We start from the raw sequence: 210,655 nt of genomic DNA, 5'->3' as shown, positions 1-210,655 counted from the left end.
TATCACTTATCTATATCTAATTTTGTGTTTTAAATACATGTCTCTGTGCTTCAGAAATTAAACCCATAGTGTCCAGCTGAGTGGACATTTTTGTAACTCCATCAAAAATAAGTTCATTTAAAAAAAATTCAATCGCATTGTTTTTTTCATGCCTAAAATGGAAAAAAAAAAAAACACTCAGGAAAAAATCTTCACTAAGGTTCTCATAATTTATGCATGAAAGGGTTAATTAGTATTACTGTTATGACAATTATGTAAATTATTGCCTAATGTCACTAATTTCCACCATATCTACTGAACGTGCTGTATTCAAATTAACAATCCTCAACAACACAATAATAACAATACTACTACTACTACTACTACTACTACTACTACTATTATTATTATTATTATTATTATCATTATTATTATTATTATTAATAATAATAATAATAACAACAACAACAACAACAACAACAACAGCAATAATAATAATAATAATAGTAATTTTTTTTTATATAATTGTAAATGTAGGTATTAAGGGGTTAATGGTGATATAGAACGCATGAAGAAGGTAATGTTGTTTTTTATGATATGATGAAATATTTGGGCAGTTCAATAACTAATCCATAAAGTAATCCCAGTAAAGCCCAGCGGAAGTCAGTGTTTCCTGGGCAGGAAACTGTCAGCAGTGTTTTGTTGCCAGTGGGGACTGTTGTGTTGTGAAAATGGCGGCTCCTCGTCGCTCCTCTCAGCAGCTGCAGCCCAACTCCCTGCTGTCCTCCCCGCCCCGCAGCGCCTCTCGGCCCGTCACCCCTCCTGGTTCTCCGCCGACACCCACCGAAGATGCCAGCCCGGTTTCCCTCGGACCGACCTCGGAGGACCCGCCTGACGGTGAGGTAACCCCGGCCTCTCCCACCGCCTCCTCCCCAGCCCCGGCCCTCAGCAGCAGCAGCAGCAGCAGCTCCAGCAGCACCGCTAGCTCCCCGACCAGCACCGAGGACAGCGGGACCAGCGCCGACTCCACGCCCGAGTCAGGGAGCGGCAACGCGGTCAGCGGAGGCGGCGGCGGCGGTGCAAACGGGGCTTTCAGGGAGCTGTTCGAAGCCTGTCGGAACGGAGATGTGTCCAGGGTGAAGAAGCTGGTGGATGCGGTGAACGTGAATGCTAAAGACATGGCAGGACGCAAGTCAACCCCCCTGCACTTCGCTGCAGGTAAACACAACCAAAAAACAGCCTTTAAGACTAACAGAAGGGTTCACTGTCAGAGTGGGTGGGGGTGGGGGGTCACACAGGTAAACACAGCCATCAGATCCTACATAGCAGTGGTGGAGAACACACACATGTCCATAAATGCAGGTTGGAGGTACTTTACTTGTGCATCACTACATCTCTGAGGCAGATATTAGATCTTTAACCCTTTCATGCACAGTGGTCACTCCAGTGGACAGTTCTTCTCCAGCTGTTCTCTTGTATATTCAGGGTTTTTTTTTGTTTTAGTTCCATATCAGCCAACACAGTGGACCATCCCATAATAATACACTGACATTCAGACCATTACTGTAACTGCACTGTTCTAGATAAACCTGATCTGCACTAACATATTTGAGTGGAAATCAATTATCTGTTAGAAAAAAAATTTTTTTTTTTTTGCATTTTATCTCCATGAAAAGAGTAATAACTAGCATTAGAATATGTTAAAATGTGAGACAACATCAGATTTTATTTTATTTCATTGTTTTCATATCACTGTCTGATATTGGGTTTTAAACACATTTCTTTACTTCAAAAATTAAATGCATGGACATTTTTGTAACTCCATGGAAAAAAAAAACAAAAACCTTGATCAGATTGTTTTTTTCATGCCTATGGAGGAATAAAAACACTCAAGAAAAAATCTTAACTAAGGTTCTCATAATTAATGCATGAAAGGGTTAATTCCACTGCATTTATTTGACAGCTTTAGCTACTCATGAGTTGAGGATTTTACACAATAAATAAGAATACATAGTTAAATCAACCCCAACCCTGACATTTTTCTAAAACTGCTGAAAAACATCAGACCAACCTGTCATACGATATGTCAGAGAAACAGATATTAGAGAAAAAATCTATAATCTGTAAACAGATCACATCAGAATTGTATTTTGCTTCTTCTCATAAATCACGTGATGAACCCACAGATATATCTAGTATCCCATTCAATATTAGCTCAAACTGGCTCCACCTGATTATCTAATTATGTCAAATACAATAATATAACAGTCAGATGAACCAAACCACTACTTTTACTTCATCTGTGTTTGTACTTCTATTAAAGTAAAGTACATGAAAAATTCTTACACTAGTTTCACTAAATGTTTACTTTTACAGCAACAAAAACTGTTAAATCTTTTTCAGTTTAAGTATTATTTTAAGCAAGATATTAGTGTAATAACTTCCATAAATGAAAACAAGTTCCTTAAAACTCTGTTTCTGGTAATGAAAATAAAGTATATTGGTCATGTTAACAACCGAGTTTCTGTCACACTGAAAAGAGTAAACAAATACAGCATAAAATGTGACAAGACAGAGTTTTAGTTATGTATGTAAACAATACAAATCTCAGCTGGAATGTAAAAGGCAGTGTTGTATCTTTGTTGTTCACTTTTCAGATTTTTTTTCTTACATACATAAATAATTACTATTTCTATCCTGTGTCTGTTACGTTCTGTGTAAAGTGTTCAACACAGGCAGTAAAATAAAAAAAAAAAAAATCACAAGTAAAGTTTATAAAACAACGTCCACTCAGCCCGTAACAGAGGCCTGTGTATTTGTGCATCATCTTTGCCTCAACTGTTTAGATGCAACTGTACTGGTTTATTTATCACTGCGGGAAAAAAAGTGAAACAGGCACATCTGTTTGTCATCCCAGGCCTCTCTAATCCTCAGAGTGCAGCTTGAACAAGAACAGATTCATCTTTCAATTCAACATTTTCTCAAACATCTGCTACAGAAGCTTCACAAAGGGACAAATAATATTCTAATGCGAAACTCTGATGCTTCCTAATAATGAGTTGCCTTTTTCATCTTCAGATATGCTGTTTACAGACTGTCTAAAGGCTTTTGGTTTGTCGTCTCGAAGATCTGTTTGAAGTTTGGTTCAGTCTTCTCTTTTTTGTCTTCCTCTCTTTCTTTGAACTCTTCCTGATTGTATCTCAGGTTTCGGGAGGAAAGATGTGGTGGACCATCTGCTTCAAACAGGTGCTAATGTTCACGCTCGGGACGACGGGGGCCTGATCCCACTTCACAACGCCTGCTCCTTCGGTCACTCAGAGGTCAGAGTTCACATTAGTGCATCTGATCAGATGTTTAGTCTTCAGACGGTGATTGACCCATAAATAATCCATAATCTTCCACTGTGAAAACATGAATACCGTCCATTCTTATGAAACTGTTTAGTCTTTTCTCTCACATTTGGGACTTGAATACAAAGGCTACGGAATTGAAATTATCTAATGCTGGTTCTTTGTTATTCATTGTTCTCATTGACGCAGTTGAAAGTGTATCTGAGGTCATGTGAGTGTCAAAAGCTTATTCTAAATCACTGTGAAAAAAGGGTGTGATCAGATGTGCAAAGAGTTTTAAAGTATTTCACTCCAGTAAAAGTACTGTTGGGTCTGAGGAGAAATCAAATTGTACAGTAACTTGTGCACTTGTGTGTAAATTTATTCAAAAAAGTAAAGATTAACTTATCTAAATGTTACTATAATATTACTTTTCATATTTTTCAGCTGATACTAGTCATTTGTGTCTTTACACTGCATAAGAACCTCTATCACATGGGCGATATGGCCCGAAAATTAAATCTCCATTGTATTTTCCCCAATGTAGAATTGGACAATTTCCAATTTTAATCAACTGTTTTTGGGGTGGCCATGGCTCAGGAGGTAGAGCGGGTCATCCAGTAACTGAAGGGTTGGCGGTTCAACTCCCTCTCTTCCCTAGTCGTGTGCCGTTGTGTCTTTGGGCAAGACACCTCACCCACCTTGCCTCCAGTGTCACTCAAACTGGTGTATGAATGTTCAGTGGTGGTCGTAGGGGCCGTAGGGCAGCTGTGGCTACAAACATAGTTTACCACCACCAGAGAGTGAATGTGAGAGCGAATGAATAATGGATCAATAATGTGCCTTTGGATGGCTTAAAAAATGCTATAGAAATCTAATCCATGATTATTATTATTATTATTTTATTTATTTTTATTTTATTTTATTTTTTTCTGGCTTCATGGACTGAAGACATAACATGATTCAAAAAAACACTTACTTCACTAAAACTACATGCCATAAACCACTAGAGAAATCACATTTTACATGTACATATTAAAAAGCAGATTGCATTTAGAATTTTAATAAGAAAGCTCTATAGGTGAATAATCTTGATTTTTGGCCTTTTTCACGATCTTCATAATTAATCTAATTAATTTGATGTATTTCCCAGCTGTGACTCAGCTAGAATGCTAACGTCACTGGTTTTAATATAGGTTGGCTCACAGGATGCACTACTCCTTTCAGCTACAACAACAAGCTCAGAGGTAACAATAAGGCACTGAAAACAGCAAGTTTTGACAAACACACATGCAAACATACAAATGTTTCACCAAAACAACTTCTCCATTGATGCAGTTTTGCAAAGGCATTGTTGTTGCATCCTGTTCTTAGCGCCAGACAAGGTGAGTGTGGGTTCATTGAAAGAAGTGGCCACACAACCCAGAGAAGTTTTACCTGTTTTCAATAAAGATAGTATAAGGTGTCAGATCAAAAAATGTGGACATTCCTCATTATAACCAGGGTTTGGTTGGTCTGTTTTGGCTTCAAAAATGGCAGTTTGCTAGACCACGAGATTTACACAAGCATAAAACATTTTATGTATCAAACACCTGTGAACCTTCATCATCAGAGGTATCGGCCAACATTGACCACTGCTAAATAATTTTCACTGGTGCGATTTGGAGGCTGACTTTCTTGGCGTGTTCATGGAGAGCTGTTTTGTTTAACTGTGTGAGAGAGAGAAATTAAAACTGTAGTGATGTCAAACACATCAAATTTAACATTACTAATTATGTATATGCATATAAATCAGTAACAACAATTTTAATATTATTTCCACCCCGCATATAAAGTCTCAGACAGATGTGCTAATGTGTTTCCTCCTCCACTCCATTAACCTCTGTGATCAATCTAATGTTTACCGTTTTGGATGTTTTAAAGGCTTTTAGTGCTTTGTTGGAGAGCACTTTGCTGCACTTTACCAATGCAGCTACAGCGTATGATGACAGTAATGATTACCACCGTGATGGGAGTAAACAAAGCCATCACTCAGGCAGTTCACAGGTGAACCTCAGTAAGTGGTCGCTTGACTTGGTTTTTTTGTGGTTAAAGAGAGAGTCACACACTTGAGCCTGGAGTGTTGTGGAGGTTGGGCTGCAGTTGGATGTGGTGCACGGCCAAATGAGCAGCAGCTGAAGAGGTGGGCCTTGGGTTGGTGACCCCGGCTAAGACAGCTGTGAGTGGGAGATGTTTTGGTGGATAGTCCGCTTCACTTTGAGTTGTTGCCACTCAAGGAAAACAAAGCAAAAGATGCTATCGTCATGAAGGTCAGTACGGATTAGGGCTGCGCTATTGAAACAGTCGCAGCCACAGTAACTACCCCTGTGTAATATATAGATTATGTTATCTAATCTGAAAAGGCTGCAGTTTATATAGGATGATATAGGGTGGTCTAAGTGCAGGAAATGCCAGTATCTCTGCTGTATGCAAACATCTGGAACTGAGCGACTCTGAGGAGAGAGTTACCGTGTAAAACATGCAAAATTAATTTTTGTCCTTGTTTTTATGCAAGCATGAATCTGTTTGATTTGACATTTCTACATCAGTTATGTGTGTATTTTCCTTGTTACTCAACCATGTAGACTCGCATTCAGATCAGAATTTTACCCACTATGATCACAACATGACTTTTTCACTAAGCTGTGCAGCTCTAATTAAGACTCAGGCAGACTGTGATTTCACCAGGCTGATAAGTTTATCCGCAGACACAATTTGTGACATGGATCTATTAAACCTGGGTATTAAACATGCAGATTGTGACATCAGTTGAATCTCAGGCTACAGTTCAACTCAGATGTCATCAGTATGCATTGCTTTCTGCACTGCTTTAGTTGTTAACAAGCTTAGCTAATGGTGTCTACAGTGGCATTTATGTGTATGGAGAAAAATCTAAAGTCAAGAGGAAGGAGGAGACTGTAGACTTGGTTGTGACTCTGGAAAAGAGGGAAACCTGGGATTCCAGTTTTACAAAGAGAGCTTGAAATAAATAGGTATAGCAAATGTAAACACACCTGTCACATTGATCAGTATGTTCCTATTGGTTGTTTAACAGATGTAGGTCATAGCAGCTTCATACTGTGAGAAGGACAAACTAAATTTCTCACACTGTCAGAGCATTACTTTTTATTGTTTCAAACTGTCTTTGGTTGCAAGACCAGGACAACAGCCAAGTGTGACTGTCTCTATCCAATGATGCAGGACAGATGTTTTAAACTGGTGTCTTTATGTGTTCTCATCATTCATTGTGGAAAAATGAATGGACAAAATCGTGCATCATTTGAGTACAGTGGGCTTAAGAAATCAGATTACCTCCAAATGCAGTATGTGCCACTCAAGCCAAACATTTTAGCCTCAGTACAGAAAAGTAAATCAATATTTTTTCGGCAGACCTTCTGTTACAACCCAACTTAGGAGAAAGATTCATAAACTTCACATAAAAAAGTTATTGTTTAAGTTTATTTCAGACACAAACACTAGAAAAGCACTCAGAGAGTGCAGACCCCCGCCAAGGCAGATCAGCCCCCTCCCGATCACCACCAAAATTTAATCACTTGTTCCTTGTGTTAGTATCAACATTTCCTGAAAATTTCATCAAAATTCATCTATAACGTTTTGAGTTTTCTTTCTAACAGACAGACAGACAAACAACCCCCAATGAAAACATAACCTCTGCTGTCCTGGCGGAGGTAATAATAATACAAAACATAGGGAAAAAGGAAAAAAAACAAAACAAAAACAAGACTTATATATATATATATATATATATATATATATATAAATAGAAAATGGAACAACTGTTGTGCCTGAAAGGGAGTAGCAAGAAGCCCCTGCTTATCTAGTCCTACCCCCCAGTCCCAGTCCTCAGACTGTTAGTGCCTAATCACGTTATATAACATAAGATTGTGATTATCCATAAACATATATACACATCCCTACAAACCTGTAGACCCATACACATACAGTCACATACACATATACGTACACACCAAATTATATCTCCATCTGTACACCAACCCACATCTGCACACCCACTGTTATTATTGTCTGAGAGTTTGAAAACCACCTCTTTAAAAGTTCCATAACCGGTAATGGTCAAAAGTATAAAAAAATCTACTTCATCTACTTTATATCTGCAACATACGATATAGATATTTTATAGCTGTAGACATACAAATAAACTATAAATGACCAACTCAGAAAGACAAACACACTGAGATCTGTTCCTTTTGCTTCCATTCCTGAGTCAGTGTGGTTGTTGTGTGTTGTTGTTTCCAGGTGGTGTCCTTGTTGCTGTGTCAGGGCGCTGACCCCAACGCTCGAGACAACTGGAACTACACACCGCTTCATGAGGCGGCCATCAAGGGCAAAATAGACGTTTGTATAGGTAAGCACACATTCAAAAAACACTGGATACTTTTTGGAGCAAGTAAATACTGTGTACAAGTTGTGTGTATGAATGAACATTCTTAAATATATACACAGTTAATGTAATGATGCAAAAAGTTCAGTGACTTACTGAGAATTACCATTGTACTATATGTTTACTAAGAAGTGATCTAATGGTATTTTTGTGCATCTCAAAAAATTAGAATAATGTGAAAGAGTTGAAAACTTCAACATACATTAGTCTCAGAGAAAGTTAATGATAATGTGTTTTAATTTACACCATAAATATATTCATTCATTTCTAAAATCTGAAAACAGCAAATATGTTAAATTATGATATAACGTATGAATTATCTTGTCTCAAATTATTAGAATAACACAAATAAGGCTTGCTTTAAGGATTGCTCCTTGAGGCAATAGACAATAGTAGCGTTTCAAAGTAAACTAGAAGCACTCGGAGAGCGCAGACCTCCGCCAAGGCTGATCAGTGGGCCCCCCCGTGGGCCCCCCCACCCCCGATCACCCCCAAAAGTTAATCATTTCTTCCTTATCCCATTTCCAACAAACCCTGAAAATTTCATCAAAATCTGTCCATAACTTTTTGAGTTATGTTGCACACTAACGGACAGACAAACAGACAGACAAACAAACCCTGGCGAAAACATAACCTCCTTGGCGGAGGTAACTATAGTTACAGCTGTGGGAAGCCTTCTGATTTGGAAAAAAATATGATAATTTACATACTTCACCGAGAGGGGAACACACAGATGTCCATGTTATTCTAATATTTGAAGACAAGGCAGGGCCTTAGGTACGCCACCAAAGGATTTCAGACATCACCTAACCAGATTAATCTAATATGGAGAGCATCAGATTTAACTAAATGACTTTTCCCAGATCTAACAGATGCAGTTACTCCCCTGTGGACTTTTTAGCAAGTTTCTTTTCAAGCCTTTTGATTTGATTTATTATCTGCTCTAGTTTATCCAACGCTGCATGCAGATACAGCTGTAAATGATGTGAACTTATATGTATTTTTGTTTATATATAGGAGCCAACTAGCACCCAGATACCCTCCTGAAAGCCTAGGGACAACCTGGCAAGGTGTTAAAAAAATTGGTCATGACACATTTGCTGTTCCAGTTCTCTAAAAATCAGAGTAAAGTAAAGCATGTTATGCATAAACTCTGTATGAGATAAGTAAAGCCTTTATGTGTTTAGTGGGTTCAGTGGTAATGTTGCCAGTGGGTCAGAAATTCGTTTATTATGACACTCCAGCTGCATTTGTGAAACTTGACGTGCCTGTGATAAATTACCTTATTTTATCTGCCTACCTGCCAGCTGCAGGAAACTGTAATACATAGTTTTTCCCCACATCCTCTTACTCAACATGACTGAACTCCTTTTTCCAGGATAACTGCAACGCTTGCATGTCAACTCTTAAATATCTTTACCCACTGCCCTTTTCACTACAGATGAGGAAGAAGTGAGATAGCTTATTTCTTAGTCACTGCCATCATCAAACCCCAAAAACCTGTGTGGAGGTTTTTTGCCACTTGCTCAGTCAGGCTAGTCAGTTGCTATCCTGACACGGCTCTTACTTCCTCTGGGCAAGCAGGCACCCCTTACTGTTGCGGTCTGGTTTAGCTTTTTCACATTATTCTGTTATTTTGAGGTGCTCTGACTAATGCTACATCCATTCATTTGCGGCACCAGTTTGGCTCTGAACCGTATAATGCAATTGGAATAAAAATGAAAACACGGCCTTTCAATTAGTTTATTAGGTGGAGTCTGGGACTGTAAATGGTTGTAGAAATGGGTCCTGCCGTTTGCATGGTTCCTTTGGGTTCAGTAAAACTCATTTATGACACAGCTGAATGTTGTCGGTTTTACTGCTGTGCACACTTTTAGGTACTAAATTAAAACATGTTTTGTGTTTGTGTGCATAACTTTTGTTTTAAAAGCCTCCCCGGCCAATCCTCCAAAGTCATAACCAACAGTTCGGTCTAATTATGCAGGCATTTTATTTTAGAAACCATAATAAACCACCCACAGACTGCGCACTATTATTTTCCATTAAGCATACTAAAGCAGCAAATAACCTGCAAATTGCAAACCCTGTATAATACCTCACTTCTTAGCCTGCACAACGGGCAAAAACACTGATTGCTTTCTCTTACAATGTGTGACCTGCCACCAGTCGAGTTTTAATTTTAACAGCAATGCGGTTTAAGCCCAGAAAGGGCAGGAACAGCAATCTTTTGAAATACAGATTGTACAGATTGGCTGTGGAAATTCCGGAGTAGACATGGTGCGACACAGCACAAAACCGCCTGGGCAGTGAGTTGTAGGATAATCTTTATGATCTTACTGGAAAAGCATAATAATAATAATAATAAATGACTGCGCTGATGTTCAGCATCACCTTGCTGCCAGCGTCAGACCAGAGCTGTAACAGTAACAAGGAAGGAAGTTGTGCTGATGATTTCTATTTCTACTGTAGCTGCTGCAGAATGTCTGCATAACTGGCTGCATGTTCACACAGGGGATTATTTGTCATAGATATCGTGGTTATTACACAGGGCATATCAAAACCTCTAGAAACACACAGTCATCCACTGTGTTTTTAGAGACACATGGATGTTTCTGTTGTTTATATGCAACAAACTAGGGTAATTTAATGGTATGACAATTGATGTTGACTAAACCAATACATAAATGTAGATACTGCGAAAAGCTTAATTTTCATCAAAGTGTTATTGTCAGCAATTACAGTAACATTTTGATGAAATGCATGTAGTTATGTCATGTTGCACAGGTTTATAGACCGTTCTAACTCACAGATACCTGTAGGTTAAATACCCTGTGGAGCAAGACTGAGTTCAGTGATGCAGGAAAAGCCATGATTAGTAGTTTGATGATTCAGTGTTGACACAGGTCAGTCTATACTTCAACACCAACTTCACCTGCAACATTTAAGCTCTGTAGGGGTTATATATAGAGACAAGTTGGCTTGAATGTTACCTATCATGGAATGACCGGTTGAGTCACCTGACCTCATTCCTACTGAACTACTCTGGAATGAATGGGATCAAAATGGTCAGAAAGAAACATCCAACGAGCTAAGAACATCTCTAGGAAGTTTTACAAGAGGTATGGTGAAGTATTTCAGCTGAATGTTTGGAAAAAGTACCTGTCCATTTGCCAAAGGTGTGTAAAACTGTTACAGCTGTAAAGAAAATAGTGTTCAGGTGTTTTAGAACTAGTAGCTGTGTGTTTATGTATTTGTTTGGTCAAAATGAATCTTCATACCTTTTAAATGATCTAGTTTGTTGAATATAAACAAGAACATTCATGGCCTCAAAAACGGTAAGACTGTGTTTCCCAACTTTTTGTTATTGACACTGACATATTGATATCTTTGTTTGTTTATGGAGCATTGCATACAGCTCACTCTGGTCATCCCAGTTCATTTTGTGGATTTTCTTGGAAGAATCATGGGAAAACTCTCATAAAAGCTCATAAAATGCTACTTATAAAAGCTTTTTTTTTTTTTTTAAAGTTCTGAACTCTTTTGGCTGAGCTAAATTTCATCATCAGTGTATTGTAAGCCTCACCAAACTGTAAAGGTCATATGCAACATTTGGCTGAAAATAAATAAATGAACATAAATCATCAGTTTGTAAACTGAAGAATCTTTATTTTTTGTATTGTTTTCTTCAGAAGCTGTTACTTGCTTGCAACCAAATTTAAATCCTTTGTAGCATTAATATAATTTTACTAAACTGTTCCAAAAAAGTTAAGGCCCACAGTAATTTGATGCTGGTAATTTTTCCCCAAATTTACGAATTAGTTTTTTGTTTTGGTGTTACTTTAACAAATTAACAGATGTAGTAATGCTTACTGTTACATGGATATGGATGTTTTGAAACAGAATTTATTACTGAGTTTAGCATTTTCATTATATCATTCGGCAAAGAAAACAATGTTATTTTATAATTAATTGTAGGTTAAACCTTAACTTGATGTCTGATCAGTGGCTTAGAAACATCCTAACATGGAACAGAAAACTTTAACGTCCACAGCTCTGGAACTGAGTATGACTTGCAGACAGGCTTATCTCACCGTTACGAGGCTTGGAGGTTTGGATTTGGGATTTTGTCGACGTATGATTGAAAGACTGGCTGCAAGGTATCAGGATGGAGGATCAAATACCTGCAACCAGCATGTTTATGAAAATAACTGTGTAGCAAAAAGTGGAACTAAACAGTGTACATCTAGAGGTTGGTGCATTAAAAATTGACTGCCACAGCCACAGGTCTGAAAAAGAGGGAGTATGTGAATTTCCTTAAAACATTTTATCTGAATGTTGGTGTTAATTCATTACAGATATGCAAATATTTTAAAAGTGTTGGATTACTCCTTCATGATTTAATAATTTAAATTCCTACCCTTGTAACATAGTGGAGAACGTCTGAAATATTAATGAAATATTAAAGAAGATCCATGACATGAAGTGGGAGGAGTTCAGATTCTGGGTGAATTAACATGGAATGTCAAACTCACTTGCTTTATTTAATTCATTCATACTTTTGCTACTTAATCTGAATATATGTTGGAATTAACGCTGGAATAACTTGCCAATTGCATTTAAAACAAAGGGGAGAAAATTGTAATGCAGCATAATGTTAAATATGCAAAGAGAACATCAAATTTGGTGTTTTGTGTGGTTTCACCAAACATCCACTGTGTCATTTGAAGCACATGTAGTTTAGTTGTGCTCTGCACCAGAATGATAGTTTCATTAGTTTCATTGAAGGACATGTCAGTCTGCTGTTGTCCACTGGTCTGAGCACCTCAGGCCTGACTCACTGTGGTCACTGAAGTAGACAGTGACAGTAAATACATTTAACCAGTTTATGATGAGGCTTGAACCATTTTTTTGGACAATTTGGTGATAATTTGAAGAAGTGTCTGTACTACAGCTGTTCTGTTCTTTCTTAATACAAATAAAATTAATAATTAATTATTATATGTAGATGCATTTTAATATCCTGCACAGATGTGTTTTTTTGAGTAAGTACTAGTGTCCTTGAAGGTGACAACAGAGTGTAAACATATAGCTCCAAATCCAACAGTAAAACATCCGAGAATAGAGAAAGCTGATTAAATGTCCCCCTTGAATGATTGTGTATCTCGAGCAGTTTCACGAGTCAGCAGTTTTATTTTCATAAAGTTTTGAAATGAACCAAAACCAATGGCTGCCTGGATGGTAGTAAAAGTCTGAAAACTTGGTATTATTGTAGTAAAGCAGCACTTAGAAATATAAACAAATATTAAAAAGCTAACACATGAATAAACACTAGTATGGATGGCTTTAAGTGCAAAAATGTGTGTTTATGAAGAGTCTGTTATTTTTCTTTTTTAGATGTGTGTTATGAGCCAGAGTTCAACCCAAGTGCAGTTAATTTCAGTTTTCCTTCTCCAGAAAGGGTGACAGAATGATTTGCTCTGAGTGCTTAAAATTGGCTCTCAACTAGTCGACAGGGGTAGGTGTGTATCTGGCTCATAAATCTTTTAAACAATTGGTTGACAAGTCCAGCACCTTAACATTTTGGTAAGGTTGAACCTCTCTGATGAAGCTTCAAAATCACAAATGTGCTTTTTTTTTTCCCTCCCCAGACAAGCATTAAGAGATTTGACCACAGCAAATGTTTGTTTGTCTGGTCTGAACCAGACAGAGTGACATAATGTTTGGTTTGCAGCCGTCACTGCACAGCTACAAGCAAAACACAGGAAGTGAAAAGAGTCACATGATTTCCAATGGCTTAGTTTTTGAACAGAGTTTTGGCAGCCTGTCATCCTGCCAGGTCAGGGATTTCAGAGCCAAATCCAAGAGAAAAAGGAGTCAAATCAAGTCTAAATCCACTAACTGTAACTTTAGCCAAACATGATGTCCTCTTCCTTGCTGTACAGACAAGTTGAGTAAGAAATTAATCTTTCATTAGCAGCCCAACTGTTGAAGCTCAAGGTCAGTGGAAAATCTCATAAATAAACTGAAAATAAGATCATCCTCGAAATCCTCCAGCAGCCTCACAAGACTAAATGGCCTGCTTTAAAACTTTTGTAGACAGCTAAACAGCACACAATTTAAAACACATGAGCTCAACATGAGTGTGAACTTTACTTTTAACTGTTTTCTGAACATGAAGACCTGTTAGCTGATATATATCAAAGAGGCTACATGAAGTGTTTCTACTTAGATGACCATGTATTTGGTTGTAGAGATATGAACTCAATAGATTTACACCAACCAGAGGATTTATGTGACCACTAGAGGGAGTAGTGAGTCACTTTGTTAGTCTCCCATGGTGAGGAAAACTTTGACCAGTGTCAGAACGTGACAAGATGAGATGAGAACCACAAAGAAAGTAACAAAGTGATAAAGGTCAGAAGCACAAACACAGCTCTAAATGAAAAGAATGGAGTTTGAAGCTGAAATCACAGCTTTTCTTCCACATGTGAGAGTTTGATTATGAGGTTTATGATATAAAGTTATTATGTGATGTTTTTATCTTTGCTAAGTTAGTTGTTTATCGTTGATCCATGATTCAGACGAAACTGTGACAGTTCTGACCTTGTTTGGATGATTTCAAACTGATCTTTAGTGTTACTGCTGACAACAAAAACCGTACAGAAAACTGAGGTGATTTATAGTTTTACTGTGTCTGTTTTCTGTCTAAAAACAGAGCTAAGCTAACAGAGCTATAATGTAAACTATCAGCTGATGTGTGAAGATTATAAGACACAATGTTATTTTTACTGTCGGTCAATAACAAGGCAATGACTTTTTGTTGGAAGAAGAAAACTCAATGATACTATAATCCAGATGTGTGTAAACAATGAGCTTCATACTTTATTCAGTGAGTGATTCAATTTTGTGGATGCAATGTGTTGATTCATTGGTGGAAGACATATGTGTGTTTTGGTACATGACTTCCCCATGCTGTTGTGACCCTTAGCCCTTTAGATATTTATCTTGTAGTACTTAAAAGTTATTTTAGTATATTTGTGATGTTAGACTCTACCCTGCACTCCAAATATTTGTAGCAAATCAAAGAATAAGGTTATTATTACCACAGTTTTCCCTTATTTTATAGAGGACTTTGGTATTGTGGAGATTTGTACCATTTTTATTTGACTAAAAAACTGCTTTTTGCGTAATTTTGGACATACAGTGGTTCATTACAATATTTAGAAAATAGCCCAAAGAAACACGAAACCATTTCACTCATTGGGCACTCTCAACACACACTTGTAGTTTTGTGAGTAACAGATGAGCTGTACTTCCTAAAAGCTTATTCCCTGAAAATAAACACTGATGCTGTGCAAAAGCAATCACAGGTCAAGTAATTTTAGGGAAAACCTGCAATTCTTTTGAAATGCATAGTCCAGGCAAATTAAGTTGACCGAACAGTTAAAACGAATGTTATGCATGTTAAAAATGTGGAACTATTACACTACTTTTACTTTGAAAAACAAACTAGAAATTAAAATAAATTCAGTCCTAGGGGGAAGCTGGGAGCGATCTGAGCTTTAAATTCATTTAGATGTGCTTTCTGTATTAATTACTTATTGAATTTATGATTTTAACATTATCATTCCAAACTCTGGCTAATGCAATGCACTACATTTTTTAGTTTTTACTGAAGGGAACAACACACACATGCATTCCTAATCTGCATATGTAAATAAGAAGATTGAGTTTTGCTCAAATAATGAATACCTAGAACTAAAACCCATAATCCCCAAGACTTTTACAGTGGCGCAGCTTCAGGACGTGTTAATATTGTATAACACTGAACCAATTTGGCTGCTTCTGTCCTTTTGTCCCCTTGATGTAAGTTTAATTTTTGTGCTTTTCCTTCCAGTTCAGCTTGAATTCATTGTACTTTTGGACAAGTTACTCATTAACCGGTCATAAAACGTAGCTGTCATTAGACGTGGTCTGTCTGATTTCATGCTCGTCTCATTAAAAAGGGATTGAGTGAGTCCCCAGATGCCATTTGCAGGTATTATTGGCATGACTTATTGAAAGAGAAAGTTGCTAGTTGTGGAAAAATCGGAGTGGTACAGATGGTACTGGAAGATTTCAGAACAATTCTTGTCTGTATTGGTTTGAAGTGTGTTAAGAATGTGTTGTTGTGAACAGGCTTTCTGTCCTGAAAAAGTCTCACATAGCATTAAGTCCAATAATCTGAGTCTTAGGTCTTAACATTTGTGAAATCTCTTCATGTACTATTTTGACAAGTCCTGAAAACGAATGAGATTATAAAGTTAACCGTGCGTTTAATAACTTCAGGCTTGCTATTAAATCTAGTTTTAGAGAAAGCTGATAACTGTGCAAACAAAACCCAGAATTTAACCCTATCTGCAAACTCAGCTACTGTGTCGTGACATTGTAGATTTGTGACACATAACTTAAAACAGTTTCCCCTAATGTCACGAAACAGACCAACACATTTAGTACTTGGGTGGAATCTATTGGAAGTATTAGGTGTAAAGGCTTTACAGTTGCAGGTCAAATCAGAAAACAGCCTCAAAAAGCTCTGAGGTGCCAACACCTTCAACTGCCTATTTTTCTGTATTCACTGTAGGAATGTCACTGAAGTCCAGCCATTTTCTTTTTTGTCACTGTTGATGCAAAAGAGTCCTTAAATTACCTCCACAATGAAAATCTACTCGTTGAAACCGACAGAAACTCTGTATGAGAGAGACTAAATATTAGTTAGTGGTTGTGGATAACTCAGACACAGTGGTACAGCCTGGTGAATAATACTTACCTGTATTTGTCTGACTGTGTGGTTGTTCATCAAACTCACCCTCCCTCACCCACCCACTCACTACGGGTGCTTCTTTATTCTCTCACTGTTTGCTATCGGTATCTGTGTGTGCTCAATCATGTGTGAGGGATTGGTGCAGAGTTAAATCATATTTTTGTTGAGAGGTGAGTGGGTGAGTGTGTGTCAGTGCCGGGGCAAAGACACACTCACACTCAAACACATACACGTGCACATATACACACTTTGCATATGATCATGCACGCATGGCTTCGTCCTCTTCCTCTCTTCTGCAAAACAGAGTAGTTTGAAGTGTACACAAGTGAAAGGGCATGTGCACTGGGAGCTGCTCAGGAATCACAGCGGTGGGAAGTGAGATAGAGAGAAGACAGTCGGAGTGTTGACATAGGCGCCCTCAAAAGAGCTAATTTACAAAAAGTGAGCGAAGGCTGAGTTTGTTATTCAGCTCATACCTGGGCGGCAGTCGCATGACTCTCCTCTCCTCTCCTCTCCTCTCCTCTCCTCTCCTCTCCTCTCCTCTCCTCTCCTCTCCTCTCCTCTCCTCTCCTCTCCTCTCCTCCTCTCCTCTCCTCTCCTCTCCTCTCCTCTCCTCTCCTCTCCTCTCCTCTCCTCTCCTCTCCTCATTTCTCCTTGTTTCTCCTCTCCTCTCATCGTTTCTCCTCTCCTCGTTTCTCCTCTCCTCATTTCTCCTCATTTCTCCTCGTTTCTCCTCTCCTCGTTTCTCCTCTCCTCTCCTCGTTTCTTCTCTCCTCGTTTCTCCTCTCCTCTCCTCGTTTCTCCTCTCCTCTCCTCTCCTCGTTTCTCCTCTCCTCTCCTCTCCTCGTTTCTCCTCTCCTCTCCTCTCCTCTCCTCGTTTCTCCTCATTTCTCCTCGTTTCTCCTCTCCTCGTTTCTTCTCTCCTCTCCTCGTTTCTCCTCGTTTCTCCTCGTTTCTCCTCTCCTTGTTTCTCCTCTCCTCTCCTCTCCTCTCCTCTTGTTTACTACTCTGCTCTTATTTTGACTCTTCCCACTTTCTCTCTCCCTTCTCATTTCGTCCTGTGCTTCTCTCTCTCAACCCCCCCCTTCCTCCTCCTCCTCCTCCTCCTCCCATCCTGTCCTAACCCCCCTCTCCTCCCCTCTCCTCTCCTCTCCTTTCCTCTCCTCTCATCTTGCTCTCCGCTGCATCGCTCAGTCAGTCGGAGAGGCGAGAGTCTCTCCACTCACACTGCCTGCCTGCCTTGTCGCTGCTGCGATTAGCTGTAGCCACTCGTTTCTCTCTCTCCCTCAGTCATCTGTATTTATTTTTTAGATTAATGTTAGCTTCCCTTAATCCATGGCAGTGTAATGTGCTTCGGAGCTGATCAAGCAGCTGCTTTGCCGGGTCCACAGTTTCTCTGGTTCTGTGTTGTAGCGTAGCGTTTGCTGCTCTCGTTGTGGCATGTCTGTTTACATCAGCAGCATGGCTCGCAGGGCAGGGGCAGCCAGGGGCAGCCGAGGGAGCAGCGCTAGCAACAGAGGAGGAGCAGCCGGAGCAGGAGGAGGAGGAGGAGGAGAGACATGTGAAGCAGGACTTACAGAAGAGCCAGGAGACACAATCAGAGAAAGAGGAGGGCTAGCAGAGGAGCAAGTGGGAGAAAAAGAAAGTAGAGAAGGAGGTCAAGGAAGAGCAGCTTTGGGAGCAGGATGTGGTTCATCAGCAGCAGCAGCAGCACCAGCACCAAGAGGAGGAGGTGGAGGACTAGGACTAGGAAGAGGAGTGTGTCGGGGAGTTTGCATGTCAGTCCAGGAGCTCAGCTACTGTCTTTGTCTGCCCTGTTGTTGTACAGTGTTACTGCAGCATGGAGCTGACCCCAACATCCGCAACACCGACGGAAAGTCTGCCCTGGACCTGGCTGAACCGTCAGCCAAGGCCGTGCTCACAGGTCAGTGCTCCTCTCTTCTGTTTATTAAACATGAACCTCCAACACTGTCTCTGTTTTCACCTGTCTCATATGGGCTTTGTTTATATCTCATTTCATCCATGCCTTGTTGGTTCATTCCTTTCAAAGCTTTCATCTGTCACCATGTGAACATTTTTTTTCCCCACAACTTTACAGCACACTTTGTTCCATTTCCACAAATCATCTTTCTCTTCAATTTGCTCAAGGCTTCAGGCAGCATCACCTTTTCCTACCCATCTGTAACCTCCTCATTTTGCGGAGCTGTGCAGCTCTCCATGCTTGTTATTCTGTTTCTTTGTTCAAGGCTGCACATGCATCGGCGAGGATGTAACATTTTTTTCATTTTGCGCTCTGCCTCTCTTCAAGGCTATAATCAGTGGTCAGGAGTGTTTGTCTCCTTGCTTTCTTCTCATTTTTTCTTGACTCTTTCTGGCTGCAGCTGCATTCATTGATCAACTACTTAATGTACTCACTTGTAGTATTTGAATTGCCAGCCTCTTTTTTTCCTTCCTATCTATTCATTGAATTTTCTTCATTTCTTTGTCATACACCTGTTCCTCCAGAAGATGTATTGGTTATTCTTCCTATGTCTCATAACCTTAAGGAGCATTCTATACAAAACCATTCATGTAATGGATTTTCTTCATGTGAAAACTTCTTCTGAATTGAGGGAGAGAAAGAAAGTAAATGATGGAGTAATATAACATCTTTAAATTTTTTATGTATCTGCAATGAATATTAACACTTGACCATAAAAAACAGTTCAAGGAAACTCAGATACCAGAAATATACAGTTAAAATGTGTTTGTTTCAGCCCTGAAGCTCTATTGAACAAGCTCTGTGGCAGGCAATTATTTTATACGGACTAAATAACTTCTTTATAATTGAGAATTATATTAACACCACACAGAATCAAGATTTGGCTGCAAGAAAGCACAAACTAGTGGTGATATTAATTTTAGTAAATTATTCATCTTCATTAATTTGGTTGCAGGTGCAGAATTCACATACTAATGATGAAACCTGGCTCAGAGGACTAAACTTACTAACTGAGAGGTACTGGAGTAGAGCTTTAGGGTGGTGTAAGATTTAATGAATCTAAAAGTTTTCATGTGAACATTTTCAAGAAAATCCATGACAGGAACCTGTAGGTCTGTAGAGAGCTGGTTTGGGTTGTCTCTTTGACTGTGTTTTCTGAAACACTGAAGATTTATCATTGCGCAATATGCAACTGAAAGAAACCTACACTAAACTGTATCATCCTTGCTTTTAAGTACAAGTATCTGACATGAGTCTGAATGGCCTTGAGTAAGAGGCATGCATTCCTGAAAGAGATTAAATGTTTGATATGCAATATTTAGTGGCATCTAGTGGTGAATTTGAAGCCCCCCCCACCACCACCACCACCAAATCAATCTTCGTTGAATGTCAAAAAAATGCGAAAGTCCCCCATCAGAACCAGAATTTGCTAAAAATCTAACTTGTTTCATGCCAGTAATAAAAAGCGACACTAGAATGTTGCGTCAGTCTCACAAAGCCACCCCTATTTTCACAGCACTGAAGGTGATCATGCTTGGCCCTAGCTTCTCCATCATATTATCTAGTGTTTATTGGTAAACCAGTTTAGAGGTGCATCACTACCACCAACTGGACTAGAGCAGCTGCACTCTCCGTTATGGGCTTTGGTAGTCTCATTTCTTCTCTTCTACTATTTGGAAAGCTAGGGATAGACTAATTGGGAAATGGCTGTTACCAGTATTCAATATAAGATTTTGGCCAATAGATGATGCCGATACCAGTGTTAGTTTATGTTTGTTTTATTTTTATTCATGCCCCCCTTAATGAAGAAATTTTCATTATTAATATAAAACAAGCTACTATTTTAAAGTCTTTCAGCACCTCATCACATTACTGTTGAATGTACACACAGATTCACGCAAAGATATTTCTGAAAAGATGTATTATATGTCGATACCATTATTGGCCACTATCAGCAAAAATCAGCTGATTCTGATGTTCAGCTGATATATCGGTGCATCACTAATCAAATTTGAACTCTGAACTACTTTAGAAACATATTGTATGGTTGACTCTGGGAAAGGTGACCCAGTCCCTCTGTAGATACGAGTTGTAAAGTAATAAAAACACAAAGCTTGTTATATTCCTGTATTTATACTCTGATGAAAACACAATTATCGCAAATAGATTTCATTTCTGTAGTTTGATCCTTCTAAATCTAAGATGTTGTACTTTTAGAATCTGTTAAAATTAGTAGTTTGTGTCTGAAATTGATAGATTAATGCCATTTGTACACCATATTTAATTTTTTCAGCTTTTCCTTAGAGTAAAGTCTGTAGGAAGAGGCTCAGGACAAAGCTTCCTAGAAAGTTTTAGTGAGTATTATGAGAAAGTATGACTTAGCAGAGAAAATCTAATTACTGGTCCTGTCTTTGTTACGAGCTCTTTAAAGCAGGCATCGCATTTATTCAAGCCTGTAGGAGCTTTCATGAAAGACTAGTCAAACAATGCCTTCTAATAAATTGTTATTATCATGATTCATTTATTATTATTATTCATTGTAATTAGGGAGTGACTTGTCCTTTATATCCTTTACATTTTGTTTCAACATCTCACTTTGTATTTGTGGATCATTCGAGAGATTCTTGGCTTTAAATTCATTTTGTGTTCACCATCTTGTACTTCGTGTCTCTCGGGGTCTCAGCTCAGCCTCTAAATCAGTTTTCACAGTACCACTTCTGTATTTACACTGTGTTTCATCATCACCTCCCCTTGTTTGGCCTCTCTGGTAAATTAGATGAACCTCCAGATATCACACAGGAGAAATATGCGGCGTCCAAACAGCCAGACATTATGAAAAATTATTGTCCTTGCCAGCATGAATTGGGTAAATGTTGTTCAGTGTCAGAAGTATTGAACATTGATATGTTGCTCTTAGCCGTTTCACCCGTTCTCACCAAGGATTTTACAATGGCGCTGTCATAGAAATGCAATTTATGAGCGGTACAACGAGAAGGTTTGGTACTGGACTAATTTAATTGGCCTTGTTTTTTTCTGTGCTTGTAATAGAAAATATGCAGGCATAATGAAATGTATGAGTGCGAATGCATGTAAAGCGTGTAAACAACCGACCTGACTGAATGAGGATACAGTTGTGCATAGTTATTTGTTTATACCCAGTGTGGTTTTGTGCATGTGTGATTGTGGCAACGAAGCAACAATGACAGTTCAGAATTCAGGATAAATGTTCTATATACTATGTGGTTGCATTTTATAACTTAATAGCCTGTCAGTGTTTTGGTTAATTATTTAGGATATGAAATATCCAGAAAAAGTAAATAATTGTCATTGTAAAAATAAAATTGTCAAAATTGTATAAAACACAAAAAAGCGGCGGATCTCCCATTCACAAAGCTGTAACCACTGAACATGTGGCATTTTGCCTGATTAAATAATGAAATAGTAACTTCAGTTTTATTGAATCTAGTTGTGTTTTGGCTAAACTGTTTACAAAGGACAGCTGGTGTCTGTGGGAGAAGTATGGTTTAATAAAGTAAGCAGGTACATAATGTTCACTTGTACGAGCTGTCGTACTTTGTATGAACAGCAGCTATCTCGACAGTTAATAGTTTTTAGAGACCACCTTAACACTTAATCGAGAATCGCTCAAAGCAGATCAATGTGAAACAAACACAGTGTAGTGTACTTTCGAAATAAGAACACAGAGTATTATAGTCAAGTTAAATCTGTGTGTACATATATATATATATATATATGTATGTATATATATATATATATATATATATATTAGTATTGTGCTAAGACACACAATTTTACACTGTTTTGGTTATTCATTTATATTGACACATACAGGATGTTGTTTTATTCCATTCCTTCATTTTTACATTGATTTGACAGCATCACATTATGTTATCTCTTCCCTTTCTACTTTGATACATTCAAATTTGTTTGGAGTGTAATGTTTTCATGTTTTGCTGTACATATCTCTTTTATTGTGTTGTTTTCTATGTTTTAGTGTCTTTGCTTGTATCTTGTTTTTTTGTATTCTGCTGTTGTGCCCTTCTGCTTTGTCTGTCAAAGCACTTTGTAAACTCAGTTTTTAAAGGTGCTATATAAATAAAAGCTATTATTATTATTATTATTATTATTATTATTATTATTATTATTATTATTATTATTATTATTAATAATAATAATACTTCACTGCTTTCATCTCATTGAATAGTAACTCATTATTTTGACCTAATGATATGAGAATAGGCATTGAACCACCAGGTCAGACTACAGTTTTTGTCTTGTTACACCTTGGTATGCATTCCTTTTACCTTTCATCTCGTCATATCTTATTAATTTTAATATATTGTTGAAAAATAAAAACAATTTGCGTCCCCACTAGTTTTTGACAAATTTTCAGACATAATCTCAGACCATTCTGACAGCATGAAACACATATTATATGACCATGGGTCTGATAACGCTGCAGGACATTCCTTGGAATGTTTCCAAATCACTTAAATAATAGCTCACTTGCTTTGAATGTAATGAGTGGTGTTATGATAAAAAGAAGAATTTAAATGCACAGTATCAGTTAAGAGACGATGCAGACAGAATCACCTGTAATTTAGTATCCATGTTGAATTATCAGCTGGAATCATAAGACATGTTTGGTGGTCAAATCTAGTGTCTTGTTCATTTTTTTAATCACATAACAGGGCTACAATAAAATCACAGGGTGAGTACGCATCAACTTACAAGACCCAGTAAGGCAGCAAGAATGTGGGTGTTTTTAAAGACTCAGTTTTTTGGAGTTTAAAATGCAGGCACTTCAGTCAAATAGTGTTAAACCTGATTCTTCATGTTTGACTTCTGTTTTCACACTATTGATTTACAAGTTGTCGAATAGGTGTGGATTCTAGTTGTGAACATAGCAAAAAAGTATGGATTTTAAAGAGTTTTCACCTTCACATAAAAAACTCATATTTGACATTTGATCAAAATAACAGTCTTATCATCTTCCTTTACTGCATTAACTAATAGTTTACATTATAGCTGTGTTAGCTTAGCTCTTTTTTAGACAGGAAACAGTCACAGTGAAACCACAAATCATCTCCGTTTTCTGTATGGTTTGTGTTGTCATTAGGTACAGTAAAGATCTGTTCATCTGAATCGTCCAAACAAGGTCAGAACTGTCATGATTTAGTCATGTGGATCAACAAATGGTGAACTTAGCAAAGATAATAACATCAAAATGATAACTTTATACTTTCATAAGGCTCATAATCAAACTTACCTGTGTAGAGGAAATGCTCCGATTTCAGCATCTAACTCCTTGTTTTCATCTAGATCTGTGTTCAGTAGTGAACACAACAGCAGTGCTTCTGGCCTTTGTCACTTTGTCACTTTTTTCCATTGTAAAAGTTGTTTCTTAGCGGTTCTCATCCCATCTGGTCACTTTCTGATGGTGTTAGTTTTCCTCACCAGCAAAGTAACTCACTACTCCCTCTAGTGGTCACATAAACCAATCAGACAGTTGATATCAATATATTCTGTGCATATCTCTGCAGTCTAATACATTTACGTCTATCGGCATAACTTCTGAGCTCTTTATTCTAAATTCCCTAATGTTTTTTAATATTTGGAAGTTGAAATTGTACACAGCCCCTGTAAAAAAACAAACAAAACAAAAACGTGTTAGTCTGTATTCAGATTTTGTGCATACGGTATTGTCTTCTTTATGACAATTTTCTAACTCTAGATAAAGAAAAAAATAGCAATACATTTCCTTGCTGACATTATATATTCAGTATCACCAGATTCTTTCAGTACACATCCTCATTTCTCATTTCTTCTCCTCTGTCTGTGTGATTATTCTGTATCCTTACTTGTCAGATGGTTCAATTGACAAACTTATTGTGTCTCGTTAGTAATTTGCAATATGCTTTTAATGATGAGCACTAATGAGTGTCTTTGTCTTTTCACCTTTCACCACCCTGAAGTGACTCTGTTGTTTTAATTAATGCCGCCAGTCATGCATTAAAGTTATTTCCTTTAAGACTGTTTTTGTCCTGCAGGATTTGATAGAGTTGATGCAGAATTTGTATATAGGCCTGTAAATTCCCACTGCATGAAAAACCCCCCAACAGTGTAAATATGTTATCATTTAGCCTGTGTATATGTGAATCCTCTTGTATATGGTTGTGCTCTGACACCTTGCATGAGCATTTCCCTCCTTGTCCCATATGCTCTACGATTTAGAGGTTCTGCTCTATTCTTCATCTCTGCTGCAGGCCGGCAGCTTTCGGCTCCAGTCTGTGGTGATGGAAGTTTATATTGACCCATAAATTAGCTCTACTGCACCGCCACATCCAACCGACTGCTCTCAGAAATGATAGACTCTGTTCCCTGTTCGCTGCAGATGAGAAAAGGAAAAACAGAGGAAATTAGTTTCTCATGCTGCATTTTCGCGTCTATCGGTGGCCCGCCTGGACACGATGATACAGAAATTTGATTTGTTAAAGAGATTTGTTCAGTTGGTCACACAACGCGTTTACGGTTATCAGAGGAACAGGCTTCATGTTGTTGCTGTTATATACAAATAAAGGGACAGTTTTGGGCAGAAATTTCTTTTTTTTTTTTATTGGACCAGGACAATACATATTATAGATGCAACGGTACAGGTTTTCCATGGTTCAGTATGTATTGTGGTTCTTGAGTCACGGTTCCCGGTACAATACAGTTCAGATTTAGAGGCCAGCTGGAGCCTGGCTGTGTGCCAAAATGTAACTGGAAGCTAATGGAGAGCCTTAAGGTTCATTTATGCTCACTTTACGTACGTAAATAGGTTTGTCTGTTTCTAATGTTGTCATGCGTCACTGCCCTCATACTTTCTCATGTGTCCTGTACGTTGGAATGAGCGTTTCTCAATCAATGCACCAGAGGGCACTGTTCTTATTTACCATACTGGCTGAATACCACAAAGAAGAGTAAAGTTTTTTGAGAAGAAGAAGAAGAAAGTCAATAATAACGAACATGGCGACTACAGAGGGGGTTTTACTAATGTGGATACTAATGTTAATAGTCAGAAGGGTAGTTGGAAGTAGAAGGGCTTTGCTCCACGTCCGGCTTGGGCTGGGGTCCGCTACGTCCAGGTCACAGGCTCCACATCCGGCTTGGGCTGGGGTCCGCTACGTCCAGGTCACAGGCTCCACTGCAGCTCTAGCTGGGCTCCACGTCTGGCTCCAACCAATGACAGCAGAATTCCATATGTCAGTCGTCTTGCAAAACTAATGTAAACACAAGTTGTCCAGAAATGTCATTTGACAATGACAAATGAGCAGTGCGGTACATGCTTGTACCGAACTGTGAGGGGCGTACCGTTCGATACGATGGTACAATGTGTACCATTGCACCCCTAATACATTTCGACATTGTACCTTTAAATACAATACAATTGATGCAATGCAATTTATAAAAAAGGGCTTTTTTATTTTCCGACCTCATCTTTTGTTAGAGTTTGATGAAATAACCCTCCAGTGTATTACAGCTTCTTTCTTGCTCAACTAAAGCTCAAAATTCAACCTTTTTGTTTGCTGTAATGTTCATTTTGAATCAGTTTCTACAGTCATTGTCTAACCATGGAGCTTTATTTATATTACATTTATTAGTTTTTAACAAATAATACATGCTGTCTCTTGCGCAAAAGCAATTTAATTTGTTGATATTGCACATACTGTATATGGTGTGTGTATAGTTTTGATAAGGGAAAAACTACTTATGAATCACATCTTGTCTTGCAAGCATGTAGACAGAAAAAGAATCAATTAAAATCTTGAAAGAAAAGAAAAAAATGTACAAATTGTGATAGACTAACAATTAGAATGCACTTTCATATACACTCTAATAGATTAGAAGCCAATGAACAATGACACAGACAGACAAAACCAGAACAGATGGCAACAATAACTAAAAGTGACTGTTAAGAACAATGATTCCATGGTGCATCTCATTGTTCACATTGGCTTTTTTTGCTCTTCCACTGAAAACTTTGACAGGAGTTAGCTTTTTTTTTTTTTTCATTTCCAGTGGTGGGATGCTTCATATCTGTGGGTTTTTAACTGGGAAACAAGACTGACTGAATGTTATTTGACTGGTCGCTTGCAGCCTTCACTGACATCTCCTCATTGTGGCTCCTGATCTGTTTTATTTTAACATCTATCACAGGGACTCAAGTACTCTTATGCATAACTGTGTTTCCTACATATGTAACTGAGACAAAGGCCGTGGGTGTGTGCATCTCAAAGTTTATTTGCAAAGCTTACCAGGATTGATTCTATATTTAGCATTTAGCACAGGTTGGGCATGTTTTCAGACAGATTATGCATTAGGATTTGATTAGATGACAGAGTTCATCTCTTGCTGCTCAAGCAAATTGGTATGAATTACCTGTCAGAATCTGCTTTTGCACTAAAAAAAAAAAGCAATGAATTACAATTTTTCAAAGCTACCAAAACATGAATACATAAATAACGTCTGGGGGCTGGCTTGGAGACTAGCACATTAATTATATTGTTCCTTATCAAGTTATTAAAAAAATATATGCACAGATCTGCTGTAAGATATCACTGAGTGGTCATTGGCTACCGTACACAGTGTTAATCAGATGTTAATGCAAATCTGCTGTGTTTAAATCTGATTTATAGTCCTGTATCAATGCGGTGCAGGTGGAAGATACATCTAAAAAGGAGTCTTCTTTCCAGTTACACAAGACAAATTTGCATTTTATGATCAAGCAAAATCGCTTTCAGCTCAAACCACCTTCGGCTATAGCTGCTTGTCTCCAAGTAAATGAGTGCATATAAAGTTTTTGTAGCCTCTGTATTGTAATGAATAGCATTGGGAAGTTGTTGCTTTAGCTCTGAATAAACCTGAGAAAGTTTGCTATGAATATTATAAAGATGATATGAACCATGTAAGGGTTATTCCAACTCACCTGGGCCCTCCCACTTCATGTCTTTAAATAATTAATGTGAAAACTTCTGTTAAGTTCACAAGACCTCGCAAATTCCTAAAACTCAACTCTAAATACTTTTAGTTCTGAAATGTGTTAAGTTTGGCCCATGGAGTAAAATTTCATCATTAGTATGTGCATTCTCAGACTCATCAGTTACTTATTATTCAGTGGATTGTGTTGAAAGGTTTTCAACATAACAAATGTTAAGAATAATTTGCACCATTTATTCAGTGAACAGTTGTTGCTGAAATCAAATTCATGAACATAATTTGCCAAACTGAGAATGATCATTTTAAAAAACTGAGTTTTTCCACCACTGTTCGCATTGTTGCATCCAAATATTGACCCTGTGTACTATTAATGGAGCCGTACAGAAGGTATGTGATCCTGAGTAAAATTCCAATGCATCAGATCTCACAAAATAAAGCTGACAAGCTGTAAAGACCCACATTTTGGAAAAAAGATGTATTTATTCATTCTAGTTTTATATACATAAAAAAATTAAATATTCAAATATATTTGTAGTAGAGTTTTAGGATTTTAGCAGATTTCACATTATCAGTAAAATGTGTGATATGAAGTGAAAACAGGCCCAGGTGAGTTTCTATAACATGAAACCATCGTCAGTAGCTGTGTTTCTATAAAGAGTTGTCAATTTGAATTTGCTAATGTTTTCCATTAACAGGTTTAGAGTGAAAATCTAGGCTGTGTTATGTAATCAGCAGGTGGCGCTGTAGGCTTTGTTACATATTGGTCTTAAATACAGAGTAGAAGAAGAAGCATTCTATTGTTTTTAATGTAAAATGACTTTTGTTGAGAATGAGACTGACTGAATGCGGAATAATCTCCTCATCAATCCACACCTGTTTTTGTACCAGACATGCTATCACTCTTAACCCATAAAGACCCAAACATCCACCAGCGACCAAAATCAGCTGTTGAGATAAACTAATACCTGTTGATCCATTAATCCTATTAAATAATTGGTGTAAAATACAGTTTGTCGTCTTTTCATGGCCATCGGATATGACCCATTTGGACGTTCAGAGGCTACATAGTGAACATGGAAACACTGTCATCTTCTACAACATTTATTCACCAGTAAAACCCATGGAGTTGGATCAATGACAGTGGATGGACACACTTGTTTTTGTGTTCAGTGTTTGATATCTTTGCTGAAAAAGTCACTTTTTCTTCAGTTTTCTATTTCTGATATAATAACCCTCAATTTTAATCTGAGTCTACATGATCATTCAATTATATATTGGAAACTAGAAGCACTCGGAGAGCGCAGACCTCCGCCAAGGCTGATCAGTGGCCCCCCCCGTGGGCCCCCCCACGCCAAGGAGGTTATGTTTTTGCCAGGGTTTGTTTGTTTGTTTGTCTGTTTGTTTGTTTGTCTGTCCGTTAGTGTGCAACATAACTCAAAAAGTTATGGACAGATTTTGATGAAATTTTCTGGTCTGCACCCCCCCCGTGGGCCCCCCCACCCCCGATCACCACCAAAATTTAATAATTTCTTCCTTATCCCGTTTCCAACAAACCCTGAAAATTTCATCAAAATCTGTCCATAACTTTTTGAGTTATGTTGCACACTAACGGACAGACAAACAAACAAACAAACCCTGGCAAAAACATAACCTCCTTGGCGGAGGTAAATACATGATTTTCACTTAAAAAATGCAAAAGACAGAGGATGATATTATGATAAATGGAGATAAATCACTTAAGAAAGGTTAAATCTAGAGGAAAACTCATTTGGGAACTGCCACAAAAGTAGCACTTGGTCTTTATATGTTAGAAATGATAAAATCTTAGTAGATGCATCAAACAACTGAAACTCACATAAAAAATGTTAGCTTAATAAAAAAAAAAAAGTGTTTCCACTTGTTGGCAAAAAATGTCAAAACCTGACTACAACAAGCAAAAGAGTAAATGTAAAAGTAAGTTTCTCTTATCCTATTCTGTATGCACCCATTTGTTAGCTTATTACTGTGATGTATAATAAATGCTTGTATTAAAAATATTTGATTTGTTGGTCCTTATATCATAATAGAATTGAAACCATGTTACTTTAAATCAGTGTCAATAAATCCAAAACTTTCCAATATATTTCCTAAATTTTGACATCACTGTAGCTTACTATGTTATTTAAGACATCATAGGCAAATTTAAGTGAATTTCCAAAATCAGTGACATTTTGATGAAACCATGTTAATGAGGACATTTTAAAATATTTTTGGTCAAAAACTTTATTTTATGCACTCATCATCCTTACTATGTTTAAGTACTTACAAATACCTACTGAAATATGTAACACACACATATAGGTTATATATCTACAAAGTTAGAGCCCATTGAACACAAACATGTAACTGTGTCACCACTTGACCTGACCCTTAAATATCTTTATGGAACACATGTACTGTTATGGGTTAAAACATGGATGAATGTAGGTGGAGACAGTTAGTGAAAGGCAGTTAGCTTTGAACTCCAGAGAATGGACAGACGGCGCTGGTTTCCACACTAACACTTTATTCTACACAGCTTAACTTTGACTATACCATGCCAGGTCTCGACAGGTTATACCATTCATGGACACTAGAACACAAAAGACGTAACCTACACTCAGTTGTTACTAAAAAGAGATAAATGAAACCAGGAGTGTCAAAAATGCGGCCCGTGGGCCAAACCAGCCCGCCAAAGGTTCCCATCCGGTCTGCAGGATGGATTTGCAAAATGCAGAAATTACACTGAAGATATTTCAAGGTCAAGGATGTCAAACTTTTTTTTGTTCAGGGGCCACATACAGACCAATTGTGATCGCAGGTAAAATAATAGCATCTCAAGTAAAATATAACTTACAGTATAAGTAATGACTCCAAATTTTCTTCTTGGTTTAATGTAAAAAAAATAATATTACATTATGACTATAAATAATACAAAACAATAATAATTAAAGATTTTTTCTCTTTGTTTTAATGCAAAAAAACATTAGATAATGAAAATATTTACATTAACAAACTCTCTCCTTTAATGATAAAATGTGAAGAACCCTAACAATTATGAACAACATGAAATGCCTAAAGAAAATTAAGTGCAATTTTACCAATATTCTACCTCTTACTAAATGTTTTGGGTCTTTGTAGACCTGATATGTAATGCACAAGTATAAATCATAAGTCGAAGCATAATAGTGTTAAAATTACACGTATTTTTCTGAAGAAATTAAATTTTTTTCCCCCAGGTTATTCACATTTTTTGTGTGGATAGTTTGTAAATCTAAATATTTTCATAATTTATTATTTCTTTGCACTAAAACAAGGAGAAACATTTAGAGATGTCATTACTTATAGGTTATTATGCTATTATTTTACTGGTCTGGCCCGCTTGAGATCAAATTGGGCTGAATGTGGTCCCGGAACTAAAATGAGTTTGAAATCCTTTAATTAAACAAAGGGAGCCACCATCTTGTTGTACTATTTGTTTATTTATTTGTTTATTTCAAATATAACATTAAAACCAAACCACAAAAAGATTTGTACAAAAAGAATGGAAAACAGTCAAAAAGAAGCAAGATGAAGTTTAACTTACCTCTCGCCCCCTTACCCCATCCTTTTACCTACCCTAAATTCCTGTCAAATCCCATAAGTAACTCAAAAATCCTTCATATATCAGACTAAACTCTGACTATAAAATGCTATACATGTCAAGGATAGACTGTCTATTTTGCAACAGCATTTCACATCAGAATCAGTAATAGTACACAAATCAAAAACAAAATGAACTCTGTCCATTTCATAACAATAGTCCAATCCAACTTTATTTATAAAGCACTTTAAAACAACCACAGTAGACCAAAGTGCTGTACAGAAGAATAAAAGCACAATACAAATTAATAAAAGCATTAAAATCAAGTCAAATAAAACAAGTTAAAATATAAAAACAGAAACAAAATGTCAACATTGCACGAGTGTTAAAAGGCCAAGAAGAACAGGTGGGTTTTAAGAATAGATTTAAAAACGGGCAAGGAGGAGGCCTGTCTGATATACTGCACAATAATGCAGTATATGCAATAATGCAGTATAATAATGCACATATCAGAATAAACTATCCATTTCTTAGCAATAATATACTTATTGAAAATAAACTCTGTCCTTTTCGTCATATTTACTCAGTATTTTGGATTCTGTTGTCCTTACAGTAGCACACTTTAACCAGACTCTGCCTATTAGAGGGTTTTTCCAGGGGTTTTGCATTTGTGAAATGCCTGGAATAGCCCTTTAGCAGCTCTGCAGATGAGCGATTGAGAGAAATGCACAGTAATGATGTGAAAATCCCCTGAGGAGCAAACTTAGGAAACAATGGGATCACTGGGAGGATTCCTCTTTACATTTGTCTTTCTTGTCATTGAGGATTGATCTTCCTCTGTTCGGAAAAAGCGGCGATTAGGACACTTTCATCAACATGTTTTTGCCCTTGACGTCCCAACTCTCTCTCTCTTTTTTCGCTCCATCTCTTTCCTTCGTCACCCATCAATTATAGTGTTGTTTAATGAGCTTGCAAGTACAGCATGTACCACGTCCACCCCTCATCCTTACATCTGCCTTGGTGTCATTTTCCTCCCACATTTGACATGTCTTTATCCTTTTGCCCCCTGCTGTCTCTAAAACAGCTCTGCCTCTGTACCAGTCATCCACTCTGTCGCTCCCTTCTGACATTTGTCATTTTCTCGCCTTCTGCTCCTCACTTGAAATGTCTAGATCTGCCACATCGTCTTAAAACATCCGACAGTAATGTGTTCGAAACTGAATACACACACAGACACCCAAAAGCCTCTTTGGAAGGCTGTATGGAAATTGAATCCACATGAAAAAAGCAGTAAGACAGAAGCTGTATTCAACTGTTTTTATGCAGTTATACCTTGAAACATTAAGTTATTTAGTCACTGCTATGTTTTAAAAGAAAAAAAAAACTGTGTTGGGGGAAAAACCCTGTAGAGGTTTATGGATGCAGTTACATTAACCTCAGGCTATGACAGTTTATGATAATGAGTGACATGTGCGTCGACATCAACTATTTTCACAATGGGTAAATAATGAAATATTATCTTAAAGTTCTTTTGTTCAAATATTTAGAGCAAACCCCAGAAAACAGCAGCCGTCAACACAAGTATCCTCTGTTTTATGTGTTCATCTGTCTCCCTACAACGCCTGGTCATGAATTTTCATTTTGTTTGTAACTGCAGCAGCATTCTTTTACAGCTGGTCCTGTCTTCTCACAACAGTGAAATACAGTGTCTGCCAGTTTATCGGTTGGTTTTCCAATAACTAACAATCTGAACTCAGACACCTGGTACATGCAGTCAAGGCTAAATGCAATGATACTCTCAAAGATATTTTTCCAATATCTAAAAAGTGTGATGATAAGTTTCAACCAAAGCTCAAGGCGTCGTCTTCTAGTAGTTGTTTTTTTTCTGCCCAAACCCCCCCCCCCGAAAAAAAAACCCACTATTTATATTTATACCAAATAGACAAAAGTGATGAATGTTTCCAATGGAAATGCTGTAGTGAGGACTTTTAAATCAATAATTGGACAAATGAATATATTTGACAGTTTTGTTGCCACATGATTGGACAGGTAAGATGAGATGATTTTCCTGTGTGCCGCTCATATTTGGTAAAGCTGTTACCCTTGAAGTAGATATTAGAGTTTTGTTCAAAATATTAACCGCTTTTTATAAAATATGACAAAACACGGTTGTGATCGGCCTGCGTCTCCATTAGTTTTTGTGATTTCAATTGATCGGTGTAATTCAGCTTAAGAATATATTAAAAGTAAAGGTCTCATTTAAAATATAACAGCGAACATGAAATTCAGGGCTGATTCAGAACAACTGTAATTAAACCTTTGAATGGCACAAAGAATAAAAATTATTTCTCTGTAAGTTATTCCAGGTTACAGAAGGTGCACAATGAATAATACTTCAATTTCTGAGCTAGATGAAAACAGCTGGTACCTGTTATGAGATCACTTGAGCATGTTTGGTAAGAGCCTGCATTAAAAGACAGCAACAAAGTAATATAAGAGAGTGAAAAACCAATGTCTCATTAATTAATAAATCACAGTGTCTATCATGTTATGGAGACAGTCAGCCATCCAGCTCAGTCTGTTATATAATGCGTAAAATGCATAAAATGTTGTGATCTAAGACTGATTTGAAAGCATCTCTCTACATTAAAGTTTTCTCTTTCATCTTGTGATGTTCATTCCTAACATTCACAGAGGCGTGTTTCCAAGAACTGGCCGATCTTGGCGCTTTCATTGCTGTTGTATCCACTGCTTTTAATGTTGCTGTTGGTGCCTCACATGGAATTTATTTCTTTGTCTCCAATTAATGGCAAAAAAGTCTGTTTCCATAATTTCAAATCTTCATTTTGCATTTTCATATAGCACCAAAAGCTTATTAATCTAAGTGTTATTAGGTGTCCATCCCTGGAATCTGGCTTAAAGCTCATGGAGTGACATTAAAACCAAACAACAGAGAGCCGACAATAAATGAGGGTCAGTTAATACACATTTAATGACACACACAGAGTAAACCAGAAACTGGCTAATAGAGGAAATAGGAATGCATTTTCAGGCAGTGTCAAACACTGTTTACTGAAAGTCTGCAGCCATTGAAGAATTTTCTTCATTTTAAAAGAAGTTTGTTACTCTCTGTTTTTAGTCGGACTTTGGATGAAATGATTTTTCCCTTTGTGTGTTATTGCTGCATAATAAAAAGGCGAGAGTGAAACCCTGGAAGGGACAAATACAGACAGAAGCGAGATGAGAACAGAGAGAGTGAGAAACCGAGTCCATTAGCTGCTATTAATTACCTCTGATTGGTATTCACAGACTCACTGCTTCTGAGCCTCAGAGAGATCAATTCTCTGGACTGCCGTCAACACACACAAACACACACACCCAAAGTCATACACACACTCACTTGCTTATTCCTTTGGCCTTTCTTCTGCTAACTCTTACTTTTACTCACACTTCTGCACCTCTCCCTGACTTCATTAAGATCACATGCATGCTCCGAATATATTTTTTAAGAGAGTTTGTATCAGTGTATTTGTGATCTCATGTGTAATTCCACTGTGAGCAGAGAGCAGTGTTACTCAGGTAGCATTAAGAACAGATCATTTATCATTTAATGGCAACACATTATAGTCACAGTGTGTGCCATATGGTGATTAGTCGTAGTATCTCACTGTCTTTTATGTTAATGCGGCCCGTTCAAGCAGAATGTTGTGTGTATATGCCATGAGATTAGTTTAATATCACATCAACACTGGGATAAAATACAAGGGCAGCTCATGTCCCTACCCAGATCCCACAGACCCATAAATCTCATCTGCCAATGGAAGTGAAAAAATGACTCTACCACTCTTCATGGATCAGCTCCAAAATTTAATGGCTTTGTCCTTGTCCTGCGGGCTGCATTTTGTAAGTGTGATGACAGATGTAGGTCTGTGTATTTAAATAACGGAAAATACATTTGTAAGAAATCTAAACTGCCCTGTTGTAAACAATATTTACGACCATTTCAGTATGCATCACTGGATTGACGAGGTGTGTTTCAGTGGACCGTGAAGTCTGTAAAAGGGGGACTTGGTTTGCCACAAAGCAATATAGATTTCACAGAGTTCAGGAAGTGCCCCTGAATGCACCATGATTTTCCTGTACATTTCTATTTGTGTCAAACTGTGAGCATTTGTGTTTTTACTACATTCATTTTTGGTGCATTTTAATTTGATGCAAACATCTACCTGCCGCTGTAGCCTTCTGGGGTACATATCTGCCCATGATGTTGCATCAGTTATTAAAAATCTGTGTGATAGGCAGATAGATCTGTCTGTATTAGGTAAAAATATCTATAACTTATAAGCTTTTAGGTTAGATTCAAAGTATGTTGTTAGCACATACACTGCATTTAAAAATAGTCACTATTCCCTTCTTAATAATACAACATTCACCTCTGGTTCCATGTTTAATGTTCTTTATTTTTTATATTTCATATATGTTCCTGTATATAATATCATCTTATCCAGGGTTGGCCAAACCCGGTCTTCGAGGGCTGATATCCTGCATGTTCTAGATATTTCCCTCTTCCAGCACATCTGGTTTAATTCATGATCAGCTCATCATCAAGCTCTGCAGAAGCCTGATAATGATGTAACGGCTTCCAGGTGTGATGGAAGAGGGAACTATCTAAAACATGCAGGATGCTGGCCCCCGAGGACCGGGTATGGCCACCCCTGATCTTATCAGTATGTTTTGTCATGTCATGTGTCATTGTATTTCTTTTTTTTTTTTTTTTTTTACTTTTATTTCGAAGTTGACCAGTTGCAGATTTTTTAAGACCAGTATAATAATGATTTTTTTTGGAGAAGGAAAAGCACAGTAACCAATAAACTGGTTAATATCATCTCACACAACCTCCCAAAAATGTTGAAACTGGCAACACATCATCCATGTCTGAAATTAGCCATCTTTTGCTTTATTAGAGACCAGACAAATGCTCAAATTAACAACTTAAGTCAAAGGAATAAATTCCTAATTAAATAAATCTGGGTCATTGGACACTAAACTTAAAGTAATTAATCAGTATGTGTGAAACAGGACAAAGTAACTATGGAAAAATCAAGGTAGAACTAACTTTTCATCTTTTGTATCTATTACTTCACCTCAGAGTCAGTATTTCTAATAAAAGCCTGATACAAGCCACTATTGACACCAACTTCTGCTAATACTACTAGATTAATAAGGCCTTCTCAGTGTCTTGTCTCTATTTCGAAGTACATAGAGTCCATAAAATGTACTATGCTTATCAACTTGACTCGACAAACACGGTTACTTTACCTCCTGAGCAGAGATAAAATAATTTACATATTATTTTTTGCAGTAGGTGGGAGTTCTCAGGTTTTGATTTTGTAACACTGATGTATACGAGCTCTAAATTGGTATTGACAAGACGTCATCTTACTGCTGTTTGTATTGGCTAGATCTTAAGGAATAACATTAAAATCAGGACACATCCAGAGCCAGTGCAAATGTAGCCTCTGATCTTTTCTTATCTTTTTTTTCTCTCCTTGACTCAGACAGTGTTGCTCTCAGTGGGTCAGAAAGTTCCAGGCAATATCTCTGTGACCTTTTACTACACTGCCTCTGATAGACAGTCGGTTAAAGGTTCAGAGTTCCCCAATGGCTCCAACAGTGGACCATGGGGGGTATAATAAGTATGAAGCTGTCAAGATAGCGGCTTTAAGTTGAAGAGCTTTTCTTCTCTAGAACAAAAAGGAAATGAACTTCCAATGTGTGGCCTCTGCATGTTTTGGTGTGAGTTATGTAATATCCCTCCAGCGCCCCTCACATCTATTTGCATTTTACCTTTTTTTTTTTGTTAGTCATATTACTATTGCTAAAGCGGTGACCCAGTTTCTCCATGAAAATCAATTGTCTCATTGTGCCTCATGTCATGAATCGTGTAATGCATCTTCAGCTCTGCAAGTCATTTTCTTGAATTTAATAAGCAAACCATTTGTCTTACTTTAACAATTTGACTTATCAGCGTCAGACCTGGATACCAAGGACTGACTGCAGCGCTCAGTGAGCATGTGGCTGGCTTTCTCTTTGGCTAAACTTAACACTGATTATGTGTAATGCTCTATTCATCTAAAGCTGCAGGACCTGAAATTTGGGGGAAAAAAACACCTGAATTTGAAAATGTAAACTACTGCAGCGCTCTCCTTTTAGTTCATATCTAAAGACTTAATATAAAGATAGATGACCTGTTGCTGTTTCTTGCCATCTTGGAAAAGTACAGCAGCATGAAAGGTGAGTGGAAAAAACAAGTGGTGGTTTTAATTGTTTTTGTTGAAAAAAAAAAAAAAAAAGACTGAATTAAAATATCCACTTTCAAACGAGTGAAAAGTTAAGCTAAAGTGGCTTTGTAACGATTTAAGACACCACGAGTTTTCTTAAGAGCTACTATTTATTGAAAAAGCAAGTCGTTTTTCCACTTCTGATCTTCAGCTTTTCTTTCAATTTTCGCCATTTTAGTAGTGGTATTATTTTACTTTACTTACTTTATTTTTATTTTACTTTTAGCATCATCACATTTTCAGCGTGAACATTCCTGAAATACACTGAAAGTCAACAACTGATAATAATAATAATATCAGTAACGAATTTTTGGATGAACTTTATAACCCAAACTGATGTAGATATGACCAAGATGTAACTCAATTATTTGTTCATTTTCATTCTGCTACGAAGTCAAATTATGGAGAAACTCAACAGTGCTGAAGTAACAGATATAAAATTAAACAACTTTGAACAAGTTTCTTGTCAAAAAAGACCCACCCGTCATCTTGTTGCATTTAGCTTTTCATTCCCTGGAATGAGTTACAGACAGCAATAATAGGCTGTCGGTGACAAAGATGACTGCGGGTGCAAGGATATGCTGATATGACAGACTGAGAAAAATGAATCCACACAGAATAAAAGAGCTTTCAATCGTTTTTGCACGGTATCCTTGTCATCTTGTCATAACTGGAACTGGTGCTAATCTAATTTTTTCGCTGCCAGACAGGTTTTCATCCCTTGGAATCAATTAGGGCTTGTGTCCACCCTGTGCTTCTTTTCAAGCTAGTAGTGATCACCAGAAACTTGCAGAAAACATTTTTGTCCCTGTAGCTGTACGACGAGTAAAAAGAAGCAAGTCTGAAGAGTGTCACGCATCAACAGAAATTGTATCTGTGTGTTTTCTATTAAAACTATGTGTTCCTGCCATGCTGAGTGTTGAAGACATACAGCCTCTTCACGCTGTCAACGAGCACTTCGACTCTTTTGTAAATAACGAGATGAAGAAATTGTTGCTTTAAAGCAAGGTCCTTTGTGGGCAGGCAGCTTTAACATAGCAGAAAATTAGCCAGTGTGCTCTCACAAGGGCTGCAGGGAAATAATGAGATATTTAAGGAGGGGGCTGGGAGATGGAAAGAAAGTCGATGAATGAGGAGAGGGGGGTGGCGTGAAGAGAGAAAACTAACAAGAAAGAGCTGAAGGAAGCGATAGATGCAGGACGGGATAAACAAATGTGAGGTTAAAGACAAAAGAAGAAAGAATGGAGATACTTACTGTCTTGGGTGACAGATGGATAACGCAAACAGAGAACAGAGATGACACAAAATCAAACGGATGCATCGAAACTGAGGAGGCTCAGATGGGTGTGTGTGTTAACAGCCTAATCATGATGACAAAGAACGACTATAGAAGGTTTCACCCTGCTAATGCTGCCTGAGCGGAGGCACTCGCCAACCTTTGAGTCTGTGAGAGAGAAAGAAAAAAGGTGCGAGTTCTTTTGTCTGCAAGGCCAAGTGTAGCTTTCCCCCTCTTATCAGTGACATGCTCATTGATTACTGCGATGACTGCTGTTCGATTGGTCCCCAGTGATAAATGAGCCAAAGCCCCATTTCTCCTCAGACCACAACACACACACACACACACGTTTTGGGATCACTACATGATTCTGTATTGCTGTCTTCCAATTCGAGAAACAACAGAATGACCTAGCCAAAGAACAAAATGAAATGGCTATTTTCTTTTTTTTTATTTCATTTACTTTCCGTGGGCACTTCCAAGGTCCCCTCACCCTGTTTGGGCCATTTTCCTGTAGCTGAAATTGCCTAGTTTTCCACATGGCTGCACAGTTCCACAACACTTTGTGGCTTAGTGAGGGCAGTCGGACACTCTCCAACCAGTAGACTGACAGAATTTGGTTAATGAACTAAGCACACACTTATTTTCTCTGCATTAGAACTCAGTGGAACAGTAATGGTAAATCATTTTTATAGATATCAGTGTATCGTTTAACACAACACAGTACCCTAAGGCACAGAAAACCTTCAACAGGAGGTCTTAACTTCACCAAAATGTGCAGATATTGTTATAATAGTCAAACAGAAATAGTTTTAAAAGACAGTGCCTGTGTTGTTCTGAGTATCTGTTCCATTCCAAAGAACACTGTAAACAAACACTTTTTGGGATATTTGAAGCACTCCCTCTTAAACTTTTTATTAAATTTATTGATGCTTGTTCACCCACTTCAGGTAAATGTGCTTGTTAAAAATGTTTTGATTGGTAACAGACAATTTGCACCTTTATTATGCATATTTGACCAAAGAGGTTTAAAGAATGGAAGATGATGACAATAGAGAAGGCTACGTCTTATGCTGGCAAGTGAGCAAACTTTGCATAACTAACACTTTACGTGTAGGACATCTGCTTCACATCCATTCTCTGGAGGTCCAAATTGAGATGGATTTTAACGATCAGCCACTATCAGAGCCATGTACTGCTGTTACCAGTTAATTTTTCTGTAAAATGGAACCAAGATGCATGGATTCAAGATTTGCTTTATTGTCCTACCTGTGCAGTATCCACACAAACCCAATTAAAACACATTCTGCATACGTACAGAGGGACAGGGCGAGAGAAGTTACAAAAATCATACAAGGCAGAGTTAATTTACTCAGAAATAAAACACTGACGTTAAATCATACAATGAAAAAAATCATACAATGATGCATTGAGTTGCAGGGATTTAAAAATGATCTGTATCACAGAATTTTATATGAACACAAACACTAAGGACACATAAGCATATTCTTTTATCACCCTCTGCATGCCAACAGTGTCATATTAAAGCAAAGATGGTCTGAAGTCTGCTGAATACACTGGGTTCATCCATGACTGAAAATCAAAAGTTCATAGTGATATAGTTAAAAAAAAAATGCAGACCATTGGATTTACTAATCAGGGATGTATGTTTGGCTTGAATTAATATTTTGTTTATCCTACAAACTACTGACAAAATTCTACAAAATGCCCGATTGAAATATTTGCATTTAGAATATTTATTGGTGCAGTGGCTTAGTGGTAAGGCCCATCACCTCACAGATAGGTCAGAAACACATATGCTAGGTTTATTCTCCTGACAGTTCACTAGACCAAGGTACTGGCTTAGATCTGGAATTGGTCTCTAATAGGAAAGGTTAAATAAATGTAGACGTTTAATTTCCCTACAGAACAATAAAGTAAACTGCAACTCATTAAAATAACAAGTGTTTTAGACCTTAAATAATCCAGAAAAAAAGTTCACATTTATTTGTGGGAAGTACACAGCTTTTATGTGTCTTGGCATGCTCTCCACCAGCCTTCACTTTGCTGCTGAGTGTTTTATGCCACTCATGGTGTAAAAATGCAGCAGCTCAGCTTAGTTTGATGTAACCATCCATCTTCCTCTTCATCACATTCCAGAGGTTTTGAGTGGAGTTCAGGTCTAGAAAAACTGAGTACTCTTTTTTTTTTTTTTTTTTTACTCCCAAGAGCTGTATATTATGATGGCGTCAAACATTGCCTGGAATGTGCAAAGGAACAGATGCAGTGTAGGTTACTTGTATTTCTTCTTCTTTTACGAGCATCACAACATCCCACAATGATGCAATTCATCTTGGAAAATAGTAAAGATGTAAGTGTTTATTTGCATTTACAGCAGAAGTGTGAGAACTGATCACAAGTGGTGTTTCGAGACTTGTTTCTATGTAAACTGATGTACGTAGAGCTGTTCAGTTATGGTGTTTTTACCCAAGGTGTGTGTGTTAATATCAGGTGTAAACTGGACCTCAGTATCATTGGGGGTTTCCAGTCTCCTATCTTTTAAATATAACAAGATAAACTGTGATGGATGTGTGTTTTAGAGTCTATTCCAGTGCTGCTTTATGGACAAGTACAATCTGTATGCAGTTTATATTGTAGCATTTAGGGAGAAGGCATTAATCAGTATCTATGGAGTTTATATCCTTTTGGGCATTTTTAAGATATTGAATGACTATAAAAAAACAGAAAATAGATCCCATAAACAGGCTACAGAAAGCAGTTTAAACTACGTTGCAGCAATATGTTTTCATTTTGTGTCAGGAGTCATTTCAAAGAGCAAGCATCAGATTTGGATAAATGAGTTCAATGCCGTCGGTTTTCTTTCTCCTCAGTCTTTGCATGACTCTTGTCTGCATGCCACACTCACAACAGCTACATTATGACCTAATCTTATTCATATTAATTTATCCGAAGCCAGCTTTGTTGTTTTTGTTGTTGCAGTTTTGCTCTTGTGAGAAGTGGGTGCTCCAGCCTCGTTCCTGTCCTTTGTATTTGTTTACCAAGCAGTGACGAGACTAAGCAGCTTTGTTGTGGCTTTTCCAAGCGTAATAACTAGTTTTCTGATACCATCGCGAATTAGCATTTGTTTTTCTTTTAGTGTTATTTCAGAAAGCTTCGTGCCACCCTCAGGTGCAGTGTTGCTCAAAGAAACTACCACAGGGAAGAAAAGGTTCATGCTTAAAAATTACAGGAAGTCCCACTGCTCCAAAGTTCTGCGGACCACTTTTTGTTCAATGTGCCAGAAATAGGGGATATAATATGTGTTGGTTTTTAAAATGCTTCTCGGTTTAATTTGGAAGTATGTGGGCAACTGCAGATATTTTAGTACCCTCACATTGCATTTTCAACAACCCTGTCTTTAGTGATATCCCTATAGAGTTAGTATGCAAGAGTGTTTTATTAAATCTGAATCCTGCATAAAACTCCTTGTATTGCTAAGTCTGAATCCTTTTTAATCCTGTTAAGAGTTGTATTCGATACGTACCTAAAGTTATAAATAATGCCCAAGGTGTGTAAAGGCTCAGACTGTTCTCAAAAATTGTCTGACGTGTCCTCCAGTGGAGGCACTAAAGGATCACCAGTGTCTTTCAGAGACTTCGAATATGTGCAGCAGTATTCACAACTCCAACAGCCAACTGTTCAATTCATTATGGTGGTAATAAGGAAATTTAGTGAATCATACAAGTTGGGAAGCAGCATTCATCCTTCAGCCATGAATGTTTTTAGAAAATGTCAGTGGGAATCTATTCAAGAAGAGTTGAAATATTTCAGTTTGCAGCTCAGCAGGGGGTGCATCAACCAAGATCCACTGGAAGTACAACCCAGGTATTTTGCCTATAGAGAACAGAAAGTATATCTGATTTCAGTCACATCTTTAGACATTGCTATCTACATCTATAGATTAACACCATACATGGAAGGGATGCAAATTATCAATTAATCCATTAATCATTAGTTGGTTGACCTTATTGATCGATTAACGATTAATTGATTAGAGGCAATTTTCCTGAGAACCTGAATTTCTCTTTCGATAGGGTCTGTAAGAATAACAGCTAAATATTGTTTATATACTTCATAAAAATGCATGTCATATTCCTTAATGACTGATTTATTGTACCATTGGATACAGAACAGGCAAAGACATTTATGTAGTAGAATTAAATAAATTCTGCAAAGAAATTCAATAAAATAAATGGATCTGAAGAGGGGCAGTTTAGAGGAAATGTGCATTTCTGACGTCTTGGGACGACTTGGCGTCTCTGACATGATGGAGCAAGATTTCAGTGGAGATGCCCCCCTCCCTTCTGCCATTTTCTTGTAGCCACCAGGGTGACCGCGGGACATATTGCGGGACATAGGCCTACCTGTGGCCTGGATCAGGAGCCTGGAGGATGTTTTCAACTTCTGTCTCACTGACCGTGGACTAGACCAACCTCTAGGGAAAATGCTCCGATCCGATACCGACCTCGCATCTGTGCATGTAGTTAGACGAGGGTGTACCGCTCCCACAAACAGACATGCCGGTCTGTGTTTTGCTCTACCATGTCCCTAAAGCCATTCTAACTCATCAACGCCATGATCCGGTTCAGTGACCGGCTATCCCAGCCGCGGCGTTGCAGCGCAGACAAACGGGCAGCCTTCGGACAGGACATGTTAAAGGGCAGTTAACTGGCAATTAATAATTTAATCGAGCAAATTCTTATCGGCAATTAATTGATAGTCGATTAACTGTTTACATCCCTAGTACATGGACATGCAGTACCTACCAAATAGAAGGAGGTACTGTATTGCAAAGCTGCAACAGGTGTGACTACTGTTACCATCCCAGAATTTCTGCTCTTAACTGCAATATGGAGATACGTGGTTTTACTCACTAAATGTCCTCAACTTAGTGTGGATCACTGGTAAGAGATTTCCTGTCTGGGTCTATTTTGTGCTGAAAGAGGCTTGGAGACACAGTAGTAATGTTGACCAATTCTGCCCTATACAGTAATTTCCTTCTTCAGAAGCAGTAGGAGATGCTTACATCAGTGTTGCTGTATGCAGCTTGCATACAGCTGCCATGTGCATCGGCTCTACTTACTGGCATCATAACACAGTACACCCACTACACTATAACCTCTGACCCCTGCAATGTAAGGTCGCACATCACACACAACTCCTACAATACAACCACTTGGGTGTTTTTATCGATTCACTCATTGATTTCTGTTTTTTTGTGTGCGGCTAAAAAGTGTCCATACCCAGGTTTTACTTTTCACATCGTAAACATGAGAAGACTGGAGAAGTATAGTTCTGTATCTTCATCTCATCGAAGTTTCATGACCTTTGTGTAGTATATGTAGTGAGCTCTGGTCAGAAAAACATTCCATCATCAATAGAAGGATTTAATGAGGTTTTTAGTTCCCATCCCAATGCAAAAGAAGTGTAGACAGCAAGGATACTGTTGTTACTGTAGATATTATAGTCATTTTTATTTAGTCTTTCGGTTCAGTTTTAGTTTTACACAAGTGCAGAAATAATTGTAGTTCTACTTTTATTTTGAGAAATCTATAAGTTTTCATGGGGTTTTGTTGAAGTTGTAGTCCGTTACTGTCTAGTCTTCATTTTTCTCCAAAATTTGTCCTGTTTATTAAGACAAAGTGGCTTAAAAACCACGGCGCAAAGCAGTTTTTACAGTTTTATTTCATTTACCAAGATTATTTTTTCACCACTGCTTGTACTTTTATATGCCGTTTTCATTAACTCTAATTGCCCTGGAGAGGAAACATTCAATCCAAAAAATAATGAAAACTTAATTAACGCATCCTGACTCACATCTGGCATAGTAAATGAAGGTAATCACCCTTGAAAGACCTCAATAATAAAAAAAAAAAAAAAAAAAAAATGTAGTTTAAATAAAGCACTTTGACTTGTCTCACACAAGGTCACACACACACTCTGATGTTGTATCATGATAAATTACACAAAATCTGTCCTTTTGGTTTGTTTAGAGGTGTCCACTGACCAACATGTCCTGATTCTTAAGTTTTCAAAACTCAGCAAAGAGAGCTGTGGGTGGATGGGTCGCAAAAAAAAAAAGCAATTAATCCAGAGTGTTTCTCTGTGGTGCACTGTGTGAAGCAATTAATCACACAGCGTAAGTGGTGAAAGTGTGTGAAGTAAGCTGAGGGAGCCAGCAAAGCCCAAACACCTCCTTTTATAATTTCCGCTCTCCTCCCATTTATTTGTTTTTTTCTCCTCTTTTATTGGTCTCAGTGCGCACAGATCCACATACAAACTCAGCAGTTGTGACCTTGCTGAGGTTATAAGTGGATCGTTCAAATCCTGACTTAAAGCCAGTTGTTGTATAACAGCGGATAAACTGCTGCTACGATAAACGATATGATGACACACACACACATACACACAAGCGGACAGCTGGGCACTGAGGCGACTCATGGTCCAGTCAGCATCAGTCAGCATCATTGGAGCTTGTACAACCACTTACTACACACACAGTCCTTGCTACATGGTCAAGATATATATAGGATTGTTGTGGTTTGACATTGACTTGAACTAACCTCCACAGGGCCCTGGAAACACACTCATGCTGATACATTCACATGCACACACACACACACGCACACACGCATGGACAAACTCCAGCGCACATGCAGAGTTACATTACATGCATAAGAGGTGCAACAATTAAAATTCACACAGTGATCGCTGGTGTCTAATGCACTCTGCCAAGGGACTGACACAGAGACAAACACACTCTTACACACTCATTCTGTCCCTCAAACACACACACAGACCCGCACACTCTCACGCACAAAACGACACAAGCGTACATGATATCATCATTCAGGAGGCAGCGAGCCTGTCCCGAGCTTTAACCTGTCCTTGTCTCTTCTGTTTGGAGTCAGCAGGATTGTCGATGGCCCACGCACATTCAAATTCAGCATTCGAGAGAACTTTATTTCCATTTGTGCAAGAGAAATGTAAATACACAGCTACTCGGTCAATAGATACAACTACATAAATAAAGTCTTTGTCATAATCTTCTATAGTGTTTAGAATGTCTAATTACAAACAAACGCTGGTAGTTCTCCATGAATGTTACATATATGAACCTTTATTTGCTGATTCATCTCTGTCTATCGGATCCTCTATTTTCTGTGACTGAACTTGCTAATTTTTTTCATGCTAAATCGAAACTCCTTTTCATGTAGAAAGTGGTTTCAAAAGTCAGATTCCCACATTCTTTAATAGCACCAGATCTTTCTTTTCCATACCAGCATCTGTCTGACAGTAGAGATGCGAATATCCACAGGTTTCATGTTTCCATTACGACGTCTGTACTGCGATTAATTATTGCTGGGTGAGCTCATGATTTTAGATTTTAGGTTGTTTGGTCCACTTTAAAGCTCATTTATACTCTATGTGCACATGAAAACAGTTGTGTGTGTTTCAAATGGTGTAAACATTACTGCCTTCATACTTTTCTACTTCCCTTGCATTGGACTGAGCATTTGTCAGTCAATCCACCAGAGGACGCTGGTCTGAATTAACATATTGGCCAAATCCTAAGAAGAAGACTATAATTTTTGACATAAAGAGAAGAAGAACATCAATAATTATAAACATGGTGATGACAGAGGAGGTATTAGTAATGTTCATATTGAGAATGTCAGTTGGAAATATGTTGGTAGTTTCTCACCAACTCACACCGTCGCTTTTCAAAACGTTCAGCCATTTCTGGGAATTATTCTCTTCAATGCTCAGCTCTTCCTCTGTGATTTTGGGTATGCATCTGCAAGCTCTCAGAGGACGGACAGAAATACATATGGGTGCGTCTATGAAACTGGTCCCTAAAAACACGACAGTGGCTAAAAATTCAAAAAAGATGTAGACTAATGTTATGAAACAAGTTTGGAAGCACTTTGGTCGGTCTATCTATCTATCTATCTATCTATCTATCTATCTATCTATCTATCTATCTATCTATCTATCTATCTATCTATCTATCTATCTATCTATCTATCTATCTATCTATCTATCTATCTATCTATCTATCTATCTATCTATCTACTGAGATAAAAGAGAAGCTATTTTTCAGATAAAATACATTTTTATATTATTTTTTACGGTGGCCGACAAGGGCCACACACATTGCAACGGTCCAGTGCGTCTCAGTTAGAGAAAACAGCTGCAAGTACAGAAACAATGCAAATTCACAAACTCAAACACAAGTCTAAATGAGGTACAAAAAGTGGAATGTGGTGCATATGAAAAAATGTGCTGCAAGAAACAAAAACAAATGTATGATTATCAAATGTTCTGCAAATAAAGAAATGATGCAAAGCAAGAAAACATCTGCAAACAAAAAACACTGCATAACCAGTCACTACAACAGAAGTGCTCCAAACCTGCAGCCAGCCAGTGTTTATAGAACAGACTAGTGTCAAATATAATCAAATAAAAGTCACATTACCACGCTACGCCGTAACTTTAATTTGCTCCCACTGTAGTTTGAAACTCTGTCAGTCAGCTGTTCTCCGTCTCTCTCTCTCTCTATCCTGTGTCTCTACATTGAGCTGTTCTGCTGACAGTGCCCCCTACAGGTTTGGAGCACTTTCGTTTGCAGATGTTTTCTTGGTTTGAATGGTTTTGTGCATTGCATCGTTTCTCTAGTTGCAGAGCATTTAATGATTATGCATGTGTTTTTGTTTGGCATACCTGTGGCCTGGATCAGGAGCCTGGAGGATGTTTTGAACTTCTGTCTCACTGACCATTTACTAGAGCAACCTCCAGGGAAAATGCTCTGATCTGATACCGACCCCGCATTTGTGCATGTATTTATGCGGGGGTGCACCACAAACAGACAGGCCGGTCTGTGTTTGGCTCCATCATGTCCCTAAAGCCATTCTAACTCATCAACGCCATGATCAGGTTCAATGACTGGCTATCCCAGCCGTGGCGTTGCAACGTGGACAAACCGGCAGCCTTCGGACAGGTGTGGACGGGCGGAAAAGGACAATTAACTGACAATTAATAACTTAATCGAGCAAATTCTTATCGACAAATAATCAATAGTCGATTAATTGTTTACATCCCTAGTCCAGACCCCTTGGGTCAGCTGGCCATCACCCTGACAACCAATTTACAGATAAAGACACATGGATTTGATAGTCTGGAAGTACTTTGTCTAAACCAACTCTGTGTACAATTTCACTGATACAGATGCCTGTATTCTGGGTAAACCAGGGACCTTTAGGATTCTCATAGTGTGTAACTGCCAGTCGGTCCGAGAAGGTCATTCTGCCATACTCAGCTGCAGATGAATTTCTCCATATCTAAAAGTAAAATTTCTATTATGAAAGTTATATATTTTGAAAGTGCTTTTGGAGAACTACACTTTAATCAAAATTCTCACTTTGAAAAGTTAAATGCACCATTTTTGTAGCATTTTTCTTGATTCTTCTTTGAAATTGTTAGGCAGTCAGAGGCTTGGGGCAAGGTGCTGGCAATATAGGTCTACACAACATCAAGCCTCTATTCTTCTGAAGTTCAGTCAAAATTATATGGTTGGATGGCACTCTTTGAAAACTACATTTTGATCCAAATTTTTACTTTTTGTGGCTGACTACCCCTTACAACTAGCAGCATCACAGCCCTGCCTGCCTGCTGCCTCACTCCCCTGCCTGTTACACATGTGTACCCTAAAAGCTGAAAAACAGAGTATGCAAGGCAGAGTGTTTCACAAAAATGGCCGCTGTTGCAAAATCACTCATGATTTATATGTGTTTAACTGGGCAGGTTCCACATGTAACACGAGTGGACACGATGGGTTACACATGAAACCTGGAATGAGACTGCCAATTCATGGATTGTCTGGATTAGATAAACCACTAGGATCATCAAATTTAACACAGTGTCTTTATTTATAATGGTATATAAGACCATTTCAAGCTGTGTTATCAAGATAAAATGTACTGACACCTAGGTAGCTTTTCATGTCCCAGTTTTGGTCCTATTTTTGGCCCTGATATTTGATTAAAAATTCATTCATTTTGGGATGGCTCAGAGCAAGAGTATACTTTTTTTTTTCATTTATCTGAGGTCATCATTAGGTACATCCTGGGGGGAAATACTGTATGTCTAAATTTCTCTTTTATTATTGGGTCTAAAAAGCTGGCCAGGTACCAAAATGAACCCAGTTTCATAGAAGCACCCACATGTAATGAATGCAGAGGACAGACAGAATGCTCTGTCCATATATGTATGTGTATTTAACATTGAGTGAATGGGCCTTTAAGTGGACCACAGTTTGTTTCCTCAGATAGTCTACTTTGTGTGGGCAGTTGTGAGAGCTCATCCGAACTCTGGTTTGGACCAAACAAATGAACTGTAGCCCGCCTGAAAACTTGGGCTGGGCTGAAAACGGTGGAAAATGCATACAGTCTATCTCGCAAACCAAAGAGAGGAAACAAACCAAAGTTTTTTGTGATGAACAAGGTAGTTGAAGGGGATGGATTATCATTTTCAGCCCAAACCTGGTTTTCTTCTTCCTCATGCTTTTTTTCTTCCTGCTTAGTGTTTGTTTTGGGCAGTACCATCCCAAATGACCAGCTGTTGTAACTTTGTGACATTGTGACAGTGTGAAATAGAACCAAACAAATGAAGGTGTGATAGTCCAGACTATCCTCATGAGACTGTGCCCTAAGTATATGATCTACTTTTCAGAGTAATTGTAGAGCTTGTATCATTCAAAAATGACAATGTTTGGATAATTGTCACTGGGTGGGCCTAATGAACCAAAGCAAAAAATGTAGCTAAACATAAACAAACAGAGCTAGTCAAAAATACGCCTGACCCAAAACCCTGCATTGCTGATATACAAATTATGTAAACTCTGCTTATGTTGGTAAAACCCCATGTCTTACTACTAAAATATTGGAGAATATTGGAACATGCTAGTTAAAATAGGACTTAAGAAAGGGAAATGAATCATTGTTTGGTAGATAGGTAAGTATTTTCAAATATGTTTGTGTACTTATTCAGAACATTTGGTGTCTTAAAGATTATAATGTAAAATGTGTCTCTTATTAGATGTTTAAGGCCCCCCCATTTATAAGCTGAGGACTGCCTCTGGGGCGTCTTATAACGAAATGTATTTTGTTGATCAGTTGTTGATTTTAATAACTGCTTGTAATAATTTTGTAATAAATTTGTCAAATAAATAAATAAATAAATAACAGTGCTGTCCATGCATTTACCAACGTATTTTACAGAAAATGTTGCACAGTTTTTTCACTAACCTATGTTTGTACCATAATGTTACTAGCACAGGTTGTTAGGCTGGTAAATGTACGTCTGTTTATATCAATACTTAACACACACAAGAATGCTTAGGCTAAGTCCACATTAAGTTGCAGAATTTGACCAACATGAATTTTGCTGCTGTAGAAATAATGACAGAGGATTACCATAAGTCTGTAAGCATCTCAACTCCAGCACGCAGTGAGTGTGATTTACACTGATGCTTTGTGGTTATGCTAATGGTAAAACATTTCTGATTCATTATAAAACTCCATTGGGACAAATTAGTTCGCCACACTCTAGATAATTAACAGAAACACTGCAGCTGAATGTTGACGATGATGTCTCCCGGTGTTTTCTTCATCTAGATTTTGTTAATATTTTAAGAATTTTGGTATAAATGTATGCCAAAATACAGATTTTCCTTTCAGATAACAACTAAATGCCTTCACATATAGCCTAAGCCTCTAGAAACCAGAGAAAACTAGAAGAAAACGTATGGTTTGGTTATAACTCATCTACATTGTTATTCAAATAGTGGATCGTGATTCTGCCTCATAAGTTCATCATATGGTCATTTCACAGATCCTCCAGCCCTATGATTAATCTTTTATCTGTGACATTTCATCACTTATAATTACTATATCACAGGTTAAATGCATTTAGCTGAGTCTGACTAGCCATGAGTGAGCCGTCATGTTCTGTCACAGACAGATTTAAAGTGTTTCTCAATGATTACTTCAGACCAAAGAGTCACAACAAACAGATGACGGTAGAATAGTTGGAAGGAAGTCACAGCAGTGTGAATCGGCCAGCTCAACTCAAATCGGCTAATGGCATTGCCTCAGTGTTTCAGGTTGCCAGTGGCAGATTTTAGAACAAAAGGACAAAGTACTCGGCCTAATCTTTCCCCCTGTGTAAATGGATATAAATCTTACATTGACTGTACAGAACAGATGAGAGAATCTGACAAAGGGGAGATTTTCTGTCTCAAGTTCACATCATAAATTTGCTTAAGACCCCTGGCGGCACCTATGGACTTCCCTTAAGTGTTTTTTGGAATTCACATTCTTTTGTTTACATGCCACAGAACATTCCCTTCTGAATACACACATTATTTATGGGTGTGAGAAGTTACTATAACCTTCTGGTAAAATCGTTTGGTTCTTCTATCTGTCATCACCTGTAGTTACTTTAGAAAGATATCCACAGCTCAAGGAGTTGTGTCAGTACAGTGTTTTATTCTGGCAGCAGCTCCAACAATATGAATGTGGGAGTTAAAACTTTTAGAAATTGTGAATTTTTGAAGTATTTAAAATACCATTCAAGTAGCTTTTTATGTTATAACATTTAGGGCTGTCAGAATTAATGCTTTAATGCAGATTAATCAATCATCATGATTAATCTGATTAAAAATTTTAACACAATTAACCCATCTGCAGTTCAGAATGACTCTGAACGTCTCTGCCAATGCATTTGGGTCAGTTTGTCCAAGTAGAGTTAGTGTCGTGCATGTGCAAATGGGCAGTTGATCCGGTAGTGACAGGCAGCAGAACCAACCCATAAAGATGGAAGACACTAAAAAGCACATTGGTCCCAAGATGGAACAGTATTATATATGTAAAGTATTTAGCACACCCTGCAGGAAGGAGTTTTCTTTTCACTGAAGCACTTCCATCTTTAAATACCACATTAACACAAAGCATACGTTAGTCATGGATTCTGCTAGCACTTTGGCTAACGTGTCACCCAGCTTGCGACAAACATGTTAAGTGCATATATATTCCCTTCTTTCTTAAGTCCATTTTCTCATGCAAAATGAAACAATTAATATAGATTAAAAATGAATGATATTTAATTAAGATTATTCAAAATTAATCCACAGCAACCCTGTGATTAATCTGATTAAGATTTTATCATTTGACAGCATTAATATAAATGTATCTCTCTTATGGTAGTGTTTAGGTTTAGGGTGTGAGATTTGTTGACATCTAGTGCTGAAGTTGTAGACTGCAGCAAACTGAATAACCCCTCACTGTCAACTATGGCGACTGCAAAAAGAGATGGGAAGTCAGTCATTATAGGTGGTGTTTGTGGGTCCATTCTCATGCTTTTGTTGAGGAGACATGACCTTTGTGGGTGACAGTAATGTACAATGCTGGATGTCATCTGCTGTAAAACAGAAAAAAAGAAGAGGAAGTCCATTCTGAGCTACTGTAGATTCATGGCTGACTCCATACATGGCAGGTCACTCCCTCTGCAAATAGAGACGACTCATTCTAGCAGAAAAAACAAAACAAAACATATTGCTTTCCATTTTTGTGTGATTATACACTAATGAAAACATAATTATGAGTGTTAAATTCATTTTCCACAATTAGATCTTCCTAAATCCCTGTGAATATTACACACTAGACCTTAAAGCAAGATTAAACAAGATAGATTAGTGTGTATTTTGGGACTGATCTGAGAATTTGTGTCTAATTGAAACTGCCGAGTTAGTTTATATCTGTTTAGATTTCAAAGCGCTTATAGTATCGGAAGGAAGTCGCTTTTATCACCTACAAAAAGTAGTACCTTGAAGATTGGCTCTTTTCTTAAAAGAGCCAATCTTCAAATTTTGGATTTTTTGAGTGGAAAAGAGGCACCATTCAATGTTTTGCTTTAAGTAGATGTATGAAGGCTAAAATCTGTGGTAGGTTTTATTTTCTTGTTAACAAAGTCACAGAAGTGCATGGAAAGGTTAACATGATTGATGACTTCAGCTGCTCCAGCTCTAACAGAAATCAAAAAAACTTAAAGCTAAAAGCATGAAAGCATCATTTTCAACCAATGAAGTTCAAAGTGTGATGACCCCTTTTAAAGTTTGAGTAAAGTTGAAAGTGTAAAGACTTCAAATAGGCGTGGGTTTGAGAATTTCTAAAACTTTCACAGTGAGTTCTGTGGGGAAGAACAATCGCTATTTTATCAACTTCACGAACATGGTTTCTTTCATTTATCTACCGTAAGGAACGGCGCAAGACATCTGTATTAGGTCTGTTTGTAAAGCCGATGTAAGGATGAATATAGAGCAGAGAAGTGGCTGAATAATAGATGATTGATGAAATGATTTACACATCTTTAACAGCAATGGCGGAGGATTGACTGTCAGTTGTGTAATGTAGAAATGATCTCATCTCAGCTCTCACACAGGATCTTATTTAATTTCTTGATCTCCATCTCTACCTTCCTCTCCGTTCTCTTTGTATTCTTATTTTTCTTATTTCGCTGCCTCCCTCTGCCCCTCTCTGTCTCCCCCTTTCTTCTTCCCCTGACTGTTCCGCCTTAGCCTCCCTAACACCAATTATACTGTGTCAAATCCATGCATGTCAGTTTCCAGATCCCTAATCATCCTTTCTCTCTTTCATCTGCAAATCCTTTGTTCCTCCCTCCTCCCTTTTTCCCCTTCTCTGTAACCTTTCTTCTTTGCTCCTCACCCTACCCCACCCCTTCGTCTGCTTACAGCATGTACACACTTCCCATCCTCCCCATCGCCTCTCCATTTATCTGTGTCACATTTACTTTGCCGTCTTTCTTTGATATTTTTTCTTAACAGTCCATATTTCAGTTTTATTCTTCTGTCTTTCCAACACTTCTCAGACATGCTCTTTGTTTTGTATAAATGGTGGCAGTGCTGCATCTCAGACTCATGCATAAAAAAAAAAAAAATCTCCTGAGTCACTTCTTTTCCAGATACATTACAAAGTGGGTCTCTCTAGGTTAGACACAGAAAAAAAACAAACATCTGCTACCATTCCCTCTTGAACTATCTATGACTGTTTTGCTGACCAAATAGCACAGATTATCCTTCATTTGCCATTTGTAACAATGTTACATATACTTTACAGTATCAAATTGAGTTTCTTCAACAGTAAAAGCCTCAATGGTGGAAAAGGCAGAATGTGAAAACACAAAACAGACACTTCATTTAAGTATCCTCACAGCAGAGAATATTTTGTGACTAGGGAGAAGGACATCATGTGAGTGCTGTCAAAATGATGGTGTTAACTTTAGTGATTAATACGGCACATTTAAAGGGGCTACATGTAGATTTTTCTTCTTTCAAATATTAAAAAAGTGCCTTGAAATTATCATTAGAGAATTTAGAATAAAGAGTTTTGAAGTTATATCAAAGATACCAGTGTACTGAATTCTGGAAGCATCGACTTAATCTCTTCATACAGATGGTTAGGGGATTTATATGGCCACTAGAGGGAGTAATGAGTCATTCTGCCAGTGTCCCCTGGTGAGGAAAATGCATAATTATGCAGTGATATTATCTTTGCTAAATTTACCGTTTGTTGATCCATGGTTCAGACTAAACTGTGACAGTTCTGACATTGTTTGGATGATAAACATCTTTACTGCAACAGCATAAACCATATAGAAATCAGGAGATTATTGGTTTTGTTGTGGCTGTTGTCGGTCTAAACACAGAGCTAAGCTAACAACAGAGCTATAATGAAAACTATCAGGTGATGCAGCACAAGAAGATTAAAAGACGCAGTATTATTTTGACCAGCTTTGAACACATTGGGGGTGGGGGAGCGACATTTTCGCAAGGTGTTTGGAATGAGAAAGCTTATAGGGGTGTGTCAGTAACCCCTCAGACGGACCCCTGGCCTATGGATTGAGGCTCGTTGTATAATAGTATAATAGAGGCATGTCCTTCCTACCCCAACCTGCTGACCTGCTAATTCGCGCATTACTAGGGAGGGGGACTTTATTAACAGAATGCACCACATTGGGACTGGTTCACTTTCACTTTCACTTTGCAAAGGGAAACAGGAGACCGTTATTGTAGAGTGGATCATTGGTGCGTGCAGTTGTATGTATCTATATCATGCTGCTCTTTGGCATGGACTAAAGGCCGAGGGTTTTCAAGTGCGGACACGTTATGTTTTATAACAGTACACATGAAATGACTCATTGCTAAGCTGATGTTTACTCGAATGGCCCTTATTGTCACTTAAACATGCAGGTCTGTTAGTATTCCTGTCTGTGCAGATGGAAAATATGCATCTCATGCTGAAATCTGATGTCCACAGGAGCATGTCTGTGTTGAAAAACTGTGTTAATTCTACATTCATTCTGTGATTTCACATTTAAATATCCATTTATACACATCGGAGTCCCGTTGTGTGATTAGTCAACAATCAATCAACAGCCCTAACTGATATGAGATTGAATGTAGCGCATACGCCAAGTGAGCATCAATTGATTAACTTTCCCCTTAGAGTCTCTAATTCTGATTAACACCGCCTTCATCACAGTTTCTTAACCTTATTAACTGTCTAGAAGCGGGACTCTGCTGCAGTTTGCTCTCCCCTCTGTCACACGTTGAGAAGAGAAGAAAATACATTACAGAGGTTGTTAGCTTGTTTTTATTTGATGTTTTAAATCAATAAGTCCCAGCTAAGGGTATGTCTACAGCCCATAAATACAAGAAAAACACACACTTTTAACACTATGCTCTAAAAGAAACTACTGGCAATTTTACAAGCTGAGTCAAAGGAGGATACTGTCAGTTCAGTTGAGTCAAGATGAGGTGGGTTTGTTTACATTTTGCAAAGTCTTGAAATGATTTATTCTCATCACAGACCTTAAACCCGGTCTGAGCCTGCAGCAAATTTAACATAAATATAATATAAAACTACAGACATTTTTTAGGAAGGAACACTAAATCTAACTGCCATTAAATAAACTGTAGCCAAAAGAGGTGTTGACCCATATGGTGCCTGTTCAAAATGTCTAGCTCTTTCTCTTTATGTGAGATTTTATTTACAGGGTTCATACAGGTGCTTGAAATCCTTGAAAATGCTTGAATTTCAACATTGTGTTTCCAAGGTCTGAAAAGTGCTTACAAATAAAAACTCTGTGATTTATTTATTTATTTATTTTTAATATTAACTCTGCCAGGTTAGATGGTAGGCCAAAGCTACTTACAGAGAAGTGATACATTTTGAAAAATCAAAAATGACCAGGTGTTCTCAGGTCGACTCCAGGTACATTTTTATCTTAATCTTTGACTCGGTGCGAGTGTGTCTGAAGTGGCTTCCTTTTTTTTTTTAGATAAAACTTTGTGTTCTTCTTTAATTTCTAAACTTTTTTGCACTTACGAAACAAAATTTTAGATGATTATAGCATAGTACGATGTACATCGTTGTGATAAAAAGTGAAGACAATAATCTAGAGTATATGTATTCCTATAGATATGTATTTGACTCCAGTGATAAGGTGCTGTGCTGGAAAAATTTGAAAATGACCCTTAAAAGTGCTTGAAAAATGCTTTAATTTGATCTTGAAAAATGTGTATGAACCTTGTATTTAAATTGATGTCTATTTTATAAAATATGACAGAGTATATACTTATATCCACTTGGTGTGCAAATCTGATTCACTGTGGGTTTTCATTATATGTGCATAGTAAACTGTTTAGGGCAGTCATACTCATCGCATGGCTCGTCAAGCTTGAATTGGCAGCTCGCACAGTAACTTAGAACAATATGATAAGATAGACAATACATTTTTAAGACAAATATTCTGCTACATAAATATACAACAAACACTATGCATCAAACATGCAAATACCCACATTAAATGTCTCCTTTCATCTCAATTAATGTTGTTTTCAAAAAGGGGGTAACTGTCAAACATGGCAACGTAGCGTGCTCCCATCATTGTTTACGATAGCGGCTCACCTGTGTGTGCAGTGCAGATTGCAGCATGAGCTCGCATCTTATGATAGCTAATGTGACATACACAGGACACAAAATGAATCGATTTCTGATCAAAAACAGACAAACTACAAATACAACATGAAGAAAGTCAAGGACATGCATGCCAACTTCTGTTCATCTCAATATTAAGGTAAATAATATGTGAGCTTAATTGAAAATGTATTGGCTGTGTTGCTTCTCCTTTTTATGTGTAGAAATGCTCATTTTTGGGGTTGATTTTATATATTGTTGTAAAAGTGTCTCCCCCCTTGACTATGCTCTGCCAATGTGGCTCTTATGCAAAAAATAGTGAGGATGACTGGTTTAGAGGTTTAAACTAGTGTCCACGGATCCTTAAAAAGTCAAAAATGTCTTAAAGTTAATTATCCTAAATTAAGGCCTTGATTATCTTTAATGTTGATAATTAATCCTTAAATCTGACATTCAAAGGTTTTAAAAATTTCACAGATAAAATATATGATATTTAATCTTTGTAAAGAATTTGCCAGATTTGTGACTAGTGTTTAGTATTTTAACATGGCAGAGATCAGAATGAGTGGAGTCTCCAACAGTCATTCATGGAGGACTTCAGGTATGAGCTTTAGCAGTTTGAACATCAGTAGCCGACACATTATTCATGAATAAATGGAAATATAACATGAGTTGGATTGCAACATGGTTAAGGTTGGAGGCAGTAATGATGAGGCCCGCTGTGCTGTTTAACCAAAGACACTGAAAAATGTCTTAAAAGGTCATAAGTTTGGCTTCTTAAAACCTGCACGTACCCTGATATGGAAGGAACTCATTTAATCGAGGTTTTAATTTCTGAAAATCATGAATAATTGAGATTATTCCTCTAGAGACCTCTCCTCTTCAGCAAAAATAGGATCTATATAAACTGATAATAATTTCTCCTAGTTTTTGGAAGAAGTAGCACATTTTTCAGTTGTTTTTGTCTTAAATTCATAGTTCTTGAAATAGACAATTAAAATTGTACGTTGTTCGTAACAGTGAAAAAATAAATGAGATTCAGTTTTTTTTTTTTTTTTGGCCATATTGTCTTATTTTTGTACCTTGTATTACTACGATATTATTACCTGTTTTTGTGATGCATCATTACTTATTTTATTGTGACTTGATATCACTGCAAATAACTTATCCTCATTGATTTCTTGAGCATAAATAAAAGGTGATAATGATGATGATGGTCTCTATATGAACATATTTCAGCTTCTCAGTGTGTTTTGTCAGTATAAGATTGGCATTACTGAGCCACTAGTACTCTGATCAGTATCTGATTTCTGGAGTTATCAGATTATTCAAGTGATCATGTAAACAGCATAATCTGATATGTTTTATCAAATGACAACAGTAATCTGATTATCAGAAATCAGATTAATACACCTAAATTTCTCCCCAGTACTCTGATGTTTTCATGCATGTATATCTGTCTGATTTATTTCATTCTTTTACATCTGCACATGTATAAAATAAAGAAATCATATCATAGAAATAATAGAAAATGGAAGTGACATAGGCAAATGTGATTGGATGACAATAATAGGAAGTTTGAGTCAACCATCGCTATGTATGAACATACTCTGAAAGAAATCTGATAATGGACTAAAACATCCACACCAGGGTTTTTCCATTATTGTATTTGTGAAGAATGTGTAAATGCGTTTTTATCTAATTACTCCGTTATCAGATTTTCATAGTCACGTAGATGGGCTTGCTGTTTTATGAGTCATAAATGCTTCCATAAGCAACCAAACTAAACTATTTGACTTAAAATGAACAGATCCATGATCCACTGATGTCCGCAATCATCTATGAATTGACTGTTAATTGGAATAGTGGAGACTGATGGATGTAGATGGACGGAGGCAGTAAATGGAACATACTCAGTGTCTGAAAAAGGCGTCTGTTTCCCCCACCCTTCCCTTGTCTGTTTCCCTGGAAAAGACACATATGGGAAGGTGTGTGTGTTGTGACTGGAGTAGCGGGGGGGCAGGGCTAAGAGAGGCAGAGCGCTGGAGAGAGAGGCTGAGGGAGGTAGGGGGAGGGGTTTGTTTATTTCTGTTGTGTTTTTTTTTTTTATGGTAACTGCGCCTCCTGATCCCACAGGAGAGAAGGGAAGGAAAAAAAAAAAGAGCAAGGAGACGGATGGAAAGAGAGAGACAGGGACACAAATGATGGGGAGCAACAGAGGAGCGTTGGCAACATGAGCGGCGGCGTTGGTGGCGGCAGCCGGGAGACGGGAGACGAACGCGGCAAAGGAGAGAGGGGATGGACGCACAGACAGACGGATAGAGGCAGAGCGCGTGTCAGTCCGCCGCTGGTCGCCTAAACAATGAACGTGCTGTGGTCGCTGCCGGCAACGCATCGTCACGGCAACCGGAGCCAGAGGGGTGCGCACTGAGAGAGAATGGCAGAGAAAGAGAGTAGGAGGAGGAGGAGGGGGGAGGAAGGAATGAAGGAAGGAAGGAGGAGAGATAGGAAGAGAGATGGTGACTTCAGCCGATAGATAGATAGACTGATAGATAAGCGGATCCTTCCTCTGTGTGTTAGTGTGTCTTTGTGTGTGTGTGTGTGTATATGTGTGTGTGTGTCATGTGTGTGTGCGTGTGGTCAGTGTGCATTTGTAGCCAGTTGTCTGACACCATGATCTTCTGTAACCATCTAGGTGAATACAAGAAGGATGAGCTGCTGGAGGCGGCGAGGTGAGTACCACACTCAGCATGCTCTTTGTTTTCCTTTTTAGTTTCTTCATCTTTCCTCCCCGCGCCGTTTCCCACTTGGTGACATGTGACATCTTTCCTCTTCTTCTCCGTTTTTTCCGTCTTCATCTCCTGCTTTGTTTTTCCTGCCTTACTTTTTTTTCCCTTTTCTGTTTCTTTTCTCTCCATCTCCTTCCCTTCTTGCAATTTTTCTCCTCTTTCCACGTCCCTTGGTTTCACCCTCCATCCATCTACTGCTATGTGATAACAAAGACAGCTCCTTTCCCATCCACCTCTGTCGTTTCTTGTATTTATTTCTTTATTTTTCTCTTTCCACTCAGCTCCTCTCTTGTTCCTCATTTCCTGTATTTTCCTGTTTTCTCGTTCGCTGTCTTGCACGCTCCTCTCTCGCTTCCACCTCTTTTCTCTCATTTCCGGTCCTCTTCTTCCTTTTTCTCATTCCTATTTCGTCTCCTTTCCCCTTGTACTAACTTCAATCCTCTTCCCTTCCTTATCTTGTCATTCTCCCCCTCCTCTCCTTTCTGCTCATCTTTCGTTTCCTTTTCTGGTGCTCTATAATCCCTCTTATTTCCTCTCCTTCCTTGATTCTATGTTTACTTCGCTTCTCTGTGTGGTTCCCTTTCTTCTCCCTCCTCCTGGTTTGTTCCTCTCTTTGGCTTTGTTCACTGTTTGGCGAATTTTCTCTCTACTTCTGCTTGAGTTTTGTCATTTCTTCCACCTTCAGTTTTCTTTGAAGTTACACTTCATCTGTCATGTTGCTACACTCTCCCTGTGCTAAATTGTTTATGCTGGTATATAATTTTTTGGAAATAATCTGGTCTGAGATGAAATATCCTAAATTTTAAATACTTGCAGAAGATGAATTGGAAAGCAAACAACAAAAGTGCTGATTGTCTAAAGTTTTCAAGATATATATAAAGTGTTATTACATATTCATAGGTTTATGTACATTTATCTAGTCGATGTATAAGTCTTACACTAGAGGGAATGAATTAATGATACTAGTATGCCTTTTTTTGTAAATTATCTGCTTCAGAGATAAAATATGCCGAGTCTGTAAACACTTTAAGATGAATTGGCGAACAAATAAACATAAAGGTTATCTTATGTGTCACTTGGGAAGGAAACTATAAAGTGAGTTTATTATTATTTGTAGTGTGTTGAAGTAGCAAACATTCATTTTTGAGTCCATTCTCTTTTTAATTCATGCAATTTTACATTTTAACCCAATACTGTATCTTGAAAACTATAGACAACACTGATGACTTAATTTGTCTGTATTAGCAACTCAAATGTACTGTTATTCTGGTTTGTAGACCAGTATTATTACTCATTGTCCCTCTTTCTATCATCCTCTCTGTGACTATTTACACATAAATGACTCCGTTCGAATCGATAGATGTTTCAGCATCACAGACACTTGCATGTTAAAGCTACATGCTACATACACATGGGTTATGCCTGTCCATGCTTGTGTCAGTGCATGTGCTTTTGTGTTTCCCTATCTCGCATGTGGAAATGGCATAGCTCTCGTTTGTTATTTTGTGTGGGTGGCTGAGCGCTCAATGCCTCAACAGCCTCTCTCTTTCTATCCCTCTTTCTCTTCTAAGCTTGCACACACATACACACAAGGAGGCAGCTGGCCTAGTACAGCAGTACCTCAGTGTATTGTGGGGTCAGTGGGCTGTTTAAGTGTGAACTGTGAACTCACAGCTGAGCCACTGACTGCCTTATCACCAGTGTCATTTTTCAGAAGAATTGCTTTTTTACTGTTTTTTTTTTAGCAGTTTAGTTTGGTCAAAAAAAAAAAAAAAACTCCCACTCATGGCTTATGGCATATTGTTGTTTTTTGCTGTATTTTTTCATTTGTGGCCCAGATAACTTCCTTGCACAGCAGTTATAGAAAAAATAATAAGAGGAGCTGTAAAAATGTGTGTGCTACATAGCCTGAGTCAAATGCATTGAGTCTGTGCATTGACAGGAAAAACATAATCATTAATTTTCTTGACAGCAGCTGTATTACAGAGGGAAAATGCACAAGCGCTGCCAAAGGGTTTACATCCAGTAAAGCAAATCTGTCACTTGAAGGCCGACAGTCAGCTGACAACAAGCAAGCAAGTCAAGTCGAGTTTATTCAGATTGGGTTAAATGTCAATGGATTTGTAAAGACAGATATGGCCAAAAATACTGGGACACATCACGCCAAGACCTTGTAGAACTTCCTATTCCTGCTGATTGGAAATATGATCATGATACAAATGTTCATGTCAGTTGTTGTCAGTTATTATCACTGTAAGTCAAATTAGAATTTCTTTTAAAGGCAGATTTGTCTTCCTGAGAGTTGAAGAAAACAGATTTAAAACTAGAAAAGTACTCTGAGAGCGCAGACCTCCACCAAGGCAGATCAGCCCCCCCCCCCCCCCACACACACACACACACACTGATCACCACCAAAGTGTAATCATTTGTTCCTCGTGCCAGTATCAACATTTCCTGAAAATTTTATCCAAATCCGTCCATAACTTTTTGAGTTATCTTGCGAACAGACAAACAAACAAACAGACAAACCCTGATGGAAACATAACCTCCTTGGTGGTGGTAATGGTTATTTATTGCAAAAATGTGACAAATAGCTTAGAAATTTGGAGGTATGGCATTTAAAACTTATAATTACAAAAAAGTATTTTGTTTGCAAAGATGACAATGTAAACAAAATCAATTCTAAGGACAAAATCAAAAATATTTATTGCAATGATGTTTATCACCATATGAAATTACATTATATTTGCCATGATCATCTTGTAGCCCACCGTAGCATATTAGCAATGAAACACCTGAATTCAATGTGTCATGTTACCTTTGCCCATTTGATGTATAATGTATATAATGTGTAACTGGTATACAAGGGGAAAAATAAGGACCAAAATTAAATATTATTTATGTTTGTGGGGTTTAACTTACACTTGAACTAAACATGTTAGGATCATAAATAAAATGTTTACAATATCAGACGATACCCACCAGCATTATGTAGGAATAAAACTGTCTAATCCAAACTAAACTTTCAAATAGATCCTGGTATTTATCTTTTGCATGCCATCTGTGATACTGATATTAGTATTGATAAATTAGCCTATTGGCCAAATTTATCTCTTAATCTCAGTCTCTAATCTCTTACATGTACCTTGATGGCCTCTAACAATTTAGCCTATGTAGAGTTCATATATAAATACAAGTAGACCTTTATGTTAAGACTATAAAACTATGAACTGTATCCCTGAAATCAAGTTTCGGGGATGTAATGGTTTTACCCCCAATGCCGCCGCCGGCCGATTCCTTAGCCCTTGATATTAGGAGCGTAACAGTGCACTCGTTTGTACCGAACCGCAATATGGAGGTGTATAGAACTAATACATATAGCCTATGTGAAGGGTGCAAACACTCGCTTTAAAGATGCCCTGCCACACATATTTCATTCTTTTTATGGTCATGTCTGAAGTTCTACGATGGACTCTGTAACATTTTTTTGTGGAAAACATGCCTTGGCTACCAAGTTTCAAGCCATTTTAACGTGGTATAGAAAGCCTGTTGGAAGACTCAGCTCGATTTGCATCAGTTCTCATGAATATTCAACATGCTAATATGCTTGACTCTGATTGGCTAACAGCTAGCCAATGAGGGCCTGGCTTTTCAGCCCTGTGCAACAAGTAGAGGAACTGGCGGAAATGAAAGTGAAACTTAACGTGCTTTGAACGTCTGACTCCTGGTTTCTATGCCTCTCCTGTACGGCGGATCTTACATGGAATTTTCACACCTTCTAACCTGTATCCACTGGATCCCCTCCACTGCTTGAAGCAGAAGGCAGTCAACGCACACAGTATGAGCTAGGTGGCTGAAAGCAGAACCCATATGGGGGGTTTCCTCTATATACATTCTGCAACGGCAGAATTCTCAGCGCCGCTGCAAAAAACAAAACAAAACACTCAAGTCTGAAGCTGGAGTGCCGATTGGGGGGGGGGGGGGGTGTAAACATGACAACAGAGAGTATAACAGAGGCACAGAAGCCAGGTCGGATGTTCGAAGCATGTTAAGTTACAGTTTCGGTAGTTGCGGAGCACACACCCTTATAACCCCCTCACACACACACACTGGTCTCCTTCACTGTACCAAAAAGGTATCAAATGTATGAAACTGAAGACCCCTGTACCGAAACGTACCATTGAAATTTTTCTGTAGCATTACACCTCTAGTCTTTACTTAAATTGGGCCATATTTTGATGGCTTATAACATGGAAATATTTAGCGATATGTAAATAGTTACTATTGAGCACTGATAGGAAGTCATCAATGGACTTTCATTTGACCTTGAGTGACTTTGAAGGGTCAAACTCAAGGTCACCAGTGTCAAGATTTCAACAATCTTTTTCTCCAAAACTACTGGTCAGATTCATTAAATAAATTACATATATATGTAGCATCCTTAAGACAGTGTCTACTAACTTTTTTCATAGTTTTGAGAAATTTAGATTTTTGAATTTTGACATTTTTGAAATATGACAAATTTGGCTTTACTTATAATGGGCTGTATTCTGATGACTTATACCATACTAATGGTTATAGATATCAATATAGTTACTATTGAGCACTGATAGGATGTCATATATGGACTTTCATTTCATTCGTTGAGTTATCCTCCAGTGAAAGTACCATCCACTTCTGTTGCATCCAGACCACATGACTCTTAACACAGCGGCATAACCAGACAACCTCACAAATTCAACTTATTATTGATTCTTGTTTGAACATGCCAGTGAGCTACAGGGCAATTGGTGTTATTTATTTATTTTAATATATTGTGAATGTGTGGTATTAAAGGCCACTTTGGCAATGAAAAGGGTCTTAAAAAGTCTTAAATTTGGCTTCCATTTATTAGCACATACCCTGTAAATACATAGGCCTAATTCCTGCTTTTTTTTTCTAGTGTTATTTTTTGTGATGTGTCATAGGGGATTGTCTTGGAAAGGATCATCCATCAGTATATGCTGTAATAGTAATGAGATTTAATTATGTATTTAACCATTATTTACTCAGGAAAAACTCATTGAGGTTAAAAATCTCCCTTACAAGAGTGTCCTGACTAAAATAGGCTGCAGCACAGTTACGTTTCAGACATGCATATACAGGGAGATAATATGAAATACAAGGCAGGTATAATACTGGCTTATCTGTGATTCCTTATTGATTTGTGAACTGAATGCTGTCATGTAATTCCGTGTGTCTACTGGACCACAACAGACACAAATGCACAGGAACATTCTATCCAGTTTAATCCCTAAGGTGCTGTTTGCATTAGAATGAAGCTCCTTGTTTTGGCAGATGGAAGTGGCCTGTTCAGCAAAAGGATGGGAAAGCAAAAGGAAGATGCTGAGCAGTGGAAGTAAAAAGGGGAAGGAAGCCACTGTCTGAGGAGAGGGTAGGAAGTGTGGACAGCTCGGATGAGAGAAGAATCAGTGGAAATTAAAAGAAGAGAAGAGAAAAAGGTTAAAAGCCAATAATTTGGTTGAATGAAAAGAGGAAAACAGGAAGCGTGAGGGTTTGATATGCAGAGTTTAAACCAGGAGGAGAGGAGAGGAAGCAAAAGATATAAACACAAACAAAAGGAAAGAGAGGCCTGACCAAAAAACAAAAGTAGAAGGAAAAAGGCAGAATAGAGAACATAGAAGAATAGAAGAATAATCCTTTTCATTCCTGTGACAGCTTCTTCCTTTACGGCTGTCACGGCAATGATGGTTGGATTGGCTGCTGCCTTGGCAACACTTCCTGGTGGTCATCCAATGCCAGGGCAGCACCAGCATAAGCTCTCCTCCTTAAACACTTGTTTTAGCTAAAAAAAACCCACACAAACACCACAAACATTCCTTTATGTCAGTTTGTAACTCCAGATGAAGTTTCTGTCTTTTCTTCCCCCTCAGTCTTATACTTCTTATCTCATTCTTCCTCATTTTCACCCCCGACGCTCTCCTGCTGAGCCGAAGTGCTAATCCTCTGTGGTGGATGGTTTCCTTCTAACGTGTGTGTGTGTGTGTGTGTGTGTATTTGCAGGAGTGGGAATGAGGAGAAGCTGATGGCCTTGCTTACTCCACTAAACGTCAACTGTCATGCGAGTGACGGCCGCAAGGTAGGAGCACATTATACGCATACACGGTTAAAAAGATGCAGATACACCACTCATCACTGCAATTTTCTGTTTGATTAAACCCCGGGAAAGTCATTAGGGTTACAAAAGCAACTGGTGCTTAAAGACGTAAAGCAAATGGTGTTATTGGCAGCTGTGGGCCTCGGTTGTATCAAATAATCCAAGCCCTGTCCAGCAGGCATTAGCAGCCTGTCTCGGCTGTCACTCATTTAAATAAATAGACGGAGTCTCAAACCTTTTGGCGAATAAATTAGCACTCATGCTGAACAATGGCAGTGCGTGGCAGCACACAACACGCTGTCATACCCAGGGACAGTAAAAGAGCTATCTCTAAGCATGACAGACCCAGAAGAGTGTTATATGGATAGTAAGAGCAAATAACAACCGACAAGGGCTGGTTTCAGCTTCAGTAACAACAGCTCTTATTTAGATGGAGCTGTACAACTGTAAGTAGAGTACTGTGAAAATGAGAAATATAGTGAATGCAGCATGTGCTTTAGGTTACTTGAACATATTCAATTATTTCTAGAATGTTGCTGGAAGATTGCATTTGAAATTATGAATTGCCTCACATTACAGTTTACTTCCCTCCTTGTGCCTTTTTTTTAAATAATAAACTTTACTGCTACAGTCATGGACAAGGCTTCTAATCTAGCTGTTGACCATACACAGAGCCAAAGTCCTGCCCCTTCTGGATCATCCCATGCAAACAAATTTGAGAAAAAAATATCAAGAGTTGTCAGTAGCTGATTTCTAAGTTATTAAATAAATAAATGGAAAGAGACAAATAATTTTGAATCTTGTTTGAATTATGTTACCATTTATCCATGTGATTTTTGTCAATTGATGATCAAGTGAAGTTTGTTTTAAAGATAGTAAGGTAATATTTTTGCGTGGAAATGGTTTAGTGAACTCTTGTTTCAAATGACATTCGTCACCAAAATGTTCCTTGCATTAGCAAATTTCAACTCACTCTTGAAGAAAGAGGTAGAAAAATGTTAAAACAGATGAACATTGCTACAACTCTGGTCAAGTTGAAGCTGCTTGTTCCAAGTGACTCTGAACAGATTGTGGAGACAGAAAGTTATGATGGTGTCACCTCTGTGACTCTGTATTTACGTATTTTCACAATGTGATACTTAAAACAGTTTTACAACAAATTGCAATTTTCTTGACTTGTGAAATTATTGTTTAAACTGTCATAGATTATATGTATAAATGGTGGCATAATACAAACGCAAGCAAAAAATGACTTGTCTCTTGTCACTGAGTGTAATAAAGTTTTTTTGTGGAATGAGTGTCCATGCCGCTTGACCAGAGTGGGCGGGGCTTCACCTCTCTACTGACACAATCCATTAAGAGGGAAAGTCACACAGGCTGTTGATGAGAAAGCTGCCTGTTGGCTGGAAGAACTAATAAGATGCTCAGAATTGTAAATATTAGTTAGTTTGACAATGTGGGAGAGTGCCCGACTTTGGCAACAGAGACATGAGATCCAGAGTGTTGCTCAGTGGTGTTTTCCGATGAGCAGGTTTTGCATCTCATCCAGGTTTGCAGGGTTTGGAGACAGGCTGGAGAGGCTCAGATACTCAGCTGTTTGAAGTCCAGCGTGAAATTCCAGCAGACTTTGATGGTTAGGGGTGCTCTATCATCTGCAGGTGTCGGACCTTCATGTTTCTACTGAGTAGCACTCCAATCTTGTTTCGCTTTAGCTCGAGTTTCCCACTGCTTGGAGTTGTGAAGAAGCTGAATGCTCAGTATGCAAGGGATGTACAGAGATGGGGTACATTCTGTCACCTTTGATGGATCTACTCCTTTTTGACATCATTGTCAGGGTAGTGGTCCTTCTTAGTGGTGAACATCTGTTTGAATCTTGTGGACATTCATCAGCAGAGATCATACTGTTACAATCAAAATACGAAGAAAATTAATATTCCCACATATTTGCTATTTGTTTTAAGATGTTGACATGATGAGGTCATTCTCAAACAGATACTGGTATTTGAAAGATGGAGGTGTTTGTTTTATGCACTGCTTAAGTCATTGTATTTTTGGCACTGTGTAAATAAAAGCCACTTAATGTTTACCTGACGCCACATATTAACTGAAAAGCTTAGCAATGTGCGGGTGCGATACATTGAGATGTATCAAGAATCATTTGCAGGTGGATTTTAATTGAATAGAATCACAAAGCGAGTGAAGATTCAATTAGTGAATATTTTTCCAGATAAACTCAAGTATTTATGCTGCATTAACTTTGCATCAGACAACTAAACTGACATTTTAAGCTGTTCACATTACTTTAATTTTGCACTTCCATTTGCCTGTCAGCTACGGTTTCTCTGCAGGGATTCACACTTTTTTCTGATTAATGAATCGAGCAGATTAAAACAGGTCTGAAAGCATGTGTGTTTGATGTTTGTATGCTTATCGTGCACAAGCAAGACTTCTTCCAGCAGCTTTACTGTCAAACCTTTCCAATACAATAAATTGGTCATGGGTTTTACTGCTCCTAAGAAAAGCAGGTCTCAAGACAGCCTAGAAGGCCCCGAAAGACTTAAGTTATTTGGTGAAAGTGTTATTCTGAGCTTTGCAAACACACTAAACTTACTCTTCCAGGTTCATAGTTTGAGGCAACTGGGCTCCAATTAAAGCTGGATAAGTCTTTTAGAATCATAGAACTTTTTGTTCAGGTTATGTGTGCAAGAGGTCAGTTGGCAGAGGGTATTTATGGGCATCAGTGCACAGATGTAACTTTTTGATAATTAGATGTCTCTCCAGACCATTCTATTCAATTCAATTTCAATTCAATTTTATTTGTATAGCCCAATATCACAACAAGGTTATCTCAAAGGGCTTTACAGAGTCAGTTGGATGTAAACAACAGTCAAATAAACAGCAAGAAGATGAGTAGCGTCCTGGGCATCCCCTGTCCTTAGACCCTCCTTCTCGGCAAGGAAAAACTCAAAACCCAGTGGGAAAAGGGAGAAACCTCGGGGAGAACCACAGTGAAGGAGAGATCCACTCCCATGGACGGACAGGCTAGAGATGCACCAGGACTGATGGACGTCCATTTGCAGATGTAGTTCTAGTCTGCAAGGATGCAGTAGGGTGGACACATGGGGGGTCCATCCCGCTGGATGAGACAGGCAGGGGCGAGGAGGCCCATCCACAGTGGTGAGGCCAAGGACGTCCATCCAGACAGGTGGGGGAGGGGGTCAGGACACAGGACAGGGCAGGACACAGATGGGTCAGCGCAGATCCTGTCGTCATTGGCTCCCAAGCGGTTACAACTGAAAAAGTAGCCACTCCCCCGGAGGGGAGTGGGGAAAGGGGACACCAGGTGAATAGTACTGAACAGACTAAGTTGGCTAAATATTAAAAATATAAGTGCAGACAAGAATGGTACGTAGAACCAGAAACAGGAGATAGGACTCAGTGCCTGTACTTCCCCCAGCATTCTTGCTCCTAGGGCAGCTTAGACTGAACTCTGGGTTCAGTCTGGTTTGAACTAGCCTGACCATAAGCTTTTTCAAATAGGAACGTTTTCAGCCTGACCTTAAATGTAGAGACTGTGTCGGCCTCTTTAATGTTAACTGGAAGCTGATTCCATAAAACAGGAGCTTGGTAACTAAAGGCTCTAGCTCCTACTGTACTTTTACAGACCCTGGGAACTACCAGTAGACCTGCATTCTGAGAACGAAGGGTTCTGTTGGGATGGTACAGCACCAGAGCATCTCTGAGATAAGAGGGGCCCATACCATTAATGGTCTTGTATGTGAGAGGAGGATTTTGAATCTAATTCTAAACTCTAATTCTAATGCCACAGACCCACAGAAAAACCTTGAAAACATTTGACCGATTTCCCAATCATGGAGGACACATGGAAACATATTTCAGCATTTTCTGGTTTTCTTCAGAGCTCGCCAAAACTAATAATATTGCCATCAAAAAAGAGCTAAGTTTAGAGTCAAGTGGTAGTTTATGGGTGAGATTATTGTGAACATCTGCAAGTTGGGTGACATTACAATAAAAAGTCTTGTTTTACATGGGACTAGTATTACCTGTGGACTTCTGGAAATTTGGAATAATTGTGGAAGTCATCTGTGATATCTCATGCAAATCAGTCGTATCTGTCATTTGTAAAGTAAACATTTCACTACAAATGACCTGCCTTATTTCAGAAGTTTTATCCATTATATTATTTCCGTGTGAATTAACATCTCTGTGATTTGACGGGATTTGCAACGTATTTTGTTTCCTCTGCACATTTATTCAGTTTATTTCCTGAGGATTATGGAGGCTGTGCTGGTGATGATACATGAAAGTTTTAAAAGTGTTTTGGATGCAAATTCAGGAGGCTCATTCTATGATATATCACAGATATTTAGTGAAAGAGCAAACTTAAATTCCTGAGAAACAAGCGTTTAAAAAACAAAAAAAAGCATTACAGCTAAATTTTCCTGACTTACAGTTCCTGACTTACAGTTATTTCAAAATGGTGAGTCTGCCCTTGACATTAGAATCAGGAATGATGAGAGTAAATCTGAGGAAAAAACAGACTTTGCTGATTTTGTGTGAATGCGCTGAAATAAAATCCAGATATGGGGAGTGAATTTCCAAATCAGCAGAGGCTATACTTAAACTATGTGAATAGCGTTGAAGGCTGAATAATCATTCTTCAGATGTGAGTATTAGTTACTGCTGGTTGACAACTGTTTTTATTTGGTGAATGGATTAATGATTTTGTCTACTCAACTTGTTGTAATTGCATTAAATTGCATACTCCATCAACTTGTTAGTGGAGAAGGTATTTTTATTCTGTTATTTTTGTTTTTTTGATTCTTACAGCATTGTGAGGCAAATGCTTAACTTGTGACGTAGCAGAGAAAACTGAGGAAACTGTGGTGAAACAATGAACAGTAAACAACTAGAAAAGCACTCAGAGAGCGCAGACCTCCTCAAGGCAGATCAATCCACATTACCCCCCCCCCCCCCCGATCACCACCAGTATCAACATTTCCTGAAATTTTCATCCAAATCCATCCGTAACTTTTTGAGTTATCTTGCACATGGACAAACAGACAAACAAACGCCGGCAAAAACTTAACCTCCTTGGTGGAGGTAATAAAACTGAGGAACATCCTCTACTGTACACAATCAGATGAAGTAAGAGCAGCTAGAAGTTAAATGAAGTGAAATCGTCAACTTATGCTTGGGTCACAAAGTTTCTTATCTCCCAGTTCCTACGAAATCTGGAGTTCATAGATATTCATGGAGAGAGCAGGAGTTTCTTACAGACATTTTACAAAGTTGGTACTGCTGCTGTTCAAATCACAAGAGCAACTTGAGGCCTTCGTGAGAAAATGATCTGATTTTCTGTCGTAAAGTGACTGTAGAGTTGTCACATTCTTCATAAGGGTGCTTTTGGACATTCCTACATCATACCTACACCCACTTCACAAGTTTATTTGTCGGAAGGTGGTCATAGGACACCCTTATGTGCAACTCACAGCACTCTCATGTCATTGGTAGGAAGATCTTACGGTTTTTTGGAATATTTAGATTGGTACATAAACTGTGGCAGTGTTCTCTCTTAAAAATCCCTGTGTCGTGATCATGGCATTCAAGATAATAATAATGCCCACAAGACTGAAACTTCTACAACTACAGCTGCAAGAAGAAGAAGATCAAGCGGTTGTGGCTGCTGTTTTGGTCTGGCAGCAGCAGAAGAAGATGCAGAGAAGATAGAGACGTTGGTGAGTGCGGCCATGGATGCAGAGTATAGCCGCAGCAGCAACAAACATGGAAACGGCTTCATTGCTTCTTGCTGCTGCGTGGAATTCCGAAAAGGCCCGAGTAATGCTTTGGTTTCGGTTTGGTCTGTAAATAAACGGACTGCTTGTGATGGAGTCAATTTTGAAGTCCTTCACCAAGAAGGAAGTGATTGAGATGCAAAAGCATGGAAAGGCTTAGACTATCACTTGGGTTTTACAGATTTGATGAAAACTTGGTGGCGAACGTCATATGCTGCTTTAGAGTGTTTTTTTGACTGGCTCTGTCATACCTCAAGACTGCAGTGTAGGTCTTCTAAAGTTAAACTTAGATTGTATAATATATGTTCAGGCCCAGCAGTGGTTAATTTATCATCTCTTTTTGTGTCTCTGAATGATTGTTTGGAACAGCTGTAGACTTCAGCTTCTAATGTGTTTGGATGGCAGGTTGTGAATTGAATTTTTCTTAACCGTACTGCAGCAGTGATGCTTAATGAGCTTAAAATGTGAAGCCCTGAAATAGCCTGAAGAACTTTCTTTGGATTGAATGTGTGGTGCTATCTTCTGAAAATTCTCCAGTTCTGTGGATACGTCTGTGGGTGTTCAAGGGAAGGCTGGTTAATTAAGATCCACCCAAGTGTGGATTTATTTCCTGTGCTGTGATGCAAAAAGTGAAACATATTGAAGCTGGTTAAGTGAAATAGAATGAACATATATCACAGCTGCTCTGTTTCTGAGGGTGGTTGCTCATATTTTACATAAAGTTATAACCTACACATAGTTAAAACGTAGAGTGTGTTGTTGCTTGGTGAATATTAATAATTAGGCCGGACTTTAACCATCAGCTAACTGCACATTGGCAATCTCTTAATTGCCTCGTTAGACGACAACAGTGGGTTGTATGTGATTCAGGGTTTGACAAAATGTTAAGCATGCTAAATGAAATGTGAAACCACACCAGAATTACACTGGCCAGCAGAGGAAAGTGCTGTATTATATCCTGTTCACTTAATAGAAATTATGTGGCCACGATACTTTCCATGCTTCCTGTGGGAGTAAGGAGCCTCAGGTTGAGCTCTGCTGTATGTCTGGTGTCTTACAGATTAGTCCCTTGGATGAATAACTGGAGGGAACAACAGGCTGTTTCTAGTTTTTATGCCTTTTTTGAAGTAGTCCCTCTAGTGTGCCATTTCAGTTTTTTTCAACAGAAATGAAATGTGAGATTGTTGTTTTTCTCTGAGACAGAATTGAGATTGAAACTGTGGTCTGCTGTGCCAAAGGGACAATGGAACAGTACATAGGTCTCCAGGCCCTCATTGATGTGTCCCATCTTTTCCTCCAACATGTTGGTGCTTTTCCAACAGGTGTTGTTTTCATTTGTGTGCCTAATTCTAAACCATGCTATGCATTATGCCGAAAACCAAAGTCGGTTTGGACCCAGAAAGTTGTTCTAGATGGGACCTAAAATAGTGGGTGTTCCTTTAACCTAAAGCAAAATGTTGTGGAGAAGAGAGAATGATGAAAACAACAATGGAAATGTCTAAGAAACAGGTGGAAAAAAGAATGTCATTATCTAATGACCAGTCTATTGAGTTTCAAAGAAAGCTTGAAAGAATGAACTGGATGCTCAACAGATAGAAGTGGAGCTGGAGGTAACATGCTACATATGATCCGTTGTATTCTCGACTGAGGACAAACCTTGATCACTAGGGGTCCAATCAAATTTGGTAGAAATGCTGTTGAAATGTTTCCATATGGCACCAAGTATTTGGATCGTATTTGGTCAGAAAGGTGAAGCAAAGAAGGTGCAGGGACTGATGGATTAATTAATGCAAAATGCTCCCTTACTGACATGGTAATATAGTAAAGTTCATAAAACACAAACATTTGCATTTCAATATAATTTGATGGTCTTTTTAGTGCCCTTTACTGACTACAATTACAGTTTGAGGAAAAAAAAGTGTTTTATTCAATAAACAGAAGCTCAAAGGCCTGACAGCAGGTGTGTGAGCTGTCATTCAGAACCGAGGATGAGTACCTCAGCTACAAAATGAAATCAATTTTGAAGTATCTGAAAGTTGTATATACATAAATATTTTCTTGTTTTACAGAATCAGTAAGCTACTGCTTACCATTAGCTCACCTCTAACTCATTAGGCTCCTGTTGTTCTGCCTGTTTTGTCCAAATATGGTCACTTCTGGCTCCAAGAAGCCAATATGGCAATGGCCAAATCACAACCTCCTGGCTTTAAAACAACAGTTCAGAAACTAATGGCTGATGTTACAATTCCTCTGTCCACTAATAATATATAGTGTGCCAAAAACCAACAGATCACACATCAAAGTTTTGCATTAGCCCAAAAATCTCATTAATGGACCAATAATTATATGCCGATTCCTTTTTTCCCTCAACAGTCACAAAGTGAAAACCATAATGACTTCTGACGTCTACTGGAGTCATATTTTTAAAAGCTGCAGTCTGTGGTATTAGACTTTTGCACAAGACTCTTGTACACTAGCTTCTATTTCAAGCAATGATTGTTGCTGCTACCCAGACTGTTGTTTTCCATAGGTCTGAAAACCCACTGAAACAGTATTTAGATTCTCATGTGACACTAAAATTCTCCATTTAAGCTGAAACTGGTGACATTCTGTGTCTAAAAAGCTATCTTGGTGAAGTACTTTTAGATAAGTGATGTGATGGATCATTTTTCAGAAGGTATGAATTTCTGTAAAGTATCTGCATCCAAGCAAAACTCTCTGTAATTTACTGGTTACTATGACAACCATGGGGACAACCGAGGAGCTGAAGAGAGCCTTCTGAGCTGTACTCACGGTAACTGTCATATAAATGCTATAACAGCCTTGAGGAGGCTCTCTCCTATAATTATGGGTACTTGAGTGCTGTTGATGATGCTCAGCTGCAGCTTATGCCCATCATATCACTGTCATACCCATAATTGTGCAGGAACATCCTCTGGCTATTATCAGTGCAGGTGGCCTGCTGAGGCTGTGATACCCCCAGGGAAAAACCATGTAATTTGAAACTCTTTGGAGATGCAGAGGACAAACACAAGAGATCATTGAGTTTTTTAGATTTAATGATCCGTAAGTGGATAATGCAACCACATTCGGATTTTAAAACTTTTTAGACGTATTCTGAAATGACCTCTGCTGCATAATCTTCAGTTTGTAATGCCCTGTAATTGCTCAGACTGAAAGCAGTCATGCACAGTTGACGGAATATATTTTCACGCCGGCGCAGTTTTGTCCTTAATGGGATGATATGAGTTTACATTCACACCACTAGCAGATATTATTGAGTCATTTTTGCAATTAATTCTCAGAACAGATATTATAGGCCAAAAAACTTTCCGCTTATCACCCCTGTCTCCTTTCACTGAATCAACAAAACAGATGCTGCTTCATTACAGACTCCATTACAGATAATAGATAAACATCCATGCCTCCAAGGTTTACATAAACACACAGACACAGACACACACACACACACACACACAGCATTTGGCTTAAAATTTTTTACAGTACCAGATGTTTTCACACCAACAGCCTTAAACAAATGATTGTATACCTATCAAAGTTGACTGCAGATGTTGTAGTGTGCTGATGGACAGATGAGATAATGTCACTAATAATACATTAACCAGGACTTACACAGCATCAATCCAAACTGTTTGTTTAGTGCTAAAAGTTACCAGCGATGTTATAGAACATAACTGAACACAATCTAACGTGTAACTGGTGACCTTAAAACACTAAGTATCATTAAAATATGATTAAAAAAACAACAATGGAAATTAAGTAATTTAGGAGGATACACATAATTATGCAACTCAGTAAGTGTGTCCAGCTTAAATTCATGCAAATGTGCGGAACAAATACAGCAAATATTAAAATATAATGACTTGAATGGTTGGTTGCACACTTAATATTGAATTGTAGCGGGTACACAATCAGTCAGAGAACACAAACACAGGCGAGTCATTATGAGGACACTGATGATAATCATGGAGAAAACAGAGCGTGGTAGAATGATTGATAATAATGATGGTTCTCTTAAAATTAGGCAAGAGCCACTGGCTTCATTTCTGTCCCATTTCACTTCCTTTATATTAGAAAAGATGAAGGTCCTTTGGTTTTTTCCCCTGCCGACCTCCCTGCAAAAGCATGGTTCATAAATAAGTGGATTTTCAGATTCAGTATGAAAGAATTAGACTTGTCTGCAGAGAACCACAGTCTCAACCCCATTAAACTCTGTCTGAAGCAGTAATAGATGTGTTCTGAGTTTGTCAAACCATGGAAAATGTTTTATTAAACCATTTTGCCAAATATGAATGTCCAGGTTTCTAAAGCATTTCAAAATGAAGTACTGTTCTTTCTTGTGATACACTGGTGGTGTGTTGGCTGAAGGTGCTGAAACAATGCCCAAATGTGAGAAAACTGCAGCTTCTTTCAAGTGTCAGATACAAATTTGACCTGAAAAATGTCTAGCAGCTTTATCGGACTTGTACAGTAAGACATGTTTGAGCCTCCAGAGCGAGATTCCAGTTCAGAGATGCCAGAGGATCAACCTCACTCCTCTATGTCTGCAACACAATGGAAGTTGTGGAAGTTAGCAATAACTTTGACAAAGTTAAGTATATCTATACATAAAAAAAAAGAAAAAATATATATTTTGTTGTTTTTTTCAGGCAGTTTAGTATGCATTTATAAAAGGATTATGGCTGGATGAATGATCTTATTTTGAGGTGTCATAGATATCACATCATCAAAAAACTGAATAAGCTTTCTACTCAGTTAACACTTATAAATAGCCCATTAATCAGTGTAATCACAGTCTTTTATAGAGTGCTGAATTAACCTATGGGCTTATAGCATTAATGCCATTAACACAGGTTGCTAGACTAGGGAGGTTAATGCAGTCTGATTGTAGCCATATTTTAATGTCGCAGATGCATCTGTGTAGTGTGTTTTGCTGCTGATGAACATTTTCCCTATGTTTGACAGCTGCAGGTCTGCTTTCTGAACACTGACCTGCAGATACTAAAACTCCAGAAACCAGAGAAAACTTGAGGAAAAGTCAGAGTAAAGTATTTCCTAATACATTACAAAATTGTGATTCAGATTTTGGATTGTGATTCCACCTTGATTTGATTTGATTTATTTATTTATTTCGAACATGCAAAAAAACCCAAAACAAAATAAAAACAAAATAAAACATTCAAATGGACAGAATCTATTTCCAAGCACATACAAGTCTGAATTTTGCATGGTCGAAAAGGAGTAGGACGAAGTATGAACTTATTTAATCCTACCCCTCAGAGGTTTTACACCTTTATCGCTAACTTGATACAAGAGTCAAACAATAATATTTTCCTAATTTGAACATCAAACCACAACAAATACATAATGCAGTAACGGAATTACACCCAACAATGTGATCATGGCAGTCCAGTCATAGAAGCAGACTCAACAATTCAACCATTTTCTTCAAAAATTACAGCATATTTATCAGTACAACATCATCCATAAACAAACAGTCCTTATTGTCATTATTAAATACTGTACCTCTCAAGAATAATTTTTAATATCTTTTTTTAAACTCAATTATGTTTGATATTTGTTTTATCTCCACACACAATTTGTTCCACAATTTTGCTCCACAGATGGTGATATCTTAAAAGATTATCACATGATGTTTCACCCATGGTTGAATTTTTCATCACATATTGTTTATAATGTAACTTGTAGACCACTAATGTTCTCAAGGTTTTATAACGTTATAGTTTTATGGTAGAACTCTTGCCGAGTGTGGCTCAGCCAAGGTTTCTGGTCTGCCCAAAAAAACTAAAAATGCTGAAATCAGTTTAATCAGTTTAATGGTGCAGCTCCTCATTGCAGTACTTCATCTACAGTTTTTCACCTTTTTCAGCTGTTTTCTAGCCTGTGTAATGTGTTTAGCAGTAAATCTCTGGATTTCTTTTACATTTTGTGGGTGCTGAGCTGGATCTTGTAGCTTAACATCAGTGCTCGACCTTTTGCTTAATGGGAGCAGATATTATATTGCAAAGCTTTATAGGAATGGATTCTAGTAATGCGGCAGGGTGTTTTCCTATCATTTCACAGTGGTATGATTTTATTCGTCCACGTACTTTTAGCCTTGTTGTTTTATGTCCTAATTTTCTGGAAATCTGTTCATGGTTTTCCTCCACCGCAATTTTAATTCCAGTAAGAGCTGCCTGTTCTTATTCCATAGCTCTATAGCACCAGCAGTACAACAGCTTCCTGTGTGTGTGTGTGTGTGTTTTCTCAGATGATTGAGAACCCATCAGAGTGGGATATTATTAACACAGCTGAGTGGAGAGCGTTATCAAGCTGCCTCTATTGAAACCTACCGCTCACTCCCACACTCACTAACACACACACACATGCACACTGACACTGGAGGCGGGCTCAGATTCATGCTTGTTTCTGCTTCCTGGGGAAAAATAGCCTCAGCTTTGCACGCACACGCGCATACACAGACACACACACACACACACACACACACACACAGTGCACAGACACAGTAAAGTCTCCCTTCTTTATAATGTTCAATTTTTATTCTTATATGCTTCAGCCGTCTGCAGCCCCTAATTTTTTCTGGGTAAACATTTCATTTTTTAGATTCTGTCAAACTCTATCAGTTCCGAATCGGTGTGTATTTGTGTTGTGCTTGCGTGAATATTGTGAATTTTGAAATTTTTATCTCACCAGTGAGAATCATCGCACCCACTCGCGTCCTAGCTGGCAAGAACATCAAAGAGACAGACAACTGAAGAGCAAGACCAAGACTCGGATATACAGGGAGACAGAGGAAGGAGAAAAGAGGCGTTCATTGAAGCCTTGTTTAAATGTTGATTGTTAGAGCTGATCCTGCTGAGAGCGGCACACAAACAAGTTTTATTCCGTCCTATGTGGTGAAAAATCTTGTACCTCCAAACGTAAATTTTTCAGGAACTCTATAAAGGTACAGGTTTTACATAAGACCTGTTTTATTGGGGGATATGCATGAGCTGTCTCTGTGGATAGGTAAAGTTTTCTCAGCTTTCTTTTACCGTACGATCCAGTGAGGTTGCTTCTCTTCTTCTGCTGAGTGCGTTGTCTTTCTAATGCAAAATATGCTAAGGTGCCTGAAAAAGTCTCCTTCAATATTAAGCTCTCATTTGTTGAACTTCTGATGAGTCTGCAGATCAGAGTCGAGGCTGCTGTGGGTCTTGATGGAGGTTCGCTCATGTTTACAAATGCAGACGAACGCGTGCAAGGTCGTAGGAATGACTGTGAATTCTGTTTGACAGGAGATTTTTCACAGCTGAGTCGGTGTGTGTGCAAATGTGACCTGATGCCCTGTTTGATAGAGATTATACTCCTGCAATAGAGAGCGGAGAATAAAAATAACCACAGGGATTTGCTCTCTGTTTAATAACATGGTGTGTATGAAAAGGTTTAAGTGATATTTATCAGTTTAAGGAGGAGCTCTGTGGCTAAAGGGACATTTCATTTAAGTTGCTTCCAACAGATGTGTTACATTCGATTGTTTTTAGTCTAGTAATGTTCTGTATTGTCTGTCATTGTCAGCCCTGCATTGAACTGGCATCACAGTTTGTACCTGCCTTCGCCCATTGGTAGTTAGGACAGGACCCAGGCTCCTCTGTGACCCTGTTCAGAAAATGAACAAATGACTTTATATGCTCTATATCAGTGGTTCTCAGCTGATCCAACTTCAAGACCCGCTATCACCCCCCAATGACAAGCCGTGACCCAAACTGATCAAATTTAAACATCTCCAATTTATTTAAAGAAAAGATGGTGTGTTTTGAACCTGAGATAATACAGAATATCACAGTATGCCAGCGCAGAAGACAAGTTTTACCCTTTATAGGGCAAGCGACACATTACAAGACAGTGACAGCAACAGTTCCAGTGAGGACAGTGAGTCAACAATCTTAGGTCCAATGTGGTCTACAGGGTCTGTAAGGTCCACCTCTGCATGAACAGTGAGTGTACCTGCTTTGTTAGGTACCATGAAGTAATGGTACTAATGTAAGGAATGATGTTCAAAGGGATAATGTGGATGTGGACAGGGGTCTGGATCAGCATTTGTGTTGGTCTAATGTTCTAAAATACATGTTCCTTTCACCAAACAGGTTTTTCTTGTATTTTTTACATTTACTTCTTGTATTTTTTTTTTTTTTTTTTGCCACTTACGTTTAAGAAACCAAATATGGTAACTTCATTGACCTTGAAAATTTTCACAAAAGTAATGAAGTCTTGTTAGGTCCTCCAGTATCAAACTAAGGTTGCGAGTTTAAATTTCCAAGTATTTCTATGAGTGACCTATAGAGGGTTAATAATAAACCAAACTGACCATCAAGTGGTGATGCTAAATACAGAAATATCCCCTTTAAGACTAAATTAGGTACATTTTAACCAAAACTAAGATTGTGCACTCTGTTAAAAATTAAAAGTGCATTCAGTGACTTATTCAAGAATTAAACACACTGAGGTTTTTGTCCTCACTGTAGGTAAAACCATATCAGATGTAGTTACGGTCATACCTGAGTTTCACCATGATATGAATAGAAACTTTTGGGTCTTCTTTTTTGCTGTGAAATGTATGGTTTAATTAGAATTACAGTACATTACCACCACTTACTGTTGGGGAGTGTGAAATGGCAGTGCTCAGCTCCATAAAAACTAAAGCTCTGGATTTGTTTCTTACCATTATTTTTAGTCCAGACAGAGGCCTGCGACCTGCTGAAAACAGTTTTGCGACCCACCAGTTGAGAATCACTGCTCTATTTGCTCTAAACCTACTGTGTATCTCTTTCAAAGTAAATCTTTATTGTGGAATGTCACAAATCCCCCTGTTACAGCAGCATTATTTGTTCCTGAATGCTGCTCTTATGTACTCGCCCATGTGGCTGGTAGTCTGAGCACATCCACCTGCCACTGTATAAAATCGCCTGCATCTGGTGGGTGGTTCGTGCTAATTTCCCAAATCTGTGCAGGACTCTGTTTTTTGTTGTTTTGGAAAAGTGTTCCTCCCGATGTTACTTTGTGAACTGCTGAGCTTTAAACTTCCCGTGGAGCCTTCAACTCCTCTGAAAAGTCAGTGTTTATAGCCGGCAGGCAGAGCAGATAGACAGGTGATGGCTGAGATATGCTGAGGTATCTGTGTGTGTGTGTATATGTGTATGACTGTGGGTGTGTGCTTGGAAAATACAAGATGAGAAGGCTTGCTGTAGGTTATTTATCTTCAAGCTGTTGCCTAGGCAGAGCTGTCAGCGGCTCGTACAGCTCGTGTGTGTGTGTGTGTGTGTGTGTGTGTGTGTGTCAGTCAGAGGAATAGCACACAAATTGGATAATATGTATATTGATCCATCCATCTGACACTATTCATCTTGTTAGTGTGTCTACCTGCTGATCCGCTGCACTGACCTAAGTACCAAGGCAGACAGAAGAGTGGAGCACATGTTCAAGAGATGCTCGAGTGTTTATTCCTTTATTCTTATAGTGGTTTCGATCATGTGTCTGCTAATGGCATCAGACAGTTTATATTTAATTTGTTACTTTTTTTAAACAGGCTCTTCTGTAAGAAAAAGGCTTTTTAAATCACTAGAATTACCTTTAGCTGTCAGTAGTTGTTCAGCTGGTGGAATCCTTTGTTTAACTAGGTAACTAGTTTAAAGCATCTCTTCTGAGAAAATATTCTGCATTGTGTTAAAGTTGTGGATAGTAGCAGGTGCATTTTGGTTTCACTTCCATTAAGGTTCCAAGGGGAGGTGAGGTTGAAATGTAACACACTGATTGATTGCAGCAGCATCATTGTGCAAGAAAAGGAATCATAGTGTAACTTAACCTCCTATCGGAGTTTAACTACATCCACTAAATGATGTTGGGAATGGATACAAATTCAGAAAGAGGCTAAGATGGAGGTGATCAGTGTCTGAATGTGCAGGTGAGGAGTTCATCATCTGTATGACAGAGAATCACAAGACACTTAACCACAAACATATGAGGCTCTGAGAGGGTTAGTTTGAGTTTTGGACTGGGTTTACCATTTCAAATTTTCCTGCCTAGAATATTTATCTGCTTTTTCTTGCCATCATATAGTTTTTTTCCCACTGGAACTGAAAACCTGATGTCTCTTAAATCTCCCCGAGTTCCCGACAAAAAGAACAATGCACGCCTGTGTTGTTCTGTCACTGTTTTAATCCATTCCAGTACAGTGTCCTAATGAGTTTACTTATTTATTTCTCAGTGTCTCTTATGATATAACAACAAAATGAAGGGAATACAGTTTGTGGACAGTACTAAAATAGACACACACACACATACACACACACACAAAATCTGAACTAAATGTTTCTATTAAGTAATAGTATATAGCATCCCCTCATTTGGATTTAATACATTTGAACTGTCACTTGTCAGCTGGTCTAAAATATTCTTAAATAATTTCATGGTGTAGTATGTTAAGTATGCAATATTTTGACAGTATCTTGATGAAATAAACACTGTCTTGTGTACATACAGTACATTATGTGTTTCTGTTAATTACCTAAAGTGTAGTTGGTCTGTTTTGCTTTTTTATAATGAATGAAAAACATTTTCATGCTAGTGTAACTCTAAAGCATCTGTATAAATCAGACTCAACTCAGCAAGATAATGTAGACTAAACCCAAACACTCGAGTGCTGTTTTAGTGAATATAATACTACAAACCAGTTGGTTAATCCAGTGCTCTTTGTGAAGTACCACAATGATATTAATAAATGGGCCATTTCAATATGAAGGCTGACTAGAAAAGCTTTAACAGTGCAAATAACCAACTTATTATTTTAATGACACGGTCTGAACAGTCCCTGGGAAACGTAGATCATATGACAAATAATGATTTTTTTTTCTTCACATCTTTTCTCTGTCCAAATGATACCATATAGCTTCTGCAATACTCTTATTTTTTAATGTATTAATGTTGTTATGATTTAGTTTTTTTTTCATATTTCAGTTGTGAATATCTTGATACAGTGATAGAGAACTGTGTACGAGGTAAAATTCCTGTTCCTCATGTCAATCCAGCAATTTGGGGTAAATCGGCTTTAGTTCGACCCTTCGAAAAATGCACAAATTTTTGCAGGATCTTACTGAGGGACATACGGACTGAGCATCTCTGATTATTAGTGTTAACATTGACTTTAACCCATAAAGATCCCATTAATCCCATAAGATTCCACCATTAATTGTCATATTATCCTCTTTAGTTTGAGTTTTATCAGTAGAAATCTTGTATTTTCCTATTTTTAATTCACTGATCATGTAGATGTTTATTAAAGTTCAGACTAAATTCAGAGGTTATTATATCAAAAGCAAAGCAAACTGAAGAAATAATGACTTTTTCAGTAAAATGTATCATTACCTGAATATAAAAACAGGTGTGTCCATCCACTGTCATTGATCCAACTCCATGGGTTTTACTGGTGAATCAGTGTTGTAGAAGATGACGGTGTTTCCACAGTAACTACAGAGCCTCTGAACATCCAAATGGATCATATCTGATGACCATGAAGAGATGACAAACTGCATTTTTCACCAATTATTTACATGGTTTAATAGGATTAGTGGATCAACAGATATTAAACAGTTTAGATCAGTAGTTGGTTGTTTAGGTGTTTGGGTCTTTATGGGTTAAATACAAACCAGGATGTACATTAATGTGTGAAGGAACAAGATCCTTTTCACCTTTAAGACACAGATTATTACATACTTGTAGATTATTATGTATGATTATTATATATACTAACACTAGGATTGATGCAGATGATGACAATAAAAAAAAAAAATCTGTTTAGAAAGTTTATTATCATTATTTTTTAATAAAGGGCACTGATCAATGTAATGGTTAAAAAGGTTGTGGATTTAAGGCAGAGTTTTTTCTTATTTCAAAGTCTGAGTTGAAATTATTTATCAAGTGAATTTTGTCAGTGGTCACTCTGTATTGAATTGTTTCATGGAGGCTTTTCAGCGGAGGCTTAGCTTTACACTCACACAAATACCAAAACACCCAACAAAATAGTCCGATGGCCATTCACTCCCCCTGTTAAATCGTATTTTATTGCCATAGCAACTGCTGACAGCTAGCAGTCACCGTTGTCATGGGAACAGTTTGACAGGCTCGTAAAAAGAAGGAGAAGACTGAGAGGAAAAGAGGGGAGATGCTAAAGAAATAATGGAAACACAGCGAATCAGGATGTACCACAGCAGAGCATTACAAAGCCTGTGTTTAATGGAGTGTTTGGGGTGTGGGGCTTTTTTCTCATGCTGTTTTTCAAGGTATTTATCTTTGCTGTTGTATGACCAAATAAGCAAAATATAATCCATTTTGTAACGTGCACAGCCTTCTTACAGCCACTCGTATGCATACTGTTTGGTAGATGATAAATTAAAATAATGAAGGCTACTGAGAGAAGGCGGAAAGAAAGATTAGTATTTTCCATCTTGGCTTGAACTTGCCCTCTGCATCGCTCCACGCTTCCTGCTTCGTTCATTTCCCTCCTTCATCTCCTTCCCTTTTTTTCCACTCTTGACTCGCCTCCACCTCACAGAAAAGCTTTTAGATGATTAAAAAGAACAGTAGAGTTTTTTATAGCCATTGTTCACTTTTACCCTCATGGTGTAAGTGCTGATTGCATCTTGAAATACGGTCTACTAGGTTTTTCGCTTTAGGACAATATTTCTTATCAAGTCTGAGGTCAAGAGAAAAAAAAAAAAGCGAACAGGTCTTGAACATCAAAACGAAGGAGATCTACCTGATAAGTATACTTTACTAATCGACAGCCACATAACATGAATATTAAATGGCAAATGTAAACAGCAGCTAACCACCGGTGCACCATGGAGAAAAAAACTGAAAGGAAATGTTTGATAAGGGACAACAAATGTCAGGCTTTTGGTTTTATTAAGTCTAATGTTTGCATCATATTCACATTCTTTGCATCATGCTCTTTTCTTCTCTCAGTAATAATTCATTCCAGTCACGAGGCTTACACATGACAGTTAGAATAAAACTTATTTTTTTGTGATATCACGGCTCAACCAATGATCAGTTTGCAGGAATGTGTGCCAATGTAATTAATGTAAAACATGTACGTTTCAACTTCAAACCCTGAAGTACTATCGAAATTATGTATTGTAAACCTTTATTTACATTGTTAGTTGTTTTTTTTTTTTGTTTTTTTACCAAAAATTATGGCATCCATTATTGACAAGATTGGACCATGCAAAATACAGTGATGCTGAGAAACATTTTTTTGCCGTTATAAGACCAAAGCTGAATGAAGAGAAAATCATTTGCTGTCTTTTATTGTTGCATAGGGAGTATTAATTTATTTTATCAACATTTGAGATGTCAGCGGTGAGATATTATTGAGTGCATATAATGATTTTTGTGTTGAAAAGTTTATTGTTAAAGCTGTAGAAACAATGTTTAGTCATATTTAAAATACACAGATTTAACAAAGTAAACTGTTCAGATCCTTCCATTGGATAATTACCACAGTGATGAATGTTTCAGCTCATTTTTTAACCCTGACTGATGCAGTGAGTAGCTTCTCATGTCTTAAAAAATGATGAAGAAATATCATGTGGTTATGGAAAAGCTGTAACTCCGTTTCAGATGGGTCAAATGATTGGCCTGCATCAAGAAACAAAAGCAGCTAAGGAAACGGTGAAAACTACTTAATTTAATGTATAAATTAAATAAATAGAAATAAATAAAGTGTTAACGCTCAATGTTAAAGCCTGGACGGATAGTGGTGAACCGTCATCTTTGAGCAAAACGTGGTCAGAAAAAGATCACTTAAACCTTTGGTGAAATGAAATTGGAAAATTCCACATTAGATTTCACTGCTGTCTTTAGTAATGAAAGTATGTCTGTTCCCACACACACAGTTTGTATTGGTACTTAACAACTGTGTAGCTTTCAGAAAACCACTAAACTGTGAGGATAAAAAAGCCTTTGATTTGATAGAGAACATAAAGATTGGACTGTGTTTCAATGGAAGAAGGTCATGTGGTCTGATAAGTCCAGAGTGGTGGGTGTATCAGGGTGAGAATACATGCAGATGTAGTGATTACCCATCATGCCTAGTGCCTACAGGACAAGCCTGTGGGGTAGTGTTATGACCTGGGGTTGATTCAGTTGATCAGGTCTAGGTTCAGAAACATTCTGTGTCCATAACATGAGTTCAGCTGAACCTGACTATACTGAATGACCAGGTCTGAACATCAGTGGATTTTTTCATGCTTGATTTCACAGACATATTCTAGACTGAACATGATAGAATTCATTAGGATCAGAGTGTTTCAGGAGCATGAGACATCATCACCACAGAGTCCAGACCAAGGTTATAATAGTTTTGGATGTTTCATTATAGTTTAATTTTATTTAGTTTAGACTTTTTTTCTCTAATTAAGTTAGTTTTAATTAGTTTTTAGAGCAGGCTTGCTAGTTTTTATTAGTTTTCGTTTTTTTCTAAATACTTAGTTTTAGTTTAGTTTTAGTATTAGTTTGAGTTTTTTCATATTTTTTATCTTCCTCGCTGTTGTATTCAAATAAATCCCATACAGGACTCTGCTGCTTTCTCCCAACTTTAGTCTCCATGTTGCCAGGTAGAGTGGGGATGAGAAGCAGACTCTAAACGAAAAGTGACCGTGAAGTGACGGACCGTGAAATGCCATATGGTGCTGCTAGCTAAAATTGCTAGAGCGAAATAAATCGATTTCATATCAATTCGACATTGACAAAGACAGAAACGAAGGGAATTTTATCCATAATTTTTATACGTTTTAGTTAGTTTTGTAAGCACACAATACAGTGTCAGTTACTTATCCTTTTTTCTTTTAATTATAGTTTTTATTTATTTCAGTTAAGAAAAATGTTTTTTCAATTCTAGTTTTCATCATTTCGATAACAATCTTGGTCCAGACCTGAACCCCATTGAGGATATTTGTGTATATTTTGGGCATATTTGGATACAGTTTATACAGCAGTCTGTCTCTCCCATCATCAATACATGATCTTAAATGCAACTATGGATAAAAATAAAACTGACATTGTATAGTCTCATCAAAACATGAGGCTTTCCTTTTAGGTAGGCTGTGTGTAAATCAACTCAGATTTTTAGTTTTCATGTCGCACAGTTCATTCAGTCCCAAAAGTTCAAGGGATTGCTTATGGACACTTTTATTTGCTTATGTTTTGAGGCTATTATTTAAAACTATGATTTATGTCACCTTGTGTGTTTTTCTAAGAAATATTGCAGTTTATAATCATGTGAACATGCAGGTTTTAGTCAAATAGCATCCAGTTTTCTCAACAATGATGACACCTAAACCCTCAGAATCCAAGGGAAAACCCTGCAAAATAATAAAGGAGAACAACTCATTAAAAACACAATATTAAATATCACAGCAGAAGGCGTATAAGAGAATTAAATTGTTTTATGTATTTATTTTTTTCTTGTGTAATGCATGTTATTATGTTGTCAGCACATCTATGGTTTCAGTGCAGCTGTTTTGTAATAACTGAGCACTGACCTTTTAAAACTCACCAAACTGTTAAGAAATGCTGGCGAATGTCACTTTTCCACTTTCATCATTCAAATCATGAGAAATATAGAGCCCGATGGAAAGTTTAGTCACATTTGGAAATAATAAGTATTATCAAATCCATGCAAACGAACTTAATTTAAAAACACAAAAACAAAATTGCAAAGAGTCACATTTAAATTGCCATCCCACCAGTTAAATAAAACAGTTTATTGTCTCTATAAAAAGTGTCCTACAGCAAAAACTAGAAAGTGCAGTCTGAGAGTGCACCACTGATAAGGACTGTAATTCAATCAAATGCCCCATCTCGCAATGTTGGATAGAAAAGAAGTCAGACTGTGCTGCCCCTTTTTATGGATCTGTTCCAAAATTTAATGGGCTTGTCCTTAGCCAATTTCATACAAATTGGTGGAGAAGTTTTAGCGTAATCCTACTACAAAAACACAAACAAAAACCTTTAAAAATAATAATAATAATAATAATAACAATAAAAATATGTCTATGCTTGATCTCGTGACCTCTTTGGCAGATGTATTTATCTCACGTACCAGATGATGACTTCACTAATTAAGTAAAAATGTAAGTTATAAAATCAAAGCAGAGGTTTACTTCTCTGTGTACCATAACCATGGGCTTTAATTGCATGGAGAAAATATGTGGAGTTTTCAGGCAATTGTACAAACAGCCCAATCGACCTTTTGCTTCATTCACATCAAAAGTACTGGCAGAAACTTTGTGCTTCTGTAAACACAGACACAATTAAAGACTTTGACTGTCTCTCACTTTGTCTTCGTGCTGCTGCAGTTTTGACCCTCTTAAAATGTAATTTATGAAAAAAAAAAAAAAATTTCATCGGCTAATATAATAGGCTGCTGTGTAGGCAGATGCAGAAGGGGTCAAGTGAATAAAGAACGGGGGATGCTTTTGATTGTTAGCACCAGTGGCTTTTAGCTGCAGAGAGGGCAGAGAGATCATAATAAAAGTTCAGCTGGAGCGGCTTTTTATGGTTCCAAATAAGCCTTTGTGCGAAGAATCCAATATAAGACCTTCTGAGGCACAAATGCACAAACGCACACATAAATGTGCATGTGCGTCCCACAGGGTCGACAGATTGAGGAGGTGGGGCTTAATCTGCCCAGTCTGACCCTGGCAGCGACAACGCGGTGATGCAACAGTACATGCACGTGTGTCTTGCTGATGAGTCATTCGTAGCCGCCGCGTTAAGATGTTCCGAAGACCTGATTAATGCTTTACACGCTTGCATTTTGGCTGTTTGTTTATGTACATAGCTGTCAACAAGGAGCACACAGACGCAGGCAGAAACACACTCTCACCGACACTGCATTTAAGATGAGGATGATGACTAACTGTGTACTATGTCCTGCTCCTTGCAAATGCTGCTGTCACATCCTGTAAATACTGGTGTACCGTCTGTCCACCCAGCTCTGCCTCAATGCATCACCGCTGATCCTCTGCCTGAAAGCTGAACCATCGGGAGAGCAGCAGAGATCACTGAAGATTATCTGATTTTTGAAGGCGGTACAAAGGAAATTCAGAGATTTCATTCTAAAACACCTTACACATAATAGAAAAGGATCGGTGAAAAAGACTGAGCTATGTAATACTAAACTGTGAAGTCAGACCATTAAAGTGTTTTTCATCTTTGTGGCATTCAGGATGTTTTCGGGTAAGTCAGAAATCATGGCTCGATGACGCACAGGAGCCAAACTTAGCCTGATCCGTCTCCTGTAACACTAGATCACCTCATCTTGAGTTACTACAGTGATAAAATAATACGTCATAAAGATGAACTGTTTTTATGGAGAAGTGCAGTAGATGTCTTAGTCTGATCTGTGACTGTACAGAAAAAAACAGTCAGGTAAAGTCATGAAACGTGTCTTTAAATACAGCACCATGGCCACAGTGCTGGTTCCCGAAAGATGCTTTTTTTTTTCCCAGTATTAATTTTTCATTGTAATCAGAAAAACATTACATTACACATCACAGTGCAAATCTTCGTCTGTTTCAGCATCCTAACATTTTTTGTTTTATTCAATACTGTTTTAAACTTCAAAAATAAACCTATTCACTACAACTCTAGGGTCCCCGCGGGGTCTTAAAAAGTCATAAGTGTTGAATTTACAAATCTTCATTTAATACCTTAAAAAAAGTCTTTGAAAGGTATTAAATTTAATATGGTAGGTCTTAAGTTATGTTGCCATAAACATGTTCACTGTATTGTGTTTAAATGTGTCTGGGAAATATCCAAGCTGCAAAGTAACGTTAGTCTACTCAGTTCCACCCATTCCAACCTGACAATTTATACGGAAATTAGGAACCAATTCTCACTAACTTTGCAGCCCCCAGTGAGAAATGATCGCAGAACATTCAGCCCAACACACATGCAGGTTTTTGCAGACTTTGGGAACTTTAAGGGACAGCTCACATGCAAAAAGTAAGGATGGGGAAGTGCAAATTTAATAATGCCTGGTTGGAGAAAAGATCATTCTCAACCTGGTTGACACAAGTGGAGGGGGACGGCTGTGAAATGGGCATTAAATTCTGTTCTAAGTCGTCTTAAAAAGGTTTTAAAAAGTCTTAAATTTAACTTGTAGAAACCTGTAGGAACCCTGAACTCAAAATGAAAATTTAAGTAATAATATGTATAAATGCCCTGCATACATCCTGAATCGACACGGGTGAGAGTTTTTCCTGAAGTATTGAAATTTGTTCTAAAAATTACAAGCAATTTTTGGATACTTGATACTAGGCCAGGGGTGTCCAAACTTTTTGTCCAGAGGGCCAGATCTGATAATGTGGACATTGCCAGGGGCCAGTGGTCCCTTCAGACATTTTTTAAACAGTAAAAATTACATATAAATGCGCTGTTCTACAACAATTTTATTTTCATTGTCACAATATTGTTTTTTTAAATGGCAATGTAACCAAATCTAAGCCACTCAGGTGTGAACAAATAGAAAAAAAAAAAAAAAAACAATTCTGCCTTCCTTTCACATCTGGAGTCAGATAACATAGAACAAACTGTACAGCGTATCTTAAACATCCAAGTTGATAAAAATCTTAACCCCACATTCATTTTAAACATGACTTATATGAGTAATCATTACTCATATATTACTCAGTAATGCAATGTCTGTTAACGTTTAAGATTAAAACATATGACTCTTACTCTTTGAAAAAAACATTCAGAAAGTAATATTTTGTGTCACATCTATAAGTACATAACACCAGCAGTTATAGGCAACTAACCTGGCAACTTGGTAGCCTGCCTTGGTGGCGAATTCATTGAACTCCCAGGTTCACATGAAAAGTCACTGTTGTGAGTTTAAAGCAGCTTGAATTTGCTTCACTTTTTCGGAACGCTTACTCCCTGCTAGCTTGTCGTATGCGTTAGCATGTTTTGTCTGCTAGTGTCTCTTTACATTGAATTCCTTAAACAAGGCAACAGTCTCTTGACAAATTAGGCAAACATAATTGCCTCAATTTTCAGTGAAAAAAAATTGTAATTCCCATCTCTCCTGGAAGCGGCGGCCCTCACTGTCAACTTTCGTTTTTTTATTTACAGGCGCCGTGGTTAGAAATTAGCAAAAAAGGGTTCACGGTAAGGTCACAGAGCCAGATAGAGTTAGAGTGGTGCTGCCACCATGAGGTGAAAGGAGAAACTGCATTTTGAACCTTTTATGATTCATGTACTCGGTTCAACAGTCCAAGCGGGCCATAAATAATACATTATAAAACTGAAGCTGTGGGCCGTATAAAATCTGACCGCGGGCCGTGATTGGCCCCCGGGCCGGACTTTGGGCATGCCTGTACTAGGCTAATCTGCGAGAGTCATAAAAGTATCAGTTTGGTATCCGACCAATATTAATTGCAACGAGTGTTGCCAGGCACAACAAACCCCACCCTTCGCACGTATTGTAGATTATTTTGGCATCAATCCAGCTAATGTCATCATGTCTATGCATGTGGTGATGTCAGCATATCAGTTCCCTCTATATATGTGCCAAGTTGGAATAAATAAACAAAACTGATGTTTTTATAGTCAATTGAAATTTCACCCATTATAAATGGGAGAAGAAAACAGATCTTAAAAATTCATTAAAAATGTGAACTTTGGCCTACTTTCCCCAAAATGTAACCACATCTATTCTGTATTACTGGCAATCTTTAAACCAAATTTGGTATGAATTCAACCAATACTTTTGCTGCTACAGACGTGAATTTTTGCCCATTATAAGTAAATGGGAAAAGAAAAATGATGTAAAAAAAAAAAAAAATCATAAAAAATTTTAACTTTGACCTACTGTTCCCAAAACGTAATCAGGTCTGTTCTGGATCACTGGCAATCTATAAACCCAATTTGGTATGAATTCAACCAATGGTTTTGCTACTAGAGTGTTAACCAACACAGAACCACATCGATCCAAAAACAGTACCCCTTGCCTCCCCTTCAGGGGGCGGGGTAATAATCAGGTAGTCTTGCATTGCCAGATCTCTCTGCACTTCTCCATACTTTATTAACACTGTGTCAGTGCTCTAGATTGGTCTGGAACCCTCCACTATGGCTCTGGAGTAGAGGAAGAAAGGATCTGGATTGTTTAGTTCTTGGCAGTACTGAGTGTAGGATGCTGTGACAGTGAATTTGCAAAATAGTCTTAAATAGAGATTGAAGTTGTCTGGGTGGAACATGTGCACATGAGGGTGCACGTTGTGGTATTAAAAGGAATACATTCTTACAAAACAAAATGTCACATAAAAATAGCCGTATCTTTGTCAAAACTTGGCATTTTCAGTCTTTAGTTGTTCTGTCATGTAACGAGAACCTTTAAAGTGATAACGCAGAGGTAGTGGGAGGTAGGAGAATCCTGCCACTTTGTGATGGAAATCTTCAGCTTTATTCTGAGTTCCTCCACCAGACCAGACTACTGACAACTGGAATACAAGTAAGAGAAAAATTGACCATTATTTTGCAGACTGTGCAGACTGTGGTACTGAGTAGGTTTGGTGCTGTGGTGGCTCAAATGTATGTTCTTTGTTTTGATGGTGAACATTATCCAGACAGAACATTATCCCCATACACTGTTGTTTAATACTGTAGTTAGTCCTTATATTAAATCATTATTTCATGGAGCCTCCATGTTTTAGGTTGTATGTTTTTGTATTTATTGTAGTATTTTGTAACATACTCAATAATAAGGGTTTGACAAAACATCAGTACAGAATATACCATATGACTTCATCTTGCAGTGCTTTATGGATAGACTGGCACCGAAAACTGATATTTTTATTAAAACCCATAGCACATGGAAGTTGCAGTCAATGTGTATTAAAGCACCAAAACGCTAAAATTTATGTACTTTTATAGATAGTTTCTTCTCATTTGTCTATTTCTTGAGGCACTGAAGGCTTATTCATATTCACATATTCACACTTTTGACTTTTAAGGGTAATTATATCTTCCTCAGTTACATGGATGTTTTATTATTTTATAGATCATTTTCTTTCAATGTATCAAGTGTTGAAAATTCACTGCATTATAATACCATCATTATCATTGGTAACATCATCACAGTACAATCATATGAGGCACAGTCTGACTCAGAAAGTATATTTATTACTACTTTATACAAACTTTAAGGTCCACTACAGATTGTGTAATGATGAACTCCCACATGCAATATCTCAGTAGATCAGAAACAATCTTGTCACTTCATTCTTTGTGCATGTCGTCACTAGGGATAGGAATCGAGAACCAGTTCTTTTTGAGTACTGGTTCCCAGTAGCTCAATTCCTTGGAATCGTTTGCCTGCCTGCTTAATGATTCTGCTTACCGATTCCGCCTTCGTTGTTCATGTATGATGATGTCACATGCACGCTGCATTGTTTCGGTCAGAACGTAGCCAACATGGTGTTGAGGCAGAAACTGTCCACAAAGATGACACCAGGTCCACTTCTAACACTTGTAGAGCTTCCATTTCTTCAAAAGGGTTGAATCCCTCCAATATGCTCAATCATTTGTCCACAGCATGTGAATCATTTACAGGAATGTCACGTGTTTATTACCCTACTTAGCGACACTCGTGAATGTAGCGGCAGAGTGAACAACAGGCCAGTTCTGGTGCAGGCAGCAAACGCCCTACCCCCTCAAATTAAAGTTTCCGATGGTAGGGGACAGGAAATTAGGTACACAGCAATGGGAGACATAGAAGAATTAGTAAAGCGTCTTAAGTTTCACTTTCACTGCACGGTGCCCCCTGCCCCCCCGAACCGGGCCCGGTGTCATCTGTTATTATTATTTGTACATACTGTATATGTTATATTTTCTGTGCAGAGATGGAAATATAAAAGACAGTTAATGCAAACACTCCCGTTTGTACTCTTTTATTCCCTCACCCAATGAGAGTCAATAAGAGAATCAATAAGGAATCGGATCGATAAGCAAAATCGATAAGGAAATCGGAATTGTTAAATTCTTTTTGATTCGCATCCCTAGTCGTCACATTTTCCCCTCCTGTAATCTGAGGCTTTAAGTTACAATTCATACTCCGTAAAGTTTTGATGTTACACAAGTTTTGCATCATACATTATGAAATGACACTTGAGTCTGACTTTTCTAATGATATTCTTTAGCGAAAACGGTCTCTTAATGACTTTTTTATGGGCCTCATAACAGCAAAGCATAAACACCAATACCAAAAAGGAATGTTATCCTAAAATGCAGCCGGTGTCTGTGCTCAAACCTCAGGCTGTTTTCTCTTTCTGAATGCTGTCATCACTGTAAGATCTCTGTACTGTTTTTTATTCTTTTCCCTTTTTTTTTTTTTGGTTTTGTTATTTCAACATATGCTTTTGGCGAAATTGTTAGCAGTTGTCATCCCAAAAAATGCTGGTAAGTTGTTTGCTTATGGCTGGCTTGCACAGTTCAGATCAATGCACTGGTTTTGCTGCTGCTGCTGTATCGTAGCAACATTTTGTTTTGCCATTATGCAGCTTGTGATACCATCAACATCAGAGTTGCACTGGTCTCATCCTCGTTCTCCTCAAAGCACCTTCCCTTCACCTGCAGCCTCACACTTTCCCAAACCTCCGCACATGCACAGGACATGATGTCGTCAGCCTGCTGCCGTCCCACATGACTTTCCAGCATTTTTCTTTGAAAATGTAGGGATGCTACCAGCAGAGTCAGTTGCATTGCTGTGACCTTGTGCATGTTAAAGAGGAAATCTCTGCATCTTTTGAAATGTTCCCACCAGATCCCATATGATAATGGCATTGAAGGGAGGAGGGGTTTTGACAATGCACTGCCTAGTCTCATGTACATACTTATATAGGACACTACCTGGTTTTTTCCCCGTTTTACCCCTTTTCCACTAATACAAACCCGGTTCTAGTTCTGTGCTGGTTCAGTTCTTTACATTTCCACTATGAACCACAGCTGCTTCAACTTAATGTCCATCCTGGAGCTCTGGTTTTCATCCTTGTTTTTGGATTAATTCTCTCACTTTTCTTGGAAGTGGCAGCCACAAAGGTTGGTCTTCTGAGTGACAGTCCTGCGTTTGATTTCCTGACATAAGCATCCCTTGGTTGTAGATCAGAGAAGTTTATATGAAAGCTGGTTTTTCATCTCAGTAAATTTGAAGAACTGTTTTGAGATGAGGCATCACCCCTGGACCGGCCCTTCAACTGCCTTGGTGGAAAAGGGGTTTGAGCCCAGTTTGGACAACAATAAAACCATGCCCATAACAGTACCTTTTCCTAAATATAACTGAGTGCTCAATTTAGCTTCATGTTAAATCACTGTTGAAAGAAAAAAGAGTAGATTATCATTTCAAATAAAGCGTCGAGGACAATCACATAAAGGACATGTAGTGAACGGGTCTTAAGGTGAAGGTTAAAAACAAGCGCTGCTTCGTGGCATCCTGAAAATATCTAGACAATCAAAGAAACATCTAACGCTCTACAATGCTTTAACTTTATGGGATTTAGTTATTAAATTAAAGCCCATGTTGGACAAGATCTTGTTGGCTAGAATGTTTTCCTTCTTTTCTTCATCACGCTGGTGCCTGACAGATGCTTAGAGCAGCATATCAACCAGTATACCCCATATTATAAATAATAACAAACTGTGGTAAAGAATTATTGAGTTTGAAGCAAATAACAGAAAGTAATTCCAGTACTGAAAGTTTATTCATAAAATTTCCCTTTTAGCTGTTATTGTGAGCGTTTCATTGTGTCTGCATAAAAAAAATTAAAAAGTGTCAGTACAACAGTAATATAGCAGTTATCTGTGAATATTGATCATTTTATTCATCAAACTATATGCTTACTCGTTCTAAAATTCCCAATATAAAAAACCTCTGTGATTAATTTTACCCTCTGCTGTGATTATTATCAGGTGCTGTTTATTGAAAATTCTGATTACTTTCATATTTAATCAAAGTCTTGGGAGAAAGAGAATTATATAGAACTAGACAGCCAAATAATGACTTTAAGACTAATTTAGCTCTATACTGTGTTTAAATGTTACAAAACCTACAATTTCTTTGTCAACAATAGTAGAATCCAGCTATAGTAATAAAGAAAGTGTTGTCAGTCTCTGAGGTCTAACACAAAAAAGTACAACATATAAGTAAGTTTCCATCCTTTTAGGGCTTGCAGTATTCTACAGGAACATCGCTTTCCTGAAACAGTGTCCCGGTTACTTTGGATTATCTGTGAGGCTAATGAAACAGTTTTAAGTGGAGTCAAAAATAGTCCCTTTGAAAATTATTAACTGGTTGCTTCTGGCTACATGTAACAATAAAAGAAAGTCTTTTATTTATTTATTTATTTTTTTTTACTGGGAAAGTGTGTACTTTTGTTAAATGTCTGCAAGGCCTGAGGTTTTATCAGTTTAATTTGTGTCAGTTTTATGGAGGGATGTTGGGTGAGCATTTTTCACCTCAAATATAACCATGACAGAAAGACCTTATTGCATGTGTGAAAGACACTCCGTATACTCTCTGCACAGATGCTCTTGTCTAAAATGTGGTACATTCTTGACCTCCACTACGCTCTGTGAATATTTTTCTTTGTATCTGCCTGCTGCATGTTGTAGCTTTAATCTCAGCCCTATTCACTGTTTGATCTGTGGTGCATCTGGATGGTTTTACATCATGGCTTAGAGGCAGATTTTTCATTACCTTCCTCCCGTAACAAGTTCAGTTTGACTGAATAACATTATGTTCTTGCCGCCGTAACATTTTCTCCGCTAGTCATGGTGTCAATCCAGCTTTGAGGGAGAATGGCCTTTGCTAAAGTGTGTAAAGGAAAAAACTGCAGAGGGAGCTGAATCCATTTCATCTTGGTCTCATCTTAAAGCATTCAGAACTGCAGCTTCTCATCAGTTTTATGGAGGGAATATAGTCGGCTTTGTCACTGTAGACTGATTCAGCAGTGGGGAAATGACATTTTTTTTCTCAGGAGAGTCTAGATCTTTCTGCTGAGGAAGAAAAACAACTGAATCTGTTATTACTCCATGTACCATTCTTTTACATTTCAGATGATAGTGAAATTATGATGATAGGCTGCCATACTCTAGAATGAACATGTGCTCTAACATTTATTTTCTGTCTCTCTCCTCTCTCTGTTTTCTTTTGCTGGTCTTTTCTGTTCTTGCTGCTGTCTGTCTTCAGTCCACGCCGCTCCACCTGGCAGCCGGATACAACAGAGTGCGGATTGTTCAACTGTTGCTACAGCACGGAGCTGATGTTCACGCCAAGGACAAGGGGTATGCACAGATAAATAAACCATTAACACTGAACGGAGAGTTTATCGGTAGAAATAAAACAGAGACTGATTTTTTGGATCACTATACATGTTTGTGCTTTTGTTATTATTCTGTATTAGTGCTGATACAGGACCTTGACTTTAGAAAACTTGTGTTGTTATTTTAATGCAACAACGGTGCCAACATTAAAGGAGTAATATTTAGCTTTTTTTTAATGGAATTATGTATTTTAAAACATTTCCCTATGGTCTACATAAACTGTAAATGCTGTGCTTGGGTCTGAATTCTTCGTTAATTAAACTCCACAGGTTCATCTTCAACCCTATTTCTGAGTAATGACACCAGAAAGGTTGTTTTGAGCACTGGCCCTTTAAATGCACATGAGCCACTTCACACCCTACCCCCTAAAGGTTGTTGACCGTGCCTTCTGTCCCGTTCAGCCACTTGTGCTCGTTAATACAACCAACAACTGAACATTTTAGGTAATCCGCTCAAAGTTTGGACATATTTTCAGTTTGGACTACAACCGCTGCTGCTGACAAATAATTATGTCATACTCGGAAAAATGTTCATCAGAAATTTTGACCTGATCTTGATATGTGCAAATGTTGTGACATAACTAGTTATAAAAGGTAATAAATTAAGCAGGATTTGAAATGGGTTGTAGAAATCCACTTGATTTTTGCCTTAATTAATATAAAGATAGCTTTGCAGCACCTGGAGGGTTCAAATTCCAACTTTTTGAACTATTAGGGTCCAAATACACAAATAAATGAACCAAATACTAATAAAAGTGGATTTAGCAAAAATATGACCCCTTTAAAAGGGGATATGTGTAGTATTTCTGTTGTCAAATACTGAAAAAAATATTAATGGAATAAAGAGCTGTGATGTTAGTTGAGATAGCAGTGTAGAGTAATGCACAGAATGTACTCACAACAACTGGCCAGAGGATTCATGTGACCACTAGAGGGAGTAGTGAGTCACTCTGCCGGTCTCCCATGGTGAGGAAAACTGACTCCATGGGGCCTTTGACCAAAGCATCAGAGTGTGATTAGATGGGATAAGAACCACTAAGAAACAAATTTTAAAGTCAAAGAAAGTGATAAAATTTGGAAACTGTTGTTTTCACCACTGGACACAGCTCTAAATGAAAAAAAGAATGGAATTTATGAGGTTTATGAAGGTATAAAGTTATTATGTGACGTTATTATATTTACTAAGTTTGTTGATCCAAGGTTCCAACCAAACTGTGACAGTTCTGACCTTGTTTGGATGTTTGCAATTACATCTTTAGAGTAGCTATTGACAACACAAACTGAACAAAAAAACAGAGGTAATTTGTGGTTTTACTGTGGTGGTTTTCTGTCTAAAAACAGAACTAAGCTCACAGAGTTATAATGTAAACTATCAGCTAATGCAGAACAGGGAAGGGAATTTTATTTTGATTGACTGTTAAAGTAAGAGGCTATGAGTGTTTGATAGAAGATGAAAACCTGATGATCCATAATACAGATGTGTGTAAACATTGAGCTCTATACTTATTCAGTAAGTGATACAGTCTTTGGATACACAGCACTGATACGTTTGTGGTTGTTCATGTGCCATGCTTTTGAACATTTGGAATATCAATACTACATAGAACCCCTTTAAGATGTGGTTGGATTTCAGAGGCGCATATTTGAATAAAACTGGAAAAGATTTATTTCTTCCCTAAATAATCCATTTAAATTGTTTTCACTAATAAGTTGCACATGATGATATGTGATTATGATTCAGTAGTTTCAGATGTTTTCCAAATTCACATTTGATCCTTATTAAACAAAAACAATGGATAAAACATTTATTGGCTTTATTTATTGATTTTCCAAGCAAACTTGAAGTATATCGATTCTTGCCTCTGATGTTAAAAAGCACCACTTTTCTTATCTTATTGTCTTATTGTGGTCGTAAAGTAAACATCTTTGAGTTTCAGCTTTTAATGAGGGAGGAAAAGATCCAATTTATAGACTTAAACAGTTTTCAGGCTTTTTATAGGCCAAACAAATAAATAGGAACTTAACTGGCAGTAAGTCCTTAATGTTACTGCCAGAACTGCACTGCTCTAGCTATTCTTTTTTCAGATGTGAAAATAGGTTAGTAAGATTAAAAATATATCCTCTGTGCTGTGTGAGCATATAGGGTATATTTACCCCAAGTGTTGAATGTGTGCACACTTCATGACTAAACTACAGATATTAAAATACAATTTAGAAATGTAGAATGAAGGTGTAAGTTCTCACTGAATTGTTAAATAATGTTTGTTTTTGTATTTGTTCCTGTCAGTGGTCTGGTGCCTCTACATAATGCCTGCTCCTATGGACACTATGAAGTCACTGAGTTGCTGCTAAAGGTAACACACACACAACTGGAGACGTTTTAGAGATGGGGAGCACACTTTTACTCTGTTTTCAATGTCATTCTGGAGGACATGCAGCCTTAGACATGTCCTTCTACTCTGGCTGTGTTCAGACTTTGTGGCATTGTCTCTTAATTAATATGATTATATTTTTGCTGAAGTCATAGATGATTCCTGAATACTAATGAGTGAAACAGAAACTGGATCCCAGAAGAGTCAGGTTTCATGGCATTTGTTTATTAGACAAGACAGAGAGAGACGTATATTAACCCTAAACTAGATTTGAGCAGTGTCTTTAAAAGGGATGCAACAACTGAGAAATTCTATGCAGTAACTGATGTTTAAAATAATAATTTTACTGAATGTTGAAGCTGATACCGGTGTTTCTGTCTTTGTTTTGTTTTTACTTTTTCCCATTTTGTGCTAGGGGAAAAACTCTTAGAACTCTTCTAAAGTAAAGATCTTCATCAAAATATCTTTGTTTGTGAACAGATTTGTGTAACATCAGTAACATATAACCATGAGACATCAGTGAAGTTGCATCTTTTTTGCAGACAGCCAGTATCAGTAAGGCCATTGTTAGCTGATATTTCTGTGCATCCCAGGGGGTAAGGACCTCGGCTCCAAAATGAAGCCAATGCAAATGTATGTCAGGGTTGTAATGCATCTAACGGCCACTAGGGGTTTGGCTCCAAAAAGCCCTGACCCCATAGACATACACTGAACTTCTCTCTAAACACAGTCAATAGTTTTTCCAAGACTGATTCTACTCTTATTTGTTTTATTAGACTGTCTAACCCAGTGTTTTTCAACCTGGGGGTCGGGACCCCATGTGAGGTCACCTGGAATTCAAACGGGGTCACCTGAAATTTCTAGTAATTAATAAAAATAAAAATAAAACTTACTAATAAAAAATATATGGTGAGTTGACAGAGACGATCACAATCCATAAGACATGACAAACTGTGAAGCTGAAACTGAAGCACTGTGGTTCTGTTTATCTTCCAAATGTTCATTGTGGTCAGTTTCAGATGCTGCAGCTCTTTCATAATTCATAGTTTGAGTTCTTGTTTGTTCAGTATTAATTGTCAGCCTTGTAAATCCAAGCTGGACTGACTGTACATATCCTGACCAAGGAAAATAAAATTCTCCCTTTGTGCAGTAATCTACACCTGGCTTTTCTGCCTCTGTCCATAATAATATTCATTATATAGACTAAATGTCGTCTAAAATTAACATTTATTTGCAACATAGTATAGCAGACTATTACATGATCAAAAACAAATTAATTTTGAGCAAATTTTGAATGTCTGGGGTCGCCAGAAATTTGTGATGTTAAAATAGGGTCATGAGCCAAAAACAGTTTGGAACCACTGGTCTGATAAATGATCTGGTGGTCCGGCTTTAAATTTTTCCTTCATTCTTACATATCTGACGTGTCTGACTTTGATCAACAGGTTTGTATGACAGTTTGCTTGCCTACCAAGTTGGACTTTAGGAGTTTTTGGCTATTTAAGAATACATATTTTGTTTAGACAGACCACTGTATTTATGTTAAATAGGTTCCAGCAATAAGACTGTGAAATAAATTTGTTTGACAGTTGTTGATGAAGTTTTCACTTTAACAAAACCCGTCTAGCATTTAGAATTAGTTCACTTCTGACCCATCAGGCCTCCATGTTTCTGCCCCTTTTGTCCACCTATCCTCCTGAGACCCACTAATACACTTTGGTCCTTTGCAGAGGAGCCAGCTTTAAAACAAACTGCTGCCCACTGCAAAGAACATTCTATGAATGAATGAACTAATGAATCTGAAAACAACTGTTGCATCATGCAGTTTGTAACCAAGGCACTTATTTAATGTTAAAATCCAAAACTTTTACTTTTCTGGGTCTCTGCAAGATATGGTCCCTTCTGGCTCCAAAAAGCCAACATGGCAAAAGCCAATTCACAAACTACCAGCTACAAAACAACAGTTACCAAGACAAACCAAAGACATCATGGTGCCTATGTTCACTAATTATATACAGTCCATAGAACATTTTTTATCTTCAGTGTTCAATTCAGCTTATAATCATCAAAAAGGATTTCTGAAAGTGATGTCAATAATACTCTTCTTCTTCATCCATCCTTTCAGCATGGAGCCTGTGTCAATGCCATGGATCTTTGGCAGTTCACTCCCCTCCATGAAGCAGCGTCTAAAAACCGAGTGGAGGTTTGCTCTCTGCTGCTGAGCCACGGCGCTGACCCCACCCTCCTCAACTGCCACAGCAAGAGCTCTGTGGACATGGCGCCCACTCCTGAGCTGAAGGAGAGGCTTACATGTGAGTATGGCATCATTTTTAGGAAAACGACCGCTGTTCATTTGGGAGCTGGTGATGCTGTCGGGCTAACACAGCCAAATGACACTGTGTCCAGTCTCTATGCCACAAGTCCAGTAATAAATCCAGGAATTTGAATTTTAAGTCTTTAAATTGTCGAGAGTGATTTTCTTTCCTTGAGGCAGTGGATACTGTGATTATGCAGATTTTTAATCATGCATTGGTATCGTGTTCAAACAATTAGTCAAAAAATGTACTGATAATCAACTGATGGAATAATTTTTCAAGCAGAAAAGCAAGAATTTTCTGGTTTCAGCTTCTCAAACATGAGCTGATATTGTTTTGTATAACTTTAAATTGAGCATATCAGGAGTTTCTACAGGTCCTTAAAAACTATAACATCCAATAATTGTTACATAGTCTCGCCAGAAATAAGTCCTCACATGGATTTATTGAACCAAAGAGTTCAGATCCTTCCACTGGATAATTACAGCAGTGATTAAATATGTTTCAACTGAAGTTCTTTAACTTTAACTGATGCAGTGAGTAGCTTCTCATTCCTTCAACAACCATCAGTTTGATGTAGGGCATAAAGACTGGACTGTTTCAATGAATAAAGGTCATGTGGTCTGATGAGTCCAGTTAGACCCTATTCCAGAGTGATGGGTGTATCAGGGTGACAAGAGAGGCAGATAAAGTGATTACTCATCACGCTTAGAACCAACAGTGCAAGCCTGTGGGGGCAGTGTTATGATTTGGGGTTGGTTCAGTTGGTCAGGTCTAGGTTCAGCAACATTATGTATCTATAAAGTGACAGAAATTAATGTTGTGCAAGCTTATCAAACCAGTTCGACAGCAGATACATGCTGTAATCAAAACTAAAGGGGATCCAACAAAATATTAGAATGTGTGGCTTTTTTATGGTCATGCTATTTATTTAATCAATAATAATTTTGACAGGTCTTGAAACGTGATAGTATTATTAAGTTAATATTACTTTCATTAAATTGCATTAGAAATCAAAGATGTGCTTCCACTACTTTGCTACTTAACACAAAAGGAAACCAACATGGTACGAGTAAGCACTACTGCAGCCTGTGCAGTCCTGTCAACACTTGTCACAACTCCAAATTTAAATCAAAATTTCATACTAAAAAGTCCGTATTGGATTGGTATCATCAAAACTAATCCCCCCCCCAAAAAAAAAACAAACAAAAAAAACATACTTGTCTGATTCGCACCAGGGACTCAGTCTCTCTTTCATTGTCAAACAGTGCCTCTGAATTTGATGGCTTCTGTCATTAAAGCTTTTTTTTTTTTCCAAATGTTACTACTGAGCTTAAAAATTGTTGCAGCACAACATTGTTTTCTTTGGCAAAACTGATGAGGAAAAGGGAACTAAAATACAAGTAGAACACCGCAGTAGGATTTTTGCTTCCAAACAAGTTTCATGGCTTCAGTGAACATCACTAACATCCATTCTGTCAATGTAACAACAAAGCAAATAAGTAAATGCATTAAACTTTGTGAAAGCATGACTAACACCATAGTACTGTCCTGTGGGCCTTAACTTTTCTAACACTGGCATAAAAAGCCTGGCATAAAAAGCTTTTAAAAGGTCTTAACTTGTTGATACCTGCAAAAATCCCTGTTTACGCAGGGTGGTGTCAGTATTTTCATTTCACTCTTGGCAAGAAAGCAGATGACTGTATTCGTATTTACTGTTAGATATGAAAATAATCAACAAGAAAACAGACATCCAGACTAGTGTAAAAGCACATTTGTAGTCATTGTTTATATAATTTCTATCAGGATTTGCCCTCCAGATTCACTGTTTTCTCCCTCTGCTGTGAGATATGAAGCTGCACTTTCAGCTCCTGCCTTTGAATTTTCTTCACACACGGTTTTCTTCAAACAGCTTTGCTTGTAAGAATGAGAGGATTCAGTCAGTTTTTCATAAAACTCTCAACTCCAATATCCTTGGAGCAGCTTCGCTCCGTCTTCTGTCTGAATTTCAACCTGATGTGTTTTCTTCCAGATTTGTATCTCAGTAACCTTTAACACAGTAGAACCACAGTATTGATATAAACTTGTTTAGATTTGTTGCTGGTTTTCAGCTGGTTCCCAATGTTTTTAAATATATAACATCTCAGTGGCATTTGAAACATTTTTCTAAATGTCTGATTATAAATTTATGAATGCTGTTGCTCAATCCATAGCTGGACTCTTTTCATGTAGCCTAAAATGATTCTAAAGTGTAGTAGTTTGTTGTTTGTAATTTTCAGTCCCCGGGGTATAATCACTTGTTTCCGCTTCAACTCCAGCACCCGGGCTGTTGCATCATGTTATTAGCTCTCTGGAGAAAGAAACTTTTGAAGTAATCTGTCTGATGTATTGTTACTGTGCTGCAGGGTTATTGCAAGTGAAAACGTGTTGTTTCGATGGGCGAGAACCTCATAACTCCAATTCGGAATATTATTATTTTGTTTTATATCTAGTTGAAATGTCAGATGCGTCCCTGTGGTTTCAGATACTCTTGTCTATGTGTGTGTTTGTTTCCTTTTCAGATGAGTTTAAGGGCCACTCGCTGCTTCAAGCTGCCCGAGAAGCCGACATGGCCAAGGCGAAAAAGACGCTGGCGTTGGAGATCATCAACTTCAAACACCCTCACACACATGAGACTGCACTGGTGAGAAACACACTCGCATATTAACACTGTAATGCACATGAACATAGAGATTCCTGCACTGGTGTAGAGATAATGATGGTTCTGTGTTTGGTAGCATTGTGCAGTGGCTTCACCTCACCCGAAGAGGAAACAGGTGACGGAGCTGCTGCTGAGGAAAGGAGCCAACGTCAATGAGAAGAATAAAGAGTGAGTAGTTACTGAGTTGAAAGAAGTGGATTATATATGTCAGGAGAAAATAAGGCTCAAAGGTATAGATATGATTGCAAGATGATACAAGAATTTTGGCTCAAAATTTTCCAAATGTGTGTATGTGTATGTACGGGCAGATGTGTGTTTTTAGTTTTTTTTAGTTTAAGCGTGAAATTTCCCAGTTTAGAGAAGATATATGTAGTATTTCTGCTTCGAAATCTTTTTAAAATGATCATTAAAGTGTTTAGAATAGAGAGATCTGAAGTTATTCGCACCAACACTATTGACAGATTTTTGTAACCACTAGAGGGAGTAGTGAGTCACTCTGCTGGTGAGGATGGTGAGAAAAACAAACCACATGACCTTTGACCAAAGTGTCAGAAAGTAACCAGATGGGATGAGAACAGCAAAGAAATTACTTTTGAGTCAAAGTGAAAAAGTGGTAAAAATTAGAAGCCTCGTTTTTTTTTACTTCTGGACACAGCGCTGAAAGAAAAGGATGGAGTTTGATACTGAAATGGTTTTGTCGATGCTGCTTGAGTTTCATTATCAACTTTATAAAGATGTAAAATTCGCCTTGTGTTTACTCATGGTTCAGACTAAACTGTTATGGTTCTGACGCTGTTTGGATGATTCCAAACAGATCTTTAGTGCAGCTATTGACAACACAAACTGCACAGAAAACAGAGGCAATTTGTGTTTTTTTGTTTGTTTTTTTCACTTAAGTTTTTATTGAAATTTTATAACGCATAATCAGCAAAAAACAACAAAAAGCGAACAAACAAACCTTTCTTGGGTACACTACACGACCTTACATTCACATTATTCAGTCCTTCCACCATTCCGGGTTTTGTAATCAGTCCATTTATTCCATTTTTCTGTCCATTTGTGCTTCTTGTAGTCGATTTGTGGTTTTACTGTGGTTGTTCTGTCTAAAAACAGAGCTAAGCTAACAGAGCTATAATGTAAACAATCAGCTGACTCATTAGAATATAAGACACAATCTTACTGTGATTGATGGTGAAAATAACCAACGTGAGTTTTTGTTTGGAAAAACTCCATGATACCATAATACAGATGAGTGTAAATATGTGAGTTTTATTGTTTATTCAGTGAGTGATGCAGTCTATGGAACATGTCTGCTGAGCTTTAAAGTTGTTGTAGCACAATGTTGTGTTCTTTAACCCTTTTATGCATAGTGCTCACTCCAGTGGACAGTTGTTCTACAGTTGTTCTCTTGTATATTCACAGGTTTTGTTGTTTTAGTTGCATAATCAGCCGACACAGTGGACACTTATGCATCATCCAATACACTGACATTCATACCATTACTATAACTTTGCTGTTCTTGATAAATCTGATCTGCAGTGATATGTTTGACTTTAAATCAATTGTTAATTGTTAGATTGTAATTAACTTTTTTTTTTTAATGTTTTTTTTTTTTTTTGCATATCATCTCCATGAACTAGGAAGATTAATACTGTTATTAATTTTTAAAGAAAAGGAGTGAGATTTTATAAGTTATGCTTCTTCTCACTCCTTTTTGAATATGTGTTATATGTCTTATGTTTAAGTGATTAGTTTATTTATTTTCTTCTGTTTTGACATTCATATTCGAAATAAATACATCAGTCAATCAAATCAATCAATCAAGTGAGTCATAACTAGTATTAGAATATGTTAAAATGTGAGAAAACATCAGATTAGCGGCATTAAAAATGTTTTTATGTCATTGTTTTCATATCACTTTCTGATATTGGGATTTAAATACATGTTTCTGTGCTTTAAGAATAAAATGCATGGTGTAGCCAAGTGCACATTTTTGTAAATCCATGAAAAAAAAAACCTCAATTGCATTGTTTTTTCATGCCTAATGAGGAATAAAAACACTCAAGAAAAGATCTCGACAAAGGTTCTAATAATTCATGCATGAAAAGATTAATTAGGACAACAGAAATCCAAGTTGAAGTCAACAGTAGGTTTTGGCATCTGAACAGTCAAAACAAAGATTTCTGTACATCAGTGAACATCAAAAAATAAGTAATTCCATTAAACTATTAAACTAGTACATTAAATTATTACCAACACCAAAGTTAATTATTTGCAACAGGAGCCAAAGCGTCTTGTTCTGAAATGTGTAAATGAGTTTAATACGTAATTCAGTGAGTGATAAAATCTGTAGATACATAGTCTTAATTTGTTGGAGGTTTTGGTAGCTGTGAGTCCTTTCTGGTTCCCCCTGATGCTGATATGTTATCACTTGAGTACTACATAAAAACCTTTCAGTGAAAACTTGAACCTAGATGGACACACTTCTGCCACATATAAATGACGACTGTGTTACTGCAAAGAACTACAGATGAACTGATCTGCTGTTTCTCCATCTCCTTCCTGTAGTTTCATGACTCCTCTCCATGTAGCAGCGGAACGGGCTCATAATGACATTATGGAGGTGCTGCAGAAGCATGGCGCTAAGGTAAACAACCATCTATCATTGTGTCTCTTTACTTCTGTTATTTAATTGCTGACTATTAAATTTCATCCAGCGGTGCTTAATAGATCCATCCAAAACATGCCTTTTGTATTTACTTAAACATTTGTGTGTGTATTTTAATATTACAGTCCTCCTTATTTATCTATGTTTGTTTTGTTTACTCATTCCAACATGTGTCTTATTGAACCACTAGCTAGTACGCTCATAACCTTTAGCTGAATAACATGGTGAAACACAAACATGATGTCTACAAAAGGATTCTCATTCAAACCATTTCTGAATTATGTTCACTATATCTATAATGATATCCCAACAACATAAGATCACACTAAACCATGTTCATACAATAGCAGAATGTAGTTGTTAGTCTTATTTTGGAGTAAACATCATCTACCAGGACAATGTTGGATGCAGTTTGCAAAAGCTGCTTTATGAATTTAATGAGGTGTGAATTATAATGCACTGCAAAAGAAAAGCGAGTATGTGTTTAGAAAGATTTTACCACATTAAATTGCTGCGATCTTTGCCTAAACACCTAAAAAATGTCATACTTAAAAGAAACTGAAAGCTGTTCTTGGCCAACTTAGAGTACAAGTATATTTTTGGCATAGTAATAATGAATTAAGTTTAAACACAATTAAAAAAGAAGGATTTTGATGTAAGTTTTTAGGAGGGAAAAAAGGCCTGCAGAGGACTGTAGCTTATAACTTGTGTCACGGCCCAACTCAGAAGCCATGACAAACAAGATGAGACACTTTTTTAAAGGCCAATAAATTAATAGTTTATTGTAACTAAATCAACCTAAACTAACACAAGGCTAATGGAAAATACCATGGAGTGTGAAAGTCAGTGTAATCAGTGGTGAAGTGTGAGTGTGTGGATGAGCGAGCAGAGTGATGTTGTATATGTTGGATGAGACAAAATGAATATAAGCTGCACTGGGTGAAAAGAAGAAGCATCTCCTACTGCAGAACTACGGCAAAGGTTCAAGGACCAAGTAGGCCATCAGTGTGGCGCAAAAAAATAAAGGAACCACAGCATAAAGCCTTATCTAGAACCACTGTTATTGTGACAGTAAGGCCAAGGAAAGGGAATATTTTATACCTGTATTAGTGAAGGTCTTGTACATCTGGGGCGTCCAAAAAACACCATCGGAGTCATGTAGGCCTACCATAACCATCATGTGAATCCCATTCACAATGTCAATATGTAAATAATATTTAACTTTAATTCTATATTTATATAAATATTAAGATCAACACCACATAAATTGTAATTTTCACTAATTTGTGGCTTTTCTACCTGTCTTTTTCTCTGCACTTGCTTGTTGTATGTTGCTGCTGTTAACTGTGAAATTTCCCCATGGTGGGATAAATAAACTCTTATCTTATCTTATCTTATCTTATCTTATCTTATCTTATCTTATCTCATCTCATCTCATCTCATCTCATCTCATCTCATCTCATCTCATCTCATCTCATCTCATCTCATCTCATCTCATCTCATCTCATCTCATCTCATCTCATCTCATCTCATCTCATCTCATCTCATCTCACCTTACCTTACCTTACCTTACCTTACCTTATCTATTATTGCTGTTTTAAAAGAATAAAGATGCAACAATTATTAAGTTTTACTCACTCTTACACTTTATTCATTAATTTAACCTTTATTTAACCTGGAAATACTCATTGAGGTTAAAAATCTTTTGGCATAACAACAACAACAACTACAAAAAGCCATCACAGCACCAAGGGACACCTTGATGTCAGCCCTCAGCTACGCAGGATCTGAGTTTTTCAACATTTATTTCATTTTAATTACAAGATGTTAAAGTGAATTCAGTTATTTGACACAAGGTGAGAGAAAATCAATGCAGCAGAAAAACCTTCTATTGTAAACATCACAGCTTAATAATATAACAAAGTGTGCTGTGTTAAATGTGACAGATGTAGTCAGTGAAAGGCATTATGAGGCGTAATATGTTTTATGTTCTCAGGTCAATGCCCTGGACACGCTGGGTCAAACGGCCTTGCACCGTGCTGCGCTGGCGGGCCACCTTCAGACCTGCAGGCTGTTGCTAGGATACGGGGCTGACGCCTCGCTGGTGTCACTACAGGGCTTCACTGCAGCTCAGATGGGAAATGAAGCTGTTCAGCAAATACTCAATGGTAAGCCCCCCCCCCGTTGTGTGTTGTGTTGTGTTGTGTTGCTACACAGCAGCCTGGACACAGTAGGATTAACCGGAATTGTTTTGTAAAGGTCAGTATCGATATTTGTAGACAATGGTTACAAATGGGAATGGGTCTTGATCGATGAATTATCTTTCTCCTGGATTTTCAGAAAAGTGCAGGAAAATAGATTTTAATCAAATGTCAGATTACTCATAAGTGACGTAACTGACAAAATGCATAGTGTGATGACAGGAACATGCAAATACAGATTACAGTAGGTGTGGACGGACCTTCGCTCCAGCTGCAGAGTACTGAGTGGCATCAGCAGCACAGAATGCTGAAAACCATGATCAGTAGAAACAAGGCACCCATCCAGACAAAGGGGGGGGGGTTATATAATGTGAGTCTGAGCTCCTTGAGTTATATAGTGCAATTGTATAGGCAGCTCTACGGACCTGTGATTAAGTACTGTATGTCAGTTGAGGTTATTTATTTATTTATTGTTTCAAGCAGAAGAAAAAAACTGAACTTTTGTGTGTACAACAAACAAATAGCGGAGCGAATAAATTAATAAATAGAGGTGGTCAAGACAATGTAGCAATTGCCATGTACACTTGTAATAACAAAATTAAATTCAATATATATTGCTCGAAAAGGAGGAAGGATGAAATAAAGATGTATGTTTGTATATGTATATATTTTATTATTAGACAAAACATATTCTAGACATCTAACAACAAATTGTGAAAACATTTCTTGCTGTGCTCCGAGGCTCGTAATTTTACTGAATATTCTCAACGATATAAATAACGCCAGATAATAATCCAGTGGAGAGGGTGGTGATTGAGTTATTTGCAGTGCTGGATGGAGCGGCAGAAATTACATCACTTTGTTACACTGCTGAAAGTAAGAAAGACTGACCACAAATTCATGTCAAACAAGTAAAATGTCATCAAAAAGTTCAACATTTTTTATCAGTTATTTCAGGAAGTGAATATGTATTTCAAGAACTTTTTTGGTCATTACAGCTGCAGCTCAAAAAGATGCAAAAATATATCTCAGACAAAATATAAGAATATTTAATTTCAACTTTGAGTACATCCCTATTTATGCAGAAGGAATACAAGGAATCTGAGTCAGGTTCAGTGCACACTACACCCTCCACTTTTCAGAGGACATGATTTATAAATTCTTTCTTTTGATTCATGGTAAGAAATATTTTAGTATTTTAAGATGCTGGATTTTTTACTTTCATGATCGCCAAGCTGCAGCTGTCACAATTAAGATGAAAAGGATTGAAATGTTTCGCTTCATACGTAATGAATCGAAATTAACTGAAAATTTCAGTTTGAATTAAATTATAGGATTAATGTAACCTATTTTTGAGATGCATGTGTAAACAGCAAAGAACATACTTTAATAAAATTTTGTTGGGCATTTGACAAACCCTGTATAAATATAACGTCAGACGACTTCCGGAAGTCAGCAGTCTGACATGTGGAAGCTGCGTGTGTGGACGCTGCGGCTGGTTGCTCATTAAGTGCCTCTTTTAATTTCATTGTACCTGTACAAGGACAATAAAGACATTCTATTCTAAAACCAAAAATGTACAATTTTAATGTAGAACAGTTTTCCACATGCATAGTTGACAAAGAGAACATCTACGTTGCCATGGTTATTATCTTTCACTTCGGCCTTGTCTGATGGATGCGTTTATGTTCTGCCAATGTCGTCTTTTGACTGAAATTTTGACTGAAGGACAGGTGGACTGACCACCTCAGATTAGAAGTGCTAACAATGATTTTATATTTTTTTCATTATATAGAGAAATGTTTAACTCTGCTTCATCATCAAGGTGTGAAAGCTCAAGATGATTTTAACAAGACACAGTGAAATAAGCTGTTTTCATCTACAACATGCAGATTTTTGTTTATGTTTTAATATCTAAGGTGTATTACCACCAGTATTAATGGGTTTCATCACAATTTTTATGGGTTGTTTATGATGTGTAATACGTGTTTTGTGCAGCGTTTGCCTTTTTACTGCTGGTGTGTACAATATTCATGTGTAATGTGTTGATATGAATTGCACAGATAATCCAGTCTTGTTGTTTGCTGTGAAGCATTTTCAGCACTTTCCATGACAATGTTCTCATGAAGGAGGAGAAAGTATATTGTATTTAATTAACTCATACAGTATAATTCCTCGGGCGACATGGTGGTGCAGTGGTTAGCACTCATGCCTCACAGCATGCCTCATGCCTCACAGCTGGGTTCGATTCCAACACCAATTGACGGTGGGTGGGACCTTTCTGTGTAGAGTTTGCATGTTCTCCCTGTGTCTGCGTGGGTTCTCTCCGGGTACTCCGGCTTCCTCCCACCATCCAAACACATGCACTGATAGGTTAATTGGTTAATCTAAATCACCCATAGGTGTGAATGTGAGAGTGATTGTTTGTCTCTATATGTTCAGCCCTGCGACGAACTGGCGACTTGTCCAGGGTGTACCCCGCCTTCGCCCCTATGTAGCTGGGATAGGCTCCAAGCAACCCCCGTGACCCTAGTGAGGATAAAGCGGGTTCAGAAAATGAATGAATGAATGAGTATAATTCCATGAACAAACATGTTTTAGAAACCAGTATCACATGGATACTCATGTTATCTCATAAAGTTTTTTTTTTTTTTCAAACATATATTTATTGATTTTTTTTGTTTGTTTTTGCAAACCAGCTGTGACAAGGACAATGTAAAACACAGGACTAACAACAGCACATAGCATACAGACAATAAACCACAGAGAGGACAAAAGAAGAAAAAAAAAGACAAGAGTTCAGGGAGGTCAAAAAGAGACATCATAATAGATCCAAAAGTTTGATATCATATCAAATTATTGCTCTATGTGTTTTTCCCAGGCCAGATCAATAAGCCCTGACTTCTTCCTGCAAGGTGCAGAGGCACCCAGGTAGTCAAGAAAGAGATCCCAGGTCTGGTAAAATGAAAAGGGTTTATCCTTCACTGTTGTTGAGAAAACTTCAAATGGAATAATACTAGACACAGTTTGTTTCCACTGATTGAAAGTGGGGGTTTTATCAGTAATCCATAAGGCCAGGGAACATTTCCAGGCACAGTGCAGTAGAATGTGCAAAAGGTCTCTGTTACAAAAGTCATCGGCTAACTCATCATTTAGTCCCAGCACACAAATCCTTGCACTCAGATGTAGATGGCGCTTGAAAATTATATTAAACTGTTGAACAACTATAATCCAGATTTGCTGAACATAAGGGAAGCTCCACAAACAATGAATAAATGACCCGACAGCAGACTGACATTTAGTACAAAATTCTGACAGAGTTGCAAAGCATCCCAGTCCCCAGGCTCTATTGTACCCACATCAGATTCCCATCTGCCTTTTACTTTACCAGAATTATCTGCCTTGAAATTACTGAGGGTCTTTTAAAGCTTCTGAGTAAAAGATTTAAGTTGCATATTATTAATAACCAGTAGGGATTCTGTAGGAGAAATGGTCAGTCTTCCATTAAAAGCTTTCAAATTACAGGGAAAAAAGTTTCTTGTATGAATTTAACCCATAAAGACCCAAACATCCACGGTCGACCAAAAGCATCTACTGATCTAAACTGTTGATCCACTGATCCTATCAATACATGTAAATAATTGGGGTAAAAGACAGTTTGTCATCTTTTCATGGTTATCAGATATGACCCATTTGGACGTTCAGAGACTCCGTAGTGAACGTGGAAACACCGTCATCTTCTATAACATTGATTCACCAGTAAAACCCATGGAGTCGGATCAATGTCAGTGGATGGACACACTTGGTTTATGTCCAGTTAATGCTATATTTTACTGAAAAAGTCAACTTCTCTTCAGTTTTTTCTGTTTTGATACAATCACCTTTGACTTTACTTTGAGCTTTTATGACCATCTTCATGATCTGTAAATTAAATATGAGAAATAGATGATTTTCACTGGAAAAAATGCAAAATTCAGAGGATAATATTATAATAAATGGTGACAGATCACTTAGGAAAGGTTAAATAGCGAAAAAATTTGATTTGGGAACTGCCACAGAAGTCACACTGGGTCCTTATGGGTTAAAGAAATCCTTATTGGTGACCCTATATTTGCTTTTCACTCGTTGGAATGTGAGGATTGAGCCTCCCCGAACCATGTCCCCAACAACTTTGACACCCTTGGGCTTCCAGTCAGCGAGAAAGTCCGGGTTCTCATGAATAGGAGTTAGCAAAGAAACAGTTTCTGTATCCTTCCAATTTCCTGACATTATGCGAAATGATTAACACATTCTTTAAAAGCACATTGTCTTTTACTAGTGTTGTAACCTTACCAGGAGAGATATATAATAAATTCTGCAAGGGTATCCTACATAGAGAGGCTGATTCACAGCTGAGCCGCACTGAATCAGGGTCATCTATGAACCATTCTAAAAGAAACTTGAACTGTGCAGTCCACAAGTAAAAAGGAAATGAAGGTCCTGCTAAGCCACCATTTTTAACAGGTGTCTTATCCTGGGTTTTTTCTTACGCCAAATAAATGATATAATAGTCCTATTTAATTTTGCAAAAACGTTCCTTGACAAAATAACTGGCAATATCTGAAAGAAATCCAGGAGGCATGGGAGGATGTTCATTTTGATCAAATGAATACAACCCAAAAGGGACAGGATAGGCCTCAGCATCTATCTCATTAAGTTGGTTGATGTTGCAGTTGTAGCTCATGGTCTCAAAGGCTGGTGGTTCAAAACCGCTTTATAACACCAGCGATGATGCTTATGCGTGCACATGTTCACACGCTGTCAAATGTTTAAGTTAATATGTAGTCAAGTTTAATTTCCATCGGCATCCATTGTAGCATTAGAAGCACGTCCCAAATTCAGCTCAGAATTAATTTACATCATTACATGTTTAATAGCGGCAATATTTTAGTTTCCCTGTCAGACTCTGGAATTGCAAATTAGACTATGTTGACCACCACAGTTTATGGAACTAATGGGAAAAACTAAGTTAGCATCTACATATTAAATGTGACATTAAAACTGTTCTGCCTTTAAGTGATCTGTTCCATCCAGGGTTGAACTGTGACTGGGGTCTTTTGGTTAATGTCATCTCGCCACCACTCCACACCACATGTATTTTTAGATGATAACATTACTCTCATTTGTACTTTGTAGAAAACGTCCCGGTGAGAAACTCCGACGTGGACTACAGGCTGCTGGAAGCTGCTAAAGCTGGAGACCTGGACACTGTCAAGGTACATTGATTCTGTTTTTATTTTACACGTTATTCAGATGAATGTGCAAAAGACTGATTTTTAAACTGAACTCAACCCGTCAAAAAAAAAAAAAAAAGTACCACCTTAAAATGGGTCAAAATCCATCATTCTGATAAGTCTTAGAAAGTATTCTGAACAGATTGATTATATTTTCTAAACCACTTGGTTAGATTTTGCCAAAAATGGTGCTTTAGCTGTTAAAGGATAAAAGGACAGAAAGTACGCACTTCATTTGTCTCTTAACAGTCAATACACCTCTTACCTGGAAAATGATAATGGATATGAAAAATCATTTCAGAGAACTCAACCTCAGTGGCTTGTGTAATGACACTGAACCTGGGATATGACACGCTCCACAAATCTGTCCCGATGCCTCATTAATATTGGAAATAAGGTTGAAACTAGCCCAGAAAAAGTGTTTAAAGCATCCTGACAAGATATGGACCACATTTTATGTCAATTTAAAAGAACAAGTATGTTGAAACAGTATGCTTTAAATCTTTTTTAAATTCTTATGGAGAGTTCTGTTTTCATCTGTAAAGTCTTTATTGTGTAATCTAACAAAATGTCCTGACCTTTGTGACGGTTCCTGGTGCCCTTATGTGCTCCTAGCTGTAGTGATTGTTCTTAAATGTCAGGTGGATTTTGTTCACTGTTTTCATTTGTGTCTTCTATTGTTGTTCACATTGATTTTGGTAAAAAATTGTATACTCGTACTCTCACCAAAGGCCACATGCTGAGTCCCATTTTGTGTGACTGCTGGTTTGGACAGAGAGAGGAATAAAAACAGCACAGCCACTGTTAGCAGTTTGATGTGCACCAGGCCCACTCATGTTAAAAATGTAGGCGCTCATGATGCACTCTAATATGCTTCGGATAAAACCACCCACTAAAAGTCAGGACCCGGTGAGATTGGGCAAAGTGTCTGACAGAAGTTTGCAGAGGAGAATGAAAAGCAGCGTCTTTATATGGCAGAGACAGACAGTAGTGGCGTTCTCCACAGGCAGAGCCTTTCCAGATGAGCCTCTGTCAGTCTCTGATGTACGATGCTTTGGCACGTCGGCAGGGGATTGTAGTGAAACAGAAGATGAGCTCTGGTCTGACTTTCTGTCAGTCTCTTTTTACCTGACACAAAGACTCTCACAAAGACAGGGGTTAACAGTCTGACTGCGCTACTGATTGACATTTGAAAAAAAAAATAACAGTTTCGACCTGTCCTCGGCTGATTCCTGTCATCTGTTCAGATTTTGAGGAGTGTGAACTGTTCAGCTGTGACAGTGAAAGATGGTAACCCCAAGCAACGGGTCAAAGATTTCATGATTTCCTATTTCATTCATTCAAAGCAGAAAAGCCCGTCAGAAACTAAGCGTGCTGTTCTGCAAACCGGAAGATAAAGCTGACACACAAAGAAATAATTCATTTATATGAGACATCTGTTACCTAATTTAAAGTTGCAGATGTAGGCTCGGGCATCAGCATGTGGTATTAATCAACAGCGGTTTTAATGAGATTAATTTAATGAGATTTTCAACATAAGAGTTATTCTGTAATTCTTAGTTCTCTGTGTGGTGTCATTGGTTATTAAAAGCATGGTCTACTTGCAGTGTATCAATGAATTTTAATCACAAATGATCATCACATCAAAAGGGAGAAAGGATCATGCATGTGTGGTGAAAATTGCAACGTTTCATATTTGATGAAATGTTAGTTATCTTATTTCTATTTAAAAAAATCAAACATTTCCTAAATTAATTTCCAACGCATCAGCAGTAGGGGGTCCTTTTCATCTTGATGTGAACGGGAACATGCTGATCCACACACAGGGCAAATGCAGCATTTACACAGAAACTGTAAATGGTTAAATATACAATCATTTGAAGACGCAGAAAAGTTTTCAAGTATTTAATAATGACTGGTCTGAAGGCTCAAAGGGATCAGAACTTAACCTTCAGTGAGAATCAGACAGAGGAACAGGCTGACCAGGATGTTGGTACTTCAGCAGGACATGGGCCAAAACTCCCTTACATTTTGGAGCAGTTTCTTTAAAATAAAAAGGTTGCTGGAGAGTCCCTTGCAAGCCTAGAAAATAAATATACAGCATGCAAGCTCTGGGCGCGTCACATAATACAGTTCAACCATGACGAGACCTGACAATGACAGGCGGCGAACAGAGCTCAGTAGGTGGTGGTCAGTAGTATCACACAGATACTGGTGCATTCTGTAGGTTAAGTAAATGGTTTTAGACATATTAGTCTGTACATATCACAGACGTGTCAGTAGAGTTAAGAGCAACCAGGTAATTTCAGCTACTTGTCAAATGTTAACTCAGACAAATGTGAAATCCAGATGTATTTCGGTTGTGGGTGTGAAATTATGGAATGGACCTGATGATGATTTAAGTCGTTCACGTCTCTGATAAAGTTTAAAAAATGCCTTAAGTATAAGACCATTCAGGAATATTAAGTGGAGATGGTAGATGCATTTTTGTTTTCTTATTGATTCATTTGTTATAATGACAATGCTCAATAATGTACTCATTTAAATTACCGTACTTTCCGGGCTATAAGCCACACCTGACTATAAGCTGCGGCTGACTTTAAGTCACACCTGACTATAAGCCAATGGTGTCTACGTTGTGATATGAGATATTTACACAGAAAGATGATAAACAGAAAGATTATTTAAATATTTATTTCCATACCTTAATTGCTTTTTTCCAAACAGTGCCTGTAACACGGCAGTAAAATGGCAGGAACTGGTTAAAAAACCCAGAAAAGTCATTGATCACTATCTTCATCCTCCTTCTGCTCATTGAAATCACTGAAGTCGTCTTCTTCAGTGTCGGAGTTGAACAACCTCAAAGTCTCTGTCACACACTTCCGTGCAGCAGCTCCATTTCCTTAGACAGACACATCGATTGCTTTTAACTTAAAAGCTGCAAAATATGCATTTCTTCGTGTGTTTTCCATGATGAGGGTTTGTGCATGACACGCAAAATGATTGTTAAAAGTTAAGATTAAAACTTCTCCTCTTGGGATCACCTCTTCCACCTGTCTGTCTCACTTTTGCACTTCCTGCTAGAGCGCCCCCTGGTGGCCGTTAGCCTGTAAAAATCTATACTCGAGCTGCATCGTTGTATAAGCCGCAGGGTTCAAAATGAGAAAAAAGTAGTCAGGAAAGTACGGTAATATAAGCAGTGTGTCAGGTGAAAAGGATAGGCAAAAAATTCTGGCCTATTCCTTTTTTTGGTTTTTGTGTTTATTGTGGTTGTTGTACTGTGTGTGGTGATTACTGTACAAACCAAAAATAAACCATTCATTCATTCATTCAGGCTGTGTTTTACAGTATAACAATCATGTCAACTTTGCAATATAGTAATCCATAATAATGAAATAATGCTACACAAGCTAATGTAGCTAAGACCAAATATTGTAATGAAAAATCAAGAGATTTGATAATTGTGTTGATGTAACTTCTCAACTACAAGTACAATAAAGCTATCTTTTCAGATAAAATGTTATTCTATTTTAATTATTATTATTTTATTTGATACATATGAGGTTCTGATGTCTTACTAAAGCTAGCTGTGAGCACACAGACAGCACTCATATGCATAATAAGTCCTACAATAGTTTACATAGATGAGTAAAGGGAAATTAACCGCATAGACCAAAACTATCAGGTTTATTTTTGCTGTAAAGTCGAAGAACTGCAGTTTGTGACTCCTTTATCATCATGCCAGTTAACCAGCTGCACCAACTGACAAAAGGAGGAAACATAGGTCATAATGTGTGGTTTGTTTGTGGTTCAATAATACTGTGTACCAGAAGAGTGGACTGTGGGCCTCAGTGGAGCTCTGATCGTTAAAGCCCCTTCAGGTTCCTCGAGAATAGTGTTATATAAGTCATGAAGGTAAACTATACAATAGATTTCCAACTGTGTCTGTTCTGAGTTACTCAAAAGAGGTGTAATTGGGTCTGAAATAAGGTGAAAGTGAGCAGAAAACTCATATTACTGTCCATTAACAGCAGGGCAGTGGGAATCTGCTGCAGTTCAGCAGAAATGCTTTATTTCTCAACTGAGCCATTAACTTCACTGTTGTAACAGTTGCACCTTAAAACCAATTTTTTTCACATATTGTATTTCAAAGTTTTTTTCAACATGAGCAATGATGTGCGAGCAATGGAACAGAGTTACCATTTTTCTTGCAGTAGTAGTGTTTGTCTTTGGATTTCATTAGTTGTGTCATCGTGTTAGTTTCTGTTCATAAAAATCATCTTTCCTCTGAAGTAGATTCTTCTGTTTCTAATATTACATTTTCTGGTACTGCCTATTATAGTTGTCTTTCCTACTAGTAAAAGGGCCTGTAGTCTGCAGAGAAACAAAGATTAAACATGAGGAATGTACAGATTTGGCCTGTTTGTATATATTCAAATTTTCCCCAGTTGTCTCCAAAGTGTGTGACGTTGTCTGGTGATTCAGCAGCCGCTGTTTCTGATGATCCTTTTTTTAGTGTTCTGCTCTCACTTTTTGTATCTGCGGATATGAAAACCTGAGATCTTGAGATATTTGTCACGACTGCTCAGCTGCCTTGTGTGGTGAGAAATAACAGCAGTGGCTGTGGTGTTATTTGGCACAAACATTTCAAAATAACCTGCCTTCTACTTGTGAAAGAGCTCTTAAAATACATGGATCAATGCCAGTTTGATAAATAGAAGTAGAATTTGGAGAAAGGTTTGTGTCTTAATCTGCTGTCCTTGTCTCTTTGTCACCCTCTCTGCAGTCACTGTGTACAGCTCAGAATGTGAATTGTAGAGATTTGGAAGGACGACACTCCACCCCACTTCACTTCGCTGCCGGATACAACCGAGTGTCAGTGGTGGAGTATCTGCTGCACCACGGCGCTGACGTCCATGCCAAGGACAAAGGGTGGGATGCTTAATCTGTACTTTAAAGAATAAAAGAAAAACAAACATGAATTAGCAAAACAGCCTGTTTCCTTTGCAGATAATAATAATAATAAAAAAACATAAATAATAATATCAATAATAATCACCATCATAATATATTGCATTTAGTGCTGTCAAACGATTACAATTTTTAATCAGATTAATCACAGGGTTGCTGTGGATTAATTTTAATTAATCACAATTAATCTATATTAATCGTGTCTCATTTTGCATGAACAAACAGACTCAAGAAAGAAGGGAATATATATGCACTTAATGTGTTTGCCACAAGTTGTAATCTGCGTTAATGCCTTACTTTTGCCAGCCCTAATTGCATTCATAAAGCACTTTTCATTCAAAAGAATCTCATGATTATTAAGTCATAGCAAAATTACAGAGCAAAAAGGTACAACTATTACTTCTCTATTTGTGTATTCCTGTTCTTTCCCATCGCAGTGGTCTGGTTCCCCTCCATAACGCCTGTTCATACGGTCACTACGAGGTGGCAGAGCTGCTGGTCAGACATGGAGCCTCAGTAAACGTGGCCGACCTGTGGAAGTTCACACCGCTCCATGAGGCCGCGGCCAAGGGCAAATATGAGATCTGCAAACTGCTGCTGAAGGTTAGACCTGCTTCTTCTAAACAGAGGGAGGCAATGACTGTTCAGGGTTTTAGTACCACGTTCACTTTTAAGAACAACTGAATAGATCCTCTCTGTTTTGGTGGCGTCGTGATTAGTCAGTAAATATGAGTCAATTCAGAGAGGACAGTCATGTCACTATGCACCTTATTACCTCGCCTCCTGAGGGGGAGGCAAAGGGTATTGTTTTTGTTTCGGTTTGTTTGTTTGTTTGTTTGGTAACACTCTAGCAGCAAAACTATGGGTTGAATTCATACCAAATTGGGTTTATAGATTGCCAGTGACCCAGAATAGATCTGATTACATTTTGGGAACTGTGGGTCAGAGATCAATTTTTTATGAGCTTTGTAATTTTATTTTCTCATCTATATTATAAAAGCCAAGGGGCCTCTGTGTGTGTGTGTGTGTGTGTGTGTGTGTGTGTGTGTGTGTGTGTGTGTGTGTGTGCGTGTATGTGTGGCTGGAGACTCACACAAAATCCTGAAACAGCTGACAGTTGCAGTTTAGCATATGTATCTAGTTTTGGTCAAGGAACAGACTAACAAAAATGGCAAGTTGATAGGACCAATATTTTGGGAGATATTAGTAATTTTGGAATAGAATAGCCTTACAATCACGTTGCTATACCCAGAATGCTATGGTGGTGACTGCTGGACAAATGTGCTACAGCATGCACAAATACACAACAGCATAAAAACTACCACATCTAGAACCGGTGGATCCCCACAGGTCAACGTGCTAGTTTTCTTGTAATGGGTGAAACTTCACATGTCTGTAGCAGCAAAACTATTGGTTGAATTCATACCAAATTGGGTTTATAGATTGCCAGTGACCCAGAACACATGTGGTTACATTTTGGGAAAAGTAGGTCAACGTTTACATTTTTAATGAATTTTTTAAATCTTTTTTTTCTCCCATTTTCTTATAATAGGCGAAATTTCAAATGTCTATAAATACATCAATTTTGTTTCAATTTACTTCAAATTTGGCACATATAAGGAAGCAATTGATATGTTGACATCAGCACATGCATAGACATGATGACATCAGTTGGATCGATGCCAAAATAAGCTACAATACATGTGAGAGGCGGGGTTTGTTGTGCCTGGCACCACTTGTTATTTAATTATATTCTGTGATTTCAGCATCACTTCTTCGTTTTACCTCTGTGTTTACCTGCATAGCATATGTCAGTGTTTGCCTTCATCCCAAGGTAGACAATACTCTTACTCAGTTGTACATGGATTATGAAAATGTAAATTACACTGGTGTTCCTGTTTACATGCAGCTTCACTTGTAGTGTTTTGCTTCAAAAATCACTTTTCCACTGGGTGCAGACTGGTGTAATCTTGTGAAACACAGTCTGATTCTTCTGTTTCTTTAACTTCCTAAGACCTGGGAAAGTAAAAGTTTTGGCTTTTACATTAAATAATTGTCTTGATTGGAAACAACATAATGCAACAGTTTTTTCAGATACATTTTTTTTTTATTTTTTTTTTTTATGTAATGTCCTTTGCAGTCAACAGCAATTTTTTAAGTAAAGCTGTTAAACTCTTGTCCCTTACAGAGGACAAAAATCTGTTGCTGAGCCTCAGGTGGTTCTCAGGTGGATTTGGTTCTGTGTCACATGAAATATATAAAAGCACATTGATATCTTTGATCATAGCAAAAAAATAAAAGTGAGGGAGGTTCACAGATGGTCCAAGACACAGTGCTGACAGTTTGATAAATTACGGATGACCATCACACAGTGTGAAACTGCTACAACCTATGTCTACTTAACAACCAATGGGAACACACCCTGAAATGACACACTGATCAACCTGACAGGTGTGCTTGTGTTTAGTACAATGGCTAAACTCAAGCTTTATTTCCGGTTTTCCTTCTTTTCCCAAATCACAGCTAGGTTCACACTCTCCTCCCTCCTTTCAAGTTTGGTTGTTTTCCAGTCACATAAATATCACCGTGTAGACACACAATCATGAGTTTAGTTTTATTGTGTACAATTACCAGGGCGCAGGTAGACAGTGTGCCTTAATGACACTTAAATCTTTTAGTTTTACTTGCATCATATTGCCTGAGATTCACTAGATTTTATCATCCAACAGACTGTATATGTGTCATACTCAAGTTTATGAGATCCAAGTGGCACTGTGTGTCTGGCAATAAACTTATAAGACTTATGAAATAACACAGTCTGTAGGAGCTTTTATCCACCCTCAGAAATCAGTGGTGTGATATTAAGCCATTTCTAAAAACCTGTCAGTGTCCACTTCTTTCATAATGTTCCAAACCAGGTGCGTGACTCCTTCCAGGCAGAAATCTAAGCTTTAATTTTGCTCTTGCATCTCTGACCGCAGCCTTGCAAATAGTAGTAGCTGTATACAATGCACAGGAATAAGTGAAAGAAGGTGAGAGGTTTTGGGTTACAAATTGCTGTGAAAAATCCAACTGAGATGTTTTTTGTTGTAGAATGCTTTTAATACCTGAATAATAACAGCCTATATCAAATTCTGAATATGTTAATCCAGTATTTGGAGGAGAAATGGAATATTAAGGTGCATGTAAATGTCAGTGTTTCACTTCTTGACAAGGAAGATCTCATCAGGTGTTCTGTTGGTTTGTAAATGTGCATTATTCCCTTGGCCTGGGTATAAAATATATTCAATATATAGTATTTCTAATTATAATACTTTATGTGGTATTTCTATTTTCACATATTTAAAAAATTGTGCCTAGAATAAAGAGATCTGCAATTCTGCCAAAGATGTCAATGTACTGGATTATAGAGACATGAACTGAATCTGTTCACACCAAAGGGCTGATGGATTTATGTGACCACTAGAGGGAGTAGTGAGGGACTCTTTCGGTCTCCCATGGTGAGGAAAACTAACACTATGGGCCTTTGACCAAAGTGTCAGAAAGGGATGATATGGGATGAGAACCATTAAGAAACAACTTTTAATTTCAAAGGAAGTGACAAAATGATAAAAGCTAGAGGCACTGTTGTTTCGCCACTGGACACAGCTGTAAATGAACAGAATGGAGTTTGATGTTGAAATGGCAGCATTTTTTCTGAATGGATGAGTTTGATTATGAGGCTTATGAAGGTCTAAAGTTATTATGTGATATTATCTTTGCTAAGTTGCAGCTTTTAACAACACAAACTGTACAGAAAACGGAGGTGACTTGTGGTTTTACTGTGGCTGTTTTTTTAAGTCCAGCGGCCCAAATGGGTCCGATGGACTATGGGTATCAGTTGTCATCCATCTGTCGTCTGTCCGTAAACAATTTCTCACAAATCTAATTCTCTGAAACCGTCAGTCACAATGACTTGATATTTCTTTTGGAGCATCTTTGGGGTAAGGTCTACCAAGTTTATCCAAAGAATTGGGAAATATAAATTTTTGAATTTTTATGAATTTTTGAAAGTGTAAAAATCCCCATTGGTTTATAATGGGACAAATTTCGAAGTACTATAACTTGAAAACAGTTGTAGTTATTGATATGATTACCATTTATCAACAGATAGGAATTCACATATGGGCTTTCCTTTGGTGCCATGACCTTGAAAGGTCAAAGAATGTCAATTAAGGACCCTTGGTCCTATTTTTTTAAAAACAGAGATGAGCTAACAGAGCAATAATGTAAACTATCTGCTGATGCAGCGTGTGGAGATCATTATGTAGTTTTTTTGTTTTTTTTTTAACAAACTGGCCAAAATAAGCAGCTATGAGTTTTATTTGAAGATGAAAACTTGATGATCCTATAATACAGATGTGTGTAAACAAATGAGCTTTATACTTTATTTTGTGAGTGATACAGTCTGTGGAAATGTGTTGGTGGTTTTGGTAGTCGTAAGTGTGTTCTGGTACGTGACTTCGCCCTGCTAGTGAGTATAGTAATAGTAGTAATATCAGTAAAGTAGTAATATCAATACTACATAGAACTCCTTTAAAGGGTTAAGTGTGTGTGTGTATTTTGTGATATCTAGTGGTGAAGTTACAGACTGCAGCTGACTTGACTCTTTCTGTAGATATAAACAGCTCATTCTTGAGGTAACAAGACACTGATTGTTACCTTTGCATTATTATACACTAATGAAAATATATTATGAATTGTATACTCCATTTCTATAATGAAATCATCCTAAATCTTACATCTGGACTTTTAAAATGTACACGTGTAAATGAACTTGTGTTTGTTTCAATGTCTCTACTTTGCTATGCTAAGGATTGAATGCACAAAGTAAGGTATAAAAATACATTTTTGCATTATTATACACTAATGAAAATATATTATGAATTGTATACTCCATTTCTATAATGAAATCATCCTAAATCTTACATCTGGACTTTTAAAATGTACACGTGTAAATGAACGTGTGTTTGTTTCAATGTCTCTACTTTGCTATGCTAAGGATTGAATGCACAAAGTAAGGTATAAAAATACATTTTTGCCCATGATTCCTTTGTTTTTGTCCTTAATTGCAAATGAGACTGTAGGTTGGCATGAAACAGAAGCACAAACTGATGTTTTCTTCTTCATCTCTGTAAAACATGCCACATAAGGCCGATTTGGAAACATGCCCTTTTGAGTCATCTTAAAGAACCCGACTGCAATTATACAAGCAGGATCTACATTAACATGTATTTGGTGCAGCTTTGACGTTGTGTGAACATCACATCTATTACACCTTGTCTACAGTTTGATATGATTACACGTGAGGCAGAATCTTCTTTGCTGAATTATACCTGAATCCTTTCTCAGGCTAATTAGAAGCACGTGTTCAGTAAATCGGCTGTAATATCTGTTGTGCAACAACTGATCGTCACATCTTTTCTGCTCTAAATGAGTCCTGTGAAATGTTGCCGCATCACAGCTGAATGTTTTGTTTTTCACATTATAAACACCTCCAGACAAGGTTACATCACCACTGTGTAGCTGCCATATGGGGCTGCATAAATTATTGTTAGATCAACAGTGCTGAAGTCACAGAGGATGCACACACACAAAAACAGACCAAACACACTTTAACGGCAGAGAAAATGTTCAGCTTCGGGGCTCATGATTTAAAATTCCTTTGTTGGAATGTTTTAGATCAAGTTTGTAACAGAAAATGGAGTAAATAAACAAATTTATACTGAAAATTTAACAACCAGACAAGAATATTCAATAAGTTCCTCACAAGGAAGGTCACAAAAGAAAAGGGGTAAAATGGATCTATTGTTTTTGCTTAGAGCCCGTTAAATATTGCAGCTAACAGCATTTCATAAGCATGTGAGCAGCCAGCAACAAAGAAAAGTTGTTGTAAGGACAAGTACGACACTTTGTATAACTGACATGGTCAGTGTTAGAAGCAGGGATGTACGGCGTCAGATGGTTATTTGTGGTTTTGAATTATTGGTAAAGGTGGTGATGATACAAAAATGATGTAGAAGATGCAACAAGATTAAACAAGATGCAGAATGTAACGCGACAAAATACCAATAGTTTCTGATTTTGTGGGATTTTCGTGCTTATTTTATTTAAAGTTCTTATTCAGCAAAATAAAAACACACAAAACAGTTATGTGTTGGTTTAAACTATTCTCATAAGTGATATTTAAAGTATCATTAGAGTGTTTAGAATATGTGAGGATGAAGTTATGTTGAAGATGCCAATGTACTGGATTACAGAGATACAGATTTATGTGACCACTAGAGGGAGGAGTGAGTCTGTTGGTCTCTAATAGTGACGAAAACTAACGCCACAGGGCCTTTGACTAAAGCAGTGGCACTCGAAGTGTGGTCCGCGAGAGGATGTCATAAAAAAGTCAAATTTATGTCAGTGTTTCTCAAATCACCCTCATCTGATTTCCAAAGCAAAGTTTCGAGTACAGATAATTGTTTTCTAAATTAAAATTGAATCAAATGTAGCCTAAATAAGCCTAGGAGTAGACTTTTCTTGAATTTGTCTATGCAAACCCACATTTTGTGCCACTGTCCCTATACAGTTCGGTTACCTAGGTTACCTGTTGTCATATTAAAGACCTCTCGTGACTTGTGAATTGTGGTGGAAAGGAAGTTGAATAGCTAACTAATAAGAAACAAAACAAAATGAAGAGTGACTTGAGCAGTTCTAAAATACAACAATAGATCGGTGACTGAAGAGAAAAGCTGGAGAAATGACAACCAATGTTAGCAACACGGTGCAAAGACATTCTGTTAGCATCGACCATTTGTAATATACTGCAGACTTAATTTGTGATATACAAAATGTAATAATATTGTAATATAGGCTGTTTAAAAAGTTGTTTTTCTTTTCTTAAGGGTGGGAGTGGGAAACTGGCTAGCTGGTTTGGTGGTCTGTGAATTTTTTTTTTTTATGATGAAGTGGTCTTTGGTGTAAATAAGTTTGAGAACCACTGGACTAAAGCATCAGAAAGTGATGCGATGGGATGAGAACCAATAAGAAACAACTTTCAAAGTCCCAGAAAGTGACAGAATGTTAGAAGCTCTGTTGTTTTCACCACTAGACACAGCTCTAAATGAAAAGAATGGAGTTTGATGATGAAATCCCAATATTTCTTCTACAGGGGGGAGTTTGATTATGAGGTTTATGAAAGTATAAAGTTATTATGTGATGTCATAATCTTCACTGTTTGTTGTTCAGACTCAACTGTGACAGTTCTGACCCTGTTTGAATGATTAAAATCAGATCTTTTGACAGCACAAGCCATACAGAAAATGGGGTGATATATAGTTTTACTGTTTTCTATCTAATACAGAGCTAAGCTAACAGAGCTATAATGTAAACTATCAGTTAATGCAAACATGAAGATTATTAGACATAGTGTTATTTTGACCGATTGTAAAAATAACTGGCTCTTGGTTTTTGTTTGAAGGAGAAAACTTAATGACAGCATAAAACAATACAATATTTCATACCATCTGTGGAAACATAGTGTTGATTCATAAGTGTGTTTTGGTACGTGACTTCCCCTGCTGACAGTTTGCTATATTAAAGCTACATGAACATTTCATAAACCTAGAGGAAAACAAAATAAAATGCAATGATAGAACCTTTTTCCAACATCAAAATATGAGGGCAAAAAGTAAAAGTATGATAAATAAAATACACCCTGAAAAGAAAAGGAAAAACGTAGATTATGTAATAATTAAAATTTTACTTCCCAGTCTAGTAACAAAGCCGTCAGATGAGTCCAGCGTGTGTTAAACAGCAGCGGCGTGGCGGTGCTGATGAATGCCGTGACGCTTCCTGCAGAGTGTGTGGATGGTGCAGTGGTGTTCCGTGGATGACAGCTGAGTGGAGTGGGAGGCAGGAGGCCAGTGCTGAGGAAGGTGACAGCTGTGGGGAGAAATGTGTTTGTCAGTGCGAGTGTGCAGGCGTACAGGGTTCTATACCGCTCCAGAGGGGAAAAGATACAGGAAATAACATGAACTATACTGACGAGGGACGAGCCCAGACGTGGAGCTGCTCTCCTTAAGGCGGAGAGAAAACAGGAAGCTTTGATCTGGTGATTAAGCCGACAGTTTTAATCATCAGCATCGTGTTCAAACAATTAGTCGACACAATTATTGATGTTCAGCTGATGAAATAATTTATCAAGCACAAAGGCTCCAGCTTTTCAATCATGTTTATGGGTCATTCCAGACCAGCTCACTCCAAATTTTGCATATTTGTGATGAAGAAAAATCATTTTCAGCTCAAATTGCTTCCAGGCACTGTTGGATGAATGTATATCATAGGTCACACAAGGGTCACCACATCTCATCTCACAATCACAAACAATCTTGTTCTACTATGAACTAAGTTACAAAATCCTAAATATTCTAGTACAGGGGTAGGCAACCTGTGGCTCCAGGGCCACATTTGGCTCTTGGGCCCTTTTCTAGGGACTCCATGTGGCTTTGTCAAAATATGTATGAAAATGAATAACACTAAGACTCTTTATTTATTTTATTTTGTTTTATTATTTTTTTTATACATTTGCTATTATTGTCGGAACCATAAAGTCAATCTGATGTTATGCAGCTGTAAAAATATAGACTATATTCTAAATGAATCTAAAACCAGAAGCAGAAGAAGTAGTAATATTAGAGTACTTTTTATTTTATGACACTGATGGTATTCATCTGTAGTCTCCATTACAAAGAAAGCATTGACATAGCAGTAAATTTTTGCTGCACAACACAATAATGGCATTTTCTGTAGTGTAGTTCTGTAATTTCTTTGTAGTTCTGTAAATGCACCAAAACTTTGGTTTATTCTCAACATATTCCATACAAACTAATCATAAAGAGCTTCTTAAACAATCATCACTTTCAGGTAAAACATATAGGGATATGTTTTGGTTCAAGACAATTTAGTTTTTCTATTTCTGTTCTAAAATGGCTGTTTAGATTGTAAAGGTTGCCGACCCATGCGCTAGTACTTTTTTTTAGTTCTGAATTTATTACATTTGTACTGTGACTAAATTTCATCATTACTGTCTGTATTCTGAGTTTCACATTTCTTATTTTTCGCTGGAATTAGTAAATTTGAATTAGCAACATCCAAGAAACATGAGGGTCAGTTGCAGCTAACCAATACTTGTTGCTAGAATCAAACTGGTAAACATAAATCTCTACAGGAGGTTTTGGTTTCTTGCAGCTAAATTTAGATTTTTTAAATAGTATTAATTAGGGCTGCACGATATTGGGAAAACTGACATTGCGATTTTGTTTTAACCCTGCGATACATATTGCGATATGAAAAAATACTCAGGAGGATATAATAGCTGTATGGTGCCAATGTAAGTGGTCAAACAAATTAGTTGTGTTACGTCTCGTTGTGGCAACAGATGTAAGACACTATCGACACAGAACACGTGTTTCAGTTTCATCCTTCTTGTAGTTGAAATAATTCCAGATAACTGATGTTGCTTTTCTTTTTGGCACCAAGTCTTCATTTTCAGTGATTTTCTCTTGTTCGTTGCTCATTTTTCAATGTTGTTACCGGCGACTCATGCCATGTGCAGGGGCGTGGTCTGCTTCGGCAAACTGATTAAGGCAAGGCAAGTTTATTTGTATAGCACATTTCAGCAACAAGGCAATTCAAGGTGCTTCACACAGGACATTGAAATTCAACGACAAGGGAAAAAGAAACACATTTAAAACATAATAAAAGAAACATGTAAAAGGCGATTAAAAACAGCAAGTAAGAAAACAACACATAAAACCCAAAAATATAAAAACACACACATATTAAAGTAAGAGTTGCAGTGCAGAGTTTCGAAAGAGAACGATTGTGATGGGTGGATCGCTGTGCGCAGTGTGTGTCAGGTGATGAGAACACAATGAGTTTGTTTGCCTCCTACATTGCAGGACCTGCGCAGTAACTATTGCGCACATGTACATTGCGATGACAATGCTCATATGATATATTATGCGGCTCTAGTATTAATATAGTTCTGTCAGATCTAGACATTTAGTCCTGTGTAAAAAAAAAAAAAAAAAAAAGTAAAAGAAAACTCTTTGGAAGTTTTAATGTGAATGTTCTAATATTTATTGATGCATTAAAGTTTGAAAGCTATTATATTATTCCGTGATTTTAGTAATAACCTCAGGATATTCCAAGATCCCATGAACTCAAAGTTTTAACAAAGAACTTACATTGACAAGAACTGAAGGGCTACGATATTGTTCCTTTATAACAGGGTCTTCCTGCAACAGAGCTACATCCACAATGGCCTAAAAGAGGGTTTCAAAAGCACCACAGTTTTCCTCTAACAGCCTTAATATGGATAAGATGTGACTGCTAATTTTTGTGCCATGACAACATCAATATGTAGCAGCAGAGTTGGCAACGTGGTTTGACATGTTGGACTGAAAACCACCTTTTTGCTTCGCTGCTTTTTGGTGTTTTAGGGGTTGTATGTTGTATTAATATTCCAAAGTCATCAGCAGAAGGAAGTCATGTACCAGAACACACTTAGAACCAAAAGCACCAACAAATGAACGCTATATATCCACAGACTGTATCACTCACTGAATAAATTCTAAAGCTCATTGTTCATACGCCTGTGCATTACTTCCTCAATCAAAAACTCATACCCACTTATTTTGACAGTCAAAATAACACTGTCTTATAATTGTCATGTGATTTTTCAGCTGATGGTTTACATTATATCTCTGTTAGCTTAGCTCAGTTTTCTGTACAGCTGGTGTTGTCAATATCTGAACTAAAGATCTGTTTGGAATTGTCCAAACAAGGTCAGACCTCTCACAGTTTAGTCTGAACTATGGATCAACAGACGGTGAACCTAGCAAACATAATAGATAGAAGCTTTCTATCCTCATAAGCTTCGTAATCAATTCTAAAAAAAAAAAAGAAAAAAAAGAAAGAAAAAATTACTTTGGCATGACTGCTGGACTGTTTTAGGCAGTATTTTTTTTTTACCACATACTGTAGAGTGACAAAATTGTGTTAAACCCATAAAGACCCAAACAGCCACCGGTGACACAAACTGATATTAACTATTTAATACCTGTTGATCCACTAATCCTATCAATACATGTAAATAATTGGTGTAAAATACAGTTTGTCATCTTTTCATGGTCATCAGATACAGTATAACCCATTTGGACGTTCAGAGGCTCCATAGTTACCATGGAAACACCGTCATCTTCTACAGCATTGATTCACCAGTAAAACCCATGGAGTTGGCTCAAAGACAGTGGAAGGAGACAGTTGTTTTTACATTCAGTTAGCAATATTTTGCTGAAAAAGTCATTTTTTTCTCCATTTTTCTCTGTTTTGATATGATTGACTTTGAATTTACATTGACTTTTCATGAACATCTACATGATCTGTCAACTAAATAGGGGAAAATACATGATACACCAAAAAAAAATAGAACATACAGAGGATAATATTATTAAAACAATTAAATAAATCAGTTAAGAAAGGTAGAAATAGGGGGAAATGAATTTGGGACAATTGCCATCAAGTAACACTGGGTCTTTACAGTTAACTTCTTAGCAGTGGAAGTTATTTCTTTGTATAAAACAATAACAGACCTGGTGATTTTGGAGAACTGTTCTGAACAGTAGCTCTGTTAATGTGTGATTCTGTTTCAGTTGATCACGATTAGGGGTGTGTACTGGCAAGAATCTAGCAATACGATACAAATCACAAAACTAGGATCACGATATGATATATCACGATATATCATGATACTGTTATAAAGGCAATTTTTGTTTGTTTCTTTTTTTTAATGATTATTTCCTTGAAGAATTGAATTACACCAGAAATATGCATAAATACTCAACACATTTTTATTTTTATCAGAACAGGATCTAATGCTATATACTGTATATCACAAAATTTCCCTGTGTTAAAACTTAAATTATGTTTTGTAGACATTACAGTTTAAGATCCTGTTCAAATGTTCATATTCTATTAGTTCAGAACTAACATCAGAACATTATTTTTGTGCAATCCAAACAAAGGAACTAACATTATTAAATAAAAGAGTGTTAAATAGTAATAAATAAAATATAAATAAAAAAGAAAAACAAAAAAAGCAAAAATGAACCTCCACAATATCGACATTTGTTGGTATGTAATTATTATCATGTAAATTGACTGTTAACTGTTACCCGTGGTGACACAACCAGGAATGTACTTTGTTTCTATTTTTTTACACACATTTTGGTTCTATAATGTAAATACTGTCAAATGAGTTTATTCTAATTCGGTGTAGGCCTATTTTGTTCATTGTTCTGGCTTGAAGTCAAAGGACAGGAGTGAGTATTTAAAATGTTATTATGTTAAGTTATTTGATGATGAGAATGGGGGTGGAATTAAATAAGTTTTTCTTCTTCCCACTCCTTTTCGAGTATAGATGAATGATTTTTTGGGGAATTTTGAATTTGCATGTATTCTGTAAATGCTCGAAATAAACAAATGAAATGAAATGAAATGAATAAATGCCTTAAAATATCGATACAGTACTTTTTAATATCGATACAGTATTGTGAAATGAAATATCACGATATATTGCAGAACCGTTATTTTCTTACACCCCTAATCACAATATTAACTTTTGGTTCTTGTCAGTATAAGCTCCATGTTGGTAACATTCAGCATGTTCATGAGCATGAATTCAGGCTGAGATTGCATGTAAATGTGAAGCCTTATTATTTTGGACTCTTTGAGGTAGCAGTGATGCTTAGTACTTCTATACCGCCACGATGAGTTTTTGTTTTGTTTTGTGGTTTTTTTTGTCCTGATGGCCTGGATGTGGACAGAGCTGTTCTATACCGGACTGAACTGTCACAGGCTCAGGAGGTGATATTTGTCTAGACCATCGAGGGATGGACGTGGGACTGGAATCACCATCTGTCTGAGCAGCTTTGTTTGTTTGTGTTGATCCACCGTAAGCCTCGACTTATTTACTGTTTGAGGACGCAGACCTAATGTTCTGAGGGAAACATTACCTTCATCCTCTTCTCACTCGCCTCTTGCGGAAATGAAGCCGTCACAAGTGTCGACTCCTAGGGGGAAGTGGATAAAGGTATCATAAAACGCTGTTGAATAAAACAAATGAAAGCGATCCCTATCCTACTATCAGTGTGAAGTGAGCAGATAAATCCTCATTGCGTTGTTTCTATAGTTCAGAGATACAGCAGCTCCCCAAGGCCACACTTACTGTTGAGATCTCACGCAGTACGAGCTCCAGAGGCAAAGGTTAGAGACTCAGACAGCAGATCGATTGTCTGAGGTGAGGGAAGCGTTAGGCCTTGTGCGTTTATTTCCCCTTCTTGGGAAATGATGATTTTGAACGGTACACATAACAACTCCCTCATTTCCCCCCCTTTAACCCACACACAGACACAGTACCAGTGTTCCAGTACTCCTCTGTTAATCTGCCGTGGCCTCGGGTTGTTACTGTTCTCTCTCTTTTTAAATAAACTATTCCAGAGTTCAGCAGTAGGTTTCCCTTTGTCTTCTCTGCATGTCACCAACTTCCCTTTGTCCCATTTCTTTGTGTGGGATTTGTGCTCAGAATAATGTGCTGCTCCCACAGCTGTGACAGTCTTTGAGGTTCTTATTGAGGAGCACAAAACACATATTAGCGCTTCATTTGTTGGGAGAGATTTGCAAAGGCGTAATGAATTTCTCATCCATCAAAGTGTAATCTGGAGTCTTGTTAACGCTTGAAATGCGTGAACGTCGGCGAGTATAGACAGGGCGTGACGTCTTGCTGTGATGAGATTTTGGGTTTCTGTATGTGGCTGCCTGTTAATTATTAATAAATTAAATACGTAAATGTTTTTTTTCCTCCAACATGGTTGAGAATTACTTTTTCCACCTAAATTTCTAGCCTCCAACTGTATTAATTTCTTCCGTTTGTCTGGAGAAGAGGATCTAGTGGCGAGAGTATAGAAATGAAGAACGAGGGCATAAAAATGATTATTCTTTTAATTTGCACCTTGTTACATAAATGTGATGGTAATTAAAACCTGTCTGAAGTATCTGAGTCGCTGTCGCGGTTCTGAAGTAGGTCAGACATAGTTCCATTTTCCATATTATATTAAACAGTACACAAGACTGAAATCATCACATTGACCTAAAGGCTGCAGATGCACAACAGTAAATGAAGCTTAACAAATGCACATGTTTAAGTCATTAAATAGAAAATGCATCACTCACTCATCTGTTAAACACAAAGACAATGTGCACTTACAACAGCGCTTTCTGCCAATAATGGAATTGAGTCACATTAAATTACTTTAAACCTTTAAGACCTACAACTGTTTTTGCAGCAGCTTCCAAATGAGTTTTTCTGTCCAACCTTTCCTAAGTGATTTATCACCATTTATTATATTATTCACTGCATTTTTTTAGTGAAAAGCAGGTATCTTTCAGTACTTAATCTCCTGACAATGTAGATATTTATAAAAGCGTAAATTTTAAGGTTATTATATCAAAACAGAAAACTGAAGCAGAATATAATATTAAGTGAACATAAAAGCAGCCGTCTACAACCACTGTCATTTATCAAACTACACCGTTGTCCATTAAAATGGAATACTTTTGTTTTCAGACACATTCCTCTTTGTATTCCTATTCATACACGTCAGTAATCACCTTTAACCTGGTGCAATGATTACATACTGAGTCCCTGTTACACTTTATTTATCAAGAATAAATCATATTGTCACAATCATGTCATGAGAAGAGGAAAAAATATTTGTTTCTGACTGTATGGGCAACAGTGTAGATGAGTTTTACTGATGAATCAATGTCAGAAGATGACAGTGTTTCCATGTTCAATATGAAGCCTCTGAACGTCTAAATGGGTCATATTTGTGATAACATTGGTCAACAACAAATTTATTGTTTAAGTTTTTTGAGCTGATTTAGGATAATTTTGGTGTGCTGAATCCAAAAATCACATTAATTTTGCTCAATCAGGTCAACTTTCTGAACTATGCTACATATTGGCTTTTTAACATTTTTGCTTACATTTATGGGCATTTTCACATCATATGACAAAAAATTCTTTCACATTTCTTGCAATAAATGAGTTCTGAATATTTTACTTTTGCCAATTTATGATTAATGTTTTTTTTAATATTACAGGTGAATGAAATGGCTTCGACTAGAAGATCTTGCAAAAATAAGCCTGACGTATTCTGCTACATCTGCGGTGAATACACCATTGTACCTAACAGGAATCCTGTTAGAAAATGATTTTTTTTCTCTTAAAACCTATTTTGGGTGAGAACTATATAAAAAAATCAACTGATAAAGTCACAAAAATGTAATCAATTTTGTGAGAAGATCAAATTTTTCAAAATCAAATTAGCAAAAAATCCTGACCTGATTGAGAAAAACAGATGTCATTTTTGGATTTAGCGTTGCAAAATGGTCCTAATTCCTAGACAACTTGCAAAAAACATTTTTTTTTGTAACCCAGTGTAATTAAAAGCAGAGAAACTGGAGTTTAACAGAATTATTTCAATGTATTGATGAGATTGCGGGTACATTAGTTGTTAAACATTTTATTTTGGTAGATGCTATTGGTTGCTGGAAGCCGTCCTATGTCTTTGTGGGTCAAACCATGAATTTTCAGCAAAGCAGCCTCTGTTCATCTACAGCGTTCCTCTTCCTCCATCTGTTTACCCAACAGATGATTAAACATATTATGAACATTACATCCATAAAGCCACCAGTGTCTCCAGTCATTCCTCCAGTTTGTCTGGAAAGAGCATTTCTTTCATTTAGAATATAATTATAGCTGAGAGATTATAGAAACAGAGAAGCAGGGCATAAAAATCATAAATAGGATAAGTTAAAAAAAAAAAAAGTTTGAAAAAGAGAATTCAGTCATATGACATAATGGACATTTTGAGGCCGTCTGTGGACACCCAGGGGAACGGTCCCACAGCTTCAAAATCTGATGAACAGATTTCAGAATGTACAATAAAACTAACAAGTTAAAGTGTAACCTAGGAGACAGTCGAGCAATGAAAACGTCCCCCCCACACACACACATCTCCAGGGTCTGCTGTGTTTTCCACTTCAGTGAATGTCCTATCCTCACCTCTCTGCCTCCTTTTCGTCTCTTCCTCTTTTCTGCTCCCCGCTGAATTACCTTCATCCTCTTCTCACTCGTCAGTTGTCATTGTCCCATTTCCACCGGGGTTTGGAGGATGAGGGACCCTCAGGAGACAGACTGTTAGATTTAAGTCACTGGTAGTTAACATGTTCTGCTAACAGCTGTTGTATTTAACAGTACTGTGACAGATACCAATGACCTTGTAAGCCCTCTATACAGTCATTGTCCATCACTTGTGTTTTATTTAATGCAAAATTATTTTCATTTTTTAACCCACAAAGGCCCAGAACTATTTTTTTTGTGACGTCTGAATGAATTTATCTCTACATATACCCATTACCAAGTGATTTATCACCATCTATTAAAATATTATCTTCTGCATTTTGTGTTTTTTCAGTGAAAAATCTGGTATTTTTCGATATTTAATTTACTAATCATGTAGGTGTTCATAAAAATTCAAAGATTAGATTAGATTAGATTAGAATATGACTTTTTTGGAAAAAAAAATATGATCAATTCTACATAAAAACAAGCATGTACTATCACTGTCATTTGACAAACTCCATAGGTTTTACTGGGGAATTAATGTTGTAGAAGATGACTGTGTTTCCATGTTCACAACAGAGACTATAGATGTGTCCAAAAAAGACCTGAATTATTTAAGTATATTGACAGGACTCTTGGTTTTCAACAGTTATTAAATGTAAATCAGTCGATGCTTTTGAGTCTTAGAGGGTTAATCAAATAATAACATCGATACCCTCACAAGAGCTGTGTTTTGTTATTTTTGTTTACTATTATTGCACATAAACAGAGTGTAGTTTGAATTAAGTCTTGAGTTTACATAGAAAAAAAAAGAAGACAAAAATCTATGTTCTTGGCGTTATCCACAGTACTATCTGCAACAGAATATATATCCTTCTTCCTTTTTCAGCTCTGGTGAACCTGTTGTTATGACACATTCACCTCTATACCAGAGCACCTCTGTCATTAGCTGTGGTACCACTGCATTTTTAATGTACATATTGGAAATCTCACATTAGAAAATGCAGCTTTTGGAACATGTACCATATTGGCTGAGGTTGGACTGCAGTGACCTGAGCCCTTTGCTCCATGTCATTCCCCTCCTTCCTGTCAGTGTCACAAATATTAAATATTAAAAGAAAAAAGGGAAAGGTTTATGATAATACCAAAAACTTTAAGCACCCAATTTCATATCTTTAATACATTTTGACATGGCAAACATTTGAATCATCTACTGAAACGTATGTTGATTCCACATCTTTCCATACGGAAGATGCAGGTGGACTAAAACAAATCCATTTTAAACAGTTTAATTGAAAACAGTTACATAAAGTCACCATGTGCGGTACTGTCTGTACCATCGCTCTCCATCCTAGTTCATTTAATTCAAACATGCTCTAGTCACGTCTGTCTTCTTTCTTTTTTGCGATGTTTCAGAACATTGCTTTACATTTTTATAGAAACCCAACTATAGACTCGTAGACTTTTCACCTCTTTCTCTGGAGGCTGAGATGAGATGTTTGTCTCTTGGTGTGTACGGTCAGTCACAGCTGGTTGCTATGGAGATTCCCACCACGTGTCAGTGATGCACAGATACATTCTGTCTACGTACAGACTCAGATTTATCTCTGGAGAAGAACTCAAAGGATTCCTAGAGTTAGACTGTGTCTCAAATCACCACATTTTTTTCTTTGTGAGTGGACTGAATGTGCATATATATATATATATATATATATATATATATATATATATATATGGTGGAACCTGCAGGAGGGAAGGGAAAAAGTGAGGTTTTTCTGTATTTTAACACAAATGTCTGTTCAGTAAGGTAGTGGATGGTGATTCTGTCACTCTGTGATTCAAATTTAGTAAATCACTAGGTTTTGAGAGTCACAGTATATGAATGAGGATAAAGACTACTGTAGTGGTAAATATAGTTGTTTGCTGACGGGCCAATAGTCCATGATCTATTGTGAAGGCGCTGTGTCCAGCTTCCTCTTTGTATTCATCTTTGTCTTCATTAGCAATATCTTCAAACGTCTCCGACGAAAGTATTGGTCAGATTCATTTCAAATTTTATATGTGGCTTCATATGTAGCTTTGGGACACCCTCTACAAAGGTTGTTCACAGTTTTAGAAATTTAGATTTTGACCAATTTTTTTAAAATATTAAAACTTTGCCTTTATTTATAATGGTCCATATTTTAATGGCTTATAACACTGAAATGGTTGGAGATATCAATGTAGTTACTATTGAGCACTGATAGGAAGTCATATATAGAGTTTAAATTGGGTCTGTGACCTTTGACCTTGAAGGGTCGATCTCCTGCATCAACACCACAGGACATAGCAGCAGAACCTGACTCGCTTGCAAATTCATGGTGTTATTGATTCTACATAGAACATGCCGGTGAGCTACAGGGACATTGGTCCTATTTATTTATTTTTTTGGCGTTGAAATGGTTTTAGAGTAACAGCAGTCTTCAAAGAATACTTGTGAATGTAAGAGCCAATGCAGAGCTTTGCACAGAAGCCACATGAATGATGTTCAGTCATAAAAATGAGATATTATTTACATCCCTTTTAGTGTGGGATTTCACAGAATGGGACTTTGAGATGGATGAAGTGCATGCACGCATGAACACACATTAGATGAGTCACTTCATTTTTATTCTGCCTGTTTCTTTTCCTTCTGTGCTCCTCTAATATCTTCTCCTCCATCTTCTTTGTTCAGCACGGAGCAGACCCTACCAAGAAGAACCGGGACGGGAACACACCCCTGGACCTGGTCAAAGACGGGGACACTGACATCCAGGACCTGCTGAGAGGAGACGCCGCGCTGCTGGACGCGGCTAAGAAAGGCTGCCTGGCCAGGGTGCAGAAGTTATGCAGCCCCGACAACATTAACTGTCGCGACACTCAAGGACGCAACTCCACCCCGCTGCACCTCGCAGGTATGAGTACAACACACATTTAGAGACTGCTCTATCACTGAGCCTGTGTACATGTACAATAATACTCCAGTCATTATCCAATTTCTGGAGTTATCAGATTATGAAAGTGATCATGTAAACAGCACAATCTGATATGGTTAACTGTAGTAATCTGAGTATGAGAAATCAGATTAATACACCTGGATTTCTCCTCAGTATGCAGTTTAGTTCAGTTCTGGTTATTTTGAATATGCAATAAAAATAAACAAAATAATCTTACATCGGTGGCTAGAAATACAACCAGATTGATTGAAGGAGTGGGAGGAAGTATGAATTTATTTAATCCCACCCTTTTTCCACACAACAGTCAATTATTTAGCTTCCTATGAGTATAAATTAATTCCCTTGGACCTTTTTGTATTCTGATGCCTTCATGCACGTACACAGGTTAATTTGATTTATTTAGTTTTTACATCTGTGCCTGTAAAAAACAAAACAAAATAAAATGTAGAAAACAGAAGTGATAAAGTCAAACATGAGCTGAAGACAATAACAGGAAGTTTGAGTCTACCATCATTATGTAATTATGTACACATCCGATAATGGACTATAAAACATCCAAACCAGGGTCTTTTGATTATCATATTTAAGTGCATGTAAACACATCAGATCCAGTTATTACAATTATATGATCACTCCCAATTATCAAAATTTTATGGTCATGTAAACAGACTCAGTGATGAGGTTCACCCACTAGCGTAAATACTTGTGTATGGAAAATAATGATAGATCCAGTGTTTTTTAGTGATTGTACAAAGATGAAACAAAAAAGATGGTAAAGCAACTTTGTATGACCTTGGTTTACTTCGTTGGCACCAGGCACTTCAGTTTCCACATCTCAGAAGCAGTTGTCCTAATGGGATCTCTGCTCAATCCAGCCCCAAGGAGAAAACCAGTAAAAACATCCTGGCAGCTGTAGTCCTCAGGGCAAAACCAAGTTGCTCATAGAAAACAGGGCTGAGACAATTGAACAGGCTATGAGCAGTTTTGATAGTGCTGAGAAGTCTGTTCCATTGTCCTGTTTTTATGACGCTCCTGAATGTTTTGCAGACACAGTTTACAAATCTGAAAGTAAAATAAATCTCTTTCATTATTATTTAAATCACTGTAGCCCGGTAGAGTTTTGGCAGTGACAGGGTTTTTGTGTGTGTGTGTGTGTGTGTGTGTGTGTAAGCTTTAACTGCCTTGACTTTTTTCCCACGTGTTTCTGAGGTACATTGAAGAACAATTCCAAGCATTTCACAAGTTTTGAAGACTTTTATTGGCAAAAGATATTACATTTATACAGTCGTGTGTCACTGCCAAAACTTTTTGGCCATGACTGTTAATACCTCCAAAAGGAGTAATTTATTTTCTGCTTTGCTGTAACAGCCTTGGATTTTCTGTGTACTTTTAGTTCCAGATTAACATCCTGGGAGCAGAGATTTGCACTTACATTCATTTATTATGTTTCTGTTGAAGATGTTTGATCCCGATAGCATCAGTATCATAGATGATAGTAGATAAACCATCGAGCTCCTTATGGATGTAAATGTAATGAGATACAATTGTAATAGTGATATAATCTGACAAAAATAATCCTGAACACAAACCAGAGTCAAAACCAGTAGATGTTGTATTCCATTAAATAGGTGATATTAACACGATTCTGTTGTTTCTTCAGACTGTTACTGAAATATCAATTATTATTTTTTAGATTTATTGTCTTTATGCTATAATTTTATTATCCAGGATCTCACTTTGAAATCAGTAGAAACTCCGACATGAGTGAAGATATTTTTGATTAAGATTCACAAAACACGTTTTCCATCTTCAGTTTGTTGCATGAAAAGCGTGAACAGCTTGTATCAGGTTGTAGTGGGAGCTTCTCTCTCAAACACTTCCATCTCTCATCTTTATTCTGGCGTTTACTGTTGCTCTTTGTGTGCAGTTTAGTTGCTGTAATTATGGAGGATATCATGTCCAGCTCGGCCGTGTATAATGATGAAGTGCGTCTTAATTAGAAAATAATTTGTGCTGTGACTGGCACTTTCAGAGTTGGGGAACTTCAGGAAACACTTTGAAGGTTTTTTTTTTGGTAGATGTGACCACTTAGACACACTCCCACGCACCCTCTGCCTTGATGTACTCGCTTGTAAAAGGAAAAGATGATTACATGCTGTCACGCTGCAGCTGATGGAGGCTGACATGTTCCTTTTTCTTTCTTCCACTGTTGTTCTCGCTCATTACCTGACTCTACCTCTCCTCTGTTGTGTTTTTTTTTCTTTCCCTCTGGCTGACTGTGTTTATCATACGTCCGAACCCCTGCGCTGATCACCAGCCGGCTACAACAACTTGGAGGTGGCGGAGTATCTGCTGGAGCACGGCGCCGATGTGAACGCACAGGACAAAGGAGGGCTCATACCTCTGCACAATGCAGCCTCATATGGGGTAAGACTCACAAACACACGTTCACAAGTTTTGCCTCCTGTTCTTTTTGAGCAGGGTTTCTACTGACAGCCAATTTTAGCGAAACTAAAAATATAGTAGCAGAATAAAAATGGCCTTACAGCTGTTGTTCTTTCCTTCTGACAGATAGCATTAGGGCTGAGATTCCTTAATAAGTAAACAATTAATGAAAATGAAATTGTCCATAATGAAATACATATTTCCCCATATGTGCTGGTTCAAGCTCCTAAAAATTGAAGAAATACTTCTTTAAAATGTTTACATCTTTATTAATATGCTATATATTTAAGACGTTACCTTGGGCTCTGGTGGATTTCACACTTGTGTGTTTTGTTGACAAAATAATTAACAGATTATTTAAAAGATGCATATCAAAACTGGACTGTCTTTTTTCTATTTGTTATTACCTGTCTTGTTACCTGGCGTGTGCTGCTGACCTCTTGGCCAGGTCGCTCTTGTAAAAGAGATCTGGATCTCAATGGGACTTATCTGGTTAAAGAAACGTTAAATTAAAAAGAAAATAAGGCAATACAATAACAGCTTGTAAATGAAAAAAGTAGCGTAATATGTTGATTTGGAATATGTAAAGAAAAAACTTTGTCAACTAGTGGAAAAAGAGAAAAATTATCTAACATTCTTCGCTGAGGAAAAGAAACTGTCTTCTTTTAGAAAATGCAGGCAAGAAGTTCAGGATCAACTTATTCTCACCCCTTTTCCATCAGCAAATCATTTCCATTTATCCAGCTTTAAACTTATATTCCAGATAAATGCATTTTCCTTAGTTATCATGATTATTTTTAATCCCTACGGTTCAAAATAATGTAAATTACTGATATTATTTTCTGTATTAAATATGTAAACTCCTCATAAAGAAAAATTCAATTTAATCAAAGAGCAAGTGATCAAACCCAGAAAATAAGGCATAAACCATCATATCAGTACCTTTTCTTGTTGCCAACTCTTCTGTCTTTAACCGATGTGTCATGTACAGATATATTTCCACCGTCTGTACTGTACATGTGTGTATACTGTACTGTAATTACATTCACTGCGGGGGAAATCACATGGGGATTTTTCCCGTGTGGGGTTTAAAAGATCCTACTCTTGTCTCTCTTAATTTTAATGTAAACATTATCAGTAGTAGCTGTTATATTACAGATCCATTTAATGTTTTGTCATTTCCCCTCCTTGTCTTTATTGCTCATGGCTCAACAGCGTTCAGCTACTAAAACAGTCATGAAAAACATGTTTGAATGAAAAGTTGATGAGCTGCATCTGACAAACACACACATTTAAACATATCCCACTGTTTCTCAGAAACAAGCAGCATTGTGTTTGACACAAAGACAAGAGCTGGAGACAGTCGATGAGGGAGAACAGAAAAGGAAGTGAAGGACCAGCGGGAAAACAAGGATCATGATGGTTTAATAATTCACACCATTTCTGTTCCAGACAATCCCATATAGAAGTTGTTTTTCTGATCACGATTTGTACAGCGTTCATTCACCAGACTTCACACTTTGCTCAAGTCTGATATTACTGTTGTCACATTTCTTCCTCACTCTCTTCTGTAATTGAAATCTTTCCTTTGCTTTCCTTTCTTCCTCTTCTCTTGTTCCACTCATCACCTCCTCCTCTTCACTTGTTTTTGGCTTCCTCTCATCTGTATAGCATGTGGACATTGCCGCCCTGCTGATCAAGTACAACACGTGCGTCAACGCCACAGACAAGTGGGCGTTCACTCCCCTCCACGAGGCGGCTCAGAAGGGGCGGACCCAGCTCTGTGCTCTGCTATTGGCTCATGGGGCCGATCCCACCATGAAGAACCAGGAGGGACAGACGCCGCTAGACTTGGCAACGGTACCAGACCATGTCTTAAAGCTCTGTTACTGCCCTCCATCCTTTACATTCTGTGGCATCACATGGAAATATCAGCTGGTACAATAAGTGGTGTAGTTTGAGAGGAAAAATTATGATCATTGCAGCTGAATTTAACAGATCATTTAAAGAAGGACCTGTTTTTCTACAGTACACACTGAATGTAGCATAACCTGATTAAAACAGTGGAGTAAGAGTCAAGTCCTGCCACCATCAGTACCATCGCAATGAAATCCACTTTTTGTTTAGATCTGGTTTACCCCATCAGCCCACAAAGGAACTGGAACATCCTGCCCAACTAATTAAAATTATAACTGACAATTTGACTGTGTATTAGCTGTCATAAAATGGCTTGGACTTAGGCCCAATATGGATTTAGTTTTTATTAAGAGGATGTTGTAGATCTTTTTGGCTGCTGGGGTGATGTTCAGTTTCAATCTCTCTTTAAAAAAAAAAAAGGCCTAATGTCAAACCCGGGAAAAATAAGTATATTATTTTTACCTTTAATTATTACCTTTCAGTATATTCCAAATGAAGACGAAGAGACCTCCTCATGACTGTGTTTTAGGTTTTTGAGATAATGAACAGCTAAAATGCATCATGGCGTAGATTTTTCTTTACTGGAAGATGCAAGATTTTGGTGTTTTCAGAGAGACGGGGGTAAAATACCTGCAGAACCGCTGTAGTTACCATTCACTGTTTAGATTCAGAGTAGAGCAACAGAGTCGTGTTTGACTGAATCTAAAGATCAGCAAAGTGGCTTCACTTTTCCATAGCAGCATCATCAGGCCATCTGTATCTAGTCTTCTAACCAAGAGGCGACAGCTGTAAAAGGAAAGTGTCTGACATTTCTTCACCCTCCTGCAGTTTCAACGACAGGTTTTTATTACACTTATTTCACAAAGACAGTCCCTTAACCCCAAACTGCAGTTTGAATACTGAGTAGATGGTGGACTTGATTTTCTTTTCGGCTGCTAATGTTCCTCTCTATCTCTGGGTAAAGTAAGACCCGCTAAGTGCTGATTTGTGGATAATGTCAATTGTTGTGCTACAGTAATAAAAACTGCAGCCGTTTGCATTTTGTCATTGTCTCTGTCTTTTGTTGCAGGCTGATGATATCAGAGCGTTGTTGATTGACGCCATGCCACCAGATGCTCTGCCCAGCTGCTTAAAACCTCAAGCCACTGTGGTGAGAACAAATACACACAATGTGTACACCGACAGCTTCTTAACAACAGCTGTTTGGGCAGAAAATTGAGAAGACGAAGAAATCCTAATTTAAAGATTTTTTGTGGAAGAAAAGTTTAGAATACAAATGTCCATGTCAGATGCTTTTGTATCTGCTGACACCATTTTAATCAGTATTAGAGCTCCAGCTTAGTTTTTTAAAGGCTGATAACAACAACAGTTTGGAGCTGATACAAATACTACCTCTTCCTCCAAAGAATCTGACACTGAAAGCACATTATACATGAAATCAACAACTTATATTCACTGGGCACCGCTGTAGGTTTTGGGTTTGATTCTCAGTCAGACCAGAGCCTTTCTATGTTGAGTTTACCTCTCCATGCCACATAGGTTTCCCCTACTATTAAAAACAGGTCCATATGGGTTAATTTTCCTGTCAGTGCCCCTGACCACAGTACTGATGAAGATCTGGAGTCAGTCCACACCTTCAATGGCAGCTCACTGATCCTAACAAATACCATGTGCTGATGCTAATTGCTAATGCTAGGTACAGCGTGTGTAGTAGAATGAGTAAAATGCAGGGGGATGATAAAGGGAGTTAACCTCTAACATTTAGAATCCAGATAATTACTGAACTGAATATTTAAGTCAAAACATTAAATGACTGAATACATATGAATCACTGAACATCAAAGTAATTAATCAGTAAATATATAACCAACTACCACTTTAAGAGTAGAGGTGTGAGTCTTTTTTATCTTTTTTTGCACTATTATCACCAGCTTCTAGGGCAACTGATAGTTTTGTCTGTTTGTTTCTTCTCAATGTAAAGAATTCACTTTCTTTTCCTGCTTTATAAACACAGGTGAGTGCAAATGTGGTGAGCACCGGCGCAACGGGGGGCGTGGTCATCTCTCCGTCTCCGTCCCCGTCCTGCTTGTCTGCGGCCAGTAGCATAGACAATCTGACCACGCCCCTCAACGACATCACAGTAGCCGGCGCCACAGGACCAGCAGATGGAGCGTCTGGATCAGACAGGAAGGAAGGAGAAAGTAAGAATGTGCAGATAAAACACAAACACAGATGTTTTGGGGGGGTTTTCCCCCAAAATGAGATGCTAATTCATCTGTAATGAATAAAGGTGTGGAGGTCACAAAGTGTTTCTGGTCTTTTGTGCCTGCAGCTCTGCTCGACATGACCATCAACCAGTTTTTGAAGAGTCTGGGGCTGGAACACCTACGAGACATCTTCCAAAGGGAACAGGTATGTGCACAGACACATTTTTAACGTAGGTGAGAAAGAACAGTAGGTGTGATAATGGTGAGTCATGGCTGTGTGGTTTTTGCCTTGAAAAGCATTCATTTCTGGTTTCTTCTGTGCATTGACGGAAGCGAGGAACAAAGCTAATGACTGCAGCTTAAGCAGGCAAAGCACAATATATAGATAAAAACACCAAGAAAACACAAAAGGAGACAAGTGGTTGCCAGAAAGGTGAGAAAACAACTAATGTGACACTGAGCAATGACAGCTGGTGAAGGCACAGTGTAGATGTCAGTTCAGGAGACTGGATGATGTGCGTGGAAAAGCCTGTTTTTGTTCCATCTACAGAAGAAACACATTTATTAGCACTACAATGAAAGTTCTGATAGATAAAGTATATTTTATATTTTTAACTCAGAAGAACACATACAAGGACAACAAACAATCACTGATGAATATTTACATTATTTCATCACTAATTTTCCATTATAGGCCTCTTTACTTTGTATCGTGTGAATATGAAGCATGTTTGATTAATGCAGCTGGAGTGAGAAACACGCAAACTCTAAACGCTATAACAGCTGGTGACTCATCAGTCTCTCTATATCTGCATGGCTGATGACTTATTTGTGGTAAATGAGCTCATATCAGCGTCTTGTCATGCTTCAAAGTATATTTTCAGGTGAATTTTTTTTAGGGCAAGACACGGTTGTTAGTGTAACCTGTTTCATATGCAGAGGAAATTCAAGGTACTTTGCACAAATTGACAAAAGCAGAATGTAGAACTTTGAAAATGAATCTAGAAATGAGATCAGAAGGTCTCAACAGGAAAACCTAGACCACTGTGTCTTTGTCTTAGATTATGAGGAACATTAAAGAAAAATATTTATTCATTTAGTTGTGATTCTGAGCACAGGGAGCAGACCTGACCCAGGAGTCTTTAATCTTCAGTGTTACTACCCTGTCACTTTATCCAACTTTCCATTTCAGATGTTTTTAGACATGGCTTCTACTTGTTTTAGATGAATAGATCACATTAATTTGTCAGGTTAGGTAGCTGACATTAAACAGCTTGATACTGTGATTCTAAAAATGAACCAGAATGTTGAATTACCATTTGGTTTTTATAGAGTTTCTTTACTCATTGCTGTCGGTGAATTCCCATCTGAGTATTTATGCTGTAATAAATTACACCAATAGCAATGATCACAGCAACGCTGAAAGGTAAAGGTGACTACTGATGTCACATTGCTCCGTCTGCAGTGAAAATCTCATCTCTGTTCCCCCTGAACAAACTCAGTAACTCCACAATCAGCCATTTGCATATCAATGACCTGATTACTGTCATCCATTCATTGACCTTTTATTTCTGGCGCTTTTCCTTTTCCTGAATATTTGTCAAACCTATTGTCTCTGTGCTGTTTTAGGTCAGTGATTCATAACTACTGACTGTGTTATTTTGATCACAAGATTTTATGTGACCTGCTGTGCTCCATAATTAATTTTAAAAGTAAAGGTTTACTTTGTGCATTTGTACAGTTTTAAACACTTTAACCTCTTGAGACCCAGCAATGCATTTTTGTCCTCTGTAAGGGACAAGAGTTCCACAGCTTTTCTTAAAAAAAAAAAAAAAATTCAAAGTGCAAAGAACAATCAATCAAAAATGGTTGCATTATGTCATTTCCAATCAAGACCATTATTTAATGTAAAAAAGCCAAAATTGTACTTTCCTGGGTCTCACAAGGTCAGTGCAAAAACCACTTGACTTCACTGAAAGATATTATAAACCAAAAAAACAAACTAACACAAATACAAACAAAAATAGTTACACAAAACCAGAATAAATATATTACTTTCTTCCTTTTGCGCAGATTTCACTGGACGTGTTGGCAGACATGGGTCATGAGGAGCTCAAGGAGATCGGCATCAACGCTTACGGGCACAGACACAAACTCATCAAGGGCATCGAGAGGCTGCTGGGAGGCCAGCAAGGTCAGCAGACGCAGACATGCAAACACAGGATGAACGCAATTTGGAATGTATTTGTTAGATTAAAGAATATTTCCGAACTAAAGCTTAAAAAAGGCAAAGAGAGATTGCTGTGATGAAATGGGTCCTTGAGCTGAAATATGAATACTTAGTGTTGTGACAAATGTTTTCAAGTACAAGTCTCTCAGCGTTGCCAGCTTCTTGGAACACACCCTAGGCTCTAAATCTTTGTGTTAATACTTTCCTAAAGTCTGTGTAATCCTTTACTTTATTAACTGTGAAGTGATTTTGTGATTTTTAGGTGCAAACCCATACCTGACATTCCACTGCTCCAGCCAGGGTACCATGCTGATTGACTTGGCACCAGACGACAAGGAGTTTCAGTCTGTGGAGGAAGAAGTATGTACATACTTGAAGCTTAATTTACACAAATGCTACATACATGGAGGGTAATTACAGTCAGATTTACTCTCACTGCCTGCACAGTTTTTCCAAGTGTCATTTCCGTTATCTGATCAGTATTAGCACAGCGGCTCCGTATCAGTGTGACTGCTTCACTGACTGTATGGTACTTGTAAATGAAAGCGGTAATTGAAGGAGACAGCAGATATCAGTGGGAATGTGTCTGAAATTAATGAGGACTGTCAGATTTAATACAAATTTAACAGGTAATTTCTTGTCTAATTTTTATCTACAACTGGAAATGACTAACAGAGATCTCTTGAGACACCATTTCCAATACCAGAAGACATGCAATTGTTTAGTTTCAATCATAAATAATTTTGTTCACCCGGGAACTCAAATAGGGGCATAATCACCAACTTCACTCACATTAAAACAAACTAAGATAGTGCCTACAGCGACCTCTGCATTAAATCACTAATAGAAGTGCAATGCTGTGTTCATATGCACTGAAATTTAGAATCTCTATATCCCATATATTTCCATTTTAAACTCAAAGACCTGTATTTGTTTTGTGTATGTTCTCTAAAGCTACAAAGCACCATCAGAGAGCACCGTGATGGAGGCAACGCAGGCGGAGTCTTCAGCCGGTACAACATCATTAAGGTTTGTACTCATTAAATGTCTAAATACCACCAATTTAGGTTTACTTCTGTAAATATCTATACTTATTTCATGGTACATTTGACAAAAATAATGCCCTCCCTTTCATTCATCTCTCTTTTCATCTCTTGATGCTGCAGATTCAGAAGGTGGTGAATAAGAAGCTGCGGGAGCGCTATGCACATAGACAAAAAGAAATCGCAGATGAGAATCACAACCACCACAATGAGCGCATGCTCTTTCACGGTAAATAAAACATACCCAGCAACATGCAAACTGTAAGATGATTCAAAACGTAAAGCCTAGTTAGAGTAACCACCTTTGCAGAGTCTGATACAAGTCATTTTGCTCATGCAGATCTACATGCAGGAGATTTTTGTCCCTCAGTTACTAATACTTGTGGAAACTGGTGACAGTTTTTCTTATTCATCTGGTTTTGATAAAATCTACTCTTCTCAGTCTGAACTCTCAGTAGAACAAAAAATACCCTGCCTCATGCACTGTGAAATTAACACTGCTGTTAATTTAGATGTTTTTATGCTTGTAGCAAAGGTTGAACAGATCTCATTAAGTCCCCATTTGAACCATAAGGGTCAGTCAGGACGTGGTTATACTTTAAAACCTAAATAACTGAAATCTCATAGAAGGAAATTAAAATCTCACAATGTTTCATTTGGGATGGGAAATCATACTTTAAGTCTCTCAGAACAGAGTCCCGCATTAAAGCGGGGTACACACAAGGATTTTCTAAATCTGAAGAGATTTTTTTATGTGTTACAGACCCCACACATGAAGATTAAAAAAATCAGGCATTGAACAGTTTTGATCGTACTATGTTTGGTGTGCTCCGATAATCTCAACACAGCACACCACACACATAACAATTCTGTCCCACCATCAATCTAGAATCTAGTCCTCAAAGCCAGAAATCTTCTATGATCTAACAAAAACGAAGAAGAAGAAACATAGCAACAACTGGAAAACACAAAATGTCGTTTCAGTCGTGGTACGACTTGGTGGAGACGTTTAACAGACATTCTTGGCCTTCCCACAGCTCCAAGAGCTGGTTCTCCATTTCTGAGCTCCACCGAACTTTATTATTACCTCCACCAAGGAGGTTATGTTTTTGCCAGCGTTGGTTTGTCTGTCTGTCTGTCCATGTGCAAGATAACTCAAAAAGTTCTGGGCGGATTTGGATGAAAATTTCAGGAAATGTTGATACTGGCACAAGGAACAAATGATTACATTTTGGTGGTGATGGGGGGGGAGACGACTGATCTGCCTTGGCGGAGGTCTGCACTCTCCTAGTGCCTTTCTAGTTTACACCTACTTCCTTGTTCCTCAGTCAGCTCGCTTCTTGATTGGCTACATTCCATTCTACATCACAATTCACAGAGTCATGACTCAGGAGTCGTCTGCTTTCCCCACACACGAAGACTTTTGGTCGTACATATTGAACAAGTTTAATATTTACGATTGTCAGCCCCGACTTGTTTTGGAGCCAGTTATCAGGACAAATTCACTCTTAACACACCTCAGACCACAGGATAATCTAATAAAATAATCTTATAAAACATAAGATAATCTGGTGTTTGCTGTCCTTGGTCGGGAAGGGGGAAATCAGGACAAAAATAGCCCGATTATCTTTATGTGTGTAACCTGCTTTAGTTGCAGGCTGTTGCTTTTCAGATGCCCTCTATCTTTTTCACGTTTATTTATGATTCATTATTGATTCTTTAGGAAATATGTCATTAACATAGATGTGAATATAATCGTTACATAAAAACCATCTTTAACAATGACTATCAAGTATCACCTCTTTCTAATTATCTAGATACCATGGAAATACTTTCTTCAAGTACAAGGTCTGGTAATAATTCAGTGTTACAATATTAAAACTACTCGATAAAGTCATATAGACGTGTCTAAAGTCAAGGTCAGCAGGTATCTGTGTGTCTGTGATCAATTTTTCAAAGCATTTAATTTTCCTGCCAGGTTCTCCATTCATTAACGCCATCATCCATAAGGGCTTCGATGAGCGTCACGCCTACATTGGTGGCATGTTTGGTGCTGGCATCTACTTTGCTGAGAACTCCTCCAAAAGCAACCAGTATGTCTATGGGATTGGTGGAGGCACAGGATGTCCCACCCACAAAGACCGCTCCTGCTATGTGTGCCACAGGTAGGATATGTTAGAAAAGAACACACACAGCACATCCTGAGTCCTGTGTGCATTAAAAAAAAAAAAGACATTTTGGCATTTGTCCTTCAATATAACAAGACAAATGGTGCAACCGATGTCCATAAAGCAAAGAGGAAATACTTCTAAATATAAAAATCTGAGATGTTTAGTCAAATCTGTATTCTTTTAAATCCAAAATAATATTTGATATACTACGAGGCTTAATATATTTAGAAAAAAAAAACCCAAGACAACCATTTATGGGATACTTTCAATCAGGAATGGCTGCTTGCTGACATTAAACCTCTATTTTTAGATATAAAAAATATCATACTTATATAATTTTTGCATATATTTCACACCATTTCCATTTTTGTTACTAGGGAAGATGTCAAGTTAAAAACATGTCATATTTCTGCTCTAAAACATGACCCTTTGTGTAAAAATTGTTGTCCACATTGTCTTGTTGCTACTGAAATGTGCAAGTTTTGACCACCGCCTTAATTTTTTGTTAACATTTCCAAGCACTTTTTGGGCATTATTGGAGAAAATGTCATTTCTCTGTTCACAATTGTCCTACCTCAAAATGTGGTTGGTGGTATCAGCTCAGAATTCTTTAAAATAGTTACTAATGACCATGCAGCCATCAGGGGAACACAGGACTTTGTAGTGACATTAAAATTCTCATTGTATTCATAATTCATACATTATGTATTAAACTATTTAAAATACTGTTTGAGGTTTCAGCAAGTACTAGAGGGACCTTGCAAAGTAGTTAAAATATGTAAAGATGTTTTTTCATTTGTTTTCTAGTTGGAGGATGGCAGTTTGTTCCAGTTCAGTAAAATGACAGATGCCAAACTGGCCATTACACTAATATGAGTGACACTAATGTTGTAGAAAACAAGCTTTTCTGCCTCCAAATCATGTAATATTCTGTCTAGTCATAAACCTCAATAAATATCAATGCTAAATCCTAATAAACAGTATGAATTTACACTGCAGGACTGGAAAACTTTTATTTAACCCTTTCATGCATAGTGGTCACTACAGTATACAGCTATTCCACAGCTGTTCTCTTGTACATTCATGGGTTTTGTTGTTTTAGTTCCATATCAGCCAACACAGTGGACACTTATGCACCATCTCATACACTGCAATTCATACCATTACTGTAACTTAACTGTTCTTGATAAACCTGATCTGCGCTAACACATTTGAGTGTAAATCAATTGATAATTGTTATTAGACTGTCATTAACAGTTTTCTTAAATAAAAAGGTTTTACATATTATCTCCATGAAGTGAGTAATAACTAGTATTAGATTATGATAAAATGGGAGGAAACAGATTAGCGGCATTAAAAATGTTTATTTCATAGTTTTCACAGTATATCACTTTCTGATGATGGGTTTTAAGTACACTTTTCTTTGCTTCAAAAATGAAATGCATGGTGTCCAGCTGAGTGGACTTTTTTTTGACTCCATGAAAAATAGATTCATAAAAAAACTTCAATTTTATTGTTTTTTTCATGCCAAAAGAGGAATAAAATCACTCAAGAAAAAAATATTGACTAACGTTCTCGTAATTCATCCATGAAAGGGTTAAAGACTTTATGTTCACATTTTTCAGTGTTATTATTATTATTATTATTATTATTATTATTATTATTATGTCACAATGGCCCTGTGAAATGAAAAGGATTACGTGACGTACCTTTGGCTTGTGTTGTCTGTATTTCAGACAGATGCTGTTCTGCAGAGTGACACTGGGGAAGTCATTCCTTCAGTTCAGTGCAATGAAAATGGCCCACGCCCCTCCAGGTCACCACTCTGTCATAGGACGGCCGAGTGTCAACGGCCTGGCATATGCAGAGTATGTCATCTACAGAGGGGAGCAGGTCAGTACAAACACACGTTATCATGACTACAAGCAACTTTGACTATACATTTCATTTAATAGAGGTCTATGAAGTCATTCTGTGTCAGCAAATTAGTTTACAAGACAGTGGCCGAGTTCACGACCTACTGACAATACTGTATCAGAGTTCTTGTGTTGTATGACAGTTCTATGATCTGATGTCTGCGGTGACATTCGCATGAAACAAAATCATCTGCATATAGTAGTAATGTGTGTTCTAGGTCTTATGCTGAACCAGATGCAGTGACAAGTTACTATGGCGAACACGGAGGCAGCTGTGACAGAGGAGAGGCAGGCAGTGTATCCCATGTTTACATGGCCTCAGATCTTAACAGCTGCCAAAGTATATGTAGTGGATAGGGAGTCATTACAGTATTTTACCTCCACCAATGAGATTGTACTGTGCAGTCCAATAGAATCTCATTTCAACTAACTCACTATAAGTCACAAATACAGTGGCAGTGCAGTTTGTGTCTCCCCACACTGCTTTTAGTTTACAAGGACAGTTTGACCTCTTCCTCTCATTCCTCGAGGAGAAAGACAAACCCTTTGCACTCTTGTTCACTGTGAAGTCCAGCTCCCCGACAGTGACGAGTTAAGTGAGGGGATCAGAGGTCACCTGTCAAACTCAGCAGCCAAACATTTAATGACAGCTAACTACCTGGTCCACAGATGTGAAGTAACTGGCTTGAGCTGTGACTTTCAGAGTTGAGATGAGTATTCATTTAAGAAAAAATACATTCCCATCGGATTTAATTGGCAAAATTATGAGTACCTCATTTCACATATGATTTCACACTAACACAGCCACTGACAAAGTGCACCAACAGAAGTTTGTGTTCCATTATTCTGTTACTCTAATAATGTAGTTGTACCCTACTTACACAAACAGAAACTAACCTGAATTAAACTTTAATTCCACCCAGCAATAAGGTGGTTGGAGGGTTCAACACCAACCACTTCCCATCCACGTATCACTAATTAAAATCTAAAAACAATCTAACTCACTCATGGGAATCCCTGTAATCACTGTGGGGGTGTGGCCACAAGCTCCATTTGTCAGCTGACTAATGATGGTGGAAGACATCACAGTAGTCCGATCTCTGTAAAGTACAAAAACTCACCTGCATTTACCACTGACCATCAAACAGAACAAAACAGAAATCTTTGAGATTGTTCTCTTAAACCCACTTGTTATAACAGTAGCGGAGGCAGCCACAGTTCCATCTGTGTCGCCATGGTAATGCTACGTGACGCTTATATCAATACTCACATGCAACACATATACTTAACTGGAAGAACAACAAGCTCAACAAAGCTAATTGTCAGACAGCAGAACACAATCCAAACAACAAACACTTCGAAAGGACAAACATCGAAACCAAGCTAACAGTCCAAGACTAGCATGTCATGAATAATTTAATAAAACAAAAGACCAGTGAGACAATCTTTGCCATGCTAAGCTAACACTGAGCAGATCCAACAGTACTAGTATCATTTCTCTGCCACTAAAAGTCACTGAATGAGCCATAGCAGAGCAAAAATAAAGGTTGCATTATGATGTAATGATTATAGATTTTTTCTCATCTGTGCTGTTTTTTGATCAGAACTTGGTTTTAAATGAATGACTGAAGCAACTATCGGCTAATTCATTGCTTTGTGTTACACTGAAATGATTCCCACTGGAAACAAAAGGCTTAACAGGTTAAATCACATTTAATATTACTGTTGCATAATAGTTAATGTCATAATTACTTTTTTTTTTTAATCTTTCACACACCATCATCCACAGGCGTATCCAGAATACTTGATCACCTATCAGATTGTGAAGCCGGAGAGTCTGGCCACACCTGCTGCCTCTGCGGAACAGAAGTCCTAAAACACAATCACAGCTGAATCAAAAAGGACCTTGGGCTGCAGCCTCACTCTCCAAGGACTAGAAGTGACCTAGAAGGTTTTCGAAACCTTACACCCACAAGAAAAGTCTCCAGAACTGACCTTTACGTGGGTGAGGTGACACATAATCCAGGCAGGAGTCGGGTGAACTGTGGATCAGGAAGAAGACGATGGCCAGGCAGTGTCTATAAGTTCGGGGATACAATACAAGCACGGTCCAAACTGGGTGATGATTAAAAAAAATCCATCATTCTTTAATCAGTTGGGTTTAATTAAGAAGAAGGAAATGATAATGATTTAATTAGCATTTCTCAAAGCATATCACTAAGCTGAAAATGCGGCTCTTTGGCTTGTTCTACACAAAAAAACAAAAAAAAAACAACTATCAAATCCAAACGCCTCTGCCTTTGCACTGCTCATGTATTCTACCCCTTTCCCATTTTTAATGTGTTGTTTTTGATATTTTGTCCTCTTCTGGTAATGTGCATCATCAACAAAACAACTCCCCGAGGCTTCTTCCAGTCACAGCTTTATCACACAGAAACAACAAGGATCCAGGGCATTAATGTTACACCTCATCACATTTTCACCATTAAGACTCACGCGAACATGAAACAGCTCTCTGTGATCTCACACCCTTCCGCCGTGTACGAAGAGGACGCGATAGCCTGAGTGAGGAAACACAACAGGACACTACAAGACCATAATCCACTGCTGTGACCAGTGACATCTGCACGCTTTCCACTACAAACCACACTGGGACGCATTCAGGAAGACTCATAAAAAAACACACCTACAGATGTGCCAAAGGGTGTGTGGGTTTTCTTGGACTGAAAATCCCTGATGAATTGTGACAGGGATGCAGGACTCACAATAACTGCATGTAATTGGCCAAGGCATCTGTCAGTCAAGTCAACAGAACCTCAGATACACTGTCCCACCATTTTTGAGTTCAATCAGAGTAAGACATGTTTAAAAAAAAAAAAAAAAAAAAGAAGGGGGAAATTGAATGTGTTACGGAGAATGTAGAGGTTTCCGTTCTGCCTGAGGGTTAAACATTTCAACTTATCAGAACTCATACTGGGCAATATGGTTGAAAATACCATCATAATGTGACTATAATAAAAGATTGAACACTGAATAGAAGCAGAACTTTCATACGTCTGGTTCCACTCAGACATGGTGGGTCACAGATTGTTACAGAGCTATTACAATTGGACTTTTTTAGTTGATTAACCATCATAAATATTTGGAGTTGCAGTTCAGAGAAACTGGCTTGCAGCGTAGTCTCAAGTCATTTCATCACAATATCACCACACTAAGGATAGAAATGTTTACACCTCAATCGCCTGGTCAGTTGCCTTTTATAGCATAAGAACCCCAAAAGACAATGAGCTAAACAGTGCACATCCTTGCTGCTTACATACACTTACTAGGACTTACTGTTCCCAAGATGAGAAATTATTTGGAGTCAGTAGCGTTAACTTCTCAGTTTCTAGGGGCATTTCTCTCTCTGTGATTATTCTTAATAGAGCCAAGCCTGTATCAGGAAGCAGGATTAAAAGGTCAGCGGGTTAAATTAAGGTAGAACCCCGGGTTTTCACCGTCATGAAAAAAACAATTAACTTTTGACAGGAATCATCGAGGTGACTTACAATGCTCTCATAACCTGTTGGACATAAACGCGAGCCTTAATGACCAGTCAGTTCTCTTGGATTCGCAGATTACATAATGAGGGAGGGATTACATAATCCTAAAACTGCAGACAGACTGATTAAAACACTAAATTCTTGAACTTGTTGACCTTATAAGTAGAGCTGGGAAATGCACCCAAAAACTTCAATTTGTTTTTGTTTTTTTTTCCAATGTTATGGGTGATTTATGATTTTAATAAATAGTTTTTACTGGCTTTAAACTGAGGATAAAACATGATTTACTAAAACTACATGCCCTATAGGACTGGAGAAACACATTTACTTACTATACTGTAAAAAGTAAACTGGCTGATATTTTTATAAAAGGGAAAGGCCTCCAATGTAGTAATCACAATTTTGTGAATCAGGCATTTTCACAGTTTTCAGTAAGCAAAACCTTGATTAATTAAATGAATCTGATATCTTACCAGCCCTCAACTTGAAATTTACCTCTTCAGCTTTTGAATTTTTTTCCCATTTTAAAGTTTTCAGGGCTTACATGAAAGAATAATGCTCAAATCATATTATAAGACTTGATCTAATTCACACAACACATAACTTTAATTGTAATCAGATCCTCTTGTGCCTTAATGATGTGATATTGATGAGAATATTTGGCTACAACAAAACTCCTCACATTTGTTTAGGATTATAGTCTCTTCTTGTGATATATGTGTGTCTATGTTTGTGATTTGCCCCTTTTATAAGACTGAGTTCTTAACTACAGGTGGACAACCTTGGCTATCCTGATTTTGTTGGACTTGCTTCGTGATACAGGCCCCGGGGATTTTTCTGTTTTTATTTAAGGCCAGTGTTACATCCATTCCTCTTTTCTGCTGCATTACCATCTACATTTTAATCTGAATCTTCTGTGTTTTGTATCTTCTTGTCACTTGGATGAAACCACTTGTTTTTCCTCTGTTGTTTACATGCAGCTGCTGCCTTCTCACATGTTTTCTCTTTGCCTGTGTCTGTTGACGCCTCCTAGTGGTGCAACATAGGAATTACTGTCTCACAGTATTAAGTTGATGAGAATTTTGTAGAAATGCAAATTCCACAGAGTTAGAAGTATTTATTTTTTATTTTTGAGATACACTCATGTGTTTACACTCCTTAAACATTAAGAAAATGTGAAAAGTCGGCCTAGTTGCTGCAAACTTAAGCCATTCAGCAAGATATGTCTATAACCAAATATCTGCAGGTAGAATGAGGTTATAAGAAGGATGGCAAATTTAGTTACTGTACATATCCTTTGGGTTAAAACATTCATTTCATCACTCTACCATGTACAAGCAACCTCATAACAGGATAATAAATCTATTCGTGCTATGTATTCTACACTGAAGTTTTTTGTTGTTTTAATTTTACTGTCCATGTTTTTTTTTTTTCACTTTATTATTTATAACAGATGAACAAAATGAATGCATTGTATACGACAAGGGACCACAAGTTCAGTTTGTGTCGTGTTACATTTAGCAGGTCTTTGATAATCTATAGAGGTTTGTGACAATTAATAAATGGCCTTGAACTGAGGTGGGAAGTCCATGTGATAGATTTTATCCAGCTCATACAGAATGAGCGTTAGCTTTCTGGACAGCAGACTAATGTCAGACTCCATTTAAAACTGCTCTAATTTTGTCATCATACGTCAGACCGATTTCTGCTTTTTCCAAGTAAAACCAACAACTGTGTTGGTTTAATTTTGTCTTTCGAGCTGCCTGCTATGACTAATAAGAACCTTAAACCTTTTTATGTGACAATTTTCAAGCTGTGACTTGAGATTTCAACATTTTCTCCTCAGTTTTGTTCAACGTTTGGAAGGAGACACAGCCAACACATCTGAAAGCAATAGTTTATCAATTGACAATCGGATTCATTCTCCGCAAAATAAGCAAATGCATTAAAAAGAAAAATGTAATTAATAAAGGAGAATACGTTGCTTGGGTGATTCAGTTAGAAACAAGAAGAATAAATGTTTGCGGTGGATTAAAGTTTTAGAAAGTAGAAAATCCTGGATTAGAGCACAGGACCATGGAGAAAATAAGTATTTCAGTATGACCACATTGACAACAATGATTTGATTTCCTGGAGGACCAAATGGGAACCAGTACCTAAAGGTCCAGTTAGACTTCTACCCAGATCAGCAGTATGTGTCAGTTCTGGGACAGAAGTCTCAGATGAAGTGGCTGATTTAGCACAGACAGAGCAGGTGGAGTTTATGATGTTGACCCCATTAAGGTCAGCAGTATTGTATGATTTATTAAAACGAGAGCCATGGGCTTTGTTTCAAATGAGACTGTAAATAAACTAACACCAGATGGGCCTTTACGGGGTCTTTTATGGATTATTTTGAGTTTATTTTCCTCTTTTATTTCCTTTGAAAGACTTTTCAAAGACTTTTTTTTAATGTGGTAACTGTTTCAGTTGTGTCGTGGCTGGTCTGTTTTCTATTCTGACTGAAGAGCCAGTCGGCCATCTTGTAAATATTTGGAGAGGAACGTTTGTGAGAGGTAATCACTCTGTATTTCATCTGGTCTGGTCTCACAAAACCAGTGTGATTAAGACATTTCCTCCTGCATTATGACCTCCTGTGTACAGATGATTGTACAGAGCTGCTGACCAGCTAACATGTGGAAAAGAAAAGCTTCTTCACTCTTGTACAGAAGAAAATCCTTAATAAATGAGTTTAACCTGTGTATGTTTCTGTTAATTTAGCTAAAAAATGGTCTATTTGTTGGTACCATATAGTTAAAAAACTCTTTGATAGCGCTAACCACTTCTGTACCAGTTACTTCCAACCAAAGGGGGGCGCCACAGATTTGGGGCCCCATGAAAAAAATATTTAAAAATTGTGCAAGATTGATGAGAAAGTGGCAAGCCATCTTTCACATTTTAATAATTTTAATTATAACACCATTAGATGTTTTTTTTTTTTTTTTTACATTGATATACAAATATAGTTGTATTTTTTGGATGGAAGTAAATTTCCTTTTGTCTGCCTTTTTCTCCCTGACATAACAGTGTCACCTATACATGGTCCTGGCTCTGCAGAATGGAATGATACAGTTAATAATATATCCCCACTAGTGCTCAAAATAACATTAGTACTAAACTTGACCAGCCTCCAATGAGTCATGTAGGTTGTTTTTGTTTTGTCTTTGGATCATTACAGGGTGGGGAAGCAAAATTTACAATATTTTGAGGCAGGGATTGAAAGACAGTGTATGACCAATTAGTTTATTGAAAGTCATGAGAATTTATTTGCCACAAGAAAATTTACATAATAGAAAATGTTTTTATTCTATGTGTCCTCCTTCTTTCTCAATAACTGCCTTCACACACTTCCTGAAACTTGCGCAAGTGTTCCTCAAATATTCAGGTGACAACTTCTCCCATTCTTCTTTAATAGTATCTTCCAGACTTTCTCCTAATAGTTTTGCTCATAGTCATTCTCTTCTTCACATTATAAACAGTCTTTATGGACACTCCAACTATTTTTGAAATCTCCTTTGGTGTGACGAGTGCATTCAGCAAATCACACACTCTTTGACGTTTGCTTTCCTGATTACTCATATGGGCAAAAGTTTCTGAAAAGGTATGGATAATAGTGTTAGGTATGATTATGACATCAATATATGTTTGGTTTCAAAACAATTGACGTAGTACTGCTGAGAAAAAAACAACTAAATGTTTATTGTAAATTTTGCTTCCCCACCCTGTATGTGGAACACAATAATGTCTTATTATGTAACAAACATAGAATAATAAATGACATCCAAGAACTCACTTCAGTCTTCAGATATCAGTGCGGCTGGTTCAGTGGGTATGCTGAAACTAAAACAAACAACAAATATTTTTATGACTGCCTTGTGAAGCAAATGTTGTGGCAATAGGTTAATCATTTTTATTAACAAATTGACTAATGTTCTATTTTCCAGAGACACTAACAGTCATGGAGCCTTAGAATCATCATCATGTTTCTCCCCCCCACAGTGCCCCTGCTTTCAACCATTTACAGCAATTCATTTCAAGGCATTTTAATTATTTGCAGTATTTAACCTTTTTGACCGAGGAAAGTTTTTTTTTTTTTTTTTTAATTTTAATAAAGCTGCGAAACTTGTCCCCAAAAGTGGATAAAACAAACTCATAGCTGGATCTCAGGAGGTTAATAGTTCCATTTTCTGCTGAACATGTTATACTTCTTCCTCTGCATTTATTTATTTACATTGTGATAGAAGTATGTTTTCTTGAATTCTTTGTGCTTATTTTGCTGGTGATATTTTGCCCTTTAACTTGAGCAGGATTTTTAATGCAGGGTTTTATTAACGTATTTTCACTGTTACGTAGGACACAACTACTCCTGCCACAAATTCTATCCTGGTCTGACTTCTTGAAGCAACTGCAGTTTTAGTGAGAAGTACATTCAGACACACTGAGATCTAATGGAGCAGGAGTGGTTTCATCTTAATATGTAAAAAGATCAGGACATTTTTCTCCTGCCTGGGATCAGGGACACATTTAACGGCCTTAAAATTCCAATACATTCTGTTTGCTGCACTGATCAATTGATTTTGTGTTGGTGCTGAAAGATAAACGACTGGAAAGCTAAATAATTTGGCAGCTGAGCCAGTACAAGAGACAGAAACACACCAATTAATAACCAGATTCATTTGGATGGTAAATAAAACTAGAGAGAAAAAGCAGCATCATTAATACCTGAAGAATAGAATAGAATAGAATAGAATAGAATAGAATAGAATAGAATAGAATAGAATAGAATAGAATAGAATAGAATAGCTTTTATTGTTATTTGACAGTACAATGTACAGTACATCACAGAGAGCTGATAAGTGGAGCCGTGACTGAATCTGAACCAAACTGTGCAGTAGGTTTGGCCACATGTCTACTTTTATTTACTGTGGAATTGTTTTTGTCATGTCAGGTTTAGGTAGCTTGGTTTTAACTGTCTCCATATGCATCATGTGCTCATTCATTTTTTCATCTGTCTGAGTAGCGTTCACTAGCACTCTATTTGTTTATTAACACTCTAGCAGCAAAACTGTTGGTTGAACTCATACCAAATTTGGTTAATAGGTTGTCAGTGACCCAGAATAGATTTCATTATATTTTGGGAAAAAAAGGTCAAAGTTTCAATTTTTTATGAATTTTTTTATCCGCCCTCACTCCCTATTTACTTATAACAGGCTAAATTTCACATGTCTGTAAGAGCAAAACTATAAGTTGAATTCATACCAAATTGGGTTTATAGATCGTCAGTGACCCAGAATACATGTGATTACATTTTGGGAAAAGTAAGTCAAAGTTCAAATTTTTAAAATATTTTTTCTTCTCCCATTTATTTATAATGGGTGAAATATCATGTCTGTAAAAACATCAATTTTGTTTCAATTTACTTCAAACTTGGCACATATCTAGAGGCAACTGATATGCTGACATCAGCACATGTATAGACATGATGAAATCAGCCGGATCTATGCCAAAATAAGCTACAATATGTGCGAGGGGCGGGGTTTATTGTGCCTGGAACCACTTGTTGAGTTCTTCTCCTGTGTCTGGATAGAGGACAACATATGCATGACTGTTCTTGTCGTAACCAATAAAAATAGGACCGATGACCCTGTAGCTTACCGGCCAAATGAAAAGCTTGGGGAAATGTATCCAGATGCCATTTATTATCACCCAGTTCTGTGTATTTATTATATTACAGAAATATCCCATGTTTTGGTCATATTCCAATCAGATCTGTAAAAAATTCAAATTTCAACTTGATATCATTGATACTTACTGATTTATTGGATCAATCCACTTCCTATCTGTTATAATGAGAAAATTTTTCAGAGTCGCACCAAATCCAGAATCAGATCCGGATCCAAATAATTTCAATACCTTGTGCTGACATCATCATATGGAAGCTGTATACCAAGTTTGAAGTCAATCAGAACTGGAGTTTGGGAGAAAAAGACGATTGAAATGTTTTCCTCATAAGAGTCCATGTTAAATTTTCCGTAAGTTCCCGGATCCAGAAGAAGATCCTGATCAGCATGTGGACATTATGTTTTGGTCATCTCCCCATCAGGGCTGGACTGTAGAAATTTACACTGGATATCATTTATATTTACTGAGTTATTGCATCGATCCACTTCCTATCTCTTACAATGGGGAAATTTTTCAAACTCGCACCAAATCCAGAATCAGATCCAGATCCAGATCCAAATAATTTCAATACCTTGTGTTGACATCATCATAAAGAAGCTGAATACCAAGTTTGAAGTCAATCGGAATAATAGTTTCGGAGAAGAAGACGACTGAAATTTTTGTAATGGACGCCGCATGATGACAATAGCTTATGGCCTGTCGGCCGGTAAGCTAAAAATGCCCCTTTCACAGTTTGTATCTAACTTTTTCTCTTTATGTTTCTATGCATAGCATTCTGACCCAAATGTTCTCATTCTTGAAATGTCACTCCAGCATTATCAACATCAAATATGGAGTCTGCCTCACACGTCTGTTGTAACACCTTTTACAAATAATGGCAGCAGTCTGAATTGTGTAGGTCCACAACTCTTGGACACTTACTCTCAATTAACATGCATTTTGGCATTTCAAATAAAATCCCATTTCTTTCAGCTGTCCCATTTTAGTGGGGTAAATAAGGGGCTGAGGTCAAGTCTAATGGCATTTTTGCTGAGCGATAACTGAAATTCAGTTTGAGTTTGTTCAACTGAAACTGTTCCATTATCGGAGCTGATTCTTTGGATTTTTCCACAAGTTGCAACATTAGCGATAAACATCCCTGTACCTTTAACAGTGTCACTTTAAGCTTTTGAGAAATATGTGAAGGTGGCTCCTGAATGGCCATTAGTGAATGCAAAGGTTCACCTGTCCCTGTGTTTTGCCACAGGCTGTATAGATCCAACCAAATCCACAGGTGCAAGTTCAAGTACATCCTTTGCTTTTTCATCCAAGTCTCTGTTCCTGCTCTGAGCAAATTCACCTTTGATGCATACTTCACATTTCAATTTAGACGTCTCAGTTTTACCTTGAATTTAATTCCCTCTAACACTTTCCAGGTTTAACACATCATCACTAGTTGCTTTTCCACTGACCCTCAAATTGTATGAATATAAATTGCACGTAAAAATTTAACTCATGGAAAAACGACAATTTCACCAAAATCCATATTTTTTATAAAAGTTTTTGCGCTGGCAAGAGGTGGTTTTTCAGGTGTAGCGCAAATGGTATATCACACAAACTGCAATGGAAAGACCTTTTTCTGCAAATAGAGTCACGTGAATTAAAAAAAAAAAAACAAAAAACAAATGTTACAACAAGTGAAGAAGAGTTTAAAAAGAAACATGGCACGGTATGTGTGGACACACCAGGAAACCAAATCATTTTTTAATTTAGTACGGGAATGGGGGGGGTAATATATAATAATAATGAATATATCTGTACATCAACATGATGTTTATGTTCGTCGCCATGTTTATGGAATGACTTCTCGTCTCATCTCGCGATAATAAATAAACAAATCATCACATTTGTGATTTAATGGACAAACCAACATTACGCACTTCTGGTTTTTTTTTACATTTACTAAATATTGGTAAAGCTTTGAGCATACGAGGGGGGGCTGAAAAGTTCGTAGCCTGACTAAGAAGGAGTTATTGCACAGCAATGAAACTTGGCATACATTAAATTCAACCTCTCCTGATACTAACTGCATGGTTTCCTTCCAGATAAACCCACATTGGATAAATAATTTAGGACTTTGAAAAGTAATACTACAGACGTTTCATGAAAATGCTTGCTTTTCACCCCTCCCTCGTTCTCCCTCCCCCTCTTGAATTCAGCTTCCCGGTTTTGCACAGTTGATAAAGCTGGAGCATCATCCCCTACAGACACCATGTCAGCATGAATGTCCTTGGGGGCTAACCCCTTTTTCTGCAGACATTTGATAAGTCCATGGTGCCACGGTTGGCTCACCAAATGTCTCTGGTACCACTTTTCAAAGTCCTAAATTATTTATCCAGTGTGGGTTTATCTGTAAGGAAACCATGCAGTTAGTATCAGGAGAGGTTGAATTTAATGTATGCACAGTTTCATTGCTGTGGAAGAACTCCTTCTTAGTCAGGCTATGAACTTTTCACCCCCCCCTCGTATGTCCAATGGAAAAGTCACTACAGTTATAGTGACCGTTTGAATGTTGTAGCAGCCATTACATTCATCAGCATCTGTAAGTGTGTTTAAGTACAACAGTCTGTCATATGTATGAATGTCAAATGTCGTACCACTTTTGTGAATGAGCCTGTTCTTACCTTCTTTGAAGATGATTGTCAGTCTTTGGAGGGTTGCTGCCTTGACCGAGAAGCTGACCTGTGAAAACAGTGGGACGTGTAAGGCCTCCATCAGCATCATGTCCACTATTCAGCATTTGGCGTGACGCCAACATACGGTTCTGTGGCTTAAAACCTGCTTCAAAGCCCTTGAATTTCATAATTTAAAGGAGAATTCTGTTGAGTGTCTGTGAATTGTGTTATTAAGAATCTGGTTTAGACCAGCTCTAAATGGGTCCGATCAAGTGGTAACACATGGACACATTTCGTGTTCAGCAGTTTCTGTAATGTAAGCAGAGTAACTTGTATGCATGTATTATACATATTTGAGTAGGTATTTATGAGCACTTTAACATTATATGTAACAAAGTTTGGGGAGATTAAATTTTTGGGAGAAAACTGTCAAATTACTGCTCGGTAACACATGGACTTGAAATGGACATCAGTTGTTTAAGATTTCTGCAAACATTCAAAACATGCGGTTCTCGACAGAAATTGATATCAAGTAGGACAAAACCTTTTAGATATTATGTTCCACTACACTGAAAATACATTTTGAAGTAAAATATTGAAAAGTCTCTGTTTTATTGACATGAGAATGTGGTAAACATGTGGACAGGTTGGCATAGTAACACGTGGACGACTCTAAATCCATTGAATGCATCACCTAAAATGCATCAAAAGATCATTACTTTCTGAAAGTTTCACTCAAATATCTGAATTATAAGTAACTTGAAAATGAAAAATTAGTATTTTTGTGGCAACATGTGGACAGGGCCTTTTAAAGCAACTCACAAATGTTCAAACTCATAAATATTAATAATATTCACAAATTAATGAAAATCTAGGGCTAATACTTGAATCTTAATCTATATAATCAACAGACTGAATAAATTTTAAAATTTTTAAAAAATAATTTTTCGTGTCAAATTTGAGCTATGTCTATGGTGTAAAAAGTACAATCGATAAAATCGGTTGTAACTTTTTTTCTACAAGTGGTATTTTAAAAAGGATAAATGTTCCATAAAAATAGAGATCTTTAGCTGAAAAATGAGCCCACTTGATAAATGATGTGTGCAAATTTACTTTTTCATGTTGTTGTTCACTTTCACTTGATCAGACCCAAATATATAGTGTCATGAGATAACTTTTAGTCACATGTGAGGTATTTCAGACTGTTTGAAACCATTTTTGAAGAGGGTCATTTTTGACCACCGGTATGGAAAATCGTAAGGGGGGGGGGGTGTGTGGTCTGGAAAAAAAAACACGATTTTGGTCCAACTTTTTTTTTTTTTGCTTAAAAATACTTCTAAACAATCCCAACGGCATCAATTAGTCACATATGAGATATTTCAGACTGGGGCTGCTCGATTATAGAAAAAAAAAAAATCACGATTATTTTAGCAATAATTGAAATCACGATTATTAAAAACGATTATTTGTTAACCTTAAAGTTGTTTATTTTTTTCTTGCAAAACAATGTAAGATATACTCTTTAAATATAAATAAAGCTTTTAACCACTAAAACAAAGTATGTTCTCTTTTGTACGAAACAAAAAAATCTTTAAATGCAAATAAGTGTACTGTAAATTCAAGTATGTTTCCTTTTGTAAACAAATAGTGCACTGGAATTAAACTGCTCTAGACTTGCCATAGAACTGGAGCAATAAAAAAAAACTCACGTAAAGTGCAAATTATAAATTCAAGTATGTTCAATGTAGTATGAAACATAGTAAACTCAGTGGTGTGCCGTGAGGTTTCAGTTAGGTTAATGCAGGAGTTGCAGCGTAAAGAGATTCGGAGACTGAAGATTGCATTGCGGACGAAGTTGTAGACGGAGTTTTTTTTATGTGTTTTAGTTTTTCATAAGATTATGATAAAGGTGGCGGTGGTTAAACTTTAGATGGTTAAAAAGGTTTGTTGTGTTACTGGTCGGTGCGGGCACAAGTACAAAACACTTTTTTGCTCGTAATGGGTTTTTGCTCTTCATCAAACCCAAAGGGATTCCATACAATTGAATTTGACTTGCCTTTTTTGTTTACCAAGCACTTCTGCTGCGATTCTCCTGCTATTTTTCCAGACCGCTAGGTCCAACTTTCCTCTTGGGGTGGACCTGCCGGCTAGCAGGCAGCAGTAGCTTAGAGGGGGGCGGGGCAGAGCAGCTCATGGTAGCTTGCATGCGCGTGAATTAAACAACTCAAAATTAATAATCGTTTTTTCTCGATTACATAATTTTTGTAATCGTTGCGTGTAATAATCGAAATCGTAATTGAATTTCGATTAATTGCACAGCCCTATTTCAGACTGTTTGAAACCATTTTTCACGGCGGTAATTTTCGACCACCGGTACGAAAAATCGCAAGGGGGGAGGTGTCGTCCGGGAAAAAAAATGAGATTTCGGACCAACTTTTTTTTTTTTGCTTAAAAATACTTCTAAATAATCCCCAAGGCATCAATTAGTCACATGTGAGGTGTTTCAGACTGTTTTTTTTTTTTTATGACCTTATCTTTATTGAATATTTCTTTTACATATGAAAAAAATACTAAAAAAAAAAGAGCAAAATAACAGTAAAACAAAAAACAAAAAAACAAAACACAAACCAAAAAAACCCCAAAACAAAACCCAAAAACAAACAAACAAAATAAAAAGGGTTTTAGGCCATACATGCTATACATTTCCACACTTTATGCCAGTTATCAATGCCAGTATACTAAAGACATGTGGACAATCTCCGACCAGATGAAACATAAATAATAATAATAACAATAATAATAACGATGCCAATAATATACATATACATGTTTACAACAGTCATTACTTATCACTAAGTCCAGTTAACATTCTTGAGCTGGAAACGTCATTGATCTGTGTAGGAGATGTAGTGGGCCCATTTGTCATTATAATCACCTACTCTATTTAACAGTCTATACGATAATCTTTCAAATGCTGCCAGTTGACTAAGAGAGGTACACCACTGGGAGAAAGTTGGAGTCGATGGAGCCTTCCACTCCCTTACTAAGAGTTTTTTCCCCAGCATGATGGCAGTTTGTACCCATTGCGCAACAGAGGAGGGCAAAAAACTCAAAACAGAAGGATCCCCCAGCGCATAAAGCCTATTGGTAAAGGGAATGCCCTGACCAGCACCTTTCTCCACTACAGTGTGAACCGAAGACCAGTATTCCTAGATTTTGGGGCATTCCCAGAGCATATGCAGAAGAGTGCCACTATCCTGCTGGCACTTCCAACAGGAATCAGTCCCCGCTAGCCCCACTTTCTGTAACCTAGAAGGCGTCCAGTAAACTCGGTTTAAAATCTTAAACTGAACCAACCTTGATTATAATTCTTGCGACAATTTTTTTTTATATTCTTAAGAATTCTACTCCACTCATCTTCTGAGAAGCTGATTTTCAAGTCAGTTTCCCATGTTTTTTTGAGAGATAGTATATTAGGCTCAGAGGCCAATAGTAACATTTTATAATAAGGTGATGCCTCATGTCCATTTCTAAAAACATTTTTTATGTCCTCCAAAGTGTCACAGCTCAAGGGGGGGCTTTGTGGGTAAGCCAAATGTTTTTACCACCAAATGTCGCAACTGTAGGTATTTCCAAAAATCCTGCCGGAGTAAATTATAATCCTGTGCTAGTTTTTCGAAAGATTTCAATGTATTGTTTTCATATAAATCCCCCAATACTATTATACCTCTCTGAAACAAAGACTTCCAAAAAAAAGGTGACTTAGCTATGCGGAGTTTGGGATTGTGCCAAATACCAGCAGCTTGATTGAGGTGAGTGTCAAATTCAAAAGTTTTGGACATTTTCTTCCACACTCCTTTCAAGTGAGACAGGACAGGATGTGACTGATTGTGAGAAGCAAGATTAGTAGATAAACTATAAAGTGGTGTAAATGGTGAACAAGCTATGCTCTCAAGACAGAACCGGGGGGTGCTTTCTCAGGGGGTAAGAACCAATGTGCCAAATGCCTAAGAGAAAAGGCATAATGATAAAGGAGTAAATTAGGGAGCCCAAGTCCACCTTTTTCCACTGGCTTCTGTAGTTTCTCAAGTTCAATCTGGGTTTTTTATTGTTCCATATAAATGAATTACAAAATTGGTCAAATTGTTTAAAATAATTCCCAAGAACATTAATAGGTAGAGCCTGTAGCAGATAGTTAAACTTGGGTGTACAGACCATTTTTATTACATTTACCTTTCCCCACATAGAGAGATTCAACTGGGATCAGCGGTCTATATCAGCTCTCATCCCACTAAGTAGTGGTTCAAGATTTATTTTTATTAAATCTGAAAGATGTGGTGGGAAGGTAATACCTAGATTCTTAATGCCTTTCTGAGGCCAGGAGAACATACCAGTTGGAAATAGAGTTTTGGGACAACAAGTTAACGGGAGGGCCTCTGACTTGGTCCAGTTTACTTTATAACCCGAAATATCTGAGAATTTATTTATTATTGTGAACAAAGGGGAAAAGGAATGCTCTGGATCTGATACAAAAAGAAGAATGTCGTCGGCATACAGCATAAGTTTGTGAAACTTGTCCCCTATGCTAATGCCTGAAAACATGGGCTCCTTACAAATAGCCACTGCTAATGGTTCAAGGGCCAGGGCAAAAAGGAGTGGGGAAAGGGGATCCCCCTGCCTAGTGCCTCTACCTAGTTCTAAGGGAGGACCTATTACACCATTTGTAAGTACAGAAGCCTTAGGATGTGAATATATAAGCCGGATCCAATTGATAAAACTGTTGCTGAAGCCGAAGCATTGCAAGGTTATGAATAAATATCGCCATTCAACTCTGTCGAAGGCCTTTTTGGCATCCAATGAGACTGCGGCCATAGGAGACTGACTCTCCTGAACTGTCCATATGATATCAATCAACCTCCTAATGTTATCAGCTGAAGAGCATGATCGTATAAAACTGACCTGATCTGCATGGATAAGAGAGGTTATTAGTCGGCCTAATTGATTAGCCAGGATTTTAGATAAAATTTTGATGTCATATGACGTCAAACTTATCGGTCGGTAGCTTTTACAATCGGATGCATCTTTATCTTTTTTTAAAATGAATGTGATAATGGCCTCAGACAGAAGATGGGAGCGCTCCCTTTTGGAGGGATTTGTTATAGGTATTTAGTAGAGTAAAGGTGCCACTTCTTCAGGAAAGGATTTATAAAACTCAGCTGTAAACCGTCTAAGCCTGGAGCCCTACTTGAGGACAGGTGTTTAATAACACCAACCATCTCCTCAATGGTAATGGGAGAATTCAGATATTCAAGCTGGTTAGCTGTCACTTTAGGGAGATTTAGGGGTAGAAGAAAATTTTTGATGTCATTCTCTGAAGCGTTTGACTCTGAGCTATAGAGGTCTGTATAATATTTGGTAAATGTAACATTAATTCTTTTAGGCTCAAAAAGGAGATGTCCATTATTATCTTTAATGGCTGAGATAGTGTTCATAGCTTCCCTCTGTTTAATGTACCTTGTCAGAAACCTACCTGCCTTATCTCCTTCAAAATACTTTTGTCGAGCACAAAATGGAGAGAATTCTACTTTTTGTGACAGTATTGCGTTAAATTCGTATTTCAGCTTGGTCAGTTTGTTCAAGTTCGATGCGGAGGGGTCTCTTTTAAAATTTGATTCCGTGATTTCAATCTGTTGTTCAAGGTTCTGGAATTTATTAATGCTCGCTTTCTTTTTGAAGGAGGCGTACTGAATAATATGACCTCTTAAAGCTATACCTACCGATGTGGCATTTCTCACAGTACTTAGTAAAAGTTTGAACATGAATAACCCGCCTCCCTCCAAAGCCCCGCCCCCTTCCCGCTGCCTGAGCACTGAGGCTCCTCCTCCTCTCTCCTCCTCTCACCTGATACGAGATGGAAACGGAGGAGGAAGCAGAGGTGGAGGTCCTGTCTGTTTTGGCGTGTCTGCGGACCCCTCCCTCAGATGCATCATCCACCTGCCACGGCCCCGCGGCTCCTGTTCCATCAGTAGACCTGGTCTGTGCAGTACTGGGTCAGTGTCTTCACTGCAGTGCCCAGGGGATGGGCGCGCGCACTGTGAACGCGTGGCCTCCGCGAATTTTCCGTGGACATTTGAAGTTTCATAGTCCATACAATTATCATCCTACATCATCTTACATGTGTGACACCATGTACATGTACCTGTATGAGTCCCACTGTCATAAAAGCTGAGCTTTATGCAGACCTGTTTGGTCCAGTACAGCTGACTTCCAGACTTTTATCTCCATCTTTCACTAATCAGACTCCCGTTTGTGCCCCTCAGTTGTCGTTTCTGTTCATAAATCCGTTTTTTCCCTTCCACATGTGCATGTCAGTTCTATCCATACAGATCCTAGACAGTAGACTGTGGTCAGTGACAGGAGAAGCAGTCCCAGTGAAGCGTCAGATTCAGAGGGACACATATCGGATGTGAGACGGCGATAATGGATCAGATGCTGGATGGCCGTCATGGATGATTGACAGGAGGCTCAGTCAGGTTCAGCCAATTATTTTATTCGGACCGACTAAAATGATTGGTCAGACTTTTATCAGAAATATATGAGAATTAAACATTTTTGAGTTTCAATACCTGGTGGATTTCTTTTACATTTTAGTTTGACACACACTTCTTTGGAGCATTTTAAGATGACAAAAGAAAAGTGTAAAAATGCCACATCATACGGTATAGCTTTAAAAAGGCCTTTAATGCCTCCCATGCCACTCCAACTGAGGGGGCCGTGGGCAGATTGGTTTCTATGTACAGGTTAATTTGTGTCCCAAGAGACTCTTTAAAAGTTTCATCTAATAGAAGACTGGAGTTTAATCTCCATCTAAAAGTCCTAATACTATCACTAAAAGCCAACATGTAGAGGTAGACAGGGCTATGGTTTGAAAGAATAATGTTGCCAATACTACTGGATGCAACAGCTGACATTAGTGACTTGGACACCAGAAAAAAATCTATTTTCGAGAAGGAACGATTAGAAGAAAAAATGGTATAATCCCTCCCAGAAGAAGTCTGCAAACGCCAAACATCTACAAGAGCACACGCCTTGGACATTCCCTTAAGAGCAGCATGGGCCTTAGAAACACGTACCAGTCTAAAGCTTCGGTCTAATATTGGGTCCATAACCTCATTAAAGTCATCCCCCAAGATAACTGGACAATTCCCCATATCAACAATTTTTTTCTCAAGTTGTCCAAAAAAAGTTGGATCGTCGACATTTGGAGCATATACATTGGCTAAGATGATCACATTCCCTTGAATTTCACATAGCATCAATAACATCCTTCCAGCTTCATCTTTGCTCTGTTTGAGACATTTAAACTGCAGGTGTTTACTAATCAGTGCTGCGACCCCTCTGCTTTTACTACTGCCACTGGGTGCACCCACAAAATCCACCCAGCCAACACATAACCTCTGTGAGTCCTGAAGAAAGAGATGTGTCTCTTGGACAAAGACAATATTGTGCTTCTTAGATTTTACAATAGGACAATATTTTCCTTTTTTTTTAAATTATGTTGTTGAGGCCGTTGATGTTCCAGCTCATAAAGCTCAAGTTATTGTTACTAAGTGTTAATGCAAAAAATACATGCAAGGCAGAATACACAGTAACCTACAAAACAACCTGCTGTCTTTGGCATCGAAACACAATCATAAATGTCACACCTGTCGGAACAAATCCCAAATAGTGTCTAAATGCCCAGATGCTAACTCTACCCTCACTAAGGTCCGTGATCATACGCTTAACTTGCGGGGCCTTTCTAAACTAAATGACGAATGACATGGAATAATGAATGACCACGTAAGATTTGGCATAACAACTGCTCCTTTGTCATTCGGAATAGTTTGAATAGAATGACAGCTATAATGGGAAGGACGGATGACTTCGAATAACGGAAAACGACGTGTCGGTTTACTGGCTGGCTGGCCTCTAGTAAATATAGTGAACAGAACATGGAAGTAAGAGCATTTATCCCCTGAAGTTAGCTGTCGGTGTAGCCCTGGCCTCAGCTGTAAGTGAAGCTCCAGAGAGCTGTGCAAGCCCATCTAACTTGATTTTCAAAATAAAAGCGTTTCTGTATCAACTTTACGGAACTAAACCGTTCACTGTCGTCTTCCTGATATATTAGAGCCAAGGCATCACGTATGTGACGTGACATTTCTACATGCATTGTTGTCGATCAAGTTGGAATAAAATGTTTTTATCTCTTCCCATGAAATTAATGTGGTTTTGTGACTCATTCTTGATAAAGTGTAACTGAATGCAGCTGGTATGTAATCATTGCAGCTGGTCAAAGGTGATTACTGATGTGTAGAAATAGGAAAAAAGGGGGAATGTATCTGAAAACGTAATTATTCCAACTTTATGCACAGCGGTGTACTTCTTTTAAGAACCTAATTATAATATAATTCTTATAAGTCCATTTGTTGGATCTGTAAAATTCTGTAAAGGACGAGTTTACTTCTAAATACGAATAACGTCTTTGGTTTTTTGCCATAACAAATGTCATACAATTCAAATGGGCAAAACATTTGATTTTTGATTAGTCTTATTAGTCAATATCTCCCACTCTAAAGCAAATGACACCAATATCCCATGGAATGACACTGTCATTCTGGAGAATGACAATGTATTATCCATTTTTATGACCACCTTCTCCCTTGACAAATGGAATGACACTTATACTCAGTGGAATGACACTGCAATTCCTTAGAATGACAGTGTTTTCTCCTTGTTATAATCTCTATCTCCCTCTCTAAAGCAAATGACAACAATATCTCATGGAATGGTTAATGCTCGTTAATTAGAGGATTACAGCTGATGAGTGCTTTCAGTTCAACATACTATTGTTTTTGAGGTTTTCTGTCAGTGCAGATGTATTTTCTTGGTGGTGATTGCCAGGGTAAAGGCCCAGCAGTAGTGCTCACAGTTCACTGCTGATTTACTGGAGTTGAACCCTTAGTATTGACCCAAGTGAGTGTATGATCTACTGGTACTGTGGAGATTTAAGTAGAGTTAACATCAAATACTTGATACAACACAGCTACAACAACTTTGTGCCAGAGTACCCCCTTATTTGGATAACTAAGTTAGCCTCAGTTTAAGCTAGTTCACAAATTATGTAGAGCACAAGGTTCAGAATCACACGACTGAAGACAAAAACGTTTCAGTTATCAAATATAGAACTAAATGACAGATGCTAACATTAAGAGCTTTACTAAGAAGTAACGTTAGCCAAAACGATATGTAATTTAAGGTATGATTTTATGCAAGAATACAGCATAAATTAAAGTTACCTGACACAAATCCAGGTTTCGTTGCCTGGATTCCAGTTATTTCTACGAGTTGCAGCGATCCATCTGCTTCTTCTGTCTTTGGCTTTAGGTCGCCGCTAAAACGATAGCTCTGAGTGCTTTTTAAACCTATTTGTGCAATCAATGGTACAACAGCTCTTCCCCATTGAGTTCAATCACATTTATTTCAGACTGTTTGAAACCATTTTTCAAGAAGGTCATTTTCGACCACCGGTACGGAAAATCATAAGGGGGGTGGGGTGGGGTGTTGTCTGGAAAAAAAAAACGAGATTTTGGTCCAACTTTTTTTTTTGCTTAAAAATACTTCTAAATAACCCCAAAGGCATCAATACCAACAATCCCAAAGAGATGTCCACATACAAACTGATCCTGCGTGTCTTTCCCTTCCCAGTATAGTGGTAAGAGTCTGCTCAGGCTTTTATCATCCAGCAGCTGAACTAGATCTGCATATGCCTCTTCATTTCTCTTGGTGTCATCCTGTGCATCCCAGACTCTTCCCTGGTCCATAACCTGTTGACACTGTCTCTGTAAAAGGCACTGACAGTGTACATAACAGGGAAAAAAATGACTGACACACTTCTGTTGGACTGAGCTGGCAGAGACAGCGCGAGCCCCAGTCATTTATTAACCATTAGCAGCACCTGTGTGTAACTCCTCCCACTCCAGGGAATCACGTCAATCGACAAGGGATTAATGGTTCTTTGAAAGGGAGCCGGATCTAGGATGGAATGGGCTCTATGCACAGCCCCACTACTTCCTGAACTTCAGGTGGCTCCTTTATTTCTTGTCTGCCATTAGTGGACACACTGATTAATCCAGGTGTGTCTGGTACTTCTTGTTGTGACTACTGATTAATTAGGCACACCTGGATTAATCAGTGTGTCCAATAATGAAAGACAGGAAATGAAGGACCCACCTGAAGTTCAGGAAGTAGTGGCGCTGTGCATAGAGTCCATTGGATATAATAACTAACAATATTTCTTTCCCCAAGCAATACTTACCTCAAACCAAGGTTATATTTGTTAACGAAAACGAACGAAATGACGAAAACTAAAATTGAAAAAAAACATTTTCGTTAACTGAAATAAATGAAAACTGTAATTAAAAGAAAAAAACGATAACTGAAACTGTATTGTGTGGTTACAAAACAAACTAAAACGTATAAAAATTATGTATAAAATTCCCTTCGTTTTCGTCTTTGTCAATGTCAGATTGATATCAAATTGATTTATTTCGCTCCAGCAGTTTTAGCTGCAGCACCATAGGACACTTCACAGTCTGTCATGTCTGGTCACTGGTGGTTTCCAGTCGTCTTCTGGTTCCCACTGTACCTGGAACATACAGACTAAAGCTGGGACACAGCAGCACAGTCCTGTCTGGGATTTACTTTAGTGATGCATGTTTTTTTTTTTTTTTTTGCGCTCACTGTGTGTGCGCGCGTGAGTGAGTGGAGTTAAATGACAGCGTCAGTGTTGAACTAGCATCCAGGTAAAGACTGGAGAGTTTATCACCATGAAAAGGCCTTCCAAGCCCTGAACTGCACAGTTTAGAAGAGGAGAAAAGAGGAGGAGGAAAACTAATCCAATTACAGAGGTATGGAACCTCTTCTAATGTTAAAAAAAACGTTTGATGTTACTAGCTACAGCTAGCTGAACTGAAATGAAGCAAAGTTAGCTAATAATGGAACTGGAGATGATTAAGAGAGGACCTGTCTGCTAAGGTGTGGTTTACTGATGAGGAACTGGGTTATATATGTTTATATATGTTTCTATCTGGTTTAACTGCTGGCTGCTTTGTCCATCTCCTCTCACGCTTTGCACATCTTTGCATTGTTTTCACGTAAGTTACGTTGTGTATGGATGACACCCCCCCCCCCCCAACCTGCTATAGGGAATTTGTACATCATAATGTACATGTGTTTGTGTCTCTGTTCAGTCAATGAGCCGCCCTAACCTGACCCCCAAATAAAGTGTCCAGGGTAACCCGCTGATTCGCACCTCACTAATTTCTTTGAACAGGATGGTGAGGAAGATAAAATATATGAAATAACTAAAACTAAACTAAACTAAACTAAAACTAAGCATTCAGAAAAAAAACGATAACTAATAAAAACTAGCAAACATGCTCTAAAAACTAATTAAAACTAACTGAATTAGAGAAAAAAAAGTCAAAACTAAATAAAACTAAACTATAATTAAAAATCCAAAACTATTATAACCTTGCCTCAAACTACATTAGGATTTGTATGCAACTTACAAATACAAGCCGCTATAGGAACAGATATGGTTGTCTTGGAAAAATCCCTTTCCTGCTGTAACTTGTGATTATCACCACTGGATGGCGCTGCAAATTAATACTTCAACAAGTGCATACAATTCAGCTATTGGCCATGAGGGATTTTTAACACAAAATGCAATTTAAGTATATGAATGTGAGAGTTGATAAAGCCCACTTTAACAGACAAATGCCATATCATCACTTAACATGTTTAACTGTTTTGCATCAGGGTTTATCTTCTAAATTTTTAAAATTTGGGGGAATGATTATGTCCCAGCTCCATGTGACTCCAAACTGCACTCCATTCTTTTATATGCACTAATGTGGTATCAATCATTGAAGATATTTAAATGAATAAGCAGCACTATTGTAGATAAAAGCACTGCTTTATATTTTTAAACTCATAACAGTGTTTAATCTACTCCATACTTTACCTCCTGAGACCCAGGAAAGTAAACATTTTGACATTTTTACATTAAATAATTGTCTTGATTGGAAACAGTATAATGTAACAGGGTTTTTTTTTAACATAAATTTTAATAGAATGTCCTTTGCAGTGGATTTTTTTTCTCATTCAGAAAATGTACTTAATCTATTCCTACATTAAGTTAATTTGCATACAGTCTGATTCATAATAATGGGTCAGTTCTGCAGGGAGTCTCCTGAAACCCATTTCCCATAAGTGACTTCACTGGTATCTAGTCACACTAATGTAGTACATCAATGAAACACAAATACTTTCATTAATTAAGAACATTGTTTATTCAACAGTGTGTCTTCCGTAATAAATAAATGCACAGATCATTCATTTCAACAATAAAATTGAGGGAAAGTAGTTTTTTAATATAAATGTCCAAGTGGAGGATTGATATTGCCATGATGGGTAAACAGCACTGACCAGATAGAGACAGCGGAGACAGATGGACTAACACAGAGACAGGCTGGCAGACAGACAGACAGACAGAGACAGGTACAGACCGTACACATGTGTACAAAGTATTGCGTTTATCACTGTTTGGCTCTCCTCTCTGTCTCTCTCTCTCTTTGTTTCTCTATGTGAACAGAATGTCTTTATGTGAAGTCTAGTCAGTCTATCATCACCATGATGTGCAAATCAATCATAAATTATAAATACAGTATTGCATCACTTCAAAGTGCTACAGAGAGGTGCCGACAATCTTCAAAAACAGACAAAGGTTGGTTTTTGTTGTAACCTTGAGCATGTGAGTGTACGACTGTGTGTGTCTGTGTGCGTACATGAGGACTCGGGTATAAAAGCTTGGACTTTGTGCCTTTGGAGGTCTAGTACAGAGTGGATCCAGCCAGAGCAGAAGCATCTTAGTACAAACACTGTACTGGACTGACATGGAACTTCCTAAAAGAATAGTGATGATGTCTTTTTTCCTAAATGGATTGTAAGTTCAGTATTGCATTAGTTCAAAGTGCTACGGAAAGAGATGTGGACAAGTGCCAAAAACAGAGAAGCTTTATATGGTTGATGTGTTTGTGTTTACAAGAGTGAATGTATTGTTGTAAATATTATGGATGACTTCCTCTTACTGAATTGTGGCCAGTTCGGTCTGCTTCTCATGTCATCTTTGGGTATGATGTAGAATATTCTGACGCCTCTGTAGCTGCTGTTTGATTGTATTCTAAGCCTCTAAAACTGCACAGTTTTAAGTGTGTAAAAGTTCCCATTTGTCCAGGTCCTCTGTTCATTCTTAGTTGTTTTCCAAGTTCAACTGGACTGGTTTTGTTCTTGAATGCAGACTTATAAAGTTGTAAGGGGAAGGGTCTGCGTAGGGTAATCTGCAAATAGAACTGATGAAGTCTCTTGGATGAGAGACAAAACATTTTGAAGAACAAAACCAGTCCAGTCCAACATCAAAAACAGCTAAAAGATGGATTTTTGAGGGACAGATCCATTTTAAGTCTGGCCTGATATGAACTGTAAAAGCTATAGTTTAAGATAAGGTAAATCCACGTGATACCTTTAAGAACAAGGCACAAATGTAACACATTTTAACCTAGAGCTTGACTGTCTCCCAAAGAATTTTGTTAGATTTAATTAATCCTATGTGCAGACGCTGTTTTAAAAGTTAAGTACGTTTTGGAAAATGGTGAAGAATAGACTGCATGGTGTCAAATACAGAACCACCGGTGTGATCCTTTATGTCCCAATGCCGAGTTCCCAATGATCATAAAGGAAAACCTCAACCAAAATTCCCACCCAAATGGCATTTTTCTGTTACATAAGAGGTTGTACCCGAGGCCCATAGAAGGGTTTCCTAGTCCATTTGCTGGGGCTTTGGCCTTTATTTGGCATCTTATATTATTTATTTAGCCTCCCTTCAGGGATGAGAAGGGGGCGGATGGAGTGAAGATGAGAGGGAAGAGATGAGAGGAGGTAAAGAGGTGAAGAGGGGAGAAATATAAAAGGATGAAAAGGAGATGAGAGAGGAGATGGAAGGTGTGGGGGTGGGGGGGTGGGGGCAGGGAGAGGAAGAGGATGAATGAAAGACAGGAAGCTCCGGTCAGATCGCCAACACAGCACCTGTCACTGAAGAGGCTCCTGCTTTCTATCACCATCTCCTCCCCTCTTTTTCCATCCATCTCTTTTGTCTGACAACAGGAGGACACCCAAAGGGGAAAGAGTGGGTGCTTAAAATTCCTCCTTCCTTCCTGTGTCCATCTCCTCTCCTAAAGACCTGTCGTCTCCATAGCAACAGACCCTGTCTTCATACTGAGCTTATTCAGTTGGTAGTCATGAATGTGTGTGTATGTGTGTGTGCGTGTGTGTGTGTTAAACAGACAGAGAGAAAAAGAGGAAAAAAAAATCATGCCTCTCTATGTCAGTGTTTGTGTGTCAGTGTGCCTCTGTGCATGTTGTCGTTTTTCAAGGATGAGGGCGTATCTTCAGTAAACGTCAGTCGAACACTCCATCCAAACTAAAAGCCAGTACATTTTTGGTCAGTTTGAATAAATCTCATTTAAAATGGAAGGAGCACTGACTGGTTTATGAACTTTAAAAGTCATTTCAGTCTACTTCAGAGTTGTGTATCAGGCACCATGACGCTTCTCCAGGACTGACAGCTCCTTTAGCCAACCACAGCCCGGTCTGTGCTCAGTTTTGTCTATTTGGGGGCGGCCAGGATTGGCTGTCCATCAGCAGCCGGGTGAGGTTGTAATCGGGCTGTGGTGCAGGTAGGCAGGGTTAACCACAGAAACCGGGAAGTTAAAAATGAACGGAGAGGTCGGAGTGGCCGTCGTTGAGGTGGTGGTTGCCGATGACTTGGGTCCGAGCAGAGGGCTCGCCGTGGCTGCTGCTTCAGCAGCGCATGAGGTGGCAAGTAGCTGAGACTCAAACTGCAGCAGCTGGCCCATGAAGCTGAAGTTGGGGGAAATGATGCTGCGGCGTCTTCGTACAAACTCGAAGGCTTCGTCCAGACGCACCCGTTTCCTCTTCATCAGGTAGGCGAGGCAGATGGTGGCAGAGCGGGAGATGCCTGCCTGGCAGTGGACCAGTACCCGTCCACTAGAGTCCCGTACTGAGTCTGAGGAGAGAGGGGTCAGAGGTCAGAAGTGTCCATGAACACACACTGATTTCTATCCTTTGTTTTGTCTTTCATTTCTTGCAGAAACATTGTGTCTCCTTTAATATCTATATAATAAAAGGGAAGTGGCCTCTGTCTGTGTGTCTCAGGCATCACACAAAATTCAGAAAGAGCTGACTGCTGCAGTTTGGCATACTTATGTATGTTTGGTCAAGAAAGAGACTAGCGAAAATGGCAAGTTGATGGGACCAATATTTTGGAAGAAGAGTTCTATGATACAGTAGCCTTGCCCAGAATCATAGAACCATAGAATTGAAGTGGGTTACCTAGCAACAGATAAACAATGGTGCCATGTTGCCATGGTGTCAATTTCATATGCAGACACAGACATGCCAGCTGAGGGGTTATTCAACTGAAAATGCTACTGGAATTTACCAAGAAAGTAAAGGAATGAACTGTATCAAAGGGAAGTTTATTATCGACCACATTTAGAATCTGTGGTTGCCCACGGGTCAATGCGCTAGTTAGCTTCTGTGTACACTGGGATAGGATTTTGTAGTCTGTGTGTTATGTCATTAATTTGGTCTCATTTACCATCTTATGTATTATAAGTTCATCTTGATTTTACTTTATAAATGAGGTTTTATTTCCATCTTGTGTCACATGGACAATTGCATTTAAACCATTTCTATATTTATTTCATGCAAAGCAACTGGTGACGGTACATGTCATTTTATTTTTTGTGTAACTCTAAGTCTAATACTTGACCCATATGGCTTGCACATTAATAAAGTTTCTTATAATTGCAAAATATTTTTTTTTTCTAAAATTAAAGACAAAGAGTAGGAACTATTGGCATTTTTCATGAACCTTATGGAGATAATCATTCAATAAATAGTTTGAGTAAAATAAGAACTACTGCACACACTATCAAACAACTGAGATGACATAAATGCAACCGTCTACAATCTAAAGGTTTCTTGCTACACACCATGTGACTTCCGCTCATAAGCTCTCATCCTGTTTCTTAAACACAACAGATGTACAGTCTTTGCCTCAAATCGTTTCATTTCCTCTCCTTCACACTCATTCCTTCCCTTCTTCTCTCGGTCAAACCAGTATCAAACCTCAGAGCGAGAAAACAGCAAATCACATTTAACTGAAGAACACAAGTGCAAAAAATTTGAGTCATCAGCCTCTCTCTTTCACACTTCCTCTCTTGTCCTATTTGTGTTCCTTTCTCTTTCAGTACGTTTCCATGCATGCCACTGCTTCATTACTGCGAATAACCAGATTTAGGCAATAGCCTGATTTAAGCATTTACAGTAACTCAATTTCCTCCACAACCTCAGTTGACACGATTAGTTTTATAGCCATGTTAATGCCCTGGAGCATGTGTGGTGGCCAGCAGGGAATTAAAATGACAAAATAAGATATGTTTATGGAGGAACTTCAGTTACTGCTATTTCCAGCCATTCTGTTGGGTTTATGGTACAAGCATGCATTATCTTCCCTGATTGGTGGCCTTCTGCTCGTGTTCCGCATTCCCCCTTAATGCTCAGATTCTTAATTTGCCCCTTCCCCCTGCCACACTCAGCTCTTCAGATGCCTGTTTATTTTTTTTGTTTGCATCCTCTCTCTAACACACAGACAGATTTCAGGTAACTCCACCACAGCGTCTGTTCACCCAGTAACAGTGGATGAGTCAGACTCTGGTCCCACAGCAGCTAACTATGACGCATACCAGCACCTACACACACACACACACACTCACACACACACCAAGCATGAAAACCACACACATAACACCGACACATGGCACAGATATGCAAATCACAGCCGCAGCTCACACTTTTCTACATTTTATACAAAAATCTAAAAGGATTCTGTGATATTTTTACCATGTATTTATTTGCCTTTTTTTCCCACTATCTGTCCTTTCTTTGACTGTTTACACCATTTTGTTCTGTCATGGATTACTCTGATTACTGCTGAGATGTGTAAATAATCCATAACAAAATACACCAGCTCATTCATATGAGGAAATGTCTGATTAGTCATCCTGTGTCTGCACTACATGTACAGTGTATCGAGGACATTAAAGCTAGTCCATTTGCTGTTCTGAGGATTTTTTTTTTTCTTTTTTCTGCAAAAAGCTCGTCATCCCAAGAAGTGATTTATTTTTAATTTCTATTTGCTGTGAGAGAAACAGAAAATATAAGACTGGAACAATAGAAAGCCCAAAAGGAGAAAGAAGTGGACAGTGTTTGACTCGAAATAAATTAACAACAATTGTGATATTTTGCAGCTTTTTGGATCAGTGTATTTGGGAGTTGGCTCTTTTACTTGGATAAAACAGTTCCCAGGTGTCATTTTGGGATATTTTACACACACACATCGTCAAAAATCAGGGACATGATTAGTTGTATCTCTACTCCATGACTTAAAGAGATATTACAGTAAATTCTATCTCCTGTTCAAAGTGGTTGTTTACTGAGATTATAAAGCCGAGAAGAGTGGACAGCATTCATCCAACCTACAAATGATCTGACCTATAAATGAACCGTATGCATGGAACACATGTGCTATAGCCTGAAGGACGCTCCTGCAGCAGTGATCCACCATGACCACACATTTATATAGCTGAGAATTTCCATTACTCACTGACCTATGAACTCGATAGCCTCCAGGAACCAGCAGCTTATGTCTTCTTTGTGGTTGTCCTGCACAGGGATACATTTGTACTGGTACACGCCCTCGAAGTGGTTAGGACAGTCTGCCGACACGTTGAGCAAGGCGGAGATTCCTATAGCGTCCAAAACCTCTTTTTTTGAGGCGTGGAGGGCGCTGCCAAGGTAGAGGAACGGGAGGATCTCGACGGGACCGCCCTGGACAAATGACAGATGGAAGGATGATGATTAATTTAGAAGCTTTTTTATTATTGAACAGTCAAGAGGAGGATAGATAGAGAAGGGTCACATCAAGAGAATTAACACATTCACATATTTAAATATGACTCACAAAGACTCTTTTGAGGTCATTTGTACATAATATTAACAAAGATATGCACATATGTATATGAAATCACACATTGGATGTAGTATTTCTATATGCAGCACATATTTCCTTTTGTTAGTAGATTGTGTACAGATGTGTCTCCTTGACTGGAGGTAGCTGCAATAACAAAAAAAAATCCTTTTGAAATTTATAAAGATCAAGTGTGTATTCTTCTATTCTATTGGAAAATTTTGATTCATATTCAGCTAATCGCTGTACTGTCTTCCTTTTTTCAATCCATCCTTCATTCATTCACTCGTTCATCATCCGATCATCTGTCCATTTACATTTATTCATTTAGTCACTCCCATGTGCTGCCAAACATTTCAGCTTTAAGAGCCCAATTAAATAAAATGTCCTTAAATGAATTATTGCTTAAATAATAAAACAAAGATTTGACTGTGTCACTTCGTAGCAGAGTTTAAGCATGACCTCACCTAAATATTTCGTTAATCGCTTTCGTGAGACTTATCAGTGGGTAGGAGCAGCTTATTATCTGTATCATTAATGCATGGTCACTCACTTTTAATGTTTCTATGAAAGAACGTAGAATGCTAGGATAATAATAGCTTTCTTCTCATCACATCAGTGAGAGCAGATTTCTCCATTTTCTCATTTATTCTTGATGTAAACTTGTAGTCCGTGACCCACTTTATCAACACAACAGCTTGTTCTGAGAAAAATGTACTCTACAGTAGCAGATCCTCAGAAAGTCAGTTCTATTTGGCTGTGGTGCTAATTGTAATGTCCTGCCACGATGTGTACATAAGATGCACACATTGTAAGAAACAATTACTTTGAACAGAAAAAAAATTCCTGATGACACATTAAATCTATCAATATATGGTTTATTCTTCATGGTAGCAGAGATATGTTTGTGGCATAAAATTGAGCATAAAGTCTGTATGTGTACATCCATTATATAAGTCTTTGCAGGCCATAAACCTCAGTCCATCTATTAACACTGCATAGATTAGATGACTTATGTTACTTATAAGTCATCTTATTATATATGAGGCTTATATTAGATAAAACAATATTATATTATATTATGTTATATTATATTATATTATATTATATTTTATTATATTATATACCCCTTTCAGTGGGTCAGAGAGGTCAGCTGGGTGGTGGTCTATACCGGTAGTGAGGTTTATTGATGGGGGCTCTGTCTGTTTATGTCACTGCCGCTGACGAGAGCGGTACTGACACAGCGTCAGGAAATGATCAATACTGCTAAGAGATGTAATGTGAGGAGGGGGTGGAGGGTGGAGCAGGAGAGAAAGGCAAACAACACCAGAGATCCCTGCTATTTCACCCACTCCAACAACAGGAAGTTGCAGCATTTTTTTCAAATAACGGCTATTTGTTGCACATAAATCCACCTGACAGTGTGGCCATGATAAGCAAGCATTTTTCTTAGAAAACATACAGAGGCTGGATTGTCTGTGTATCTCTCCTTCTGCGTTCCAGGGGAATTAAACCCAAACCACATGTGACTGTGAGCGTTGCATAAAATCAGCAGGCTCCAACTGCAGATCACCAAGCAACAAAACAAGGTCATCCAGTCCACAGGAAGTCACGCAGCACTGGACAAATGCTGATTGAACTACGACCTCCAGGGAAACCGGAATAACCACTTTGGACAAAATGGTGCACATTTAAATATATAACGATTCTCTAGCATTGTCTATTGACAGAGGAAACCAGTTGTGCTGGTCTAAATCCACAGGCTAGGTGCGATTATGTGAGAGAGTAAACAGCTTTTCCTTTGCCATTGAGCAAGGCAAATAACCCCAGGTGGTTACTGTGTTTGACTATAACCACTGTACTGTTAGTGTGAGGACATTAAGCCATCTTTCAGGCAGCAGACAACAATAAAACAGTTGGTTAAAATATATTTTATTTTAGGGATAAATAATGTTTAAATATATATGAAAAGTCTTCAGGTAAGTCATTAGAAGAATTATATACTATTATATATAATTACATATGATGCCATTGCAAGAATTTTGGCTGATATTAATATTGTGATATGTGTAATGATGTTAGAGTTTGATTTTAACTAAAAAAAATAAAATAAAAATTACATCAATACATATGGAGGCCAGGGCTTCTCTGTAGCCCTCTTCATTCATACTGATATGTTTTGACACATATTACCTTTTCTAAAAAAATTGCAATTATTGCGTTTAATCTGATGTGTATAATGATTAATTGCTCAGGGATATGTGCCATTAGCTTAATGTTAAAAGTATTATTATGACTTTTAATTCTCTAAACGTGGGTGAAATGTGAACGTATATGCTGTTGTACATAATCTGCTGGGTTTTACCTGATCATGTTGTGGCGTTCCACAAGACGAGCAGGCAGACTCCACGCTGGACTGGCTGGTGAGGGCCGGTAAGGATTTGGTTTTCAAACAAAACTCTGGATACTCTGAGAAAAACCTGTCATATCCACCTGAATAAGAAAAGATTAGAATCACATTTAGCTTATCATTACATTTGACATAGTGTGTTTTTTTCACATCACATCATGGTGAAACAGAATATACAAACACACCACAGCATAGATACAGGCCTTATGCTTTTGGTGCATATAGAAAAGGAAACATGGCAGGTTACGTTATCCTCACAGCAACATCTGCACCAGGATTTTCTCCTCTACATCCAGTTACTGTGAGTGAAAGTCTATAAAAGTGAACCCTGACCCCTCTGTTCTATATTTCCTACCACGGATTTGCAACCATTTCATCATCCTTTGTTACCTTTCGTAAATAAAGAGGTTAACTGTTGATCTCTGCAAATCAGATTTTCTGGTAGATGTTTTCACATAAGCTACACACATACACTCCTGTGCTTTAAGGCGTCTGCGTCATTAGGATGCATAAAAAAAGAATGCGCCACAGCTTGCAGCTTGTAGCAGCTTTAGCTTTCAGATTTCCTGTCGTCTAAATATAGTCTGGTGGGTAAGTAGACTCTTGATTTTAGAATTTACAGCGTCCCCATCACTGATTTACTCAAAGCAGACCATTTCTGAGATGATCATGTGTGTCCTGTAAGTCCCTCCGGTTTGATGTGGCTTCTACGCATCAGCATTACCTCATTCACTCAGCTCACAGCCATTGGTCTGTGTGTGAATGTGTGTAATGTGTGACTGAGTATGTGTGTATTGTAGAAAACATTACACCAGTGCATAAAAATAGAGCAGACAGTAGGCAGGCTACTTCAATGTCTGGTTTAGAGGCTAAGAAGCATTTAGAAAAATATTTTGGATTTTTATGGTGGCCAAATAATGATGATTAGGAGGGTAAAGAAATAAAGCAGTATGTATAAATCTATGTATAAACAGGTGGCATATAGATTTCAACAACACTATTAATGCCTTTTAGTATATATTTTAGTCTCATCATTATGATTTTAATATGTAATTGTCCCCTTAACATTACACAAACAAAAGAATATGAACTCACTACTATCATAAACACTAATCTAACAGAGACATCTCAGTAGTGTACATGAATGTTTATTTAAAACCCATTTACCCAATGTTGAATACACTGAATATTCAGTTTTGATTCAATTAAAGGCTTCGTTTGACCCATAAACAGTACATACATGACCATTACTAGAGTCAGTGGTGTTACATCCTGCTGTTTATGCGCATATTGTTACCAGTACTTATTGGATGTGACCTATAGTAAGTGTGGATGTACTACTGTACTTTAGTCCATGTTTACCTTTGAGCAGGTATATGTGTGCGTCAGAGGAGTCCCTGCACAGTGCGTTCAGCACCACAGTCACGATGCTGTCCTCCTTCACCATCTCCAAATCCGGCGTTCTCTCATCGTACAGCACCACGGCAGAATACATCCCGGACCGGAGGCGACCCCGGACCTCCTCGTCCCCGGCCAGGATCTGTTCCAGTCTCAGCACGGAGCCCTTGGCCCTACGGCGCACGATGGTGTTGCAGCGGGCGTTGACGGCTCCGCGGATGTGTCCCGCACTGAAGGCGAGGAAAGAGCGGCAGTCCAGAAGCAGGCACTTGGTACTGTCCTCCTTCAGGAGCCGCTTCAGCACCGAACAGTCCATCTCACACAGATCCTCCATTGCACACGTTGTTTCAGGCTGCGTGTGTGCGCTTTCCTAATATCTTCTATGCGTTTCCCTCTCACTCTCTCTCTCTCTCTCTGTCTCCCCACCAACCCGGGGAAGGCGCACGGATCCTGCGGTGGATTCCCTTTGCGCCTCTCCTATCCGCGCATCTTGTGTCCCGCAGAGCGCATTGTAACCGCACTACTTTTACGCACAGTCCGCTCACCTCTTTCTTTCTTTCTCCCTCCCTCTCTCTCTTTCTCCCTCTCTCTCTCTCCCCCTCTCTCTGTGTTTCTGCTCTAGATTGTTTCTCTTTTTTCCCTTTTTTATGAATGGGTGCATCGCGTCACGGCGGAGGTGACGTCAACCGATCGAGGCCAATCACGGAGCGTCCAGTTCCCCGTCCCCTTTCCTCCTCTGTCGTTCATTCATAAAAAAAAACCCGCAAACATCAATGAAACGAGAAGCGATAGGGATAGAGATTGGACTCCGTGAGGCGTAGACTGGGGTTTGGCACATGAGATGCTTTAATTCACGCCCATATTTCAATGATACATGGTTTTTTAATCCCATTTAAACGGCCAAGTGTAAAATGAAACCGTAGACCAGTTTGGGTAAATTCCAGTTCCACTTCAGTGTGCAAGATTAAAACTACTAACTACATGTCTACTTGGCATGAAGCCTTGACTTGATAAATAAACACCAGCTTTGTAGCCTTTTTATAAGGGATGGTGGAGGAATGGTTTAGTTTTATTTGACCTTTATAGAACCATTTAATGGTAGAAATGCTCCCTGTAATTTTATAACCTGCATCCAGCTTTCAGTTTCAGGTCTAAATCAAACAACTCCCAAATGTTAAAGATGTCATTTATATTTGAACATCATATATCAGTAATCCTATGGAACTTATACCTTCTTTCTTTCTTTAGTAGTTTTCTTTGTTGTTTTGATATTTGGTTTTGTCCACCCCATAAACTCAGCTGTAACCTTGATGAGTGTCAGGAAAAGTACATGTTTAATATTGGTGTTTTTCCACAAAATGTTTACATTGTATTGTATCCTTTTCATTTATTCAGTAAACCCTCCAATTTCCCTGTAGATAATTTCTGGTGTAATGTGCTGTTAGATTGCAGGTGGGTGTGCTTACGTATGTGTGCACGTATACGTGCATTTAAGAGCGTGTGTGTGTACGTCTGAGCATGCATCTGTGCGTGGGTGTGTAATCCTACAAGCGGAAACACAATTTGCATCTTCTATCACACAGCCTTAGCTGAGCGAGTTCAGGTATTTGCATGTTGATCTTATTTCCATGGTTACGAGAGGAAAGATAGAGCAGCACAGGAGGAAAAAAAACAGACATACTGACACAGACATAGTGACTGAGAAAGAGGCAAACACAGCAGCTGAAAGACACAGGCACAGAAACAGATGAATCACCTTAAAATGATCTGTCATCCTCAGATGACATCCTCAGGTTTTTGAGGTTTGAGTTTTTGTAGAGTGACATTCATTCAACTATTTCACATATAGTTAATAGTATATAATATAGTTGCTCACTAAATGCATCTATCATGACTCAAATACAGTATGATGTGACACAAGGTTATTTGTATGAATGAATGGTCATATATTCTGCCTGTACACGCAGATGGCTGGTATGGCTCTAAACTGTCAGTACTATTAGTAATACAGACACCTTGGCTTTTATACCAAGGTACCAGAAATCAAGAAAATTATAGTCTTTGGTTTAATTTTTAGCTTCTGGGCATTTGTATGCACTCAAAATTTCACCACATAGCAAAGATGAACCCTTTTTTGCCTATTGTAGTGTCTGTTTCAAAAGTTAAGTTTCATGTTGGTGGCAATCAAAGCAGATTACCACATAAAAATAAATCTATTTGCCATGATGTTGATGTTTTACCTTAATATAACATGACTTAAAATGTATGAAAGCTATGTATCTGTGCTGCATGTACTGACACGGATCAGATTTAATCTTAAAGTATTGAAATGTATTAAACAAAACAATGCTTTTTAAAGTCAGTAGTGTCTAAGCAAAGAGGTCAGAGCTATAAAACTTTGACACCCAGCTGTCTGATGTGCAAAAAGAAAAAAAAAAACAGAAATGGGGTGCTTAAGTCTAATCTTCTTGTTCATGTGCATCGCTTGAGTCTGGTATGTGCAGGTGAAGTGCAGCTGACAGCAGCACTGCAGCAAAAATAAATCATAACTGACAGGACCTTGAACAGCACAGACAGAGGGGTGAGAGAAGGTTAGACAGAAGATGGAAGGCAAGCTGGTGACAGACAGAGAAGGGAAGGAAGACTGGATGAGAAAAGACAGGATGAAAGAGGGGGGAGGAGAAGAGGAGGTAAAGGACAGATGAGTCGTGAAGAGTAAAATTGATTACTTGTGTTGGTTTGTTGCCTTTAAAGTCTCACGTTAACACAGATACACACGCCATGCTGTATTACTACCAACCCTAAACAATGCTACTTGGAGGCCAGATGGTGCTGCTGCCGTAGCAACAAGGGAGAGGTGTGGGAAGGCGGAGACAGCAGGCGGGGAGCTGCGAGGGGATTGGCTGGAAACTGACTTTATGATGATGTCATCCTTTTCCATCATCCCTCCCTCCCTCTGCTCTGCCCTGTCAATCCATTCATCCCCCGCATCCCTCGCCTTCATGCCATCATCTGTCAATAGAGGGGGAGTGAAAGAGCAGAGAGAGAACGATATTTAGCATCTGAGCTTTACATACGTCAGTGTTGGTAAATATCTCTCTTACTCTGCCTCTTTTTTCTTCTCTCTCCTGTGTCTGCTCATCCCATTTTTTATCCCATATATTAGTACAGTTCATCTGGTTTAAATGCATCGGCAAAAGCTCTTGTACAGTGTTTACAATGTTAAAACATAAGGATTCAGAAAATTAGAAACAAAATAAACCAATTCTCTGCAATTTATGATTTGCAATAATGAAAGAGACAGTCACTGTAGCAAAAAATAGCTTTGAAAAATGGAAGCAGAGCCAATGGTGGGAATCATACAGGAAACAGGGGAACTCAGTATCTGGTTTCATTGTTTTGTTTCCTTTGACAAAACCATGACTGTTGAATATTCATTTGTAGTGAAGTCCAAAACTGTGTCAAATATCTGCTGTTTAAGTTGTGTTTTCCAAAGGAATTTATTTGTTATGATCTTGTGTTTTACTCTGTGTATTGTACTCTATTTCAGTCAAGGTTATAATAGTTTTGGATTTTTCAGTATAGTTTAGTTTTATTTAGTTTGGACTTTTTTTCTCTAATTCAGTTAGTTTTAATTAGTTTTTTGAGCAGGTTTGCTAGTTTTTATTAGTTTTCGTTATTTTCTAAATGCTTAGTTTTAGTTTATTTTTAGTTTCTTTATATCTTTCATCTTCACCGTCATATTCAAAGAAATCCCAGACAGGACTCTGCTGCTGTCTCCCAACTTTAGTCTCCATGTTTCCAGGTAGAGTGGGGACCAAAAGATGACTAAAGGACAAGTGACGACAAGTGACGGACTGTTAAATATCGTATGGTGCCAGCAGCAAAATTGCTTGAGGGAAATTAATCGATTTTATATCAGTCCGACATTGACAAAGACGAAAACAAAGGGAATTTTATCCGGAATTTTTATACGTTTTAGTTAGTTTTGTAAACACACAATACAGTTTCAGTTAGTTATCGTTGTTTTCTTTTAATTATAGTTTTTATTTATTTCAGTTAACGAAAATGTTTTTACAATTCTAGTTTTCGTCATTTTGTTAGTTTTCGTTAACGATAATAACCTTGGTTTCAGTTCAGTCAGTTCTCTTTTATCCAGGTTTGTGTCTGTCCACTTCTCTCGATGTCCTCTATATTTAGTTCATGACTTGACTGAATTTCCTATAACACACTCACACACACACACACACACACACACACACACACACACACACACACACACACACACACACACACAGATCAACAATAAAAGGCTGTCTTTCAAATTGTAAAATATCCAATTGTTAGACCCTTTTGCCTTTTTCTTTTTTGACTTGACAAAATGCGCACATCTGTTCATTGTTCCTCTGTAAATAGGTGTTGGATTACCTAAGTTAAAAACAGCAATTACTATTGGTTTGTAATTAACACAGATCATGCAATACAGGGTTCAGGTTATTCTCTCAAGCAAAACAATAATAAAAAAGTACAGTAGTAGATGACATTATGAAGCAGTGAGGGATCATGGAAGTTGATGTTTTCACCCTTACTGCCAGGCAGATATGTTTTATTCTTATTTTGTTAAGTGACATACATGTCATATTATTCTAACGACTAAAATACACAAGAAAAACACAAGTACTCATTTAATCATTAGTGATAGTAAAGGGAGTATAATGCCAGTTGGAGGTGATCAAATAAAACGGACAATGACAGGGCGTAAAATAAGCAGACAAGTCAAAAAGTATACACTTCTAGTTAAAAAAAACCCAACAACCTGGATTTAATTAAACTGGTAAGATCCTTCCTTTGGATAATTACTGCAGTGATTTAATATGATGGGTGCATCAGGGTGAGACAATAGGGAGATGAAGTGATTACCCATCATGCCTAGTGCCTACAGAACAAGCCTGTGGGGGCAGTGTTATGATCTGGGGTTGATTCATTTGATCAGGTCTGGGTTCAACAACATAATGTGTCCATAAAAGGAGGTCAGCTGAACCTGAATATACTGAATGACCAGGTCTGAACATCAGTGGATTTCTTTCTTTGCTGATGACACAGAAATATTCAAAGATGATAATACCAGGATTCATCAGGCTCAAATTATGAAAGAGTGGTTCATGGCGCTTGAGACATAATTCTCACACATGGTTTAACCACCACAGAGTCTAGACATGAACCCCATTAAGAATATTTGGGATATGCTAGAGAATGACCTTACACAGTGGTCAGACTCTCCCATCATCAATACACGATGTTGGCAAAAATTAATACAACTCTGGATGGAAATGTGATACTTACTGTGACATTCTGTAAACACTTCATTAAATAAATGATGCCATGATACATGTACTCCATAACCAAAAGTATGTAAATAAAAATATAGTATAAAACCAAATAAAACTAAAATTTTACGTATGTTTTAAAGTGAAAAAGTAACTTGTGATAATGGTGTTAAGTGTGGTTTATGAGGTGTCATTGTTTGGGCATGTCCACTGTAACATTGGTTCAGCAGTGGGTAAAGTACGTTTACATTTTTTATAAAGAAAGTCCATTATTTTAGACACACTTCACAACTAAACTATAGCTGCCATGCTATTAAATGTAGCGTCTTTATTTAAGTTTTAGCTGTCTGGACTTCCCAAGCTTCTGTCTTTGTATCACAGTGAGATGCCAGACTGTGTTCTACTACAGTATCTGTCATGAAATAAAAGTGTTGTGTACTCAAATGTGTGCATACTGTGCATAGAGTACAAATAAATTCCAACATGGAGGATAATTGAAACAGCAACATACCATAAAAAAACCACACAGAGAGAGACTTGTGTGTGTGTGATGCATGTGCATACACTCTAAATCTGTTCCACTCTCTAATCCTCTAATCCAGTGGTTAAGCCTGGACTGAGCACCACTATGTTTTCATGAATGAGTTTGTGTCATTTGTCATGTGTTTATGAATGTGTCAACAGAGAGAGGGAGAAAGAAAACATTAACAACTGCTTGAACATATGACAAGAGAATGTGATGGGGGGGGGAGTGAGAACAAAGTGGATGAAAACATGAGCAGAGGTGAGACTGTGAGCTGATGGGAGTCTGCTTTGGAGCACATCCATATTTCCTCGCAGAGGCATGTGGATGCTCCTACAACCAAGGAATGAAGAGTACGCCAAAATATTTACACCAGACTGATCGAACAAAGATCTAATGTTTTTCCTCTGGTATTTTATTCAGATTTAATTAAAAAAAAGGTGTTTTGAGTGGCCTGCTCTGATATTAAAGGTAAATATGTGATATATGGAAATAAATGTACATGTATTCAACACTTTTTTGTTTATAATCTTAGTTGCCCACATCCATGATAACAGTTTATAGACTGGTATCTATGGAGAAGACACACCTTGGTAACATCTGAACACCTTACTTCTGCTCCTCTACAGCAGCAACATGAACTACTTTTTGTTTAGAAATGATCAGAGGTCATGTCAACCAACAGCTGCTTCACAGCACAGACTCTAACACAAACTCCATGTCAACACAAAGCATGTATAAATGTTTAGTGTTTAACCCTGAACACTTCTGATTTTTTTATTGTGTCGATGCTACATAAGTTATGTCCTCAAACAGAAGTCAGGGACTTTATTTACCCAGAGTTTAGACGGTAACAGGTCTTTATGTGAACTAGGCTTGTGTTCGAGGCAGGTCTTTATTTCTACTATAACTTCCTTAGAGCTTCCCATTCCCATTCATCCTGTTAGTAATGTACTGTATTGCAGTTTTAGTACAAGCTCAACACATCCTTAACAGTTTCAAATTGCCTTGCTCTGGCACTTATACATTTCTACAACCTGCAGCTTTGCTTAAACAAACACACACCTTAAGTGACAATGATAATGACACTTTGGACGAGTGAACTAGAACAACTATACGTATAAAATAGAATCATTATGTTATTAACTTTATTAAAGAAAAGCCAGAGAACAGTCCATTATGTGGCAGATACCAAATGATTATACAAATTATCTTTTATCTGGCCTGTATTTGGGCTCCGGTCTTTATTTGTCTGTGTTAATCTCATCCCCAGCCATTATTAGAGAATTGTTTCTAACTGGCTTATCGTCCTTATTTGGGGAAATACCACAGCTGTAATGGCAGTTGCTGTCAGAAAGCGTCTCTGTTGAACAGAATCTGGCTCATCAAAGATGTAATATGACAAGTCCTAAAGCTGTGATAATTTTGGCTGCTCTATAGTATCATCCATCTATCTGGACAGAAACGAGAGAGCTGCAGGAGGAGAAGGAATATTTAGCAAAAAAAATTTTCTGTATGTTTTTCTTCATGTCCACATGTAAATAGAGTTTTAGTTCACTTGACTAAGATGTTTTAAAACAACTTCTAATCTAAATCTAAAGGAATTTATCCATGTTCTGTGTATTTATATAGACAGCAAAACCAACAAGATTAAAGAATGGAGGCATAATTAATTCATATCTATTGTTTTATGTAATGAACATGCACTTGAAATATCAAACATATATTTATACAGATGTATAAGTCAGTTAAGAACAGAGGTGTCAAAAGTATTCCCATTCATTCCTCAGGTAGAAGTATCGATACTAGGGTTTAAACAGACTTCTGCAGAGGTTGAAATATCAACTCAAGTGTTTTACTCAAGTAAAAGTGTAAAAGTACTGGTTTCTAAACTACTTAAAGTATAAAAGTAAATGTAAGGGGAAAGAAATACCATTAGGACAAAAGGTTAGGCGGTGCCACAGGGGCCTATAGTGCTATAGGGCTAGTGCCCACTTCCACAAAACACATTTTCCTATAGGCCATAATGACTATAATGTTATTACCTCTGCCAGGAGGTATTGTGATCACTTTGCTTTGTGTGCGTGTGTACGTGTTTGTTTGTTTGTTAGCAAGATAACTCAAAAAGTTACGGATGGATTTTCATGAAATTTTCAGGAAATGTTGATACTGGCACAAGGAAGAAATGACTACATTTTGGTGGTGATCGGGGGGGGGGCAGATCTGTCTTGGCGGAGGTCTGCGCTCTCCGAGTGCTTTTCTTGTATTAAAATGTTAATGTTGAAACATTTGGGATGCACTAGTCTACCTGTTTCAGCCGCATATATGCCCATTGAAAATGAACGCATTTTAGTTCAATGCAAACGTATTATAGTGGTAGTATTATAGTGGTATTATAATGGTGCAAAAAGTCCGGTGTGATGGATGGCATACAAACCAATAGGGTGTCTGAATGGTATATGTTTATACTTCTCATCCAACCACAGTCAAATTCACTCTATCTGGATGGCGCCATTTATCTGGATAGTTTTTTTTATTTGAATGACTACAAGCTGGAATAAAATGGGAGTATTGTGGCTATTTTAAAAATGTAAGGAGTAGAAAGTACACATAATTGTGTGAAAATGTAAGGAGTAGAAGTAAGAATTCAGCTGAAAAATAATTCCTCCAGTAAAGTATAGATAACCAAAATGTCTACTTAAGTAAGGTAACAAAGTATTTGTACTTCATTACTTGACACCTCTGGTTAGGTGTATTATCTGCAGTAGATCATTGTCAGCAACAACGCATTGGGAGACAGATACACGTGGCAGTACTAGAAAGAATTCACTTTAACAACCCAAACCAAGACTTTCAAGTTAACTTACAGCTATATGTGTGACTTAACTTTTATTGCTGCTCATTTTCATGACAGACTGAAGTTTCTGCTACTCTAATATTATGTAAAGTCTGCAGTGTCTACAGTTTAAAGTCTTCCAGAAACAATGATGTGTTTGAGGGTTTGTTGTCATTTTGCATTCTAGTGTGTGCATTTTGTAAAATGAAGATCACATGTTTACGGGTTTTTTGTACCTGATTTTAATACCTGTAAAAATATGCAGATTAGTGTGGATATTACACTGACATTTTCCCCCAATTTCTGCCAAATGAAGCTTTAACTGTATTCAATCTTTAGTTTGGACACATTAATCAGAAACAGTATCTTATACACAACATATAATAGGATCAGGGTATGAAGTGACTCTACCACCTGAGACACAGATACTGGGCCCTACAGTGGACATAAAAGACATGCAGTGTAAGTGGTTAAAAAATACCTGTCTGACTTCATAGACAGAGTTCTGTGAGCAGGTGTAGAACGACACTGGAGATTGAAGAACATTCAGAAAACTCAGTGGATGAATTATACCAGAGACATTTATTGGAATGAGGTTATAAGAGTGTTCAATAGAGAAGAGTGATGAACACAGCTCTGAATGTTTCCTGAAGGTTAAATACTACAAACACTATAAATCAGTCACTGGTCCAAGTTAGGGGGTGGAGTGAGAGTGTGTTTGAATATTGGTCAAATACTGTAAATGTTCCTGTCAGTCCTCTGGAAACAACAGTAACAGACACTAGTATGGACTTTCCTAAAGGACAGGGAGAGGATACCACAACTCATTTCACTACAAGCTTTTCTTACTGTTTTAGTAACTAGACAGTGACAACCCTTGAACAGTGCCTATGTTTATAAATTATTTGCTGCCCGTGACCAAATCTTACACTTTGAAAAATTACTGGTGACCGAAACCACATTGCACTTCAAAAATTTTGTCAATCTCTTCTTATTACTTTGTGTTATTATTAAATTATTGCTTGTTTTTATTTTTTATGTTATAGTTATCGCCGATCTTTCACCCTGTTTTTCATTATGGTGTGTGTTGCTGACCTTTTGGCCAGGTCACTGTTGTAAAAAAGATTACGATTTCAGTGGGACTTTATCAGGTTCAACAAAGGTTAAATAAAATAAAAATAAATAAATATTCTAACCTCATGACTAAGAATAGTTAATAGTTTCTCTAACACAGGGGTCTCAAACATGCGGCCCACCAAAGGGTTCCAATCCGGCCTGTGGGATGAATTTGAATTCCACGGTCAAGGCTGTCAAACTCGTTTTAGTTCAGGTTCCACATGCAGACCCAAATGATGGCAAGTAAAATAATAACATAATAACCTACAAAAAGTATTGACTCCATATTTTGTTCTCGGGTTGATCTGAAAAAATATTACATTACATATTATATTATGCCGATAAACTTCAAATTTTTGTCTTTGTTTTAATGCAAAACATTACCTTAAATTATGAAAATGTTTACATTTACAAACTATCCTTTAACAACAAAATGTGAATAAACTGAAAAAATATGAACAACCTGAAATGTCTAAAGAAAATTAAGCTCAGTTTCAACAATTTTCTGCCTGTTATTAAGTGTTTAGTGCCTTTGTAGATCCAATCCATAATGCACATGTAGAAATGATAAGTTGAGGCAGAATATTGCGAAAATTGCACTTATTTTTGAATGAATGAATGTTTATTTCAGTTAAATACAATACAATATTTTTCTAAAGAAAACTCAGTTTTTTCAGGTTATTCACATGTTTTTTGTTTGGATAGTTTATAAAAGCAACTATTTTCATTATTTAATGGGTTTTTTTGCACTAAAAAACAGACAAAAAGTTGTTGTTGGAGTTGTCATTATTTATAGGTTATTATGTTATTATTTTACTGGTCCGGCCCACTGGAGATCAAATCGGGCTGAATGTGGCCCCTGAAAGGAATGAGTTTGAGACCCCTACTCTAGGATCACCAACACAATTGGCTGATAGAGGTTCACAAACGTGACGTTGGTAAAATCAGAGACAAAGTCAAAATGGGAAAATCAATCAGTATTACCAAACATGATATTTATTTTTAAATGATTTCAGACCAGCTTGGTTGGAATTCTATTGTGGTTTTACATCGTTAGATTTTCACTTTGGTGTTGCATTTCTGTTGTCTTGACACGCTAGACTTTTGGGGCAGATGTCATGTTTGTATTGAGCTGTTTGTGGAGACTGTGTGAGTTAATGAGTAATAACAGTAACAGGTCACCAGCTGCTTATCCCCATTTAAATGAGTCCACTTGCCCAAAACACACACATCAGGTCACTTTACTGAGTCTCTCATCTGACATTCACATGTCGATTTATTGAACCTGAGGTTCACACGTGCATCACTGCCTGTTTATTACCACATTTTTAGAACTCCTTATTTGGTCAGTGGGTTCCCTATTTCCTGTTGCTGACAAAAATGTTCAGTCTGTGTCATTTAGCATAAATAACCCAGAGTTTACTGGAACATGATGCTTAATTGTTTATCTTGGCTGGGGGTGTTTTTCCAGCACAAAGAGATAAAAGCAAATTTAGATGAAATGCTCGGAAAGTGGAAGTTCTTTGTGTTAAAAACAAACATAAAGAAAAGAAAAACACAAAGTGAGGATAACTATGCAGTTGAAAGACTCTAAACTATGTGTTCTACATACATATGCAGCCAAAAGGATCATGCAGGAGTCAATGTATGTCATGACTTTAATAACCTTTTTATTAACTATACTAAATTATAACATCTGCATCTTATAATGTGAGCATCTTATGTGTACAACCCCAGCATCGGACTAGTGTCCAATGTGTTTTATTAACTGTACGAGTATAAAATGTGAAAGACAATGGAAAAACCTAAAGGATCAATACTGTAATAAACTAGTAAATTAAAACTTATAGCCTAAAATAAGAAACAGTATGGAAAGTTCAAATTAAAATAGAAGGCAGTCATATTAAACTTTACTTTGACCTGTATTCCATTGTAAGCAGTATGAAAATGTTTCATGTTTTGTCTGTTTGACTTCATTTCATTTGTAATTTACTTTTATTCCTCACATGCAGGCCCTTACAATTACAGTACAAATGCTATACTATTGCCATAAAGTTAAAAAATATTGAAATATAACACTATAATACTGTCTTTTTCGATTGTTTCCAAATTCATATAATAGAAAATAAATGTAAATATAAGGTCAAATGCTTCTTTTGTCTCTTTGCCTCCTTAAAAACACATATTCAAACCCCTGCGTGTTTTGAATAGTCAAACTAGAACAGGATGAAATGGTTAGATCATATTCAAAGCTATTCAGATTGTAGTCAAACATCAGTAATACGTGCAGCCAAACCCTCCGGTTACATCTGCAAACCTTGCTGTTAATACAAATATTGTTTTTGTTAATAAGAAAAGTGAAGTTCCTGATCGTAGCCTGGAGGAAGTGGTCCTTAGAGAGGTTTTAAAGCACCATCCTGCCACAAATGATGCATCACAGATTGCATTTGGCAGTCTGGGTAATGTCCAAAGGCTGGTGCTGAGGAGTTTACAGACAGAAGCGATGCCAAAGAGGAGGGTGAATGCACTGCAGTCATCGTATTTCAGTGAAGTGATGATGTTTAACAGGGCAAAGCACAGTTTACATCATCTTCTGGTTTTAGTTAGAGACGTCATCTGTCCACAATTTGTCTCTGTTTTCTAATATAACAGTAACAGCTTCAATTTATGGTGCCGTTACATTGCAGAAGGGTTTTGTTTTCTATGAATAAATAATGATAACAAAATGAATAATAAAACGATAGAATATAAAGTGTGAAAGTACTGCCTTTTGGTGTTGTGGATGTATGTAATGCCAGTTCAGAAGAGAAACACTGAGGAAAACATCAAATATTGTCATAGTTTTATTCATTTGTACTGAATTTCCACAAGGGGTTCAGTAGTAGTCAGTGCATTTATGAATGAATGGCTGAATGAATGAGTGAATGAAGACTGAGGAGGATTATCTGCAGGTCAAAGGGGGGCAGGACTTAAGCACAACTCCAGTGTGTATGTGTGCATGTTTGTGTGTGTTTGTTTGACATGTGGCAGTTTAAGCAGAACAGACTCAGGGATTAAAGACAGGAAACAGACTGCCGTTGAAACCCTTTCCACATCTGCACACAAACACACACTCTTATGTGCCTTTCTCCTAAAGTAACCACACCGTACATTTAATACAGGGATTTTATTTGTTTTGTTTTTCAAAAGTCGTACAATTTGCTGTCAGAAACACACATGCCTTTTACCAGAGGCAGAGGTGCGTCTGACCTGACACACACGTTGACGTCATTGTTCTGTCATGTTTTTGTTTGAGAAACTGTGACAGAGCCAGAAACTGTCGTTACCATGGCAACGTGTGGGGCAAATATAACTGGTGATGACAGGTACAGACACACACACATATGCACTCACACACTCACAACACTCAAACCAGGTGTAAACACATGAGTACATTCTCACTTTTTATTACCTGTTTGTGTTTGTGACTCTCATGTCGTGCCACAGGATGTTGGGGTTTGGGTTCATGTTATCAGAAAACAACATGAAGGGCAGCTGATGGAGGTTACAAGGGGAGGAGGAGGAGGGAGGGAGGAAGACAGGAGATGAATGGGGGAGGAACAAGAGGAAGCGGAGTGTCCTTGTTAATGTGACACAGTCGCATTTAAGTGATTGAATTTCCTCTGTCTGAATGTGTGTGTGTGTGTTTGTGTTGCTGGATGACTGTATAGTCCTGAGTCAACTGCCAACAGTTTGACAGCCAACAAGACTTAAGTTACACAACACACGACTGAACCACTTTCCTCCTTGCCTTCCAGATAAAGGCTAAAAATGAAACAGAGGCTGGAGTTGTTATCACAGTCTGCTGCCGTACACAACACAACACAACACAACACAACACAACACAACACAGCACAACTGGTAACTATTACCGTCTGACTTCCCTTTGCCTGCTCACCTCCTACTATAGTGTCAAACATTAAAAGAAAAAAATAAATGTTTCATGACTTTCACTTTAAACTTACGGTGAAAAAATACTAAATGAAAAAATACAACACGACCTAAAATAAATAATTGCAGGTAAAATCTGCATAGTTTCCAGTCTTCCACATTGTAAATGGTTCATTGTGAACAAGAATAAATATATTTGTATATTATTACCTTTCCCCCCAAAGGAGAGGCAATGGGTATTGTTTTTAGTTCAGTTTGTTTGTTTGTTTGTTTATTAACACTCTAGCAGCAAAATTGTTAGTTGAATTCTTACCGAATTGGGTTTAGAAATTGCCAGCGAGCCAGAATAGATCTGACTACATTTTGTGAAAAGTAGGTCAAAGTTAAATTTTTAATTAATTTTTAAAATGCAAAACTATTGGTTGAATTCATACCAAATTGGGTTTATAGATTGCCAGTGACCCAGAACACATGTGATTACATTTTGGGAAAAGTAGGTGAAAGCTCAAATTTTTTATGAATTTTTAAAATCTTTTTTTTTTTTTTTTCCAATTTACTTATATTGGCTGAAATTTGTCTCCGCTGTCTATGTCTATGTTGACATCAGCACACACAGAGACATGATGACATCAGCTGGATCAATACCAAAAGGCACCACTTATTTGTCCTTTAACAAGTTAGTTTTGATGTCATGACTATAGGTCTTTAGCTCCAAAAATGAACACATTAAAAGCAAAATAAGGTAAATAAATAAATAAATAAATAAATACAAGGGAATTAAAAAGCAAAAAAAACAAAAACCTACCACCAGCAAATAAAGACATTTAAAACTATAATAACTCTGTTTTCAGCAGATTCAACAGTTATTATGTGGCAGCTTTGGCTTCATATACAATAAGTTGAGCAAAATGGGTAAAACTAGACCTGTGTGAATTGGACATAACACACTCTGCATTTCACATATGTCACATAAAATACATAGGATGGATCTAATGGATGTTCGGTCAAGTCTAAGAGATCAAAATCAGATAAATTATCACTGCATCTTCTATGTAGCTTTGTGGAAGTTGGGAGCTGTGTTTTCAGACGGCATGACAGAAGGCTTAGTGGAACAGACAGGAGATAACAAAGATGTTTTTCTGAGGAAAGCTGTTGATTCACTTCCTTGATAATCTGACTTCTTTGGAAGAGGATAAGATCATCAAATGGTACACAAACACACACTGCACACTGCCGTAAGCTAGGGAGTAGATGTTTTTTAATTTGGCAGTAATTGAAAATATTATCTCTGTTTTATTTGTGATTTAGATAGTGTAATACAATCATTTCCTCATCTCTTCCTGCTAATCCACTTATACACTACCCTCTTTTCTACTCTTGTGTAATAGTACATTAAATATTAGTTTTGCAAATGTGAGGATCAAGTCACTTTCGCTAAACCTCCTGGCTAATCTTATCGTGTTGTGGCTGATATGACATGATATTTTTGCTCTTTTAAAGCTCACTGCATTACTCACATTGACTTTGGCAAAGATACCCATTGTCTGTTTGTGCTTCAAGCAATGTGGCCTCATGCCCTTTTCTTTAACATTCTATAAATAACCAGAACTTCAAAAAGAGCCATTTTAGACAATATGTACAGGAGAGTCTGGTTCTTAAACACAGGAAGTTACAAAATGTGGAGGGCCGACCCAATGCTGGGAATGTTTTGAGTGATTTTAGAGGGTTGTGGTATCCATATTAGACATGTCGCACTAACCAGCTACTATTCTTGCTGCAGGGGAAAGTCCTGCTCCTTCCAAACGTTTCCCATAAATAATACTTTAAGCCTTTCTCATGTTCACCACTATATTGGGCTTTAATGTCACTGAAACTTGTGTTTGCCAGGAAACACTCCTCTGTTGGAATATTACTTATAGTCATTGCACTTAGATATCGCCTTGTTTATCAAATTCAGGAACACACTGTGGTGTTTTTAAGTATTTTATTACATCTTCAGAACCTGAAAACTGAAAAACTTTACTGGAACTCACAGTTCAGCTCTAACTCCCACTCATTCCACCAGGCACAGCCAAACACCAAGTTCATGTTTCACTTTATGTTTTTGCACCGGTGTTTAACAGAGTTTCACTGTTATATTCAACTCCTGTTACTGCTGTTCTCATCCATAACTGCACATGAACAAACCTCTGAACCCATAAAGACCCAAACATCCATCACCCACCAAAAGCATTTACTGATCTGAACTGTTTAATACCTGTTGATCCACTAATGCTATTAATCCATGTAAATAATTGGTGTAAAATGCAGTGTGTCATCTTTTCATGGTCATCAGATATGACCCATTTGGACGTTCAGAGGCTCTGTAGTTATCGTGGAAACACTGTCATCTTCTACAACAGGGGTCTCAAACTCATTCCTTTCAGGGGCCACATTCAGCCCGATTTGATCTCCAGTAAAATAATAACACAATAACCTATAAATTATGACAACTCCAAATTTTTGTTTTTGTTTTAGTGTAAAGAGAAAATAAAAAACATTTAATTATGAAAATACTTCCTTTTATAAACTATCCAAACAAAAAAATGTGAATAACCTGAAAAAAATGAAATTTCTTAAGAAAAATAAGTGCAATTTTAACAATATCCTGCCTCAGTTTATCATTTCTACATGTTCATTATGGATCGGATCTACAAAGACACTAAACACTTAGTAACAGACAGAAAATAGTTCAAATTGGGCTTAATTTTCTTTAGACATTTCAGGTTGTTCAGGTTGTTGTATTTGTTCAGGTTATTCATGTTTTATTGTTACAGGATAGTTTGTAAATGTAAATATTTTCATAATTTAATGTTATTTTTACACTAAAACGAAGAAAAAATTTTTGAAGTTGTTAATTCAAGATTTTTTTTGCTTCAAGATTTTTTGCCAAATTTAAGATTTTTTTGGCTTAATTGAAGATTTTTTTTTTTTTTTTGCTTAATTCAACATTTTTTTTCCTTATTTCAAGCTTTTTTTTTTTTTTTTTTTTTTTTTTTTTGGCTTAATTCAATTCAAGACTGTGGAATTTTTTGACTTCACAAAAACATCCCACAGGCCAGATTGGAACCTTTGGGCCTGGGGGCATTTGGCCCCCGGGCCACATGTTTGAGACCCCTGTTCTACAACATTGATTCACCAGTAAAACCCACAGAGTTGGATTAATGACAGTGGATGGAAATGCTTGATTTATGTTAAATTAATGATATATTTTACTGAAAAGTCACTGTTCCTGGAGTTTTCTCTGTTTTTGATATAATAACGATCAACTTTAATCTGAGCTTTAATGAACAAAGATAGATAGATAGATAGATAGATAGATAGATAGATAGATAGATAGATAGATAGATAGATAGATAGATAGATAGATAGATAGATAGATAGATAGATAGATAGATAGATAGATAGATAGATAGATAGATAGATAATTAATTAATTAATTAATTAATTCATCCCAAGGGAAATTCAAGTAAAATTTAATACAGGAAAATACCTGCTTTATACTGATAGAATACAAAATACAGAGGATACTATTATAAATAAATGGTGCTAAATCACTTAAGAAAGGTTAGAAATAGAGAACATTTTATTTGGGAATTGACATAAAAGTAACATTGGGTCTTTATGGGTTAAGATGAAGTATTATCAGAAGAAAAGTCAAAGCATCCAGGTCACAAGGCTGCAGCACTAAACTAACAATCCATTCATCTGACTCCATTTAACTGGAAAAGGGTAGTTTAATGTCTGTGTTCAACTGATTATTAGTAATAAATGAACGAATTACAGACACAGGTACATATATAGTATAAACTTTATTTAGACTCTTGACTGTCAGCTTCTATAATGACAAAGATTATATTTTGTTATCTATAAGACATTGTTAATTTTGACAACCTGAATTTTCATTCCACACTTAGATAAACTTTACACATAAAAGATTTTTTTTTCTCCTCTCTGTCTAAATAATTGAATAAATAACTGAATCATTTTCCATGATAAAGTTGCAGTTAGCATCAGTGTCTGTGCAGACTATAGAGAGAAAACACTGAAGGAGTAAATCTCTTCAGTATTTCAGTAGTCGCTTTTCCATTGACGCTCAAATTGTGCAAATATAAGCTCTGCATAAAAATTTACCTAATGGAAAAACGACAATTTTGCCAAAACTCTTGTTTTATGATGAAAAGTTTTTGCGCTGGCAAGAGGTGGTTTTTCAGGCGTAGTGCGAATGGCATGCAATGCAAAACTGCAATGGAAAGACCTTTTTTCATAACTAGAGTCAAGTGAATAAAAAAAACGCATGTTGACGGACGATACAACAAACAAAGAAGAAGAACATGTCGCGAACATGTCGTGGTATGTGTGGACACATCAGGAAACCTAATCATTTTTAATTTAGTACGAGATAGACGAATAATATTTAATAATAATGAATATATCTGTAAATCAACACCATATTTACGTTTGTCACCATGCTTACAGAAGGACTTCTTGTGTCATCTCACAATAATAAATAAACAAATCATTGCATTTGTGATTTAATGGAAAAACTGACATTATGCACTTCTGTTTTTTCGACATTTAAAAAATATCGGTAAAGTTTTGTGCAGATGTCCAATGGAAAAGTGACTACTGAGACACATGTGTTCAGTTATAGGCTATTTTATTAAAAAGATTGTGGCGTTCAACAACCAACGGAAATCTGTTTTTTGGAGAAAATTGTGATGCCACAGTGATATTGATTTTTGCCTCTGACTTGATGGATTTTAAATACTTTATGTTATTTTGTCATTATTTATACTTGGCATTTGGTCATAAATAACATATTAAGTCTTGACATTTGGCCAAAAACATGTTTATTAGGTCACAGTGACATTGACTTTTGACTTCTGTGCATCCCTCAAATCAACTGAACATGTTGGTGACTAAACAGTGTCCATCACTGGGTAGCAACATTTTTCTCCAAGTTCACAAGTTGTGATGTGTTTACTGACATTTTCAGAAGTTCATTTCCAGTGGATAGGACATGAATACATTGTAACGTATGACGTGTGACACAGAGTTGTATTAATTGTTAACATTTGTCAGCTACTTACCACTTTATCTACAAGTACTTCAAACACAAGACCATGTTGTAACCATCATGGACTCACATGTTATCAGGATGTTGCAGGGCTTGATCAACTCAAGAGGAAATTTTGCAATAATGACTATTATTCTTTTGTACTGTGGTTAAGTAGAAATTTGATGTACTGGAACTCTGACTCAGGCAACAAAACATGGTGAAGAAATTACATCAGATCACACTTCAAATATCACTTTAAGGAATGGCACGGATATATAACCAGAAAACTTAATACATCTGGCTATAGTCAGTAGTCAGTTTGACAGAAGAGTGATAATGTATTTTAATTTCTAGGTACATTTTCATGGAGAGACAGTTTGCTTTCGGATAATTTTGACTAAAGAGCTTCTAAAATACCTTATATTCTGGGTATAACCATGTAGTCACTGCAGGGTTCAGTATAGTGAGTTTTTATGGCTAACAAATGGTCACCTCAGTCTGTATCTCTGTAGGTAAAGTCATCTGAACCCCACTGCTAAGTATGTCATTACATTTCAGCTCAATTAAAATGGAAAAATTACAGAGCAGTACAGATGGCAGTATTCTAAAAGTGATATATTTCACTTGACAAGCACCTGTATCATCCAGTATCATGTGTGATCCTCATTTACCTGATAAATACTGCTCCAGCTCCTTGAATGAACAGCCCAGTTCACTCATGTGTGAGTAATGGTCAGCAGTGAGAGCCGGGCTATTGGAGAAGTGGCCTGACCTCTTAATTCAAACTGTGTGAGAACAGCTAAAGCTGTGGAGGAAACAGGCTTTCTATTGTTGTCTCTGTATCAGAGTATGAGGAAGCCAGCTTTCCTAACAGCTGAGGATAAACATACTTTTCACAGCATTCTGTAAGACCAAGCAAATGGCACAGATTTAGGCCCTGAATGCAGTGTGTCTTAATGGAACTCTAAGATGCGGCATTGTCATTGTCCATACAAGTATGTGTGATGGAGCCTGACACAGATTTATGGTGCATTTTTGAATATTTTAACCAAGGGGATTAAAATGCCAAAAATGAGTTACAGGTCAGTTATGCAGCTTATTTTGACTGAACACGCTGACCTGTAAACAGCCTTAAAATACAAAGTTGCCAAACATACTAATCTACAATATTAGCAGGGTTTTCATTTATCCACCTCTGTAAAAAATAACAGGCTGAATCCCTTTAAGGCAGTGTTTTTCAACCTTGGGGTCGGGACCCCACGTTGGGTCGCCTGGAATTCAAATGGGGTCGCCTGAAATTTCTAGTAATGGATAAAAAATCAAAACTTACTAATAAAAAGTGTACATTATACAGCCTAAATGTTGCTTAAAATTAACGTTTATTTGCAACATATTATAGCAACCTATTACGCGATCAAAAACAAATTAATTTTAGCACATAAAATGTCTATGTTTTGAATGTCTGGAGTCGCCTTAAATTTCTAATAATTTATTTTAAAAAATAAAAAAATTAAAACTTACTAATAAAAATTTACATTATATAGCCTAACAGTTGTCTAAAATTAATGTTTATTTGCATCATAGTACAGCAAACTATTACATGATCAAAAACAAATTAATTTTAGCCAAAAAAAATGTCTCCATTTTGAATGTCTGGGGTCGCCTAAAATTTGTGATGTTAAAAAGGGGTCAGGAGTTAAAAAAAAAAAAAGGTTGGGAACCACTGCTTTAAGGACACCAGTGTTTACTATGTTTACCCTTAATAAAACAACAATACAAGGAATATGATTTCAATCAACCATTAGAAATGGAATTACCCATTTCAATTTACTTGTGCTTTTTCATGATGAAAAAGGTGTGATATTATCTCTTATTTCAAAAACCATGACAGATATGTAACATTAGTGTTTTATTGTTTAGTCCACATTTAATGAGGTAAAACCCATGGCAGACATATCATTAAAATCACCAAATTAAAGACCTTCTGTGAAAAATGTGCCTGTAAAGCCACTTAGATTTGAGCACAAATGGGCAGACACTACAATGAAACCGTTTCTAAGAAAGGAAGAGATAGTCCACAGTGTTGTGGCATGTAAAAGTTCTGATTAAACTGAAATTAAAGGCTATTACTCAAACCCAAAAGTGATTAAATGTCAGGTCCATTTCCCTTCAACTTTCCGCCTTTCCTCTCCGCTGATCTTCATCCTCGTCTCATTCCTCCCATTCTTTTTCCACCTCCTCATCTTTTTCTTTTCTTCCCAAACGGACGTCACCGGAGACAGAGCCATTACCCCGGCTGCTAAAAACAGGTCAAGTGTTGTTCCGTGATGTTGAAATTAATGACTGCATTCCCAAAGAGACAGGAGAGCGAGGGGGGAGATGGAGAGGAGTGATATGAGGGGAGGACGAGTGTGTAAGAAGTAAGTCAGACAGAGGAGGATGCTTTAATTCCATTGTATTCTGATCCGACTCCTCTGTCTCCTTTCCATCTCACCCACTCCCACTCCCACTCTCAGATTAGTGTTATTCATTCCAACTTTGTGGAATGAAACTTGATTTTAATTATAAAATCACAATGAGAGTCACAGGAGGATGAATACTGGTCTGGAACTAGTTATGAGTAAGTCCGTTATAAGAAAAATCACATTTAAATGTAGCGAGTTGAATTAAATGTAGATGACGTTTGTGTTTATTTAGTGTATTTTAACTATGATCACAATATTTTCAAGGTCAAGTTTATTTATGTAGCACATTTTCAAGAATGCAAAGTGCCCAAAATGCTGTACAAGTATATAGGTAAAAAGACAAGATATAATAAAACTAATTAAAAAAAAAGGGAGAAGATAAGATTGATGAAACAGATACAAAATAATAGGATAAATAAATAATATCCAAAAATACAACCAGACGATAGAACAAAACATTTTGTATGAAATTGTTGGTGACATCATTAACATGAATGAACGTGAAGCAGATGATTATGGTTGCTCGACCAGAGGCTCTGTAATTCTCAAAACTCACCATACATAAAACAGACATCTTCTATACAAAACTACAGTGTGATGTGATTTTAAAATTATTTCTATGCATGTTTTTTGGTGAAGATATTAATAGAAATGTATGGCACCTGCCTGGCCTACCACTCATATACTCATAAAGTGCTCATATACCCTTATATCACTCACTCTTATTTAGCACCAACAGTATATTGCAGAAGGAAATTTTAGTTGCATGCAAAATCCATCCATCCATCCATCCATCCATCCATCCATCCATCCATCCATCCCTGACACATAAATCACTGGCGAGGCTTGGAATTTCAGCTGAGAAGGCACAACAGTACCATGGACCTTAAGGATTTTGCAAGTCTGCATGAGCTTGCATTATTTTCACGATTATTTCTTCAAGAAAATCCTTGACATGACCTGGGCCGTCTGAGGTAAGGTATGACCCACTAATAGAAAGGCAGAGATTGAGGGCATTCAAAAGAAAGTGAGGTCAAGTCAAGTAAACCACCACACACACCAACACAATCACACGCGTCCATGAGGACAGTTTGTCCAGATGGCAGGTCAGTGCCTGCGGTGGGTTTTAATGAGCTGAGCTAATTACCCCAGGACAGTCCTATGTACCCACTCCCACTGGACTGTTGGCCTTTAACATGGGTTAAACAACAGGAAGTAACTGCAACATAAACCCCGTCCCCGCCACACACAAGACACACTCAACTACTTGTCACTGTAAATGTAAATACCAGCACATTCTTGCAAATGCCCTAAAGTCACATATTGGACTCATATATGGATTCAATCCTGAGTTTTTCACACTTTTACTTTAAGGGTATATGTCACATGCATGATTAATACTATTACTATTACTATTCTATGCAAAAGTTTTATGCCACCTTTACCTTTGTTGGTTTAGCTATGTTCTAATGACTACTTATATGCATTTCTCAGTCTCTGTATTTAGATCCAATCTGTAGATATGTGAAGCGTGTACAGCAGGATAAACAAAAGTTTCATGGAAAAAACAGCTCCTATGAACCAAAGCGGTAGTATGTATGTGACCTCCCTTTGCATTTAAAGGGGTCATATTTTGCTAAACCCACTTTTATTAGTCTTTGGTTCATTTATTTGTGTATTTGGACCCTAATAGTTCATAAAGTTTGAATTTGAACCCTCCAGGTGCTGCAAAGCTATCTTTATATTCATTTTGGCAAAAATCAAGTGGATTTCTACAACCTGTTTTACTTCCCTCTTAATTTGCCATGTTTTATAACTAGCTACATCACGACATTTGCCCATATAAGGTCAAGACTTCCGACGAACATTTCACCGAGTACACCAATAATTGATTACCTACAATGTTCAGTTGTTGGTTGAATGGGACAGAGTAACACAGTCAACAACCTAGAAGGGGAGGGGCATGAAGCATAGCATAGCATTTACAATTTATGTAGACCACCGGGAAATGTTTTAAAATGCATAATTTCATTTAAAAGCTAAATATCAATCTTTCAACATGTCTTTAACCCTTTTGTTCAGACAATATGAGATTTATTGGATTAATTTTCTGATGTTTTATTCCAGGTTTCATTCAACACATCAGATGTTTCTAACTACTTGTGCTGCTTCTTGTCATGGGGTCAGGGTTCACAACAAAAATGTCCCTTTAACCTTTATATCACATTTAATTCTGTTTTTTGTGAGTCTTTGAAGGTTGTGCACATATTTTCTGTATTTTCTTTTCATATCTAAAGAAAAGAGAATAAGAAATAAATATGTATGGTCATTTCACCCCTGCAAAAACAACAAACTAAAGGCGGCCTCAGACTTTCACAGTACTGTATTTGATTAGTCATTTTTCCAGAGACCTTCAAATTGCATGAATATAACTTGCACATAAAAATTTGCCTCATGGAAAAACGACAATTTCACCAAAACTCTTGTTTTTAAATGAGAAGTTTTTGCGCTGGCAGGAGGTGGTTTTTTGGGTACAACAAAATTGTTATATCACGCAAAAATGCAATGGAAAGACCTTTTTCCAACACTAGAGTCAGGTGAATAAAATAAAAAACGGATGCTGATGG

At 37.6% G+C, this 210,655-nt stretch overlaps 2 protein-coding genes across 6 annotated transcripts; one reads left to right on the top strand and one right to left on the bottom strand.

The window, feature by feature from the left end:
- The first annotated feature begins 687 nt into the window (after positions 1 to 687).
- LOC115429514 (poly [ADP-ribose] polymerase tankyrase-1) lies at positions 688 to 159,072 on the top strand. Of its 3 annotated transcripts, XR_003936795.1 has the most exons (30): positions 688 to 1,197; positions 3,184 to 3,299; positions 7,626 to 7,734; positions 18,402 to 18,497; positions 59,584 to 59,620; positions 65,741 to 65,816; positions 96,975 to 97,069; positions 99,395 to 99,461; positions 101,605 to 101,791; positions 104,356 to 104,477; positions 104,572 to 104,663; positions 107,064 to 107,142; positions 109,160 to 109,331; positions 114,540 to 114,619; positions 119,424 to 119,569; positions 120,046 to 120,211; positions 138,601 to 138,820; positions 141,180 to 141,289; positions 142,979 to 143,167; positions 144,294 to 144,374; positions 145,239 to 145,425; positions 145,557 to 145,636; positions 147,505 to 147,625; positions 147,924 to 148,021; positions 148,616 to 148,690; positions 148,828 to 148,933; positions 150,683 to 150,869; positions 152,612 to 152,768; positions 154,581 to 158,528; positions 158,574 to 159,072. XR_003936795.1 is itself a non-coding variant. In XM_030149037.1 (29 exons), the coding sequence occupies exons 1-29, from the start codon at positions 711 to 713 to the stop codon at positions 154,665 to 154,667; spliced, it is 3,825 nt and encodes a 1,274-aa protein (XP_030004897.1). In that variant the 5' UTR covers positions 688 to 710; the 3' UTR covers positions 154,668 to 159,072. The 3 variants fall into 3 exon arrangements, 2 of the variants coding, with proteins under 2 accessions (XP_030004897.1, XP_030004898.1); XM_030149037.1 differs by having other exon boundaries at positions 154,581 to 159,072; XM_030149038.1 differs by lacking the exons at positions 688 to 1,197; positions 3,184 to 3,299; positions 7,626 to 7,734; positions 18,402 to 18,497 and adding an exon at positions 59,098 to 59,308 and having other exon boundaries at positions 154,581 to 159,072.
- Positions 159,073 to 177,084: 18,012 nt separating this feature from the next.
- Positions 177,085 to 187,340, bottom strand: dusp4 (dual specificity phosphatase 4). Of its 3 annotated transcripts, none has more exons than XM_030149563.1 (5): positions 187,276 to 187,340; positions 186,695 to 187,134; positions 185,288 to 185,415; positions 182,564 to 182,783; positions 177,085 to 179,895 (listed from the first exon to the last, which is right to left on the bottom strand). In XM_030149563.1, the coding sequence occupies exons 2-5, from the start codon at positions 187,062 to 187,064 to the stop codon at positions 179,507 to 179,509; spliced, it is 1,107 nt and encodes a 368-aa protein (XP_030005423.1). In that variant the 5' UTR covers positions 187,065 to 187,134; positions 187,276 to 187,340; the 3' UTR covers positions 177,085 to 179,506. The 3 variants fall into 3 exon arrangements, with proteins under 3 accessions (XP_030005423.1, XP_030005422.1, XP_030005421.1); XM_030149562.1 differs by having other exon boundaries at positions 186,695 to 187,144; positions 187,276 to 187,325; XM_030149561.1 differs by having other exon boundaries at positions 186,695 to 187,146; positions 187,298 to 187,325.
- Between the last annotated feature and the right edge of the window lie 23,315 nt (positions 187,341 to 210,655).

This window comes from Sphaeramia orbicularis, chromosome 12 (assembly GCF_902148855.1).
Source record: "Sphaeramia orbicularis chromosome 12, fSphaOr1.1, whole genome shotgun sequence".
NCBI lineage: Eukaryota > Metazoa > Chordata > Actinopteri > Kurtiformes > Apogonidae > Sphaeramia > Sphaeramia orbicularis.
Note: the sequence above shows the minus strand (reverse complement) of the source record. Positions and strands in the feature narration are given on the sequence as shown.

Bases quoted from the DNA above. Each gene is read 5' to 3' on its own strand.
- LOC115429514 (XM_030149037.1), top strand. From the start codon at position 711: ATGGCGGCTCCTCGTCGCTCCTCTCAGCAGCTGCAGCCCAACTCCCTG. The intron at 147,626-147,923 runs GTCAGCAGACGC...TGTGATTTTTAG, and splicing joins GCTGCTGGGAGGCCAGCAAG to GTGCAAACCCATACCTGACA. The intron at 150,870-152,611 runs GTAGGATATGTT...TCTGTATTTCAG, and splicing joins TCCTGCTATGTGTGCCACAG to ACAGATGCTGTTCTGCAGAG.
- dusp4 (XM_030149563.1), bottom strand. From the start codon at position 187,064: ATGGAGGATCTGTGTGAGATGGACTGTTCGGTGCTGAAGCGGCTCCTG. The intron at 182,784-185,287 runs GTAAAACCCAGC...TCATTTGTCCAG, and splicing joins GAACGCCACAACATGATCAG to GGCGGTCCCGTCGAGATCCT. The intron at 179,896-182,563 runs GTCAGTGAGTAA...CTCTCTCCTCAG, and splicing joins GGAGGCTATCGAGTTCATAG to ACTCAGTACGGGACTCTAGT.